The following is a 250,281-nucleotide window of genomic DNA, read 5'->3' as shown; positions in this document are numbered from 1 at the left end:
CACCAACCTCCTAAATGGCTTTCCAGCATTCGTCCTTGCCTTCCACAACCCTTTATTCACTTCGCAGCCAAGATATTCTTGCTAAGTCCTAAATCCTAGCATGCCTCTCAGGTACGTAAAACTCTCCAGTGACCACAAACTCTTAACCAGTGCGTCAAAGAAGGAGCCACAGGGAAATTCGAAAATACTTTGGGACAAATGAAAATGAAACATTCTGAAACTTAGTGATAGAGCTGAGAGGGAAGTTTATAGCTGTAAATTTATATACATTAAAAATGAAGAAAGATCTCAATAACCCAACTTAAACTTTAAAAACTAGAAAAAAGAGCTAACTATACCCAAAGCCATTAGAAGGAAGGAAATAATAAAGATTACAGTAGTGATTTAAGGAAAAAAACCAAAGTGGAATAGAAAAACAACAGAAAAATCAATAAAACCAAAAGTTGGTAAACCATTATTAAACAGACTGAGATAAACAGAAGACTAAGATTTCTTTTTTAAAGATTTTATTTGAGAGAGAGAGCATGAGTGGAGGGAGAGGGAGAAGCAGACATCCCACTGAGCAGGGAGCCCAACGCAGGCTCGATCGATCCCAGGACCCCGAGATCATGACCTGAGCCGAAGACAGACATTTAACCAACTGAGCCACCCAGGCACCCCCAGAAGACAAATTTCTAAAACCAGAAATGAAAATCGGGGACATTACTACTGACCTTGCAGAAATAGGATGAGAATACTATAAACAGTTGTATGCCACAAATTAGATACCTCATGTGAAATGGATGAATTCCTAGAAACACAAACTGCCAAAACTTAGTCAAGAAGAAACAAAATCTAAATAGTCTTGTAACATGTTAAAGAGACTGAATCAGGGGCGCCTGGGTGGCTCAATCGGTTTGGCATCTGACTCTTGATTTCGGCTCAGGTCATGATCTCAGGGTTGTGAGAGTAAGCCCCACGTCGGGCTCCATGATCAGCTGGGAATTTGCTGGAGATTATCTCTCTCCCTCTCCTTCTGCCCTTCCCCCTGCTCATGCGCATGTATCCTCTCCCTTAATAAATCTTAAAAAGAGATTGAGTCAGTAATCAAAGAATTCTACCAACTATTTAAATAAGAATTAACACCAGAAAATAAGAGAGGGAACATTCTTAACTCATTCTACGAGGCCAGGATTCTCTTCCTCCCAAAGTCAAATAAAGACATCACGAGAAAATTACAGACCAGTATACCTTATGAATGTAAGGTGAAAGTCCTCAACAAGATAACAAGCAAGCTAAATCCAGCAGCATATTATAAGGAATACATTTAATGGAGGAGGTAAAAGATTTACACATGAAAACTATGAAACGTTGGTAGAAACTAAAGAACACCTAAATAAGTGGAAAGACCTCTCATGGTGCTTGATTACAAGACTTAATATTGTTAGAATAGCAATACTTGGAAGTAATTTACAGATTTAATGCAATCCCTGTCAAAATCCCAACAGCCTATTTACAGAAATAAAAAAGCTGATCCTAAAAATCAAACGGAAATGAAAGGGACCTCACATAGCAAAACAACCTCAAAAAAATAATACAGTTGGAGTACTCACACTTTCCAATTTCATACTTACTACAAAGCTGTGTTAATCAAAACTGCGTAGTGCCTCAAGAAGGAGAGACATCTAGACCAACAGAATAGAAATGACAGTCCAGAAATAAACCTGCTCATCTATGGTCAACTGAGCTTCATCAAGACTGCCAAGACCATTTGGTGGGGAAAGGAGTAGTCTTCAGCACATGGTTTGGGGTAACTTGATAGCCCGATGCAAAACAAGGTTGTGCCCTTACTTTACACCATATATAAAAAAATAAATTGATCAAAAACCTAAAAGAGCTAGAACTATAAAACTTAAGATAAAAAAGCATAGGAGTAAATCTTCATGACCTTGGATTTGGCAGTGGATTCTTAGATAAGACACCAAAAGCACCAGCAACAGGAAAACAAAACAAAAAACCCAAAAGGTAAATTAGACTTTAAAAACAAGAAAACCTTTGTGCAAAGAGTACTTTCATAAAAGTGAAAAGACAACCTACAGAATGGGAGAAAATGCTTGCAAATCACATATCTGCTTAGGATCTAGTGTTCAGAACATATAAAGAATTCCTACAGCTAAGCCACAAAATGACAAATGACCCAATAAAAACAGGGGCAAAGGATTTGTATGATCATTTCTCCAGAGAAGATGTACAAATAGCTAACAAGCACATGAACATGCACGGAATATCATTAGTCATTTAGAAACTGCAAATCACAACCATAGCAAGATGCCGCATCACACCCACCAGAACGGCTGGAATCAAAGGACTGAAAATAAGTATTGGCAAGGTGGTGCAGGACTCGGAACCCCACGGGTTTCTAGGGGGAATAAACACTGCAGCCCCTGTGAAAACCAGTTTGGTGGCTCCTCCAAGAGTTAAATGTGGAATTATCCTGTGACTCCACAATTCCACCCTCTGGCAAAACACCCACAGAACTGAAACCAGATATTCAACAGATACGGTACAGGAATATTCGTCCACAGCAGCACGAGTCCTGACAGCCAAGCATGGAAACGCCCTGAACGGGCATTAAGTGAGTAAGCGCAGCGTGTGCGTCGGTACACGAGCTGTTCCTCGGCCATAAAAAGGAAGAAGTGCTGATTCATGTTACAATGTGGATGAACCTCAAAAACATGCTATGGGAAAAAATAAACACAAACGGTTACACTGTAGGACTGGATTTCTATGTAAATCCAGAGACAAAGCCGGTTGGGGGTTGCCAGGGGCTCGGGGCGAGGGAAGATGAGCAGCGCCTCCTGCAAAGATAGGGAGTCTCCTTTGGTTAGGATGCACCAGCCGGAGACAGCGGTCGGACGGCTCCTGGAGTGCGCTCTTAGCACGGTTAGCGTCCTGTTCTCCGCATCTCACCTCAATTTACTTTAAAAAAAATTACTGAAAACCCACAAAACCTCTCCAGAAGTGTCCTTTGCGCTTAAAACCCAACCTTTCGATCAGGGCCTGAAAGTCCCTACGTGAGCTGGACTTGGCCTCTTTCCTCACCCTCGCTTCCGGCTCCTCTCCTCTCGTTCGGCGGACTCCAGCACTGCTGCTTGCTCCCACCCTATTCCTGCCGTGGGGGCTCTGTCCTTGTGCCTCTGTTCCCACGGGCACGGGCACGCACTGTCCTCGGGGACTCACGTGAACGGTACTTCAGAGCGGTCCTCCCTCACAGTCCTATCAATCTCACTATCACTCCAGAAATTTCTTTCTTCCTCCCTTCCATAAACCCCACTGCTGTAAATTCTAGGAGAACAGGAACCTTGTCTGTCTTATTCACTTATGAGTAGTAATTTAGGTCACTATTTCCAGAGCCTAAAAACGTGCCTAGAAAAGTAAGCTTGCAACAGGGTGAATGAGTGAGGGAACGAATATAGCATTTCTAGGCAGGAATTTACTGAATTCAGGGAGGGCGGAGATGCCTGAAACTCTCAGATCCGCAAATGCTGTGCAGTTGTTGCATTTCCACTAAAACGGATACTGAGGTATTAGTCAATCAGCCCCCTGAGCATCTGTGATATGTCACATGCTGTCCTCAGCTGTAGATACAGAGATAAGCAAGAAATGAACCATTTCCTTGTACTTAAAAGGAACTTAACTCTAGGAAACAAAGTGAGTGTTGCTGGAGGGGAGGGGGGGTGGGGATGGGGTAACCAGGTGATGGGCATTAAGGAGGGCACCTGATGGGATCAGCACTGGGTGCCACATGCAACTGATGAATCACTAATCTCTACCTCTGAAACTAATACTACACTATACGGTAATTGAATTTAAATAAAAAATTTTTTAAAAAAGATTTTAGAAAGACGTGACGTGTATATCCATGTTTTGTAAAAACGAGCATTTGAATTTCAAAAAACAACAGTCATAAAGAATTCCATGGATTTCCATTTTATTGGCCCCTTGGAAGAATTGTGTAGGTGTGTCCAATGTACATAGACTTTATTATCAAAGAAGATATAATATTTTTGATGGTTATATTTGTGATGTTTAGTTTTGGGTCTTTTGAAAAACATTAGGGCTCAGTCGGTTAAGCGTCTGACTCTTGATTTTGGCTCAGGTCAGGATCTCATGGTTGTGAGATTGAGCCCCACGTCAGGCTCTACACTGAGCCTGGAGCCTGCGTAAGATTCTCTCCCTCTCCCTCTGCCCCTCTCCCCCCCACTCCATGCTCTAAAAACAGTTCATTAAAAAAAATGAAAAACATTAGGTCAAAAAAAGTCCATGGAAACATTCTAAAATAATATCTAGAGGAAAATAATTCAACATTTTTTCAGGAATACAGATGTTTTGAATGAGATCTAAATGTTGCACTATCTTGAATTTTAATTTAGATACTATAATTTTGGTTTATGCTGCTGTGACAGCAATAATTTTAAAAGTACAGGGAAGCTGGAGCAGTGTGGTTGTCATACTAATGAAATGCTTGCCTTTAACATCAATAAGGCCTTTATTATTTACCTCATAAAATGTGCATTTTATGCAACTCTACTACTGTCAGTATGAGTTTATAATGAATATTGACGTTTGGGACAGATCTGATGTCAAAAAATTTTAAGCATATTAAAAAAACAATGTAATTGCTTGACTTTGTTCTGTGTAATGCATTTTTAACATTTTATATATTTATTTACACTTAAGAAAAATTAGAGCAGGAGTTGGCAAATTATCTAAAAGACCATAAAATATGTGTTTTAGGTTGTGTGGGCCAACAGGTAAATTTGAGAATATATGTAGGTACTTGCATAAACATGTAAGAACCATTCTTGGCTTGCAGGCCATTAAAAGAAAAAAAAAAAAGGGCAGGCCTGGTTGGTGGGCTGTCATTTGCAAGACCCCTAGTGTAGAAGAAAACTTCTAAAGATCAGATCTCTCTCTTCTTTACTATACAATGTATTTCTCAATTTATCTCACTATTTAACAAAAATAGTGATTTAAATCAATTTTGTATTAGCAGAGCCTGTTATGTGAGTTAACTAATATAGCTATAACTTCTTGATTTTCCTATTTCAAACATATTAAAAATAAATGAATCATTCTAGCCAAAAGTTTATATTTCTTACCTGGGTTGCAATTTCCCACCATGTTGGTGTAGGCTTATCACACTTCCTCAACCAAACTGAGCTGCAAAGTGGTAACTGTTCCAGAAGGACGGACGGGAGAGAGAACAAATTTTGCATCATTAGTATAACCAGGCAGAAACTTAAATACTCAACTCCAGAGATGATACTACACAGACGTAAATGCCGCCAAATCCTGACACCATGGGGACCTAGCAGATCCTCTGAGCCGTGGTGGGCAGTGTGGTTTTCGTTCCGCACTTAATTCCACAGAGAACTGGCAGCCTACAGTGACAAGGTCTGACGACGCCGACCTCAGCGCGCGGCGTGAAGCTCACGGTGCCGGAGCCAGCTCGGCAGCCACCTGTCACTAACACCTGTTAACAGCTGACCCACTCGCCATTACTGTCCCTGGATTCCTACGTAGCTCCCGAACACACAGAATGAAAAGTTAAAGCTAGCTTGGAAGGAATCATAAATGCTATGAAGAAACAACTGAAGTAGAATGCTGATCACAAGAACAGAGCAGGAAATAATGGCAACAAACAAAGGTAAGTTGGAATGTAAAAACTGGAGCAAGGTGTTAGATGTTCCTGAGACCACTCTGTGCCACCCAGGAGTCACCACTGTAACCAAGAAGTTCTCCGGGCGGAAAGCAGGGGATGCACCATTCGTTTGGGGCACACACCTGTGCATTTGCAAAACATCCATCTTTGAAAAGGGGGAATAAATTGCATTTAGAAAGCAATAATGTGCATTTAAAAGCATGGTTTTTAACTTTAAGAATTATTAGCATGTACACCATCTCCAGATTTTCTTACCATAGCTTATTGTCAAGAAAATGTGAATTTTAGAATTTCCCTATTCATCTTCTTTAAAGGGAATGATTTAACTGCTGAAAGACTTAAAAGTTACTTTTTATTACTCTAAACATAAAATACCAATCTGTTTTCATGAAGCTGTGGGAATTTGTAACTAGTGGCTTTTCCGTTGTTCATTCTAACGTTGTCTAAACATGAACTAGCTGGGGCACCTGGGTGGCTCAGTTGTTAAGCATCTGCCCTTGGCTCAGGTCATGATCCCAGGGTCCAGGGATCAAGCCCTACATCGGGCTCCCTGCTCGGCGGGAAGCCTGCTTCCCCCTCTCCCCCTGCTTGTGTTCCCTCTCTGGCTGTCTCTCTGTCAAATAAATAAAATCTTAAAAAAAAAAAAAAAACATGAACTAGTGATACGTTCTTATATCATCATCAATACATTTACAGAGAAATTAATTTATGGTGATTCACTGTTTAAAAATATTTTCATACGTTCAGTTTGAGTCTCAACATGTTCAGTTTCTCATGAGCATCTTCTCAGATGTTTCTTTCACACGAAAAACTGGAAAAAATCTCTGGAAAAGAATGGGGTTTAGATTAGAAGCATGTGAGACTAATAATTTTAACAACATAATAGAATTTTACATTTCTGGACTTGAACTTGCTATTAAAGAACTGTAGATATGTAGCTAAAAACTTGGCTTTTCACCTCTAAAATTTAGACTTGTAATTACTATGTATTTCCACAAGATGGACTTCTTGATGTTAGGGTTTTGGGGGTTTGGAGATTGTTTTTATTTTTATTTTTTAACCATTTCAATTGTCTAAAAATTACTTATGTAATATAATTTCAAAGTCCTTTTGACATGTTTAAAAATGTTCTTTTTACAGACTTACAATATACTATTTCCCCCATCATGCCAGGTTAAAACTTGATACTTCTAGAAGTGATTTAATTTCCTCTCATAAAATAATCAATTATGGTTTTTAAATCTTTTAAACTCCTTAAAAACAGAATTTCTTTAATGACAATATTCACTGTTACTTTAATAGTTAATCATAGTTTATTTTGTGGAAATGGGAACAAATGATTTGTGAAGTTAATGCATAAAAACCTAATGACTCTTGGTGGTGAAGAATTGTGGTAATTCAGACATTGTGACTGTTACTGAATAGGGAGGCAGCAGAATCGGTTTTTTCTAAGTCTTCAGGCTCTTAAGTATATACACTTTCTCTTCAAATTTATAGAACATATGTAAATGTATATACACAAGCATGTGTATCACCCATACCATGAGATTTAAAAGCTGCTTTTTAATTTTGTTCCTCCAACTAGGGTGAGGGACATTCGAGATGCCCAAGAGAGCCTTCCTCAGGGCAGGATTCGGCGTACCTAGTAGGTGCGGAGCGAACACACCTGATTCACAGTTTCAGTTGCTCTCTCGACTTCTGTAATACTGGGTAAGAACGTGAAATACGGAAACACAACTTAAAGGAATAGTTTATGATTAATAAAAATACAATAGAGAAGTTAGATACTGTTGCTAAAAATTTTGGTTGCAATGAAAATGTCTTCTGGTCTTATGAGATCTTAGAACCCTTAAGCCTGAACCAAACCAAACCCTCCACTGGGTCTCCTGTACCTTATTTTCATTTTGAATTTTATTTATCCATTAGTTATGGAACTTTACTTGGGCAAAAAACCTGAAAATGTGTCCTATCTGCCAAGTTACCTCTAACCAGGGGCCCATCTTCCAAGCAGTACTGTTCCTTTCTGCCTTGGGGGCCAGCATAGTTTCGAAAAAAGCACCTTTTTCCTTTCTTTGTTTCATAGTAAGTGCATTGATATTTCTATGTGAAGGAGATTGAAATCTTACTTTTACATAATTTGGGCTCCCACTTAATATTTTAAACTGAATAAAACAAAATATGGAGCTGCTAAAATGTAGTTTAGAATAGGAAAAAAAAATTAAAGTTTTCTGGAGGTTGGCTGCAAATAATGGGTTATGAATAGACTATATATTAAATACACAATATATAAGCATACACACAAATGCTTATAAAGAACTGGCTTCGAGTTAGAAAAGCTTTAGACATCATCTCATTTCATAGACGAAGAAATGGAGGCTCAGAGAAGTGATGCAGTTCTGCACAGCAAGGAAGTGGTAGACTTGGAACTTTCCCGCCATAACGGGGATTTCTTTCAGAGAGTCTAATTCATCTAACCGACGGCACGTTGGCTAGCATCTAGGCTTGATCACAAGTCCCTCAGGACAAAGTGCTGCCACGAGGGTTGAGCAGTTTCCATGGGCTCCTGACCCACTTCAGTCTTAAAGAAGTTGAGCAGGAAAGGTCGTGGAAAGCCGTGAGGCAGCTGTGCAGTGAGGGGTCACAGAGGACGTGCCCCAGCCCCAGGGGCTCCTGGCAGCCCCACCAGCGGCTAATGTTATGGAGGCGTAGAACGTGTTGGTCGCACTCATCTCCTTTAGAAGTTACAGCAATATTTTGAGAGAGATGATCTTCCTAGAGAGAAAAGAAGTATCTTGGTGAATAGCGCAGAGCTGGGATTTAAGCAACAGGGTCTGCAAGCTCCTAAAGTCAGGCTCCCAGCCACTGGGCTTCCTGCCTCACCACGTACCGGGCGGGCGGGCGGGCGGGCGGGCGGGCGGGCTCACCTGTGAGGACGCTTATTCAAAGGCCAAGTAAAAATACCTTTCGGGGAACATTATTTTTTTTAATTTATTTTCCCCCTTTGTGCCAACATTAAGTTTTACCTTTGTGCTAGGGTAAATGTCCTCTTCGTAATCTCCACTCCATCTAAACCTTTGTCTCTTATAACAGAGTTTTCCATAATGTTTGCAAGTGTAAACCTAAAAATACTCAAAGACGGCCTAATTTTCACCGTGGTAGAGTTTTCCACCAAGTTGTTGCTTATCTCTGGGTTCATTACTCAATGATACATGAAGTTAAATTAACTTGAAAAAGATAATCTGATTTTCTAAGGCACAAACCACAGGTACTAACAGAATTTACAAAACAAAACACACAAAAAGTTGGAATACTCTTATGTGTTTGGATCTGATGGCTCGAAAGGACTAAAACTCTACTTATTTCACAGATCTCCGCTCTCCTCCCAACTCCAAAAAAACGTAAAACCCAGGTTCATTTCCTGCAATAAGTAGTCATTTAATTAAAGAACAAAATTAACAGGAATCAAAATGTTGCAGCTGTATTTTTTGTTAGACATTATATAAAAAAAAAAAAGAAAAGTATAATACAGTCAATAATTTTGTGGAACATGAACTTAAAGAGTTCTCAAATTAACTGTGATCAGAATAAAAATGTCTTTTCCAACAGCATCCCGAACGCCGCTGCGCCGCAGGTCCGCGTCAGAGGCCCGAGGTGCGCCCGCGCATGCACGTCCCCCGGCCTCTGTTTTACCGCAGAACTGTAAAACCGGGTTCAAAGGCAAATGACCGTTTTCTTCTGGGAGAGCGACTCTGGGTCTCCACTGGGCCCAACAGTTTCCACTCTGCAGACACCAGAGAGCGAAGGGCGTCCTCTGGGTTCCCCTCGTACAGGTGAGCACAGCCCAGACTTCACCTGCCTCAGTGAGCCCGCTCCTCTCGCTGACGAGGCAGGGAGTCATGAGCCGAACTTCAGGAAAGTTCCCTGATGAATGTTCAGTGTTGGTATCAAAAATTAAACACAAATTCTTCTCAGAAGAAAATCTCTATGGCCTGTGGAATCTAGGAATTATAAAAAGACAAAGAGTGTAAGGTCATACATTCCTAAGTTAAAATAGTCAAAACCTCCCACAAATAAATGCGTGGCTATTGAAAGTTGCTCAGGGAGCCAAGATGGAAAACAGAAGGAGGGGCCCGCTTTGCTTCAGGCAGAGGAGGCCTCCGAGGGCTCCCGGCTCCCGGGCCTGCGCTGGACCCCAAAAGGAACGATAGGCTGAATTCTGCCTAAAACTCAGTCCGAAAGCTGCTGGTTAAGCTCTTGAAGTGTGCAAGGCCAAGGCTTTGCGAAAATCAGGAGAAGTAATGAATCAATTAATAAAACAAACTTTTGGATATTAGAGTTACCGTTTTGTTTTGTTTTTGTAAGTTGGTAATGTGTTTGTGGTAACATGTAATACATTTAACAAAGTCTCAGGTGACTAAAAATATTGTTCTTTTAAAAACTGATATTAAGTGCTAAAATGTGGTATAAAGACCTTAAGAATTATTTCCTGATGTCCAAGTATTGGGCCAGCTCTTAAAATTCTATCATCTAAGAAAGGTATTAAGGACTTATGAGAGAAGATGTATATCTTCAGTAAACAACTCTTAATAATGTGTAATGGGAAAACGTATTCAATATTTTGACATTAACACACGTAACACTATGTAACCATTCTATCCTTCTTAACATGGTAAACATGAAAAATAGCTTTAAATGTTTTACTGGACAATGTTAATTTCCTAAACATTTTTGAGTGTTTTGGATAATTGAAACTAAGATGATCTATTCCTGCCCAAACATATGCCAGTCACGGGGGAAACCTTAACAACTTCTAAACTGTTTATTTGCAATCATTTTCTCCTGCTCTTACGACCTCCTCTTCCTCCCTTAATATATTCACCCGAAACCGTCCTGGAGGATGGAACCCCATACACCTGGTTCTGCCCCACATCCACACCGACCTTACAGAGTTATTCTCCTAAACCACCACCACAGTGGCCACTTCGGGACAAACCAGAAAAGGAAAGGAATCTGCTCTTTTAGTTTAAGGCAGTATCCATACTCAGGATTTCCATTTTCTCAGTATTTGGGGCTTCAGCGTCTCTAGGCCAAGGGAGACGTGACAAAGGGCCGAGGAAAGAACATCCCTCCCAATAAGCAAGGGGAAGCCAGTCCTTCCCCCGCCGCCCCCTCCAGAGGCCCCGCGGCATCTGTGGACACCACGTCCACAGCACACATTCCCCACGACGAGGACAGGACGGCTTGGTGCTGGAACACGGCCGATGTGTCCCCACCGCAACAGAGGCTCCCCGGAGCGGGGGCCCCCTTTACCTAACGCCTCGCTGCTGTCTCCACGCCCGGCATGACCCCTGGCATGACCCCTGGCACGCCGTAGGGACTCCAGTATTTGAGTCTGGGGGAAGCATCAGCTTGTGTTAAAGATGCGAAGCTAAATGCAGGGAAGACGGGAACGGGTAACTGGAAGGGGCTTGGAGGCGTCCTGTTGGCACAGACGGGTGGGGTTCTGAAACGGGAGGTCCGGACACTCCAGGAGGGGCGGCCGACGGGCGGGCAGGTCACGTTCACTGCGCACGACCTCCTGAAGCCCCGGACCCAGTAACGTGGCTCTGCAGCCCGCCTCCCCGCGCCCCTGCGAAGCCGCCGCCGGGCAGCCGCGAGCTCCGTCCGGCTCTCTGCAGAGACGCTGAATTCGTTCACTCGGACCCGCGGGTCTTTGTCTTTCCTTTCGTTTTAAAGAAACACGCGGTAAGTACCACGAAAGCCACACCCACAGAAACCCGACCTTGTCAGATGCTTGCTCGATGCGTGTACCTCCATCTCGTTACTCTTGTATTCGTTGAGCTCCTTGCGAATGGCTGCCTGAAATTCAAGAACGGGACGTTAACAAATGAGCACAGGAAGTCAGCACCCAGGTCGTGGATGAACAGTAGTTCCTAATCTTTGCCGAGTTCCGTCGTGCTGTAACCTATTTCTACAGAAGACGACGACACACGGTTGGGCCCAGCACAGCCTCTGAGCTCGGCTGCAGGCGTCCCCAGCCCGTCCCCCGCCGTGTCCCCGACAGGCCGGTGAGGCCGCCCGCACCCCCGGGGCACACCACCCCGCACTGAGCACACGCTGAGCCGCCTGACGGAGCAGGAACAGCACAGTAATGCGGCCAGTTCGGCTTGGGGTGAACTCGGAATTCTGCAGGGAGCTCATGTGGACGCTGTTCTCGTTCGGGCACGGGGTACGGCTCTGTGTCCCGTGACAAACAGCATCGCAGTGCCCCAGACCTGTCCCCGGCCCACGGGGACCCTGCGCTCCCTCGGAGGAGCCCTCCGGGCCGGCTGAGGACGGGGAGAGGCTCCGAGTCGGGAATTTCAGCGTGTCCACACGTGTGACCCGGGACAGGCCCGCCTCCCACGGGGATTTTCTGGGCCTTACGTGAAGCGATGCTGGACGGGCCGGATTTAGAGATTCTGCCCGGCAGAGTGAGGCTGGGGGAGGGCTCACTCGGCCCCCCTGCTTCCCCCACAGCCTCTGGGACCCGCCGCTTCCTTGCTCCCTCCCCGCGCCCCACACCAGTCCCTTCAGGCTGCTCTGGAGGCCCCCCGGAGACGCCGCACACCAGAGCGGTGGGGACGGATCCAGAGCCGCCTCTGTCTACACTGCCGAGCCTTCCCGCCTGCCTCGGCCTCCTGCACCCGCGTCACTGCAGCGACTCTGCTCAAGCTCCGTCCTCTGCCTCTTTTCCACCGGAGTTTCTCCGCTCCCACACTCCTGATGCCGGGGACTGGCTCATCCTGGGGTGGGGCCGTCCTGTGCATCACGGGGCGTTCAGTGGCATCCCTGGGCTCCCCCCACTACCCCCCATTTCTGACACCAAACATGTCTCCAGACACCGCCAAGGGCAAAACTGTCCCCAGCTGCCACAGCCATGAGCCCGGGTCACCTTTGTGAAGCGGACATTGGGGCAAAGCACAGCCGCAATTTCGATATCCGCTGGCACCCACCCCCGCCCGCCCCGGGTCCAGGAACAAACTGGCTGGCCCGTCGTGGTGCCGCCCCCCCACCCCCGCCCAGCACGGTGGCGCCGTCTGTACCTTGTCGGCCGCGGACAGTCGCGTCCAGGGTTTGTCTGCCCGTCTGTCATAGTCCTGAGCTTTGGCCACTTCCACGTAATCGCTGAATCGGATCAGAATCTTCCTGTCCCGCAGTTCATCCACCGTGGGTCTCTGATTCAGCTGAAATCAGAGATGGCCCGTGAGCCGCCCGCAGCCACACCAGCGTCCTCGAGGACTCGGGCGGACAGCACGTGTCTACAGGGACGCGGACACTCGGGAACTGGGAGACACACCGCGGAGGCCAGCAAGCGCCCGCAGGCAGAGCTGAATTCCAGCCCCCGGCACTTCTGCGCCCACGGCCCAGGCTCGGGGGAAGCTCGCTGAGGAAACTCAGGGGACGCGTCTGATGGCAGCAGACACTTGCCCCGACTCCCCTGAGATGAGCCCAAATCAAAGGTCGGGGGAGGGAGGATGCTTCCTGGAGCAGTACCCCTAAGTCAGCCTCAGGAAGGACGCTGTTCACCTCCGGCGGGGGGAGATCCCCTGCCCGTCCTTACTCCGGAGCACGGAGACCGGACCGGCTCGCGGGGCTGCGACCTAGGCTGGCCGTGGCCGGTCCCACCTTCACCCCGAGAGTCCCACACCAAACCCTGGAGGCCAATAAAACTTCTGCAATTGGAGCTTCTGGACAAGCTGAAGGTACCAAGGAGCCCAAAAGGTAAGCGAATGCTGACACCCAGGGATGCTCTTCCTATGCTGTGTGTGAAGATCTCAGGTACACGGAGGTGATGCCCAGTCACCGTCCGGCTCCCTGGGGATCCGTGGAAATGTCATCGGGCCTGACCTGCCACACAAGCTGCTTCCCCCCCCAACCCGGGGCGCAGAGGGCGACACCGGGGCAGACAGAGGTGCCACCTTCCCAGCGTCTGGGGAGCGAATTCGCTGCTGTCCAGGAAAACGTCACTGAGCAACACAGTGAGGCCCTGCGTCACCCGCCCTCTCCCCACCAGTGCACCTGTCACCTGTCCCTCAAGATCCAGGGATAAGACACTGAAATCATAGTACCTTTCTTGTCAATCTTTGCTTGATTTCTCTTCTTTCTTCCTGCTCTGTCTGATCATTCCTTTCTGTGAAAGATTAAAACAGAAAGAAAAAAAAGAAAGAAAAACGGGTTGAGACTCTCATCCTTTTGGCGGGGAAGTGAGCTCCCAGCCTCTGTGTTTCTGGTGGCTGAGGCAGGCTATCAGGGACACCCCATGTCACGGCTGGTCTTCCTCCACTTGGCTGGCCACGCTCAGACCGTGGTCTCACTGCCATACGGAAACACTGGTACCAAGAGACGCTTCGCCCACGTTCCAGCCCCTCTCCTCGGCTTTCTCTGTGCCGGACTCAGCACAAAAACTCAGCTGCGCAAATTTACTTGCAGGAGAAACAGGAAGCAGCCCTCCCTCCCTCCCTCCGCCCCAACCAAATATCTACCCTCTGTCTGTATATTTACGTCCAGGAGTATAGATGACTCGCACAAATACTTTTAGTAGGGTAAGTAAACGTGCACGTCCGTGACTACTAATATGTACCACATACGAGTATCATATATGAATATTAATATACTGTCACTGCTTTTTTTTGCCTTCTGCTTAGTAGGTATACATACAGACTTTCAGCCAACCAACATACATAAGGAACACCCTTCTCCAGACTCTGGGCAACATACGCTTGCCTGGAATTTATACTTTCAGGGCATATTTCACATCTAAAGATACCATGCACCCAGCTGACTCTCTCCCGCAGGAGCGAGCTCACTTAGATGGCAGAGCCTTTTAAGGGAGCCTCAGTGCTTCACTAAACTCGGCTTTGCCGCTGAGTTGTGACTATTAACATTCAAGCTGTGCTCATACCTACAGGCGGGAGCTAAAAATAGAGAAGTCAGAGCCGTGGTGTAAAATGCAGGCTTTGCCCTGGGATACGAGATAATGGATGTCCTATTTCTGGCGCTCTCGGTTGCTAAATAAAGCCTCAGGTCCCAGGCTGTAGGAAGCTCCATTCCTGGGAAGGGAGGCTCATCTGCTGGCACAGACTCCTAGAAACACGGCTTGTTTGAGAAAGGGGGGGCCGTGCTGCTTGCACTTCACATAATCTCACAGCATCCGCCTTGACTCACACCATTCCACACATTTGTGCATTTGGGGAATTGGGTTCACGGGTGTTAGATGTACGGTACTCTTCAGTAACTTTTTTTAAAATAAAGACTTAATCTTGCATTTGAATGTTTTAAAAAGTAAATGAAGCCCTTTTATGTTCCTGGTTCCTAATCCAAGTGATAAAGCGGGAGAAACCACACGAAGCTCTCTGCAGAAAGTTGATGAGACAATCAAGAAAAAATTGTGGAAGTATCATATAAGGCCAACCATGAGGGATTTCAGTGATGACATGATGCTAATTCTTCAGGTTTCTTAAAAAACAGGCCCCAGACAAAGGCCAAGTGCAGCCTCCATGTGAAAAAACAAAACCAGATCTTTGTCTTTAATCACCAACAGTGTCATTACCAAGGTCACATGAGTGCGCAGGTGCTTTGGAGAGGTGGCCAGCAGGGGCCCCTCTGGGGCAGCTGCTCTGTTGGGCGCCAACCCCAAAAAGTCCTTCCCCAAAGCTTGAGCCCACGGGTTCTCTCCGAGCAACACCTAGCTATGGGTTTGTGGACCTTCGATTCCCAGACCCAGAACACGCTGTGCCTTATACAAACCAAGGGGTCCATGACCACAGCCCCCATACCCAGATGTTCTAGAAACAGAGCCAGCGGCTTGGAAGCCACATTCGAGTCTTCTGTAAATCATCAGAGATGCACTGTTGCTTCTAATGCAGGGGTTAGAACACAGCCCGTGGAGCTGGGCAACCTTTGGCTCTATCTCCTTGCCAAGATTCACGTCAAAAAGCTGTATTACTCCTTCAGTTAGCTTCCTTACCAGGCCAGTGGGGAGAGCGGTGCCACACCACACCGCTCTGTTGTAACGATTCAGCGCAGGTGCATAAGCAAGCCCCGAGTACCGCGGCGGGCACAGCGTGGGTCTAACGTGGGGGCATCGGGTTTGGGGTCGTCACCTGCAAAGGGGCCACGGTCTTATCCACAAATGACCCCCAAGCCGAGTTCCGAGTGTCCATCAGACCTGATCGCAGTGAGTTGTGAGCCCCCACGTGCAGATGAGCAGATGCGATGTGACAACATTCTAAGGATTAATTATAGGCAGAAAAGGCCCTGGAGCAGGAGGGCTTGAAGCCTGTGTCGGGCCTGTGATGCTGCTGTTCTACGCTGGACCACGCACGGCTACTCTATTCTCAGCTCCACAGAACAGAACAGAACATTTGCCCACTGAGAACTAGCAAGAAAATTCGCAGATACTCCCACTCGGGGCACTTGAGAAGCTCCTGAGCTAGGGACGCACCCGAGTGGCTCAAGAGTGTGGAAGGGACCGCCGTGGCCAGTGCGGAGGAAACCCGCTCTCCCCTTCCGTGCACTGCACACGAGTGCATCCGTCCCAGGTATCCACTCTGCACCTCCATTCACCAAGCACCAGTCCTATTTTTAAGGCTCTGACGTTTATTTGCAAAGACTAATACAATTGGAGGCGCTTACTGGCGCGGGGACGTGGCATCCCCAGGAGTGGGGCCGAGAGCCACGCAGAGCCGAGCCGGCTCACGGGGAAGCCCCGCCGCCCTCTGGGGCAGCAGACCCCTCTGCTCCAGCCGGCCCACCAACTCCTGGGCTGCGTTTTGGGGGCATCTGTGATTTATAAATTGCTTTATAAATGAGTGGTGGAATTTTTAAACATTCAAATACTTGGTGACTGAAATAGCTTGACTCTTCTGTCTCCTGGATCAAGCAGGTAGAGTCCACGAAAGGTTCTCTTTAAATCCTCAGACAAGACCAAGTTCACACAACACAGAAGAGGAGGGGCCACATCTTAAGTCTGACAACAAAAACACGGAATCCCTTCCCTTAGGATGAATTATGTCCCACCGTCCCTGACGGAGGGATCCGCTCAGGCAGGAGAGGGGCCGGGGGAGGGGACAGGGACCAGCCAGGACCAGCAGGGGGCTCTGCCATCCACCGGCTTTCGGGCAGAGCGTCTGCTCAGGCGCTGCCCCAACTTCGGGAAGAGCTCACAGAATAAAAAACCAAACTCACAGAATATCTGTAGTGTTCACCACGTAAAGAGGAAAAAGAATGAAAATGCTTTAAAAATCCAGGCTTTCGAGGACACCTTTTGTAGAAAATGTTTTGAAAACTAAAGTCTGCTGGCCGGACAGAGAACTCTCCGAGAAACACTTTTGAAGGGGTTTTACCACCCCCCAAAACCATCCACGGCGTCCTCTGTACTGGGGAGGTTGTTTGTGGGCACTGTGACCTCTGGGGGACACCCAGGCCACATGGAGCCAGATGGGACGGTCCTGGAATGGCACAGATGTGAGCCCCAGGGCAGGTTTCCTGGGGTTTCCAGGTCCTTGGAGCGGCCGGCTTCATCTGCCCTGGCCGTAGCACCCCAGGGCTACGTGCTCCTGCCCTCGGGTCTCTGACGCTGTCCACACCTTGCCTGTGGTCTCTGCGCCCATCAGGAACCCCTCCCAAACTGCCAGGGAAACCTGCTCCAAACCCAGAATGCAAAGAGGATACTGAGCCATTTCCCCTAGATCTACAGGGCTAATTAAATAACCCGAAAATAGGGATATCTTTAATTACGCCGCAAGGAGAGCTTTTTTTCTCTCTCTCTCTCTTAATTTTAAAAGGGAAGATTTCCAAGCGCATCAACTTTAGGGCTTGCTTCTGCCGCCGGACTTCACGGGGCTCGGGGAGCGCCCAGACCGCAGAGCAGGCTGTGAGGGCAGAACCCGCCCCCAGCCTCCCCACCTGAGGCAGGAGCCAGGGGTCCCCAGTACTCACGTTTCAAGATGTTTCTTCTCTCCAGTTCCTCCACGGCCGGTCTTTGGCTCAGCCGTCTGCGGAAAAACACTAGAATTACATTTTGCACCATGGTGGCTGCCTGCAGATTCCGCCCGGTGTCTGCCGGGGCAGAGGTGGCCGGCGCGCCCCCGAAGATCGCGTCCCCAAAAGCTGGAGGGGGGGAGGGGACCCCTGGCCACGGCCTCTTGCTGGCCAATCCAGTAAGATCCTGCACAGGACGGAGGTCGCTCTCTGTCACGGAGCTCCTGGGGCGGACCCCCTGCCACCTCGGGACGTGCGGCTCATTTCCAGACCTGCCGATCGCAGCCCCCCCGGCGGGACGCCCCCCAGGCCGAGCTCCGCCACCGCCGCCCGCCGCCCGCAGCCGGGGCGGCACCTGTCCCGCTCCTGTCCCAAGCAGCCTTGCTGGCAGCCCTCGGCAGGGGGAGTGACAGGCAGCGCCGCCTCCCGCCAGCGGAGCCAGCCGCCGAGGGAGGGGCGCCCCCACCCGCCCCCTCCCCCCTCCCCCGCCCCACCCGCGCCATCCCGGCAGAGGACCAGCCTTTCCAGCCGGGTTTCGAGTTGAAGGAGCCGGAGGATCCAGCCAAAAACAAATACATAAAATAAAGAAAAGGCTTGTCAGGAGAGAGAGGCATAATTAGCCAAAATTAGTGCCAAGCGCTCATGATTCTTGTAACTCTGATACTGTTGTCCTTGGGTCAGAGCCAGGAGCCGTCCCACTTCCGGCCCGTTAGCCCCCCGGAGACGACAGGGCTGAGCCTGTGAACGCCCAGAATCTGGGGCCACCACACGTTGCCCCAAAGAGGATGCAGCCTCCAGAAATATTTGTCTCCTCTTCACAATCCCTGTCCCAGCACAAAGCCGAGGGCGTCCCCAGGGCTCCCCCCCCACTCCCCCCACCCCCCCCCACCCCCACCCCCGCCGAGCGCACCACAGTCGCGGGCTTTGTGTGCCGCTGGCTCTGTGGACGGCTGCTTCCAGGCTGTCTTGATGTCTGGTGGGACCTGAGCCTGCCCCTCGACGAGGCCTGGCTGGGACCCAGGGGCCAAGGCTCCTGACCTGCCCCGGGCCGGAGGGGGGAGGGGCGCACGCAAGATCTGGCTCCAGGACAGAGGCTCCCTCACCCTCACCGGAAGATCCCCAATGCCCCTCACTCACTCCCTCAGCAAAGGACCAGGGAGCAGTGGTTCTGTGCCAGGCGGGTCCACGCCCCTGGACGCGGCGCTGAACCAGCTCCCCCTGCCCTGGAAAGCTCAGAGTCTAAGGAGGAAGGTAGACAAACCATATAAAAATGACCAAAACCATTCCAGGGAGTGTAACGCCACGGACGAAATAGGACAGGGCATGTGACTGAGCAACCAGGCGGGGGCAGGGGCGGAAGGTTTCGGGGAGACCCCTTTCCTCTGAGACCCGCACGAGGAGGCGGCCAGCCACGGGAAGATCACACCTCTCTAGCCGCAGTGTCCCCTAATTGCTCACACATGGGGCCTGAAGATGGGGGCAGGGGGGTGATCATGGCAGGCTTCGTGCAAGAGGGAACTTTGGGCAGAGTTGTGGAGAATCTATAGGGGGCAGAGCCTGGTGACCGGCGACGCCTGAGGACTGAGGCCATGGATTTCCTCAAACCTGGAGAGTATCCCGAATCCCCACCGGAAATGCCTCCCCACCCCCGAGCCTCTTCTTGCTGGAGGCCTGTCTTCTCTTCCAAAATGAGAACCCATCACAGACTTCCCCAGAAGTGTGAGAACCGAATGAGGTAATGCACCGAGTGTCTGTGAATGCTAGCTTGGCACAGGGTAAGTTCTCAAAAATCGTCTCAAGAAAACCCAACCTGTCAGCTGCCAACTGGCCACGGGTGGAGTGCCCAGAAAGGCCCGTCACCCGATTCCTGCGTCTCTGAAAAGCGTGGACAGCTCGCCACCAGGATCTATGCCACTGGGCCGCATGAAGGCGGGCCGGGTCCTGCCCCGCAATGCGGGGTCCTCCCAGATGCCGCCGGGCTGACGGCACAGCTGGCCCCCAGGCCACCTCCGCCCCGGCTAGAACGGGCAGTCCTCTGGGTGGACGCAGCGCCGTCAGGGACACCGCTGTGAGCAAAGCGCAGGCCCGTCACTCCCTGGCCCTCCCCGCAGAGACAGTCCAGGCGGGAGCAGAGGACCCGAGCCGCTCTGTGTGGTTCTTTCCGGGAGAGAGGATCCCAATCACCGGGGACAGGGGAGGAGGAGGCCCCGAGGGCAGTGCTGCGTGTCCAGAGGTCAGTCTAGACTCACCCCTACCCAGGAGGCCACCCGGTACCCAGGATCCCACTTCATGAGACTGTGAACTTCTGCCTTGGGTTCACCCGACCTTCCTTCATCACATGTTCTGGGAGCACTCATGACACGAGGAGCCCTGGGGACAGGGTGGTGAGAAGGGGGACCCAGTCCTGTGCCGGGCCTGCAGGCTCTCCTGGGGTAGAGATGCTCACTCTGTTCTCATGCAGCACGAGGACGAAGCCTAGGGTAGGGGGGCTGACGTGGGCAGGGCCGGCTCCCTGGAAGGTGCCCCTGGAGTTGAGATCCAACAGGTAAGTGGGGATTGCTAAGCGAGAAGGGGAAGGAAGAGCAAGTGCAAAGGTCCTGAGGTCAGGAAGAATTCTGCAAATGCTCTTTAGACTGAATGGAGGTGTGTGAGCATCTCTGGGGCAGGAGAGCTGGGTGGGGGCACAACCTGGAGTCAGGTGAGGAGTCTGGATTCGTTCCAGGAGTCTGAGAAGGCATACGATGGTTTGAAGCAGGGAAGGGTGGGGTGGGCTTGAGGGGATGCCAAGATCAGGTGTGCCTTGGGAAGCTCTCTCTGGACCCCTCCAGGCTGCTGTCCAAGAAAGGACAGGGCAGAACCCACCAACAGGAGACACCGGCCTTCCCAGGGTCAGGACCCCCGTCGGACAGGAAGGACGGGTGCTCCAGACCGGCGAGTGGCCGAGGGCCCTGGGAAACGTTCACGGCACCGGGAAGGTCCTGGCTCTGGAGGAAGAACAATGCAAACTCCAAGGTAGTACCCCTTAGACTACATATATAAACCACAGCATTCTGTCCACTTGCTGCTCAACTCGGCTCGGCTCTCTGCGTGGGCTGAGGCTTCCAGAAGCAGGAGTGACAACGACCCCACTTACTGTCAGAGACAGACGGCGAGGAGACCATGAAGGCCCAGAGAGGCAAACGTGATCAGGTCTTACCGCCCACGTAGACCCCAGGGCCCGGCGCCTGTGACCACACGCAGTGAGACCAGGCGGCAAATGAGAGCACGGAGACCCCTCTCCCTACGCGGCCCCGGGGCAGGGGATGAGGCCGGAGCATCTTCACTTTCCTCGGTGGCAAGGGGCTCTCAGAGGACCCGCAGACACAGCCCCAAGGTGGCTGGGCTGGGGGGCTGGGGGGTTGGGGGGGCCGTGGCCTCAGGGAGGGCGTGGGTGCACTCCAGCCCCCAAGGGTTCCCAAGCTCCTCCTGGAGGCTCCTCCCTCTCCCGATTCAGAAACGCGCCCCAGCGAGCGAGGAGTGAGGAGCAGGTGCCACTGGGGAAGACACGTTCTATTTCTGACTCTTCCCACGGAGAAAGCTGGAGTGTGGCAGCTAATTACAGCGCTGCGGGGGGAGGGAGGGAGCGGCAGGAAAAGGAGTGTCAGGGTAGAGAGAGGCCCCTGCCCGCCTCCCGGCCTGGTCCCCGCCTGTGCACAGAGGAGACCTGGGGAGACCAGCACTGGCCCGGGGCCGGGAGTGCGCTGACAGGCCGTGGGGGCTCGAACGGGAGGTGAAGGTCTGGAGCACCCAGCGAGGGCAAGGTGAGGGGTGTGGGACCCCGCGGGACAGTGTGTGCACACGTGGTCCCGCCACCAGCTCGTGCCCCTGGTCCCACGGGGCCCTCCCGCCTCTCCACGGAACAGATGCCCCACATCCGACCCTGTGCTGCGAACACGGGAAACAACAGAGGATGGAGGAGGCGAAGGGCGGAGGGTGCGTGGCCGACCAGATGCCCGCGTGGGCTGCACGAGAGCAAAGGACGCAGTCGCACCGTCCCCGAGGCTCTGGCTCTGCACAAGATGGGCGCGTTTCCACGCCGTCCCCACCAGCACCGAGGGCCACCGCACAGGCACGGGGGCTGAGTCGGGCCCCAGCTCTGCACCTGCTAATGCCCTCCCCGACCCGAGCCTCGGGTCCCCAGCCGTCCCCGCCCCAGTGCCCCCCCGGGGTTCTGAGGGGGGAGGACACTGAAGACAGGAGCTGGCACACAAACAGGGGGCACTATTGTTACTGGTGTCTACAGTGCTCACCCGGCGTGCTGAGGCCAGGTCTCTTCCAGCCTCACCGAGGGAGCTGCAATCTCTAACCTGCTGGCAGCCTCTGTGCCCGCCAGGATCCCCAGGAAACACTCCTCCATCAGACACTCATTCATACTCCCTGCATTAGACACACACAGGCCTCCATCAGACACTCACTCCCTCCCCCATCAGACACTCGCTCATCCCCTCCTCCATCAGACACGCATTCATACTTCCCTCCGTCAGACACACACAGGCCTCCATCAGACACTCACCCCTCTTCCCTTAGACACTCACTCACCCATCCCTCCTCCATCAGACACACACAGGCCTTCCTCCATCAGACACTCATTCATGCCTTCCTCCATCAGACACACTCCCTCCCTCCCCCATCAGACACTCACAGGCCTTCCTCCATCATTCACGCATCTATCACTCACTCACCCTCCTCCATCAGACACTCATTCACCCCCTCCTCCACCAGACCCTCGGTGCCAGGCTCACACCAGCACAGGCACAGGGTGGTGACTGAGGCCCAACCATCTGCCACCTTCAAGGAGGTGACCCTGCTGCACCATCACACAGCGCCCACCCCGTCCACGTGACCGTGGGCTCTAGCAGCTGCCCTGGGCCAGGGGTGCAGGGACCCCCAGTGCTCACCAGGGTCGGGGGGCCCCCTACACTTTCCAGCCCCCTGCAGCCAGGCAGGGCTATGCGGATGGTTCGGAGCAGTGACTGGGAGGAGAGATGCTGGGTCTGGACTGAGCCCTCGAAGAGGTGTGGGAACTTCCGCGGGCTCCCCTCCCCTCCGCGGGCACCTGGGCCTCACGCCAGACGGCAGAGCCTCCAACCTGAGAGGCCCAGGCCTGCCTCCGTGTGAGGCCAGCTGCCCTGGAGGCTCGCCCTGACCATGATGGACGGAGCACACCTGTGCTGGGTGGGGCCACTGAGGTTGGGGTGTCACCACAGCGCCGTCTGACCTCGGGAGGCACAGCTCGGGCCACAGCTGGCCGTGACCCTGGCTTTGGCCCCAGGGCACCATGCCACAGGGGCCAGGCCTGGCCTCCCACCTCTGCCTGCAGCCTGGACCCGCCCAGAGCCTTCTCCAGCGTGGGGCCAGGCCCAGGGAGCCCTGCAAGGCCAGGTGGACCGAAGGTGTAGGTGCCCCTCTGCCCACACCATCGGGGCCGGGGGGCAGCCTGGCCACCAGACCATCAGTGCTCCACACTCCACATACAGCAAGCAGGTGCATTTTTGACTCACAGGATACTTCAAGAAACAACACGAAGGGACGAAGGGACGTTAATCAATTGCGAGTTTCACTTTCAAGTATGTTTCCTGACTTTCCTGGAATATACAGAAGACTTGGCTACTTGGGTGCACACCCCTGACCCCCAGGGATGGCGTGGGGCAGAGTGGGCACCCTGGTGCCTGGCAGTCCCCGCGGCTCTCCTCCTTCCGGGCCCGGTCAACGGTCCTGCCCAGGGCTTGGCCAGAACCCAAGACCAGGGCCCCAGAGCTGTCCAAGGACAAGAGGCCATGACGTGGGCCAGACCCTGCTCGGTGGCTGGAGCGGAGGCTGGTGGGGAGGTGGGGACAGGAACCTGTGTGTGGGCAGCGCCACCGAGAACAAGAGCCACCTGCACACACACACCCCCCCCCCCCGGCCCGCACTCCAGGGGGGGGTCTGAGCACTGACCCCACCCCTGGCCCGTGCTCCGGGGGGTCTGAGCATGGACTCCACCTCCCCACCCCCGCATCCCCACTCCGGGGGGTCTGAGCACGGACCCCACCCCACCCCCACCCCCACTCCAGGGGGTCTGAGCACGGGACCCCCTCCCCCCTGCCTGCACTCCGGGGGGTCTGAGCACGGACCCCACCCAAACCCCACTCCGGGGGGTCTGAGGACGGACCCCATCCCCAGCTTGCTGCTGCTGAGGGGTGTGTGTGGGGGTCTGGGGAAGTGTCCGACTGGTACCCCTCTCTCCAGAACCATGAGGCCCCAGGCTTCCATGAGGCCCATGAAACCCAACTCTGTGATGTGCTCCTGTGCTCGCCACCTCTCATTTGCCAGGGAAACTGAGTCACAGGAGTCAAACTCCAGGTCACCTGACCCCCATAAAAGGGCCACCTTCACCACACTCGCTGTACGTCCTCTTTGACCTGCAGCCGCTCTGTGGGTCGGGCTGTCCCGTCCACAGACAGCGAGGCCCAGCGCAGCCCTCTGGCTCACACCGCCCTGCCTGTCCCCGCGGCCCCGCTCTCACCCGCGGGACTCACTCAGCCTGCCCTCTGCCTCAGACCCTATCACCCACCGATGAGCACCCTCTGCCAGAAAAACCACAGAACCCCCAAACTGAGGTCCTCACAAACAGCTCACGAAACCCCAGAGAAGCCTCTGGAACCACGCTCTGTGGGCTGAGCCTTCCCGCCCTTCACTGGCCCGATTCCCTGGGGGAAACGGCTCCTTCTTCTGCAGAGCGCGGAGCCCCCGGGAAAGGGCCCTGCTGGGACTCAGCGACCGGCCCCGCACGCCTCCCTCCTCATGCGCCCTGTCCCCGTGCAGCTTGTGTCAGGGGCCCAGCCGCACACCTGCCCTCGCGTGCCCTGGCTCCCCACAGCCCCTGTGGCCTCGGCTCCCGCTCACCAGGCTTCCCGAGAAACCCCCCACCCGGTACATCCGACCCGATTCACTGGCCTAGAGAAGCCCTTTCGGGGCGCAGCAGCTGCTTCGAGGTGAAGGGGGAGCATCTCGACCCAGGTCCCTCCAGACCTTGAGTCCTGACCCCGCCACCCTCCAGCTCTGTGACGTGGGCAGCCCCCTGTGCCTTCTGAGCGGCCCTTTTCTCCCCTGAAAACGGGAGGACGACCGCAGCCGCCTCTCGGGGCTGCTGCTAACGAAGTGAACCGGCCCAGACGCCCGGAGCCCGGGCCCGGCACACGGCAGGCCCAGGGCTGTGCCGGTTCCCCAACTGTCCCCGCACGGCGCTCAGGCTGCAGGGAATCGGGGGCGCAAAGGGACAGCAGGCCTGGCTCGGGGGGGTGTGGGTCAGAAACAGCATGCCCCAGCCTCATGCTTGGCCCCACTGCGTACCGGAGCCCCGAGCCCCTACTTCGTCCTTGGCCGAGCTTCGAACACCGCTGACGTCACCGCAGTGCCAAGCAGCACTGAGAACCGATTCCTTCCAAGGAGGCAGAGTGCCTTTCTGGAAAGGGAAGCCTCAGCTGCCGAGCAGACAGCTTCACACCCACGGGCCGCCGGGCTATTCTGGGAGCTCCTTCCCGGGAACGCCGCGCCTGCCGCCCCCCCAGCCTGGAGCCACCAAGGCGCGCTGGCATCCCTGCCTGGGACGGATTCCCCCGGCGGGGCGGCGTCTCTGCAGTCGTTCCGCGGGGATTCCTCCTGCCACACGCAGGCCTGTGCCGCGCACCGGCTTTGGGGAGCTGCCACGGGGCGCTGTCGGGGCAGCAGACCCACAGGGGCTCGTGGGCCAGCCTGAGAGAGAGGGCCGGGGGGGCGAGGCCACTTGAGGGGGTGACCCAAGGACCAGGCCACAGAAAGCAGGGACAGGCTGCGGGCTCTGAGGGGGTGGAGCCTTCCACGATGGGGAACAGCAGCTCCCCCAAACCTGAGCCCCGTGTCCTTGCAGTCATCCCACGTCGGTACTGTCCTGTGCTGTGGGGTCTGCGCCCAGCCCTAGGCCAAGGCGTCCATGGTTGAAGGAGGCGGGGGGAGTGGGGGGAGAAGAGGTGGGGAGGAGGCAAGACAGCAGGACTGTGCCAGGGACGGGAGCCCGAGGGACGGGTGTGACCCAGCAGCGGTGCAGCCTGAGGTCAGCCGCTGCCCAAGCCCGGCAAGGCCACCCCCACGCCCCCACCCGCTGCCCACCGCTGGGGAGATGGGGGCAGTGCGCGCACACCCAGGACGAGGCATGCAGCTGGCCTGTTAGGGACCCGAGTCTCCCAGGGGTGGGGCCTTCATCCACCTGGCCCCTTTCCTGCCCCTGACTTCCCACGGCCACGGCCTCTGGGTCAGCGCCTCCCGCAGGGCTGGCCACTCAGCCGGGGGTCCTGGGACATGCTAAGTCTCCCGGGGGCACTGGCAGCCGCTGTGGTGAGCGTGTGGAGCCCAAAGCCACCATCCCCCCAGGTCCCACTGAAGTAACAACCACGATCACAGGTCACTGTGTTACGTGCAGAACGGTGGAGGGCCACACGGCGGGAAACTCAGTGTTGGCCAGAGTGTAGACCAACAGTCCTCCACCCCCCTTTGGTGGGACCGTCAGCGCCGTCTACCAAGATTATAAATGCCCGTATCCTTTGACCCAACGATTCCAGCTCGAGGTGGGCAGTTTCTGAAGTGCTCTCACGGGCGCCGATGCGTTACAGCAAAATGCAGGGCAGAGGCTTTACGCCCACTTAGGGGCTGGACAAAGAAAGCAGTTGGCCGGCAACAGAACTCTGTGCAGACGTGGAAAAGGACAGGGTGCGTCTATGCTGGCCTTTATTGGAAGGCTCGTCTAGCTGGACTCTGGGAAGAATAGGCAGAAAAGTGAAGACAGAAAACGCAAAATCGTGTTGTGGTTAAAAATCTGGGCTCCAAATCTGGCCTCGGCTGGGATTCTAACTTCTCCACAAATCAGCTCCACAAACCTGCTCGTGAATTTCTCACTGCCTTTTGCTCAGTGAGAAGTGTCCACCTGGCAAGGCAACAGTCCCCAGGTGTTCATTCAATCCCTCATCCAGGTGCCACAGTGGAGGTATTTTGTAGATGTGATTACAGTCCACAATCAGGTGACTTTACAGAAAAGAGACTGTCCTGGATGCTCTGGGTGGGCCTGGTCTAATCAGTTGAAAGGCTTTGCAAGCTGGGCTCAGGCTCTCTGGTGAAGAAGGAATTCCGCCTGTGGACAGTGGCCTCTGCCCATGTCTGAGGGTCCCAGCCTTTCCTGATGGCCCGTGTCACGGATTCCAGACCTGCCTAGCCAGCCCCACAGTCACCCATGCCCACACCTTGCAATAAATCCCTTATTCTCCTAGCGTGTCTGTTTCCCTGGTGTCCGACCGACACCACCTCCTTGCCCATAAATGAGGATGACAATACTATGGGAGAAGCTCTCTCCTGTGTCCCCACTCACCGACTCCGGATGCACCAACGCTCCCAATCCTGCAAGGCCAGGGCCCGGTGACCGTGCTCAGCCCGCAGCCGATGCTGCCCAGTCTGTTCTCAACGGTGAGCTCTGCGCCCATCGGGAACTGCTCCCTTTGTTCCCAAACCTATGTGTACCAGGTGTGCTTATTTTTGTGATTAGGTAATTTAATTAAGTTTTATGCACACTGATTAAATGCCTTAATATGGGTGTGAAAGGAAAATCCTGTGAGAACAGGGTTGAAGGCTTGGAGTCAGGAAAGTGAAGATGTTTTATAGTGCTGTCGGCCTAGTGTGGGGGAGGGAGCAAAAATGACGGGAGGGAATCGAAAATTCTGGGAGGATGCTGCACTTAGGTCCTTCCAAGCGCCTCCAAATGCTCACGCCCCTTCAAAGAAACCGACACTAGAAACCGCACTGGAGGGATCCCACCTCTGCGTCACGAAGAACTCCAGCGTAGGTCCCCCCTCAGTGGACTGTTCTCCATTCTCACCTGCGTGACTCGGGCTAGGAAAGCATTTAGAGCGAGAACAGGTCGTGTTTATAATTTCTGCTTTTAACTGGCTTTCTGATGCATTGCCGGGGTCTCGCCCTGTCCTGTCTCCCCCGGGGGCCTGGGAGCCGTGGGCAGGGGCTGCGGACATGGGCCCAACCTGGACGACGCAACACCAAGGCAGACGGAAACCAAAGCTCCACTTGAAACCCTCCTCCACCAGCCTCCACCCCAGAGGATTTCTACCGGACACGCGACTCCATCAATGCAGTCAGGAGCACCTGGCCCTCACGGCCCGGGGCGGGGAGGGGAGGGAGGGGCCGGGGACCGGGAGCAGCACCCCTGTACCTGGCACGCGGGGAGCACGTCCCGTGTCCCACCACCCCGTGCTTCATGTCCCTGCACCTCTTACACACTCGCGTAGCTGACCGCCCTCCCGCCCGCCCTGTCCCCTCGTCCTGAAAGCACTGCCTCCATCCTTCCCCAGTCCCCGGAGCTCGGAGCAGAGGTGGCGCACAGAGTTGCTCAGGAAGTGTGTCCTTGAACTGAGAGGTCATCAGAGGGGGTAATCACTGAGGAAGGGACAACAGCAACTGTCCACGTCACCCCAGCTTCCTGCCACCTCCCGGCGCTGGACTGTACGTGCGGCACTCTCCTGAGCCCATGGGGCCTCCACGGAGACTCCTCGGGCCAGATTGCTTCAGAAGCTGCTGCTACCTAAGACGGAATGCTTCCATTCCCTCGTCCATCTGTTTGCTCGTTCCTTCCCCTCTCTCTTCATTCTATCTACACAACAAAATTAACTTGAACACCCACAATAGCACAGACTGCTAGTTTCCTGCCTGATCTCCAGCCTCCCTTCCTATGCAGCACCAGAAAGCTGATTCTGCTCAGGGCAGCCTCTTTCCTAGCCAAACCTGGCCACATGGAGGGGTTCTGACCAAAGATATGCCGAGGAGCCTCAGGGAAGAGCCGATTCAGCTGGGATGTATGCACCTTTGGGACTTAAATGTGATGTCCGGTGCTCCTGCAGCCATCTTAGACCATGGAGGATAAATGCCAGTGTGAGCGTAACTGAACAGGAAGACAGAAGGAACCTGGACTCTCAGTGACTTTGGAACAGTCATGACAGACCCAACAGTCTGCAACTGTTTCATGAAGCAGAGTGGCTCTAGGCCCGGTATTCACAGCCAGCCTACCTGGGTCAGATCTCAACTAAGTGTCATCCTACTTGTGTGACTTTGAACATCTACCTAACTTCTCTGAGCCACCGTCCCCTTAGCTATAAAATACAACAAACATAGTACTTACATCTTGGGCTTCAGCGAATGCAGGCCAAGCAGAGTCCACGACACAGAACACAAGTTTAATAAACGTTACACGCTACCATGTCGTTGTTACAACCACAGCCACTACTCGCATGAGTTAAGCCCCGATTGCAGGTAGAGCAGGGCCAGGTGTACTCAGTCCCTGCAAATGCCAAGCAGGCAGGAACTACATACCCATTCCCTAGGCTCAGCCGGGTAATGTGATGTGCCCGTGCTCAGTCTCCAAGTCCCAGCCAGGGGACCTTTAAACCACCAGACCACCTGCTCCCCTGGTTTGGGATTCGTGTTCTATTGATACTGAAGGGGGTTGATGTCATTTTGCATTTTCTTACAAAACATGCTGTACTTCCTTGACAGATTTCCAAGCAACCAGGGAAAACAAAGAGCAGCTGACCCTGGGGCCAGCTCAAGGCTCCAGGCTCCCTACACAGTGATACAAACAAGGGAGCCTGAGTCCCACACACTGGTGCTCCCTGCAAACCATGAGCTCCACACAAAGACCAAGATTTATATTTATGTTCTCCAAAAATTAGATTTGTCAAACTTTTCCTGATTTGGAAGCTCTGTTTTCTGTTGCTTAGCTACCTCTGTCTAAAAGCAGAATGTGCAAGATCTACACCTTACAGACACCGCTCTGACCGGACGCCTTTGGCCTTGCCTGCTGCCCAGGCCTTGCGGGACCGTGGAGCACCCTCCCTCCCGGGCAGAGGTCACGTCTTACCGTCCCCACAACACCCCACAGGGCCTGCTCACAGCCCTGCCTCTAGCGTTCCTTTTGCAGTTTTGCAATCAGTCCTCAAGAGCGCCCTCATAAATGGGGGCATTCCTGACTTCGGAAGCTGCGTAATATTGGCGGCTGGCCCCTCACCACGGCGGTGGTGCGGAGCTGCCAAGCTGACAGCCAAGAGGGTTTGGCAGGATAGAGTAGACCTGCCCTCCCGACATCTTGAGCTTTCTAAACAGAAAGAGAAGCAAAGCCCCAGGAACATGCCCGAGGCCCCTGGGACGGCTGGGAAGGACGTCAGGTAAATCTGCTTCCCCCCAAATGGAAGAAAGGCAGAGAGACTGCTAAGCAGGGTCTGTGATGTCCGTCCTCCCACACGCCCACCCCCCCATCTCTGCAGACAGGGCTCCTGCAGACAGGGAGGCCCCTGACCTGGCTGTAGGTGTGGGCTTCAGTCCCCTGGAAGATGGATGGAGCCCGGGGACATCAAGGGGCTGAGGCCAGCGTCCCCTAAGTGCTTCCTGTGCATGAGACTGGGCATGTTAGCGACCCTGCCGAAGGTGACCATAATGAAGGCAGTGACGGAATGAGGATGGGTAACGGGGTGATGAAGACCCTGAGGAAGATGCTCAAGGTCTGATGAAGATGATGGTGAAGAAGATGGAGATGCTAACGCTGATGTTTGGGACCAGCCTGCACACACTGTCGCCCCGATCCTTGTGACAATAACGCGAACACGTGCAGCACCCATGGGGCCCCCGCCTGGCCCAGGGATCCGTATCGGGGAAGGTCTGCTCTGGTGGGAACAGAAACATTCTAGAACTGGCGATGGGGGCACACAATGGTACAAACACACAGAAAGCCGTGAATCGCGCACTTTGAAAAGGTGAACTGATCGGTACAGAAACTATATAGCCCAATAAACTGTTAAGACAAAAAGACAAACTCCCTATCCCTGTGGGAATCCTTATTTTTCCCCCGGTGTTTCCTCCCTGCCAGGCAGCTCTAGGCATCTCCTGTGTCCTGTCATAGGGCCTCCATTCTGCAGCCCCGCAGGATGGACTCTTCTGGAAGCACTCCCGTTTTATGGAGGAGGAAAGGGAGGTGCAGGCCAGGGAGGTGGCCGCCCGCGGTCACGCGGCTGGAAACCAGGACCCGGATGGCAGCCGAGGCCTTCTGGACAGAGCTCAGCCACACGGAGATGCCGTCTGTGATCCGGGTGAGCAGGGGTCCTACCCCAGCTCTCAGAGCGCCACTGCACCCCTGCCAGAGGAAGAGGAAGGTTCCACGGGCATCGCACGGAGCACTGGCGACTACCCTCTGGGCCTTGACGCTTCTGCTGCCCACAGCCAGATTAGATCCTGGTGCGTTATTTCTCTATGGCAACTCTACAGTCGAAAATCCCCTACGCTCAGCACAAGCGAGAAGGAGCTTCTCAGAAAACAAGCACGCAAGGGATTTCATATCACAGGTGCAAAGAGGGGGCCCCAGGCCAAATATGGCCCACAAATGTGTTTTATGGGGTCTACACATTGCTTTTTTAAAAATGTGAATAGAAAAAAAAAATAATAAAAAATAAAAATGTGAATAGGCTGCCAACATTTAACTGAAGGAAAATGCGCATAAAAATAAACATCCCCAGTTTCTCTTGAAAGATCCCAGCACACTGGTCCTGCATTCCGGAGGTGACATCCACGCTTTGCTGGATAGCAGCTGCCGCCTTCAGCAAGGACACGGACTCCACACCCGCCACAGATGCTGTCCGGCCCATGTCCCTGTGGAGCACGAGGGCTGGGACTTCTCTGTGGAGTGAGCTGTGAAGACACAGTCTGAGTCCCCCTCCGGAGAGTCAGGTGGTGAGTCTTTGTCACTGCAGGAAAACTCCACTTTTCCTCCTGAAAATGCTCAGGGAGCTTTTGGAGCAGCCCTGTCGTCCGCCGGCCTTCCGGGGATGGTGTGGGGGAGCGTGGGGGAGCGTGGGGGCTCCCACCCCAGGGCCCAAGGACCTGCAGCCCAGCTGAGGCCCAGTCTGGTCAGCTGAGCTGGGGGCAGCCCTGCAGCAGGACATGCATACAGACCACGGCGAGGACGCGCCCCGGGACAGAAGCACGCTCCAAAATTAGGAATGCCCAGTGCGGCTATGAAGATGCACATGACCCACAGATACGCTTCTGAATGTGTTGGTTACCCATCAAACTGGTGAATGGAATCACTGCTTAAAGATGTCCAAAGACCCCACTACATAAAGGACGTCATTCATTCAATACATATTTACTTCGTGGAATCGGATTCTTACTGAATTGCAGCCTACCCACTCTGTGGGGTCCACCTTGATGTCCACCCATCCAACCATCCATCCATCCCAACCAACCATCCATCTACCCACCCACCTAACTACACAACCACTTAACCATCCGTCCTTCTATCCATCTCTCTGTCTACCCACCCATCCACATAACTATGCGTCCCTCCACAGCCCTCAGCTAAGCCCTCCAGCTACCCGTCCATTCAACAGTTGCTGGCTGGGAGCCTGTTTTATACCAGGCGGTAGGGCAGGCACTGGGGTTAAAGCATCAAAGAAACAGGGTCCTTTCCTTCTCTGCCTCGGTGGAGAATCACACGAGCAAATCAGTGGTCTTGAACCAGGGATGGCCCATGGCACATTTCAGGGTGCTGTGATGGGGCTAAGGCAGTGGGTGCTGAGGACTCGGATCGGAGCTGAGCCGGGCAGGCTCAAGCTCATGTCCTCACTCAGCTACTCCCTGGCTACGGACAACTCTGAGCCTCAGTTTCCTCACAGGCGAAACGGAGATGGTGAGATCTATCACCTGGGCTTAGCTAACATGACATCATGAGGTCCTGAGCCCAGACAAGCAGCGGCTACACGGGTAAAATTCCAGTAATGTTTGCATGCCCAGGATACATAAAGCTTGCCTCAGATTCTTAAATCCATGACCTTAAAGGTTAATAATCATGGGCATGATGCTGCATTTTGCAAATTTGGGATTCACAGTGAAAAGGAAAGCCCATTATAGCTCCAAATTTATGTTCCCCACACAGCTGTGCTTCTTTCTTTTTGGTGAAGATGCCCAGCTGTTAAGTTTTTTTGTTTGTTTTTTATTTTGTTTTTTTGTTTTTGGGGGGGGTTTGGGGTTTTTTTGCTCAAGAGTGATCTTGGGCACAATGAGTTCTTTATGAATTTACTCATCCACCTTACTCCCTCCAATTTCTAAAAACTCCTTTGGAAACTGACCCATTGGCAGCTTCCGACACTGAGCCAATGAATGTGCTCTGATGCATCAGGAAGCTGAGCTCAGCTTCTCAGGATCCTTGCCGAGGGGTCAAGCTGGTGCTGGGAGAGTATTCTGCCACCAAGGGGTGGTCCTCAACCTGAGACCTCTCCTGATTGAGTCCTAGGTCAGCTGCTCAGACTCCCACCTCTGATGGATCAGGAGAGCTCAGGCCCAGCCAGCCCTCATTGGCATCTGAGGAAGATCATAGCCTTCCCCACAGCCCGATTCATCCAAACACAAACACTCAGCTCCTAATATGCCCAACCCCAAATCCCAAATTATTCAGCAAGGGCCAATAGCTTGAGCCCTGCAGGCTTTCAGAACACAGAAAAGTGGATTCCAAGTCCCCTGTATTTTGCTTTGCTTGCATTTCATGCTGCCCCATTTCCAGGAGATCAAGAGGCTTGCTCTGTCCCTGGAGGTCAGTGAAAAACTACTGACCACTTGCTCGCTCTCTGTGAAAGCAGCATGACGTCAGAAGGAAGATACCTGGTACGAAATGAACCGACAGTAACGGGAAACACACAACCCTATGAAATACCATGCCGGTCCCTCAGTGTCCTTAATCCTGAGCTGGTGCTGCTCTTGACCACAACCGATCAGTTCAAAGCTGCCAGCAGAGGCTCCCCACGGGGTCTCCCCCGCTCCTGCGGGATCCCCGCGCGGTCTACACACCCCTTCTGCAAGCTCACCTGCACTCGTGGATTAACCACTGCTAAACGTGCCAGGGACCTGGATGTGCCAGGGGTCCCACCAAGGCTGTCCAGACCTGCACACAGAACCCCCTCCATGCATCTCCCTTCCTCCTTCCTGGGTCCCCTCCCTGGGGGGCAGAGCATCCAGATCCACCCTGGTGGGTGAGCTCCTCCAGCCCTCACCCTCTCCCCCAGTTCTGCTCCTCCCCTCCCGTGCTCTCAAGTCCACAGCCCTCCACCCCATGGCCCATGTGACAGTGTCCATCTCCTTGGCCACCAGCACCTGCAGGACCAGTGTCCACCCGCCCCAGCCTGCTCCCTGCACTCGACCCCCCATGTGTCGGCAGAGCGGTCTTCCTCAGATGCCCCTCACCCCACGGCGCTCCTGCTTGTGACCCCTCAGGGGTGGCCCGCCGCCTCTTGCAAAGACCAGACATCTCTGTTCACTGCTTAGCACCAACTTACTGAGCACCTACTGAATGCATCAGGGCACATTAGTGACCAGACAGGCAGGATCCCAGTGTCAGGGAGACGGACCCGGAAGAAACAAAAAAAGAGGCAATTTCAGACAGCAGGGTGATGAGGAAAACAATAGGACGATGTGATTGGAGAGTCAGGGAGAGTAAGGGGGCAGGGGTGGTCATGGCAGATCCCTCCGGGGAGGTGACCCTGAGCTAGGCCAGGGACAAGCAGAGGCAATTACCTGTGGATGGCGAGCATAGAAAGCCCACCCCTGGCCCTGCTGGGCCCACCACGGCCCTCCACAGCAACACCGCGTCCCCACAGCCACGCTGGCTCTGGACTTGGTGCTTGTTAGCTGGGGCGGGGGGGGGGGGGGCCGGGGGGGGCGCGGGGGGGTGGTGCTCTCAGCCTGGAACACCCTTGTGCTCCTGCCTGCAGGTTAACGGACGCCTACGGATCCATCAAAATCATGCTCCGAGCCACACACTCTCAGATGCCCGTCCCCACCCCTGCCTCCCTCCTGCCCAATCCCCTCTCCCTCCTAGACCCTGCAGCTCCATGGTGGGGGCACATGCCTGTCTTTGTGCATCTCAGAACAAGTCTTTTCATTCCTGCCCCCCAGACCCGGACGTTTCTGTACTTGGGGGCGAGCACTCCGCTGTGTCCACGGGCATTTGGAGCGGTTGGAAAAACCAGTCTGCAAAATGCTGGGCCTGCGAGTGATGCTCTAGGACTGATGCAGTGACAGGTGCTCGGAGCCCCCAGCTGCACGGGACACAGAGCAGAGTCCCAGGGCTGCCGCCGCTGAAGCAGACCGACTCAGCCCGGCCGAGGGGACGTTAGCTGCTGCGTTAACAGGACACGCGCCGGAAGCTCCAGCCGCATTAGGTCGGTAGCTTTCTATACCGTATGCGAGATGGGGGCAGGGCACCCTGGCATCGGGTGGGGAGACCCAGTGGCTGGGGGCAGGGGCTCCGGAACCTACCATGCGCTGCTCACGAACTGTGAGACGCGGGGACACCACCACGCGGGCCCAGTTTCCTCATCTGCAGAGCAAAGACGACAGTCCCGGCCCGGGACTTTGGTCAGGCCAGAAAATCAATCGGCTCGGCGCCCCCCCAGCAGCCAGGGGCCAAGACCCTGCTGTTGCTCTTATTACCAGGAAATGGAGTCACGGACACGTGTGTGGAAGTGAGACTCGTGGGCCACGCAGGTTCACGCACAACCCTGCCGTGTAACAAAGGCCCTGCTCACCCCGGCCGGCCTCGCAGCCTGAACTGCCGCTCACTGAGCACGTGCTGTCCCAGGCCCCAAGACAGAGCCGCCTCACCTCCCACACCTGCGGGATGGAGATGCCCGGCGCTTGGCTGGCACGCTCGGTCCTGCGCCTCATGCCCGTGGGTGCCGCGGGGAGCTGTGCGGCGGTCTGCGCCCACGGCGACGCCCTGTCCCCATGAGGCTGGGAGTCACAGGAGGTGTGTGGGCAAAGGTGAAGTGGGAAGACAGTGGCCAGGCTCTCGGGCCACGTGTGCTGTGGGCATCCCGAGTCCCTGTCACCTGCGCAGTCGCGGGGAGCAAGCACGGTTAGGGCCCCCAGGTGGTAGGGGGAGCAGACCGGGGGTTCATGACCTCCCCAGGGCCAGCGCGGTCCGGCTGCAGGCAGCCTGACTCTGGGCACCCTACCCCGGGGCCGGGCTGGATCCGGACCCCCACCCAGCAGTGCGTCACCCGCACCGAGTCATTAACATTTGCTCCGATCGGGGATCACGGTGCCGACCTCGTTGTGTTGACGGGAAGGACGGGTCAGGACAGTGCCCCCCACAGAAGCAGCCCGGCTGCGTCCGGAACCGGTGGGCACGCCCGTCCCTCTGCGCGGTCCTGACGGCAAAGAGGCCGGGAGACTTGGGGGGCCGACGGGTGCCTCGTCTGCTCCACAGCGGCCCCAGCAAAGCAGAACCTGCTGACGGCGGAATCATCGTGCTTCCTTGGGACCCAAAGTTAACCGTCACACATTCTTCTCCTCCGTCTTCCATCAGAACCTCCCGGAAGTGGAGTGTTCAGGGACAACGCACTTCACGCGGGCTGCTCGCTCTGCAGAGGGGAGCGCGTGGGAGCCACCGCCTCACCCGGCTGCGCGGGATTCTGCGGCTCCTTACTATTACTTAGGTCAGCTCACACGTGAGAGAGTCGTATTTTAAAGTAGTATTCTTTGAAAGTTCGGTTGTCATTTTACTTGGGGATGAAAAGTTCTTTGTTGTTACGAATTTCCGTGTCTGCAGTTCCTAATGAAGTCGAGAGCCTCCCATGGGTTTGTTTACCACCCTGGCTCCCTTCTCCCGAGCCACGCGCGCTCCAGGCTTGCTCACCCGCGCACCTGCTGGGGTCCGCCTGTGTTCCCTGACCAGTGGCCTCGCTCCCGAGTGATGCGGACGTTGTCTAATTCAAGGTGCTTTTCCTCCTCCTGCTCTTCTTGCTTTTCTTCTCCTCCTGTTTCTGGAAATGTAGCTCATGACAATAATCCATAAAAAGGAAAACACGGACGTGTGAAAATGAGCCTTGTAGTTTTACTTTAAAAGTAAAGATCTTGAAGGAAACTCCCAGTCTGTTGACTGTGGGAGGGAAGAGCCAAGCTAGCAGATGCGTCTGCTCCTTTGAGACGAGACATTACTAAAAACCAACATTTGAATTCTGTGTCACACTACGGAAACCCTTCTGACAGGATGCTAAAGTGGCATAATCTCATATTTGCTAAGAGGGTCTCCCTTAAAAAATATGTATTTTTACTTACTTTTTACAGTAAAATCTAGAAATAATTTTGAAACCATGTATAGAAAAATATATGCCATAGAGATAAAATGAAGAGTTGAGGAAATCCAGGCAAAGGGCATACAAGAGAAGGTCAAACGTGGACCCACACCCCAAATGATAAAACAGCTTTGCCACAGGTAGCGAGCTGCACACTTGGCTCTGAGCGTCCTGGTGGCCAAAGCAAAAAGGGAAACACAATTAATTACAAAGTGTACATTCTCTCTCTTTTTTAAGTAGGTTCCACACCCAGCATGAAGCCCAACATGGGGCTTGAACTCACAACCCCGAGATCAAGACCTGAGCTGAGATCAAGAGTTGGACGCTTAACTGAGCCCCCCAGATGCCCCTAAAGTGTGCATTCTCCTTAAGATACTAACGGGCAGAACACAGTTTATTGGGATCCTGAAGCCTCAGAGAACAGTCTTCCTAGGGTCCTGAGGAAGAGACACAGTGCATCTCAGGGCAGCAGGGACACTTGAGGAAGAAGCGCCCTGTTAAAATAGAGATCCCTACTCAGGAGATCTGGAGCAGGGTCCAGGAATCTGTGTTTCCACAAAGCTCCCTAGTGATCCAGATGCACAGTCAGAGATGGGCACTGGTGTAACCAGAAGACCAGTTACCCACCCACGTTTCCTGCTGTGCACCCATGGGCAAGTGACTGCACTGTCCTGAGCCAATTTTCCTCATCTGAAAAATAGGACCATTGATATTAGCTACCCCAGAGAACCCTTGTGAGGTTTCAAGGGGAGAATATTCAAGAAGCACTCCACAGGAGGCTGGTACGGAAAATGTTAGCAACGATCATTATATGACCGTCTTGCAGGATGCCTGTGGAACTGGAGCCGAGTTGCTCAGGATGAGCTGGGTTCCCACCCTGCAGGGTGGGGGGAATGGAGCGACGCTTCTTCAATTGGCAAATATCTATCAATGCCCGGCTGCTGTGAGGAACCACCCCCCGCCCCAGGCAATGAAGTTTCACCCCCGCCCAAAAGACTGGCTTCGTTTCCAGCAGTGAAAAGTCATTTATTTTTCTGGTTAGCCCACAAAAAAGAAAGGTTTCTGTATTTTTGAAATTCTGTGTCCACAGAACGGAGACCACACAAGGGACCCTCATCACCCTGAGGCTTCAGTGGACAGAAGGTACCAAAGCTGGTACTCAGGTCCAGGTGACCCCACGATAAAGCAGATGCCAATCTCCATCCCCATCCCTCAAAGCATCCAGCTTCTTCCTTCAAATTCTGCAGATTTCGAGGCGACCATGGCGGGTGGGGCAGTTGCATACCTCCCCCCCCCCCCCCCCCGGGAACCTGTGTTTCCATGGAGGCTGAGTGGTGGCAGACTGTTCTGGATACGGCTGAACAAAATGTACAAAGGGACAAGCTTGAGGATCATTTAACTCCTGTGTTAACATGCTAAGTACCAACTCCCAAAGGACATTCGTGAGCCTTAATCAGCTTCTCACGACGTGGCCCTGGAGTGGAGGGCCCCTAACGGAACAGTTAATAGAAAGTCCGTGCATCACCCGGGCCCTCTGTCCAGGCGGATTGTACAGCAGCCACAAATACGAACGAGCGAGAACAGCAATCACATCGGCATTAACAACGATGCCGATGCTACTCTGCGACCTGCAGGCTTCATTGGCCTCCAGGTGAGTGTACGGGGGATGCTTGCCGAATCCTCCCGTGCAGGTGACCACTAACCCAGGGGGCCCCCGGCCAAGTGCCTACCAGCAGCAGGTCCATCCCCCTGAGTGCCTCCCACCAGGAATGTGCTTTCTGTTCCTGCAAGGACTAACCGGGGGAAGGCGCTGCCCTGTCTCCATCTTACACCCGGGAGGAGACTCAGAGACGGCAGTGCTTTCCCCAGTTCCCACCGCCGTGACGGGGAGGCTGGGATCGAGCCCGCCTGCCACGTTTCCCCAGAGCCTGTGTCTGGCTGAGGGGCCCTTCCTGGACATCATGAACCCCCCACTACTCCACGGGGTGGGGGGACACTCTGCATCATCTCTGTCCCCCCACCCGGACAGGGACAGGAAGTACTCTGTGCCCAAGGGCCGGATGTGTTGCTGGAAGCCCCCAGATGCCCCCTGACAGAAGGAAGCCAGACCACGATGAGAAAACGCAAGGCCCTGAGATAAATGAGGCAGAACTCTCCCAGAACGCTTCCCCTGGGCCCGGGCGTGGGGTTCCAGGGGACACACCTGGAATCATGGGACCCGTGGGACCCCGAGCAAGTCACTGAGCCTCTCCTAAAGGCTCAGTGTGCTCATCTGTAAAATGGAGATAAGAAGGGGGGGAATCGGAGGGAGAGACGAACCATGAGAGACCATGGGCTCTGAGAAACAAACTGAGGGTTCTAGAGGGGAGGTGGGTGGGGGGATGGGTTAGCCTGGTGATGGGTATTGAGGAGGGCACATTCTGCATGGAGCACTGGGTGTTATACGCAAACAATGAATCATGGAACACTACATCAAAAACTAATGATGTAATGTATGGTGATTAACATAATAAAATAAAATTTAAAAAAAAAATCAGAGGAAAAAAAAGAATACCTATTTTACCCAGTTCCTGCAAGGATTAAATTAAATGAGGGAAAGCAAGCAGAACTTACTGCACGGGGTCGACCCTGAGAAGCGAAAGCTCCCAGGCATCCTTAATCACCACGCCCTCTATGTGGTGCACAAGTCCACGGCTTTGGGCCTGATTTCCAGAATACGCCTACTGTGTGATACACGGGGGCTGTGGGTCCCTAACATGCTGCCTGACGCCAGGTGGACACGTTTCAGAGGTGCGCTGCCCGCCCATAGGGAGGGAGGCCTCTATCTTCACGGAGTCCCCAGACCCAGCGCACGGAGCCGGGGACTGTGACCACTTCACCAATAGCCCTGGGAGTGCCCCTAAGACGAAGTCTTCAAGGTCTAGAAATTAAGGAAAATAAATCAAAACAAAAACAGCCAGCACACTGGAGGGGGACTGGTGGATGGCGTGTTGCCATGGCAACCAGGGCTGAATTATTCAGCAAGTGCTAGCAGAAGACCCTGGAAGGAGGCAAAACAAAGACAAAGGGATCCAATTAAACCATTTCTGTGGGGAAACAAGTGGCTGACCCTCCGGGACACAACGTCTCAACTGCCACTCTGCAGCCCCAGAACTAGACCTGCTTTTCTGTTTTCACACCTGGTGATGAATGCTCAAGGAACTGCTCTTGTCCAAGGTCTAAAATTAATTATAGACTCAGCAAGTAATGGGCGAAACCCAGTCCAGGGCGTGTGTTTGGGGTACCTCTCCAGGCCCTCCAGAGCAATTCCCGGCCCCCACCTCTTCCCACCTCCTCTCTGCACTCACAGACAGGGGTGCGGGGGTCCCTGGACTTCTCTTACTCCAGGCATCCTCGTGATAATTTTGTCCTGTGTTTGAACTACATATACATCACTGTTCACTATTTTTCTTTTTTTTTTTTTTAAAGATTTTATTTATTTATTTGAGAGAGAGAGAGCATGAGCGGGGGAGGGTCAGAGGGAGAAGCAGACTCCCCGCCGAGCAGGAAGCCTGACGTGGGACTCGATCCCGGGACTCCAGGATCATGACTTGAGCCAAAGGCAGTCGCTTAACCAACTGAGCCACCAGGTGCCCTTTTCTCTTTTTTTTTAATAAAGATTTTTATTTATTTGAGAGAGAGAACAAGCACGAGCGGGCAGGAGGGGCAGAGAGAGAGGGAGAAGCAGACTCCCCGCCGAGCAGGGAGCCCGACGCGGGGCTCGATCCCAGGACCCTGAGACCATGACCTGAGCCGAAGGCAGACACTTCACTGACTGAGCCACCCAGGCGCCCCACTATTTTTCTCTTTAGATCAATTCACTTGATACTCTATTTTGAAAGAGAACTTTGTTTACCAAATAGAAAACCATTATCAGTTGGCAGAGCTAGAAGTCAGCTAAAAAATAATACGGTAAGTGAATATATTTTTTGCCTCTGGTAGGGAAGGATTTTTTGAAAAGGACACAAACGGCACGAACCCTCAAGTATGTTAGAGGTCGGCAAACTATGCCCTGTGCACCACTGCCTACGTTTATCAATAAAGTTTTATTGGCACGCAGCCAGGCCTACTCGTGCCACACGGGCTGCCTGCTGTGTTCGTGCTTTGAGAGTAGACTCGTGTTGTTACAACACACACTGTCGGGTCCACAAAACTGAAAATATTCACTCTCTGGCCCTTCACAGAGAAACCTGTGGATGCCCGAAGCATGATTAGTAATCCAATGACCTTCCTGCACACAGGAAAGTGTGAACAAAATGAAAATACGAGCCCCCAAATTGAGAAAGGAATGGAAACCACAATTTCCAAAGTACACTCCTAAAATTAAGACAAAGAAGGCAGCAGGTTAAGTACGTGAAAAGAAGAAGAAACCAAGTAGCTGATAAACACAGAAAATGTTCGATCTCACTAGAAATGAGACAACACCAAACCTCCTGGGAGTGCACATCCCACCAACAAGACCAGCAACAATGTACGCCAAGCTTGACTAATGAGCATATTCTCTTGGCCACAGTGATTGGCTCAGGGATGAGCATGTGACCCAAACCTGTCCAATTAGCCCCTTCTATCCCCTTGGTCAAGGTGATTGGTTCAGGAATGGGCTCCCGTACAGATGTAAGCCTGGAGCTTCGGGGATTAGGATGTCCGAGTGACAGAGCCAGAGAATGAAGTCACACGGAGCACAACAGAGTCAAGAAACAGACCAACTCCTGTCAATGCCATGCAAGCACCTGGATCCAGCCATGCCTGGAGCACACCCAGATGCCGTAAGCCCCGGAGGGCAGAGAGTGCCTCCGTACTGTTTGCTCCGACGCCCCAGCACCCTGCACGGTGTCTGGCACGTCACGGTTCTTCAGAAGTAGCTGCTGAGGTGTGACTGCATGAGTAAGGCTTGTGCCCCAGTGACAAGAAAGGAGCAGTTTGCAAAGAAATGGAGGCAGAGAGGATCAAGACGGGTCGTTCCATCATGACTCCAGCATGCGGCAGGAGGCTCTATTCGTGGCACGCCCCTCTCCCCGCGGCTTCTCGTGTGAGCCTTAGAACACCCCGGTGGAGAGACAGGAAATCTCCTTTATCATAAAAACAGTATGTAAGTAGAACACGGGGCTCATGCTTCAGCAGCAACACTGACAGGAGAACGAAGGCTCGGTCCCTCAGGGGTCTACAGACCTGGAAGCTCTCGTCACAGCCCCCTGAACAGTGCTGCAGTTCGGGAAGCACAGACTGTCCTGTTCTTCACGTGACACGCTGGAACTGGAGCCCCGCGAGAGACGGGGCCCACCCGTGCTCAGTAGCGGCTGGGACTATACCCCGAGGGCCGGATCCCCGCAGCCTGTGATCCACGGTGGGGTCCGGGAGCCTCACCTGCCTATGCAGGCTGTCAGGGCCACACCAAAGCATTAGCCATCCAAGTCCCACCGAGGTGGTGGCCCCACATCCCCACCCTCATCCCAGGATGTGGAGATCATCCCCACCGCCTCCCTGGTCCTCAGTCTAACATTCCTCCCACTACACCAGTAACTCCTGCTGCGGGGGGGGGGGGGGGGGCGGGGAAGGTGCACGAATTTCCCCTGCCCACCGTGGGTGAGGTCTGGGCACGTGGGTCCGGGTGGACACCCCACAGCCCCCGGAACACCTCCAGCACGGCTGGGGCCAGAGCGATGCCAGGAGTGCCCATGCGGCCATGCACGTGGCCGTCCCAGTGCCCAGGGAGAAAAGGCCTCCCGGCTGCACACACTGCGGCCAAGACGCCCCGCCCCCTCCTCTGGAGCTGCATGCACCTTGTGCGGCAGCATTAAAGGCTCTGACGTTGCGGAGAAAGGGGAACCCTCCTACACTGTTGGTGGGAATGCAAGCTGGTGCAGCCACTCTGGAAAACAGTATGGAGGTTCCTCAAAAAGTTGAAAATAGAGCTACCATATGATCCAGCAATTGCACTACTGGGTATTTACCCCAAAGATACAAAAGTAGGGACCCGAAAGGCTACGTGCACCCCGATGTTTATAGCAGCAATGTCCACAATAGCCAAACTGTGGAAAGAGCCAAGATGTCCATCAACAGATGAATGGATAAAGAAGATGTGGTATATATATACAATGGAATATTATGCAGCCATCAAAAGGAATAAGATCTTGCCATTTGCAACGACGTGGATGGAACTGGAGGGTATTATGCTGAGCGAAATAAGTCAAACAGAGAAAGACATGTATCATATGACCTCACTGATATGAGGAATTCTTAATCTCAGGAAACAAACTCAGGGTTGCTGGAGTGGGGGGTGGGGTGGGAGGGATGGGGTGACTGGGTGATGGACACTGGGGAGGGTATGTGTTCTGGTAAGCGCTGTGAATTGTGCAAGACTGTTGAATCTCAGATCTGTACCTCTGAAACAAATAATGCAATATATGTTAAGAAAGAAAAAAAGAAGAAGAAGAATGTAGCAGGAGGGGAAGAATGAAGGGGGGGAAATCGGAGGGGGAGAAGAACCATGAGAGATGATGGACTCTGAAAAACAAACTGAGGGTTCTAGAGGGGAGGGGGTTGGGAGGATGGGTTAGCCTGGTGATGGGTATTGAGGAGGGCACGTTCTGCATGGAGCACTGGGTGTTATGCACAAACAATGAATCATGGAACACTAAATCTAAAACTAATGATGTAATGTATGGGGATTAACATAACAATAAAAAATTAAAAAAAAAAAAAAAAAAGGCTCTGACGTGTCCCATGGCAAACAGACCACTCTCGTAATGGTTCCCAGTGCCTGCCACGACTTTAGGAAATGCTGGTCCACACCCCTCTCTCCGGAGGGCCTCTGGGAGACCACGCCCCCGCAGCAGGGGCTGACCCTGGTCTGGGGCTCCGTGTCCTGAACCTGTCCCCTCCCCTGCCCTGGGGCATCCATGCCTGTGCCCCGGCCTCCTCTCCTCTCTGTGACAGCTGAACCCCTCAGGGATTCACGCATCTGTTTCCCTCCCCCCTCCCTCCCGCGTGTGTTTCTTGAGCATCTTCCCTGGACCAAGCACCGGAGTGGGCGTCAGCCACACGGAAAGGGGTCTGAGGCCACTGCTGTTCTCCAGGAACTCTCGAGCTGACGGGAGTGACCTCCACGGCCCGGGGCTGTATCTCTAGCAACTGCCACAGTGCCCACCCCTCATACGAGTAAATTAAGTCCTTGCTGATTGACCAGATGAAGTGATAAATGCTTGACGGGTGTCACGATCTCATTGCAATCAGGCTAATATGGTCCAACACTGGGAGGTTCCCTCAGCATGCATTATCAGGCAACTGGTTAAGATGTTCTGGTCTCAGGTTTGGATGGGGCTCATGGATCTGTATTATAAGAAGCTTCCCCACGGGGTTCCCGAGCCCCAGTCAGTACCAGGCACCCTCCGCCACACAGCTCTGAGCCGATGCAGGAAGTGGACCCGGCTCCCAGAGGTCAGCAGCCCAGCCTCGAGCACCTGCCGCATGACAGGGGCTCTGCAACACGCCTTCCTTACGGGATCTCCCTGAAACAGACAATGACCTTGGAAGGTCAGCACCCCACTTTACAGATGAGAAAACCAAGACCGGGGGAGGGGGGTTAGGTCACCCAGCGCATCAGCAGAGAGCAGAATTCGAATGCAGGTCTGCATGATTCCAAGTCCTTAAGACACTGGCTCGGCGTCCCAGTGGCCTGCAGTAACGTGTGCCATGCTGAACCGCCCCCCAGGCCCCCCGCCGTGGGCCTGGCAGCTGGTCTCATCCCCATTTTACAGGCGAGAAAACCGAGGTGCAGAGACAGCACCCAGCGTCTGGGCTTCACCCACGCACGCTCCCTGCCCTCCACCCCGAAAACACTCAGTAAAGGATTTCAGTGGAAAGTGGGTACCCTGGGGTGCATGCTCCTCAACACAGAGCAGAAACAAGGGTTGGTCCACTTGAACACAGAGCCCTGGGCCTCAGGCAGAGGAAGGACTTCCTGGAGAAGAAGTCCAAGGTGACCTTCAGATCAGTGCGTGTTGACCAGGATGGATTCTGTCCCCCGGGGGCCACTCAACAATGACTGGAGACACTATAGCTTGTCACAGCTGGGCGGGTGGGGAGACTAGAGGAGTATCTTTCGGGTGGAAGCCAGTTTGCTGCTGAACGCCCCGCCACAGAGCTCTCTGGCCCCAAAGATCAAGAGTGCCGAGGCTGGGAGATCCTGAGACCTTCGCTACTGCACGTGTGGCCCACAGACCGGCAGGAACGGCATCCCCGGGAGCTCGTCTAACACGCAGACCCTCAGGCTTCGCTGCAGACCTGCTTCATCAGAATCTGCATTTTCCCGTGGTCGCTGTAGGTGACCTGGGTGCAGGGGACAGTGAGAAGTGTGGGTCAAGGGCAAATCAAGGGTGGGGCCCAGGGACAGCTGGTCTAGCTCGTCATCAGAAGATTGTCTCTTCCTGCTCTGCAGGACCAGCTTTGGGGTTTAAAGAGGGAATGGGTGGGCTGGAGGGGATCCAGGACACCGTCCCTTCAGCCCAGCCCAGCCGATACGCCACAGGTGCCCGAGGAAGGTCGGGGAGATGGCAACATGCGGGTGGCTGAGCGCAGCACTGGGTGCCTGAAAGCCCATTAATATTTCCTCTCCGATACCCACATACAAATCTTGGGGCTACGATCTGGCCCCTCTCTTTGGGAGGATCGGAAGAAGCAGAGGCCTACCCTGCTGGAGGAGCCTGACTCCCAACAAAGCCCTTTAGTTCAAGCTCAGCTCTGGGCTGGCTCCGTGGCAGGGGACGCTGGTGAGAGCTGGGAGGCCCAGCGTGCTCTGGGTTCTGGACCCCCATGACCCCAGTTCCTGGAAAGCAACCTAGAGTCAGCCAGCACTTGAAACCGCCACATTGTCCCAGTCCCACCCTGTCCTCCTTACAAAGCATCCTGTCGCAGGCCACACAACGATCCCAACAGACCTCAGCCGCAGAGACCCACAGCTGCACGCGCGCTGGCCCGTAACCCAGGGCATCTCCAGCCGGCCAACCCCGGGGACCGCCGAGGGGACCCTTGGAGCAGAAGGTGCTCACTCACGGCTCTGGGGCACAGCCAGGTGGCAGATGGGCTCAACTTGGTGCACACACTGTGCCCCCAATATAGATTTACAGCTTTTCTTGAACAACTTAGAAGATCTGGCAACACCGAATGCAATTCTTGCAGGAAAATGATCAGGTGGGACTCTCCCCCATGCCCTGGACACCGACAAAGCACGTCCTCCCCACTCTGTCACTGTCTCTCCCCACAGCGACCCCCTTCACTCCTGCAGGCGCCGGCCTGGCCGCTATAGACCAGAGCTTCTCCACTGGGGGGCTGGGGATGTGCTCCCCTCCCCGGGGGCATTTGGAAATGTGTGGCGACAGTTCTGATTGTCACAGGAGGATGTCACGCGTAGAGACCCAGCTTGCTGCTCAGCACCTGACGGCGCACGGGACAGCCCCCACGACAAAGCACTGTCCCATCCCAAGTGCGGACAGTGGCGAGGTGAGAAGCCACCGTCAGAGCCCCGTGTGGGGGCCCTGAGACAGCGCGGCCCCGGGAAGGCAGGGCCTCTGAGGGGCTCGGGCTGTCCGGTGGGACGCAGCCTCCGCCTGTGGGGACGCGCCACTACTCACTTGGAGAGTTTCATCTCAATCTGCTGCCGGATTTCCTGTCTCTCTTCATCAGTCCTCCTGGGGAAAATATTCCTGTCTTCCAATTCCTGCTTGCTGGGCCGATTCCTCAGCTTCACCGCCAAGAGCTCCTTCTTGCATTTCCTTGGCAGTGTTCCTGAGCGCCACCAAAGAGGGGGAGAGAAGGGGAGAAAACACGTGTTAGTCAACCGCTGGCTGGTTGATCTAGCCACCCACCTGTTGCAGGAAGGCTTCGGCATCAGAGGCATGGGGCACCTTTGTCAGCTTGGGGTGCCTTCCAGAGGGAACGTGGGCAACACAGGGACAAAGGGATGTCACCACCCATGGGCCACGCCTTCCACGGGTGGGCGATCGATCACACATCCCAGGCCTCCAGGGACGGTCCTGGTCAACACCTGTTGCCCCGGGGTGATTATTAATGGCACCCAGGTTTTCTTCTGAGTGTGGACCATGACTTACAGTTTACTTCCCACGTGGCAGCCCCCTCCTCTCCCCCTTCCCCACATGGTCCACGCTCCCTGCTGACCACTACTCTCTGGCCACATGGGTCTTCTTTGAGTCCCTAGAACATCCCACCTCAGGGCCACTGCTGCCGGTCTGCCCTCCGCCTGCCACCCTGCTCTGCTAGACCGTCTACGGCCAGCCCTGTCGCCACAGCCAGCCTTGAACCTTCCTGAGGAGGCCCAACGGGGCTCCAAACACCAGCACACCACACCATTAATCCCCCCCGTATCTCATCTCTTCCCTGTCAGTTACTTTATTCCGTCTCCTGCACGAGACTAAGTTCAATGTCAGTCTGCCCTCCCGGGCCCCAGATCCGTGCTGATGCAGCACGTTCCCAATGAATACTGTTGAATGAAGGAATGGGGGGGCTGACTCAGGGTCTCCAGGCTGAGGCTGATCTTTATTTCCACACATGTCTAGGATCAGCTGAGTGAAATCAGGGTGCGAGTAAGACCTCAGAGAATGGAATGTCTAAATTAAGAGAAGTGGGGTTTGGCAGTGTTCATGAGCAGAGAAGGATCATTCATTACTGGGCTAGGAAATGGAGGTGTTCTGGTTCGTTGAGCTTTCTGAATGAGACTCCCCACCTGCCCTGGCGAGTAACTGCGAAGTACAATGCAGGGTGTGTGGTTTTGTAGCTCTATTGGGACACAGGTTTCAATCCTAGGGCTCAAACCATCATCCAACGTGGACACTCCCGTGGGTGGAAGGAAAGGTTATTTCTCAAAAAAAAAGACTCCTGAAGACAGCCAAGGTCCAGTGTCGAAGATGGGACGCAAAGCGAGAAATGAGTCTAATAACGTGATAGTTCAACAGAAGTTTGGGATAAAGTGAGACACAAAAATTGGGGCTCAGCTGAGGTTTGAATTTCTAATATGTGCTTGTTTGCTGTGTGTTTTATAGAGACAGAGAAAAATAATGACTCCACAAACCATTTCAGCAAGGGCTCCAGCCTGAATTTATTTTAATAGCTTTATAAATGACTAGAGCCCTATATTTATAGGATCATAAAAAGCCTGAAGGAGTCACATGTGTTTCCCGTTAGTCTTTACTGTGTGTTCTGGGGGAAATTGAAAGCTATGGTGGCATTCATGAGTTAAGGGAGTCTCGAAGGTCTCGGGACAAATCCTTCGTGAATGTCAAGGGTCTAATACATGGCAAGGAGGGATTGCCATTTTCGGAGAACCAGAATGTGCTCAACCATGAAACGGCCCTGAATGCAGTTTAATCTTTTTAGCTTTTGATAACGAAAGTCTTTTAAGCCCATTGCAAATGTCTTGGGTTTCTTATTACAAACTTTAATCATATTTGTTCTTCACTGAGAAAAAGCTCCCCTCATCAGAGATTTCCAGATGTAAATGAGAACTCCCTCCACGCTGGGAACAAGTGGTTTTCCCAGCCTCCCAGGCACAGCCCATGCACACAGTAGGGCCACCACAAAAACTTATGGGATCACTTCGGGTCTTCTCCAGAGTGTCAGCACATTACTAGGTTTTGTTACTGAAAAGTCAAAAAAGGAAATTTCCAGACAAATAGCTTAAAATGAGCCTTTTCATAGATTTGACCGGCACGCGCACCTGACCATCAGCACCAGTGGGACTGAGCACGCGTCCCAGAGTGCAGGGGCTAACACGGAGCAGGAGGTGAAGCTGGGAAACAGCGGCCGCGAGACCTTTCTGTCCAGACTGTGGGAAGCGAGCCAGCTTCCCTCCCCAGGTGCCCCGGACACACCTATGTTCCTGTGTTCTGACCCAGAAATCCCACTTCCAGGAGTCTGCCTCCCAAAACAAGTGGGACGAGCACATAAAAGCACATAAAAAGGTGTTCATCCAGCATCATCGATGAAAGTAAGAAATTACACACAACCGAGAAATCCAAGACAGCACCTGTCAGATTGCGGCGCATCGTACTACTGGACCGTGGCAAGCCCATCGGAAACGGTGGTGTGCGAGCTACTGAGCGCCAAGAAGACACTCACGGGATGCTTGCAACATTTGTAACCACAGCTTTTACGGAAGTACGTACGGCGTCTATAGAAATACACTCGTGTATGAGCAGGTGTCTAATTTTGCAAATATACCTGGTGTTACAAATCGGCACAGAAATTTCAGGAACTGATCACTTTATGCATTCATTTGCTCTTCTGTATTATATCTTCTATCACATAGTTCCCTTATATGAAAATAGATAATTATTTAAAGAGAAAGAACAATGCTGAGCGACATCGGCAAACACGCTGGAAAATTCTCTCCTCCGTAAAAGCAACAAGACAACTGGCAAAAATGTTCAGGATCCACTTTTTCGGGACTCTGTAAATGCAACACAGGGAACGTTTATCCAAGGAAAAGAGGCTGAGTCTCTGTAAGGAAGTTTCGCTCTGTCCGGCACCAGGCCCCTCCTCCTCCAGCCCTGCGGTAGCCCTGAACTCCAAGAGTTTGCATTCTCCATGAAGACCAGCCGCCTGGCAGTCCCTGGAGGGCGCAGCCAGGCCTGGTTCCCCAGGAACTGCCATCCTCCGACCCATCTGTGGGCTCCCCAGACGCCCCCACGTGCAAGGCTGGCTGCGCCGGACCCGATCAGAGCTCGCCCAGCCCAAAATGTCTTTCCCTGGGTGCATTTGTTGAAAACTCTATTGTCTTTCCAAGGCCAAGACTCTCATGGACCTTCAGACCAGTCCTGCTCAATAGCCTATGGAGCTCTGTATTGGCAAAAGCCAATAAAAAAAATCAACGTATAGGCCAAAATATTAAGTAAATTAGAAGTGAAAGCCTGATGTTGCCACATCCAGTCCAACACCAGCGAACGCTGGGGGTGCCTGTCCAATGCGCAGCTGACAGGCAGGGCGCGGGAGGTAGATGGGGTGATGCGGCTACCTCTCCCCAGGCACCAGAGTGGCGCCGACAGCCACCGAGGGGCAGAACCAGGGCTCCAGCTCAGCCAGCAGGAGGCAGCCTTGCACGCGCCCTGCTCACTGACGCCCCAGCCCGTGTGGTGCCCCCAGCATCCCCCAGGCCCCTGTCCCGTCAGCTCCCATTACCCACCCCAGCGAAGCAAAGGAGGCTCTTGGAGAACTTCAGGCCGTCAGTCACTCCCTTTCTTGTGAGAGGCTCCCTTCTCTTTCCCCACAAGCCCCCGCACCAGTCTGGCGTCCTCCCGCCTCGAAGGCTGCAGCTCAGTCTCCTTCACTGGTTCCTTGTCATCTCCCCAGCTCTACATGTTAGGGTGCCCCGGGACTCAATCCTCAGACTCCTCTGTCCACACGTGCTTCCCACGTGACCGCCTCTGTCCCATGAGACCCTCCAGCCCCACTACTAATGGCTCGGGATTTCCCCAGGCAGCCACACTGGGGGCTTCTTCTCCTGCACTCCAGACTTGCTTACCTACTGCCTTCAGGATGTCCCCACCTGGGTCCCTACCCGGCATCTCAAACATAGCACGTTCACAACTGAGCACCTGCTCTCCCGCTGAAGCCCAGCCAGGCTGAGCGACATTCACGGATCTGCTCAGGGCAGCCGGGCCCCGGCTATGCCCAGCACCCAAGTGAGGGCCCTGTGGTGTGTGCGGCTGAGCCTGCTCAGGCGAGGGAGGGAAAGGGGCAAATAAGCACCTGTAATGACCAGAAACACAGGACGTGTGCCTTCTACGTGTGCATGCTCCCAGCATACCCGAGCTGCCTGTCTGCCTGGCTCCTTCCCTAACTGCAGTCATGGCATGAGCTGGGGACGTTTTCACTCACAGAGAAAAACAAACCTGCCGGGCTCATCCATGGGGAGGACGGTTCCTTGTTCAATGTTTCCCACACACAAATTCAGAAGGTGCCTGCTGACTTACACAGCGCCAGAGAATAAGCCACAGAGGAAAGGGGCGCGAGGTAGAGCTCAGGAAAGGCTTCCTGGAGGGGGCGGGATCTGAGCTGGGACCTGAAAGCGGCCCCCCACCCCACCCGGGGACATGTGGTCCCAGAAGCTAGCTTCACTCCATAGGAGGAATGTGCCGGGGAGATCTGCCTCAGCCTCTGAAGTAAAAGTGACGGTGTGGACTTCCGCTTCTGGCCAAGACGGAAAATGGAGACTGGCTCTTCCTCCCAAAAAGAAAACAAAACGAAGTCAAGCTACACGAAACGATGGTGAAGGTGCTGGAAAGCACAATGATCCTGGTGGGACAGGAACCAGATAAAGTGAGCCCTACGAATGCCCCGCTTCTGCCTCCCCACCTCCCAGTCTCTGGGCCGGGGACCCGGGGGGAGGAACTGGGAGGAGCCTGGAACATGCCTGAGTTGAGAAGGTGAAGGGGGAGACCAAGGACCCCTGAGTCTGCCGCATGGAACTGGGGGGCAGGGGGCCGCCCAGATGCAGAACCGAAGATCTGGATTTTAGCAGAGGCTGGATTTAAACCTAAGTAAGAATTGCACTCAGTGCAAATAGTCTGAATACCCTCCTTAAAGGCAGAAATGCTCAGAATGGATAACAAAGCAGGACCAAACTAGATGCTGCCTACAGAACATACATGTTGAATGCAAAGACTTAAACAGCCTAGAAATAGCAGGGGAATGATGCAGCACTCTAAGCCTGACCACAGGAAGGCTGAAGGGGCATGTGAATAGCAGACACGGTTGGTTTCCCAGCCAAGAACCCCATCAGGGATAAAGGGATGATCCGAGTGATAAAGGGGCAACTTCATCAGGAGGATGGAACAATGCTAAGTATTTGCGAAACTGGCAAGAGGTTCAAAACCATAAAGCTAACCTGACAGAGAGTAGAAAGGATAAATCTAAAGGGAGAGTTGAAGGTTTCAAGACCCCTGTAAGTAACTGTAAGAACAAGTGAAGGAAGTGTGCAAGGATGTGGAAGTGTGCAAGGATGTGTGCAAGGATGTGGAAGACACGGACACCACCATCAAGCAGCTGGATCTGACTGGCGTTTAGACTGGTATTTATAAAATCCCCGCATAGGAGATCCCACTGCCTTCTCAAGTGTATGTGTGGCGGCTGCCAGGATAACCACGGGCTGGGTTATAGTCCAGTCTTGACCGATTTAAAAACACTCCAGTCCTATAAGACATGTTCTCCGATCAGAGTGAAATGAAACTGGGCACTGGTAACAAAAAGATCTCCAGGAAAGTACGCAAATCTTTGGAAACTACATTAAAAAAAAACTTTGGAATAACCCACAGTTCCAAGAAGAAATCAAAAGGGAAATTAGAAAATATTTTGAAGTAAATAAAAACAGAACATATCAAAATGGTGTTGGGGGAGAGTTAGCCTTTAATGCCTATCTTAGAAAAGAAGAAAGCCTTCCAACCAATGACCTCAGGTTCCATCTTAAGAAGCTACAGAAAGAAGAGCAAATTAAAACCAAGGAAGTAGAAGGAATCATAAAGATCAGAGTAGAAAGTGAAATCGAAAACAGAAGCAGAATGAAAAAAAAAACAATTGAAACCAAAAGCTGGTTCTTTGAGAAGAGCAATAAAATTGATAAAACTCTAGGCAGACTTATCAGGGGAGAGAGAAAGAGAAAGCGGGGGAGGGAAGGGGAGGAAGATGTAGGGAGGGGAAGGGAGGAGAAAGGGAAGAAGAGGGAGGGGGGAGAAATTACCAACATCAGGAAATAAGACAGGTGATCTCTCCATCTGATTCTATGCAAACTACCAAGGCTCACTCAAGAAGAAATATAAAACCAGAATAGACTTTTATCTATTAAAGAAATCGAATTTGTAGTTAAAAACCTTCCCCCAGGGGTGCCTGGGTGGCTCGGTCGGTTAAGCGTCTGCCTTCGGCTCAGGTCATGATCCCGGGGTCCTGGGATCAAGCCCCGCGTCGGGCTCCCTGCCCGGTGGGAAGCCTGCTTCTCCCTCTCCCTCTGCACCTTTGCTCCTGCTCTCTCTCTCTCTCTCAAATATATCTTTAAAAAAAAAACAAAAAACCTTCTCCCATAGAAAAAAAACCCACAGGCCAGATGGATGCATTGATGATGAAACATGTAGTAAATAATACCAATTCTATACAAATAATTTCAGAAGGTTGAAAGAAGGGTGAGCACTTTAAAGCCCATCCTACGAAGCTAGGATGGAGTGATGTTAAAACCAGAAAAGATATTTGAATCAAAGAAAGACTTAAAGACTGCCGCACCTCAACAATACTGATATAAAGTCACAAACAATTTTAGCAAATCATATCCGAGAATTTATAAAAATGAGAATACACCATGACCAATTGGGAGACAAGGGGGCTGAGTATTTGAAAGGCAATCCATGTAATTCACCAAATCACCAGACTTAAAGAGAAACCATAGGGTTATCTCAGTAGACTCCCCGGTACCTACGGGGAGCTTGCCCGGTCAGAGCTGGAAGGGGCCCACCAGGCTCCCCCCGCCCACCCCAGGGCATGCATTGGAGGGATGATGAGGCTCAGGGAGACCAGAGCTGGCCCAGTCACAGCTGAGCACAGAGCCGGCAGGCGGCCTTCTGGCTGTGACAAGTAAACAAGGACGTTCACTTGCTCGGCTACAAAAACATGTCCTTGTCGCAGACAGCTTCAGCTTAAAGCAGTATTAGGAGGGAAAAGATCCCCTTTCCCGCCCACTTCTCAGCTCCAGAAGAAACCACTACTATGTTTTAGATTTACTTCCAGATCTACTTCTATACAATTAACAACTTACTCCCACGTCACTCGTACGTTTTATGGAAGTGGGATCACGGCGTACAGGGCACCCTGCATATGTGGTCCCGCTCACACATCTGGCTCTGGTCCAGATCAAGGTGAATCAACCCAGCTCCTGCCCTTTGAGGGCCACCAATGATCCCAGACTGTGATGGTCAAATAGCCCGTCGCTTGCTGATCCAGACCCCCAGGGATGGACACCCAGGTGTCCATTTTTGCTCTTTCCCCAAAGCTGCAGCCTCGTCCCTGGGACGGGAGACTCCTGAGCCACAGCGGGGCTGGTTTCAGCTCCGACAGGTGCTCCTTTCCCCACCCTGCCCTGCTTTTCTGGCCCTCCTGGGAAGGAGGAGGAAATGTAAATGGGGCTGTAGATAAATAAGAACATATGGCTGAGAAGCTCTGCAGTTAAAGATAAACTCGCCATGAGATAGCTTTTTCTCAATCAGTGGCACTTTGGAATTTATTCTAAGGACGGAATTACAGAGATGCACAAGTCTTTGCTCCGAGGATGCACACTGTCATGTTGCTAACACGGCCCAGACTGACCATCCCGGCTCCCCGGGGGCTCGGGCCACAGGAGCTGAGGCTGGGAGGCTTTGGCGGAAGAGAAGGAGCAAGCAGGGCTGGGTGCCAGGAGAGAGACGAGGATGGCAGGGGTCTCCTGCCTGCGCCGGGGCCCGGCTCGTGCACGAGCCCGTGTGAGAGGGGCCCTCCAGCCTGTCTTGGCACAAGCAGTGACAGGGTGGGGCCGTTTTTCATCGGCTGTGATGCTGTTTTAGCTATTATACATTTATCCCTAGAATTTGCATTCAGTGCTCTTTTATAGTTTGTTTCTCTGCTAAGAGTCTCCATCTGGTTGTTCATCCTGTCCTTTAAGACCCTGAACGTACAACTGCGGGTCTATCTGGCTTTGAATGCGGTCTGGGCTGGGTCCCCCTGCCCCCCTGACCTCCAGCACCCCGGCCCAGGCCTCCCTCCCGCAGGTGACCAGGGCTGAGCCTCGTGGAACCCTGCCTGCTGAGGGCACACTCCAGCCCCTGGCTCGCTCAGTCTCCACGCCAGCGTCCAGGGACCCCCTTCACACGGCTCATCTGTTCCAATTCCCTGTCCTACAAATTCCAGCTGCTTCGACAGCCCAGAACATCCCCTCCACCTCCTCGTCCCAGCGAGGCCACCTCCCTGCCCCGCCCGCCCAGGGAGATGGCCAGGAGGAAAGCCGGACAACCCGCGTGGGGCTCACCCCGTGGGTCTCCTGTCTAACGGGGGTGATGGTCCTGCCCTGCCTGTGGTCCAGTGCCCCAGACAGTGGCTCCCACACCCAGGCCAGGTCTGCAGCTGCCCAGGCCCGAAGCAGCAGGGGCATTCATAAATGCTGCCACTGGACTCCCAGAGCCTCAGCAGCAAGGACTCGCTCCTGCCCATCCCTCTCCCCCACGCAGGACGCAGGGAGGGGCTCGCATTTCCTGAATGAAGAGATGAGTTCTGGGAAGACGGGGAGGGGAGGAGGCGACTGCCGGAGCTTGAATCCCTAGAAACACGGCAAGGACATAATGGAGAATGGAGACCCAGGAAGCTGGGTGGGTTTCCTGCTCGAGGGGGCAGCACTGGCTTCGGCTCTTGCGGAGCTAGGGGGCAGTCAGGGCATCTACGGGGACACGAGCAGAGGACAGGACACCTGGGGCTTCCGTGCTGTGGAGCCCTACAGCCAGGGAGGAAGGCTGGCCACTCACGGGCACAGGCTGTGGGGACAGCATGTGCCGATGAGCCAGTGGGACATCCAAGTTAGGGGCAGTCCAGGCACAGGAACCAAGAGCAGGGAGCCAAGGAAGACAGGGAGGGAGCTGGGCGGGGAGGCGGTGGGGCCAGAGAGAGTGAGTTTGGAGGTCAATGAGCCACGGGGACCACAGACAGAGGAGAGACTGCCAGGGTGCCCAGCCCCTGCCATGGGGCTGCAGGGAAGGGGGTCACGTGGCTCTTGCCCATGGGGCCCCCGAATTCCTGCAGTCTGCTGTTCCTTAAGATTACTGCTCTTCTGCATCTAAGAAACCACGCTGTGGACCAACCTGCCTTCTAAAAGGATTCCAACCTCCTTTTCCCCATCCATCTTGTTCAAAAGGAGGCAGGCCCAGCCCTTCGTAAGAATTCTCAACCTGACGGGGGAATCCAGAGGCCGGCATCCTGGGCTGACAACCCTCCCCAGGAAGAACACATTTTTTGGCATCCCAGACTGTGATGGTCACATAGCCCGTCGCTTGCTGATCCAGACCCCCAGGGATGGACACCCAGGTGTCCATTTTTGCTCTTGGGACGGCAATTCTAAGCGAGTGATTCTGCGGACCCCCCGTTTTCACGTCCCCAGGGCTCTCGGAAGGCTGGCTTCTGGAAGAAGCAGGGTGCTCTGCCTCATCTAGCGGCTGCGCTCACGTGGGAGGGGGCAGGAGTCGGGGCCTGTGTCCAGGGCCACGGCCAGCTGGCCATGCAGCCCCAACCAGCCGCATAATCTCCTGGGCTTCAGTTTGTCGCTGGTGAGATGGGGTAACAGCCCAGGTCACATCACCTCTGTCATCACTGAGGACCTACCATGTGCCAGCACACAGTTGAGAATGGTACAGAAACGGGGCACGGGAGGCGTCCGCGACCACTCAGCTACCCCAGCCGCACACACACAAAGGACACCGTGGTCAGCAGAATCAAAGCCCTCAGAGATGGCCACTTCCTGACCCCAGAAACTACGAACGTGTGACCCTGGATTAGCCAGGGGCGGCCAATGTCATCAACGGGGTGAAAGATGGTGGCAGGAGAGTCAGCGTCAGAGGGACGTGAGGAAGTCCCCGCCGGCCACTGCTGGCTTTGAAGGTGGGACTGTGAGCCCAGGGCGCGGGCAGCATTAGGAGCTGGAAAAAGCAAGGAAGCAGAGTTCCCCCGGAGTCTTCAGAAGGTGCAGAGCCAGCTGGCGGCTTTAGTGTGGCCCAGAGTGACCCTCGGGAGTGTAAGCTAATAATTCATTTTACGTAAAACCGCCAAGTATGGCAATTTGTTACCGCAGCAAGTCCCTGAAACTCATACCTGACCAGTACCCTCTCCATGTTTATGCGGCTCCATCCTGGCCCCAGAGGGCCTTGGGTTCTCCAACTGTCCAAGGGAGGAGACCACGTCCTTCTGAGGTGAAACTGAGGCTCTCAGAGAAGGGAGAGCCCTGAGGCCCTGTGCAGGGACATCGGAGAGCCCAGGGCCCCTCCCACTGTAGTGGACGAGCCCCTGCTGGGGGAGGAGCTGGGGTGGGGGCACAAGGGACAGGGAAGACAGTGAATCACCTAGAAGTCTTCATCACCACAGGGGAAGGATATTCAGATCTCTGAACCAAACGGCCTCCAAGACTCAGGGACTACGTGAGGTTTGATGACTCGTGTGAACGAACAGAAAGGTCATGTGCCACTTGGGTCTCGTTGGAAGTATGGGATGAAGAGGGAAGGTGTAAAACAAGACCAAGTAGCCCTGAGGATCACCCAGGTACACATGCTCACCTGTCTCCCCCAGACGTCCCCTGGCTTCACTCACCATGCATGCAGGAGGTGCTCAATAAATGCTCCTAAGGGACTGTGGGGTTCCTGGTTGGCTATAAGCCGGTCAGGGCTCCCCTCATGAGCTCACAGTGCAGGGGACCCCTTCCTCTCCCCTGCATTCTCTCTAAGCCGGTGGCCCCACCAACCCCGCTCCTGCCCACTTCTCCTGACTCAGCCTCCCCCCGGCCCCAGTGCTAGAGACTGAGTGGTGTCCCTCAAAACTCATGGCCCAAAGCCCTACCCCGATCTGGGCCTGCATCAGGAGACGAGGCCTCTGGAGGGGATTAAAGTTGAGGTTTTACAACCTCAGGGCCCTGACCCGATCACACAGGGGTCCTCAGAGGAGAGGAGAGAGACCCCGAAGTTGCCAGGCCTCCCCTTGTGCTCACAGGGGAAAGGTCACGGGAGGACACGGTGAGAAGGTGGCTGTCGGCAGCCAGGAAGAGGGCCCTCAGCACAGACCACCTCTCAGACCTCCCGCCTCCAGAGCCGTGACATGAGAAGCACCTGGTTTCCCAGCCGCCCTGTCTCTGGCATCCTGTCACGGGGCCCACGCCGGCTGGTAGCCCCGGTCAGCCCCACCTCTCCCCGCGCCCGGCCGGGGCCCTCCTCACGGCCCCCATCTTCCTCCCACTGCCCACATGCCCCAGCCCAGGCATCTCCCTGAAGCAGGCGGGTCAGGACCAACGGGTCCGCGGTCTCGATGTACTTCCTCCCGGGAGGGGGGTGGCGTGCATCCGGACGTCCCAGAGCACACAGCTGGCCTGGGCGCCAAGGCTTTATGATGTGGAAATCCACACGTTCTCGGCTGTGCACATCCTGGGACTCCTCCCTCAATCCTGAAATCACCTCTCGGGGGTCCTTCCTCCCCACGTGTGTGGGCTGCCTGCAGGCTGGGCGTTCACAGCACAGCACGTTTGCTCGTGAATGACGGGGGCACACTCACATCCACGGAGCTAGAGAGACCTGGGTTCAGAGTGGCACCTTCCTAACCCCTCTTCACCTTGATCTCCTCAAGATGGGACAATAGTAGTCCCTGCACCCCATCAGGCTGCCATGGGGGTCGGGGGTGGACTGCACGAGAAGAGCCTGGGAGAACCCTGGCAAGAAGTAACGGCTCAAAGAAGATACAGCTCGGCTGCTGTAGGTCATCACGGGTCTGGGAGTCCCCCCCGCCCCCCAGTGACTGCACTGTGCCCAGCAAGAACCACCCAGACCTGAGACTCCACCACACAAGGCCACCAGGTTGTCCCCAAGCCGGCCCTGGAGCATCCTGCCTCCCAGTGACCATCTGCAGCGCCACCTGGCGTCCGTGGGGGAAATGGCGGGGGTGCCAGGCCGGGCTTCCAGGAGAGGCAGGGAGCAGGTGATCTGTCAATGTGTGCCGTGGGGAGGACAGGTGAACCCTAACTCAGGACAGGTGACTTCACAGGACTCCTTGCAAGAAGGTTTTCAATACACCCTCTGCCGCATCGGAAATGGGATTCTATTAACATAGTACATTTTAGCTTTTTCTTTTCACAAATGTGTCCCCCGGGAAAGGGTCCCGGAGCCTGCAGAGAGGGTCACCTCTTCTTCCAGCTCAGGCAGTGCAGGAAGTGCTCAGCCACACCTCTCCCCACACCCACGTCCACATCCATCCAGCCCAGTGTCCTGGGATTCCTCACCCTGACACGGCCCTCTTTGGACTCCTTGCCTTTACACTGAAAGGCAGCTTTCCAACGTTAGCAGGGAGCTCCTCGGATAGTCTGGTTTGTCCTTAGAATCCTCAGCCCAGAGCTAGGACATACGGTACTTCTTGAATAAACAATAAGGCGTATTTAGAAGCTTTAAAAAAATTCTAGTTCTTATACTATTTTACACCAAGGATAAACTCTGGACCCGGTGCGTCAGAGTCACCCCCACCCCACCTGCGGGCTCTGACATGCTGACTCCCAGGATTCTGTAGGTCAGGCTGCGGCAGGAGATGTTAATACTTACGTAGTGACCATTCCACGTCCTCCCTCCTTCATTACTATTATTGTGAACATTTTATGATGTTTGCAGCATATCTGAATGGTACCACTCCTATAGTGTACAAATATCCGGGGTGTATTTTTCCCCCTGGCTACTGGGGTGCACCATCAGAAAACTCTCTGAGCTTCTCTCTGTATCATTGGCGCTAAATCTTGTTACACTCCCCCTGAGAGTCATTTGATAGGTCCCCTGTCCTCAGGGTAAAGCCCAACCCCTGTCACCACCTGAGGAACCCACCACAGGAGTTCTGTCTCGGTTCAACGTATTGTTTGGATTCACAAGACTATCACCGACCCAATGTCTCCCTCATCTGCTCAGCACACAGGGCAGCCAAGGAGTTCAATGGGTGGGTCCCAGAAGCAGCTCACATGGCTCCCCAGAACTGCCCCCACCCTCCCCCAGGTGAGGTGGCTCAGGTGGGAGGATCAGGCAGGGCTGGGAGCCGCCCCACAGCTGCTCGGGGGATCACTTCATCCTAGGACAGCTCCCTGGGCTGAGTTGCCAGGGTCCCCTCAAGCCTCCTCACTACACTTGGGATCTCAAGTGTTTATTGCTTACTTATTTGTCTTTTCAAAACAGGTATGATTTGATGATCAGAGTCATTTTTTTCACCATTAGCAATATTGGCTAGTGACGCCATGGCTGGTATTCCTAGCCTCGTCAGGTTACCTGGGAACCCGGAGAGCGATAGAGAAGACGACCCCCGCATTAACCCTCAGCTCCATTAACAAAAACCCTCCCGCACACCCACGCCAGACCCCACGCAGCCCATGCCAGCTTCCTAAGTGCACCTTCTGTCCTGTCTCTGAGACTTCACCCACCCGGCAAACTCTCCTTCATTCTTCAAACCCACACTGAAGCCCCCTCTGCCCTCCCCATCACGTTCGCCCACCACCCATCCCGCTCCCAGCCTGTCTGCCCCCCTAGTGCAGGCTGTCAAGCTCTTATCACCTGCTCCGTGTAGTCCTCAAGGCAGGACAGTGCCTTCCCAAAAGTGGCCTTGGTCTATTTGTGAATGATAAAAGTAAGACAGGCTCATTCTGAAAGGCCAAGCAGCATAGACAGGTGGAAATTTTAACAACTGTCTTAAACTGCCTGCAACCCCTTCTGTCCTGGCTCATTGGGAGGTTTCCTCCTCTCCCTGCCCCTCTCATTCCCAGGAACGGATGCATGAAGGCACTGTGGGAAATGGGTGCTTCCTGCTCTGCCTGGGAAGGGGATGTCAACACGGCCCCCCCACAGTGCTTTCCCCACCGAGGGTCAAGTGCAAAAGGCACATACATACCAACCTGGCATTTACTTCCAGGACTTTCTCCTAGGGATGCATTCACAACATTGCCTGAAGTGGGGAACAGACTGGCCAGACGTGGTGTCCCACGCCCGAGGACAATGATCCAGATGCGCACAGAATTCTCTCAGTCTCTTGCCTGCGCACGCGCGCGCACACACACACACACACGCGCGCGCTCTGTGTGGCCCGTGTGCCTGTGGGAGATGCTCTCACCCCATCTGTGCTCTGCCAGGCGGCCGTGCCTGCCCTCGCTCCCCGGCCCTCTCTAGGACCACCTGCAACTCTGGGGGACCTCCTGGAAGAGGCTCTGCCCTCACACGCAGACACATCCCTCTCTGTTAGCCCTGTATGCGTGCAAACAGCTGGCTCTTTCCTAAGCAGATTTGGAAAGAAACAAACAGTAAAAACTACACTAGTTCTTGTTATCCTTAACTTTGTAACGAGTACAAAGTAAATGTACATCTCTAAAAGTCCCTCGTAAGCATGAGGGAGAAACGATCAGCACTCTAACACTCCTGAGGAGGACACTGCTTTGTACTCATTACAAAGTTAACAAGTACGGTACCGTAGATTTTACTGTTTCTCCCCTAAATAGAATCAGAAAGAAATAACCGTGGGGAAGGAGTGAGCACCCGCATCACTTTGAGAAGCACCTCAGCCTCCACTCCCCGTCTTCTAGAACTTGAGCTGGAGGCCACAAAAGACACACAGTGGGCGTGTTTCCTGCAGGGGCCTGGGGCTCCGGCTAGAAGACCCCCATCGAGGTCCCAGCCCGGGGCAGAGAAGAGTGCACTCGTGTGTGCTCGGACCTTTGTCATTCCTGTTTTACCTTGAACATGATTAATACGCGTATACACCGTTTTTCTATTTCTGACTTTCATCAGCTGCTTTGACTAAAACGTAATTGGTTGGTCCCGATCATACTGGGTAAGAAAATGTCTGCTTTCCATCTGCCTTCGGCTCAGGTCATGATCCCAGGGTCCTGGGATCGAGCCCCGCATCGGGCTCCCTGCTCAGCAGGAAGCCTGCTTCTCCCTCTCCCACTCCCCCTGCTTGTGTTCCCTCTCTCGCTGTGTCTCTGTCAAATAAATAAATAAAATCTTTAAAAAAAAAAAAGAAAAGAAAATGTCTGCTTTCTCCTTTATTCTTTCTTCCTTAGAATATAGAATATGGTCGTGTGTGCAATTTTACATAGTTAACAAAAACAACCACTTTCAAGTTCTATCACCTCCCGATACAGCTTGGATGCACTTCATGCTCGAGCCGGAACATTCGGTTGAATGCGTGTGTCCACTGCAGACACGGGATAAAACCTGACTGGTCCCTGACTGATGCCCACTCAGGGTGTTTCCAACTTTCCTATCACAATCATTACACGTGAACATCCAGAGGCATCAGCGCTTCTCCACCAAAGGCAGCTACTCTCCTCCGGGGACGTTTGGCAACATCTGCAGGCATTTCTGGATGTCAAGATGGGGGGTGGGCTGCTCCTGGCGCTGAGGGTGGGAAGGCCAGGGATGCTCCTACAGTGCACAGGGTCCCGCCATCCACAGCAGGGGCGCCCCAGCCCCAAATGTGACAAGTACCAAGGCAGAGAAACCCTCGTGCATATAAACCATTGCGCATGAGTGTGCTAGGAGAGCCAGGGGAGAAATTCCTGGGAGCAAAGTTGCTGGAAGAGAGAGCACAAGCATGGACAATTCCAACAGCTCTTTAGGGGGGTCCCACCCCTCTGCTGTGACCCCAAAGTGCACGCGAACGCGGACTTCCCTCCCTGGGTCTCCACACACTGTCTTGTGCTGCTTTGGAGTCCAAGGTACCGGGCTGCATGCAGTCCACCCTCGGCCACCTCGGGCTTCTCTTTTGACCTTGACTGTCCCCACAGAATAGCCTTTGGGGTCAGCACGCCTCACCGATCACTGCCACCAGCTGGTGCTGAGCACAGCTGGGCAACAGTTACCCCTGGGCCACTCTTCCTATGCTCATGGACAATCTGATAAGCGCTCACTGCTCACACAATCAGCAGCTCGTCGCCCCCTGAGCGGAACACAACCAGACGTGCATGTGGAGTTTGGTGAACACGCAATAGCCCTGCGAGTACTATTAGGGCATGGGGCAAAGTGCACAAGTCACTCCCTGTACTGGTTACATCTCAAGCAAAAGCCGGGGGGCTGTGCATGCCTCCACCTCCTCCCCAGAGGCCCTGTCCACTGCCACCATGCTTAGGGCACGCGGGGTGCCTCAGAGCAACTGCTAGGTGTCAGGGACATGACGTGAGGGCATCCGGATGCCTGCAGGTACAAGGTGCATGGGCATCAGGATCCAGGGGCTCTGACAAACATGATTTCACATTTTCACATGAAGGGGAGCAATGAGGACACAGACGATGGCAGCCACCACGTGAGCCCTGCAGGTGGTCACAGGTGATGGCTCGTCAGTGCCCTGGCAACCTGACCAGGCAGGCCCAACTGTCACCAGGAGTTAGAACAGGGAAGCTAAGACCTGGGAGTCCTCCCTCCCAGTTAGGGACAGGTGGTTCACAGCAGGTGCCACCGGAGGCCTTCTCGAGGTGTTCCTCCCCAGTACAAAGGGCCCCTGAGCCTGTCTTGCCAAATAGGGCACCCAGCAATTGTTGATTCTCCATGTCCTTGTTCTATCCTAAAGCCATGTCCAAGGACACAAATGTATGGATTACACTTCCCAACAGAGGACATACCTGCTTGGCCACAGGGACGTTGACACTCTGGTTAAACTAACGAATTGGCTGAGGGAGTAAGGAACAAATCAGCTATAGGATATCAACAGAATTGGAGGCGAAACTCCTTCAGATCCCGGGCATGGTGGCACCCGGGCTCTCCCCTGTTCTTGCCCACTTGTCAATGATGGAGATGATGATGGTTATTAGTGCAACACCCCTCAGAGCACAGGGAGTCAGGACTCCGCTGGGTGAACTGTCCCTTTTAACCATCAGGATAACCCTCTTATCGCTCCCATTTTACAGATGGTGTATCTGAGGCCCAGAGAGGTTAAGGGAGTCATCCAAGGTCACAGAGCTAGAAGGGATACATCCTGGCAGGTAGAGAGATTGCAACCCCTACAAAGTCTGTGCACGCAGTAAATCCAGCGAGGAAGGTGCCTCTGAATGCACAGCCAGCCCTCAACCACGAAATTCCTGATGCTCCAGACTGAGTATCTAGGATGGTGCTAGGAGGTGCTTAGGTCACGAGAATGGAGCCCCTGTGATGGGATTCGAGCCCTTCTTAAACAGACTCAAGACATCTTGTTCCTCCCTCTGTCCCTCCACCACTGAGGACACAGCAAGGAAATGGCCACCTGCTAGCCAGGAAGGGGGCCCTCACTAGACCCTACATCTGCTGGCACCTTGACCTTGGCCCTGCCAGCCTCCAGAACTGTGAGGAATAAATGTCTGCTGTTTAAGCCACGGAGTCCATGGTATCTCGTCACAGCAGCCCGAACAGAATCAGACACCCGACGTGGGGAGAGCGGGGGCACCTGCTCCATCCCAACATGAACGTCCTGGCTCTGCAAGTCTGCCGTGGGGAATACCCGGGCCAGAGACTATCGGCACGAAGGGACAAGTGGCTCAGGTTGCTGCGGACGCTCTGGGACAGGTGCTCGCCCACACTGGTAACTCCTTCTCCTGCAGCCCTGCTCGCTGTGAAGCCCCCCCGTCCTTTGCTGTCCCCTCCCCGTCATCCAGCAACCTCCTGAGCACCTGCTCTGTGCCATCCACTGGGCCAGTGCAGGGACAGTGGACACATTAGGCAGATGTGGCCCTGAGTTCAAGATAGGAGGAAAGAGGAAAAACAAATTTCTTGACAGATTTTAAGCTTGAATCTTGGGGTGGCAACAGCATAAAAACTGTTCCTCGTAAAACTCACCTCTGAGTGAGCAAAACGTGCTTTCCAGGTCAGCATACAAGGAACCTGGAAGTCACCACCCTGTTCTAACACCAAGTAAAAAGCTGAACAGACTCAAAATTGCCACCCCCTCTTGGATCCAAAAGAGAGGGAGGACACAGGGCCAACCACCACTCCGAAGAATGGAGACGGACAGGTGAACACTGAGTCACGGGTTCCAGAGCAGAGACTCATGGGCAGAAGCCTCCACAGGAACCAGCGCCAGGGCAGGAAAACCTGAATGGTAATTGAGGACTTGCTGGAGGCTCAGGTGGACAAGTCCGAGAGTTAGAAACTACAAAGTCACAGGGGCCCCCACTGTACTGGGGGTTTTACCACCAGGAGCCCGACCAGGTTCCCACAGTGAACGTCAGAAAAAGAATCCGCTTCTGCTTCCCTCCAGCTGGGGAAAGGGGAGGAAGCGATCTGAAATACCCCAGAACCTTCTGTTCTCCTTAACAAGGTCTCCCTCTGGGGAAACTAGTTCATCAGAGCCTAACCCGCTGGGGTATCATCAGAACTAAGTGACCTGGCAGAAGGGAGACACCCGACTCCAGCCCACAACAGCCCTCCGGTCCCACCTGAGGTGGAAAATAAAACCGAAAAACACTTGCGAGGTTCACAGTCCAGAGGCACGGCTCACGGACACAGTGAGACCCAGTCGCAGGCTACAGAACATGCCCCCTCCACGTTACCAAAGCCCTATTTACAGCAACTCCTTTTCCCCAAGGCGTCAAGTCCAGCTATCAGGAAAACATTACAAGGCATCCCAAAAGGCAAAATCAACCAGGTATGGCAGGGATGTTGGAATCATCAGCAATTTAAAACAACCCTGATTAACATGCTAAGGGCACTAATGGATAAACTAGACAGCACACAAGACCAGGTGAGTAGCGTGAGCAGAGAGATGGAAATTCTATGAAAGAAGAACATAGAATGCTAGAGATAAAAAACTAACAGAAACAAAGAATGCCTTTGATGGGCTTATTAGTAGAATGGACACAGTAAAGGAAAGAATCCCCGAGCTTGAGGACATCTCAACAGAAACTTTAAAAACCAAAAAGCAGAGAAAAAAAAACCTAAAACAAGATAACAGAATATCCAAGGATTGACTGACAGTTACAAAAGAAGTAGCATTCACATAATTGGCATACCAGAAGAAGAAAGAGGAAGGAACAGAAGAAATCTTTAAAATAATAATGTCAGAGAATTTCTTCAAATTATTGGCATACCAGAAGGAGAAGAAAGAGGAAGGAACAGAAGAAATCTTTAAAATAATAATGTCAGAGAATTTCTTCAAATTAATGTCAAACACCAAACCACAGATCCAGGAATCCCAGAGAATACCAAGCAGGGTATATGCCAAAAAGAAACAAAACAAAACAAAAACTATGCTTTGGCATAACATCTTCAAACCACAGAAAGTCAAAAATAAAAACATTCTGTAAGAAGCCAGAAGTAAAAACATCTACAGAAAAATGAAGAAAAGATTTCTACCCAGCTTCTCAGAAACCATGCAAGCAAGAAGAGAATGAAATGAAATATTTAAAGTGTTTAGATAAAAAACCCACCAACCTAGAATTTTATAGAAAGTGAGAAATTATCCTTCAAAAGTGAAGGAGATGCAAAGACTTACTAAGACAAACAAAGATCAAGGGGATTTGTTGCCAATAGACCTGTCTTGCATGAGATGTTAAAAGAAGTTTTTTAGGGAAGGAAAACAGTGAGACCAGAAACTTGGATCTGCATAAAGAAAGGGAGACCATCAAGAGGAAATAGGTAAAGGTGACAGAAAAACTCTTATTTTTCTTATTCTTAATTTATCTAACATAATAGTTTATTCAAAATAATACCAACTATGTATTCAAGTACATATACTTATGTATGTATCAAACATATTATATTTTTATGCTTATGTATATACCTTATGTGTATATATGTGCTTTTATGTAAGTGAAAGGAGGGTCAGCAATGATACAAAAGACAGAGGAAGGAATCAGGATGATCTTGTTACTATAAGGTACTCATGCTACCTGTGAAGTGGTCTAGCATTATTTAAAAATGGAGTTGGATTATATGTATATTATATAAAATACATAAACTCAAGGGCAACCATGAAGAAAAAGTGTAACTGCTATGTAAAGAAAGGAGAGAAAATGAAATTATATAAAATTCTGAATTAAAACCACAAAAGGTAGGGATTGCTGTGAAGATGGCAGAGTAGGAGGACCCTAAACTCACCTCATTCATGGATACAACTAGATAATATTCACATCAGTGTAAAGAGCCCAGAAAATCCAAAGACTGGCAGAACAAACTCCTCCACTAAATGTAGAGAAGGCCCAGAGTAGGGAGAGAAACAGACTATCACAGCAGCGGGCCTGCACAGGGAAGGTGATCTCCCCATAACCTCTGGCTTTGAAAACCAGAGGGTTGAATTTCTTGAGTTCTTACAACCAGTGGGTCTTAAAACCTGGAATTTTAAAAATCACGAGGCAGGAGAAAACTGAGTCCCAGCCCTTAAAGGGACAGGACATCAAACAGTCCATGGAGATAGAGCATAGAAGCCTCCTGGGGCATACCAGAGGGAGTGTTATTTACTCATCTCAGAGCATGTTCTAGAGGGACAGAGATTGCAGGGAGACTCTTCCAGGAGCAAAGAAGCTGGCAGGAGCCACCTCCCTCCCCTGCCCCACAGCATAAGAACACTGCCAGCTGTGGGAACCAGCACAGCACCGATACTCACTTCCTAACTTGCTTACCCACGCCCTGTCCCTGCCATGCTTCAGTGGATCCACGCCCCCCAGCCAAGCCTGCCTCAGCCCCAGTGCTGCAGGTCCCTTCCTCCAGAAGACCAAAGCAAACCTTGCTAACACTGCATCTCATCCTGCTTGCTTTGTGGATCCACACCCTCCCATATGCTCTTGGCCAGAGACCATCCAAAATGGTGCCACAAGCCTGGCAGTGCCTATGCAGCCCTGGCAGGGACCAGTACCACTCCAAATAGACTCCTGCCCCAGGCAGAGGGAAAGATAACCACACACACCAGTCACACTGCAGACCCCCAACAGTGGGCTCGGGGTAGACATCTGGTCTGACTACAGGCCCTGCCCACCAAAAAAAGCATCTCAGGGGACAACATAGGGAAAGCACCCTGCAGTTTGGTGCTACTGCATCTCTGGCAAATGCCTGGTTTGACTCAACTCAAGCCCAAGGAGGCCCCAGACTGGCCCACTAATACCACAGGTACCAAACACTGCCCACAACAAGCCAAGAGAATCACTGCAAATGACTGGACTGAGGAAAAAGTGGCTCAGCCACAATAGCAGGGTGCAATGCAACACACATAGGAGACACCACTGAGGTATTAGGTTCTGGTGAACAGGGGACACTGCACTGCAGGGCACTACAGGACCTCTTCTTCATAAGGCCACTATGTTCAAGTGCAGTAGACAAAGCAGAATTTCGTAAAAGGGAGTTAGACAAAATGAGGACACAAAGGATACATCCCAAATGAAAGAACAGGACAAAACCACAACAAAGAGACCTAACTGAAATGGATGTAAGTATTATCCCTGGATAGAGAATTTAAAGTAATGATCATAAAGACACTCCCTAAACTTGAGAAAAGAGTGGAGGATCTCAGTGAGACCCTTAACAAAGAGATAAAAAAGAACCAATCAGAGATGAACACAAAAAATGAAATTAAAAATACACTAGATGGAATAAATAGCAGGCTAAGGGAAGCAGAAGAACAAATCAGCAGCCTGGATGACAGAGTAATGGAAAGTAATCAAACTTAGCAGGTGAGGGAAAAAATTTTTTTGCAAAATGAGAATAGACTCAGGGAACTCAGTGACACTATCAAGCATAGTAACATTCATGTTATAGAGATCCCTGAAGGAGAGAGAGAAAAGTGAGCAGAAAATTTCTTTGAAGAAATAATAGCTGAAAACTTACATAATCTGGGGAAGGAAACAGATATCCAGATCCAGGAGGCACAAAGATCCCCCAACAAAATCAACCCAAGGAGGACCACACCAAGACACACAGTAATGAAAATGATAAAAAGCAGAGATAGAGAATTTTAAAACAGCAAAAGAAGACAGTTACATACAAGGGGAAACCCCATAAGGCTAACAGCTGATTTTTCAGTAGAAACTTTGCAGGCCAGAATGGAATTGCATGCTATATTCAAAATGCTGAAAGGGAAAAATCTGCAGCCAAGAATATCCAGCAAGGCTATCATTCAGAATAAGGAGGAGAGATAAAGAGTTTCCCAGATGAACAAAGGTTAAAGGAATTTGTCACTGCTAAACCAGGCCTACAAGAAATGTTAAAGGGGACTCTTTGAGTGGAAAGGAAAGACCATAAGTAAAGTAGGAAGCACAAAAGCAGTAAAAACATCTGTAAAAATGAGTCAAGGGACTCACAAAATAAAAGGATGTTAAGTATGACACCATATACTTAAGACATGGCAGGAAAAAGAGTAAAGAATGGATTTAAAGTTAAGTGACCATCAACTTAATATAGTCTGCTATATGCAGAAGAGGTTATATACAAACTTAATGGTAACCACAAATCAAAAACAAGTAATAGATATGCAAACAATGAAGAGAAATGAATCCAAGTATACCACTAAAGAAAGCCAAATAATCATGAGAAAAGAGAGCAAGAAAAGAAAGGAAGAGGTAGGAACTGTAAAAACACCCATAAAACAAGTAACAAAATGGAAATACATACTATCAATAATTATATTGAATATAAGTGGACTAAATGCTCCAATCAGAAGACCTAGAGTGACAGAATGGATTAAAAAAAAAGAAAAGAAAAAAACCATCTATATGCTGCCTACAAGAAACTCATTTCAGACCTAAAGACATCTGCAGATTGAAAGTGAAGGGATGGAGAGACATTTATCATGCAGGATGTGATAAGAAAGCTGGGGTAGCAATACTTTTATCAGAGAAAATAGACTTTAAAACAAAGACTGTAACAAGAGATGAAGAAAAACTCTATATAATCATAAAGGGGACAATCCAACGAGAAGATAGGACAACTGTAAATATTTATGCACCCAACATAGGAGCACCCCAATATATAAAACAGCCAACAACAAACATAAAGAAACTAACTGATAATACAATAATAATAGGGGGCTTTAACACCCCACTTACATCAATGGACAGAGCATCCAAATGGAAAATCAACAAGGAAACAATGACTTTGAATGACACACTGGACCATATGGATTTAACAAATATATTCAGAACATTCCATGCTAAAACAGCAGAAAACACATTCTTTTCAAGTTCACATGGGACATTCTCCAGAATAGATCACATATTAGGGCCACAAAACAAGTCTCAACAAACTCAAAAAGACTGAAGTTATACCATTCATCTTTTCTGACCACAATGCTATGAAACTAGAAGTCAATCAGAAGAGAAAGTCTGGAAAGAGCTAAAATACATTTAAGTAAAATAACATGCTACTAAAGAATGACTGGGTTAACTAGGAAATAAAAGAAATTAAAAAGGACACGGAAACACATCAAAATGAAAACACAACAATCCAAAATCTTTGGGATGCCGCGAAGTTCTAAGAGGGAAGTTTATAGCAATACGAGTGTACCTCAAGAAGAAAAATCTTAAACAACCTAAGTTTACACATAAATGAGCTAGAAAAAGAACAAAACCCAAAACCAGTAGAAGGAAGGAAATAATAAAGATTAGAGCAGAAATAAATGATACAGAAACTAAAAAAAAAAAAATAGAATTGATCAATAAAACCAGGAGCTGGTTCTTTGAAAAGATCGACAAAATTGCTAAGCCTCTAGCCAGACTCATTAAAAAAAAGAGGACTCAAAATCACAAATGACAGAGGAGAAATAACTGGTAACACAGAAATACAAAGGACTAAAAAAAAAAATTATGAAAAATTATACACCAACAAATTGGACAGACTAGAAGAAATGGATAAATTCCTAGAAACATATAACCTACTAAAACTGAATCAGAAAGAAATAGAAAATTTGAACAGATTACCAGCAAGGACATTGAATCAGTAATCAAAATACTCCCAAAAAACAAAAGTTCGGAACCAGATGGTCTCATAGGTGGATTCTACCATACATTTAAAGAAGAATTAATACACATTCTTCTCAAACTACTCCAGAAAACAGAAGTGGAGGAAAGCTTCCAAATTCTTCCTAGGAGACCAGCATTACTGTGATACCAAAACCAGATAAAGACACTACAAAAAGAGAACTACAGGCCAATATCGCTGATGAACATAGATGCAAAAATCTTCAAGAAAGTATCAGCTAACCGAATCCAACAATACATTAAAAAAATCATTCACCATTTGAAAAAGCACAAATCCATTCATGATTAAAAAAAAAAAACCAAAACCCTCAACAGGAGTGCCTGGGTGGCTCAGTCAGTTAAGTGTCCAACTCTTGATTTTGGCTCGGGGTCGTGAGATTGAGCCCCACGTTGGGTTCCACACTCAGCACAGAGTCTGTCCCTCTCCCTCTGCTCTTCCCACCACTCATGTGCTCGCTCTCAAATAAGTAAATAAATCTCAGAAAAAAAAAAAAAAAAAACCTAAACCCTCAACAAAGTTTAGAGGGAACATAACCTCAACATAATAAAGGCCTTAAACAAAAAACCCACAGTGAGAAGATGGCGGAGCAGTAGGAGACCTGGATTTCGTCTCCTCTCAGGAATTCAGCTGGATAGGGATCAAACCATTCTGAACACCTACAAACTCAACAGGAGATCGAAGAAAAGAATAGCAACAACTCTGAACAGAAAAGCGACCACTTTCTGGAAGGTAGGACGTGCGGAGAAGTGAATCCGAGGCGATATTCGGGAGGATAGACGGCGGGGGAGGGGCCTCCATTGGCCGCTTCTGGCAAGTGATAGAGCAGCAGAGCACAAAATCGGAACTTTTAGAAGTCTGCTCTGCCGAGGGACGTCACTCTGGTGGCGAAGTGGGGGGTGGAACCCTCGCAGGTCAGTGTGGTCTCAGGACCCTCGGGGTCACAGAAAGACCGGGGGTGCCTGAGTGCGGCAGAGCGCCCAGGGATCGGAGCAGGGAAGCCGGCTGCAGAGACGGAGCCCAGGCGCGGGCTCTCAGCTCGGGGTTGTCATAGACCGTGATCCGCGGCACAGTCGGGCCACTGCTCCTCCAGCAGGGACCCAACAAGCGGCAGATCCGGGGAGACTCACCTTCTTCCCCCGGGAGGAGAGGTGCGGGAGTGCACCGCAGGGATCTGCTGGGTTTGGAGACTCCGCACGGGGTCGGGTGCCAGATAGAAAGGCGCGGTCACAGGCCGGGTGAGCACGGAGTGTGGCCGGAGACCGGGGAGACAGGAGTGACTGACCGCTTTTCTCTGGGGGCTCGCTGAGGAGCGGGACCCCGAGTTCTCGGCTCCTCCGGGGCGGAGACTGGGAGGCCGCCATTTTCACTCTCCGCCTCCAAAGCTGTACGGAAAGCTTGCAGGGAATGAAAGCTCCGGAGAGCAAACCCGAGCAGATGACTTAGCCCAGACCGGGCAAGGGCGGGGCAATTCCGCCTCCGGCAGAGACATTTGGGAACCACGGCAACAGGCCCCTCCCCCAGAAGATCAGCGAGAACAGCCAGCCAAGACCAGGTTTACCGATCAATGAGAACGGCAGAACTCCAGCGCTAGGGGAATACTGCACATAGAATTCATGGCTTTTTTACCATGATTCTTTAGTCTTTCAAAGTTAATTATTTTTTTTTTTAACTTTTTTTCTTTTTTCCTTTTTTCTTTTTTTTTGAATTTTTCTTTTTCCCTTTTTCAACCAACATCTTATCAATCCCTTTTTTAAAAAAAAAACATTTTTATTTTTCATTTTTAAAGTCATATTCTATCCCTTCATAGTAGTTACCCGTATTTTTGGCATATATATACAAGTTGTTCTCTCTTTAAAATCTTGAGATAGTTTCTTCTAACAGATCAAAATATAATCTAAATCTCTAGTGTATGGTTTTTTTCTACTCCCCTGCCTGATCACATTCTCTCCCTTTTTTCTTTTTTTTTTTTTTTAATCCTCTTCTTTCTTTTTTCAAACAACTTATCAAATCCTTTTTTAAAAAAATTTTTTATAATTTCCATCTTTACAGTCATATTCCATCCCTTCATCATATCAACCCTTATTTTTGTACATATACAAGTTTTTCTTTCTTTAAAATTTTGGGAGGGACTTTCTTTTAACAGACCAAAATACACCCAAAATCTAGTGTGTGGCACTGATCTATAATCCAGCCTGATCATATTTGATCACATTCTGTTTTTGTTTTGTTTTGTTTTGTTCTGCTTTTGTTTGTTTTTATCTTTATCTTTTTCTTTTTTCTTTTTTTCTTTCCTTTTCTTTTTTCTCTCTTTCCCTTTCTTTTCCCACTGCTTCAGGTCTTTTCTGATTTGTTTAGAGTATATTTTCTGGGGACGTTGTTACCCTGCTAGCATTTTGTTCTCTCATTAATCTATTCTCCTCTGCACAAAATGACAAGACGGAAAAAATCACCTCAACAAAAAGAACAAGAGGTAGTACCGACTGCCAGGGACCTACTCAATACGGACATTAGTACGATGTCAGATCTAGAGTTCAGAATCATCACTTTAAAGATACTAGCTGGGCTTGAAAAAAACATGGAAGTTATTAGAGAAACCCTTTCTGGAGAAGTAAAAGAACTAAAATCTAACCAAGTAGAAATCAAAAAGGCTATCAATGAGGTGCAATCAAATATGGGGGCGCTAACTGCTAGGATAAATGAGGCAGAAGAAAGAATCAGTGAGATAGAAGACCAAATGATGGAAAATAAAGAAGCTGAGAAAAAGAGAGATAAACAACTACTGGATCACGAGGGCAGAATTCGAGAGATAAACGATACCATAAGACGAAACAACATTAGAATAATTGGGATCCCAGAAGAAGAAGAAAGAGAGAGAGGGGCAGAAGGTATAATGGAGCAAATTATAGCAGAGAACTTCCCTAATTTGGGGAAGGAAACAGGCATCAAAATCCAGGAAGCACAGAGAACCCCTCTCAAAATCAATAAAAATAGGTCAACACCCCGACATCTAATAGTAAAACTTACGAGTCTCAGAGACAAAGAGAAAATCCTGAAAGCAGCTCGGGAGAAGAGATATGTAACCTACAATGGTAGAAACATTAGATTGGCAACAGACTTATCCACAGAGACCTGGCAGGCCAGAAAGGACTGGCAGGACATATTCAGAGCACTAAATGAGAAAAATATGCAGCCAAGAATACTATATCCAGCTAGGCTGTCATTGAAAATTGAAGGAGAGATAAAAAGCTTCCAGGACAAACAAAAACTAAAGGAATTTGCAAACACGAAACCAGCCCTACAACAAATATTGAAAGGGGTCCTCTAAGCAAAGAGAGAGCCTAAAAGCAACATAGACCAGAAAGGAACACAAACAATATACAGTAACAGTCACTTTACAGGCAATACAATGGCACTGAATTCCTATCTTTCAATAGTTACCCTGAATGTAAATGGGCTAAATGCCCCAATCAAAAGACATAGGCTATCAGATTGGATTAAAAAACAAGACCCATCGATATGCTGTCTGCAAGAGACTCATTTTAGACCCAAAGACACCCCCAGATTGAAAGTGAGGGGGTGGAAAACCATTTACCATGCTAATGGACACCAAAAGAAAGCTGGGGTGGCAATCCTTATATCAGACAAATTAGATTTTAAACCAAAGACTGTAATAAGAGATGAGGAAGGACACTATATCATACTTAAAGGGTCTATCCAACAAGAAGATCTAACAATTGTAAATATCTATGCCCCTAACATGGGAGCAGCCAATTATATAAGGCAATTAATAACAAAAGCAAAGAAACACATCGACAACAATACAATAATAGTGGGGGACTTTAACACCCCCCTCACTGAAATGGACAGATCGTCTAAGCAAAAGATCAACAAGGAAATAAAGACTTTAAATGACACACTGGACCAAATGGACTTCACAGACATATTCAGAACATTCCATCCCAAAGCAACGGAATACACATTCTTCTCTAGTGCCCATGGAACATTCTCCAGAATAGATCACATCCTAGGTCATAAATCAGGTCTCAACCGGTACCAGAAGATTGGGATCATTCCCTGCCTATTTTCAGACCACAATGCTTTGAAACTAGAACTCAATCACAAGAGGAAAGTCGGAAAGAACTCAAATACATGGAGGCTAAAGAGCATCCTACTGAAGAATGAATGGGTCAACCAGGAAATTAAAGAAGAATTAAAAAAAATTCATGGAAACCAATGAAAATGAAAACACAACTATTCAAAATCTTTGGGATACAGCAAAGGCAGTCCTAAGAGGAAAGTATATAGCAATACAAGCCTTTCTCAAGAAACAAGAAAGGTCTCAAGTACACAACCTAACCCTACACCTAAAGGAGCTGGAGAAAGAACAGCAAATAAAGCCTAAACCCAGCAGGAGAAGAGAAATAATAAAGATCAGAGCAGAAATCAATGAAATAGAAACCAAAAGAACAGTAGAACAGATAAACGAAACTAGGAGCTGGTTCTTTGAAAGAATTAACAAGATTGATAAGCCCCTGGCCAGACTTATCAAAAAGAAAAGAGAAATGACCCAAATCAACAAAATCATGAATGAAAGAGGAGAAATCACAACCAACACCAAAGAAATACAAACAATTATAAGAACATATTATGAGCAACTCTATGCCAGCAAATTAGATAACCTGGAAGTAATGGATGCATTCCTAGAGATGTATCAACTACCAAAACTGAACCAGGAAGAAATAGAACACCTGAACAGACCTATAACCACTAAGGAAATAGAAGCAGTCATCAAAAATCTCCCAAAACACAAAAGCCCAGGGCCAGATGGCTTCCCAGGGGAATTCTACCAAACATTTCAAGAAGAATTAATACCTATCCTTCTGAAACTGTTCCAAAAAATAGAAATGGAAGGAAAACTTCCAAACTCATTTTATGAGGCCAGCATTACCTTGATCCCAAAACCAGACAAAGACCCCATCAAAAAGGAGAATTACAGACCAATATCCCTGATGAACATGGATGCAAAAATTCTCACCAAAATACTAGCCAATAGGATCCAACAGTACATTAAAAGGATTATTCACCACGACCAAGTGGGATTTATCCCTGGGCTGCAAGGTTGGTTCAACATCCGCAAATCAATCAACGTGATACAATACATTAACAAAAGAAAGAACAAGAATCATATGATCCTCTCAATAGATGCAGAAAAAGCATTTGACAAAGTACAGCATCCTTTCTTGATCAAAACTCTTCAGAGTATAGGGATAGAGGGTACATACCTCAATATCATAAAAGCCATCTATGAAAAACCTACAGCAAATATCATTCTCAATGGGGAAAAACTGAGAGCTTTCCCCCTAAGGTCAGGAACGCGGCAGGGATGTCCACTATCACCACTGCTATTCAACATAGTATTGGAAGTCCTAGCCACAGCAATCAGACAACAAAAAGAAATCAAAGGCATCCAAATCGGCAAAGAAGAAGTCAAACTCTCACTCTTTGCAGATGATATGATACTTTATGTGGAAAATCCCAAAGACTCCACCCCAAAATTGCTAGAACTCATACAGGAATTCAGTAAAGTGGCAGGATATAAAATCAATGCACAGAAGTCAGTGGCATTCCTATACACCAACAACAAGTCAGAAGAAAGAGAAATTAAGGAGTCGATCCCATTTACAATTGCACCCAAAACCATAAGATACCTAGGAATAAATCTAACCAAAGAGGCAAAGGATCTGTACTCAGAAAACTATAAAATACTCATGAAAGAAATTGAGGAAGACACAAAGAAATGGAAAAACGTTCCATGCTCATGGATTGGAAGAACAAATATTGTGAAGATGTCAATCCTACCTAGAGCAATCTACACATTCAATGCAATCCCCATCAAAATACCATCCACTTTCTTCAAAGAAATGGAACAAATAATCCTAAAATTTGTATGGAACCAGAAAAGACCCCGCATAGCCAGAGGAATGTTGAAAAAGAAAAGCAAAGCCGGCGGCATCACAATTCCAGACTTCCAGCTCTACTACAAAGCTGTCATCATCAAGACAGTATGGTACTGGCACAAAAAAGACACATAGATCAATGGAACAGAATAGAGAGCCCAGAAATGGACCCTCAACTCTATGGTCAACTAATCTTTGACAAAGCAGGAAAGAATGTCCAATGGAAAAAAGACAGTCTCTTCAACAAATGGTGTTGGGAAAATTGGACAGCCACATGCAGAAGAATGAAACTGGACCATTTCCTTACACCACACACAAAAATAGACTCCAAATGGTTGAAAGACCTCAATGTGAGACAGGAGTCCATCAAAATCCTAAAGGAGAACATAGGCAGCAACCTCTTCGACCTCAGCCGCAGCAACTTCTTCCTAGAAACATCGCCAAAGGCAAGGGAAGCAAGGGCAAAAATGAACTATTGGGACTTCATCAAGATAAAAAGCTTTTGCAAAGCAAAGGAAACAGTCAACAAAACCAAAAGACAACTGACAGAATGGGAGAAGATATTTGCAAATGACATATCAGATAAAGGGCTAGTATCCAAAATCTATAAAGAACTCATCAAACTCAACACCAAAAGAACAAAGAATCCAATCAAGAAATGGGCAGAAGACATGAACAGACATTTTTCCAAAGAAGACATCCAAATGGCCAACAGACACATGAAAAAGTGTTCAATATCGCTCGGCATCAGGGAAATCCAAATCAAAACCTCAATGAGATACCACCTCACACCAGTCAGAATGGCTAAAATTAACAAGTCAGGAAATGACAGATGTTGGCGAGGATGCGGAGAAAGGGGAACCCTCCTACACTGTTGGTGGGAATGCAAGCTGGTGCAGCCACTCTGGAAAACAGTATGGAGGTTCCTCAAAAAGTTGAAAATAGAGCTACCATATGATCCAGCTATTGCACTACTGGGTATTTACCCCAAAGATACAAAAGTAGGGACCCAAAAGGCTACGTGCACCCCGATGTTTATAGCAGCAATGTCCACAATAGCCAAACTGTGGAAAGAGCCAAGATGTCCATCAACAGATGAATGGATAAAGAAGATGTGGTATATATATACAATGGAATATTATGCAGCCATCAAAAGGAATGAGATCTTGCCATTTGCAACGACGTGGATGGAACTGGAGGGTATTATGCTGAGCGAAATAAGTCAAACAGAGAAAGACATGTATCATATGACCTCACTGATATGAGGAATTCTTAATCTCAGGAAACAAACTCAGGGTTGCTGGAGTGGGGGGTGGGGTGGGAGGGATGGGGTGACTGGGTGATGGACACTGGGGAGGGTATGTGTTCTGGTAAGCGCTGTGAATTGTGCAAGACTGTTGAATCTCAGATCTGTACCTCTGAAACAAATAATGCAATATATGTTAAGAAAGAAAAAAAGAAGAAGAAGAATGTAGCAGGAGGGGAAGAATGAAGGGGGGGAAATCGGAGGGGGAGAAGAACCATGAGAGACAATGGACTCTGAAAAACAAACTGAGGGTTCTAGAGGGGAGGGGGTTGGGAGGATGGGTTAGCCTGGTGATGGGTATTGAGGAGGGCACGTTCTGCATGGAGCACTGGGTGTTATGCACAAACAATGAATCATGGAACACTATATCTAAAACTAATGATGTAATGTATGGGGATTAACATAACAATAAAAAAATTAAAAAAAAAAAAACCCACAGTGAACACTCTATGGAGAGAAACCGAGCGCTTTTCCCCTAAGGTCAGGAAGAAGACAGGGATGTCCACTCTCACCACTTTATTCAACATAGTACTGTAAGTCCTAGCCACAGCAATCAGACAACAAAAAGAAATAAAAGGCATCCAAATTGGTAATGAAGAAGTACAACTTTCACTATTTGCAGATGACATGATACTGTATAAAGAAAACTCTAAAGACTCCATAAAAAACTACTGGAACTGATAAATGAATTCATTAAGGTCAGAGAATATAAAATCAATGTACAGGAATCTGTTGCAATTCTATACACTAAGAATAATGTAGCAGAAAGAGAAATTTAAAAAAAAAATACCATTTACAATTACACCAAAGATAATACCTAGGAATAAACCTAACCAAGGAGGTGAAAGCCCTGTATTCCAAAAACTAAAAATCACTGATGAAAGAAATTGAAGATGACAAAAATAAATGGAAAGACATTCCATGCTCATGGATTGGAAGAACAAATATTGTTAAAATGTCTATACTACCCAAAGCAATCTACAGAGTTAACATAATCCCTATCAAAATACCAACAGCATTTTTCACAGAACCAGAACTGTCCTAAAGTTTGTATGGAACCACAAAAGACCCCGAATAGCCAAAGCAATCTTGAAAAAGAAAAATGAAGCTGGATGCATCACAATTCCAGATTTCAAGATATATTACAAAGAGGTAGTAATCAAAAACAGTACAGAAATAGACACACAAATCAGTGGAACAGAAAAGAAAACCCAGAAATAAACCCACAATTATATGGTCAATCTTTGACAAGGGAGGCAAGAATATACAATGGGAAAAAGAGTCCCTTCAACAAATGGTGTTGGGAAAACTGGACAGCTACATGCAGAAGAATGAAACTGGACCACTTTCTTACACCATACACAAAATAAACTCAAAATGGATTAGGGACCTAAATGTGAGATCTAAAAGCATAAAAATTCTAGAAGAGAGCACAGGCACTAATTTCTCTGACATCGGCCATACCAACATTTTTCTAGATAGGTCTCCTGAGGCAAGGGAAACAGAAGCAAAAATAAACTATTAGGACTACGTCAAAATAAAAAGCTTCTGCACAGCAAAGGGAACAACCAACAAAAAGTAAAAGACAGCATACTGAATGGGAGAAAATATTTGCAAATGACATACCTTATAAAAGATTAGTATCTAAAATATATACTTATACAACCCAACACCAAAAAAGCAATCCAATTAAAAAAAAAGAAGACACAGACATTTTTTCCAAAAAAGACATAAAGATGGCCAACAGACACATGAAAAGATGCTCAACATCACTCATCATCAGGGAAATGCAAATCAAAACCACTAGGAGATTTCACCTCACACCTGTCAGAACGGTTAAAATCAAAAAACAAAATATAATTGTTGGTGAAGATGTGGAGAAAAAGGAACCCTTGTGCACTGTTGGTGGGAATGCAAACTGTTGCAGCCACTGTGGAAGACCCTATGGAAGGTCCTCAAAAAATTAAAAATAGAGCTACCATATGATCCAGTAATCACACTACAGAGTATTTACCCGAAGAATACAAAAATACTATATTTGAAAGGATACATGCAACCTCATGTTACTGCACCATTATTTACAATAACCAAACTATGGAAGCAGCTCAATGTCCAGCAATAGATGAGTAAAGAAGAAGTGGTGTACATATACAATATATATTATTCAGCCATAAAAAAAGAATGAAATCTTACCATCTGCAACAAAATGGATGGAGCTAGGGGGTATAATGTTAAGTGAAATAAGTCAGAAAAAGACAAATACCATATGATTTCACTCATGTGTGGAATTTAAGAAACAAAATAAATGAACAAAGGCAAGGAAAGAGACAAAGCAAGAAATAGACTTTTAACTAGAGAACAAACTGATAGTTACCAGCAGGGAGGTGGATGGGGATGTGGGTAAAACAGGTGATGGAGATTAAGGAGTGCATTTGTGGTGATGAGAACCCGGTGATGTCTGGAAGTGTTGAATCACTATATTGTATACCTGAAACTAATATAACACTATATATTAAATATATTGGAATTAAAATGATATAAAAAAAAATAAAACCACAAATGGTAGAAGAACAAAGAACAAGGGCAATAAATAGAAAACAGTAACAAATATGGTAGATATTAATCCAACTATATCAATGGCCTAAATTCACCAATTAAAAGGCAGAGATTAGGGGCGCCTGGGTGGCTCAGTTGGTTAAGCGACTGCCTTCGGCTCAGGTCATGATCCTGGAGTCTCCGGATCGAGTCCCGCATCGGGCTCCCTGCTCAGCAGGGAGTCTGCTTCTCCCTCTGACTCTCCCCCCTCTCATGTGCTCTCTCTCGCTCTCTCATTCTCTCTCTCAAATAAATAAATAAAATCTTTAAAAAAAAAAAAAAAAGGCAGAGATTGTCAGAGTGGATCAAAAACTAAGACTCAACTCTATGTTGTCTAGAGAAACTACTATATAAAGACACAGATTAAGAGTAAATGGATGGAGAGAAATATACCATGATAACACAAATCAAAAGAAAATAGGAGTAACTACATTAATTTTAGAAGAGCAGATTTCAAAGCAAGGAAGGTTGTCAGGGATAAGGAGGGCATTCCATATGATAAAGGGACCGATTCTCAAAGAATGCATAACAGTTCTTAACAAGTATGCACCTAACAACAGCATGTCAAACTCTTTGACTAAAACAGAACTGCAAGGAGGGGTAGATTAACACACTATCATAACTGAGACTCCAACACCCTTATCTGAGAAGTGGGCAGATCCAGGAATGGAGAATCAGCAAGGACTTGGTTGAACCCCACAGCACCAATGACCAACTGGGTATAACTGACACCCATAGACGACTTCATCCAGCAAGAGCAGAATACACATTGTTCTCAAGGTCACATGGGACATTCACCAAGATACACCACATTCTGGGCCATAAAACAAACCCTCACAAATTTAAAAGAATACAAATCATGTAATGTCTGCTCTCAGAAAACGATGCAGTTAAACCAGTAATCAGTAACAGAACGGCAACTGGAAAATCCCAATATATATGGAGGTTAAATAATACGCTTCTAAACAATACATGAGTCAAAAAAGAGATCTCAACAGAAATTTTAAAATATTTGGAACTAAATGAAAATGAAAACACAACGTATCAAAATTTCTGGGATGTGGTAAAAGCATAGCTTAGAGGGAAATTTATAGCACTGAATGCATGGATTAGAAAAGAAGATCTAAAATCAGTAATTTAAGTTTCTACCTTAGGAAACTAGAAAAAGAACAAATTAAATCCATAGTAAGAAGGAGGAGAGAAATAAGCAGAAATCTGTGATATTCAAAATAACAAATCAATAGAGAAAAGTCAATGAAACCAAAAGCTGGTTCCTTGAAAAGATCAATAAAATTGATTAGCCTCCAGCCAAGATAACTAAGAAAAAAAGAGGCCACTGATTACTAATATCAGAAATGAAAGAAAGAACATCATTACAGATCCCATAGACATTAAAAGAATAAAGAAATACTACAAATCACTCCATTCCCACAAATTGCATGACCTGGAGGAAATGGACCAATTCCTTGAAAGATACAATCTGTCCAAAATCACAAGAATAAACAGATGATCTGAACAGGCCTGTATCTATTAAATAAATTGAATCAATAATTAATAACCTTCCAAACAGAAAGCACTAGGCTAAGATGAGTTTACTGGTGAAGTCTGTTGAAATTTTAAGGAAATTATACCAATTCTGTGCAATCTCTTGCAGAGGACAGAAGCTGAGGATAGGATGCTAACTCATTCTGAGGCCAGCATTAACCTAATAAAACCAAAGACATTACAGGAAGAAAAAACACTACAGACCAGTATCTCTCATGAACACAGATGCAAAAATCCTCAATAATATATTAGGAACAATTATTTAAGCTGTTAAATAAATTTTAGGGACGCCTGGGTGGCTCAGTTGGTTAAGTGTCTGACCCTTGATCTCAGTTCAGGTCTTGATCTCAGGGTCATGAGTTCAAGCCCATGCTGGGTGTGGAACCTACTTAAAAAAAACAAAAGTTTAAAAATGCTAAATTGTTAAATTTTAAATGTTTATGCTAAATTAAATTTAAATGAAACACAAAAATTCTAAATTAATTTTAATTAGCAAATTAGCTAGAACTGGACAGTCACATGTTAAAAAAAAAAAAAGAATCCTGACACAGATCATATAACCTTCACAGAATAGGTCACACACCTAACTGCAAGATTCCAAGCTATAAAACTCTTAGAGGATAACATGAGAAAACCTAAGTGAACTTGAATATGGTGATGTCCTTTCAGATACATTGCCCAAAGCACAATCCACGACAAAAATCATCAATAAGCTAGACTCAATTAGAAACTTCTGCTCCGTGAAAGATAATGTCAAGAGAATAAGACAGGACACAGATTGGGAGAAATATCTGCAAAAGTTACATCTGAAAGGACTGTCATCCAAAATATAAACAGCTCTTAAAACTCACCCTAAGAAAACAGATAACCTGGTAAGAAATCAGTCCAAAACCTTGACATCCCACCAAAGAAGATACAGAGGTAGCAAGTGAGCATATAGAGAGATGCTCCACATTATAGGTCTTCAGGGAAATGCAAATTAGAACAGTGAGATAGCACCACACAGCTCCGAGAAGGGCCAAAATCCAGAGCACTGATGACACGAAACGCGGGCGAGGATGTGGAGCAGCAAGAGTTCATTCATGCTGCCGGGAATGCAAAACGGCGCAGCCACTTTAGAAGACAACTTGATGGTTTCTTACAAATCTAAACATAGTATGACCATACCACTCTAGCAATCTCACTCCTTGGTATTTACCCAAAGGAGGTGAAAATCACGTCCACACGAAAAACTGCACATGGGTTTTTATATCAGCTTTATTCATAATCGCCAAAACTTGGAAGGAACTAAGAGATGTCCTTCAGTAGGGGATGGATAAACCGTGGTCCATCCAGACAATGGAATATTACTCAGCACTAAAAAGACATGAGCTATCAAGCCCTGAAGACATGGAGGAAAACTTAACTGCACATTACTAAGTGGAAGAAGCCCATCTGGAAAGGATACACACTATATGATTCCAACTATATGACATTCTTGAAAAGTAAAACTATAGACAATAAAAAGATCAGTGGTTGCGGGGGTAGGAGGGATGAACGGGGAGCACGGAGGATTTTTGGAGCAGTGAATGAATAGTATCATGATAGACACAAGTCATTGTACATTTGTCTAAACCCACAGAAGGCACAACATCAAGAGCGAACCCTTTGGGGGAGAAGGGTCAGTGTAAGTTTATCATCTGTAACAAAGGCATCACTCCGGTGAGTGATGCTGGGATCAGGGAGGCTATGCAGGTGTGGGGCTGCGGATGCACATGGAAGCCTCTGCAACTTTCTCTAATTTTCCTGTGAACCTACAACTGCTTTTAAAAAATTAAATCTTAAAAATTCACCGTTGACGAGCCTGAGAACGTCCTTGGTGTCCTGTTTTTACCCAGCACTGATTGCACACACCTGGGAAGGTAGCTGTGCACGCTGCAGGCGGGCACAAAGCATCCCACGTGGTCTGTCACACTCTTCCTGTGCTGACCAAGACATTTTATTTGCTCTGCACAGAAATCCAACTGTCAGACTCAGAGTACAACAGATACATTTTTCACTACAACTAGTCAAGTAGGATAGCCTTCCAGCTAATTCACAAGGTAACCTGCCTTGGATGAGGCCACCACCAGCGCTTAGAAATGAAATTCTAACACTGATGCATAGGATGCCACCTCATTAGAGAATTCAGGGTGACACATCTTTGGACTGTTCACATGGGACAGGACAATACCCGCAAAACTTCTTGAACCCAAGAGAAGCAAATAGCTGATCCTTGTCACTGTCATCCTACCAGGCAAAGCAGAATACATTCATGGGCCTTTCCCACTGTGAGTAACAGTCCTTCTAAAAGTAACACTTCTAGACTTTTTCTAGAACCAAAATAGAATTTTTTTCCTCCAAGTGATTTATCTGAGAGGTTCTTAACTTGGAGAGAATCACGAACACATAGGAGAATGTGTAAAAGCAAGGAAACCACTTTCCACACTGGATTTCCATGCTTTGGGAACCCCATATCAGGCACCTGGGAGGAGCACCCAGAGGCTCAATTTGCAGAAGACTGGAATCTCCAGATATTCCTGATGGTGTGTGCAACAAGCCCAGCCCACAGCAGGATGTTCTTAGGGTTGAACGTGAGGCCTTGATCATGAACCCAGAACACTGGTGTGCACGGAGGAGGGGACGGAGGAGAGGATGCTCTGCTCAGGGTTTGCAAATGCAGTTAAGAGCAGCACATTCCCAGGCAGCTTGGCAGTGAGCCTGCGCACATTAGCAACAGTGTTTCTAGGAGTTCTACCCTCCCTGCTCCCATCAGACCACAGTGGCTCAGCGAGGAGCATGTTACGCCATCGGAAGTGGCTGGAGAAGGTGGAATGGTGACCCCAAAAGAAACGTGTACCCTATATCTGTGAATGTGATCTTATTTGGAAAAAAGATGCAATATGTTTTTCAAGATGTAATTAAGGATATCAAAATGAGGAGATTCATCCAAGATTATCCAGATGGGCCCTAAATCCAATGACTAGTGTCCCTGTAAGAAAAGGAGAGGGCATGTCTGCGGCCATAGCACCCTGGACATGCTCTAGCTCGCCTGATCTTGGTAGCTAAGTGGGATGGGGCCTGGTTAGTACTTGGATGGGAGGGAGGGAGAGGGCCCAGGGAGCAGAGGAGAAAGGAATGTGACCACAGAGACAGAGACTGGAGGAAGCAGCTGCCAAGCCCAGGAGAGCCTGGAGCCGCCAGCAGCCGAAGAGGCAGACAAGATCCACCCCTAGAGCTGGAGGGAGCATGGTCCAGGGGATAGAGGCCAGAGGTGCTGCTAAACACCCTCCAAGGCACAGGGCAGCCCTCCCCCCAGAGAATCACCCAGCATCGCTGGTGCTGAGCTTGGGGGCACCTGCACCAGCCTGGCATCCTCGTTTGCACCCACCGTTCTCAGACATCTCCCGCATGACCCCATCCCTCAGAGGCTGACAGGTGTTCAAGGAAGAGAGTTCTGGGGCTGGGTAAGCTTGGCAAAGTCCACAGGCTGCAGGCTCCTCTGACATGCCCAGAGCCCCTCGGCCAATGGCTGGCTCCAAGTTTCTGGTTCAGTGATCAAAGTCAGTCTCTTCCCAATGCACAGAACGCTGGTGCTCCTCACACGCCAAGGCACCCACCCCTAGAACTAGCTCACTGGCCAGGGTGGAAAAGGCTCAGAAGCATGCAAGGGGACAGGAAGGCTGACAGCCAGAGTGCCTGTCTAACCCTGAGCTCGGTCCACCTGGTCACGGTGGCTGATGCTCACATCCCTTCAGGACCAGCCAGGACCAAGGTCAACGCCAGCCCCTTCCCCATTTGCCACCCGACACCCAAGAAGCAGCTTGCTGGGCTGGGTCCCTGGGGCCTCCACGCAGAGCTCTCTGCCCACGGTGGTGACAGTCAGCAGGAGACCGAGCCCCCGGCCAGGAGCCGGCACTCAGCACAGCGTACATGGCCCGCACCCTCCCGGGCTCGCTTGGCCTGGCCTGCCCCTCCTCCCCCTTCACCACGGGCCGCTGCGATGCTCTAACTCCCTGAGCCTGAGTCCTCAAGGTAGACGGAGCAGTTACTCTGACCTCCGGAGCAGGCCGTGAGGACAGGCCTGGAGCTGGGCTTCTGATGGCCTTGGGAACGTGCGTTCCCGCACAAGCAGGCGCTGCACCAGGGATGGCCGCCGACTCCTTCTCCCCTCCTCCTTCACCTCATCTCGCTTTCCTGGCGGCAATTTTTGCTCTATTTTCCAAACACTGGGCCTCCGAGTGCCACCTGTACGACTTCCTGCCGTGGCTTCCTAAGCAGCGACGCTCTCAAAGTTACTCACGGAGCCTCTTTTATGTGTTTTCAAAAACACACGAAAATCAACATGCAGTTACCAAAATAAAACGGGTTCACTCAGCATCTCCTAGTCCCAGCCCAGGGCCCGTCAGCAGGCAGCCCTGCTCATCCTCAGAGGTGCAGGCCCTCGCCCTGTCCCTCCTCCGCACTACCCGGGGGGAGCACCGCCTCCACGGGGCCCCGCACCCCGCAGGCTCCGGGCTCTCCTCACCAGAGATGATGGAGTCGTTCAGCGCCTCTTCATCCTGATACACCAGCAGGTCGTCCTTGAGTTCCGAATTCACGACCAAGTTCTCCTTGTTCTCCTCAGACCCTTTGGCGGTGGTGCGCTTGCTCTCCGCGACCCCATCGAAGCTCCAGGCCTCCTCCCTCTCCTTGCCCCGCTCCACGCTGGACGTTCTCGACAGGCGGACGTCCACCCGCTTCTTGGGGGACGCTTTACTGTCCCTTCCTTGAAAACTAAATCAGAAGACAGTTTGGGTTACGCGCGGTCCGCTTCCCCGCAGGACCCAGCAAAACCAGCCTGGGGGCTTGCGACGATGCTGCAAAGATGGTCCCCAAATGCATGCGGCGCCTAGCTTCAGTCCTGAACGCACAGGACGAGCAGCCCCAGACGGCGCACGCTTGGTCCTGAAGAGCGCAGGCCTGTGCGTGGGAAGCCAGCCACGCTCCGCACCGTAGGGGTGCGGCTCCGGGACTCCCCAGAACCGGGAAGGGCACTGCGCTCGTGCGGTGCTTCTGCCAAGCCCTACGTGCGCCCCGTTAGCTGGCTGCTTTGCCCTCCACCGATCACTTCTCTTTCTCTATGGACACGTGAGGTCAAAGATAAAAGAGTAAGCTTCAGGAACAGGCTTTGTCCTCCTGCTAACGAAAACTCAAAGTCTTCAGGGTCTGGGACAGCGTGACAGCTACTTCTCTTCCACGGGCGCTCGATCCCCCGGGAGAAACGCAGGGACTCAGTGGCCAGGCTCCCACCCGTGAACGGCCTCTCCCAGAATGTGGCAGCCAAGACCAGAGCCCGGCGCGAGGTAAAAAAGTGGGGCTCTTGTCCAAAAATTAACAATTTCAGGACAGTGACAGCAGTGCACGGAGCCCAGCCCGGGGGCCCCGTGACTACATAGGGTACACCACAAGGCTGATGGGGATTCGGGCACACAGGTCTCCTTACTGGCAGGGAGAGGGCCTCACCTGTCCTGGCGATGCTTGGTGGCCAGTGCCCTGTGCAGCTCCTCAATGACACGGCTGGGGGGCAGTGGCCGGTGGACAGTGGTGAGATGTGGAGACCCCGTGGGCGTGGAAAGCTGTCCTCGGAGGGGAGGGTCAGCACTCTTCCCGCCAGGGCCCTGGAAGAGCGCAGGCTGGCCTGGAGCGTGAGAGGGACCAACGAGAACGTAAGTCTCTGGGGGCAGGGAGGAAGGACTCTGCAGAAAGACAGGAGCCCGAGAGCAGAGGACACAGCCCCCTGGCCGGGGGACCCTCACACCCTGTTCCAGACGTGCCAGGTCCCCCGCCCCCGGAGCCAGAGACAGGGCTCACCTCTGTCCAGCTCCATCCACGGGCCCTCTGGCCTCCAGCCCTGGGAGCTGAGCTCCATAGGCCCCCTGCGAGGTCTCAGGCACAGAACGCCCTCCTTCCCGATGCTCTGCTGCAGGTTTGACTTCCCAAAGCCACGCTTCCTATCGTGGAAACGAGCACAATCCCCCCAGCTCTGCAAGGTCTGCAGGGGTCACTCAGCCTGGACCACCATGGTCCCTGCTTGTCCACATCTCCTCCAACCCTCTCCCTGTACCTCACCCAGTGGGAGCTTTCAGGAAGGCGAGCCTCTCCCCTCCTCCTCAGCACGGCATCTGGGCTCCTGGCCCGGGCCCTGTAGGCTGCCCTGCTCGGCACTCTGGCTTCATCTCTTCCACTTTCCCCACCAAGCTCTCTTGGCTCTAGGACAGGAGGATCTTTCCAATCCTTGAGGGAACCACACACTCTACTCTGAGCCTTTGCACAGGCTGTTCCCTTTGCCTGGAATGCTTTTCCCCTCCCCTGTCTGTACTAATCTCACTTCCTCAGGGAGACCTTCTGTGAATCCCCACCCTTGTGCAGAGCCCACCATACCTGCCCATAAGGCTCAGGGCAGCCCTGACACCCCTTTCCTCCCACTTGGAATGAATTACTTCATCGGGTCCGCTCTTGTCTCCCGACTGTGCAGCTCTGGGCAGGGCCTGTGTCTGCTGTATCCCCAGGCCTGGCACTTGGTGCGTGTGCAACAGAGCTCCATTTACATGAAAAGAGTCTGAAGACTCAGGAGAGATTTGCTCAAGTCCACCCTAAGGAGGTGAGGCTTCCCTCCCTAACAGATACTTCCTGAATGTTCACTCCAAGTCCTGCACGGCGTCCGGTGCTCAGGGAGGCAGAAAGCATGAGTTTGCTCATGACACAGATCTGGCCGCCAGTCTCCATCTGCTACTTACCAGCAGGAAGACCCCCCTAGGCAAGTCCCCTGAACACCTGAAGCCTCAGCCTTCTTATCTGTAAAATGGGCCAAGAGCTCCCTGACAGGGCCAGCAGGAGCCCAGCTGCTGGGGTGGGGCCTGGCACCTACCACACTTTCATACACAGACTCGCTCCCAAACACGTCTCCGCAGAGGCAGCCTCCAGGCTCCCCCAATTTGTTTGACTGGGTACAAATAAATCAACTCCCTTTTTAGCCTCAACAGGGAGAGGGACACACACACAGATCTAAACCACTCCCTAAAAGACAAAGCCTTTCTGATGTAATCCCAGAATGTGGACAGTGTCAATAAAAAACAAACAACAACAACAAAAAAAAACCACATACACACAACTAGAAGGAAAACTAAGTCTCATTGAAACAGGTGATTTCTCTTTCTTCACAAGCACCTGCTTCTGTGGGCATAGCCAGGTAACACCAAACAGCCCAGGCCTTGCCCTCGATGGGCCTCGAGGCCGGCTGGATGGAGTCAGGAGAGGAAAAGCAGACAGAAAGCCAACACAAGAATTTTAGGGAGAGCTGAGCCAGGCAGGTGGGCTGAGCACACCTGGGATGGGGAGCAGGTGGGCTGGGCTACGGAGCTCAGGCAAGGCTTCTCAGCAGAAGGGCCATCTGATCTGACACCCAGGGGATGAGACGGTACCAGCCATAGGCTGGGCAGAGTAGGTGAGGGCTCCATCCGAGCATGGCCCCCAGAACCATCCCAGTTCTCTACACTCTGCCAGCTCCGCCCTCCTAGGGCAGCCCCTGCTCATCATGGGGACCACCTCCCGGGATGTGATGCTCTGCCATTGCCTGGAATCCTCCCTCTACACTTGCTAGGAAGGCATCACCAGCCCAGGGAAACGGAGGTGACCTGGCTTGCCTGGGCTCACTCAGCCTGGACTCTAAGTGCTTCCCACATGCCGCTCCACTGAGCACTTTCCCTGGCCCGCCTCGTCCAGCCTGGCCCGCCTCGTCCAGCCTGCCTAGGGCACCTCTTACCGCTCCCGTGTCTCAGATGAGGAACCAGGCTCCAAAGCCAACTCCAAGTTATGCCTCCAGGGTGTGGCAGGGGCTGGGATTGGAACACCTCTAAGTGTAGTTGGCAGAGGCCGCAGGACCCCCTTACAGAGGGGCGACTGTCCCCCAGCTGGGCAGGGGCAGCTTTGCCCTGAGAGGGTTAACTCACACGGGTCCTGGGTCCAGGCAGGTGAGACACAGGTGAGTCAATGAACCTCATGCAGTTCATACAAACAGGGGGCGAGGGTTCCGGCAAACACAAAAGCACTAGCTCACCTTAATGGGCTGGTGGGACTCAGGGGGCTGCCAGATAGGAAGACTTTTCAAGAAGAGCCAAAAATTTGGATTACAGGTAAAAGTTACATGTTTGACACATGTTAATATTTAACACACATATTTGAATGTTTAAAATGTTGGCAACCCATTAAAACAAATTAAACACCATTCAGACCCAGCAAGGCAAGTCTGTGAGTGGGCCTGGGGGTGGGGGGACGGGTCCCTGACCTCTGGTGGAGGCTGGGGGCACCGTCGCAGACAAGAAAGAGCCCCGTGGGGACTCCGCTCGCGCATGCTGTCCCCCTGGGTCCCAGTTAAGCCCAGGTAAGGGGCCTTTGTCCTCTGCTGCCACCTAGCGCTCACATGCTAAAGCAAACATTCCCCCCAAGAGAGAAGGAAAAAGAGGGAGAATGGAGAAAATGAAGACAAAGGTACCAAAATGGGGTCTCAGCCGTTAAAAAGAGATCCAGACCGAAACCACCCTCCCGTGCTCTCCCTGTTCCTAATCCAGTCCCCAGATTAGTGCCCCTGATGTTCTGGAGCTCCTTGGAAGGAGAGGGCGGAAGTCAGAGGCACCAAATATGAGGCCCTCGGGACCCAGAATTTCGGCTGTGAGAACAGGCAGAGGAGTCACAGTAGGGGAACACGTGCAGCCTGAGGCCTGATCCGTCCCAAGCACAGCAGAGGCAGGACTGGGCTGCTGAGTTACCCAGGGACCAGAACAAATTATGTGTGAGCCAGAAGAAAACGTGGTGGAGGCTGCCTGATCAGATGGATTTCCAATTGTTTCAGGTCCCCATGGATGGAGAAGAAAATTATCATAAGACAGTAACAAGATGCAGGACAGCATGATTCTGCTCAAAACTTTTATCTGTGGGGCCCTGTCCCTGGCACACTGCAGGCTTGGACTCCTTCCCAGAGATGTAGAAACAGGCAGGCCGGGCTCAGAGCACGCATCTGCTCCTTCAGTCGCAGCCACACACACTCGCTGAGTACCTGCTATACACCAGGTGGGGTCTTAGGCTGGTGTCTGGGATCTGGTGGGGTCTGGCGGGGTCCTCGCCTGCTGTCACCAAGTCCCACCAACTGGGTAGCTCAGAACAACAGGACTTCATTCTCTCACGGCTGTTGAGGCCAGAAGTCTGAAACCCAGGTGTCAGCAGGGCTGGAGCCTTCTGAGGGCTGAGAGAGAAAGATGCCAGGCCTCCCTCCAGCTCCTGGTGGCCGCTGGTGACCCCTGGCACACCCTGGCTTGCAGACAGGTCACTCCAATCTGTCTCCACGTCCGCATCATCTTCTGTGTCCTTTTGGGTCTCTTGTAAGGACATTCTCATTGGATTTAGGGCCCACACAAAGGCAGGATGATTTCATCTTGTTCCTGATGTAATTATGTCTGCAAAGACCCTTTGCCAAAGAAGGCCACATTCTGAGGTGCCGGGTAGATGTGAATTTTGAGGGGACATGTTCAACCCACTGGGCAAGGTGAAGTGATGTGGCAAATACCAGAAGGCAAGACGCATGTTGCTATGGGGTTGCGGTTGGGGTTGGGGACAGCTCCCCTCAAGGAGGAACAGCAAGGCCCAGGCACTGACCAGGTGAAGCACGGGGAAGAATATTGTAGCAGGAAGAGCAGTGGGAGGGTAATAAGCCTCAAGCCCAGAACTAGGGTCGAGTCTCATTAGCTGTGGGACCTGGGACACGTTGCTTGGAGACCCCCGAGCCTCTGTCTCTTTAACTGTGAATTGGGCACACATCCCCACCCCCCCACCCCACCCCCGAGAGAGGCTGGCCCGCGCATTAGGAACACGTGGTGTGTACTCGGGCCTCCTTGTGGCCCAGCAAGCGGGACGGAGCAGCATGGCGGGTGGAGGTCAAAGCTGCTCAGGTCTGCCGTCCACATCCTCTCCATGCCCGCTGCCCTCAGAGGCAACAGGTGAGGATTTACATTTCAGAACAGTCACCGTAAGAACGTAATGGCCTGCCTTCCCCCTGAGACTAGCCGTGTCTCCTGTTTCTACCCGTGATGGGACAAGAAATGCCCAAACTCCAAAAGTGAATGTTTCGACTTCCTGGGATTATTCAGCCAATGTGGCCAAAGCTACGGAAGTGGATGCTTTTTGGGGCCTCCCCCCAGCTGTGCTCCCCTCTCTGATCACCACTCTATAGGCCAGAGTTTATCTCTGGCTCTGCCTTGCAGGATGGAGCTCACTGGGGAGACACGGTGAAACAGAGATGAGCAGAGACTGTGAGAGCGAGAGATGGAAGGAGAGGTGGGGACAGAGTAGGGAAGGAAGGGGAGAGGGAGAAAGAATAGGAAACAGAAGGACACCCAAACATCCAGACACATAGACAGACAAAATCCTCATCCTGGGGGCTGGCTGCATCTTCCCCATTCAGGTTCTAGAAGACACTTTTGATTCCTGCCAACAGAGTGCCCCATTTGCTCAAGGGAGCCCGAGGGGTCTGCTCCTGATAACCAGAGCTCCCTGCTAAGAACTGCTCTCCTGTCTCACGTTTTGCTCCCCTGGACCTGCCCAGAACCCTGATCACAAAAGCCAAGGGTGAGAACCAGCCCGTGGTGGGCACCCCACCAGGCTGAAGGTATGCATGAATGAATGGAAGGATGTGTACATGCGGACCCACCTGTGACGTTTTTCGTGGTTTTGGAGCCTGCCTTGGGCGGTGGGGTGGGCAACAGCGGGGGGCTGGGGAGCTGGCCCACGGATCTCTCCAGGGGTCTGGGAGGACTGTCCAGGGAGTCAGACCCAGCTAAGGCTTGAGAGGGTTCGTCAGTGGTCGGCGGGAGGTTGCCGGCGGCATCTGCTTCTTCACCTCTGGATGTGGACGGCATCTTGGCTGGTTCAAAGGCAAAACAGAGCATTCACAAGCCATTCTTCCTCTGGCTGGGGTGGATGGGAGCGAGGACAGTAAGGCAGCTTGGGCTGGGTGGGATTGTGAACAGGAACAGGGTACAGAGGGGATGTTTCAAATACAGACCTGACTTCTTGTGAGTTCAGAGGTCAGTGGAACTGTCATAAGTAGACAGGGGGAGGAGGGGGAGGAGGGGGAGGAGGGGGAAGAGGGAGCAGAGGGGGAAGTGGGGGAGGAGGGGAAGGGACAGGAGGGGGAGGAGGGGAGAGGGAAGAAGGAACTTCAAGAGCACAGATAATTCTGTCCCTTTTCCCACTCAACAGGTGGTGCCAAAGTTCCTGCTCCCGCCTGACCTGGGGATGGTGGCCATCACAGGTTTTGGAATGAGACCTGCCCAGGCTCCCATCAGCCCCTGCGCCGTGATCCTGGTAAATTACTAAAATCCCGGTGCCTCCATTTACCCACATGTGACATCTGACAAACACTAACAGTCCCTCATGGGATTGTTGCAAGGTTTAAACGGGAAGTAACAAAAAGATGAGTAAGTCAGCAGCTATTGACTTACAAGTCTGGTTTTCCACAGCCCTGGCCCCTGACAAGGAGGTCCCAGCAGATGGTACGGGGAGGCAGGGAGGTCCAGCTTTGAGGACGGGTCAGCCTGCCCAGAGCCCCGTGCCTGTCCCCTCTCCTTCCTGCTGCTCCCTGAGCAGCATTCCCGAGCCTGTCTGCCCCTCGGCCTTCTCCCAGTCCATGAACACTCCCCTTTCACTTCTCCCTTCAGCCAGCTCAAGTTCTACTGGTCAGCACTGCACCACCTATCCCACCGACACCCCCAAGTCCTCTGCCTCACTTCCTTTCCATTTAGCTCCGTGGTGAGGCCTCTGCCCCCCAGTTCCGGGCCCGTGAGCGCTGCAGGAGAAAGATGATGGAGGAACCCCGGTGTCCGCCCCCTCAGGCGGACTCACGGTCGGGCTCAGCTCTGCCTCAGACTCCTGCCTCCAGCTCCTCACCTCCATCCTCCCAGGGGGCCTCACCTCCAGGGGAAACTGAGGCCTTCAGACAGGGGTGGGGGCACTCTTCTTGGATGCCTGACTCAAACACAACGGTCCCTGAAACGCCAGACCCTGATACAGGATCCCCATGCCCACCTGGGATCCCAGCACTCCCTGCCTTCCCAGAGCGTGCCCCAGGTGCCCCGCACGGTGCCTGCTATACATCTCAGCTTATTTTTTAAGACCAGCTGCGGAGGAAGATACAAACACTCATCAGGAACAGCTTGGTAGAGCGGGTCCTAAGGTCACAGTGTGGGTGGGATTCATCCATCAGGAAGGGTTCTGGAGGGCCTGATGGGCGGGGCGCTGTCCGCGGTGCTGAAAGCCCGGTGCTGGCCCCATCCCTGCCCTTCGAGAGCTTCCAAAGAAACCTCAGAAGTGGACACTGCACATTGCACGGATCCCATGTTATTACCATTTCTGTCCTTTTACTATCCATGGCTGACTTCACGGCTGGGACACTCTCGCGGCACAACATGGACAGGCCAGTTCCTCCCGCTGGGCCCTGGAGGTCGGGACAAAGTGAGCAGTGTATGACCTAGACTCCACAGGTTCCCTTGGCTGTGCTGCAGAGGAAAAGGCCAACAGGGAGACTGAGCAGCCCAGGTCAGGGTCCCCACACCTGCATCGGCCAGGGCAGGTCCCCTTGATCTGTCTCAGCTGTCCTCAGTCTCTCTCAACACGTTCCTCTTCAGCTTCCAGACACCTGTTCCCTGGTTCCCTCCCGTGACATTGGCCACACTTGCCCAGCCTCTCACCAGCTCCACGTGGGCTGCCCAGGACCCAGCCCTCAGTCCACGGCTCCAACTCTCCCATCCAGTCCTCTGGCTTCAGAATCAATCCCATCTTTCTGTCAACCCTTGACCTTCCCTCCAAGCTCCAGACTCGTACATTATCAGCCACGGTGACATCTCCATCTGGAGGTCAGAAAGGCAAAATGAAACATTCCCAAACCCATCTCTTGATTTCCCAGGGGAAAGCCCTCCCCAGTCTTCTCCTCCCTCACTCTCACCCATCCATCATCCATCCACCCATCTTGCAAATGTCCTGGCACAATTACGGGGTCCAGGCCGCCTTCCAGGAGCCACAGACAAGTCACTAAACCAGACAGATCCTTCACCAGGCTTCCTACGCAGCCCACCAGCTGTGCAGCCACACTGGATACCCAGTACCTTGCCCCTTGTATATAATTCATGGATAAATCCTGTGTGATGTACTTCCAAATATTTCCCAGCCATGTCCACTTTTCCTCCATGTACAAGCTTCCATGGCCTACAGGCTCCTCCCCTGTCACACCCCCTGCCCCAAATCCATCCTCAAAACCAGGGGTTAGGAAACTTTTTCTATAAAGGGTTTTGTAGGGCAGAGTGTCTCTGTTGGTGCAGCAAAGTCCAGAAGGCTGGCCAATTCAAACAGCAAAACTCCCATCTGTGTCCAAAGTGGATACGTGCCACCAACAGAACTTTCTGAGATGCTGGACAGATTTCCTCCCTGTCCATTTCAGTAGGCCACCAGCCATGTGTGGCCAATGAGCAACTGACAAGTGGCCAGTGTGACTGGAAAGCTGAATTTTTATTTCATTTAGTTTTAATTAATTTAAGTAGCCATGCTGCTAGTGAGTACCAAGCTGAACAGGGCAGCTGCAGACTTCTGGGAGGGAGTCAATGGTCACAGCCCATACCCCCTCAATCAGACAGAGACTGCAGGGTAAGCTTCTAACAGTTCCAGGGAAATCCTCTCTTCCACCAGCCCAAGGTGGAATGCAGGTCCCCTACCTCTGCTCTGCGCCCCAGGGCCTAACACACCAGCAGATCTCACTAAAATCCCCTCCAACATCTTCCCACAAAACTCATCCAAGCTCATTACACATGGACCCCTATATGTCCCTGACCTGTCTGGGGCTCCCCAGGCTGGGAAAGAGGTACTCCAACATCTTTTTCAGCCTACATCTCCCTCTACAGCTCATGTGAGTGTGTAGCTACCGTTATAGTTTGGAATCTTGTTGAAATTAGAACATTAACATCCGGGGCGCCTGGGTGGCTCAGTCATTAAGCGTCTGCCTTCGGCTCAGGTCATGATCCCGGGGTCCTGGGATCGAGCCCCGCATCAGGCTCCCTGCTCGGCGGGAAGCCTGCTTCTCCCTCTCCCACTCCCCCTGCTTGTGTTCCCTCTCTCGCTGTCTCTCTGTCAAATAAATAAAATCTTAAAAAAAAAAAAAAAAAAAAATTAACATCCATTAAAGTCTTTTTTTTTTTTAATTTATTTATTTGACAGAGAGAGAGAGAGAGAGAGAGAGAGAGAGCGCGAGAGAGGGAACACAAGCCGGGGGAGTGGGAGAGGGAGAAGCAGGCTTCCCGCCAAGCAGGGAGCCTGATGCGGGCCTCGATCCCAGGACCCCGGGATCATGACCTGAGCCGAAGGCAGACGCTTAACGACTGAGCCACCCAGGCGCCCGACATCCATTAAAGTCTTAAGTGCTAGATCAGAAAAAAAAAAAAAAAATGGAGAAGACAATGTCAGTTTTCCAAGTTCCCCACATTTGGGATCCTCCCTTCGGGAGGGGGGGTGCTGTTCATGCACTCCCCTGACCAGCAGAGGTCGCTTCTCACCAACTGAACTCTCAGCCAAGACTCCCGTGTCATCCTACAAACCTCAGCGTAGGGCTCAGTGGATGAACAGAAGTGACTGAAGCTGAGCCAAGTTTGTACATCCATGACTTACTAGCACATTTTACAAAACATTCTACTGACATGCTTCTGTGTGGCCCCCACGTACTTCCTTAGGCAGGGGCTGATAAACTTTTTGTTTATGTCCAGGGACAGAGAGTCAATATTTTAGGCTTGGCAGGACAAGAGGCAAATCCAAGAATATTACGTAGGTACTTCTGTAACGAGAAAAAGCTCTCCCTGCCGTTTAGCCTGGGAAGTGCTGCCCAGGTGGTGGGTATGCTTTGAGCCCATTTATCACCCGCTGGATACATTCCAAGACCAGGAGTGCCCAGTGCGACAAGAGGGTCCTGGTGGGCTGGGGGACAGCTGCTGTGTCCGGTTTCGCCGCACCCCAGTGACACCTGGCATGTCCTCGGTCTCAGCTTGGACAGCTAGCCATGGGCTCAGCAACTGGCGGAGTCCCAGGTGGAGGTGGGACGAGCCCAGATTCTGAGCAGTGGGGAAGGGCGGCCACCGGCCAGGGAGGGGCGGGCTCCGCTCGGACTGGGTTCACAGCGCCGGCACCCTCGAACGTGCCCTGCAGACAGAGGTGGCAGCCAGATCCGACCGGCAGCAGTTTGCCACCCCCTCCTCTACTTCAGAAACCCGCATTCCAGAGCATTCTAGAAGCAGAGTGAAGGTGTATCCCCTGCTTGATGCTATTTTGGGCTATAGAATATTATGGTTAAAAACATGTCTGGGATCAAACTCCAGCTTGCCGCCTCTGGGCTCTGTGGTCTTGGATAAGCAACAGCCTCTCTAGGCCTCTGCTTTCTCAGCTTAAAAAAAAAAAAAAATTGGGCTGTTAAGAAAATACAATGAACATAGTACATGCTTTCTGAATGCCACTTTCCTTTTTAATTAGTGCACTCATGGGAACGCCAGAGTCCGCCCCTGCCCAGCAACAATCACTGAACGGCCACCGGTCCCGTTCAAAGCCAAAACAACAGATCCTTCTGGGCTTCTCAGGGAATGCTCTGTTGCTGGTGTAGCACCATCCCAAGAAAACCAAGAAAAACAAAATCACCCCAAACACAAGGGTCCAAAGTCAACCCAAACCACCAAACTCAAACTGAGGGTCAAAGAAAACAATGGTCAGAATCTTTGACAGCATTTTCTTCCTAAGATATTCGTGATGTTTGGATAGAACTCCCACTACTCCCCTCCAAACCCACTCAGCAGTTGTGGGCACGTGGAAGCCGCAGACCCAATTTGGGTGTCCCACCTGGCCAAGGAGTTGCGTCTCTGAAGCTGGGAGCTTCCTGACACATGTGGTCCCTCCCTCTCCCCCAGCATGGTTTGCAGAAGTCTGCTATTTAAAAGCAAGCAGCTAACCCTCCAGGACACAGTGAACACCAGAGCAGAAGTCCGCAGGGGGTGCCCGAGGACACAAGGTCATCCCATTCTGGGCCCCCGGACATTTCCATGAACTTCCTGGGGCCGAGAAGAGAACCCAGGCACTCCCCTGGGTTCGAGCACTCCCCTAGCACAGTCGCTGCCTAGAATCCAGCTTTCTCTGTTACGCATTACTAACAGCACAGAGGGACGGGCCCACAAGCAGGTGGCTCCATCGGGTGCTGATGCGCAGGGTGTGGGGACAGGAATGAGAGGAGAACAGCGTTCGATCACAGCCGGTTGCCCCAAGCTCTGCATCAGGCCCTGCAGACCTGGGACCCCATCGTGCTTTAACTACAGCAGCCCCCCCTTATCTTCAGGGGATACGTTCCAGGACCCCCGTGGATGCCTAGAACCATGGAGAACGCCGAACCTAACGGGTCTTGGGTCTTTTCCTCTAGATGCCCGTCTAAGATACATACAATTCATAGATTTGGCCCAGGAAGAGATTAACAATAACTTGTAGAACAGAACAATGATAACCACATCCTGTAATAAAGGTTCTGTGAATGTGGTCGCTCTCTCAAAAGATCCTACTGGGCTGTAGTCACCCTTCTTGTAATGCGCGAGGATACGAGCCTATGTGAGGAGATGTGGTGAGGGCAGGGGCACAGGCCTGGGACTGACCACTAGGTTACTGTTGACCTACTGACCGCACGTCAGGAGGAGACGCATCTGCTTCCAGACAGCGGCTGACGGCGAGGAACTGAAACCACAGAAAGCGAGGCCACGGATGGGGGTGGGGGCCACAGCATTCACCACGTAAGGATGAAGCCCAAAGCAGGTCACCCCCATGACAGCACAGAGGTGGCTCCGCAGACCAGGCTCTTGATCTTTGCAGAAGGGGCCAGGCCAGGGCAGGCAGGTGAGGCCGTGTGGGAGGCGGCCAGTGGCCATGGCTCTGCGGAAACACCAGCTCTGGGGGGAGAAGGGGGCACGTTGATGGCTGGAAAGAAGCTGGCTGCACATGAAGATCTGGGTGAAAGCTCATTTTTAAATGTTGACTTGCAATTTTTTAAGCAGTGAGTTTAAAGTCTGTTAGATTATAACGTGCTCCCTCCCCGAAGGGCTTTGCTCAAGCCCAGGCTTCTCAACAGAGACCTGGGCCCCAGGGGTGGCCAGTGTTCCTGGGGCAGAGCTCCAGGCCTGCAGGGCTGCCAGAGACCCCGGTGGTGACCTCCCCCTGCCCCCCCCAGCTCAGTAGCAAAATGCAGGTGGACCCACATCCCCAAACACACATGCTGACAGAGGCGTCCGGGACGTCTGGGGCATCTGCAGGCAGCTGGATCCTGCGTGTTACATGCATTCGTCCCCGAGAGAGGCTTTTACTGCGAGGACGGAGTACTTGGGATGTGTCAGGATGGAGTTAGGGGATTCCGTAATTTTAGCAACCCTGAGAGGTGGGGTGGCATTATCCTCATTTATAGTTGACAACACAAGGTCAGAGAGGTTGAGGGACTTATCCACTGTCACACAGCTTAGTTGAGCATTCAGCCATGTGCCAAGCCCGGGTTGGCCTGCTATCAGACACGTTGCCTGAATTCCCTAACTCCATACCTCAGGTTAAACGAGCTGGCGGGTGTGTAGGGCTTAGAATGGAACCCTGCACACAACCCGTCTCCGTTAGAGATTTCAGACTGTTCTCCATGTTCCTGTACTTTGGTTTGCTGCGTTTTCTTCTACATGAACTCCAGCTTTTCATTTAAACTTATTTGGGGGAAAAGCCCTTCACTACCCTCCATGAGAAACCCATTCCCCTTGTGCTAATGAGAACAAACATCACCATTAAAAAGTTTTCTAGTGATTCGCCACGTGCGAATCACTACCCCAGGGATACAGGACCCCACTGAGGGCAGGGATGGGGTGTGCGGCTCGAGGAGGACATCGTCACGGCCCCACACGGACCAGGGCTGGTGGTCTGGCTCGCTCCCCAGGCCCTGGCCCACCCTGCAGCCTGCTGCCCCTTGCACAGGGTGAATCCACGGCACCTCCCCATCCCCTGGGTTCCAGCGGCCTTCAGCTCCTCTCTCTCCATCTCACCCTGGCTCTGGCCACACATACAAACTGTTCATTCCGTGGAAGTCCCATGGTCGGCCCTGCTCCCTGGCTAACTACAGCCCACCGAAACCCAGCCTGCGGGCTGCTTCTGCAAGTACGGTTTGCGGGCACATAGCCACGTGCTTTCGTTTGCACATCTTCTGTGGCTGCTCCTGGGCTACACGGAGGGATGTGGTTTCATCAGGAACCTTCTGACACAAAGGCAACCATAGTTATGTGGCCCCGTGCAGAAGCAGCTGTGGACCCTGATTTCAGTCTTTGCAAAGGTTCTTCCCCCATCAGGGAAGCTCTTTCCTTCCCTCTCTGCCTGGCCAATGCTATTCATCCCTGGGCTGCCCCAGCTCCCAGGCTCAGGGAGGAGCCCCGTGTGCACGCCCACAGTCACGGACTTCGCTGAAGAGGGTCAGAGGTTTGCTCACCTCCTCCCATCACTGTGGGGGACGAGACCCAGACACGTTCGTCATTATGACCCCCGACCAACAGACTGCCCAGGAGAAAGTCCTTAATACAAACCTGTGGTCTCCACAAACCAACTCTGCTCTCAGGAATTCCATCCCTCCACCAAGCATGCAGAGAAAGAGAGCACCTGAGGTTGGGGAGGGGGGCAGGCAAGGGCAACAGGCACATTCCTCCGAGCTGAGCAGGCAGAAGGAACCAGCCACAGAGAAGCGCCCGGCACCAGCGGCGAGCCCCGCAGAGCCGGGGGCTTTGGGGCCAAGGGCAGGGCTCGCCTGCAAGGACCCCAGGTGGAAACACACCAACCACCACCCTGACAGAGTCTGGTGTCTGGGGACAGCGGGACTGTCCCAAGGGTCACAACCCTTCAGACCCCAAACTCCTACCACATCCCACGCTGGGGTGAAACCGGAGAAGCACAGCCACGCCCAGGATGGACAGAGCAGACCTCTCGGCAGGGGCCTGCCGACCCTGGAGGGGTTTCGCTGGCCGGGGCTGCTGGTGAAACATGAGGGCGCAAGCCTTGTTGGCAGAAGGAGGCCACAGAGAACAGATGCCCACCGGCTCTGAAGCCAAAGAACCCGGCGGGCCCGTCCGCACAGCCTGGACTTCCAGCCTCCCACACGTGTGAAGACCGCCCGGCTTCAGCCCCCACGCCGTGCCTGACATATTTTTGCCTGGCTACTTTACGAGGGAAAAAGCTCCCAGCTTGACAGTGAGGTCCCCCTGAATATTTCTGTAAAAACGCTGCTAATGGGTCCAAAGAGGGCACAGATAATTTCAAAGCACCCAAGGGCTCATTTGATGGGTTCATGTCTGGTTACATCTCCACCTTCCTTTTCTCTCCACCTTTTCCCTCAGCCAGCACCTGTCCTGGTCTAGTCAATTAAAACCACCACCACGGCCCTCACTGTCCCCAGTGACGACCCAGCGCGGCTCCTCCTACCTTCGAACAACCCTGAATACGAAGTACTGCTGTTCCCATTTCCCAGAGGCTGGAAATAAGGCTTTGAGCAGCACACCCAGCATGCCCCACGGAGACGCGGTGAGGAGAGCCCGGCACGTGAGGAGCGAGGCATTCGGCAGCCCCGCCAGCACCCCGAGGCTCCAGGCGCCGTGTGGCAGGCACGGAGGCCAGGCTCCATGGAGGAGGCAGCCCCCTGCTGAGGATTTAGGCCACTAGGAAGGTCCCTCTTCCCCATCCTGCCTCACAGTCGTGGGCTCAGCTAAGACGCTCCCACTGGACATTGGCTCCCTTAGCATTTTCCCGCTCAGAGGTTCCCGGCAGCAAGCGACCGCGTCCCAGGAAGAATGTACATGGGGAGGCCACTGTGAACGTCTTCAAGCACCGGCACCTCCAGGCTGTGCCAGGCTGGGAAGAGCAGTAGAGAAAAATGCTCTGGCAAATGTTGGAACCCAACCACAGGGCGGAGCATGGCAGGGCCTGGAGCCCAGAATGCTGCCCGGGGGGCCGCCCAGGCCAAGGGCTGTCCCGACAGCAGCTCAGCCCTGCACGGTCTATGGCCAGTACCTGCGTCGGCAGAATAGGAGTCCGAGGACAGCGGCTCGTCCAGGGAAGACTGGTCTGGCCCAGTGGCCAGAGGGCTGCCGGGCGGGGCTTCTTCTGAAGTCAGCGTCTCCTGCTTGGGGGTGGAGGGCTCGCTCTGTGAGGCCCGGGGCCCTCCGTCAGGGCTGCAGGCTTTGCTTTCAGCATCTGCAAGGAAAGCCAGCCGTCAGCCAAGCCCACATCTCCCTTCCTACACGCTTTCACTCGTGTGAGGGGCCTTCCTGGGAAGCGAGCCACCCCAGGCCCCGGCGTGGTACCCCCACGTCTCTTCCCCACACCTCCCGGGACTCCTGCTCCACATCCAGGCCTCCTAAGGAGGCCCGGGCACTGCCACGCCCCCAGCCCCCGGTCTGTCCACTGCCTGCCCGTGGGAGACTGGCCAGGCCTCCACCCACATCGGTACCCCCGTGGTGCCCCCGTTCCCATGCCGGCCTCTGCCCTCTGGCTGGCTTTGGCCAATGGGGCCATGAAGCAGCAATGCCTTCAAAAGTGCCCGCACGCTCCCACAATCGAGCCGCCGCCTGTCCTCGCTGCTGGGACGCGCCGGGCCAGCAGGCTGGGGGCGGGAGGCACAGGAACACAACGGAGCTGCTCCCGTCCGGCCGGCAGAGGCCAGCCCCAGACGGGACCACACGTGCCAACGGCTGCCTGCCCTGAGTGCCTCAGGTGCTACGGAACATTCTTGTGGCTACAGGCAACCAATCCGCTCCCGCGCCCACCGACCGGGGTGGGACCGTTGGTCCCCTGGCACGCAAACCGTTCTCCGGCGCCCACGGTATGCCTGGGCCTGCATCCACCCCCGGGAGAAGGCGGGGAACAAGAAGAGTCGATCCCAGCTGGGTCACGCTCTGAGGCGCTGCAAGCCCAGGGCTGAGGGGCTCAGAGCAGGGAGTCCCTGGGTGTAGACAGGTGGCCTTCTCAAAAGAAATGACCCAGGCTCCCAGCAGGGCTGAAAGGAGGACTCAGTGGCTCCCCTTGCTTGGGGCTCAGTTGCTGGAAACTTTGAGGGTCTGGCCTATGACGGATTGATCATCTCCAACGTCCTATTTTACCGAAGAGGGGCTTAGTGCTCAGGGGCGTAACTGGGCCCATCCCATGGCCACCAGATGGCAGGTCAGCCAGCTGATAACAATCACCACTTCCGAGATGCAGAGCACAGACCAGCGCATGAAGCCCCGCACGCCCCGCTCAGATGCCACATCCCGTGCACAAGGCCACCCTGCACAGAGCAGCACCGCGGGGTCACGAGCCTGGCTCAGGACAACTGCCTCCCATCACTGTGGGGTGTGTGGGGTCGATCTCAGAGTCAGAGCTCCCTTCACCCCGGCCAGTCTCAACCCCCACCTGCTGCCCTCCGGTCCTCCAACAATGTCCCTTTCACCCCAGAAGTGGACTGGTTGGACAAGAAGTAGAAGGTCAACCTCCCCATGCACCCCATCCCACGGCAGACGTCTCTGGCGTCCACTTCCTCACCTCAGAGATAGGGAGAATGGCGTCACTACTTACTTCATGGCACCCATGTGGGAATTAAATGGGCTCATCTACACAACACACCTGGCAGAAAGGAGGCCATGTGCTTGCAATCATCCTTACTACTGTTGATGAACTCTGACGAGCAGGACTGACGGCCCAGCCCCTTGGCTGGGCGCAGGTGCCCAGGTAAAAGCAACAGGCTTCCCCAGGGGAGCCCTCACTGCACCCAGGACGTGGGCCCAGCCCACGGCGTGTGACCCCACAGGGACGGGAGTGGTCACCATGGCCCAGCACGCCCCCCAAGGCCACAGCCCTCTCCCCAGGAAGGGCAGAAAGGTCAGCCGGGCTGGAAGTCTGGAGATGGGAAGATCTCATCTCTGCAGCCGTGTCCCCTGACCAGAGGGTCCTGATGAGGGGTCAGCAACCTTTCCCAAAAAAGGAGCAGAAGGCCAGTATTTTAGACTTTGTGGGCCACATGCCATCTGGCCCATACTGTGTAGTCTTTGATTTTTTTTTTTTTTTTTTTACAAAAAACACTTTAAGTTTAAAAACCATTACTCAGCACAAGGGCCTTCCAAAAACTGGTCCTGGTCCAGGAACAACGTGCAGACTTGCACCATAGTTCATCGACCAACCCCGACCCAGGAAAAGACCCAGACGCCAGCCAGGAGAACACACCCAGTGGACACGATGAAAGGTCACAAAGCTCAAGCTCAAAACCGTACTTCCTCCCACCCTTGCTCAGGACTGGTTACACGTCCTCCCCATACGGCTGGGACAGGCTCTGCCACAGCTTACTTGGTCCTTGGCAACAGAGGACAGAGGACAGCAGCCCCGCCAGAGACACGGCACGGGTACCCCACAAGCACGGTGTCGGATGAACGCACACCTTCACCAGGTGAGACTGCAACCTACCGTTTACAGAGGCGGACTCCGAATCTTAGGAAGGACAGGCCACTTGCTGCCAGTGACGGACACCCCCCCCATCATCACCAACAACACAGCGGTCAGAACACTGAACCTGGAAGGCCCAATGGTCTGCAGCCTGCCACCGGCTCGGCAGAGGCTCCACCAGACAGGCCGTCGGAGCATCCTCCACCTGCATCCCAGCTCAGGGCACCTGTAGGACTCTTCTGGACCATGCTCAGAGCCCCCGTTCACAATCCTGTTCAATGAAAAGTTACAGTTCCCAAAATAGCGCTGGTGGCAGGGCGGTTGCTAAGGAACGCTGGCTGGGGCGGGGGGAGCTGTGGGGGGCCGTCCCCTGTGCCTCGCTGTTCTGCCAGCCCTCCCTCCAGGCCCATCTCCATCGGATGCCCATCCTCCCCGAGGGCTGTGGGGGGAGCACAGAGCGGAGCACCTGGGTTACACGGAGCAGCCGCGGTGACCGGGAACGTGCCGCAGACTCGCACACACGGCCCCCGGCCACACAGAAGCCACCTGCTCTTAATTGGTCACTCTCCACCCCCCACCCCCTCCAGGAAGGAAGCCTCGTGCCTCCCAGGTCAGTGAACACAACACCAGGGTGACAGCGATCTCTTCTATCCCGTGGTAGAGGACGAAATTCCTCCAGTTAAGAGAATGCCAGGCAGACACCTTCGGGAAGATGGAGGAATGTGCGGGCTCCTAACCTGCTGCCTTTGGTGAGGACGGAGTGGAGGGGCCGGTGGGGCGCTGGCTGGCCCCCACCTGTCACTGCTGGGTCAGAGGAGTGTGGCCAAAGCAGGGAAGACAGAGTGGGGGAAGGGTCACCTCCTCCCTCCCCCCCACACCTGGTCCAGGTCCTTCCCAGGTTCCGGTAGATGACCAAACTTTCCAGAACAAGAAGAGGGGTGGGTCAGGCTGGTCATAAAATGCTCGGGTTCATAGGATCACAAAACAACACCCCCAGTGAGGGACACAGGCTCGCCCCCCCACCGGGACTCTCTCCTGCCGGCCCTGCCCAGGAGCCAGTTCGCACCGTCATGCTGCTCGGCTTTGCGGGCAAACTCCCAGGTGACAGACATGGGGGGCGGGCATTGCGTGGGTTTGTCCTGGCCCAGGAAGCTCAAGTGTGAGGTCGGGGGCGGCTCTGCAGGGTCGGTGCTCGAGCCCACGGGGGCCTCTCTGAGCCCCTCGGTCACGGTCACCCTCACCCCCCAGCCAGGTGCCTGCTGGGCGTGAAGTCGTGGGGACAGCCCTGGGCGTGGGCTCCGTAGCCTGGCCGGCCGCAGGGAGGCGCTCCGGCTGCAGACACGCGCCTGCTTGAGAGCAGGTGGTGACAGCCCAGGGGTCCTCCATTCAAACCCAGGAGGGACTCACCCCCGCACCTGCACCAGACAAAGGCCATGGGAAGGGAGGGGGCTCACAGCTCCGCTCCCAGCCCAGAGCCGGGAGGGGGCTCCACACCCTCACCAAGGATTCCTGGCAATGAGCAGGAACGCTGGTTATCCCAACACCAGGATGAATGAGGGGGCGCACATGGCCTGGCTAGGGCTGGCCTTCGCCCCCCGCGGGAAGAGGCATTTTCTAAGCAAGTGCATGGCAGAAACACCAGTGCAGGGTGGTCTTTACCCCAGGGGCCTGCTGCCAAACACCATCCTAGATCCCCTTGTCCCTGCACACTCAGGGGAGGGCGCACAGGCAGGAAAGAGTTCCACAGAACAAGAGCACGTCCCCCTCCTCTCCCCGACCCCAGGCCCCTTCCCAGAAGCACCCTACTACCCTGCTAACACATCACCCTCAGCAACCCCCCTGGCAGGCTCGCTGCAGACCCACTCAGCCCACGCCCCTGCACTGCCCTGGGCTTGTCACCCAGCAGCTTCGGGGGGGTGCAGGGAAGATACAAGGCTCTGTCGGACCGGGGCCCCCTCCCCATTTCCAGTATCCCTGCACCTCACCCACCTTCTCCCCTTCCTCCATGGGGCTCTGCTCACGCTGCTCCTCCCGGCTGGAAGATGCGCCCCACCTCCCCGCGCTCTCTGCTTCTCAACTTTGATGGCACCAAAGCCGGAGGCAGCTGGGAGGTTTATAAAGCACAGGTGCCTGGGTCCCACCCCCGAGCGTTTAATTGACACTCTCCCCAGGTGATGCTAGTATGCAGCAGGCTCTGAGAACCGGCCTGTTCTCCTTTGCCCTGGGGTCCCACTGAGACAGCACGCCCTCCCCCCGCCCAGGCCGGGACCCGTGTCTCGTTCTCCGGATGCTCAGCTCCGCTGTGACTTTCTGTTGATCTGTGGGATTATCTACCGTGGCATCAGTCCGTGAGCGCATTTCCAACTCTTGGGGAAGGATGCTGTTTGTTGGACCCACCTGGTTCCCGGTTCATAATCACTCAGCAAGACAGAGTGTGATCTAACGTGGGGGTTGGCAAATGACATGCTGGGGGCCAAAGCCAGACACCGCCTGCTCCGTGTGGCCCGTCAGTCCATCAGACGACATCTTTAACAAAGGTTCAGAGTTGAGGAAAAGCAGAGCCCCCCTTCCATTCTGCACCCACCCCTTTATTTTTCTGACAGGAATCAAATCCACACCTCTGTTCCCTCTTCATTCACCAGCGATGATAATTTCTATGACAGATGATAAACAGGCCTTTAATGTTGTTCTCATCTTCCCTTCCCCTTCCCCAAGGTCCAAAGGAAGGTTTGTTGGCAACATATTCAAAATGCAGAGTTCAGAGCTGCTTTGTCCCATCCTGACTAAAACAGTCCGAATTTCCATCAGCAATGACATTCCCCCAAATCTGAGGGTCAGACTTTCAACACCAGAGCGCCACAGCACCGGGGACCAAGCGCCCCATTCACACGCAAAGTTCCATCACCCAGAGTAAGCACTTCCACGCCTGGTTTCCCAGGAACGCGGCATCATCGAAACCCTTCCCCCTGCGGCTGAAGATGAGAAAGGAGAGCAGAGACCGCCGTGGGTTTGAGAGGCCAGAGGCAGAGCCTGTTACACATCGGGGTACCCCAGCTTCCCTCGTCCTGAGACCTGGGCCAAACCACACAAACACTGGACACGGAGACAGGAGTTCCACAGGCTCGCACAGCCTCGGGGAACTGACCCCACGAGGCCAGGCCCCCCAGTCGGGAGGCAAGAGCGTGGTTGGGCTGCCGAGAGAGCTCCCGGCCGCGGCGAGGTCCGCCGACACCTGAGTCTCCGGAAGGATGAAGCACGGAAGGTGTGCGTCAGGACCCGTCTGTGCCTCCTCGTCACCGAGAGCGCAAGACCGGGCAGGGAGCTCCAGAACTTTGTGCATGAACGGGGAGCGGTAACAGCCAGTGTCAGCCACGGGCAGACGCCCCCGTGGTGAGACCCCCAGAGCAGAGTGTGGACGGCGGCTGGGCCCTGGGCTGTGTGACCCCGGAGCGACCCCTCCTGGACCCTCACGTTCCTCATCTGCAGAGTGGGGTCAGCACGGCCGGGGGGCTGGGGGCGCAGGGAAGGGGTGAGGTGGGTCAGCGCCCAGAATACCGTCAATGCTTCCCAAGGGGTGACAGGGTACTAGAGGGCTGTGTGAGTCAAAATAACCTGCCCGAATCGGGGGTCATGATGGGAACTCAAAAAAGAGGCCACCACCACCAGCTCGGGGGACGCGGGACGGAGGGCCAGCCCGCCCCTTCGCCTGACAGGTGACTGCTCTCAGCTCTATGCCCCGTGCACAGGTGGCCCAGAACCTCAGGACGGGCCGACGGGGAACGGCCACTGACGAGGCCTCCTTGGGCCCAGCCCCTGCATCTGGACACCGGGCGCCCCCGATCGCTGCTCCGCCCTCGACGGGCCTCCGGGCCCCACTTACCCCGCTCCATCATCTCCAGCAGACCCTTCTTGATGAGCTCCTCCCGACCTTGCCTGCCGACCATCTTCTTCTCCAGCGCTGCACAACACAAACATGCTGGTGAGTCGCGGGCACCAGGGGCCTGCCTGCACGCCCCGCTTACAACAGGGGCCCGCGGGGTTGGGGGCCACGGTGGCGGGGGGGCTTGTCCAGGAATCCCAGGCTTTCCTACCACGGGGTCTGCTGAGCATTGCACAGATGCACGCGGAAGGAAGCCCATTCGGCGGGCTACTTGAGGCAATAATTTCTGTGATTCATCTGAAAAGCAACGCCTCGGATAACCTTATCTTCCCTAAGCTGACTTCCTGTCCATTCCTACCCTTTGCCAAATGCTCCTTAACGTCCCCACCCAGGACCACATCTTCTTTCCACCCCCAATGCCCTGGGGCACTTCTCTGCGGGTCCTGTTCTCTTTAGCTCACTACATCCTGACAGCTCTTGGGGTCTGTCCACAGAATGGTCCTCTGTGTCACTGCCCCACCAGAGGTGCCTCCGATAAAAACCCCAGCTTCAAGCTTTCAAAGAAAGCCGGCTCGGGGCCCCCTTCCCAGACCGCAGTGTTGGGGAGTCATCCTCGTCACGCCGCCCATGCTCGCCCTTCCTGAGCTGCTGTTGGCTTCGTTTGCCTCCCCCACCCCAGACCCCATGGTTCTGGTTCTCCTCAAATCCTCCTCAGAACAGCCTTCCTGCCGGGCAGCTCGCCCCAGACTCCAAGCAGGGGCCTCACTCTGCTGGACAGCCTCTTTTCTTTATCTGTCCAGAAAACGATTTGCCTACAATAGAACTCGGTTTCCAAATACCACCCCATGCAATACCTTGGACCCCATTACAAACACGTAGTGGCGATGAAGTTATGTATTTAAAAATATTTACTGAGCACCTACTATGTGCCAAGTGCGGGGTATGCACTGGGGAGTCCCTGGGGAGCAGAACCAACTCAGCCCCTCTCCCTCCAGGGCTCTAGGGGCCTCTGGGGGAAGCAGGCAGTGATAACACGGCTGTTCTAATGATCAGAACTAAGAAAGCGTTCACTGAGCACCTATTTGTGGCAAGCATGGGGGAGAAAGAAAGGTATGGCCTCTGATGATGGGCATCTACAAATGGGCGAGTGGAATGACCTAGAACCGGAGGGGGTCTGGGAAACCAGCCGTGCTGGAACGCCAGGGCTGGCTTCCCCGCAGGTGTTCACATCGAGAGCTGAGCATGAACAGGGAAAACCCAAACACTGGGAAGAAGACATTTTCAGGCAAAGGGAACATAATGTCCTTTCTTAGTCCAATTTCCAGGAGCCGGAAGTATGCAAGAAACGGAGAAATTGAACCCTGACTTGGGGAGGTGTATGTAGAGAGGCGTCGTCCAGTCTAACAGACGGGCGTGAGCAGAACCGGGCTGGAGGTCTGAAGAACCAAGAGACCCCATGGCCCGGCCATCCCGGGGTGGTGCTCACACACAGGACTCAGGCAGGAGCCTCCCAATGACCCAGAGAGGCAGCTGCGAGGGTCTGCTGTCCCCGTCTCGGGGGACTGCCCCCCTAAGCAGGTGCCGGCTCGGGGCCCCCTTCCCAGACCGCAGTGTTGGGGAGTCATCCTCGTCACGCCGCCCATGCTCGCCCTTCCTGAGCCGCTGCTGGCTTCGTTTGTCTCTTTAAATCACGTTTAGATTTACTTCCTCATGCTAACCAACGCCTGTGAAATCGGGGATTCGATATACTGAAATAAATAACATCCCACACTTTGGGGGGAAGAATGGTTTAGTATAAATAAATGAAAGGCAGTCCTGTTCCTCGGATTTCCAAATGCCTGATAAAGGGCCCCCAGGTGGGGATCCCGCAGGTATTAACCCGCAGACCTTCAGGGCACCTGCAGGGACCCCCAGCATCCCGATGAACTTACAGGTCACTCCCCTGCAGCACAGTGCTGAGGGGGCCTGGGGTGCAGAGTCCGCAGATGCATAGCTCCAGCCTCCAACTCTACGACCCAGAGCACATCAGGGCTCCCGAGGTTACAGAGGTCACCGTGCCCTGGCCCCCTGTGCCTTCCCCAACTCAGTGCCTTTGCATTCCCTCTGCTACGATGCTGTTCCCTGCTTTTCTCAAGGGGCCAGTTAGACCTGGGCTCAACAGTGTTCCTCACCTGAAACTTCTCAGATCATCCAGCCCAAAGTGAGACCCTGCTCCGCGCACCTCCTCCCTGGCACCTGCTCAGCTCCTCCGCGGCCCCGCCAGAGCCGTGACGTCTCCCGGGCTTGTGCACACGCTCGCTGGCCCGTCGCCCCCACCCCCACTGGGCAGAACACTCTAAGCGCGCAGGGCCCACGTCCCCCATCTACTCTGTGCCTGCCACACTGCAGGTGCTCAGGACTCCTGCAGTGACACTGATCTGCTTCCATTCTCCACACGGAGGACTGGTCCATCAGCTTCTTGGGGGGTTAAGAAATCATTCGTAAAACATGTAACAAGTGTGAGTGGAGGGCCTGCTGCTGTTAGCGGCCCCTTCCCCGCCCCCATCGGCTCTGTCTGCAGCCTGCAGGGTTCCGAGGCTGCACAGGAGGCCGGGGCCCCGGGGACCGCTAGGGAGAGCAGCCTGAGCCCAGCACTTCCCAGGCTGGTCCCCAAGGCCTAGACTAATTCCATGGCTCCCTCACTAATGGTTTCCAGCCCTAGCTAACAGTATACGGCTCAGCAGCGTGGCCCAGGGGGAGCTGAGATGCAGTCTCCCCTGGGGTTTGCTTCTCGGGGCACCAACCTCCTTCCCCTTCACCAAGGACACCCTGTCATCCGGGAGCCAGACCGGAGCCAGGCTGCCGGGGCTCACACCCCAGCTCTGCGGCCTCCTGGCTGCTCGAACCTGGGCCTGGCTCCCCGCTCCTCCCCGAGCCTGCTGCCCCTCCCCAAGATGGGCGGGGTCCCAGGAAGAGCGCTGGCCCGTGGGTTGGCCCTGAGTGTTCACTTGGTCACTACTTGCCATCACGGCCAGCAGTGGTGCTGTCACCGCATCTGTCCTCCGTGGTCCAGGGTCCCGGCCAGAGTTCCTGGTGTGGATGCGAGGGGCGGGGGCAACGGTACAACCCGTCGCAACCCAACTTCCCACAGAGCTGGGACTGGCAGGGTGTAAGGATGCAGCCCAAGGTGAGTGAGGGGAGGAAGCTTCTGGGTCCTTTGGTGGGAGGGCCTGATAACCAGCCTCTGCAGGAAGAGCTTAGGAGCCGGGAGACGGTTGGCTCTGGTTTCCAGTAAGAGGGGAAGCCTCCAGGAATCCAGGCCAAGACGAGGGCCCGGACCCTCCCAGTCACCCAGGGGGCTCCTAGGGAGGGCAGGCCCCGGTGTTGTCAGCAAGAACAGCTTGTCCCAAGCCAGCCTCCCCGCCCCGGCCTGCAGGGACTCTGAGACTACATCAACAAGGTCCCGGTGACTCGTGTTCCGTGGGTCCAGGCGGTGAATGGGTTACAGGTGTACTCGGTGCTGACCCGCCCCGGCCAGGTGGGACCCGAGAAGGCTGAGCAGCTCCTGCCATCAGGGCCCACAGAGCTCAGCTGGCCCTCCCGCGGGGGCTGGGGAGACAACGTCAGCATGGAGAAGCACGGTGACCGGGGCACCAGCTCCCTCACCCCCATGCTCACCGGACGTCGTCTGCTTCAGTTTTTCGTTTTTCTTCTTCCTCCATTTCCAGGGTTTGAAGATCCTGCCCAGGGTGGCCAGTTTGCTATTCCTCCTCACCGGGGGAGTTCGGATCCCTGAGACCAGATATTCGGAGCGCGCTGGGGGGGCTTGGTCCATCTCATCTGGGAGGGGAACATTGAGGAAGGGCTCACGTGATCACCAATCCTACATGACTCCATGGGTGGGGGGGGTTGCCGAGGTGCCTCCCCTCCCCCAAGGGGCCACCAGTGACTCTCCAAAGCCTGGGGCTCATTCCCATGGGCAAGTGCCCACAGGTGGTACATACCAGCACCTGAGTTCATGTGCTCGCTTCTACGGAAACCCTCCCCCCCGAGCCCTTCTATGGCCTACTGGAAGCCCTCCCCCAACTTCGCATTTGGCCACAGCAATTTGAAGACTTCTCAAATTCCCCTTGAAATCTCTCCCACCCCAGGACCTTTGCCCAAGCTATGCCCTTCACCTGTGCTGTTCTCCTCGGCTTCTTTGCCCTGGAAACGTCAGCCACTCGGCTAAATCTGACTTTCTCTGCAAGTCTCCACCTTCTCCTGTCCCAGACAAGGTTCAGAGCCTTGCCTTCTGCTCCTAAAGCTACCTGTGCAGGGTATCAAGGAGCACAATGGTCCCTAGGTGCCTCCCTCCCGCTCAGCTGTCAGCTCTCTGCCCCGGACCTCAGCACAGGCCTGGCCATGCTCCTCACTGAAGAGCCATGGAAGGAGTCCATCCATGAATGGTCCAAGGAAAGGAGCTCTCCTTTGGATCCTTTGTTCAGAAAACTAGGCCATTTTTGCACTCTGTGGGACGCACATTCAAGGTGCTGTTTGTCACACACAGGGGACGGGTATCATCGACAGGCCACTGGCTAAGTCGCTGATCATCCCTCCCCTCTGTGACCTGTGTACCGACATGGAAGGAAATAAAGCAGACAGGCAACTTGGCCAAGATCGATTGCTAGGTCAAGAAAATCAGCACGCAAAATCACACAGCATATGCCAGCAACGTGCGTAAGGGGGTCGTGTCCCTGCGCATGCTCTTATGTGCAGAGAACACATCTGCGGGGCCCTCAAGCCACGGGGGACACGCGCTACTGGGGGGCCTGGGAGAGAGGAAGACATGAGCTTCACCACTGGCCCTTCGGGAGTTTATGATGTGTTCATGTTTGAAGACAGAAGATTTGTTAGAATGGAAAACAACGCAATGGGCAAGACCGAGAAATCAGAGAGCCACGTGAGAGCGACCAGTGCTGCTTCCACGGCTCACCGGGACGCCCGTCTGCTGAGCGAAGCTCAGACCAGAACTCAGGCCAGTGCCAGGAGGATGGAGAAAAAAGCTTCAGTTGACCCAAACCCCTCCTGGGACAGGGAAGGGACCTTCTTCTGGCAATGATGAGGCTCCAAGTGCCCTAAGTTTTAATCTCTCCACATCCCTTGGGCGCACGTTCACAGACCCACCAGTGCTCCCCAGCATGGTTGCTGGTACACGCGCCCAACCCTGGCCAGGGCACCCCACGCACACATGCGGCCCAGCACACCCTTAGCTCCACACCCAGTGGGCTAATTCACCTCACTGCTCCCCACAGGCAGGGCGGGAGCCTGAGTTTATACGGAGCTGAGAGGCCCCAGAGGGACCCGAAGATGCCAGCAGAGCAGGGCTGGAGTGAGGGGATCTCAGGAGGGTTTTCAGCAGAAGGAGGCCACCAGGGGGGCCAGGCCCTGCGATGGGCTATTTGCCATCAGATCTAGCTCAGTGCCCCACGTGATGGGCGCCCCAGGGACGTGCAGCCCCGGCGAGGAGCAGCCAGGCGGTCCTCGGGGTCTGACACCTGTCAGTAGCCCAGGGCTCATGGCAGGCCACCAGCCCCTCTGAGCCTCGGTTTCCACATCTGTAAAATAAAGATAATGGTCATCCCTGATGCCTAGTGTTGAAAGAAAGATCCAGGGTGACCACACGATGGTCACGAAGACTGGACTCTTGGGTAAACACATTTAATACTAGTTCATTGAGAGTATGTTACAATCCGTGTAAAATAGTATTATCTACATTTTAAGGTGCTATAGACACTCTGGTTAACGTACCATGCTAGCATGGTGTCTCCTGGTAGAAATTTTCAGGGTGACTTATACAAGGAACACAAGAATTACGATGGAGGGAAAGTCAGTCCCTGCTTGTTCGGGTCAGATACCTTACTTCACCCTCACGGTACATCTATGAGACGCAGACTTACATCCATTTCCTAGGCGAGCACACTGAGGCTCGAGCCGTGAGCCATCTTGTTGACTCACAGAGCGAGGAAATGCTGGAGGTCGGGCATGACCTTGAGCAGCCTGACTCCAGAGACCCCCCCTTGTATCTTCTGGGGTGACTGTAAATTTGTGTCCAGGGCAGGACACAGATGTGTGAGACGCCAACAAAAGGCACAAACCAGGACCACCCAGCCAGCCCGGGTGTGTGACCACTCTCTCCAGCTGTTACTGTTAACTGCAGAGCGGACACCATGTCTGCAGCGGTCAACAGAGCAGCCCCGTGTGGAAGAGCAAGCCTAGGGGCGTCTTGTTTGAGAAAGCAGCTTCGTTGAGCTTGTTTTCATCTGCGTCCCCAGCACCTGGCCCCCAGCGGGGGCCCAGAAAGCGAGGGCTAGGGAGGGATGTGCGGGTCACGGACCCCTCCCGCCACCATCTATCTCCCCAGCCCCACGCTCCAGGCACAGGATGCGGACGGGTCCTTCTCTTCCCAGAAGCAGTTTATTCCGTGTTATTATCCTGTCCTTTCCTTCCCACCCACAGACGCCAGATGGGGGCGGAACTGCCAGAGCCACATGGCCCCGGAAGGCTGCTGTCCTGGAGGCATTTTGGCACAAGGGGGAGAGAACTGGCCAGGTCCCCCCAAGCCTCTAGGCTGGTTTGAAGATGAAGGTGAAGATCCCCAGAGATGTGCATGGGGATAATGGACCACTGTCATCAGTTGGTTTATAACCCACAAAAGATGGGTGGCAGCTACCAGAAACACAGGGCCCACAAGATGAGCGTCTGCAGAAATCCGGAGGAAGGGGAGTCTGGACAGGACCACAGTGTCAAGGGCTTAGAGACACGACCTGGGCACCAGAGGAGGGCACGCACATGGTTCTGAGCTTCCCAGCAGCCAAAGCAAAAAGGGGCAGCACACAGAATAAACCACAAATCAGACCCCAAATCCCACCCCATTGGCTACCCACATCACGGTGACCCCGGTCCAGGCCACCAGCGGCTCCCCCCAGATGCCCCACAGGTGTTCTAACCGGCCCCCCCATGGTCCCACCCACCCCCCTTACAAACACAACTCTGGTCACATCACTTTTCTGCACATTCCCTGCCCTTTCCCTTCTCCCATAGCACAAAGTGCTGGTTGATTGCCAAGTCCGGACACTCCCCAATCTGCATCCCGCGCCCACCTACTCATCTCTGCCACCCCCCACACGCCACCCCCACAATTTTATTGTCCTCATCACTGCAGTAACATTTCTGGCACGCCATGGAAATCAGCACGGTGTAGTTGTGCAGAACGCAGGTGCTACAACCAGGCATCCGGGCTCCCATCCTGGCTCTGTCACCCACAGATCAGGGCAGACGTGCTGACCCCATCTCCTCCCTGCACCCTTGCACCTGCCGTGTCCTTGCTGGGGAAGTGAGGGCACGGGACTTCCCACGTCCTTGCCTGGGGCTCGGCCATGTGGCTCGCTTGAAGCGGCGGAAGGTGGGCAGAGGGGACAGCTGTCCCCCTCCTCCCCGGCCCCTTCCTCCTCCCCACCAACACCACCATCTTTATCTGAATGCCTTGACTCCCTGCTCCCCCCACCCCACCTCTGCCCCTGGTGGCTGGAGCAGGTACGGGGTCCTCACACACAGCCTGGAGCCCAGAAGGGGCTGTACCCAGAGGCTTGAACTTGACCCAAAATTCAGCAGGAGCCACTGAGGGATCTTCACCTCCATTTACCAAATATCCAACACCCTGGCCCAGGACAGACACCTTCACCTGAGCAACTCCTCGGGGCTCCTGCTGTCTCCAGGGGAGCAAAGCCCAGGTGGCAACAGGCTCCAGCACCCCCCGCCCCCCGGGAGGAGGTGCCCTCTCCCCCCACACCTCCCCCAGCGGGGCTCAGGCCCAGGGCCTGGCCCAAGGACAGAAATTTCAGAAGAGACGCTGTAGCATCCAGTGAAGGATTCTTTACCGGAACCTCCAGGGCAGAGAGGACGTGAATGTGTTGCTGACCGTGTGCGTGGGGGTCCGTGTGAGCAAGAGGTGGGTGTGCGTCCTCCCGGGCACGGTGTGGCCCCACTCACTCAAGAGTACGCAGGAGTGGCTGGGGCCCAGCGTGCCGGGCGGGCATGTTCCCTACGTGTGTGTCCGCAGAGGGACGGCGGGGCTTGGTGCACGGGCCCGCGGCCCTCTGTCTCCGGCCCGTGAAGTCAGCCAGTGTCTCTGGGGCTCGGGAGCAGCAACCTCCCCGCGCTGGGAGGCTCCAGGGGGTGCACACACATCAGCGGATCCCTCTAGCCGCGGAACAACACAGTGGGCTAGGCCAGAGCCACCTCTTACACCTGCGAAGCATTAGCAGTGAATTAACGAAAAATGCTTCCCCACATCTGCGTGAGGAAGTAAAACATGCCGCCACAGGGCGGGCGGGGGCCTCCCGGGGTTCCCGAAGAACAGATGGGGCAGGGGGCCGGCCCGGCTGACACCACACAGCTGGAGCTGAAGGGGCAGGCCCCAGCCCGCACCCCCGACAACCCCAGCCCTCTCCTGGTCCCCTCAGGGCCACACTGTCCCCTGGTGCCCGACCCTGCCCACCTCCCCCCACCAGTGGATCCCACAGACCTGCGGCCAGGCGCTGTTCTAGAACAAGGCAGGGAAGGACACCAACGCCCCCATGACTGAGCTCACTGGGCTACCGGGCTAATTTTCACACCTGACCCAGGGCCAGCTCCTCTCTTCATGATAGCCCATCCATCCTCGCTCTGACGGCTCTTGGATGTCATCCTGGGGCCTTCTGTTGATGGTGGTCATCTGTCTTTCCCACCGGAACCCACGAAGCCCCGTGAGAACAGGATCTGTGGCTGTCTTGTTCACCGCAAGCCCCTGCCGTCTCGACTGGTGCCTGGCCCCCAGCTGGTTTTCAAATAAACCTGTTTGGCCTGTGTATCTGGGGTGTGGGGCCCCCGCGGCCGGAGCCTGGACCTGGCCCCCATCCGTCTGACTCCAAAGTCCACTCCTTAGTGAGCTGGGGCATTCCTGCTTCCTCATCTTCTATCCATGGACCTCCTGTCTCTCTTCCTGCCCTTCGCCTTTCCCCAAAACACGGCGGGGGGCAAGCCCCACCCGCCGACTCCTGGGTGCCGCCCGCCGCGTGGCTGGCCTCGTGGGGAAGGCAGGCGCCCTCCGCATCAGACGCCCTCACTCCTTCGCAGGCTCGTTCGTCAGGTATGGGCTGTGGCCTGCCAGGGGCCAGGGCGGCTGGGCGGGAAGCCGACCTGCTCACGGAGCAGGAAGAAGACACAAAGATGGAACCAAGGAGGGAACTTCAGAATATGGGACGACTTATGTCAGAGGTAAACCAGAACGGACCAACACAACAGGGCCTCTGTTTCCTTAGTGAGCCTTCCTTGCCCAAAAGAATCCATCTCTCGATACTCAGTGACCACCTTCTGAGAAAAGCACCTGCCGGGTGTGAGGCAGAACAAACAGGTGCTGGACCCCCCTGCCCTGGCAGGTCTGCTGACCACAGAGAAAACCAAGATGCCTGGAATCACCAGGAAGAGCCAAGTCAGGAGATGATACCTGCAGAGGACGCAATTCTTCCTGCCTGGGGGGCGGCAGTGGGGGGCAGTGAGAACTCAGAGGGCCACTGGGGGGGGCAGGTAATACTTGATTTGGGCCTTAGAGTTGAATAAAGGGTGCAAATCCATCACTGCACGACAGTACATGGTGTCTGGGCAGTGGGAATTAAGGCAGGGAAACATGATCTGATGTCCCCAGTCTCTGAGGTTCAGAAGAAGCCCAGTAAAATCCCCACATAGGAAATAGAGATGCCAACTTTCTACGGTGCCGGGTAACGACCAACACACACACACACACACACACACACACACACACAAGCACACACACGCATGCAAATATACCTACCCAAGACTGCCATCTGTCATCACCACCACTGACTATACATAATAGGAAGAATATAATCTCAAAGTAAGAAAGGCATCTTCTAGTTAGAAGTATATTGATAAGAGAAAAAGTAACAATGCTGTGTCATCCTTGGTGTTCCTCACTGACCAGCATGGGTCTGTCCACTTGAATCTGGGAGCCCTCAGCTGGAGCTCGGGGTTTCTGGAATGGGAGTGAGAGGGGAGGCTGGGGCCTGGCCAAGAAGAGCCACGTGGGGCCGAGACGGAAGCCCTGAGGGCGGGCAGGCACTGAGGACCAGAGCTGTGGAAAGGCCTCGAGAGTGTGGTGTGGATGGCCGGAGGCAAGGACCCGGGCTGCAGGCAGGGGGCCCTCAGAGAGGGGACAGGCAGGGGGAGGGCAGCAAGGGCCGGCACAGAAAGGAGGGAAGGACCCAGAGATGTTGCTGAGACAGAGTCCTCATCCGAGCCGGAAGACCCATCAACATGGGACATGAAGACACAGGGAAGAATCGGGAAAACCAAGATCGGCCACAGCAGCATCTCTGGGGTACTTGCTGTGTGGTGTGACAAGCCCCATCCTGAGCCCCTACCATGAATGAGCTCATTCCATTCCTATCAAGCCCCTAGAAGGCAGGTCACTATTTTCATAGCCCCCATCACAAGGAGGCAAACGGAGCCAGACAGATGGGAAATAATTTTCCAAGGTCATGCAGCGAAGGTGAGAGTATGCCCGGAAGTCAGGACATCCACTGCAAAGGCCCTCATCCTAAGCCCTGCGTCAGACCACGCGGAGCGGAGGATGACGTCACCGCTATCGGGGATACGGGCTTCGGGATGAAAGCCGCCTGGAGCAGAGAGCATCGTCAGGGCAACGCAGAGCCAAGTCATGGCGTTCAGCATCCAAAGACCCCTGGCTTGTGTCCAGCCTGCAAAAGGTGTGGCTTGACATCTGTCTACAAAGAGGTGCTGGGTGTTTTAAGTGACCCATCACTGGAATGGGTCTGAACCTCCAAAACCAAATATTCAAAATGGACTTCAAGTCTCCCAGATGTGAAAGTACTTTTGGTTTGGCCGTCTCCACTCCTCCCGGAAAATTCTCAAGTGACAACTGAAGAGCAGGACGCGTGGGGCGTACTGATCAGTACAGGCAGAAGCAGGACCACACCCGAACACCGTCCCGGAAGGCGGGAGGCACTCCACGTCATCACGGCTGGGGATGGCGGCGGGGACTGGCCGCTGGGGTGGGCAGGGGGCCGGTAGGGAGGCAGGAAGAAGGGTGAGTTTATTCAAAAGGGGAGAAGAACTTCCAAGGGCTGATGGCTCTCTTCCCAGAACCTCTGCAGGCTTTTCCCACTGCTCTGCCAGCCTGCCCATCAGAAGCAGCGACCGATCACAGCCCCTGGGTGGATCACCGCAGCCTCCCCAGTACAGAGGCCACGGGCCCCCACAGCAGGCTCCCCCTCCTCCCTGGGCGCCCAGCACGACGCCTGCCATGTGGAGTAAATGAACGAAGGAGAGAGTGAATTAATGCATGAATGAGAGAGCTGGCTCCTCTGCTGTAGGAAAACAGAAGCGGGATCAGAATGCAGGTCACTGGTTATTAACAGCGCCCTGAGTGACCTCCGCGCCCCTGGACAGCGGGGGATAATTACAATTCCGAAGCAGCGTCCAGGCTTCACGCTGCCTCCCCCCTTCTCCCGGCTGCCACCACAAGCAGCCCCTGACACAGATGCCAGCAAGGAGATGCTGGGCCCTGCTCGTCAGTCGAGGGGCTAAGACATCCAAGAGCCTGGCTGGCCAAGCTTCAGAGTGAACAGCGGGCCCCGGAATATCATGAATTGAATGGATGCTTAATTGTAGGAGAACGCAGTTTTGAATGCCCGAGGGGAGCTGCCAGATTCTTTAGCATGTCTGTTCCAAGCAAACAACCCCAGGGGGACAGGGACTACCTTTCCAGCTCCATTTTACATTTAGGAAGAGGAGGCTGGGGGCGGGACCCGTGCAGGAAGTCACACAGCTGGTAAGTGGCAGGACTGACAAGGGAGCCCAGTGGGGCATGTCACCAGTGTTCCCCAACACACGTTCCACAGGACCCTAGCATGGGAGATGCTCCGTGGATGAAGGCAAATGGGAAAACACCGTGCACTGAAAGTCTGCCACATACTATCACCACATACTATCACAGCGAACAAAGGCTCTGAGAAGTCCTGCAGTCAGCAACACTCTATTCAGCTGTTTAGCCAACCTTTCCTACGCAGATGGATCAGGCCTGTTTACGCCTTGCTGCCCAGACAGCCATCACCCCACGCAGGCTGGGGCAACAATGGATTTGGAGCAGGAGATGCGAGATTCAGCAGTCTAAACGTACTCCTGCTAAGCAGTGTTCATGACAATTTATTTTTGGAATATAAAATCTTGTTCCCAATACCTGCATTCCAAAGATAATGGGGTTTCTCTAAGACCTTCGCAGAAGTTGGGCCTCGAAGCTTCCCACGTCCCTGAGCATCCTCCAGCTGCCCCAGGTCCCCCACAGCAACAAAGCAAACACAAAGACCAGACAATGAGCACCGTCTATACCCCGACACCAGTGGAGGGAAATCACGGCATCACTCAAGTGGCTTCTTTCTTCCTCGCGTATATTGTGGAAAAACCAGCACATCTGATGAGAAAGCCCATCTGTTTAGCATCAACCCCATAATTCTGCCAAGGGTCGCTGGCGTCTGCCAGGCATATGGCCAGTTCTCCAAGTGAAAATCAGCTCAAATCTGTAAAAATCAAGTGGGTCTGAAATGGCTGTGTGGAGTTTGGAACTAGCAATTAAAGCACGAGGAGGATGGGATCAGGGAGGGAGAAAGGGCGGATCGGGAAAAGCACCTCTGCCGTCACCAACTCTGACAGTTGCTGGTATTGGGCTTAGCAGGAGGGTCTGTACTTGCAGGTCAGCAAACGCTTACAGAAACTGTTGAGCAAGAAGCCCACAGACTTTGCAAAGACTAGAGGCTGCTTTTAGAGGCCGCCCCCTAAAGATCCTCTTCAACAGAGGAGAGAACAACGAGCATTTCAGAGGGAGGATAAACTGTCAAACGCCGCTCCGGGAGACACCAGCATTGCACTGTGAATCCAGGCAAATAATATCATCCACATCGTCAAAGCCCAAGTTCCAGCCCAGACTTTCCAAACCGAAGTGTAAGATGAGGTTCTTATATGCCAGTCAAAGCTTAAGGACAAATGTTAATTTTTTAAAATATGCATGCGTTAGCATTTTTCCGAGGAATTAAACACGTTTAAATGCTGGGAAGATTCTGAGCCAATAGATGTATATTTTGAAAATGTGTCCCACATTCATCTTGCTGAGGTCAGGGTGGGCAAATGTTCTCTGTAAAGGGCCCGAGAGAGCCTACACATCTCTGGTGTTGTGGGCCACACAGTCTCTGTTGTGACTGCCCAGCCACTGCATGAAAGCAGGTGCAGGTGACACCTAAGTTAATAGGCCCAGATATATTTTAATGAAACTTTATTTGTAAAAACCAGTGGAAGGTGGATTTGCTCTGTGGGCCACAGTTTGCCAACTCCTACCTTAGGCGGTCCCTTTGGAAATGTCTTCAGGGAGAAGGTACCACTGGATGCTCAAAGAAAGAGGGTGAGAAGGAATGGTTTTGGCTCAGGATCCCTAACCTTTGCTCTCACTCCTGACTTCTGGGGTCCAGGCCAGCGTCACTCTCCACCTCCAACTCTGCAGCCTCCGCTAAGCCTGCCCCCCTAAGCAGACAGGCTCTGTGTCACTTCCCTGCTTAAGGTCACAGTGGCCTTTAGGATGACACACAAGACCCCAACAGTGACCCCAGATTCTGGTGTCTGCTTTCTTAAGCTTGCCTCGCACCACGCCCCCTGCCTCGCCCCACTGACCGCTGGCTCTCCTCGGCTTCGCCCTGCTCAAGCCCTCCCAACATAAGGCTGCCCCCGTGCCAATCCCTCTGGAGGCAACACTTTTCCCTGATGAACTCCTACTCACTCCTCACGGTCCCATCCTCCATCTCCCCGTTAGGCTTCCTGTTACGTTTTTCACCATAGACTTCAGTACAATTTAGAATTAGCTATTGATTTACCTGTTCATTAGTGGAATGTCCATCTTGGCTATTTGACCAGAAGAGCAGAGACCACGTGTGTCCCATGTAACTGCCTCCCCAGGCCCTAAAAGAGAGCGCAGGAGGGCCCAGCAAGGGCTCCGCAAGTGTTTGAGGGGCAGAAGGAAAGGAGAAGCGGACTCCTCTGTGCGCGAGTCCACGGTCCCTCCCCGTGGGGAACACGTGCAGGCGCACCTGAAGTTTATAATCCGACAGAACAAGACATGTTTCTCGGGGTTTGCCAAGCTGGGCTCCTTCCTGAACTTGCTGACTTTTTAGCCACACTACGTTTTTGCCTGGCGCTGCCTCCTTCTGGCGCCTCCGTGGTTGACTTGTGGCTGCCCCTGAGAGCAGAGGCCACTATGCCGAGAACCTGCAGTGTCCCTGCTTTTGTTGTCACCGTGGCTCCTAGCGTCGCCACAGGCCCCGTCCTGGCCCGGCTCCCCCAGCAGCGGCTGTTACAGAAGCCACCTCAAGGTGGACACAGCCGGGGGGCGCCTGGGTGGCTCAGTCGTTAAGCGTCTGCCTTCGGCTCAGGTCATGATCCCAGGGTCCTGGGATCGAGCCCCGCGTCGGGCTCCCTGCTCCGCGGGAAGTCTGCTTCTCCCTCTCCCACTCCCCCTGCTTGTGTTCCCTCTCTCGCTGTGTCTCTGTCAAATGAATAAATAAAAAAAAATCTTTAAAAAAAAAAAAAAAAAGGTGGACACAGCCGGGCCCACCCACAGCCGGCCCCGCCCACAGCCGGCCCCGCCCCACAGCCGGCCCCGCCCACAGCCGGCCACGCCCACAGCCGGCTCCAGAGAGCTCGGGAAGGGAGCAGGGAAGGCACGGATGCGTGGATGGGGCACCAGAACAGAGGCACTCTGTGGGCGAGGCGAGGGTTGGTCTCCGACTCAGGTGAACCTTCCTGCCAACGTGAGGACACCTGACGCGACTCTCACAGCCCCAGCGGGAGGTGAACGAGCTATCGTCAATATGACAGAAAAGCACTCCTCCACTGTGTGGACGCACCACACTTTGCGTCTCCTTCATCGGCACTGCTACGAATATTCGCGGACACGTTTTCGCTGGAAGACCTATTTCCAGTTCTTCTGGGTGTACACCTGGGAGGGCGATTGCTGGGTCTTAGTTCTATGTTTAACCATATCTGAGCAAAGCTAGCCTGTCTCCCACGCGGCTGCACCATGTTACACGCCCAGCAGGAACGACGCACTGACAGGAGCCACGACGCAGACGAACACCCAGAACCGGATGCCGACACAGAAGACATGTCCACGGGCATGAAATGGCCAGAATAGGTAAACACCGGTCAGTGGTCACCAGGGCTGGGGGGACGGAGACTGGGGGTGATTGCTGATGGGCAGGTTCCTGTTTAGGTGGTGAGAAAGTTCTGGAATTAGAGGTTGCACAACCATGTCAATGTACTGCATGCCACAGAAATGTACCCTTTAAAATAGTTAAAATGTTAAATTTAGGGGGCACCTGGGTGGCACAGTCGGTTAAGCATCTGACTCTTGGTTTCAGCTCAGGCCATGATCTCAGGGTCCTGGGATCAGGCTCTATGCTCAGCGCAGAGTCTGCTTGAGATTCTCTCTGCCTCTCCCTGCCCGTTTGTTCTCTTTCTTTCTAAAATAAATAAATAAATCTTTTTTAAAAATGATAAAATACTCAGTTTAGGTATTTTAAATGTTAAATTAAGGTCATTTTTACCTCTATTAAAACAAAAAGCATGTCCTGACCCAGTGGAGCTCTCTGTCATGTCATAAAGCCAAGGTCAGACTAATAAAACTGACCAAAAAGAACACTGGTTTCTAGGTAGGAAACCTAGAGCAAACAGCCTGCATTTTTCCATTCACCTGCATCCTGAGCGTGGCGTGACCTGCTGCTGAGGAAAGCTGGGTCCCAGAGAATAAATCACGCAATTATTCTAGCCCCAGCAGGTCTGCACCAAGGTGAGCAGCCTCCCTATGTACTTAACACCAGCTTGCTTCCCTGCCCGGCCTCCGCCTTCAGGCACGTCAACCCAGCCCTTCGCTGAATCAGGACTCTGGGGTCCAGAAGAAAGCCAGTCGGGATGCCGAAGGATAACCCACACATACATCAGGACTGTGATTCATGCAGATCTGAAAGAGCCATATAAGCACAAAGTCTCATGCAAACTTTGCAATTACCCTAAATTAAAAATGTGTTAAGGATCACAAATTTCAAAGCACTCTGGCTGGGCTCACACGATTGCCACGTGGAGGCTCCACTCCGGCTGACAATCAGAAACATGCTCCAGAGCCCACCAGAAATTGGGCAGCGCCCTGTTCTTCAGGGCCTGAGCAGGAAGATGTGGGCAGGACACTGGACGTGAATTGACTCTGGGGCAAACTCCCCCTGGGTCCCCGTGGTCCTGACACCACAACTGCAGGTCGTCCTGGCTTCCCTGTGAAAGAGGAGGCAGTGCTGGGGGCGGACACACCCTGGCTGGCCTGAGCCGGTGACTTTACACAAGTAAAGCCCAGCCCCCTTGCCTCCATTAGAGATAAACTCTGGGGAGCTGCTCACACCCCAAGTCCCCTGTGGGATCAGGTGCAGCTGCCTGAGCTCTGCCCGAGACCATGCCCACTCGGCCCCTTCCCCTTCCCTATTTCTGTTTCTCCTGGGACCACTTTCTTATGAGTTACTTGCTCTCAGACCCACATCCTAGAGTCTCCTTGCAATAAACCCAAACTAAGACTACCATCTACTCTGTGCCAGGTGGTAGGGTGACATTGATAAGCAAAACTAGACATGGTACCTGCCCTCACTGGACTCACAGTCTACCTGGGGTCACAGCCTACCTGGGCTCACAGTCTACCTGGGGTCACAGCCTACCTGGGCTCACAGTCTACCTGGGCTCACAGCCTACCTGGGCTCACAGTCTACCTGGGCTCACAGTCTACCTGGGGTCACAGCCTACCTGGGCTCACAGTCTACCTGGGGTCACAGCCTACCTGGGCTCACAGTCTACCTGGGGTCACAGCCTACCTGGGCTCACAGTCTACCTGGGGTCACAGCCTACCTGGGCTCACAGTCTACCTGGGGTCACAGCCTACCTGGGCTCACAGTCTACCTGGGCTCACAGCCTACCTGGGCTCACAGTCTACCTGGGGTCACAGCCTACCTGGGCTCACAGTCTACCTGGGGTCACAGCCTACCTGGGCTCACAGTCTACCTGGGCTCACAGCCTACCTGGGCTCACAGCCTACCTGGGGTCACAGTCTACCTGGGCTCACAGCCTACCTGGGGTCACAGCCTACCTGGGCTCACAGCCTACCTGGGCTCACAGTCTACCTGGGGTCACAGCCTACCTGGGCTCACAGTCTCCCTGGGGTCACAGCCTACCTGGGCTCACAGTCTACCTGGGCTCACAGCCTACCTGGGCTCACAGTCTACCTGGGCTCACAGCCTACCTGGGCTCACAGTCTACCTGGGGTCACAGCCTACCTGGGCTCACAGTCTACCTGGGGTCACAGCCTACCTGGGCTCACAGTCTACCTGGGCTCACAGTCTACCTGGGCTCACAGCCTACCTGGGGTCACAGTCTACCTGGGCTCACAGCCTACCTGGGCTCACAGTCTACCTGGGCTCACAGCCTACCTGGGCTCACAGTCTACCTGGGCTCACAGCCTATCTAGGCTCATAGACACACACATGCATCAATCAAAGAATTGAATTTATAACTGCACTGCGACAGCCTAGGTAAGTGTTTTGAGGGAGAGAAGTATCTGAGGGCAGGCAATGGGGGATGGGACAAATGTCCTAGAAGGAAGCTGACTGAAGCTCAGATGAGAATAGTTGGGGTGAGCCCTTTCCATTCAGAAAAACAAAGTGTGTGGGGCACCTGGGTGGCTTAGTTGGTTGAGCATCTGCCTTCGGCTCAGGTCATGATCCCAGGGTCCTGGGATGGAGTCCCACATCGGGCTCCCTGCTCCGCGGGGAGTCTGCTTCTCCCTCTTCCTCTGCCCTGCCCCCGCTCGTGCTCTCTTTGTCTGTCTCACGCATGTGCTCTCTCTCTCAAATAAAGAAATAAAATCTTAAAAAATAGAAAAGAAAAATGCAGTGTGTGAAGCCACCTGGAAAGAGGCAGCTTAGAATATTCAGTCACACCTTTCTCCAAAACATCTTCACTGCCCATTGATCTTGCATGTCCATCAGGAGCCATGTGCCAAGGAGACAAGTAGAGCCTAGAAGGGCTAAGTGACTGGCCCAGGATCACATAACACCGGGTGACGGCCCTGGACGTGAACATCAGACTTCACATCTTACCAGGTGAAGATTTCTACACATCTCTGCTGCTCACCACCCCCGAGACCAGACCAGAGTGTGACAAAGTACATGCCTTGTCTAGCTGCTTTTGCAAACTCCACATATATTGTGGACCCCAAAATGATCTCAGTCCTCCCCACTCAAATGCCTTTTAAAAAGTCATTACTCTCAAACTCCCTTTATAAACATCAAATGTTGAAAGGTCTTCGGTCACAGTTCCCAGCCTAACGAGTGAATCCCCACATGGAAGTTTAAGTGCACTGTCGAAACTGAGTCCATGGGGACTGCTTGGGTCTTGGCCTCAGAAATCATTTCCTTCCTCATCCATTAAGTAAATGAAGTGAAGCTTGAGATGCTCAGTCCTCCCAGTGGGTTGAAATGAACATGGGGAGGGAGAGAATGCAAGGACCCTGCTCCGGAAGGCGTCCTCACCCCCAGGAGCAGAGAACATTGGAAGCACTGTTTCGCATGCAGCTGGGAGCTGGGGGGCACTGTTCCCAGATGCCTGGTTTGTAAATCGCCAGGGAACTGCTCAGGGCAAGTGTGAGAGAGTGTGTCAGAGGTGTTCAGGGACAATCACAAGCGTGGGTGAGGATGTGGGAAATGGCAACCCTCCACACACAGGAGTTGGAATGGAAGGTGGGGCAGCTGCTGTGGGAAATAGTCTGGCAATTTCTTGACCAGTTACCCAGAGTCACCCTCTGATAATTCCACTCCCAGGTATTTATCCCAAAGAACTGAAAATATATGTCCACACAAAGACCTGTCCATGAATATTTGTAGGAGCATTACTCACCATTGCCAGAAAGTGGGAAAGAACAATCCAAACGTCCACCAACTGATGAACAGATAAATAAAATCCGATCTGTCCATAGAATGGTCAGTCATATAAAGGAATGAAGGATGGACACCTGCTCCACATGGATGAACTTCGGAATCATACTAAGTCACAGAAGACCACATGTAGTATGATTCCATTTATACAAATCATGGTGACGGTGGCACATGCCTGGGAACGTCAAACCACTAAATCGTATACTCTACGTGGGTCACTTGGATGGCATGTGGATTATAGCTCAATAATTTTGTAACAGGTTACAAAAAATAAAAAAACACACAAGATAGTCAGGGCTGGCCCGCATCCTCTCTCACCTCCATCTCTGAGCTGGTTGAGAGCCGTGGGGGTCTTTCCCGACCTCCCTGGATGGTAGTGTCTCTCATGACAAGTGGACCCCCGGACCCAGGACTGCTGCCCACAGCTGTGGGCCTTGCCGCCCCCTGGTCAGGAGCTCCGTATCAGAGCAAGTGTCAGCACGTGCCAACATTGTCCAAACCCGCCTGAGTTCCTCGTCCCACCACAGACTCTCTCAGGTCGCCTCACCAGCTTCTGTAGCAAGAGCTCACTCCCTCCACCCAGCCCAATTTCCATGCTTGCTGTTCCACAATCCATTGGCTGCACAAAAGCAGAGTGATGGTCAAAATTACAAATTAGGCCCTGCCATACCCTGCTTAAACTCTCTCGTGGCTTCTCCCCCATTTGGGATCAAACCCAAACTCCTCGAAGACTCTCTGGCTTCCCTTGGAACCTTTTCCACCCTCTTCCCTCCATTCTGGCCACAGTGACCATACTCTGCATTCCTTGAGCACGCCCAGTTGGTTACTGCCTCAGGGCCTTTGCACCAGCTGTCCCCTCTGCCTGGAATGCATTCCCCCTAACATTGCCACATTGCTGACTCCTCATCCCCAAATCTCAACTGCACCAAGATGCCCTCCCTCCCCATCCACCTTCTTCACATAGCTTTCCTACACCTTCCACAGCTTACTCTGAGACTTCCCTTTGTTTCACTTCCTGTGGGGCACAATGCTGCCCTCTGATGCTGTGTTGTGTATTCACCTGTTTGCTTTTCCCTTGGAATACAAGCTCCTGGAGGGCAAGGACTCTTTCTGTCCAGCGTTATACACCAAGGGCAGTAGGGACTCATTAAATTTCTGTCGGACACCAGTCACCCCCTGCTCCAGTCAGCTGCCCTCAGGAGAGGAGCCCAGGAGGCCCCCAGGGTCCTCCCCATGGGATCTGGTCTTGCCTGCTCTTGGCCTCATCACTGATCACCCAACCAGACTTTGTGATTCCTGAGGTCTCTCTTCTTTTGCTTCAAGAACTCCACACATGCCTTCCCTTGGAGAACCTTTTTGCCCCTCACCTTCAGCTGGCCAACTCCTACTCTGGATCACAGCTTAAACTTCACTTCCTCCCCAAATAAATCCCTTTGTGCGCTGCTCCACGCACCCAGCCTATCACCGCCGCCTCCCATCGTGTCTTCCAGAGCATTGCTGGAAGCCTCCATCGAGCACAGAGCCACGTGGGTCCTGCGCACCACCACCAATCAGGGCAGACCCCCGCACAAAGTCAGTCCCCGGGAAAGGGCTCTGGGCGGGAAGCGGCCCCCGCAGGCCTGGCCTGCACAGCTCGGGGCAGCAGCTGCCAAGCTTGGGTGCCACCCACAGCCGGACAGACCACCGTGGATGCGAGCTCTCGTGAACTGCCCGACCGTGGACCAGTCACTTGGCCTCTCGGGGCCTCAGAGTCCTGACATCTGTGCAGTGGGGCTAATGCCGGCCCCCTCCGCACACCGGGCACAGCGTGGTGTCCGGCACGTGGCAAGGCTTCGCAACCGCCGGTGCCCCCCGGCTGCTTCGACATCGGTCTTCCTAGGCCCCTTGGGTGGCCTTGCCTATCACGGTTGCACCCAGTAGGCCCGCAGCGCGTATCTGTCGAACGCGTGAGGACACCACGGAGACCCTGGGCAAAGCCGCAGCTTTCCAGGGAATCACAAAAAAATGACGCTTTGATTAAGTCTTTACTTTTCAGCCATACGTCCTTGGGGTCCTGACAGAGACGCCGCTGCCGGGTCACACTCCACGGCCGTCCCCTCAGTAAGCAAGGGGACGGCAATGGAGAGACCTTCTGTAACAGGCCGTGGCCTCCGCCTATTTCAGTCTCTCCCTGCCTGTCCACGTGAGCCTGTGGCCTCCTCGTGGCTGCTGGTAATGTTCACTGATGTGCGTGTGTCCACAACACAGGCCTGCAGGAGCCAGCAAGCCACTGTGTGGGGTGGGGGCCGCTGTGGGGTGGGGGCCGCTGTGGGATGGGGGCCGCCATGTGGGGTGGGGTCACCGTGTGAGCTGGTGGCTGCCGTGTGGGGTGGTGGCTGCCATGTGGGCCGGGGTCCGCTGTGTGGGCCGGGGGGCCACTGTGTGGGCTGGGGGCCACCGTGTGGGGTGGGGTGAGGTCACTGTATGTGGGGCTTACCCAAAGAAATGGGGAGCTTTCTGGCCAGGTGTGTTGGCCTCCTGGGAGAAGCTGTTTGGTCTTGGACACGGGGCCCTCCGAGGGTAACATGGTGGTGACGCCCCTTCCTCACTTCAGAAGCTGCCAGCACCAAGCACTTTCCTCGGTGCTCGTCACCCGCCTCCTGTGGAACACGAGAGCCACAGGGACAGGGAGGAAGTAAGCGCAGGGCCTGCTTTCAAGGAGCTCACCACAGTCTCATTCGACAACCTGGAAAGAGCCAGAGCCTCAGAGCCGGGAGACGCGGGTTGGCTGCACGCTCGCTGGCCCCGTGGCCGTGCTCAGGCCACAGGCCTCTGCTGGTCCCTCAGGGGCCCTCACCATGCCGGTCACGCCCGCGACAGAACCCAAAACTGGGACGGAACCAGCCACTAAGACCCAGGCTTCGGCAAGCGAAAACTAACTCCCAGCACCGTGTAAGCTCCCCCCAGAAGGGAGGCTTGGTGGGGGGACCGCACGTGAGAGTCGACCATTTCTCTGGGGAAGGTGACCGGAGCCCTCAGGCTCAAAGGACGAAATCCAGCTCGAGCCCCCACAGAACCTGGCACACCTGAAATCACCTCAGAAAGGAGAGTAAAAGGCAGGGAATTCCCTTTACGGATAAGCCACAAACAAGAGAAGGTGGACTTCAGCCTGAGCGCAGCCGGTCGGCCCCGCGGCCCCGGGGAAGCCCCGTCATTCACTGATTCATCTGCATCACCGAGGGCTGCTCACTGATTAAATTTTCATGAGATCTTCTTTTTTCTTCTCGAGGTAAGGAAGGGCCCTCGAGATGACATGCCCGTCCCTTGGGCACGTGGAGGGCTTTCTGGTGACCGCAGGCCACGCGCACGAGCAGCTGCTCGCCACACATGACAGAAATACGCTGAAATATGTTGACATCCTCCTTAAAATACAGAGCCGTGCAAAGTGCTGCTCGGCACATTCCTCAACGTTCACTTTAATTTATCGTATTAGCTTGAACCATTCAAAACTACCGATATTCAGCTGTCACTGCTTCACGAAAATGGCAGTCTTACATACAGATCGACCTAATGTAAGTTAAAGCTAGATCTCGCCCTATAATGAAATAAACAGAGGTATGCATATGACTGGGGTTGTCCGAGGAGCTTTCTTCCTACATCATCGATAGGGGCCAGACCAAAGTTTGAGGAACGAGGCTTTCATTCTGCTGTAAATGATCGCCCTGTTCTTCTGTCTCAAGCACAGGCACGCAAGGCGTGAGTGTCCGTGGCCCGGGCAGGTGGCACTGTGGACCCTGGGGCGGGGTCCTGCTGGAGCTCGGCCACAAGCATGGCACCCATACTTCCCGCCACTGGGAACACTGGGGTGGGCAGCAAGAAGCCCCTTGCCCTGGGGTCATCCAGAGCCACGCAGGAACCAGGGTAGGAACCGGGTGGGCTTGGACACCACTCACGGGGCAGGAGAGAGCGTACGGCTGGCAGAGTGTGCACCCATAAGGATGCAAGTACCCCCTCACAGGCCTTGGGGAAGCCGTTTCCGATCTTCCAAGCGAGAAAGTCTTGGGAAGGAAGACAGAAAAGGGAAAATCTTCGCTCTCCGCCACCTCCCTGCTAGGCTGCCCCAGCCACCTGGCTTCTAAGAACATGGGAGGACATGGCAAACCCGGGTTTCTTACCACCTGGGACCTCTGCCCAAACCAAACCTCGTAGGGACATCCGCAACCCTGGATGACAGGGCTCTTCCAGGACACGAGGCCACTGCACAGAGGACATAACTCCACCCACCGCTATACTAAAAGAACATGAATGATGCACGCATATATTCAAAGAGCTTCCTCTCGGAGACCCGGGGGCCCTGAACCTTCGCAGTTTTCCTTAGGCTTTAGACTTACAGAAGGTACTGTTCTGGAGGAATACTCAGAAACACACCTTTCCAACAAAATTCTTTTTATTAGCCACGTCATTTTCCTCCTCAGCGATCTCGAACGAGGGACAGAGCCATACCCTGTGGCTCACATCAGCCTGAGCTTCCTGGTGTGAGTCAGCTCAGCCGCATGGTGCGTGCACGACGGGGCGGGTGACTTCACCTGCCTGGCGCCCCGGGCTCTAGGACACGTGCAATGACACCATCTCCCTTGCAGGGCTCTTGTGACAATTACAGGAGACAAAGCACTCACGACAGCACCCCGAACGGGAATGAAAAGCTAACCGGCGTGATAAATTCGGGGGACTGTCCATGTCAGTATCCCCTATTTCTGATGCTGCCCGCAGATCTACAATGATCCCAGCACAAATTTTAAATAGTTAGCCAGCTCTTTTCATTATTAGGATCGTTAATCCTGCCGAAAAGGATGCGGTGAATAAACACTCAAGGGTTCTTTCAATTTTTCATGAAAACAAAAAATAGCTGTCTCTATGTACTGTTGGTGACAGAAACAGAATGAGCGTAGGAACAAAGTAACTTCTGAAATAATCTCACTGTGATGACTGTTTCTGTCTTCCTCTGTGAGGGAACCAAACTTCAATTACCCTCTCTTCATTTATTTACGGCACCGAGACTGGCAAGGCAGTGCGTGCTGGGCACGGGGACCCATGGCGGAAGCAAGCTGGATTTGGTCTTAATCTGCATTTCTGCATTTGTGGTTTTTTTTGTTGTTTTTTGTTTTGGCTTTTTTCATGTTTTTTTTCCCCCTACTAACGTCTTCCCAGAGCCCTTTAGAAAAGAAGGTAAGAAGTGCACATTTATTGAGCACCTAGCATGGGCGTGGCCTTGCAGGGGGCCCAAGGACTTCACCGTTGAGCAGGATGAGTAGAGCTCGTGTCCCTAGGAAGCACCACAATGTGGTGAGAACAAGTACCATTAAAACAACAATAATCCCACGATTAAACTGCAAGTTTGTAAAGTGCTAGGCAGGAAGAGGATGGGGCTCTGAGCCTGTGGCCTGAAGAACTTCATTTAGCCTGAGTAGCCATATTACTGTGTCTTTTATTTTCTGTATTCTGATGCTCTGACATCTAGAGCTTTGCTGACCCTGGAGGGACTGCCCTCCCCACACTAGCCAAATCTTAGGGACAGCAAATAACTTGCCCACAAGCATGGTTGGCAAATACAAACCAAGAAACCTGAAGCCACACCCCAATGTGCTTCCCTATGGGGTCTCACGCTCTGGGCCATTATCCACTTGCCCAAACACCCCAGGGCCAGGTCCCAGACAAGGGGCAGCGGCCCCCATGCCCCAGAACCCACTGGAATTATCCAAACTAGCCAAACCCAAGCCTGCTTCCTCTGCCTCACCTGTTGCTTCTCTGGGACACCACAGTGAAGGCTCTTGTCCACATCTTCCCCTCGCTCCCTGGGGCTCCTGACCCACCCCAGGGCTTCCCTCCTGTTGGCGTGGCTGTGCCCTTCTCTTGGGAATGGTGACAAACTCTCTTTCCAATGGCAACTGTTGGCCTTTTTACACCTCCAAGTCTCCATTTATCTACTACACTTAAAACCGCAACCAGCCAAGCCCTCACTGAAGCAATGACCTTTCAGAATGCAGAGGGCTCGCAGAGCACGAGGTGTCCCTGAGGCCCGTGGCGCACAGCACACCCCAGAGCCAGGAAACAGGAGGGAAGTGAGCAGGGCCGAGAAGCCAGAGAAGGGGTCAGGGCCAGCACAGGCTGGGGGGGGGGGACGAGGGGTCCTAAGGGCAGGGGGACACACTCTCAACCTGGCGTTGAAAGCACTCCTTTGTCCTGAAGGTAAACTCCTGGCACGCGGCCTCTGGGTTTGGCTCCTACGGGGCCCTTAACGCCCAGCAGGGGCTAGTGCCCTCAAACATTCAGGAGATTTTTGCTGAATGAACCAATCTTCCCACTAAGGGGAAATGTGGACAAGCCTCTCTGCTTCTACCTGTTTTGGTTTTGCTTAGTTTGCAACCATCTGAGAAGGATGTCACCTTTTCTAAATCTTTAAGTATCTGCTAGAGCATCAGTCGGCTTGACAGCGAGTCCCTCCGAGCAATCTTAAGGAAGAAATAACATCAGCCTTGCAGAGAATGAAGGAAAAGGGAACCCATTTTATGAGGCCGGCACAACCTTCACAAACAGAACCAGAAAAGGGTGTGGCTAGGAGCGGGGCAGGCAGGACAATCTCTCTCATAAACACACCTACAGACATCCTTCGCAAAGGCTGGTAGGTCAGACACACAGGTACGCAGGGAGATAAAACATCACACATCTGCCCGGCTCATTCCAGAAACAATCACACTGCTTCTCCCCTGGATTCGTTCAACATCCAAAAACCAGTCAGTGGAAATCTCACCATTAACCAAATACAGGGGGAAAGGTCATATGATCATTTCGATAAATACAGAAATAGCACTTGATAAAACTCCACATCCATTCATAATTAAGAACTGTTAACAAATTAGAAATAGGAGGGAACTTCCTCGATCTCGTAAAGAACAGATACAAAATATCTCCTGCAAACTCATACTTACTGATGAAACATTGAAAGCTTTCCCTCTGAGATCGGGAATGAGACAAAAATGTCTTTGTTGAAAATTGCACTAGAGACATTAACCAGTACGGCAGGAACAAAAAGTTTAAGTATGGGATTGGAAGAGACGAGGCTATCTTTTTTTTTTTTTCCTAGAGTAATGTTTTTAGAAAATCCAAAAGAGTCTCTAAAATTAGAATAAGTTAATTTAGCAAGGTTATTACATAGAAGGTTCCTTTTCAAAAATAAATTATATTTCTATATGCCAGAACCAAAGATTTAGAAAATGATATTTAAATAATGAGATCATTTAAAAGTCATCAAAAAAAATATAAAATACCCCAGAATAAATCTAGTGAAAGATGTGCAAGAGACCTCCACAGAGAAAGCATTCCTGAGAGAAAAGGGAAATAACCTAAATATAATGTGAGATACACCACATTCATAGACTGAAAGACTGAACGTTTTAAGGATTTCATTTCTTCCCAAATTGATTCAGAGGGTCAGTGGAACCCCAATCAAAATCACAACAGTTTGTGTGTGTGTGTGTGTGTGTGTGTGAGAGAGAGAGAGAGAGAGAGAGGGAGGGAGAGGGAGAGAGGGAGGGAGGGAGAATTAATTCAAAATTTCATAATTTTTAAATGATAATTTTTAGGGAGAGAGAGAGCATGGGGGGAGGAGCAGAGGGAGTGGGAGAGAGAGAATCTCAAGCAGACTCCCCACTGATTGTGGATCAGTGCAGGGCTCAATCCCACGACCCTGAGATCATGACCTGAGCTAAAATCAAGAGTCAGATGCTCAACTGACTGAGCCACCCAGGTGTCCCCAAAATTTCATAATTTTATACAGAAATGCATAGGACCAAGAATGGCTGAGGCAATCTTGAAGAATAAAAATAAAAGTAGTTAAGATTTACACTATCAAAATATCCTTACTGATTATAAATTCACAAAACTATGACAATGTGCTGTTGGTACAAGAACAAAGAGGAGAATGGTGTAAACAGACCCACATCCACGTGGTGAGTGACTCAGAAGAAAGGGAACACAGCTATAGAGTATGCAATAGGAAAAGGGTGGGCCTCTCAAAAATGTTGCTGAATCAATGGGAAACCCAAACAGAAACATTGACTCTTGATCCCTCCCTCACACCAAATCAAAGTCAGTTCTGATTCTAAACATCACAGATAAAACACTAACACTTCTAGAAGAAAACAGAAGAAAATCTTAATGGTTTGGGGATGAGCAAATATTCCTCAAACAAGAATGGACAGCCCAAATTATAGAGGAATTTTTAAAACTTTTCATTCAAAATCCATATAAAACAAAGTCAAATGAGCTCTGGAATATATTCACAAGAAACGACAAAGGGTAAAATATTTTAATATACAAAGACCTCTTTAAAATCAACAACAACAAAAAAAACAAAAGCCACCCCTTGGAAAATGTACAGAAGACTTAAGTAGTCTTTCAAAAAAAAAATAAGTAAACAGTAAAAAAATGAAAAGAAAACCCAGTTTTACCCGTTATTCCAAAGAAGCCAATTAAATAATGTTTCCATTTTTACCAAATTGGTAGTTGAGTTTTTAAAAACCAACTCATCAGGGTTTGCAAAGATTTGGAAAGACAAGCATACGGTACAGATGGGAGTGTAAATTAACGCCACCTTTCTGAGAAGCACTTTGCCAATGTGTGTCAAAGGCTTTAAAGTAGTTTATGTACCTTGGACATAATTATATTTCTAAAGAAATAATCGGGGATACACATAAGTAAACAATCCAAATAGTCCAATAGCTATATTTAAAATCAGGACACCTAATTAGATCTACACTATGGTATCAGTATTATATTTTCTGTGTGTACATTTGCTTTAAAAAAGATGAATGGAATATATGCAAATATTTGCAGTGATTAACTGGCTGATAGGATTGCAGGTGATTTTCATGTTATCTGTAAATATTCTATAATAAGCATGTAACACTCTCAGATGCAGACGAACATTGCTCTTTTCGAAGTCTTCCTGAAGGTGTAGCACTTGAACCAGACCTTGAGGGTGGGGAAGAGCTTGCAGGGGATGGGAAAGCTATGTTGCAGGGAGGACAGACGCGGGTTTGGGGGCTGAGGGGGAGCCATGGTGAGAGACGTGGGAGAGGAAGGATGGGCGTGCAGACCCTGGAGGGACTTGGATGCTGAGCTAAGGGCTGATGAGCATGAAGAAGATGGAACCGGAAATAAGGAAGTCACTGATGGAACCACTGGTTAAACTCGCAGAGCTGAAGGCTGTGTTGCAAGGGGCCAGGTATTTCCAGGAACCACACAAGAATTGAAAAAGAATAAAAAAGCCTAATTGGAGACTGGGGGAGTCGAGAGTGTGTGTCTGCCTAAAAGGGTGGCTGGCAAACCCAGCTGCTACTGTGTCCGTGATGCCCTGTGGATAGTGCTTTGAGCCCTCAAGTGTCTCCCTCTGTCCCCCAAAGAACAAACCAATCTCCACAAGTCAGGACCTAGTCATGGTCCAAGGAAGACCATTGCCATCTGGTGTCTCACAGATGCATCCCTCCTGAGGTCCACTTAGACCATGGGAGCATCCGGCCTGGGACCAAAACAGGGGGAACGCAGTGAACAAATGGGGCCGCTTCCATCTTTGCCATTCTTGTCCACAATACCCAAACAAATAGGATTCTCTGTGCTTGTTAGGATACATCTATTGACTCGGGTGGTAAACCAGGGAGGATTTAAAGAAATCTTTCCAAAAACCAATTGGGAAAAGTAAAAAGAAAAAATATCACCGAACCAGAAAGACTTGATCCTCAAACTAGACTCTGCCACTTACCAGCACCTTCCCTGAAACCCCACTGATTCTCCTCCCAAACGGGGAAAACCAGAGCTCAGCAGGTTCTGCAAAGGACCAGACCAGACTGGTGATATAAGTGATAGGATCCCATAAAAGACCATGTCGCCATGACTATGAGTACCACATAACCTGCACTTCTGAGATGCCGAGGACGGCTTTACGTAATCACAAAGGCACTGGAGCCCTGACTCAGGGGACCTGAACCTGAGTCAGCCTCCATGCACCAGTGTCCCACTCACACTGACTTCCCCATCCCACCCAGAACTTCCATTGGCTTCTAAATGCATCGGTGACAAAGGGGATGCACAAGGCATGAAACATCCGTTGCTTATTAAGACATATTAAGGATAATTCCAAGTCTCAAGTAGACGCTCTCAGATTAGAAGCCACCAAATTCCTCCCAAGATGAAGACAATAAATCTCAACAATATAACCAATATATATGGGAAAATGCCCACCCAGATAACGAAGTCCAGCAGCACTGAAAGAGAATCCAGAAATTCAAAGGTCTGCAAGATCAGGGGAAAGCCCTCTGCTTCATTAGCACCAACAAGAAAAACACAAACACAAACACAGAAGGCTTTGAGTGACAAAGGGTGGTTTCGACTCCGCCTGCTGGCCCACCCCTCGTCAAAATCCTGAATGGACTTATGTGGTGTCTAGTAAATCCTTACAAAAGTGTTCAGCAAAGGGACTGCGGCTATGGCTCTTTTGTGGGCGTCTGACAACCTCAGAGCACCCCAAATCAGACTCACAGGAGGGCACATCTCAAACAGAATTGTAGGTGTGGTTGTTGGCAGATGAGGCCAACTAGAACCCAACAGATAAGCTTTGAGAGGCTTGTCTCGCCCAAACTCTCACCAGATGAGATAAAAGCAGCTACTGTGTGCTGCTTAATAAACGATCCTTGGACCTCACCCTCCAGGCTGAGAAAGCTGCTCACACCTCAGGAGCACCTTGTCTTCCAACATCTTCTCCTGACACAACCCACCAAGAACGTAAGAAAAGAGGGCGTCCTAAGGGGTGGAGCTGGGGGGGTTGGTGGTTAAGAACTGTGCCCTGGGAGCTTGTCCCGAGGGCCAAACTGGATGTTTTACGGGCCATGTTTCCTGCCTGTATGGTCATGGAGACGCGTGTTGAGGTAGAGCCTCGGTCAAGCTGGGTCCCAGAGGACTGGCATAAGCAGCGGCCCTTTGCTGTCCCACAGTCCACATGTAGAATCCGAGAAGAATACACATCACGGCTGTGAGTCCCTCTGATATTTGGGGAGTGAGAGCAGCTAATCCTGACTAACGCTTCTCTCTCTCACCCTCTGCAGCCCCTTGACCCCCAACGAGAATCAGCCCCGGGATGTTTTATGAAACTGCTGAGATTAACATCTATTTTCCCAAGTAAGGATTGCTGAACTTTGAGAATATGAGCCTGGGGCTCTAAAGAGCTATTTGCTACGTCTGGGGGGGAGCCTGCCAGGGAGGAAGCCAGACCAGGTGGGGACAGAGCAGACCTGACAGAGAAGATTCCTGCCCACGAAGGACACAGCCGCCTGACCCACACCCTGGCTGGTGTTTCTGGTTTCTCGCAGACACCACTCCAAGTCAGACCTGTTCCCTCCGCCCCCCTGAGACTCTGCATCTCCTCGGGAAGACAAGCATAAGATGCTTTGAGAGAAGCCCTGAGGAAAAGGGGCAACGTGGGGAGCTGAGAAGTGGTGGGTGTTTTCAGCCCAGGAGACAAAGCTGAGTGGCTCCCCAGCCAGCGAGCCAGGAGCCTGGGCCACCGGGAGCCAGACTGCGGACCGTTCCCCTTCTGTCAGTCGGGCTTGGCTCTCAAACCAAAGGGCCCTTGGTTGTTCTGGCCTTTCACGCCTGTGTGTGACCGTGCGTGTTCGCATTCTAAGCAAAATCACAAGCTCGGAACAAGCAAAGCAGAACAAACATTTCTTTTCCCAATTAACAGCTCTGGGGGAAATGGCTCCATTATGTTTGCAGGCCCACGCGGAACGTCCATTAGCACTAATGGGATCCAGGCAGGAGCCCGAGGAGCACTGACTTCTGGGAGCCAGAAATGCCTGATCTCTGCTCTGGGAGGGTGAGGATGAGCATCCTTTGGGCCCAGCCCCCTGGGTGGGGTCAGAGTGCCATTTGTCACTATTCCCATGTTTGCAAGAGCCTTAGGAAAGGCTATCCATACCACCCGAGAGGCGCAGGAGGAGTGCGCATCGGAAACGTGCTGGGGTGTGGGAAGCTCTCTGTGCCACATCCTCATGTGTTAATGAAAAGTCCCAGACCTCACTTGGCTTCCGAGGGGACTTGTCATCATCACACGGATTCTTCCCATTTCCTGGGACATAAACCACAGTCTGAACTCGCAAGTGAACAGCACTGTCCTTCGTGGGCATCTGAATGCTGCAGGCTGGCTCTTCCCGCCGCCTGGCCGTTGGGTGGGGGCCCAGACTCCGATCACAAACGGACCTGGTTGGCATCCTAAATTCTCTCGTGGCACCCCGTTACTCCCCTGACACCTGCCGGCTAGACGTGCAGAGTGCTCACTATCTACCCGGCCTCATCAGTGGACAAGACCCAAGGGCCCCTGCCTCCATGGAGAAAGGAAAGTGCCCGTCATGGAAACAGGGACCAGGGAGAATGGCTTAGTGGGAAGGTCCAGGAAGACTTCCTGAAGGAAGTGGTTTGGAATGCACAGCGGTGAGCAAGATGGGGAAGGGGAGAAGGGTCCTTATCCTGGCAGTGAGAGCAGCAAAGGAAGAGGTATGAAAGGAGGAGATCTCACTAGGTCAGTGAGATCCTGGGTCAGGGGTCGGTACGGGGACAAGGAGCACAGCATCCTGAAAATGCAGCAGGGGGTGACAGGATGGGCACAGCTGTCGGAAGGCTGGGGTCCAGCCCTGCGTGGCCACTTACCAACCAGGTGCTGATCTTTACTTATTTATTCTGGGATCACTGCCTGCAGGAGGGAAAGGGCAGTTTAAAGCGGGCCAGAGGGCTGTTCTCCACAGAAGACAGAGCAGAAGCTGTGTCTGCATGAGCGCCATCCCGAGCCGGACCATCTGCATGAGCGCCATCCCGAGCCGGCCGTGGACGTTTACAGGACAGGACGCACGCCCTCCTTCTGGTGCTGGCCCTGTAGGCGGCTGGTGGGTCACATCTACATTCGGAGGCTGAGCCCAACCACCACCTGGAAAGCTATTTTAAATACTAAGAGTTTCTAAGGTAACTCGTTACAAAATGAACGGATCCAAATCACTATTTTTTTCCTAATTAGTCAGCAATAATGACCCAGATAATTTAATACGGAACAATCCCATTTGCAATAACTGATATACAGCATTGAACACACAGACACAAAACTCATAAGACACTGTTGAACTCCTTGGGAAGAAGCAAGAAAATTTAAACTGAGAATTATTTTTAAAAGTCCCAAAGAGTAGAGAGATGTACCAGGTTCTTGAACGGGATGATTCAATTTGGCAAAGATGTGAATTCTCCAAAACTCCAAAATATAATGAGGTAGGTGTCATACTAAAAAATATACTGAATATATTTAATATATAATTATAATTAATATATAATATAAATATGTAATGAGGGAGGCTGGATATTAAAATACATAACCATAGTTATTAAAAGGACAGACTCAGGTAAATAAAAGAAAGTTAAAAGTCCAGAAGAAGAACGTAGTATAAATAAAAGTGGGTATATTATAAAACATGCATTTCATATCAGTGGCAAAAATGGACAGTTCGAAGGATGGAGCTGGGTCTCTGACCTAACTCAGAAGGTCAGGGCCTCCCACCTCTTGCTAAATGTATTTTCTATGAGCTGAAGGTCAAATATAAAGAAAAGGAACCTAGAAAAGAACCGGAAGAAAATAGTGAGTATAGCCACTCCCCTGACCTGGCAGTGGGAATGACCTTCTTAGGTATGAAAGCAACTAACAAAGCCATGAAGAAAAAAAAACTAGTAGATTTGACCTAATAATTTTCAAAACTTCTGAACATGAAAACACATCACTGAAAACAAGAAAAACAACAATACCACCACAGCAGAAAACTACTCCCTAGAGCAAATATTTTTAACATACACAACAGGAACCCACCTGGCCCGTTAGAGTGCCCAGCCACTTTTCATGGGGCATACCCTGAGGAGCCACTTTATGCTTTGCTGAGGAGAGTGAAGCTTGGCTCCTTCTCTCTGGCGAGTTACTTAGCAAAAACACATAAAAGCCTTAAAAAGTGTTCAGGCCTTCCAACCCAAGAATTCCACTTCTGAAGATGGATTGCAAGGAAATGAATGAAGGTGGTCCTAAAGATTGTGGTAGGAAGGGGTTTCCAACATGATTTTCATACAATGAGATGGCACTGCACTATTAAACATCGTGTTTTCAAAGAAATCTTAAAAATAAGGAATTGCTGGTATTTTAAATGAAAAACAAGCAGGATACAAAACTAAATACAGAGAACTATCCAAATTTTGCTTTGAAAGATATGACGCATATATACTTAACTTGATTTCATTCAGTAATTGGCCTTGAGCTTCTCAGGGGTAGACAGACACTCTGGAGAATGACAAGACAGACGAGGGGCCTGCCTGGTTGGTGTTTACAGTCTGATCTGTAAGATCTCTCTCTCTCTCTCTCTCTCTCACACACACACACACAGTAAATATACCAAAATGTTAATGATATCTAGGGCGGAACTTGGGTAATAATTTTCTTTCTTACACTTACCTGATAATCTTTCCATCATGGACATGTCATACTTTCATAACTAGAAATGAGACTTTGGGTAAAATTCTCACAACTTCCTACCTAGGACACAATCCTTCCCCCATAAAAAGATGCAAGCACCTCACCAGTGTGTATGTAAAGCTATATTCTCCCAGGGTGGGCTGAGTATCATCTCAATCTTCTTTCTCTGAAAATAATTTCCTTTGTTACAATCAAGAATGGGCAAGGAGAAAGAATATGAGACAATGATTTGCCTACTATATTTGAAAAATCTAAATGACCTTTCAAAAGACTTCGGCTTAAAATAAATGCATGACTCAGGAACAAGTGATCCCCAGTGACTAAACGTCCTCACAAAAATACCTTCAAACCATCCCCAACTGTAGATATTTCCCCACCTCCCCCCAAAAAAGGCCATTCATGCTCATCAGTACTGACAAGAAAATGGAAATTTTGTCAGAAAGTTTCAGGACCTGTTCGAAACGCACATATTTATGGCACCTCTTGGCATGCCAGGAATGAAGATGGGCAGAATCAACATAAAAATCTTCCAAAGGCTACATGGATGGGAAGGAAAAGGAGAGACATCTCATTTTAAGAAGGATCGCTTTGAAATTGATTCTTGCAACGTGTTTGTGTAGAATGATACACCACTGCGGAGGTAGATGTGGGCCAAACTCCAGCAGAAGCCGCATGAAAACTTGTCACGGTCCCCCCTTCAGCTCCCTGAGACATGACCCACACCCCTGAAGATGGACTGGCCCGTCTCCTCCTTAATGGATGAACTCCACCAGTGCAGAGGTGAGGCGACCAACTTGGGGAGCATGGGAGCAGTCAGACCCATCCATGTCATTCACCCATCCACTCTAGGGCTGGGAGATAGGGCTGGGGGGGAAGCCAGATGGGGCCCCTCCCTCTATGGGGAGACAGGTAACAGACAAGGCAACAGATGGGACCATTTCAGGCAGTGAAAAGGAAATCAAAACAGGAGCCTGGGAGGGATTCTGTTCTGAAATTTTCGGAAGGGGTCCAGGAGGGCTTCTCAGAGGAGGTGTCATTTGAGCCGCTTGGACCTAACCAGGCTGATGGCTGGCCTAAGAGCCTTCAGGACAGGGAGAAGAAGCAGCGTGAGGTGCTGGTGCGGGACCCAGCGTGGCACTGGGAAAGCTGGCCGGCTGCAGAGCAGAGGAAGGGGGGGGACCCAGAAGGGGATGAAGCCGTACAGGGCAGTGAGGGTGGCAGGGCCCAGGCCGCTTGGGCCTCAGGTTGTGGGGAGCACCTGGGTGGTGTTCCAGGTGCAGTGGGACTCACAGGTAAAAATCTAACCTTTTTTTATTTTATTATTAGTTTCAGAGGTAGAATTTAGTGATTTATCAGTTGCATATGAAAACATTTTTTAAAAAAGATTGTGCCCATAATAGGAAGCGAACTAGAGGCCCCTCCCCCTCAGTAGGGAAATGAACAAACAGTGGCATCTCCAGACAATGGAATATTCAAGGACAAAGAGAAAGGAGCTATCAAGACCTGAGGGGACACAGGTGTCAGCAGCCAGTCTGAGCTGTGTGCACACAGTACGGTCCCACCCTGGCGACCTCCTTCCTTCAAGAGGAAGAGCGGGGCGGGGGGGTGCTGAGAAAGGGAGGGAACGAGGGGCAGGCGGAGACCAGCACATTTTCAGGGCAGTGAAGCTACTCTGTCCGATGCTATAATGGTGGATACGTTACACGTTACACATCACAGAACGCCCAACACCAAGAGTGAGCCCCAATGTGCACTATGGACTTCTGTTCATAATAATGTATCGGTATCGGCCCATCATGTAACAAAAAGTACCCGCACTATTGCAAAGGGGTCAATCACGGGAGAAATGTAGGGGAGAGAAAGTATATAGGAACTCTGCTTTCTGTACAAGGTTTCTATAACCCTAAAACTGCTCTAAAAAATAAAATCTAAAAAGGAGAGTTGCTGATGTAATGTTCCTGTAATCCACCTGTGACTGTCCTGTCTTTCCCATCCTCCTGGACCCTCCCTACTAACTAGACCCTCAGAGTGACTGGTGCCCCCAGAGCCTGGCGGACAGGTGGCATGTGGGGGCAGCTGCCAGGCACAGGACAGCCGGTCATAGGAGTGTGTCGCTTTCTTAGATGTCTGGTTCCCTGGTTCCGCCACCTACTTAGTCTCTCAGAACCTCTGTTTCTCATCTGTAAAACCAAACTATGACCATCCAGACTCAGAGGGGTGCCCTGAGGGGTAAATGAGATGCCCGGGCACGGCACTGAGCCGGGCGCCTGGCACATGATGAGATTTTACTAAATGCAAGCAGGAAAATGAAAAAGCCAGGATAGCTCATCATCCAAGTTTGTATTGTGTGCATCAGATGGTGACACTGTTTCACACCTGACTTGAAAATTCCTGTTATAAAAAAGTATAAAGACATGCAACACCTGGGAAGCACAGAGAACGGATCCATGGACTGCCATGTACCCATCCCCCACTTCCACAGCACAGATGCGTGGAGATCTCTTCTTGCACACCCCCCGCCCCCTAAACCCCTGCAGATTGTGAAGCCAACGCAAGGCATCATACATTTCAACTGTAACTGTGGCTTGAATTTAAACCAGAAATGACCTCTATTTTTAAACATTCCTCTTGTTGACACAACTTTTAGAATGTTCGATCCACCTGGCTTGGTGAGGGTCAAGAAACAGAGTCCCTGCCAATTTCTGTGTGATTATAAATTGGCATAATATCTTTGCAGGTCAATTTTTCGTATCTATCCAAATGAAATTTCCTGACTGAGCAGTTACAATCACCAGAACACACGTTACAAATAAACCTGAACCCGAGAATGAAGATGAGTGTTCTTGAGGGTGAACACAGGTGAGTGTTTTTGCTAGAGCTGATTTTACTGACAAGCGTTTGGAAGCAACCTCAGTATCCTGGTGGGCAGGGCCCTGGAGGAGAACATTTTGCTACGGGCTCTCCTTAGAACATCAGGCAGCACAGAGAAAGAACAAGGAAGACTGGCGTGGACTGATATGGGATGCTCTACAAGAAATACTGCCAAGTAAGAAAAGGTACCAAATGGCGTGTACAGAATGCCATCATGAGTGTGAAAAAGCAGGAACACACACACACACACACGTATGCATACATGCTACATGATGAGTATATCTTCAAGGAGTCAAAGAAGAGGCCAGAAGAGGAGAATCTGGCAGACAATGAAGAGGAGGAGGAGGGGTTTCCCTCTCTAGTAACTGATGATGATGATGGTGATGGTGAGGATGATGGTGGTGATGATGATGAAGGTGATGATGGTGGTGATGGTGAGGATGATGGTGGTGATGATGATGATGGTGATGATGATGATGGTGGTAGTGGTGATGATGATGATGGTGGTGATGATGGTGGTGGTGGTAATGATGGTGGTGATGATGGTGATGATGATGGTGGTGGTGATGATGAAGATGGTGGTGATGATGATGGTGGTGATGATGGTGGTGGTGACGATGATGATGGTGGTGGTGATGATGATGGTGGTGGTGATGATGATGGTGATGATGGTGGTGGTGGTGGTGATGATGATGATGATGGTGGTGGTGGTGATACTGATGGTGGTGGTGGTGGTGATGGTGATGATGATGATGGTGGTGATGATGATGGTGATGATGATGGTGGTGGTGGTGATGATGATGGTGGTGGTGATGATGATGGTGGTGGTGATGATGATGGTGGAGGTGATGATGATGGTGATGATGATGATGAAGACAGTGTGCACCTTCTCCTGCTGCTTCATTTTTTCTTACCATACACATGCATTTTCTATTCAAATATTTTTAAAATAAATGTAAAGAGGAACGAGACAGAAAGAAAACAATTTTCCAGATCAGGCATAAGACCCAGTGCCCACGGGGATTTAAAAGGAATCATACACATAGGAGGCCAGAGTCAAGAAAACTAATAGCATAAAAAGGAATGCCAGGGCTTCACAGGTCACAGGGGCATGTGGAGGATCAGCGTGTTCCTCGGAATCAGTGGCTTCTGCTTTTTAAGCTGCTGCTTCAGGACATGTGTCCTGTAGCTCTTGGCCCTGAATCTAGAGGACGCCACATTGGATGAAGCCCAAGATTTAACATAAGGACATGGGGCCGTCTCCCGGCAAACCACACCCCCGCCCCACGCCTGCTGGCAGATAGAGACAGTGGCTCACGGCTTGGCGTGTCCGTCCGTTCCTGACTTGGTATGTGGTATTTCCCTGCTCTTTCTCTTCTTAAAAATAAGAAGCGACATCCCTTTCCAGTTAATACTCAAGCAATTTGCTGATGTTTTTAGAGCTCAGACATGACCTTGGACTTATTTTGGCCTTGGGAATTTTGGATCAGCAGGAACACAGGGACATCTGGGACAAATCGTGTTTCTGAATGTACATCCCAGGCACTGCTGATCTGCTCTCCACATTCTGTGGCTTACGTGACCCAGAGAGTGGTAATTTGAGTTCTTATCAAACGGAGAAAAAAAATCATCCGAGATGAACACGATTAGAGGATTTATTTCCGTGCCAAGTAGTGAAAGAACTAGCACCACGGACAGTTCTGGGGACCGTATACGTGATAAGCAATTACTAAGTGTCTGCTGAAAACATTCTCTAGGAGAAAATGACCTTACAAAAGTAAGACAAATCAACCTTGAATTTAAAATACCACTCTTCAGCCCTCTCCTCTAAACTCCTCCTGAAATAAATCTCTTTCTTTTAAAATTGTTTCTTTAACTTCTCTGAATAATTAAAAAAAAAAAATTTAAAACACAGGGAGGGGCGCCTGGGTGGCTCAGTTGGTTAAGTGTCTGACTCTTGATCTCAGCTCAGGTCTTGATCTCAGAGTCGTGAGTTCAAGCCCCACATCGGGCTCTACGCTGGGCGTGGAGCCTCTTTAAAAATAAATTTTAAAATAAGTAAAAAATAATAAATAAAAGCACAGAGAATAATATATTAAACACATAGAACTGGTAGTTGTTAGTGCTGTTGTTTGGTGTATATGTGTGACGACATATACTATTATATTCACAGTGAGGCTCCCCGGGTAAAGCTGAAATGCTCCTTTACTCCTTTCACTCCCAGAAGGAATGATCGGGATGGATTCAGTTCGTGCCTTTTCAGCTCAATACTTCAAGCGCTAGTGCATACTTGCTTGCACACGTGTTTGCTCACACACGCTCTCTCCTTCTCTCTCCCAGCTGCCTTCCCACACATATTTACATATGTATGATATTGTTTATATGGGGGGTAGGTTTACAAACAAGATAGCACACTGTACATTTCTTGCAACTTGATTTTGTTGTAGAAATTTAGTCCGTTGCTTTTAACTACTGCCCATCGTCCCAGGTAAGAACACACTAGTTCTGATCTACCAGGCCCCTCACATAAGGTTATTTGGGTTGTTTTTAGTTGCTTATTATTACCCACAATGCCCTCATTGTAGGGATCCCCCTTGGCCTCCTTGCCCACATCTCCTTGCCTAGAAATAGATATGGGGCAGGGGGTGGGGGGGGAGCACATTTCCAATTTCCCTTGATTCTGTCAAACTGCCACTCCAAAATGGCCACACCAACCTATACCTGAAATGCACAAGAGCTGTTTCCCCACATTTTTGCCAAACTTGACATTGTCAGAGATTTTCATTGTTTGGTCAATCCCTTGGGTGAAAACTGTCCCATGCTTTTTTCCCCTGTCTTCTCCTAATTTTCTCTGTTCCTTTCTTGGCCAGTGCACTGCCTAAGGCATCAAACACAATGACCATTTCCTCGGTCCTCATGGGTAACTAAGCAATCACTGCCATCTGAGGCCGGGGAAGGGCGTGTGACTTGCCAACGGTCCCATGGCTAAGAAATGGCAGTGAGTCTCCAGCCGAGGCTCCTGTGGACTCATTAACCACTGCTTGATATTTGTTAGGGGCCTCTGTGTGCAAAGATGGGGATAGAGAAGTAGGTCTGCGCCACCAGGAAAAATAAGTATCCTCTTCCTATTTCCATAAAGTCATGACATGAATCTGTGATGCATCTGAATTCACTGTTGTGCAGTCATTAGTAGAACAGGATGCCATCACACACTGAGAAGAAAGGAGGTAAGGAAGCTGCCCATGCCTACCACCTTTGTGGAAGGCTCTAGAGAAGGCTCCTGGGCTCCTGTCCACCCCTGGGACAGCTCACCTCAATGCTCTGAGCCTCAGCTTCATGGCCTGTTATGTGGGGCCATACGGCTCCCCCAGGGCCCTGCTGAGAACTGGTGCTCATGAGCGATCTTCATCACATCACCGGGAACAATTACCAGCCCTCTCCCCTCTCTGCCCAGATGTCTGGATGAAGCCCATCACCCTCAGTTCCACTCCAAGACCCGTCTCTGGATTACAGCTGATAGATTCAGTGTCCATCCACTTGTCCAATCAGAGACCAACCAGCAGGAGAGCTCAACACCTTCCAATGTCCCAGTGTTTACTCAAGTAAAGCAAGAATGAGGTAGGAGGAAGTTCAGTAGCCTGTAAGTCTCCCCAAAGCAGACCTGGGTATCCTGAGAGGCTGCTCTGGGTCCCGTCAAGCCGAAGGGGCCCAATGCTGGCCAGCCCCTCTTCCAGGCCATTGGCATTCTTTGTGGGCACAGCTGAGCCAGGGTGGGGGCACCTCCTTAGTATTCACCAAGTCGCTCCAGCCTTCTCGGCAAAGCAGGCTGGAATACAAATGCCCCACGTCTGAATGCACAAACTCCGCTTAGGTGTGGAGAGCATCCCAACAAAGAGGGTAGAAAACAGCCTGAGGCAGACGCCAGCATGCTTGGCCACTTAGGAAAAATGGGCAAGTCCCACCCACGTCTAAAGGAGGCAGCTCAGGCCATGACTCCAATCCCACTCCCATTGTTTCCACCCTTCCGAGGCTCTTGGGAACGCCCCGAGAGAGGCTGGCTACCCATGGCCTGCTGCTAATTGATGCCATGTTTACAGTCATAGAGGGAGCATCATCGGACTGTTGTTGTAATTTATAGCCAGCCACTGTCGTTCTGAACACTTTGGGAATCCATAAGTGCTCTCTGCTTTGACCTCCATTTAATTTTATTTTGTGCTAGTACCAAAGAATATAAAGCATTTCTCTCTACATGTGACCTTCCAAATACAGGTTTCTCTCGCTATTGAAAATAGAACATTGCTATGAAACCTTTCATAAGCCAAAATAACATAAAGCAAAGAAGCAATCACCATGAATTTATATGGAAAATTTTTTTAGCATTCCCAGTCCCCAAAAATAACCTCTCTTGGGCTTTTCTGATACCTGAGGACACATCTTTGTAAGAGATGCACAAAATACATCGAGATAAAGCATGGATGCCCACAGACACGGTTCAGACTCTGGCGGCTGGAGGCTGAGAGGCTGCGTGTGGCTCCAGGGGAAGGAGCTGGGGGGTGCCACCCTCACCGCCCAGGGCCCGCTGCCTCTGCAACAGCTCACTGAATGCGTCTACAAAAATCTTCTTTGGCTTTCTTCTGGTCAGTGGTTAGCAAAAACGGGCACTAACTAGGTCTTTCATAAAAGTGGAGTGGCCTGGGGGTCTGGGTGGCTCAGTTGGTTAAGCATCTGCCTTTGGCTCAGGTCATGATCTCAGGTTCCTGGGATCGAGCCCCGCATCGCGCTCCCTGCTCCGCGGGAAGCCTGCTTCTCCCTCTCCCTCGGCTGCTCCCCCTGCTTGTGCTCTCTGTCTCTCTGTCAAATAAATAAATAAAAAATCTTAAAAAAAAAAAAAAAAAGGCAAAGTGGCCTAAGACCAGCTTTTGGAAGGCAGGGGATACCTGTAGCCTAGCACACCATCTGTTGCAGTCCCAAGTAAATGAAACATATCTGAAAGTGCATAGCAGACGGTTATGGAGCTGGGCTGAGTGCATTAGCTCATTAAGCCCTCCCTAAGGCAGAGCAAAATAAGCACCCTCTATGAGGTAGATACTGGTAAATCCTCATTACTGAGTTTAAGAGGTAAAACGAAAAATACCTGACCCCCAAATCCTCATTCAATAAGATATTCATGTGAAAATGTTCACAGAAATAATTTCGGGTGAAAAACACAGAATACAGTGAAACTAATATAACACTGTATGTTAACTCTACTGGAATTAAAATTTAAAAACTTAATAAAAAATCACAGGATACAGCATAAGCAGTATTCTGTTTATGGAACCTCTATTTGCACACATGAATAGGGGAAAACACTGTAATGAGCTCGACCAAGACACCAACAGCATTCACCTCTGGGCAGTGGGATTATGTCTGGTGCAGTTTGTATTTTCACATAAGAGCGGCAGGGAGTTGTGGGCAGTGGGCGGCTATGCCATCCACTCTACAGGACTCAGTTTCCTCATCTGTAATATGGGGATAAATATAGCTAGCACCTGCCTCCAAGGGGTGCTGGAAGATTGAAGGGTTAATTCATGGAGAGTACCAAGAATGGTATCAGACACGTTGTCTAAAACTATTAGTTGCTAATATCAGCAGAATCCGTCATTGCCTATCTTCCTGCTCCACGAGGTCACAGAGACCCACGACAGAATCATGACCACGCCAGCAGTCCAGGCCTCCAGCAAGGGACAGTCAAGATCATCACGGGCACTTGGCCAGCTGCTATTTCTAGGCAGATGCTAACTCAGAGCAAGCACAAGCAAGGGCACCTCGGAGCCCAGCCACATGTGACCTTCTGGATTCTCACCTACTTCTGTTTATTGTGATTCCGGTCCCGTGGTCCTGCTGGGGCAACGCTTGCCAGGCTCGGTTTCCACCGCTCCCTCCCTTGCTTGGGTACTTGTGAGATTTTTCCCACAAATTCAATGGAGCCAACCAACCCCTCTAACAGAACTTCCTTCCGACATTAAAACAAAGAAGTGGCGTTGGCCACACTGCAGCTTTGCTCACAACACTAACAGCAAAACGGAGATGAAAGTTGAATTCCTTACCATCCTCTCCTCTAAAATCAACCCAGCAGAAGGCGGCGCTTTCACATAAAAGAGCAAATTTAAATCAAAGGCAGAACCCTGGGTCACCTGCGGATGGAGCTCCTCCTCAGCAGCGGGCAAGACCAGCTTTGGTTCGTCACCAACACTCACTCAGCGTCGCCTCGATGAAATCACGGTGTTCCCTCTAGCAAGTGAGAGCTACAGCAAAGGCAGCAAGCATCCCCCCAGGTTCGAACCCAGCAGCCCCCGTATATCTAAAATCCTGCTAATGTTATCAGAGATTCAGGAGACATACAGTAGATAAGCTAAAATTTAAATGAAAAAAATAAACAAGAAACCAGAAAAAAACAGTAAGAGGAGTAAGGTATGAGGGGAACAAGAGATTTCTCTCTTATTAAGAAACATAATACAGTGATAATTAAAACAATGCGATTTTGTTACAAGAATAGACAGATGTCAATGAGACAAAATGAAAAGTCCAAACAAAAACCTCAAATCACATGGGAATTTAAAATATCTCTAAAGAATGAAAATGAAAATCAGAGGAAAATGGGATTACGCAGTAAGTGGAGTTAAGACAATCCGTAGCAAATGGGAATAAAAGTAGGTTGGCTCCATCCCTCACATTTTATACGAAAATAAATTCCAGCTTTATCAGAGCTTAAAATATGCAAAAAATGAAAGCATAAGAAGAGTAAAACATTTAAAAAATCATCTCAGGGTGGAGAAGGCCTTTCTAACTATGATATGAAACCCAGATGCCATAAACAAAAGAACATCTTAATAAATTCACCTACATAAAAATGAGAATGTGTGTATGACAAAAATGACTATAAGCAGTCAAAAGACTAGCCTCAAACCAAGGAAAAGTACTTGCAACTCATTTCTCAGGCAAAGAGCTGAATTCCCCTAATAGACGAGCTTCAGAAATAGAGAGAAAAAGCAAACAAACAAATGATAGAGAAGTGAGCAGAGCACAAGTGCCCCTATGGACACCCAGGGGAGGGTCCCCACTGCAGACAAGGCCACGGTGCCCCCGACTTGTTCACCACCTCCTGAACAGGGACCCCACAGTGGAAGGCTCACCTCTCTTGACAACATCCAACCCAGAGCAGGCCCTCGCTTCCTGCGTTCCTTCTAGAATCACCCAGCTCATGCCCCAAACCATACAAGCAGCCCCTCCCAGCCTTTCTCACGGGGAGGCTGCCAAGGCCCCCGAATGGCACGTCCTCCCGCGCCGCAGCAAGTTCAATAAAACTCACTTTATTTGACTGCAGGAGTGTTGCTGGTGGCCTCTGGCTCATCTTTGGCAGTATGACCGACAGCAAATAATTCGTTAAATATTGATTGTTAGTAGTAGTTGCAGCTAGAGCAGAGACCCTTCTAGAACACAACAGGCAGGGGCTCTGGGGACAGTGAACTGAAGACGGTCCCTTTACCTGAGGACCCTGGATCTGAAACCACTCCCAACATGACGCTTCAGCAACCCAGCAGAGAAAGGTTTACTAGGAGGACAATGAGGGGAGAGAAGACATTTCCTGCTTGAACCTCAGACTTCTCTGTATGGCGCTTGGCCTCCACACAACACTCGAGGCCCATATCCGTTCTGCACGTGTGATGGTACCCTGGACAGGCACCTGCTAAAGACCTGGCACGTGGCGGCACGCAGTAGGTGCGCTTGGCTTTCATGGAGCCAACAGTCCAGTGGGTGAGAGAACCAGACAGAACCCCAACTCACACACTGAGAGTAGGTTCTGGATGTCCCAAAGGACCAAGAAGATGTGACAGATCCTGGTGAGGAAGCAGTTGTTGGACTAGGATGGGAAAGGGGAGAGGACTTAGCCAGGCAAAGTCCCAGGTCTGCATGTGTTGTGGTGCAGGTTATAGCACGTGTCAAGGTCCTGAGGCTGGAAGGACTGCCATGCTATCATGAGCCCAGAAGGGCAGGGAGGGACCAGAGCAGGCAGGCCAGACGGGCATGGGGAGGAGCTTGGGTGTTTTTAATCTAAGTCATGGGCAGCCCCTGAGGAATTCTGAGCAAGATGGAAACATAGAAGAGGGAGCTGGAAATACTGCCATAATGAGATTTGAGGTTTAAAAAGATCATTCCAATTACCCAGCAGAAACCCGATTAGATGGGCCTATCAGAGGAAGCAGGGGGTGGGTCAGGATGCAGCTGCATCCCCCAGACGAGAGACAAGGAGGCCTGGACCCTGGTGGTAGCTGGAGGTGATGAGAAGCAGGTGGATTTGAGCGGCACTCAGGGGAGAGTCGGCTGGCTGCAGGGCTATTGGTGGTGATGTGGGGTGAGGAAGGAAATGGGCGAGGCAGGTTTCTGGCTTTAGCAGCCGGGTTGAAAGGAGTGTCTTTCCCTGGGAACCCTGCAAAAGGATGAGGGATTGCAGCTTGGGGCCCCTTCTGAGCCTCGTTTTCCCTCTACATCAAGTAACAGGGCTGGATTAACTGTAGGGGTCTTGTTTCACCAGCCAGGTATGGATCCAACCAATCCACACAGCACGCCAATCAGAAGAGAGGGGACAGGGCGTGGGGCACTCAGCCCAGAGAGCCTGGCATGCCCCTCAATTCTGAGTGGGCCTGTGGGGCACCCCCACCAAATTCTGAAAGATCCCCTGGCAAGTGTGGGGGAAAAAGCACAGACCTCAACAATTTGGTCAGCTTCTGCTGCTTCCGCCCGGCTCCACTGTCTGAGTCCATCTGACTCATCCTCCCATCCTGCCCTTCTGGCCACGGGACCTCGTGGCCCTTCCAGAAGCCGTAACAACAGCACCGGGGACTGAGCTCTGCCCTGCTCAAGATTGGCAGCTCTCTGCCCAGAGGTTAACGTCTTTGCCCTCAGCCCTTGCAAACCCACACGGCAAGTCCCCTGGCACGATGATAAGCCTGCACCCTGCAAAAAAGTTGGCTCTCGAGACGTGCGTTTAAAAATACCCATGGGATGGTGTGGGTATATATAGAGAGAATGAAGCCAGGCACCTCAGCCCACAAGGAATGCAAATGTGTGCCTTGAAGAAATCTATGTTGTATCTTAAATAGAGGCCCGAGATCGGAGCGCCACGGACTAACAGAAACTGACATTCGGAGCAATCGTGACGGCGCCCAGCCCCAGCCTCCGAGAGCAAAGGCTCACATCCTGCCCCGCTCTGCCTGCTCCCTGGTCCTGATCGCTTCCAAGGACCTCCAACAACAGAGCTGCCCCCAATCTTGCAGTCTGAGGAAAGAGTGTCATCATTCCTTATTTACTTATTTATTCAGAGTTTATTCATTATCCCCACCATGTTTCAAAGAGGAGGTAAGATAACTTACAAAAATACCTGTGGCTGTTTAGAAAAAAAAAAAAAAAAAAGATAAAATAGATAGTGAAAAAATACATGATTCCATGGTTTATTTTTAAAAATTTTTTTAAAGCATTTGTTTATTTGACAGAAAGAGAGAGAGATAGAGCATGAGCAGGGGGAGCAGCAAAGAGAGAAGAAGGCTCTCTGCTGAGCAGGGAGCCCGATGCGGGGCTCAATCCCAGGATTCTGGGATCATGACCTAGCCAAAGGCAGATGCTTAACCAACTGAGCCACCCAGGCGCCCCAGATTCCGTGATTTAAATACACAAAACACATACTAAAGGATCTGTGCAGAGACCGGAAGTTTGAATTGAAGTGGGATGCCAGGCTTCCTAGCAACCCCGATGAAGAAAGAAACAAGATCAGTTACAACATTCTCTGCATCCCCCAAAATAAAGCAAACCAGGCTTCTCTGGTACCAAGATAATGTCTCCCCATGGTTTCTCACAAAGCAGGTGTTTGGGATGGAGAGAAGCATGCTGGAGAAGCTTACACAGCCCCAAATGACCCCCAAACTTCCATCCCATCTATTCCCACTTCCCTTACCCTGCCTTCCACTAGAGTTCTCTGAAAACTTATCAAGAATCTTTCTTGTACCACTTTTATGAGATTTTTGTCAGATATGCACACTCAGCTACGTGATAATTTACTGTATATTTTAAGTCAACTTGCTTTTGCACCTAAATAAATTTATCTATTAAGGAAACTTTATACCTCTGCTCTAATAACAAAATCAGAATCCATTTCCAGAAATTTTAAGTGGCCACAAAATAAATACAATGGAAACGAGTCAATGCAATTATATTCTGGCACCGTACCCTCCAAGGGCCCCATGCCTGAGGCTGTTCTCCACTTGTCAGAGAAAGGAAATCAGCTAGCATTTGGGGTCAAAGACACATGAGCCACAAACTAAAAGTTTCTCCTTGATATTCACAACCAGAAGACTGAAAGAGCATTCAAAGGGGGAGCCATCTGACCATAGGGTTCTGGGACATCAAAGCCCCATCTGAGTTACATAGAGAACAGTGGTGCTCAAAGGGCATCTGGACCACCACCCACCTGGAAAGTGAGTGTAGCTATGGCAACCAGGTAAGGATCTGTCCCAGGTGCCAATCCACGCCCCTCTTTTCCCTTAAGGGCGGAGTGTCACAGTGCTTCTCTTCACATTAAAGGAAGTACCAGTTTGTAACAGATTGGAAATTTTAAAACAGGTCATACTCTACAGAGGGTGTGAGATATGCTACTGGACAATCTCTGATACCTACTGGGGCTGTGTCCACATTCTAGGAAATAAGGATCCTGCCATCGGCCTCAGGAAAGTTCAGGTGCAGTAAAGTTCACGAGTCTGAATTCATCTGATACCGTGAATGGGCCCATTCCTCCCTGGCAAGTGCCTGCCGTGTCCTTGCTCTCCTCTCATTAGCTCTGGAGTCCTTTGTCTAAATCTGTTCTATTCCACATTTTGAAATCTATTCTGAAACAGTATCATCACCATCACCACTACCACAATCACCACCACCATCCCCATCATCACCATCCCCATCATCACCACCACCATCCGCATCACCACCATCACCACCAACACCATCAACACTACCACAATCACCACCACCATCCCCATCATCACCATTCCCATCACCACCCATGCCATCATCACCACCACCATCACCATCATCACCATCACCACCAACACCGTCAACACTACCACAATCATCACCACCATCCCCATCATCACCATCACCACCCACACCATCATCACCACCACCACCATCATCACCATCACCACCAACACCATCAACACTACCACAATCACCACCACCATCTCCATCATCACCATCACCACCATCACCACCATCACCATCCCCATCACCACCACCATGATCACCATCCCCATCATCACCATCATTATCACCATTACCACCATCACCATGACCACCATCACCACCATCACCATGACCACCATCACCTACATCACCACCACCATGACCACCATGACCTACACCATCACTAACACCACCACCACCATCACCACCACCACCATGACCACCATCACCACCACCATCACCTACACTATCACCATCACCACCATCATCACCACCATGACCACCATCACCACCACCATCACCTACACCATCACCACCACCATCACCACCACCACCATGACCACCATCACCATCACCTACACCATCACCATCACCACCATCATCACCACCATGACCACCATCACCACCACCATCACCTACACCATCACCACTACCATCACCACCACCACCATGACCACCATCACCACCACCACCTACACCATCACCATGACCACCATCATCACCACCATGACCACCATCACCACCACCATCACCTACACCATCACCACCACCACCATCATCACCACCACCACCGCCCCTAGTATCACAGCCGCTCCGTCTGACATAGCAATTACCATCTGCCAGGCACAGACCCTGTTCACACACCTCTAAGTATCACTGACCCATCTAATCCTCTCAGCAACCCTTGGGACAGGGACTACTGTTGCTTCCACTTTGCAGATGAGGAGGCCGAGGTAACCAGGGATAACATAAAGTTGGCCGATGAACGGCAGGAGTCAGCATCACACGTGGCAGTTAGGCTCCTGGCCCTCTTCTCATCCCCTTTCTGCCAGATTCCTAACACTGGGCTGCCTCTCAGGGAACCGGATATCTGGCAGCTGTCTGCCACCTGGTATGACGCATCCCTGCCCTTGAGGCTGGTGCTGGACGAGTGCAGAGGAACACCACTCACAGAGGAAGAGGTAGGTACCGGGGCAGCCCCCACCCCAGGCCCCTCATACCACGGTTCGTGTCTGCATTCATGCCTTCATTCGTCCTTCCTTCCTCCCTTCATTCAGAGTCCCTGGGGCCCTGCTGCTCTAGGCCCCACAGTGGAGGAAGCAGCAGGCAAGGTCCCCACCCCTGTGACGGGCCAATTCTGGTCACTGCAAACACAAACCAAGGCATTCTGCACATTGATAGAGCGTGGGAATAGGAGGCCCACTTTAAATGGGGGCCAGAGAGGGCTGCTCTGAGTAGGTGACATCTAACTTGAGACCCAGAGAATAATGTGCTGAGCAAGTGACAAGCCAGGGACAAGTGCTCATAGCGAAGGAGGCGGGAAGCAACCACGGGGAACAGCCTGAACAAGTTCAAAGGTCATGAGAAAAGGTCCCAGTGGCTGGAGAACCATGCACAGTGGGGAGATGGAGCAGACACACGGCGGTGACCACGAGCAGCTTGGCCACGTCGACTGGCTCATCCTGGAGCTCATCCTCGACTGGACAACCCATGCGGTGGCTGAAGTCACCGTCACCATCACAGGGGAGGAAAATGAGGAACCAGGCCACGAAGCAAGCACGCCGGGAGCCAGGCTTCAAATCCACACGGTCTGGGGCTCCAGGTCCATGTCCCCGACCCTAGCCACGGGACCACCGCTCCACAGGGATGGAAGGTGACATCAGCGAGGAAGCCGAGGTTTCTATTCAAGGGCAGCAGGAAGCAGGGACAGGATGAGCCCTGATCTGCACTTTGAGAGCCCCTCCCGCTCTGGGCAGAGGGTGGCCCACAGAGGTCAAGAGGGGGTGGAGGGAGCCCACCAGAAGGCTGGTGAGGTTGCCCAGGGGCCAAGCGGCAGTGGGTGGAGCAGAACATTGCCAGGGGAGCCAGAACGCTCACCGAGAGCTGTGGACAGAGATGCAGGTGGTGAGTCCAGATTTCATACAACGGCGGGACTTGGACATACAGGCAGGACTCAGGGAGCGAGGCAAGCAAAGAGGACATTGCAGCGAAGATGTGGGGGCTGGGCTCAGGGGCCTGGAGTCAAGCAGTTTGCCTTCGGTGGCAGATTCCTTCCTCCTCCCGTGCATTCCACATTCCAGTGTGTCCCCCAAATGCACGAGCTGGGCTGGGTGCGATGTGACCGGCCCCAGCAGCTCCTAGTCACCAGGCGCCCCCAGCCCAGAGAAGGTGTCAGAAGCCTCGGGATTCCTGCAGAAGAGGTCGCAGGGACAAAACTGCCCAAATGTACAACAGGAAGGACCTCAGAGGCCCCAAAACCTTCTGTCACCGAGGGGGGCTGATCCTGTTTGCACACTTTTCGTGACAGTGAGCTCCCCCTCTCACCACCAGCCATCGGCAGGCTGCAGACAACACGGGGAGCTCCAGGCACAGCATTCTGGGCCACCCACCAGAAGGGACTGCAAGGACCCTTCCGCACACAGGCCAGCGCCCCGAAGCTGACCCACTACTGGAAGCACCTGCGACGAGCAAGCACAGCCCCCTGCCGCTTTGTTCTCAAGCAGGAAAGGTCAGCCATGGCTCACCAGGCACTTGAGGAAAGCCTGTCACATGAAAAAGAGACCACAATAAACAGACGGGAAAAAGAAACTCCCCAGAGAAAGAGATGAGTCAGGAGGCAGATTATTTAATTTAAAAATACAAACTCCAAGGAGAGTTCTCAGAGAGGAAGTGTGTGCTCAGAGGGAAAGGAAAGCTGGTTGTCTCCTCCCCACAGATCCCGGTGCCGCCCTCTGGAATCACGCGGGACAAATCCCACCCTTTCCTTCCAAGGCTGCCACCCCCCACGTCCGTTCTAGAATAAATAGCTGCAGCCCCCGCAGCGTTCTCGCAAATTCCAGTTTGCCAATGTACTTTGGAAAACACAGGATCCTAAAGTGAACCCAACTCCTAGTAAGGGTCAAGCTGGACCCCAAGCTCCCGAACTCTGTACACGGTCCAGCACCTCCCCAAGGGGCAGGCATAGACCTGAGGGTGACGAGGTGATTTTAGGGGGTTCAAGGACCCAGTTTAGTGGGTGGTGGATGATATGATGATTCTGACACCTGCTGACATTTGTAGATCTAGGTGTTTGAACCTCGGCAGGAGGTCGTATCTAGTTTAAACTAAATGTTTTATAGTCATTGTTTTACAATTATACAAGTGATATCAGCATTCTGCTTAAAGCCCTAACAAAATATTTCCTTTTAAAATGAGTTTAAGTAAAAATAAATAGAGTTGAATTAGAAGACAGTATTTACCAAATTATGCTAAGAGTGGCAGACAAACGGCTAAGGTGGGTGAGGACGTGTGGGTGCGTGTTCAGTCCCTGGCCCACCACCGCCTCCGGGTGCAGAGCGCCAGCCCCAGGCAGCACCCAGACCCCTCTCTCCGCACAAGTCCGTCCTGCTCCACCACCCAGGCAGGGAGCTCCACCCTCCTGGCAGGCAGGGCAAATCCCGAGGGGCACCCTCGCCACCCTCATCCCTCCCTTTCCTGTCCACTCTGGAGGCCAATCTCACCGGCCCCACCTCCCACCTGCAACTGCCACGGCCGCCCTCCCTGGGGCCAGTCACAGGCTCTCCCCTGGACGCCACAGTGACCTCTAACCAGTCTGCACCTCGCTTCTGCACTTGCCAGCTCTCACGCAGAGGCCGGGGTCCCTTAATCCTGAGTCGGATGCTGAGTCTCGGAGTTTCAAACCCTCCCACAGCTCCCAGCACACTGGGAGCAAAAGCCACAGTCATGGTTGCACTCACCACCCTCCCACCCCCTTGCTCTCTCCTGCCACCGCGGCTCCTGGCTGCTCCTGGACCCTCCGGCGGGCTCCCACCGGGGTCTTCACACTGGCAGCTCCTTTCCTGAGGCTCTTCCCCCTACATCCACATGGCTCGTCCTCACTGCCTTCCAATCCTTGCTCAAATGTCACCTCCTCCAGGACGCCTATACTGATACTCCATTCAATCCTCACTGCACTTAGGATTCCCGTACCTGCCCTCCTTCTCCTGTGCATTTCCCACAACACGTATCACCAGCATGCGGGATGACTCTCTACTGGTTATGGGGCCTAGGTTCTGTGTGTCTCTACCCCTCCCCGCCCTGCCTGGATGCAGGTCCCGGGAGGCCGGCAATCCTGTCTGTTGTACTCACCCGTGTCCCAGCAGGACAGTGCTCACACACTCTAGGGACCCAGAAGACGTGGGTCCAGCTCAGTGAAGAGGCCTGATTCCCACCCAAGTCCACTCCTTGTTGGGCCTGGCACTAAACTTCATGAATCTAAGCTGGGTGCTTGAAATCCATCAGCATTAAACTCCTCCCTGTTGGCTCAGCCGCCCAAGCCGTCTGTCAAAATATATATTTGACTCTTGAGTATGTTGGCCAGACTATGAATGCTTTCATCGATTTCTATCATCTGCCCCGTTGATTAACCTGTCAAGTTGTTAAGGCAAAGGTTGATGGTTCAGGACCTAGAATGGAGCCCTGGCATTCCTTTAGAGATCCTGGGGTGGTCAAACTACCATTATCACAATGTTTTATGAAATTTCAAACATACAGAAAAGTAGAAAAAAAGTATAATGAACAATCGTATACATAACACTCAGACTCTTCCATCAACATCTTGCATTTCCTTCGTGTGTGTGTGTGTGTGTGTGTGTGTGTGTGTGTGTAATCTCCACCTAGAAAGATACCCTATAGGAAGATGCAGGGGTCAGCACACTTTCTCTGCAACAATCAGTCATAAAAAATACATCATGGGGATGGTTGCATTCCAATAAAACTTTATTGACAAAACCCGGCAGCAGCCCACAAGCCTAGGGAAAAACAATAGTTTGCCCACAATGAAACTCTCTGAGCAGATCCAGCCTCACCCCCACACGCAATCCTGGATGGAAGCTGTGCTGTGGGGGCTGGGGGCCATCGACAGCCGGGCCGTCCATTCCAGAGCTCACAGTAACTCCTCATCTGGAGGCGGAAGCCCAGAGATCTGTCTCCAAGCTCCAAGGCTGAGTGCTGCCTGGAGAGGGTGAGCAGCCAGGGCCCAGGGCCAGAAGCAGAGCCCAGAACAGACAGGAAGACTCCCCACCCTACCCCACTCTCTTCACCGCAGCATAGGGAAGAAAATGGGTGTCAGTGGGCTCAAGACTGGGATTAAGAGCAAGTTCCTTAAACCCCTAAGCCTCAGTTTGCCCATCTGTAAGATGGTAGCAATGACAGGACCTGCCTCCCAGGCCCTGTGATGCGCTGCTGGGAAGGAACAGATGAAATGTTTTATATCCAAGGGTGAAATGTAACACCAAGTTTCTATTGTGCCATTTGCTTGTAACAGAAGCCATGTGGAAAGAAGAAGATATAAGGAGAGAAGGAGGCAGGAGGAAGGAAGGCATGAGAGCTTCTTCCTAAGTGGCCTGGTGGCAATGACTCCCAGCCCAGGGCTGGTGGCCCAATCTCACACACACCCCGAAGTGCCTTTCCCCTACCTGTGAGCCCCGCAGCCACAGCTCCGGGGGCAGAATTCTCTAGCTGGTACTAACTCTATCCATGTCTTTGTCCCCAGGCAGGTTCTGGAAGGTGCCTCAGGCCCTGCGTTCAGGGAATTCTCCTGTTAAAAGCTGGGGGGTTAATTCACAGGGAAACACCTGAAGTCGGGAGCTTGCATGTCGGGTAGGAATCGGCCCCCTGTTAACCCCAGCTCCAGGAGAGAACTTCACACTGGTCCTAGTAAGACATCGTGAGCCAAGGGCATCATCGCAGCCCAGGGACTAAGGGGAACAGCAACCAGCCGCCCATCAGAGTTCCGTGTGTGCCTCCCCCGGGCCCGCTACTCCCAGAGCCACTTCGCTCTGAACACACACGTTATCCTCACTCGGCCACTTTACGCACACACGGAAAAGCACAGCTGCGTCCTCAGCCCTGTGATCATTCTTAGCGTGTTAATATGATTTTTGAACTTGCAGAAAAGAATTAAGAATAGTGTAATGAACACCCCAGGCTGAGCAATTACTAGTATTTTGTTGCATGTGCCTGTGCAGACCGTGGGCCGGGCAGAGCCATCTCAGAGGACGCTCCACCTCTAAGCGGTCCACCCCCCAAAGCAAAACGAGCACATCTAACACCACTAAGAACACTCCCCTCGCTCCCCGAATCCCAGTCCCTTTGGTAAATAAAGTTTTTCATCTAAACTTTGATTTATTTCCCTATCATGTCCATCTTCAAACCACATGGACAGGATACACAGCCAATAAAAATCTCCTGCTCTGCTGTCTGAATATTTCTTCAATTGGCTTGCCTTCCCCAGACAGAGGCATCTCCCAGCCCCTAAATATTTACTGACCCTGCACTGTGATCTGGATCAGTGATTCTGAGCCGTGCCTGACCAGCAGCATCACCCACTGAACGTGTTAGAGCTGCAAACTCTCACACCCACCCCAGGCCCGCAGAACCCGAAACTCTGCAGGAGGAGCCTTCAGTCAGTGGTGTGCCAAGCACCATCCACCCCCACCTGCCCTACTGGGGATTCGATGGCAGGTTCTCGAACCCTGAGAAGCACGGTCCCCATCCCCTGGGCTAACAGCTGGGATAATGGTCCCTCCCCTCAGGTGCTCAGGGCCAGGGAAATTAGCATAGAAATAAAATGAAAGGACGGGTTTTATTTTGCATGTACCTTTTGAAGTTAATTGGTAATATCTTAACTTCCTGCCTGAGTAATAACAGTGCAATATGCTCAGGCAAAGACGATGTCTGCCCCACAAAACCCAGACTGCAGAACACAGGAACCTCTGCAAAAAGATGGGATTCAGCTGTGACATGTCAAACTATGTCAAGATGCAATGAAGAAAGGGAGCTAAAAATAGCACCACAAGGCTGAGCTCTAAGGGCTCTGGTTCATCCACTCCAGGACCAGAAAGGAACAGCCTCCAGCCACTCCTCAGGTCCTGCGAGGCTCCAGGCGGGAGGAGCTGCTCTGTCCATATGGCAGGTGCCCTCATGCCCGCAGCACTGCGGTCTGCAGAGCGTGGGGCTCCAAGGGAGGCAGGAGCGAGCAGGTTGCTCCTGAGGAGGATATTTTATGGTTTAAAAATAGAATGTTCAGAGCGTGCACGATATGAACAGTCACCCCACGAACAAAGCTATTGCATTATGTAACAACGATGTGATTAAAAAAAAAAAACACGGTGAGACACAGGTTGTGGGTCAATAATGCAGGTCAACTGCTCCGCAGCCCAAGAGTTCACAGGGAACAAAACACAGACACAATGTCTCTCTCTCTTCCATGCAGAGAGCTGCAGAGTGTCCTGCTACTGATGGGTGTGGCTCAGGGAGGGACGATGCTGTGCGCTCCAGAAACAGTGCATTTTCCTACGGGCTTCTTATTTTAGCTCACCCGGTGAAAGCCGGGAGATTAAACAACAGCCAATGTGCAGAGTGTCTCGCCGGCCGAGTTTGCTTCTGCTGAGGGCGGCACGTTCCCCTGTTCCTCTCCTCCATCCAACACTGTACCCCTGATGATTTCTGAATGAACTTGGAGCACAGTGTCTTTTTGATGATTGGTTATTCTTGGAGTTTGGAAAGCGGCTACCATCATTATGCATGTGCGTAATTCTGTAATTCATCCCGGCAGAATAACATGCCCGGGGCTCGGCACCACACAACTGCTAAATTACCATCTTTTCTCCCTGCGCACCCCCCTCCCCCAGGAAGAAAGTGAGCATTCCAGGGGAGGGAGGTTGGCATGCTGACAACTGCCCTCTCCTGAAGTCCTGGGGACTTCATTTCCCTCTGAGTCCAAAAACTTGCAGCTTAGAAACACAGCGGGGCACCATCAGGAACCAATTCTGCTTCCAGGAACTTCCCCTGACCCATATTAACACTTGGAATCAGTTCCCCCATCCCCCTTGGTGGCCCCAACTCCAGATATCCAACCTCCCTTGCAAACCGGTTTTTAGAACCCCAAACCGACAAAGGATACTAAATGCAAAAATCACAGAGAAGCAAAATGCACGCTCCTCCCCACCTCCACCTTTCCGGGGCCGGAGTCTGGTGGAGGGTCCCCGAGGGACAGTGATGTTTATTCCAAACACGAAATGAAGGTTTAAATCTCCACTGTGGGAAACCTCCCCTACTTTAAATTTTTACAAAACCTGGCTTTCGAATAGAACCCTGGACTGTCAAAATGCACATCGAGGACAATCTATTATTTCCTGGAAATTTTCGTACAGGCTGGAGATGAAAAGGCATCCAGGTGGAATTTTTATCTTTAGCCCAGAAGTAATAGGGTCAAAATCACATTCACGTGGAAACAAAAGACTCGGGCTCTGGGGCAGATCCAGGGCTCCTGGCAAATGCTGGTGTGCTCACCAGGGGCTTGAAAAGGGCCCGTCTGCGGGGAGAGGGGCAGCACGCATCCCTCAGCCCAGACTCCAGACTTGGACATTTGATTCAAGGGGGCAAACAGTGCCCTTCTTCCCCGGCTGACCCTGCTGCTGCTAACGTTTGCAAGAGGCCTCCTCCCAAAAGATGCCCGCTTCTCTCCCTCCCCAGCCGTTTCTGGGGGAATTCCACTTACCTTACGGTCAAAGAAGGGTTCTGAATTACAGTCCTCATCCTCCCAGGAAACCTGTCTCCCTGCGGGCTCCGGGATCCTGGCTCCCCAAACCTCCCTTGGAGGTAATGCTTGGCAAAGGGCCCCCGCAGCACTCGGGACTCGCTTAGCTTCCCAAAGAGCCTCCAGCCCCCAGCCCAGCACAGCACTGCAATTGTCAGCAAGCTCTGTCTGCCTTTTGGGGCTGAACACCGTTATTATCTGTAAACATTTTTAAATATAGACGTTGCAGGAGTGCGGGCTCGGGGCGGGGGTGAGGGGGGCCGCTCGGGGCTGAGGAACCAGCTCAGTGGACCAAGCACGACACGCACCAGCCCCCACCAAGCCCCCTGCTCTGCTCAGCGCCCCTGATTTGTCACACAGGACTGTCAGGACGCTGCTCAGGCCGGCAGCTGGCCGGAGCCTGGCAGAAATCGCCAAACCAAAGCCTTAAATCCCACCTATAAATAAACCCACTGTGCCAGCAACCACTCCGGGCCTTAGCCAATCTCTCCGCTGAGTATGGGGTGCTCTCCCTTCTCCTCCCCCTGCCCCAGCGCGGCCACACTGGCCTTGGGGAGAAGGCACCTCGGCCAGGCCGTCTTGAGCCAGTGGCAGCAGCCTCAGACCAGGGAGGCTGCCCGGAGCCAAGCCCCAGGGACCACGGAGGAGAAAGGGTCTGACCTGCGGCCTCAGGACAGAGCTGCTGAAGGCAGATGCCCAATGAGGAGGGGGCCCAGAGCAGGGTTTCCCCAGCTCAGCTCGGCACGGCTGCCGTCTGCGACCACGCACTTCTCTGTTGCGGGCCCGCCTGGCGCACTGGTCTCTCCCCACTAGAAGCCAGAAGCAGCCCCCACCCCAGGGGGACAACCAGTGACTCCAGATATCGCCGATGTGTCCTGGGGGCAGAGCTGCCCTGTTGAGAACCCCTGTGTTGCAGAAAGGCAGCTGGGGGTCTGAATCAGGAACCGCATGACTGTGTGGACTTCGGATTTCACTCTTCTGAGCCTCAGTGTTCCCATCTGCAAAGTGGGGAGTACAGAGCCCAGGCCAGGGGCTAATTAATGGAGCTCTTACCCAGAGGGGCCCAGATCCTTCCTGCTGAGGAGAGGGGCCGGACTCTGCCTCCACACACTCCCCCGTGTACCCCTCTGCTCACCAACCGTGCAAGGGCACGCATTCCCCAGGCTGGCTGAGCTGAGCTGAGCTAAGGTCTGCAGAGGTCCATCAGCACACAGCAAAGGCTCAAGAACCAGGAGCTGGGGGAGGGCAAGGAGAAGTAGGGGGGAGGGGAGGGGGGACCAGTAGGGAGAGGGGGCAATCCCAAGGGCAGGGCTCACAGGAGAGCCAGGTCCCCTCGGAACAGTCCCTGGGGTAAGCACCCTAACCCCGAACATTTTTCACAAGTTATTCCACATCTGGGGTCTCTCTGGAAACCTCTAATTCCAGGAGCCAGTGATAGGTTGCTTCTGCCTTTTAGAAAAGAGGGCTGGCCCTGCTGATGACAGCTCTGCGCGGTCCTGCCTGGGGCTGGTGCGTACTCAGCCCTGCGGCCGGCGGCCCGGTTCTGCCCTTTCCAGGGGAAGGAGTGCAAAGGACAGGGACCACAGCTGACCGCAGAGGATGGAGCTCTAAACGCATTACTTCCCCTCACCTCCCGCTCAAGGCATTTCTAGAAGCAGCGCTGGGCTTCCAGGCCCCGGGAACAGTGCGGCTCCCTCCGCCAGGCGCCGTGCGGAGGCCTTGCAGCCTTACCTGGCCTCACCCTCACACACAGCGGTCCCAAGGGCAGGCACTTCTATGATCCCTCTGTCCAGTGGGGAAACTGAGGCTCAGAGAGGCAGAGTGAGCGGCCCAAGGCCCCTCATTAGGAGGTGGCTGGGGGAGGGCGACAGAAACTACATCTGTCTAACTCTGGGCCTGGGTGTGACCCTCTGTGCTCTAGGGCAGCAACACCCAGGGCGACTGAGTCATGGTCCCCGCTCAGAGACAGTCCCAAGGGAGCACCACACAAAGCCTGGAGCAAGTCCTGATCCCAGGGAGCAGAATTCCAGGGGTGCCATCCCAGGTGCCTTTCCTCCCCAGGGGCCCCCAAGCCAACTGAGCCCGGAACTGGCTGTGAGCAGGAGCAAGAGAACCCAGAGCCTTCTTCCCTGGCCGGGTCACAGCCGCATGAGGTTCACCGCAGAAACTCTGCTCAGCAGAGTGCCAGGCTCCTGGGACGCATTCAGCACCCCTGGGGCTAGCTTTCATGAGGATGGTCCATTATCAGATTCCTCCCATCTGTATTTCACGAGCCCATCTCTCTGCCAGGGACTTCCAATATCAGGTCTTCTGAATCCTCACAGGAGGCCTTGGAGGGAGGGATTCTATCCCCATTCTACAGAGGGGAAACTGAGACCCAAAGAGGCTCAGCAAGGCAGCAGGTAGACAGGGTCCTGGACCCGGTCTCAGGACATTCCTGACACTCTAACGCATAAATCATGAAGACAAACGAATTAGGCTTGTCCCAGAAAGATGCCCCAAGAGCTCCAAGTTTATTGAAATCCATATACCATATTGACTCAGATGTTGGGACACACAAGCGAAGTGGGGTGCCCTCCTGCCCCCAGATACCTCACAGTGCACTGGAACAGACACATCCGATCTATTGGCAACTCCTCCCGGCTCCTCCTCCAGGATCTCCCTTTCACCTCCTCCCCAACCCCACTGGCCCCAGCCCAGACTAAGCCATGATCACCTGTGCCCTGGAAGCCCCACCAGCCTCCACCCGTCTCCCCACTTGTGGGGAGGCACCCAGGTGTCCATCCACCCCCACAAACTTCCTGAATCCTCGCAAAGCGTGTGGGTCAGAGGGCAGACTTGAGGAGCAGGGATGGTGGAAGAACAGGGATGGTGGAGGGCGGGGAGGCCGGGAGCTCGATTTCAAAGTGCACGGTTGCGCCCGCACAGACAGCCAGGGCCCACGGGGAGGAGGGGCAGGACGGGCGGCTCACACGCCATCACGTTCCATGTGCCGAGTCTGGGCAAGGTCCATTCAGTGCTCACATCCCCGAAGGGTGCACTCTCGCTCTCCCTGATGTCTAGGTGAGCAAACGGGCTCACTGAGGGCGAGCAGGATGCCCAAGGTCACCATTAACATGCACAGAGCGTGAGATGCCCCAGCCAAGGACCACTCCCTCCCCAAGAGTCAGAACTCCGCTCCCTGACCCTGGGTGCAGGGTATCTCATTACTGTCCCCATGTTAGGGATGGGAAACTGAGGCAGCAGCTCGGCAGCACACAGCGATGAAATGGAGTTGGGATGGGAAGCCAGGGCACTGTGACTGTGGAACACAGCTTCTCAGTCCCCGCACCACGGACACGGAGGCCACACGGTTCTCTGTAGTGGGGTTGTCCTGTGCGTTAGATGATGCTCAGCAATGCCTGGGGCTCCACCCGGTCAGTGCCAACAGAGCTTCCCTCCCAGGTGTGACAACCAAAAATGCCTCCAGACGTTGCCAAAGCCACTCCCAGCCAAGAACCGCTGCTCTGGACAGAACACCAGGGGGTAGGAAGTGGGTGGCCTTTGCTCTAGCCAGGGGCTGAGACTCCTTTTCCCTGGAAGATGAATAACAAAAGGAGCATTACGGGCCCCTCCACACATCGTCTTTCTGTTCACGCACGGCCACTTACACTGTGGGCTCTCCCCCGGGAGACGGCAACAAGTGCCGTCCGGCCGACCCCTCTCCAGAATGTGGTCACTCACAAGGGCTGTGCCCACAGCGCCGAGCCTTGCTCCTGCAGAAGGTCAGGAAGCTTTACAGCTGCGGCCTGGAGCATCACAGGCAGACTAAAAGGCACACGGCTGTGCCCGAGAGGCCAGGCTGAGGACACAGGTAAGGAAAGGTGGCCCTGGGGTGAGTTCTCCACACAGGTGGTGGGCACGGTGGGTCCTGCCCGGAGCACGCAGCCAGCACTCAGCTGTCTGCTTTTCCATTTGTATTTACTGACCAGGGCCTCCAAGCAGGACTTTAGGCAAAGAAAACAAAGCAGTGAACAAAACAGACAGAAACCTTGTCTTCGTGAAAGGTACATTCTGGAAGCCCAGCATTGCCAAAGCCCTGGGATTTTCAAGCCAAATGTTTGCATGAAATCCTTCAACTTCTTTCTTTCTTTCCTTCTTTTCTTTTTTCTTTCTTTCTTTCTTTCTTTTTCTTTTATTCTTACTTTTTCTCTTTTTTTCTTTCTTTCTTTTCTTTCAATTTTAATTCCAGAGAGCTAACATACAGTGTTACATTAGTTTCAGGAGTACAATACAGAGATTCAGCATTCCATCCATCACCCGGTGCTCATCATGACGAGTGCACTCCTTCATCCTCATCCCCCGTTTCCCCTGTCCCCCTGCCCCCTTCCCTCTGGTGACCAGCAGTGTGTTCTCTGTTTCCTGGTTTGCCCCTCTCTCTCTCTTTTCACCTTTGCTCATTTGCTTTGCTTCTTAAATTCCACATGAGTGAAATTATATTCACTCATTTGTCTTCTCTGACTTATTTCACTTAGCATGATACTCTCTGGTTGCATCCATGTCATTGGAAATGGCAAGCTTGCTTTCTCGTTTATGGCTGAATAACACTCCTTTAATATATATACGCCAACTTCTTTATCCATTCATTAATCAATGGACACTTGGGCTGCTTCCATATCTTGGCTATTGTAAATAATGCTGAGATAAACACAGAGGTGCATATATCTTCTCCAATTAGTTGGTTTTCGTATTCTTTGGGTAAATACCCAGTAGTGGAATTACTGGATCATAGGCAATTCTACTTTAAAATTTTTGAGGCACCCCATACTCTCTTCCCCAGTGGCTGCACCAGCTTGCAGTCCCACTAACAGTGCATGAGGGTTCCCCTTTCTCCACATCCTTGTCAAAACCGGTTGTTTCTTGTGTTGTTAATTTTAGCCATTCTGACAGGGGTGAGGTGGTATCTCATTGCGGTTTTGATTTGAACTTCCCTGATGATGAGTGATGATCAGCATCGTTTCATGCATCTATTGGCCATCTGGATGTCTTCTCTGGAGAAATGTCTGTTCATGTCTTCTACCCATTTTTAATTGGATTATTTGGGGTTTCCTGGTGTTGCGTTTTACAAGTTCTTCATATACTTTGGATACTAACCCTTTATCAGAGATGGCATTTGCAAATATCTTCTCCCATTCAGTAGGTTGCCTTTTAGTTTTGTTGATGGCTTCCTTCACTGTGCAGAAGTTTTTTTATTTTTGATATAGTCCCAACAGTTTATTTTTGCTTTTTTTCCCCTGGAGACATATCTAGAAAGATGCTGCTATGGCTGATGTTGGAGAAATTTCTGTTTGTGCCCTCTTCTCAGATTTATATGGTTTCAGGTCTCACATTCAGGCCCTTAATCCATTTAGAATTTATGTTTGTGTGTGGTGTAAGAAATTAGTTGTTTCATTCTTCTGCATGTAGCTGTCCAGTGTTCCCAACACCACCTGTTGAAGACTGTATTTTTCCTCATTGAATATTCTTGCCTCCTTTATTGAAGATTAATTGACCATATAATCGTGGGTTTATTTCTGGGCTCTCTATTCTGTTCCATTGATCTACGTGTCTATTTTTGTGCCAGTACCATACTGTTTTGTTTTTTTTTTTAAAGATTTTATTTATTTATTTGACAGAGAGAGAACACAAGTAGGCAAAGAAGCAGGCAGAGGGAGAGGGAGAAGCAGGCACCCCGCAGAGCAGGGAACCCGATGCGGGACTCGATCCCAGGACCCTGGGATCAAGACCTGAGCCGAAGGCAGCCGCTTAACCGACTGAGCCACCCAGGCACCCCTGTTTTGTTTTTTTTTTTTAAAGATTTTATTTATTTGACAGAGAGAGAGACAGCGAGAGAGGGAACACAAGCAGAGGGAGTGGGAGAGGGAGAAGCAGGCTTCCCGCGGAGCAGGGAGCCCGATGCGGGGCTCGATCCCAGGACCCTGGGATCATGACCTGAGCCGAAGGCAGATACTTAAAGACTGAGCCACCCAGGCGCCCCCATACTGTTTTATTTACTACAGCTTTGTAGTATATCTTGAAATTTGGGATTGTGATACCTCTAGTTTTGTTCTTCTTTTTCAAGATGGCTTTGGCTATTCAGGGTCTTTGTGGTTCTGTACAAACTTCAGGATTATTTGTTCTAGTACTGTAAAAAGTGTAGTTGGTATTTTGATAAGGATTGCACTAAATCTGTAGATTGCTTTGGGTAGTATGGACATTTTAACAATATTTGCTCCTCCGATCCATGAGCAGTGAACATCTTTTCATTTGTTTGTGTCATCTTTAATTTCTTTCATCAGTATTTTATACTTTTCAGAGTACAGGTCTTTCACCTCCTTGGTGAAGTTGATTCCTACATATTTTATTACTTTTTATGTAACTGTAAATGGGACTGTTTTATTAATTTCTCTTTCTGCTACTTCATTATTAGTGTATAGAAATGCAATGGATTTCCATATATTGGAAATCTCTCAACTTTTAAATCTTCATTCAGTTACACACACACACATACACACTTCACCAAATCAAACAACTATAGGTTAACCTTGGCCCGTGGGCTTCCTGTTTTGAACCTTGGGTTTTTACCTTCCTTTCCACCAGATTTAGAGAAGAACAGGGCCAGGCCACCTCCCTGGGCTGCTTCTAGACTTGGTGGCTTCCAACCCAGGCTTGAGAGAGAAAGGAGAAAGCATGATGGCTTCAGGGAAAGCGTGATTCTACATTTGACTTTTCCTGGCCAGGAGAGGGGAGGTTCATCCAGCATGGAGCTGTGCCCCGGCTCTTACCATGAAACATATGGATGGTCAAGTCTCCCACTTGCCTGGGCCAAGAAAGCCACTTAAGGAAGGCCAAATATTCTGGAAATCTCTTCCAGTTGGCTCCCATGATTTTCCATGCTGGGAAGTGAAGCTAAAAGAAGGAGAAAGCTCTGAATAAGCAGAAGGAGAACCACGTGGCTCTCCATGGACCAAATGTTCTCTCTCCCTGGACCAGGGGAGGAGCTGATGGGTAGAGGGGCAGCCCCTCAAGGTCACTCAGAGCACACACCGTACACCTCCAGCCTCCGGCTTGGGAGCAAACGTGTGAGACTGCAAAGAAGCAGGAAGACCAGCAGGGAGGCCACTGCACTTATCCAGGTACAAGGAGCGGGTGGGTCAGTGAGGATGGGAACAGCTGGGCATATTTGGGAGATACGTTAGAGAGAGAAACCACAGCTGACTGCAATGGAAGACAGCGTGTCCTACAAGCTACAGACATCACGCGCCCCGTGCTGTTGAAGGTCAGCATGGCGCACTGACCAGCGGCCGTCCAGGATGGAGACACAGAAAGTACCTGCTCCAGCAAATGCCCACCCTCCCTTCCTCTCTCCTGAGAAGGCCAAATGCAGAGAAAACATGGAGGTAGGGTGGAAGGTGTGTCTATGTTATTGCCCTTTATACCCGTAAGTGTCCAGGATATGTGGTGCTAGACCACACGTGAGGCTGTTTCACAGGGAGTAAAAAGGGCCTTTTGCCTCAAAATTCTGCCCAATTTCCAGCCCTGGGAAGGCTCATCCACCTGACTCTGAACCTGACCCAGACCAAGTGTGGGCTCTGCTCACACCTCTTCTCGGAGGGGGCCTTCCCTGACAACCACATCAGAAACAGACCTTGTCACTCGCCTCGTCTTTGGCGGGCTTGGCTGATCCTAGCACTCGCTACCCCTGACGGATCACACTTCCACTTGTGCACTGGTCACAGAACATGTCCTCCCGTGACAGTGAGGGGCTCATCAAGTGTCTCAGAGAGCACTCAGAACATGTTAGATCCTCCGTAAGTATTCGTTGGACAGATAAAGAGATGGACTAAGGAACCCTAAAACAGAGACAGATGGATATCCACATGAGAATGTTGTGAAAGGCAATTCAGGTTGAAAAAGAGTAGGAACAACCCAAATGTTTGTCAGCTGATGAATGAATGAACAGAATGTGGTCCATCCACACAGTGGAACATTAGTCAGCCACAAAAAGGAATGAAGCTCTCAACTCGCTACAATATGGAGGAACCTCAAAATCATTATGCCAAACAACAGAAGCCAGTCATAATGGCCACAGATGGTAAGATTCCATTCATCTGAAATGTCCAGAGAAGGCAAATCTACGGAGACTTTCTAGAAAGCAGATTGGTGGCTGCTGGGTGGAGAAGGGGGTGGGAGTGATTCCCGAATGGGCCCAGGGTTCCTTTCCTGGGGAGGGGGTGTTCTAAAACTGATTATGGTGCTGGTTGCACAATTCCGTGAATTCTGAAAACCACTGAACAGTATGCCTTCAATGGGTATATTTTATGATATGCGGTGTGGACTATATTTCAATAAAGCTGTTACCAAGGGCGCCTGGGTGGCTCAGTTGGTTAAGCAACTGCCTTCGGCTCAGGTCATGATCCTGGAGTCCTGGGATCGAGTCCCACATCGGGCTCCCGGCTCAGCGGGGAGCCTGCTTCTCCCTCTGACCCTCTCCCCTCCCATACTGTTTCTCCGTCTCTCTCTCTTTCTCTCAAATAAATTAATTAATTAAAAAAAAAAAAAGCTGTTACCAAAAAAAAAAAAATTAAAGAAAATTGTGGGGGCACTGGGTAGCTCAGTCGGTTGAGCCTCTGACTCTTGATTTCAGCTCAAGTCATGATGCCAGGGTCCTGAGATCGAGCCCCACGTTGGGCTCTGCATTGGATGTGGAGCCTGCTTAAAATTCTCTCTCTCCCTCTGCCCCTCCCCACCCTACTCCCTACTCCCTGGCTCGCATGCACATGAGTGCACTCTCTTTCTCTCTTAAAAAAAAAAAAATTATTAAAAAAAGAAAGAAAATTTCCAAGGCAGCTTATCCATGGGTCAGGTGCTCCCAATTTGGAAGCCACATCCTGAGTATAAATTAGGCAATAAGGAAAGCAGCCCTAATTACTTTGCATCCCCAGGTGATCGGTAATTAACCCCATCTTTAGTTGCTAAAAAACAAAATGTTTGAGACCTGGAATGCTAAGAAATGTCATGGCCACGCATGCTGTCATCATTGGCTTTTACTGACACCTCCTCTGTGCAAGGGTGCACTGAGAGCTCTCCCTGCCCCCCTAGCGGACAGAGGCTTCGTCCTCAATTCACAGAGGCTCAGAGAGGTTGAGCTGCAGGCTGAGGGCACAGACACCTCAGTAGCAAGTCCATGTCATCTACCTGTGCGTGTGAGCTGCAACCAATGTCCTTCTCTCCCCTTGAAGGCCCTCCTCGCCTTCTCTCAGGCCCTGGTATTAGAGCCACAGTGGACAGGAGTCATCTTTGTGATTCTCTGCTTACATCACCCCACGTCCCCACCGTCTTTGTCCAACATCCCCCTCCTCTGAAGCTCAGGACCTGCAACTCTACCAGCCCCCATCTCTGTCCACCATCAGCCTGTCCTGGCCATGCCCCCAGGGTTCTGGGAGCCCAGCCACTGTCTTCTGTCTCCTCCCAACCATCCCCCACATGAAGACCAGTCCAGCCCCTAGCATCACGTGTCCTTGATGTTCTGAACATCAACTCCACGTCCAATCACCATGACTGTGGCCACCATGGAGACAGCTTCCCCCAGATCTGCCTCCCAACTGAAAACGTGAAGCCCCTGTGTCTCACCTCCCTCCCCGCAAGACCTCCCATCCTTCCATCCACAGGGCCCTTGAGGCCACAAAGACTGTCTTCTGCCTTCAGCCTCTCAGCCGCCTCCTCCCAGGTGTTACTTCCATCCAGTTCAACCTGAGCCCCCACGGTCAGCGTGTCCGACCAGCACCCAAGGCTCAGTACATCCCTGCCCTCCACTACAACCTCCTTGCCCCTGCCATCTGCTTTTTCTCATTTCTGCTCCCAAGCACACAGCTTAAAAGCTGCTGGAGAAAAATCACAATACCATGCTCCACAACAAATTCATTTTATTTGACTTCAGCTGGGCATTGAGTACCTTCAGGTTCTCTACTCATTCCCAGATGATTTTCTATCCCATTTTCCAGTCCTCATGGGGGTGCAGTGAAATCACACCCCTTTGTGCATTGCTGCTAGCCCTGGAAGTCAGCACATCCCTACACAATGGCAACCCTGCATTATTTTTTGAGAGGCATAGAACATTTAACTTCTTAAATTCATGTCTCAGACTCTACCCTGAAGAAAAAATTCCTAAATGCAGAGAACACTACATGCACGAAGCCTTTACCATTTTATTAGTACTCACACTGAAAAATCTGAAGCATTGAAAATATCCAACAGACGGAGGACCAGTTAAGTAAATCTTACTGAAGTGGATACTCTACTGAAACACAGCCTGTGCCAACATTTTGGAAATGAAACTTCAACTCAGACTACCTGAAATAAATTCTTTTATTTGATTACCAAATAAAATAAGACAAAATAAACCAGGTACAAAGTAAGCGGATTGTACTCTTAGGGCAGAAGGTGAGAGCAAGCATGGAATGCACACATAAGGGCAGAGAATGTGAAAGTGGCTGGGAGAACCCACTTCCAGACTGAAGTGCTTACTTAGCGGGAGGACATTCACTCTCCTCTCATGAACATCAGGGCAGAGGCTTCACAGATAGGGTCAGATTCTGGGACCTGACTTGTGAAAGCTGGCGTCCACATGGTTGGCAGAGGATGTCTGGTACTTCCAGTGAGTGCCGGAGGTGAGACTTGAACCAAGGTCTTAGCAACTTTGCAATCCCGGGATGTACAAGAAGCTGGGCGAACAGCCACTTGGCCTTGGCTGAGGTTGAGGGATGGATAAAAGCATGGTCATGTGACTTCTGCCATCAATGAGGAGCCAGCTCCCTGGGACTGGAAGAGGGATGTTTGGAGGTTGAGGAGGGGGCTGCGGGTCAAGGCTGAGACCCAATGGAGAGTGAGGCTGGGTCTGGTCCTGGGACCCAGACTAGTTCAGTGAGGCAAATGGGCCAGGAAAGGACTACAGGATGAGAAGGAGGAGGGCCAGGGACAGGGTCATAAAGAGGTGGAAGGCAGGCAGGACTATACCAATGAGCTGGCTGCTTGAGTTTAACTGTGGAGTAAGAGTCCTTCTGGGTGATATAAGGATCAAGGGTAGGGCCATGCAGGTGGGTTACTGAAGGAAGCCAGCTAACAACTGGACTTTTCAGATCAATCAAATTAAAAGTTCTTGGTCACTGCTCCTTTTGTGGATTTTTCACTTCCTTGCCCTCTTTCTATAGAGGAAGCTTATTGTTTTCCTTATTCTTTTGCTTATTATTTATCCGTCAAGCACCATTTTCCCAGGCTACTAAATAGAGTATACCCTTAGTAAATAAGAATCTACAATTAAGTGGGGTTTTTCTCTCCTAGATGTTCAGGAAAGGAAGAAGAATCACAAGAAACCAAGCACTTGGCAATAATTGGCATTGAAGAGTAACATGGAAGTTCGAACAAGCATCACATAATCACCGACAACCTCCTGTTTCAGGTATTTGGTAAAATATAAAATAGAATCCTCATACATAATTCCTCCATTAAAGGTAAAAACAAAACAAAAACCACTCTGCCGAGCACTTTCCAGCATTATATGGTTCTTTCCATGGCACTATTCCTGTTTTTGTCCCCACTGCACAAAGGAAGCAACTTAAGCTCAGAGGAGCTCAGGTACACACAGCTAGAGAGTGGCAGAGCTGGTCGGTGCTGAGGGGTCAGCCGGCCCCCCTGCGATACAGCACAGAACCTGCACCAGGTGAGGCCTCGGTGGTCATCACACTATTGAAAGTGTACAACCTTCACTGAATCGAACCTACGTCTGCATAGCAGTTTACAGAACAGCTTGCACTAAGTAAGGGTGAGCTGAAAGGGTTTCCATGTAGAATAAACAAAACAAAAGGTCAACCAGAGGTGCACTGAGACTTTTTCTCCACCTGGTCATTCACCCACGCCCACGTCAACATGCTTTCCAGGCTCAGTGGCCCTGCCGTCTTCATGCTGATATCTGTCTATCCTACATATCCACCCAGTCACTCAGCCAGAAAGCTGGAGCCACCCTTCACAACTCCTCCAGCAGTCCCCCCCGCAATGTCATGTCTACCTGGAATCTCAGAAGGAGACATCCTGCTCACCCTCCCACAAGCCCCTTGCACACACAGTTCTCTCACCTGAACACTGTCCTGATCCTTCCTTCATCTCCCACCTGTCACTCCTCATCTCAGGAATGTTGTTTCTCCTGGCGGGTCTCAGGGACAAGGCTGCTTCCTGGGGAAACCACCTCTGTCCCACCCCCACCCCAGACTGGGTCTAGTCTCCCTGCTAGGTGCTCCACCATATCCTGAGCCTCTTCACATAGTCACATGTGTAACTGCTTGTTCACCATCCATCTCTCCTCTAGACTGCAAGGCTCCTGAGGGTAGAACTGGCTCCTATTTGCCCCCATGGCCCCAGTGCATCGCACGGAGTCTAGTACATAGTAGACGTACAACAGATAGGGGCTGAGAGAATGAATGAATGAATGAATGAATGGACACAGATGCACACAGAAAGACCCTGGAGTACAAGGTTTATGTCTCCAATGGTGTCCTCTGCAGCACTGAGTAAAATATGCCTCCATGATTCCCTTTTGCAGGGGTCAAGAGAAACGGATCCAACTTGAAGCACTCCAACCAGAAGACGAGGGGCCTGCAGCAAGGAGAAGACTGCTCATGTTCACCTTTGGATGAGGGAAGCCAAGACAGATTTGTTTTGCACCATCTAACTGCTGAAGCCAGTCATGCAAACAGGTCAGATTTCCATCTGATTAGACATCCTGAAAACTCCCACTGAGAGGCAGGGCTGTCACTCCATGGCCAGTCTGAGGGAGCCAAGGTCACAAGCACATAGGAAATAACATGTATGGCCTTCTTTGGCCACAGAACACACTATGGAAGGCCAACCCAGACACGTTTCCAACACAGTTAAGAAGATTTGGGCAACACATTCACTGACACAGGCTGCAGGCACGGGGGCCAAAGAACCAAGTCCTAAAACAAGGATGCTGGCAATTATCCAGACCGTTACGATGGAAATGACCACTTGGACTTGTCCTTACTATAGGGAATGACTTTGGAATCCCATACCACACACAGCAATAAAAGAACAGCCCAGCTGGAAAAGACCACTTTCTCTGGCTCAAACTTCCTTAATTCTGGGCAAAGTCACAGTACCTGGGTGAGGCTGGCAGATTATGCCCTCAGTCCTGAGCGCAATTTTCCCGCATGACTGGATAATAAGAGGCTTTGGAAAACCTGGACAATCCACCGTCCACTTGAAAATATTGAAATTTGACATTAGGAAAACAAGAATCACAGTGTGAAAAGACATGGTCAAACAGACCCTTAGGCTGCCACCTTTTCTCTTCCTCATCCATTGGAATTTTGAAAGAGCAAAGGACGTCAGTAAGGCAAATAAAAAGTATCCTCTAGAGATGAAGTCATGATCCCCTGAATACCCTTCTCTATAATTTTCTCAGGCAAAGCAATGACTATTGTAGCGTTTGTTTTTTTTTTTTTTTTTTTTTTTTTACTAAATTAGAGATGTTTCTTAAAACAACTCACTTTCTGGCTCTCCAAGAGAACGATGTCCTTACTGTATATATGCAGTGTTTACATGACTAACATGAGTATGAAATTCAGAGAATGGAAACGAGTGATAGAAGACATTATTTAAGGAGTTTGGCAGCTGACTGCTCTCAGCCCTGACAGCACAATGACAGAATAGGAGGAAGGAGAGACTCAATGATATTTTAGTGAATTTCTGATGGCCAGGTAACAGATCAGAATATAAAGAAGCCTGGTCTCCGAGTGAGTTTTCACCCACTGGCAATTTACCACAGGTGAAGCAAGAAAATGAAAAGACCCCTGCAATGTGTGAAGCCTCCCCCCAGTGAAAGGCAGCAGTCCCCTGAAAGTGGGGGGCTGAGGAGGAAACTCAAGAGAAATCCATCCTGGAAATTCTAGTTTTTAGTCATTGATATCTGGGGGCATGGGAATGTGTATAGCAGGGAACCCCATCAAGGTATTGCAGGCCTTCACTAAGTATAAGACAGGTGGAGTCTCCAAAGTCAGGAAGCAGCATAGCAGTCCATAAAATAACACTCTGTGACCCCTACTTCTGCTAGCTTAGCTGTGACAAGTTTCAGAAGGCTGGCAGGTAAAGCACTAGAAAACTTAGTGGTCAGAGCTGAGGTAACCACTTCCTGCTGGTAGTGAACAAAATCAAAATAAAGCTACAGGAGAGCCCAGACTCAGCTCAACTAAAAACAAGCTTGACTCAGGGCTCAGCTCCAATTTTGATAGCCTGAAAGAAGAGGAATATACTGTTATTGATACAAATGTTGGATGTGTAGTAAAAAATAAGATGTGTGAAGAAGCAAAAAAATTTTGATGCATGATCATTAGAGGAAACAGACAATAAAAGAAGAACCTAAAATAGTTTAGCTATTGAAGTTATCAGATAGGGACTTTAAAATAACTATGATAAAAATTCTAAAGAATACTGTGTAAAAAATAGTAATATGCCTCAAGAGATGGAGAATTGAAACACATAGAAACTAAGAGAAAAATGCAAATGGAAATGCTAAAATGAAAAATACAATATCAGAAATGAGGAATTCATTAGGCTTAGTGGCATACTAGGCAGAGCAATGGAAATTATCAGTGAACACAAAGACAAGTATAGAAGGCCAGTAGCTAATAGCAACAAGATAAATTCTAAGCCAGCTAGTTCATCAGAAAAAGAGCTAAGAAGAGCCTTCTTAGCCAAAAATTAGCCTCAAAAATAGCAAAGGGGTCCAAATTTAATTGGCTCAGACTATAGAGGAATATAAACCCCTGTGCACTGACAAAAATAATAGAGCATTCAGCTGGCAATTAGTGGATCCCAACAGCTTGGGGAGATAACAACAGAGGCAAACAGACTAACAGAGAAATTAGGGGGAAAGGTCAGCCATCAAAGAGAGACCTGCTAAAACTATTGTCCTATCAGAGTGCCTGTGCACACCCCCAAGGCTGCATCCTTTGAGAATAAACACCAAGGGCTGTGGGGAGAAATAAACACCAAAATAGCCTATCTAAGTCACAAAACATAAACAAACAAACAACAAGCCCAAGGGAAAGGGAAACCAATATCCAGAGTTGCTAAGGTATATTATCTAAAACATCTAATTAAAAAAAATACCAGATGTGTAAACAAACAGGAAAATATGACCAATACATAGGAAAAGAGCAGACAATGGAAACAGCTTATGAAAGGGGCCAGATGTCAGAATTAGCAGATAAAGATTTCAAAGCAGCTTTAAAAATAGGTTCAAAGAACTAAAGGAAACCATTCTTAAAGAGAATTAAATACAAATTATTTAAAAGAATCAAATGGAAATTCTGTAATAGAAATTACAATAACTAAAACAAAAAAAATTACTAGAGGGGATCAACAGGTCTTTGAACCTGCAGAAGAAAAAAACTGTCAAACCTGAAAATAGACATTATTCCACCTGAAACACAGAAAGAAAAAGAGTGAAGAAAAAAAAAAAAACAAAACAAGACAGAGGTCAGAGAATTTGGAGTCACCAGAAAGTGCACCAAGATATGCATAATAGGAGTTCCAGAATGAGAGGACAGTGAGAAAGGGGCAGAAAAAATACTGGAAGAAAAAATGACTGAAACTTCCCAAATTGGATCTAAAAAATTCATTTATACATTTAGGAAGCTCAATAAACTCCAAAGAGGACAAATACACAGAAATCCACATACTAATGTTGAAAGATAAAGACGAAGAGAATACCTTGAAAGTAGCAAGGGAAAAAGGACAAGCGACATACAAGACAACTCCATGAAGATTAACAGCTAACTTCTCATCAGAAATAATGGGGGCCAGAAAGCAGTGGGATGAAACTCCTCCTTTCAAACAGTGGAAGGAGACAACACTGTACACCACGAATTTTATATCCAGCAAAACTATCTTTCAAACTTGAAGGTGAATAAAAGACATTTCCAGATAAATAAAACAGAGGATTCACTGCTAGCAGATCTGCCTTATAAAAAATTCTAGGAAAGATTTTCAGGCTGAAAGTGACACTAGACAGTGATTCAAATCTACATACCAAAAAAAAAAAAAAAACCACAGTAAAAATGATTACATAATTATTAACAGATAGCACGAATGCATATTTCTTCTACTTTCTTCTGTTAACTGATTTTAAAAACCAATCACATAAAATGACGCACACACACAAGTATTATTGGGTCTACAACTCACAGAAATGTAATGTGTTTGACAATAGAGATACAAAGGAGGTACATGGGACAAAGCTGCATGAGGGTAAGGAAATCACACCAGATAGTAACTTCAGTCCATGGGAACAAATAAAGAAAACTAGAAATAGTAAACAGAAAGGTTAATATAAAAAACAATACTCTCTTAGCTTCTTTAAAAGACATAATTTCATAGGAAGTATTAATTATAACAGTGTATCATAGGAGTTTTAACATATAACATGTAGTATGTATAATAATTATAACACAGAAAGAGAGAAGGGAATGGAACTATATAAGAGTAATGTTTCTATATCTGACTGAAATTAAATCAGTATAAATCATCTGAAAAGGTAGCATGCATATAGTAGGCCCTAGAGCAACCACTAAGAAAGTAAGTTTAAAAAGCGATTAAGGAAAGAAAACTGTTACACTAAAAAGTATTCACTAATGCAAACTAAAGCAGTAAAGGAGGAACAGAAGAACAAAAAAGATATGAGATATAGAAAACAAAGAATAGAGTGGCAGATGCAAATCCACTGTGTGGGTAACATTAAATCCTTTAAATGGATTAGACAATTCAACAAAAGGCAGAGACTGTCAGACAATAAGAAATCAGATCTGGGGCACCTGGGTGGCTCAGTTGGTTAAGCCTTCGGTTCAGGTCATGATCTCAGGGTCCTGGGATCAAGCCCCGCATTGGGCTCCCTGTTCAGTGGGAAGTCTGATTCTCCCTCTCCCTTTTCCCTTCTCCCTGCTTGTGTTCTCTACCAAATAAATAAATAAAATCTTTTTGAAAAATAAGAAATCAGATCTAGCTATACACTGTCTACAGGAACATACTTTTTTTTTTTTTAATTTATGAGAGAGAGAGAGAGAGAGGAGAAGGAGTAGAGGGAGAGGGACAAGCAGACCCCATGCTGAGTGCCAAGCCTGACATGAGACTCAGTCTCGGGACCCTGAGATCATGACCTGAGCTGAAACCAAGAGTTGGACACTTAATCGACTAAGCCACCCAGGCATCCCTAACAAGAACATACTTTAGATTCAAAGATGTAACAGGTTGAACACAAAAGGATGGAAAAAGAGATACCATGCAAACAGCAACCATAAAAAAGCTGGAGAGGTTTACTAATGTCAGACAAAATAACTTTAAAACAATGTTTCTAGAGACAGAGAGACATTTTATAAAGATAAAATGGTCAATCCATCAGGAATGCATAACAATTACAGACATATGTACCTAACAACAGAGCTCCAGGATGCACAAAGCAAAAATTAATAGAGTACAAGGGGAAATATATAACTTCGTAACAATAGTTGGAGATGTCAATAGCCCCCTTCCGGTCATGAATATAACAACCAGGCAGCAGTTCAAGAAGGGACAGAAGAACTAAACAACACTACAGACCACCTGTACCATCTACAATATGACAGACATCTATAGAGCACTCTACCCAGCAACCGCAGAATAGATATCCTTCTCAAGTGCACATGGAACATTATCTAGGACAGGCCATGTGTTAAATCATAAACCAAGCCTCAATAAATTTAAAAGCATGCAAATCATAAAAAGTATGACTTCTGATCACATGGAATGAAATCAGAAATCCTTAATAGTAATTTGAAGAATTCATAAAAATGTGGAAATTAAACTACATGGTCCTAAATAACCTATGAATCAAAGAAGAAACCACAGAAAGTACTTCAAAATGAATACAAATGAGGAAAGAGCAAACCAAAATGTATGGGACACAGCTAAAGAAATGCATAAAGGGGGGCGCCTGGGTGGCTCAGTCATTAAGCGTCTGCCTTCGGCTCAGGTCATGGTCCCAGGGTCCTGGGATCGAGCCCCGCATCGGGTTCCCTGCTCGGTGGGAAGCCTGCTTCTCCCTCTCCCACTCCCCCTGCTTGTGTTCCCTCTCTCACTGTGTCTCTCTCTGTCAAATAAATAAATAAAATCTTAAAAAAAAAAAAAAGAAATGCATAAAGGGAAGTTTATAGCTACAAATGCCTATATTAAAAGAAAAATCTCAAAACAATAACTTAATGCTCCAGCTGAAGACAGCAGAAAAAGCAGCATAAACTGAACCTAACGCAAACGGAAGGGAGAAACAGAGAAAGATTAGTGCAGAAACCAACAAAATAAAGAATAGAAAACAACAGAGAAAATCAGCGAAACCAAGACTTGCTTCTTGGAAGATCAAAAAAGATTTACAAATCCTTAGCTGAACTGCTGAAGAAAAAAAAAGAGAGAAGACTCAAATTTCTAAAAGAAGGAATGTAAGAATAGCCTTCACTACCAACCTTGCAGAAATAAAAAGAATGAGAACAGAATACTATGAATTATTGCACATCAATAAATCAGACAATTCAGGAGAAATGGACAAATTTCTTGGAAGTCACAAACTACCAACTGTACGATATGAAAAACCATTAAAGTATACACGTTAAATGTGTGACTTGTACGGTATGTGAATCTCAATAAAGCTGTTTTGTAAAAAACAAAAACAAAAACAAAAAAACTAAAAAAATCATAATGAGTGCCAATTCCTATTCACCTGAATGGCAAAATTAAAATGACAGACAACACCCACTTCGGCAAAGAGTGTGAAGCAACTGGAATTCACATCACTTAGAACTATTTTAACTTCCTTGTAATGTTAATCATATACCTACTCTACATTATAGCAATTTCACTTCCCAAGAGATATAAAAACATATAGCCACAAAAAGAATTGTACAAGAATGTTCACAAGCAGCTTTACGTACATCAGCCAAAAATCAAAAACAACACAAATGTCCCTCAACAGAAGAATAGACAATTATGGGATATTTATATAAGGAAATACTACTCAACAATAAAAAAGGAACAAACCAATTATATATATAAACACACACACACACTATTTGGAAGAATTTCTAAAACATTGTTTAGTGAAATAAGCCAGACACACGCACGACGCCATTTAAGTTATAATCTATGGTGATATCTATGGAAAATCACTGTTTCTGCGAGTAAAGGTGGAATTGAGTGGCAGAAGAAACTAGGAAAATTTCTGGAGGGATGAACCTCTTCCACATCTTGTTCCAGAAGGCAGTTAACTTGTTAACATGTTCCTTTAGCCCCCATTTTTCCTGCAAGCTGGTAGTAAGGTCAAGAAGCTTGATCATATTCAGGGTTAATTTTTTTAGGCAAGAACCTATTCCAGACGGTGATGTGTGTTTCCAGTCGTGTATCAGGAGGCCTAGCGTGTGTGGTTGTTGTACTTTGAGAGGGGTGATATGAAATCAGTTGATCCAAGTTATATCTGCAAGATTCATCCATTATACAATTCCCCATTGATGCATACCAAAAATGTTAATACCCAATGATGACAATTGCCTAGACCTGTTAATTCACTAGGGTTGTCAAATGGTGATTTTCAAATTGTATCTTTCCTTCTGCATTTATTAATTGGAATTTTTCTCTAAAGAAAAACGTTCTATCACCAACTACTTGGTTACCCTGAAATGTAAGCCAAACAGGAAGGCAGAAATGTGTGACTCTTTCTCCTTATCTAGTGGCTGGCAGAATAAGGAGCTGGTGCCCTGACAACATATAATGGTGACCAATTATTTTTTGAAGTATCATTCTGGAAGGCATAGATTTTTATAATTTTGAAGTGTTTCAATTAATTCTAGTCATTAGCTTGTCTGATATGCAAATATCTCAACTTAACTGGTGGAGAATCATTCAATTTAATTCCTATATTCTTCTGACATAATCCCATTAACCTTTGATAGCTGCCTTCCTTTCTGGTATAATAAAGTATCCACACTAGGAATCCGTGATTTGTCCAAGCGAGGCGCTCTTCGTTCCATGGGAAATGGTATTTAGCGACCAAACTCCGGGCAGTAAGGAGTGTTCACTGCCAAAGTGTTATCACTGCTTCTAGCCCTCTTCAGCATGCTGAGTATGATGGAGATAGTTTGAAGAGCAAAGAACGTAATGAATTCATCTGGATATTTCCAATTCAAAGTTAAAATGATAGAACTTTAGGTAACTTTGAAAAATACTCTTCCTCACCTCTGTTCTATCATGCTAAGAATCTTGATTCGCTTATTTGCTTTCTCTAAAATTATTCCTGGGGCGCCTGGGTGGCTCAGTCAGTTAAGCATCTGTCTTCGGCTCAGGTCATGGTCCCAGGGTCCTGGGATCGAGCCCCGCATCGGGCTCCCCGCTCAGCAGGGAGTCTGCTTCTCCCTCTCCCTCTGCCACTCCCCCTGCTTGTGCTCTCTCTCTTTCTGTCAAATAAATAAATAAAATCTTTTAAAAAAATAAAAATAAAATTATTCCTATAATGATTTCAAAGTAACAATATCAACATTATAGCTAATGAGACTAACGAATGCTGTTTATGATCGCTTTGTGTGTATATATGCGTATGTATCTTTATACCCCACTAGGGATGGACAACTAAAATACTGGGTTTTAAAGTCACTTGAAGGCATTATTTTCTCTCAGGTGATGCCACCAAATGGATATACAGTTAGGTTCAATTATTATACGTCTTTCAGTTTTTTTCCCTTTTTAATTTAATGTTTTCAATATGTAAAGTATTGACATGTTTCAAAACTCAAAGTTCGACCACCAAGTACATTAACAGAGGCCTCACCTCTGCACCTATGCCCTTCACCTTGTAGGTTTCCTCTCCTATGTGCAGCTATGTTTCTTAGGTTTTGCTCTATACTTCTAGGGTTCCTTTGGACAATCTAAGCATACACATAGGCACACGTGCATGCACACACACGTGGATGCATACACACACACACACACACACTTTTTATGCAAAAGGTAGTGTACTCTAAACCCTGCTCTGTAAACTTGATTCTTCTCCCACTCAAGGATGTATCCTGAGCATCGCTCCTTACTGGTACAGAGTGCATCCTCACTTCTCTTGAGAGCCACCCAACACTCTGCCATGTGGATATACATTGTTCAGCCAACCAGTCCACTATTTGGTAATATGTGGGTTGTTTCCAACATTTTGCTATAACAAATAATGACAAAATGAATAGCCTTGCATATGTGCTATTTTATATTTTGCCAAGATACTCTGGGATAAATTCCTAGAAGTGGGATTAATGGTTCTAAGGGTAATTGTATATGTCATCCTGCTAAATATAGCCAAATTTCCTTCCATAAGGCTGACAGGGCTAGTTTGTAATGGCAATCTAATATAGTATTTTAGTTTTTCTAACTCCTATTTTTATATATTTTTTTAATAATTAATACACACTGGCAGGATATTTTGGCAACCAACAATAATTTATAATTTACTATATACTTCAGTGGCTTGATTGATTCTAGTTTCTGAGATAAAGAATTCTACTACTTTAAAAAATGCAATCTGAATGTGTTGATTGCTTTTGAATAATACGCAGGCAACAGAAAATAAACACGCATGCATCCGGTGGCCAGAATTAGCAAAGATTAACATCTTGACATAATTACTCAAAATAGGTTTTCTTTTGGGGTGCCTGGGTGGCTCAGTTGGTGAAACGTATGTCTTCAGCTCAGGTCATGATGTCAGGGTCCTGGGACTGAGCCCCGTGTTGGGCTCCCTGCTCAGCGGGGAGTCTGCTTCTCCCTCTCCCTCTGCTGCTGTCCCCTGCTTGTGCTCACTCGCTCTCTCTCAATACAGGGATAGAATATTTTTTTAAAAATGGGTTTTCTTTTAATTAGGAGAAACAAGCATTACAGGTGGAGTTAAAGCCCCTGGGGTAATCTCAGGAGCCCCCATGCATCACCTCCAGGCAGCGGCTGTAGTGGCGGGCCTGTGGATTCTCTCTGCCATGATTTCCCATTCCTCTGTTATGGCCCCTCCCATTTTTTCCTCTACTGAATCCATGCTGTGATAAACATCCCTGGATAACTCTCCTGCTACTCAGGGATGCGATTTTCTCCAGGGCGAAGGTTTGGAGGGTCCTTGCTGGGGTGGTATTTTGACTTCAAGGAGACATGCTGTAATGCTCTCCAAAGTGGTCAGACCCATTTATGCTAACATCCACAGGACTTAAAGCTCTTGTTTCTCCAACTTTCACCAATATTTCCCATTGTTCCGTGCTTTTACTTTTGCCAGCTGGATGAGTCTAAATAGCATCTCGTTTTCATTTGCATTGAATGAGATAACATTTTAAAACAACAGTATCTTTCTTTAATGGGAAAGCTTACTTTCAATTGGCTTTTTAAAATTAATTTTTATCCCCACAGGAACAATCAGCATAATGCAAAAGACAGAGAACAGCTTCATATATATTATTTCTCATCACTAAGAACTTAGCATCTTTTTACCTGCAACCTTTTATGTAAATCTTAGATATGTGCAGATACATAAGGCATATAGTTTATTAATTTTAGAGAAAACACAAGCATAAGCATGCAGATCCATTTGGAATTTCCCCTGATTTGCTTTTTAATTGATGGTCTTCTTTTTAACTATTTCTTTGTTTTGTTTCACAGCAGAAACAGATTTCTAAGAACCCTATCTTAGAAAATATGAACAAAAAACTCTCCACATTTTGTATTATGAATATTATGCTGTACCCAGAGCCTAGTATTTCATTCTTTATAGTTTGATTTGTTTTATGCTCATTTGCCAAAAGGAAATCCTTCCCAGGCCCCTTTATATCTGTTTGTATACCCATAAAAATTAAATACGTGCACATCTATAAATTATTCATCTATATTTTGACAGATGTTGCAAATTCACCTTTTGACCTTCAGGGGAAAAATATATACAGGAAAATACCACTTGACTTTTAACACTGAAAATATTGGAAACCTACTAATTACCAAGTGTGCAACAAGACCTCTAAAATAACTCAAGTAAGTCAGACAAAAGCTAATTTATAAAAGCACATCTGCACTGCAAATGAAGATAATGTGGAAAACCACATTACAAGGTTTTTGCTTCTTATTTTTAACATGTGAAGGTCAACAGTAATTGGGTACTTACGGGACAATTTGTATCTAATATGGAAGGCACTCCGATCTATCATTGATACTTTATGGTATAGGCATGACATCACTGAATATTACTGAGCCAGGAACTGGTGTAAAAAAAAAAATGTCTTCAAAATAATGAATTTGTACTGGCATCTGAGTTCTTCGTGGGAAAAAGCATTTCTAACTGGGATTCTAACAGGATGATCCTTTATAATAGGCTGAGGTACAGAGAAGTTCTTTAAACCCAAATAATAATAAATAGACAACAAGTCCCCAAATATCCATTTTATTACCACAAAAATCCACCTTGAATAATGTAGCCCCTAACTTACAACATGAAATACACAGGATATTTAAAGAAAGAAATCATGGGGTGGGAGGATGGGTGAAATGGATAAAGGGGATTGAGAGGCATAAACTCCTAATTATCAAATAAATGAGTCATGGGGATAAAAAGTACAGCGTAGGGAATATAGTCAGGAATATTGTAATCATTTTGTATGGTGACAGATGGTGACTATGGTGTGCGCAGTTTGTAATGTAAGTCATTGTTGAATCAATCGCCGTGCTGTACACCTGAAACTAATATAATATTATATGACAATTGTACTTCTGTAAAGACAGAAAAATCTAACAGAACAAAAGGAAAGCAAGCAAGGACGGGGCTACTGCCCGAGGTCACTCTGTTGAACTTGCTTCATGAATACATGTCCCTGTGTAGGATAAAAAGCACATTAAAATGTGTGCCTTGAAAAATCTTTTAAGAAAGAATACATTTCTCTATCTTGGTTGGAGTCTCTATAACCATCAAGCATTAAATAGAGTTGTTTTGTTCTAACCATTACCCTAATAACTTTTCTTATAACAATTTCATAGATGGGTTATTCGCTACTTGCTTTTCAATCTAGTTACCATAAAATTTCACTTCATTAACCTTTTTTTTTTTTAATGTGAGGCCAAGTCCTAGAAAGAAAACTCAGAAATTAACTCAACTAAGTAAACAATTACCCAACGCGTAAGCTCTGGGGCGACAAACAGTTTGGTTCTTTATCATACTTCTGAGTCGACGACACTGAGCTGGACAGAGCCAGGGGTATAGAGTTTCTATGTCCACCCTTCATGGCTCATCATTTCCACACAGGTGTCTCCAAAGGGGCATGAAGGTTCCCTAATTCAAGCAGGTGTCTTGGAGGAGGTGGTTACTGAATCACACCCAACCCCCTGGTGAAGCAGGCTGTCTGCACTGCTTGGGGGCTGGGGGTTTCTCTAAGAGCAAGCTCCTCTCTCCCACTCCCCCCACACTGACTCACATCCACCCAATCTATCATTCTACTAATCCAATGTGTCCTCTTTCATTACTGCCAAAGGACATGACAGTGATGGATGCTGGTGAGCTGAGGAAAGGACAGGGCCCACGTTAATCAAAAAGGTCAGTGCAAGTCTGTTATTGGGAAGCAGAACAAGGGGTATCATCAACCCCCAAAGGTCAGGCCTTCCAACTCCTTCCCCCCACCCCCACCCCCACCCTGGTCTGCAGGATAATGAGATTCAAGCCACCCTCTCAGTGGTTAAGCAATCATTGGGAAATTTTAGAGGAGAGGTTTCTAAAAACACTGAAATGGACTTTTCCCCTCCACACCCTTTTCTGGTGGCAACCCCTGGACGTCCCTTGGGGCACCCATCCCTTGCCCATTCAGTCCATAGGATTTCAGAGACGCTGACCATCCCCAGGCCAAGAAGACAAGTTCCTAGAGTTTTGTTTTTCACCTAGCAGGAAAGGGAAATCCTCCTCTTTTCCAGAGCTGGCTGGAGCCTGGAGGCTACAAGAGCCCCCAAAGGAGGACAAGCAGCCTAAGAAGAGGTGAACATAGAGAATCTGGCCACGAGATGGAGAGGGAGCCAATGCTGGGGGTCTAAGGAGACCCCCTGCATCCAGGGGCCTGAAGTCAAACTCTCCCCAGACTAATCTAATCTGTAGGTCCCTAAGTATCTTTTACGGGGAAGCCAGTGTGGTTGGTTGGGTTTCTCAAGGGCAACTAAACCCCTGGGAACTCAAAGAATCTTGCCTGACGAGATGAAGCACCTTCTGGAGGGAAGGCACCTCACCTGCGTCATCCATCAATTAATCCAAAGGAGTGTTCTGATGTCAGCAGTCTACACAAAACAGAAGCACATGGAGCGTTTCAAAGCTGGAAGGGAAAGGAGAAATGGAATAATCCAAATCCCAGATTGCACAGATGAGGAAGCCCAGCTGAGAAAGCCCACTGAGGGCATAAGCCCATCAGCGGTGAGGCTAGAACCTGGATTCAGGGACCCTAATTCTTACTACATTCAGGAAGCCAGGTTAGGAATGCGGACGCTGCAGGAGATGACTTCCTACAGGGCACGCATTTCCACACAGGGATGCGTGCACTCCTAACACTCCTTTCCTTTTGAAACCATGCAGCCTGTTGGTCAAAGGGATAAGGGACTAGTGGGGGAGGGGAAGAAGGGGATAAAAAGATTAAAAGGCACTTGGGCCTGACACTGTCTCTGGGTCAGGGTTTCTATTGGAGACACACCTCGGGGTCTTCTCAGGAATCAGGGGCATTAAGATCCTGGAATTGCCACAGGACTCGGAAGGAGCTTCCCACTGTCATCAGCTCCATGCTCCGGACCATGGGTCCTCCTTGGTGACCCGAGCACCAGTGGTGGCTGGCCGTGGGTGAGGGTCCTAGGCTCAACAGCCTCATGAAAAAATACAACAAAGTGAATTTGTTCATTCATTCATTCATTCAAGTTATATTTAAGCCTTCAATGTGCTAGGTGCCGGGTGCTGGAAAAGACTGTCTTCATTTTAAATTACATTCTGGTAGTGTAGACAGGCGCTGGAGCACACATGACTATACATCATCCGTACACGTGTTTGTACCTTATATGTAATTAACATAAGCAGTAGTCAGTGGGCATAAATAATATATTTCTGGATGGTGCTAAGTGTGCTCAGGAGAAAATACAGTGGGATGAGAAAAGGGAGTGACGGTGATGATGCGGGAGGGGACAGCATCTGAGCGACAGTGGCCAGAGAGGGTCACCTGGAGCTGAGACATATATGATGAGGGAGCCACTGGTGTTAAGAAGAGGGAAGGTTATTCTAGGAGGGAAGGTCTTCCCTCCTTGCTTCCTCCCGTCCTCCTCCCTCTTTCCCTCTTGAGTCTACAATAGGAGGTGTGTTGGTTCTAAAAATACTGAGCACCTACAACCTGGAGATAATATGGAGGCTGGCCCAGCCCTGGTAAAGTGACCGTCCAGCACAGCAGGGCCAGCCAGGTGGGGTGCAGAGACAGTCCAAGGGATGGACAGGCTGGGAGGGCTCAGGATAGCCTCCGGAGAGGGTGTGGGGGCAGCCTGGGCTGTGATCAGCTTTGGATAGAGGTGCCTCTGCCCAAAGGCCCATCTCCAGGTGCTCAGGCCCCACCGCAGCACGAGATGAGCTGTGTCCCATGGAGTCAGCATGTACCCCTGTCCATCCGACACACACGAGGAGCTGCTACATGCCAGCCCCGCGCGAGACCCCGGCGTCCCGCCTGGGAACAAAGTAGACAGGGTCCCACCCTCCCGGATTTTACAATTTAGTGCATGTGCAGTTGGGGTCAGAGACTGGGAAAGGCAAGAGTGCATGGACACTGAACAAGAGAAATCATAGCCATTATTCTATGTTATCCACTGCATTCGCTACCGCAACAGGTAGAAGTGAATTCAAAACTGTTTTCACCTCAAAACACAGCACACATTGTTTGTCCAGATACACTCGGCTCCCTTTTCCATGACAAACTGGCTGGCGATCGATTGATTAGCATCTGCCCGCTCCATCCGATGGCCAGCTCTGTTAAGGAAGGGGGATGTCGTGTCCCTTTTGCTCATCAGGGGCCCCCGGTCCCTATGTCTGTGCCTGCACACAGTAGGCATGAGCCTTAGCTTATTAAAGGAGCCTCTCCCACCCACTCATCATGTCATAAATGTCTGCAGGTGGATGGTGGCTGCCGTGGAATGTCCAGGCCGACGGACATCATTGAAAGAAAAGCTGTTCAAGCCCCGGGGTGTCTGATCTACCTCCTTCCTCAAGTATAGTCAGGAATGCTCCCTGACAAGCTTACAGAACACCACCAAGTGGGACTCCGTCCCTCCTAAGGGCTACCCTCGCGATCGGACTATGGAGGACGTCACTGGAATGTTGCGTACCGTCCATCCTCTTCATTTGGAAGTATTTATAGACAAAGTGAAGGGACTGCGTCAGCAACACCTATGCATTTGTCTGCATGCTCCGCGAGGTCAGGGAGCACCCCTCGCTCCCACTCGCACCTCCCCGCTGCACCGGGCGTCACCAGAGCTTGCCTGCACTGCCACGAAAGACGAGTTCTCCCACCGGGATTTTACTTACATGCATTTTAACATGCACTGTTGCCCTTCTAATTTTAGAGTCTAATTATCCTGTGAAGATCGAGGCAGATGTCTACTTTCCTCTTGGAGTAAGGACACAGTTTCATGCAGAATTACTCAAAAAATAGGCAAAAGTTAGCAAAATTGGGAGTATCACATTAAATCATGATGCCTAAAATAATGATAAAAAGAGATCACTGTGTGTGTGTGTGTGTGTCTGTGTGTGTGTGTGAATTTCCCCAGTGCTTTGCACATAAGGCCAATTTAAAGAGACCAAGAAATCAGTTATAAACTTAATTCTAAGAGATGGGGGAAATCACCATAAATGAAGAAACAAATCACATTCATTTAATGTACAAGGTGCTGGGGGGGGGTTGTGCCAAATGCTTTCTCATCTACTCATCCCCAACTTTCAGGGGTAGAGTTACATTTCTTGAGGTTATTTGGTTCAGCCAGATAGCCCTTTCTCTCCACAAACACCTGAATGCCTCCAACCTTCATCCCTTTGACTCAGGGACCCTGCTTCTAGGTATTCAACCTAAAGAAATCACTAAAGATGTACACAAAAAGATATGTAGTCTGAAGTCCACCACAGATTTATTTATTATAGCAAGAAACAAAAACCAAACAAAAGTGTCAAGCCAGACTAAGTTTCCAATAAAAGAGAATGGGCAACAAATAAACAAGTAAATTTTTGCAAATTCATATTGTGGAGTATCATGAAACCATCAGAGACTGAGGTTTCAAGTATGCAGAGAGATGTAGAAGTGCTTATGATATGCTAATTTAATAAAGAATATACCGATTAATCCCAATACAGTAAAAAAAAAAAAAAAAGGTACATAGAAAACAGGCTGGAAGAAAACACAAAAAAGTAGTGGCAAGAGTTATCTCTGTGTGGGGGTGGGGAGTGTGTGAATGGTGTTTATTTCCTTCTCAGTATTTTTCTGTGTTTTCTGAATTTTCAATAATGAATATATTTGTCTCTGTGATCAGAAAAAAAGTCTAAAAGAAAGATATGAAAAGACATTAGAGGGGTAGCTCAGTCGGTTTAGTGTCTGCCTTCAGCTCAGATCATAATCCCAGGGTCCCGGGATCGAGCCACATGTCAGGCTCTCTGCTCAGCGGGGAGTCTGCTTCTCCCTCTCTCTCTGCCCCTCCCCCTGCTTGCATGCTGTGTGTGTCAAATAAATAAATAAATACATACATACATACATATATACATACATACATACATACATAGAGCAACAAACCAGTAACTAAATATTGAAATAACCCAACACCCCCCAAAATCCAGGATGCCAGAGAAAGAAGAGTCTGGGCAGTGTACCATGTCTCAGTTCCTTCGATCCAGACCCCTTCTGTGCAGAGCCTAGCTCTCTACAGTCAGTCTGTCCAGCCACACACCAGCAGCCCCACGCCCACTGCCAATTGTAGGACAATAAAACTGCCAAAGACCCAAAGGGGCTGGTCCCCAGGGAAGTTGTCACATTCTCCCTAAGAGCTAGAAGAGCCATCGGTCATCTGCTTGGGTTTCCTAAGTGACAGGGACCTGATTTTCACAGGAGGAACTGGGACTCCATGAAGTTTAATTGACTTTAAACAGACTAAGAGAAGAGTAATTAATAAGATCGGACTAGGGCATCAACGCTGCATAATTTATTTGTACATAAAGAGACACTGGAAACCACCAGGTGAGAGGTAATCACTCCCTCAAGGCTCTGAGTCATCCTTGACAAGATAATTATATATTAGAAACATACGTACACACATATCTACAGATATCTATATATAGGCATGCATCTATCTATTCATCCACTTAAAGAGAGACAGAGACAGAAACAGAGGGAGGAGGAGGGGAAGGAGGGAGGGACAGCATGGGGGAGGGGGGAGAGAGAGAGAGAGAGAGAAACAGGAGAGGTAACGATAGTGCCATACACTTGATCATGTGTCCCTGCCCTGCTGGTCCCTTTTTGGCCCATTTTTATAACTGAGAAGTCAAGTGCTTGATTTCCAAAGATGCATTTATGACCCTTTGCCATGACAGGTGTACCTGTCCATATTCTCCATATAGCTCGTCACGTTTACAAGGTCCCTCGTCTAAGGTTGCACTGCATTCCTCCAAGATGCAAGGTGAGAGTTCACAACCACAAGAGTCATCTGTGTGATCTCTCTCTAGAAACAAAACTTGTGTCCTCGCAGCGGCTGCCTTCTCTCCCGCTGGCTGATGGACTCATCACTTAGGCCACTCATACTTTCCATTTCCTTCTGTCACTTCTATTCTCATCTCTGCCTTCTACACTGTGAGGTCAAGAAATATGTGTATCGCGTTTTTTTTTAAAAAAACAAGAATTGAAAGCAAACATTTTTAAGGAGTCAAGAAATTCCATATGAAAATCTCAACTTTCAAGTTCTCTTCAAAGCCACAAGCCTGGCGACCCTGAGCTCATATTCCCACATGATCACAACGAGCGGGCCTCACAGCAGCATGCTCTTCATACAGGGGCGAGGGTGCCCAGGGGCCGCAGGCCTCACTGCTCCCAGGGTCTCCCAGCCCTGAGCTGGAGGCAGCGGCTGCATCTCCCCGTGCCTGGGGATGCCTGCCTGGCCCCAGGGCATTTGCATCCTCTGCTTGTGCTCTGAGCCCTGCCCATATCCAGCCAGGCTCTCTGGGCAAGTCTGTCAGACCGACTCATACAAGGTGCTAAGGCGTTCTTACACTCACTGCACTTGGTCCCACTCACCCTCCAAGGCTGGCGCTGCAGGAGGTTAAAGCCTGTCCTGAGATTGCTCAGCTGGTGAGTGGCTGGCCCAGGCAGGTATCAACCCACCTACTATGCACCACTCCCCTGCTGCACACACCACAGGCTCAAACCCGTGTGCACAGGACCAAGGCCACCGGCTTTGCCCTGTTCCACAGGAGGCCCTCTCCCCGGGCCAGGGCTGGAACCAAGAAGGCCTCTGCCAGTCCCCAGGGGGCACTGCGGCTGGGCTGTTGAGTTCTTTGGGTTTTGTTTTTTTTTTTTTTTTGCATTCTAATGGATAATATGGGGGATGGGCATTAAGGAGGGCACGTGATGTAATGAGCACTCGGTGTTATATGCAACTGATGAATCACTGAACTCTATCTCTGAAACTAGTAATACACTAAATGTTAATTAATTGAATTTAAATAAAATTAAATTTTAAAAAACTAATGGATAATATGGAGGACAGAGAGAATAAATCTTAGAAAGTAAATTCAAGCATAGTATGTCTCTTCCAGGATTTTTTTTTTAAACGGAAACACAGAGAGTGAAATGGGAAGTACATAAAGGAAATGAGCACCTGCTAGACACCCATTTTGTGCTGGCGTTTCTCCCTGCATACATATGCCCCTCCCTCCTCCACAGACCCACAGGCTGGCCTGATGATGTGCACACTGAGGTTCAGAGAGGTGAAGGGACTGGCCCTAAACCACACAGCTAGTAAGTTGTGGGGCTGGTATTCAAACGTACGTCTTTCTAGTGCCAGTACTCTTTGTGGCTGTCTCCAAAGATACTTTGAAGTCACCTTTGTGAATATTCTCATTTCAATCAGCCAGCCCAGAAAAGTCCCAAGACAGGAAGGTGAAGGATGAGGTTCGAGCTGAGAGATTCAAGCCAGCTGGAGGCCAGAGATGTCTGTGATGGAGCTTTATGGGGTCAGGAGAACCTTCTCCTGAGTGTAACCAGACACTGCTGTGAGGGTGTCTCAGCCAAAAGGGAAGAAAAGGCATACATGCAAAGGTCTTCCTCCAGGTGCTTATTTCTCCAGAAGCTGAGGGCAACAAAGCTGGGGGACCGTGAGGGAAATCCCCCCATTCCACAATATGACTGCTTTTTTAAGCATCTGTCCTTGCAGCTGCCCATCCTTCCATCCCCCCATCCATCCACCCATCATCCACCCATCCACCCATCATCCACCCTTCCATCCATCCATCCCCCCACCCACTCACCCATCCATCCATCCACCCATCAACCCATCCACCCATCATCCACCCGTCCATCCATCCATCCCCCCACCCACTCACCCATCCACCCATCATCCACCCATCATCCACCCATCCACCCATCATCCACCCTTCCATCCATCCATCCCCCCACCCACTCACCCATCCATCCATCCACCCATCAACCCATCCACCCATCATCCACCCGTCCATCCATCCATCCCCCCACCCACTCACCCATCCCCCCATCATCCACTCATCATCCACCCTTCCATCCATCATCTATCTATCCATCTGTGTGTTGATCCATCCCTCTATTCATCCATCCAGCTGTTACTGGGACCCACTGTGTGTGCAGCATTCTGCAGGCACTGGGACAGAGACAAGCTGGACACTGTCCCTGTCTTCACAAGTCTATGGCTCGGCCTACAAAACAGACTTTCAACTACCAAGTTCACAAAGAACAGTCAAAGCACAGTTTCGGTGAGTACTACAAAGCCACTTTCCAGATGCTAACAGGGCTTATACTAGAGGACCTCACCCGGTTGGGGTGGGTGGGAGGAGGTATCTCCATCTAATGTAGACCTTGGGGTCGGAGGCAAGATGGCGTAGCCTCAGATCCTGGCTCGGTGACTATGCTGCTGAGGGCACGCAGCCTCATTCCCTGGGTCTCAGTCCCCTTATATGCACAATAGGGAGAATAATAGGGAATCCCTGAGGGCTGTCATGAGACTTTAGGGAGGTAAGTGTGTGAAGAGCTAAGTGTGGTGCCTGAGAGAAGAGCAGTCCATCAATAAAGATGTTGCTGCCATCACAGACCCATCACTGACCCTACCTTCTAGCAACTTCTCCACAAGAAGAAAATGCACCCAAACCAACCGCAATAAGGAGGACGTCTCTGCCAAAGGAATGAGTCAGCATTGTCTAGGCACCGGGATAGACAGATCTGCCAAAAGAATGACTTTCCCCTGCTGTTTGATGGGCTTTTTTCCATTGTGGTATGTCGGTTGGTTTTAAGGCTCATTTCTAATCTGTTCAAGGTGGGCACCATGGTTGGGATGAGTACAAGGACAGTCAGGAGTCAATGATATGGTTGTTACCTTTAAGAAGTTGTCTTTTCCAAGAGAGATGCATTCGTCACAGACACAAATTTCCATGGAGAGTTTAATCCCTAGAATTTTTACCAGCAGTAAACTTGGACCAAGTGGAAGCTAAGACGTCATAGCCTGGCCAACTCCGTAACCCCAGGAGAAGGTGGAAGGCCCCACTGGATTGGAAACGAGGGTTACTCTGGGACGCGCCCACAGACCAGGCCACCAGTCCACACTGAGGTCTCTTGCCTACAATGCAAAGGCCAGAGCCATCCCTGGACACAGGTGGTCAAAACTGGGAAACCACAGGCATCAGTTCCGGCAGCCTCAAGTCCCACCTCTGACGTGGAACAGGTGTCTCATCATTAGATCCCGCACACAAAAACATATCCACCAGCTTGCAAAGGCGTGACAAACCAGGGGGGACAGCGTCAGCCACCCAGGAGGCTGGGAGAGCGGGCTGCTTGTGAAGCACAGTGATATTCTTGCCTAAATGGATCGAAAATGCTACTGGCTGCAGTGGATTGGCTCCTGGCCACTGTGGCTGAGAGGTCTGCGTTGGTGAGACCATCGAGGGCCCATGAGGAGCTTTCAACAGTGACCTTGGGCGGGCAAAGTTTGCACTGTTATGTTACAGGATGTGGAAATATACAACATATTAACGAAATAATGACAGCTAATACCCAGGTAGCTAGATGTTCTAGACACTTTCTATTCATCATCTTCACTCCATGTGTTTCATCATTGTGCTAATAATTTTTGCTGATAATACAGATAGAAGCCACCATTTATCATTGATGGGGTATAAGGAACAATGCCAGGGCCTTTACACACTTCTTGAGAAATAATCATCCTTAAAACAACCCCACAAGGTAAATAACCTGGAATCCCTCTGGGAGCTGTGGAACTCTGAGGGGCCACCTAATTTTGTCCAGCCAGAAAACAAGTAAGTGAGCCCTACTCCAGCGGGATCTGCCCTGCCCCATCTCCCACACCTCCCCCTGCACCGCGCCTCCCACTGGGGGCTTGAGGAGTGTGAGCCCTGGGGGCAATCCGTTTAAGTCCAGACTCTGTTGCTCAGTTGCCTACGGCTTGAGAGAGCTCAGTTTCCAATACATGGAGATGATAGTGCCTGGGTCATCAGGAATGGAGGTGCAAACACCTGCAAACTGCATAGTAACGCTCTCATTAAACACAAGCTCCTATTAAAGTCGGCTATCTGCAGACCCAACACACGCCCCCACTAAACTGCCCAAAGATTCAGGAACTGGTTCCTAACCACTGGTCCAACCCAGAAATTACAAGGAGCAAGAGAAATGACCAGAGATGTTTCCAAGCAGTGACTTCTGGGGACACATCTTATTCAAAGTCAAAGTGATACAAACACAAAGAAGTCATTTCTTATTGTCAGACTGACAAAGGTCAGGAACATGAGCAAGACTGAGCGTTAACTAATGTGGGAGAGAGCAGAAATTTCTAACACATTTTGCAGGAACATAAACTTGATTAAATTCTCTTAAGAGGGTGCATGGCAACTCTGTATAAATGTGAAAAACAAAACCACAAAGACACTTTAGCGCAAGGGCAATCATCCCTGGACTGCTTACAAAGTCTCTAACCGTGACCAGCCCGAAGAGCCAGCCCAAGAGGCGGTCACACCACCGAGACTCTTACAGACGTGGATCACAATTCCACGGGGCTTTATGTGTGCATCTGACCTATGGGCAAAGTAGGGTGGCACCCCTGGGGACGTTTTCACCCCCTCTTCCGCAGCATACATATATATGAAAGTGACACCAAATGTGTAGACCGGTCTACAACCATAGCACCCTGAACACGCCCCATCCCGCCTGATCTCGTGATCATACAGACCAAAATATTTACACGGCCCTCTCTCTAAATCATGAGATTAGATATCTTAATTTTTTCCTTCATCCTTTTCTACCTTTAGCAAATATTTCACCAAGAGTTCTGTGTTTGTAACTCAAAATGTTTTTAATAACCAAAAACAGAAGATAAAACAAAGTAGGCGGCCTTCCTCCCTCCCCCTCCTCTTAGCCCAAGCCAGCTCCCTCCACCCAGGACTCCTGCAGGGGCCGCACAAGATGCCACCTGCCGGACATTCTGACCCAGGAGAAGGAGCATGTCACTGCGCGCCCAGAGCACAACCGCAACCAGAGGCGGTTACTGTAAATTTTAATTAACTAAGACTAAATAAAATGCAATAAAGACATCTCTGGGTAACTACTCAATTCTGCCACTATAGTGTGAAAATAGCTACAGACGGAACATAAACAAATGAGTGTAGCTGTGTCCCAATAAAACTTTATTTATAAACACAGGAGGCGGGCTCCCAGGGCACAGTTTGCTGACCTTCGCTCTAATGCATACTAGTATTACCATCATCACCCTGTGTGGGATCCCACCTTAAGTGCTCCACCTGCATTTTCTCACTTGATCTTCACCGCAACCCACATGGGTTAATACTACTAGGATCTCCATTGTACAAAGGAGGAAACTGAGTTGGAGGTGTGAAGTAGCCAACCCACATGCAGAGGCTCGGACCCACACCCAGGCCACCCTGCCCCCAGAGGCTGTACACGTAGCCCTCGGGAGAACGAGATGGAGCCTCGTGATCACATTTCTGGCTCTAGAGCATTAAAATATCACTTTGTGTGGCAAACCTTTCCAAAGGCTTCATAAAGTCTGAATCTATGGTCCATATTTCACAGGTAGTAAAATGAAAGACAAAAGCTCTGAACTGATGACCTCTGGACTGATAAGAACACCAATATTTAAACCTGGCAGAGAAATAATAGAAAAATTAGACATTCCCCAATAACTTTATCTAGTTGGGAGATTTTAGAGAAAATATTCTTTGGAAAATACAAAATAATAATTGAGGAACCTATTAGTTAATCTGTTACAAAGTCTTTGGCTTTATAAGAACCTCCCGTCTCCGTGTTCTAAATAATGCATTGTGTCGTCCATTAACCGCGAACTCTTACACCACTCAAGAGCCAGAGTGGAAAGCCACAGGAGGAAATAAGCGGTGAGCATGGGTGTCTTATTATTAAAATGAAATATGTCATTAGCAGCTCCTGAGCATTCCCTTTGCAGTGAATTACAGCGACTGGACATGACACGCAAGCCCGGACAACATAAAAGTGTCTGAGCAAACCCCACTTTCATGAAAAAAGCCTGAACCCCCAGCACCTGCTAATGCGTCAGGAGGCATAACATCCTTCCAACGGCAGAGCCACTGACAGACGCCTCCTGTCACACCCCCGTCCACTCCCCCAGTCCTGCAGACACTCCCGTGTGAAAAGCCCCAGGAACCTTCAGTTAGGCAGACATGGTGAAGACCAGTGGGCAAAACCGGTCACCTTCTGGAGTCGGCTGGGCCTGCAGAGGTGCTTGGAAGGACAGAGAGTGCAGTGTGGGGGGAGAGGCCGGGCGCTGGGACCCCAGCCCTGACACACCCGTCCCGGGATCTGGGCAAGGGCCCTTCCCTCCTCTACGTGCTGCGATCATCAGAGCCCTTCGCTGCGAGTGGAACCAGCTTAAGCATCACAGGGAGTAAGTGTTAAATTGAGATCCAGGGTCCACGCTGCATCCAGGCTGAGATGATGCCGGCAGGAAGTCGCCCTCACCCCTTGAACCCATTCTCCAGTCGGTCCCCCCGAGCAGGTTGGGAAAGTGGCCGCCAGCACTCCAGGCTCACATCTTAGGAGCTTAGTGACATCTTCACGAAGAGAAAACACCTCCTTCCCAATGAAGTCCGGGAACAGACTCCCAGGGGGTCAGGCCTGAGTCACGTGTCCACCCTAGAACCGCTCACCACAGGCAGAAGGGCACCATGGAGGGCGGTATTCAGTCCCACCAGGATGGAGACAGGAGGCGCGCTCCCTCCCACCCAGACGGGGAGGAAAAGCAGGGCACTCCTGGGACCTCCTCCAGCTTTGGCACTCGGCCCCAACACCACCCAGGCTGGGGTCTCAGCAAACCAGGCTGCTGAAGCCCGTGGCTCACAGTGGCCTACGAGGGACACGGAGGAGAGACCACTAGGCAAAGGCCCAGAGCCGAGGCAGCACCGGGATGGTGACCTCAGGGGAGGGCAGTGTGGAGGGAAGGGGCCCTCTGGCTCCCGGGCTCACCCAGCCCAGACTATCCCTCCCAGGAAAGGTCAGAGCAGCCCCACAGGTGCCACACAGGGCCTTCCGGGGACGCTCCCACAGCTCTGAGGACCACGGAAATCCCCCATCTTACAGCTACAGCCCCAGCCCTCAGCCTGTCCATCCACGCCAGCCTGCAGTGACATTTCCCCAGACCCCCAAGCGAGGACAACGCCGCGACGCGCTCTTGAGGCTGGCTGCAGCTACTTTAGAACACGGCCCTCCGCCGGCGCGATGAGCCTCCCTGCTCCTTGGGACTTTGACTTCCATTTCTTTCAAGAAATACCCCCGTGGTCATAGTTGGATGTTTCATTTTTTTCTTCATTGTTATCCTTTTGTTTCAAAACATCCCTACTTGGCCAAAATTATAAAGTCGGCAACCTGGGCCCACCTTCCCTCCAGGCTGAGCCACGTTTAACAAGCGACTAACCTTTAACGCCACGGCACAGTGCCCCGTCCCCTCCTGCCCTGCCAGCACTCCCAGGACTCGTGTCACTGGAATGAGGATGGCGGCAAGCTTCCGTGGGGGCTGGGGGCTTGCTGGCTGCTTGCTGGAAATGCAGAGTCTCAGGCCCCACCGCAGACCTGATGAGTCAGAATCCATACTGTAACAAGATCTCCAGGGCATCTGTGCAGGTGCACACAGAAGTCCGAGAAGCAGGGGGCCAGACTTTATCGGAGCAAGGACCTCTTCTCGCTAATGAGGCCACTAGAGGGCCCCCGAGCATGGGCATCTGCCCCTTGAGTCCATACTTCCCTGAGAACTGCTTCTCTCCCCGGCGGGGGCTACACCACTCTGTTAGCTCTTCTGCAAGCCCACACCTTGACAGCCACTCAACGACAACGGGCCAGGAGTCCCAAAGCCTGCACCGTGACGGTCACCTCCAGAATGCCCACAGACCCATCTCCTGTCCTTCATGAAGCTGTTGCCAAATGCCTCCACACGCCCCCATCTACACCAGGCATATAACCTTCCTCCCTGAGTCCCCCTAGTACCAAGAAGCTTATCCAGGCTTAGCAAGTTCCCTGTCCCCGTGTCCACATCTCCTGTGTTATCCCTTCCCTCTTCCAGACTGTAAGCTCCTGGAGGGCGTGCTGGCCCGGACCCCCTCCTCTGCGCCCCCTGAACCTCCCACAGCACTTCTCCGGACGGGGGGCTTCGGGACTCTGCACAATGCAACACCTCCCACATTTCACTAGCTCGGCCACCACTCCCAAGGACTCTGCCCTAATAAAACCACGTGGCCTACAATTAATACAGTTTTAATGTCCTCTTAAGTAAGTTTAAAAGGAAATTTTGGCATCTACTTTAATGGAAACATTATATTTTTCAAATAAAAAAATTAAGCAAAGGTACACAGTCTATATGGTATTTGTCATCTCCTAAAATCACACATAGACTGCCAAGAGATCAGTATCCTACTGGGCTGACCGGCAAGTGGGCGGCCACCGGAACATCCTCACAGGGATCGAGCATGTGCATCCCTACCCAGTGCTCGTAAACTCTGCACGACCATCTCCCCTTTCCTTCGGCCGCACGAACGTCTTACCGGTAGCCACACCCATGTGTGCGATCCCCAAGGTCATCACCAGCTGGGATGCTTTCTCTATGACTTCCCATCGGTCATGGGTGTGAACACAGGTCATGGGTGTGAACATAATCCTGGGATGCTCATCCCGTGTCACCCAGTGGCATCATTTAGAGGACAATAACGGGATTGAGAGATGGTTTATTTTCTTTTTATGTTTTGAAGAGCTCACACAGAATCACAAGAACGGATCTCCAGTGCCAGAGAAGGAACGATGTAATGTATTCTGGTCCATTTTCTGACACGGGACAGAAGCTGCCTGCTGAAGGTGACCCTTCGCAGCCTGAAGCCTCAGGATGTTTGGGGCCGGTGTGTAGCTCACAGCCCATGAGACCTTTCCCGGCAAAGAGCACAGAGGCAGGACAGGGGCTCAGGAAGTAAAAGCGAGAGCTCAGCACATCGCTCTGGCTGAATGATAAAGCATGTTTACATGAACAGGGGACATGGCTGACAGTCGAGTCTTTAGGGATTAATGATAAAGCATCATGACGTGACCTGGAGTCACAGAATCCAGATCCCAAACACTTTGTTCGTTTCCTCAAGGATGTTTTAAACTTGCTTCTAAGCCACTAGCTCCAGAGAAGTGGCATCTGAGTTGTGGTCTGACAGCGACAAACATCAACAACGATGACACCTAACATTCCTTAGACACATCGGAGGCAGACACGGTTATAAGTGCTTTGCTAATAAATAATTCCGATAGGTTGGCGTCACTGCTACTCTCACTTTACAGACGAGGAAACTGAGGCACAGATTGATTGACCAATTTACTAGCTAGTACGTGGTAGAACTGGACTTGGACCCAGGCAGTTGCCCCCAGAATCTAACCACCGCATCCCACCACCTCTCGAGGTCGTGCCAGAGCATTTCTATGATAACAAGACCGCTTTGCTCAGCTCTTCAGAAGTGCCGAGCCCCACGTGCCTTTCCGCGGGTCGTCCCATGAAATTACCACAACGAGCCTGTGAAGTGAGGACCATCATCATAGGTAATAACTAAAGAAAGGCCAGGCCAGGGAGCTTAAGTAACTTGTCCCAGGCAACACTGCTGTCTGAGAATAGGCGAGTCGCTGTCCAGGTGCTGGCCGATGCGGGGGGACAGTGCAGCTGGGATCTCTTCCTTCCTGGAGCTCTTGATCAGGGTGGGGGAAGAGGGAGAGGGAGATGATAAACGAATAACCCTAAAAATATGTAAGTTACAAATGCAGAAAGTTCAATGGAAGACAAAGAATGGGATGTTGGGACAAAATGCTGAAGCTTTGGGAAAGAAAAGAGAAGGCATCCAGGAGTTTTGGAACCCAAGGTGGAGACACTTTATGGGGACAGAGGCAGCCGGTGGCAGGAAAGCTGCACCTGGCACAGCCAAGGAGAACCGCCTGGAACAGAGGTTGGGCATCTGTCCTCGGAGGCTTGCCGCCCCATCCAATCAGTGGCCACCACATCCCCACTTCGCCCGGCATCCTGCAGCATCCCATTTTTCTTCTGAGGACCACCCCATCTCAGTGCATGGGCTTCAGTGGAGCTGACCTGCCTTGGGTGCTAGGGCAGGCATGCGACCGGAAGGAACCAACCCGGACCACAGCTTGATCTCGAATCTCCAGCCTCCAGAACCACGAGAGAGGACATTTCCGTTCCTTAGGCCACCAGTCTATAGGGCTCTGTTCCAGCCGCCCCAGGAAACCAATGCAGGCCCATGAGGGGAGGGGAACACAGGAAAGCTAAGGTCCTGGGGCAGCCCTTGCAGAAGGGGGCAGGGTCCTGAGCTTCTTCGGTGGGAAGAGGGGCCCACCCGGGACCAGCAGCGGCCCTGAGGCCCCAGTGCCATCACAGGAGCCAAATGCTTTCAATCTAAAAGTAAAGTCTCACCTGCTTGTGGTAAATCTGTAAATGCAATAAAATTTCACAGAAATGACGCCAAGAATATGCAGGTAAAGCACGGTGACATCGGCCCCGGCCTCTGGTCTGGTTACGATATTGCACCAAGGGCAGTCTCCTGCTGTCCATCGGGATACTCTGCGAGCCACGGCCTTACTTTTTGTGACCTCCATGTGAGTTTAAGATTATTTCAAAATAAAAAGGTTAGAAAATGTAAAAAAAAATTAAAAAGCAAACTCTTGCCTCTTCCAAGCTGTTCACAGGCCGCCCCTTTCCTTTGTCTTATTAACATCAGGCCCACTGGTCTTCCCCTCGAAGCCAGGCTCCATTTGGCCCATCTGCAAATAAGTTGTAGGGAACCTTCCAGAACACTCATTCCCCCACAGGCAGGTTTGGAGGCCCACTGGCAGCCAGGAGAAAATGAACCAATCGTCTCACCACTTTGCATTTCTTTGTGTTTTTGTTCGTTTTGTCAGCCAGAGCCCCAGGAGGGAACAGGGCTAGCTTTCTCCCTGGGACTGAGAGAAGCCGGGCTCAGAGGCGCAGCCGGAGAGCAAAGGGCTCATTCAGGCGCAAGCACGCAGTGGCTTGCCACGGAGACCGGGCGCAGGGCTTGCTTTCTGTGAAATGCCTAATTTTAGTTTCTAGCCATCATTTGCTCTTCCACAGCATCCCCTGGCCTGCCTCAATGGCAGGCCTTGTCCACGCGGAGCACAAAGCCGCCTTTGCCCGGGGAGCCAAGAGGAGGGAAGCTGCAGCTGAGGTGGGGGCGTCCCCCCCGCACTGACTGGCCCCATTCTTCCCCAGCGTGCTGAGGGCTGCCCTGCCAGGGGACACACGGCTCTGAACTCCCAAGTGCCTCTCTCCTGGCAAGTGGAGAGTGTAAATAAATCTTGGGGTGAGGAAATGGGAGAGAAGCACAGTGCCCAGATCACACTGTGCTCAAGTGGTCCCAGGAAACTCCTAAGCGGGATCCTGAGGAAGTAGGGACTTGCCTGTCCCTGGGGGCATTCAAGCAGGGGCAAGTCTCCATCTGGGCAGGAGTGCCAGAGAAGGGTTGGAGGGAAGCAAGTGATGGACGGATGGACGGGAGCATGATAGACAGGTGATTCATAGATGACAGATATAGGTAAATAGACAGTAGGTAGATAGATAGATGAGGCTGATAGATTGATAGATGATAAATCAACCAGTAGAGAGACAGATGATGTGCATATAGATGGTGATGACAAGTAAACAGACAACGGATCATAGATAGAAGGTCAGCCCCCTCCCAAGTGTTAGCTCTGGAAACTAAGCCCAAGCCCCCAGCTGGGCCTCAGCACCTCCCCAGCATCCCAACCCTGCCTGCCTAATTCTCATTGGCTCTAACATCTCCACTCCCCCCATCACTCACTGTACTTAAGCCTCCTGGCCCCCTTGTTCACCAACACCCCAAGCACACATCTACCTCAGGACCTTTGCACGTGCAACTCCTCTGCCTGGAGGGCTATTCTGCAAGGTGTTTACATGACTAATCCCTTCACTTCAGCCTTGTCTCTCTGGCCGTGCTACCTAAAAATAGCCAGCCTCCTCTCCCTACCACTCTCCCCCCTCCAGCCTGGCTTCGGGGCATTTATAACTGCCTAGTGTCACACCATACATCTGTATCGTTCTGATCTGTTTCCCCTCATTCTACTAGATGATTCACTCTGTGAAAACAGGCACAGCATAGTCTTTACTGCTGGATCCTGAGCAACCAAAACAGTGACGGGCACAGAACAGGTGTCCCATAAATACTTCTTAATAATGGCTGTCAATCACAAATTCCAGGGAGAAAGTTCAGATTGATTTCATTTTCAAGCTCCCCACAGGGGATTGCAAAGAACATTCCTGGCTCAGGATACTGGAGTTGAAAGCCGTTCAAAATCCAGCCCAGCCCCAGGGTCCTGTGATGGGCTGGGCTCTCCCCAGCACTACACAAGCCCTAAGTTCTCCCTGTTGCTGACTCCTGGGATAGAAACCTTCATATCCATCAACACAGACCAGGTGCACACAGTCACAGATGTAACAGGTGCACCCTCCAAACTCGAGGCAGACCCAGAACCAGCCAGAAACAGAGAAACCGTATTGAAAAGTCAGTACCTGCCCAGCAGCTTGGAACAAAGGACCACAGTGAAACTCCGGGTGAGAAACAGCTCCCGGTACCGGTTAGAGTTTGTATCTCTTAGCTATCAACGCGTAACAAACCACCCCACATCTCAGTGGCCTATTTGAGGACTTCACCGTTCACTTGCTGTGGGCCAGAAATGTGGGGAGGGCTGGGCTCACTAGTGCCACGGGGCTCAGCTGGGAGCCTGGCCTGGGCCGGCGTCATCCAGGACGGCTCCACTCACCAGCCTGGCAGCCGGCACTGGCTGTCACGGGGCCACCTCAGTTCTGCTGCGGCAGGATGGCCCAAACGATTTCACGTGGCAGGCAAGAGGACCACAACAGAGGCCACGGGCTCTAAGTTCTAGGCCCACAAGTCATACTGTGTCACTTCTGCTGTCCCTGGTCAAAGCAAGTGACAGGGGACAAAGGGGGGCAGGAGACGGCATCCCTCCTGATGGGGGACATGGCCAAGTGACACTGCAAAAGGGTGGGTGGGGTCAGAGGTAATGGCGTGGCCAACTTTGGAAACACCTCAAATCACATTGTTGTCCCCTTTTTACAGGGGGAGGAGGGCACAGAGAGGGCAAGTAACTCCCCGAGGTCACCCAGACTCAGGACTCAAAACCACACAATCTGACCCAGTGTCCCCCCTCTGACCCCCCCCTCTGACCTGGACACAAGCCACCTGTGTGGCCAGGACAGGTCCCTCAGCCTAGCTCCGTGAGGACAGGGAATCTTCTGGGTGGGTGGGCGGATGGTGGGCTGGCTGGTCAGGGTCCCCCAGTGTAACCCGAGACAGGAAAGAGTCTAGGTGACATTTAAAGTCACTCCCCAAGTCCCACACCCTGACTGTGAAGGAAAGCACAGAGCCTCGAATTTGCATGCCAGCGAGATTTAGTTCTCCGCCCAGCTTACACGCCCAGGTCCTTTTTGGCGCCTGTCCCTGCCTGTCTCCTAAACCCAAGCTCTTCTCCTTCCCCAAACCTCTCTCCACAACCTTTCCCATCTGATAGCACAGGTCCCCATCTGGGCATTACCCGCATTTCCCTCCCCTGCCCCACACACCCAGTGCCCATCCTGGGCACCCCACCTCCACCTACATCTCCCCATCGCTTCCTCTCAGGTAATGACCTCCCACACACACTCAACCCATTTATCCCCAAAGCAAAGGCAGAGTGATTCCTCCCAGTCCCAGACCAACGGCTCACCCTCTCATACAACCTTCAACAGCTCCACATTGCTGATGGGAAAAAGACCAAAATCCTCAGCGAGGGCTTCCACACTCTGCCTGGGCTGGTCCCCACCCCTCTCCCCACCCCCACCCACAAGCCATCTGGCCCCCGCTCGCCCCCAACGCCCCCTTCTGCCACGGGGCCACCACACATGCTGTTCCCTCTGCCTGGACTGCCCCCTTCGGATTCTGGCTCGCTCCTGCTTATCTTTCAAATTTCGTATCTCTATCTGCAAGACACAGCTCAAAGAAGAAAAAGTTTTAAGAGGACAACGGGGAAAAGATGATAAGGAAATAATGCAAAGAAAGTTTCTGAAAGCACATGCAAAAGCTCATCGTGGCTGTCTCTGGGAGGAAGACCGGGAGCACAGGGGAGACCCCGTGTCTGATACGGCGATGACGAGTCAGTGCTGGCTGAAGGCGCGCCGGGCATCGCTGCATGCCCACCATAACCACACAGTGCCCCCAGTCCACAGGTGGGGGAACTGGCACCCGGAGAGGACGAACAGACAGCTGGCCAGAGCAGACCACAGCCCAGGCCTGATGACGCTGAGCCAGCAGCCCTGAGCCTACTCCATCCTGTCTCCCGCCGTCACGGAGTTTTCTCGACATGGGCACGTGCTACTTTTCCGGTCTTAAAAACCTGTTTGTTTTTTAAAAGAACAAGATCTGCCATCTCCCGATGGAAAACATTTATTTTCCCTTTCCTGCCTATATTTCTGGGGCGGGGAGGGGCACATTATTTTCCAAGGCTTACACCTCCAATGAAAACATGCTTCTGAGTGTTTGCTAAAGATTTTCTTGGTCGAAGCTAAGGTGATAAAAATTAGAACACGTGCAGAAGGCCTCCTCACAATAAAGGTAACAACGGCCGTGCACATCTCCTCCGACAAGGTGAGCTCAGACTGCTCGGACGGCGGCCCACGGCTTTCAGGAAGGACGCAGGCGTCCTGGGACGGAGGAAGAGCGCCCGGCCCAGAGGGCTCTGGCTGTGCGCGCCCTGCTCCCCGTGGGACCCGCGCCCAGCTCAGCCCCCAGGAGAGCTCTGGGCCCTGCCCATCCTGCAGCCGGAGGGGCGACAGAGACACGAGGCCTTCCCGCGCACGGCGAGACACGGAGGCTTTCTGAGGCCACGCCAGCAACCACCGCCCTCCACAGTCAGGGCAGCTCCCCCCCGGACCCACCGCCCAGTGGGAACCAGGAGAAGGGTGTTATCCCGCGGGGGCCTCGCTTCCCCTCCGCCGGCTGACACTCATGGGCGCGCACCTGGCGGCCAGTTACAGCTGACCTACTGGGCTGAGCTCACACGCCTCCTCCGAGGCTCACAACCTCTCCAGGAACGTAGAGCTGACATTTCTCCAGGCACGAAGGAGGACACTAGGCAGGGCCTGATGCAGCCACCTGCCGAGGCCAGCCGGGGGCAGCGGGCAGGGCTGGGCTTCGAGCCCGCTTCCAGGCACCCGGCTGCCGGCTCCAGCGTCTGCACGAAGCATGTGGGCTGGGGTCTGAGCCAGGTCCCTTCCCACCTGAGGCCTTGAAACAAGATGAGGAGAGGGGTGCCCGGCTGTCTCAGTCAGTTGGGCAGTGACTCTTGGTTTCAGCTCAGGTCGTGCTCTCAGGGTCCTGGATCGAACCCCACATCGGGATCTGCGCTCAGCTGGGAGTCTGCTTGGGATTCTCTCCCTCTGCCCCTCCCCCCAGCTCATGCGCGCTCTCTCTCAAGTAAATAAATAAATGTTCCAAAAAAGATGAGAATTTACAGCGGTAACCTCAGCATGCACACACACGTACCCGTGCGCACATACACACGTATGTGCACACACGTGTGCAAAGGCTCCCTCCTCCAGTGACTTTTGACAAAAGTCAGCACGAGAAGCTCTGTGAACTTTGTTGCCTGAGAGACAGGTGGCATGTTGACCTTAAAAGAGCTGCTGGTGAATCTCTGACCCTGTGCCTTCCCCCACGGCTGCCTCTTCTTTTCAGGAAGGTAGGAGGGAGGAGTACGGGGAGGAGGTAAGAAAGATGGAAGGAAGGAGAGGAACAGAGGAAGGGAGGGAGAGGAGGAGAGAGAGAGGGGAGGAGAGAGAGGGGGAGAGGGAAGGGAGAGAGAGAGGGAGAGAGAGGGAGGGAGAGAGGGAAGGGAGAGAGAGAGGGAGAGAGAGAGGGAGGGGGGAGAAAGAGAAGGAGAGGGAGAGGGAGAGAGAGAGGGAGGGAGAGATGGAAGGGAGAGAGAGAGGGAGGGAGAGAGGGGGGGAGAAAGAGAAGGAGAGGAAGAGGGAGGGGGAGGGGGGAGAAGGAGGGGGGAGAGAGAGAGGGGGGAGAGGGAGAGAGGGGGGGAGAGAGAGAGCAGGTGGAGCATGGCAGGTGCCCCAACCACACGCCCAGCCCCGAAGCTGGGATGGTCCCCAGGCTTCCCAAGGGTGACAGGGACTACACAGTGGGGGCCCCACCAAACCTGGAGTGAGGCCTGATCCAGGCTTCCCTGCACGAGGACAGCAGAATCCAACTCACGAGAACCCCGGGGAGTCCCGTCTGTGCACCCCCCCATGGGGGTCCGCGAGCCCGAGGGAGACGCAGGCTGGAAGCCTGGAGCTCTTCACAGGCCCTGAGCACTGCCTCCCGGTCTCCCTGTCCCTCACACGCAGGCGCACACACGCGCACACGCGGCCCCTCCCTCCGGGCTTCCTGGTGCTTCTGCAGGTGCAGTCAACCCCCCACCCTGCCCAGGAGTCCCTGGGGCAGGCTCCTGGCCCCTCTCGGCACCATCCCGCCACACTCCCCCTCCTCCCCACCCTCCAATCACTGCCCGACATCAGTCCCTTGAGCACCCCTCACACTCCTTCCCACCTCTGGGCCTTTGCACGGGCCACCTTCTACCCCCAGAAAACCCTGCCCTTCCCACTCAGGCTGGTTCACTCCAACCCACCTTCCGGCTCTCGACTCAAGTGACGCCTTCCCTGAGCTCCTCCAGCCTGCAGGCCCCTTCCCAGCACCAGGGCAGACTCACCCTGGTGGGACTAGCGTCTGCCTGTGCGATAACCCAGGCCCAGCCCACCCGCAGTGAGACCAGCCCACGGCGATGGGGAATGCCTCCGCTGTCCATGCTGTCCCCGCGCCTGCCATCACACCTGGCCTAAGAGAAGGCACTTGGTGTGCTGGATGGGAGGGAGGAAGGAGGGGAGGTGGAGGGGAGCCCCACTTGCGATGAGCCCCCGGTGTGCCTCTTCTTTTTCCAACCCAGGCTCTCACTCTTCGGGAGGAGAAGCCATCTAACACCCTCTCTGCAACGAGCGATGTCCCACCCCATGAAATGTTTGGTAACTGAGCTCCTGGGTGCCAGTGGGAGGGGCGACCCAGGTCCCCTGGCCCAAGAGTCCACCAAGCGAGATGCAACGTGCGCTCCGCCATGGGTCAGAAAAAGGAACCAGAAAAACAAGACGGGTGATTGGAGTCTGTATTTCCCTGAGGGAACAGCTGTTCTGGGCTAATGTCCTCCTGGAATAAACTGTCATTAGTTCATTTAAAAAACCACACAGAGACTAATCATTAACAAATTTGTAAGCTTCTTTTTAGCAACACGTATCACCAAGAAGTTGTACTCCAAGCGGCTGCCCTTCACACCTGTTAGGGAAAGACCATTCACCCCGAATTCCTCATGCCCTGTTGTCACTGTCCTTTCTTGGGGGATTTTTTTCCCTCAATTTTACTTTTCCTGACGGGTCCCTGTGAGCAGGAAGAAGAAGGGGCTGCAGAGTGTCATTACCATATACTCGAGATAAAGCCAGCATTCACTGAACGTCCCCGCGGAGCAGGACTGTTCTGGAGCTGAGAGCAGAACAGTGGACAACACAAATCATTACAGAAAAAGGTACCAATATAGTTCCCAGGAAGCGGGGAAGAGTTGGGAAAATATGAGGAAAGGCGTCACATTAAGATGTCACCAATGTTCGCAGTAATGACCTTAAGGAAAGGTGAGCTCCACCAGATCCCCCGGAAGACATAAATGAGAGAGGGCCTGTGCCCCCCAAGCCCCCCAGAGGGGCTGCCCAGACGAGCAGAAGCACAACGCGGACTCTTAGTTTGTTCCATGTTTGTGTTATTAAACGGCCCCCAGTACTCACCCTTCCCACTAAAGCAGTGAGACAAAATAATACATCATCCCTAAATCTTCTGTTGTTTCACATTAAGGCAGAACCAGCTACCCATGAGGACTGGGGGGGCAGGGACACACAAGAGGAGCAGGAGGGCCCCATGGTCCACGTGCCGGCTCCCGAGCCCAAGGCCCACCTCAAGCATCATCAACCCAGCACGCTCACGGAGTAACATCCCGGCTGGGGCTGTGACTTGGCCTTTGACCTTGCCCTTTGACCTGGGCCTGTTACGTCCTGACTTCCCCAGCCCCGCTCCCCAATTAGGAAGATAGGCACCGGGCCTCCAGAGGAGTGCCCCTCCCATACCAGCGACCCCACGAACCAGCCCCAGGGCCAACCAGGGACCAGGGTGGGAAGGTGGGAAGGGATGCCTGATTATCGCCTGGTGGTGCTGATCGCAGGCCAGGAGGAACTCTCACATCGTGAGGGCACCAGTGGGAGACGTGGGTGGCAGAGTCTCAACTCTGCACAGGATCAGAGCCCCCAGCCCCACCCCCCGTAACTGGCCAAAATGCTCAGGGGCCACCAAGAGGCCTTGGGTGGAAGCTTCTCCATGGTGACAGGCACTGTGCTAAATGCTTTATAGAAACCAAGCCACCTGATCCCCACAGCCACCTTCACGGTAGGCACGGCTACAAGTAATCCTCATGTTACAGATGGGGAAACTGAGGCTCGGAGATGTTAAGTGGATCTGTCAAAGTCATGCAGACCCAGGCAGTCTGACACCGAGGAGTCCACGTACCGTCTGTTGGCCTCCCGGGGTCGGGCCTCCATGTTAGTGGACCAGGAGACACCGACATGAATGTGACTGAGCCCTGAGTCTCTGGGAGCTCAGGAGGTCTAGGAAGGGAAAGCCGAGCGCACGGACCGCACCACAGGCCCAGTTCTCCCCACTCTTGTATCTACTGTGACCTGCCTGCTCCTTCCACCGAGACGTGGGGTCTATTTCCCTCTCCTTGGCCTTAAACTGCCCCGTGCCCACTCTCATAGAATTATGAGAGGTGGCTGGGGGAGGAGCTTGAATCCAGGGAGTTTGATGTCCTGATGAGGGCAGAAATGCAGGTCCCAGACCAAAAGAGGCTCCATGCATTTCCACCACTGCCACGAGACAATGTTGCTGGGTCCATGGAGGGTAAGGTACACGTGGAGAAGAGGCGCTAGCGGAGCCCAGCCTGGGTCCTCGACCTGCCAGCCTGCAGACACCTACTTGCAGACCACGGATCGCTGGTAGAGAATGAGCTAGACGCAACACAGAAGGGGACCAATCTGAGAAGTCCGGTGCTTATGACGTAGGGATCCTGTCATCGTACTTGGGAATGTGGTACCGTCAATGCGGCTCGTCAAACTGTGAGCTTGCAGGGTGGGCGATCCAGCCCCCCACATCACGCTCCCTGCACACGGCAGTGCTTACTACGTCAGCAGATAAATGATCATCAAAGAGTCACAAGCCCAGGATGATAATATATAGCATTTCCCCATCTCCCTGAAACTGACACCCCCTCTGTGACCTTTGTGACCTTTGCTGTGTCTGTGTCTCCTGTCTCAGTGCATGACCATGGCTACTTTACTAATGTCCTAAGGCCATCTTCTTCTGTACATAAATAAATGTGGTTTCAAGGAAGATCATATACAACCACTCTCCACGGAGAACCTGCATCCCCCACCTCACCTGAGTCTAACAAGAAACTAAAGAATGTGGGGCAAGGAAGATCATATACGACCACTCTCTACGGAGAACCTGTATCCCCCACCTCACCTGGAGTCTAACAAGAAAATAAAGAATGTGGGGCAGGGCCAGGTGACCCCAGCATGGCAGCACCCAGCCGCTGAGACAGTTCGGATGCTCGCAAGCGCTCAGAAGCCTTGCACAAAAAGACCCTGCTGACAAATGTGCCAAGGTCAGCAACAACGTGACTCATGTGACTGCAGAAACACAGTCATCCCCGAATTAACATTGCCCGAGACAATGTTTTCCTGCCAAAGGGAAGCAAAAAGATAATTTCTGGCACATCTCTCTAACTTGATTCAAATCCCCTGAGCTGGTGATTACAAGGCAAAAATTTTTCTGCACATGGATACAAACTTCCGAGAAGTAGTGGGACCAAAAAAATAAAGTAGTAACACAACTCATTAGTAAGAGTATTGAGACAGATGGTAACTTTAACAAAGTGTTACATTTAAAACAACTGCATGACAATGTATATAATAAGTATATTTATTAAGCCACGAGGGTCTTGGCAGATTCATTCTGTGACTCTCCACTGATCGATGTCAGCCTACTTGTGCCGTGCCCGTTAGATAAGGTGCACGGCCAAGCTACCCATCCAGTGACTTGCTTGAACAAACAGGGACACCACCCCAGCCCATTAAAGAGGAAACCTTCAACGACTCTGCCGACAGCTGATTCACTGCCATCACCTTGCCTGACTTTCAATAAATAAATCTCATCCTGGTGGCTATTCTGGTTAAATAAACTGGGAAATGGAAGAGTATGCCTGCGTCTGTGTGTTTATACGACTAAAGATACATACACGGCTATCAGACGGATTGCCTGAGCCAGGAAAGGGATGAAACACAAGTACCTGTTCCATCTAAGAGACTGAAGCCCTTAGGTAAGATGTATGAAGGAGCCCCCAGAGAATGGGCGGGGCAGGCAGAGAATGGGCGGGGCAGGCAGAGAATGGGCGGGGCAGAGAATGGGCGGGGCAGAGCGGGGGGGGGCGGGGGGCAGAGTGGGCGGGATGGAAAGGGGTGTGTGGGGCACCGAGTGGGTGGAGTAAGAGGTGGGCGGGGCAGGCAGTGGTCTGGGCCAGGTGGGTGGGCGGGGCATCAAACTCCCTGGATTCAAGCTCCTCCCCCAGCACCTCTGCCTGTGTATGTGCCCATGGGTGGGACACTTGGTCTCCGCAGCCCTCTGGCGCTACCTCAAGGGTTTAGAGGAAGATGAAACAGAAGGAAGCATGATGGCCCCGCGTGGAACACAGAGTTGACAACATGCACATTTTCACTCCCGCTATCAATAATTTACCAGACTGTCAGCTCCGTGAAGGCCAGTGACCTTGTCAGTCTTGTACCCGGGATAAATATTATCAAATAAAATTTGGATGGACATAATGTTCAGGCTTAGATCACACATCTTAGTCCAACCTTTAATTTCTTGGTAAAGAAATGTCATGAAACATAATAATTGCTTCAGTCTTCCAGAGATTCCTTCTCCATAATTTTCAAAGGGCAGCCTGCAGGCCACATGCAGTCCCAGATGCGTGGTTTGGGTTGGGGTTTTGTTTGTTATTAGGCTGGCGTGGCAGGGGCCGTGGCTGATTACCTACAGCCACTCTGATTATCCCCTCCTTCACCTGCTCTTGTAGGGGTAGCCATGCACCTCTCCAAAACAAACCAAAAGCCAACCAAACAAAACCCCACATTTCCCAGCCCCCCCAGCACCTGCCAAGGAGGCATCAGTGGATGTCCCTGGGCAGGGCTCCCAGGAAAGCAGGGTCATGACTCAGCAGGTGGACACCCCTCAACCTGTCACCATCCCCTTCTTCCTGCCCATAAGGTACTGCACCTCTAGCAGCAACCGTCCTGTAACCAGTGGCTTGCAAGAAAGTTGCAGAGCCTTCGACCCTGCAACCAGGAAGAGGGTGTGCTGTCTGCACTTCCATAAAAGAAAACCCCAATCTTATTTTAGCCAGCGCTGCTTAGCTTTCCTATTACATGAAGCCAAACCAATCCCTAACCGATAAACTTGACAGTATCTAACAATCACATTTCACATAAAAATCTGGATGTCCAGCCTCCGGATATAAATAGGGCAATCTGGCAGCCCTGGGCCCGTGCTCCCACACGGCCCTAATGGGCTCTATGGGAACAGTCCGATCCCCGACTCGCCTGCTGGCCAGGGTGGGGCTCCTATAGACCCTGCAGCTCAGGCCCCATGTGAAACAATTTTATAGGACATGGAATCGCTCCCACCTCGCAAATGCAAAATAGTAAGTCCCAAATCCTCTGATGTCTATTGGTTATATTCACACTTTCTCCTTTTGCCTCTCTCCCTGTGACAGTTTATGTCCACCGCATAAACGACAGTCTGGTTGAAGCTCTGGTGGGGGATCCAGAACATTCTCACCCTTCACACACTCACAGGCAGCTGCAGCTGGTGTGACCACTCCGCAGCCCTAAGTGTTACAATGGCTCGGCCGTGTCCTTCCAGAAGGTGTCCTTCCCCAAAAGGACCCTCCAGGCAAACTCACAAAAGTGCAACAACCCCCTCCCCGAAAATACACATTCAAATCTTATTTCAAGACCACCAAGATGCTGTCCCAGAATTATAGCACCAGAGTCGGTAACTTGGAGAAGGTGAGAGGACCCTGGGTGGACTGCAGGTCTGGGGAGGGGTCTGGCAGGCAGCTGGGGAGCAGCGTCTGAGGAGGAGGATCCTCCTGACGAGCCCCGCTGGCTCAGTACGGGCTTACCCACATTCACAGGTGGGGGAAATGAAGCGCAGAGAGGCTGACAGCTTGGCCCTGACATGGACCCAGTTATAGGAGGGGCTGCCAAGGGCCCCGGGAGCTGTCCCTCCCATGCCTCCCCACTCTCTTCACAGGGTTCTCTGCCTCCTGCCTTTATTCACAGAAGATGGAATGATCTCAAGGTGATCAGAGGATGTCTGAGGGGACATTTGCCTCCTCGAAGCTGTGAAACCAATGACCAGCGTCTCAAAATTTACTCACGGTCATAGACAATAGCTCAGTAAGCCTCACCTGCCAGGAGTTAGGGACAACAATTACCACTATGTGACATAAAGGAAACGGATGTTCGGAGAAGGGAGGTGACTTGCCCAAAGTCACTTAGCCTGTGTGTGGCAGAGCCAGGACTTGGACCCATCCATCCAGCTCCAGACAAAGTATGTTTGGAGGTCATTGTTCTCTTAGTCAAAGAGAGCCATCCAGCAAGAACCAAACATGGCATATTTTAATTCCTCTGGGGAAGCTCGCTGAGTTGAAATAAATTAATCTTGTGTGGATAGGAAATGGTCTGTTTGGACACCCTCCCCTTAACAACATAAGAAGATCAGACTGAAGGAGGCCAAGGCCTCTCTAGCATGAGAGCTCTGGACCATGACAATCCCACTCTGGTGAACTCAACCAATTAACAAACATTCACTGGGAAACAGCCAAGTGTAGCATAACCAGGAGGACAACGGACAAGGCCCAGCCCTCGCGGGGCTTGCAGTCCAGAGCAGCGCTGTCCAACACTGTGGCGATGGAATGTTCTAGATCCACACTATCCAATTTGGCAGCCACCGGCCACATGTGGCTATTGAGTTCTTAAAATGTGGTCAGTGCAACTGAGGAAAGGAAATTTTAATTTTAATGTATTTAACTCAGATTTAAATGGCTACAGGTCGCTAGTTACAGTACTGGACAGTGTTGTCTAGAGGGAGAGACATAATAAACTAGGTTATCAAATAAATCAGTGAGATCATTTCAAAGAGTGACAGAGAGAAGGCAGTTGGCAATGGATCAAGAGGGGCTCAGGGTGGAGAGGGGGAAAGCCAGGACCCTGAACTTGGTGGCTGACCTCCTCATGCTGACAAAGCCCTCCCTGCTCATGGCCTTCTGTGTGGCTTTCAGGTGAGAAGGGGGCGGGGAACAGATATTTCAAAAGTATCTAATCTTTTTCTGTGCAGTACTTTTATCATCAGAAAAAAAAATCTTTAAGTTTTTAAACTCCGTATCTTTTTAAAACATCCAGCTTTTCTTTTTAATAAGCCCAAAGAAGCTGACAAGGTAATTACCGTGTAGTTCTGCTGCTAATTAAGCCACACGGACACTCTGCCAGGGGCCACAGGGACGTCCCCAGGACTCGGGACTCGGGAGGAGAGCGCCGGAGCAAGGAGCCATGGAAGAACCACCAGGCGAGAAACAGGGTACATTTCCCTCATCACCACTGGGCCCTGGGGCTGTGGCAAAGGAGACACCAGAGGGGGTTTACACTTTGGAAAACTTCCTGCCCTGCCTTGCAGGACCAGGCAGGGGGACGAGAACTGGGTACTGGGTACTGGGACTCAGTACTGAGGGTCCGGCCACAAGGTGGCAGGGGCTCCCAGCGGCCAGTGACAGGGAAAAGGAAAGCAGCAAGAGTGCTCCCCAGGGAGGAAGGTGGATGTGTCTGTGTGTCAGTCTGCAGCTCAGGAGGGCACAGGATGCTCTGAACGGCTTCTCTCCCTCCAGACGTGGATCTGCCCCTGCAGAAGGCTGCAGCTGCTGGTCCCCCAGCCACCCTTTGGCTGTGCCTGAGCTGCTTTTCCACGGGGACCGTCCAGCTGACCAGCCACAAGCCTCATCAGCTAAGACCCTGGTGTCTGGTGCCTGCATCCATTCATTCCACAAATGTTCGCTGGAGCCTCCTGCACGTGAGGTCCATGCTGGGCTCTGGGCTGAGAGGGGGACACACCACATGGATGACAGACCCCGAGATCCCAGGCAGAGAGGAGCGCCATGAGTGAATCAGAGCTGAGGGACGGGATTGGGGCTAGTTGGGGCAGGGCATCTCCTTTAATCTAGCCGGGTGGACAAGGAGGGCGTTCTGAGGAGGTGTCATCAGCCCGAGACCTGAAGGATGGGAAGGGGACAGCAGGACACAGAGGTCTGGAGCTCAGGAGTCAGACAGGTCAGGGCAGGGCCCCCCACACACTCACGCAGGGACACGCACACATGGAAGCTGTCAGCCGAGAGACTGAAGCCATTGCTGAGTGCTAGACTCAGGGGCTCCCCAGGTGAGCTCACCTGAGCCATTTTACCCCCAGGGGACACCAGGTGATGTCTGAAGACATTTTGGGGTGTCATAACTAGGGGTTGGGGAGCTATTATCATCTAGTGGATAGAGGCCAGGGGTGCTAACCATTCTACCCACAGTGCACAGGACAGCCCCTACCACAGAGAGGGACCGGCCACAAATGTCCACAGTGCCAAGCCTGAGAAAGCCTGCCCTCAATCAAAGGTCCCCCACCTGGTTGGCCCTCCAGAGCAGAATATTTACAAAGGGAAACGGCCAGGCCCTGCAGAAGCATTTTAAAAGGCAGTCCCAGTTGACTCTTAGCCCAGTCTCTGGTCCTGCACTGGGGAACCGAGGAGCCAACCAGAGGGGCAGGGCATGGAGAAAGAAGGCAGCCAAGGGCCTGCAGGGACCCCAATGTGCTGTGCTGGGAAGAGGGGAAGGAGCTGGGTAAGGAGGGAGCCCGAGAGGGAAAAACAGCAGAGTCCGGGGGAAGAGAGGGTCAGAAAGAGGGACAAGCGAAGGAGCAAGGACAGTCAGGGGACGAGACTGGGAAGCCTGAGTAGGTGGCACGGGTTGGACAAGAAGGAGGTCACAGATCACCCTCTCTGTGTGGGATCATGCCAAGTCCCCGTGAGTAGGAGCTCCTCGGAAGGAGGAAAGGTCACGGCTCTGCTGCCTTCCCTTGTTTAAAGCTCAGTTTGGGGAGAAGGCCTGGCCATGCCTGTGGGCATAGAGTAGAGATTCACAGAGAGGAGCCTGGCAAAGATGCAGACAGAATCATTAACGCAGCGATGATGCGATGGAGAGAGTAGAAGGATAGGCCCTGGGGAGCACCGTTCATCCCCGCCACACAGCCCATGGCCACAGACGTGGCCACTGAGAGATTTAATGCACTAATAAGGCCACAAAAAGCTGCTCAAGCTGACCAGCAATCAAGGAGCCACAAATTAACACAATGAGCCACCATTTGTCACTCTTTGTGCGGGGAAAAGGAGATTGATGATCTCAGATGTTGGCAAGCCATCAGAGAAAGGGCACTCTCAGAGATTCTGGAAAGAATGTCAATTGGTACATTTTCCAGGGTGCAGTATCGTTAAAAGAAAATGTGGGTCCCCTGTGACCCAGACATCACACAAGATGGGACATACCCTACAGGAAATGTACATAGGAGTACAAGGAGACTTTGCCTGGGTACCCACAGCCAAGGGGATTGTGATGGGCAAAAACTAGAAACAACACAATTATATAAACTGAAAAATTTATTCCTTGGCATACTATGCAGGTATTAAAAGAGAGGGAGATAGAGATACACCATGTGACAAGAACTCCAAGACCCAGTGTGGAGTAGAAACACAAGTTGAAGAACCTTATATACAGTGTTTTCTTAAAGCCTTCTTCCAAGAACATGTAGCTATAAACCTACAGGAAAGGTCCAGAGGATCTCCTCTAAACTCATCACAGTGGGAACCTCTCTGAAGAGTGACAGAGGGATAGTTTATCTTTCCGAGAATGTTCTGAGTTTTTACTAAGAGAATATTGATGCATGAAAAATACATTTGGGGGGGGCACCTGGGTGGCTCTGTCGGTTAAGGGTCCAACTCTTGATCTCAGCTCAGGTCTTGATCTCAGGGTTGTGAGTTCAAGCCCCACAATGGGCTCCACACTGGGCATGAAGCCTACTTAAAAAAATGCATTTGGAGAGCGAGGGTAATGCAACCTTGGGCTGTTTTATAAAAATCTAGAAGCCAGACGAAAGGAGGCAACTCTTCCCCTTGACTTTGTACTGGGTTATTCCACAGCTGGTGCACCAGGTTCAACTTTCAGGAATAAATCTATAGAGCAGCAGGAGGACAAATGAAGAAGTCCTGAAGGGAGGGCAAGATAAGGGCTGGGACTTTTCAGCCCTACTGAAGAAAAGAGCAGATCGGTGTGATAACTGCCCTAAAATAGCAAGCTCTCTGAAACCCCCAGCAACACACACCATGAGACGACCCCAACGGGACTGATGGGCTGCAGCCCCCAATAAGCCATCTGAAGAATTTTTAAATAGGTCTGCCCAAAGAAAAGCATGCACCGCACCAGAAAGAAATGAGCTGCCCATCAAAAGAGGTATGCAAGCATGCCAAGCCAACCAGGCCAGGCTGTTAAAGAAAATGCTCCCCTAGTCCACCCTTCCTGCTTCAAGCTCCCGGGCTGCTTCCAACTTGAAGATTTTGATTCTCTTTCTGCCAGAACTCCTCTGCTTAACACATCCATAAATACTTAATTGCTTGGTATCTTTAGCAAGGTTCTACCACTCACAGAATTATACATGCTATAGACTCTTCACCGCAGACATCTGCTCTCAGGGTCCTATTTTGACCATCTGAGCCAGAGACTAACTCAGGCGTTTGTCCTCCCACGGCATCATGTAAGCACCCAAGCCCTTCCACCTCTCCCTGGTGGACTGGCACCAGCCACCTGCCGAGCCCACTGTTCCCACCCACGGAAGCATCAACTCACAGACAGCCAAAAAGCTAAATCCTCCATAATTTCCGTTTCAAGTTTGCTTCCTTTTACTGCCAGGGAGACAAAAGGAGCTGGGGAGGATTCTCTCGTGACGAGCCACTCAACTTCCATAATTGGAACAATCATGGATGTGCATCTCCAACACAGAGAAAACCAATCCATCATGGAGTGCTGAAGGCTTAATCCCCAATTCCTAATAGAAGGATTAATTAAAGCCTTAAGGGTCGGCTTTGGGCAGGCTCTGCTTGAAACTCCAAGGAAATTAACTTGGCCTCCCAGATGTAGAAAAGCCAGGGATTTCCTCCGCTGGTACCTTAGTTTGACCAAATGACACAGTGTCAATAGTCCTAACAAAGAAATCTTACAAGCCTTGCATGGGTTTATTGTTTAAAATTTCAAATTGGGCCCTCGTGCCCACAGAGCTGCCTTTAATAGGTCCCTCTTTGTAGTTAGAGAGTAAAGCTCCTATGTGTTCCAGTTAAGTGAAGGAATCCCTCCCCACAAAGCCTGCGTTCACCCCAGCCCCGGGGATTATCTTGATTTTGATGCCCACTGTTTAACGTGATCAAGTCCCCATCTAGGGCCGGTGCATTTAGAGAGAATAAGTCTTCTAAGGAAGGTAAGGGCAACTCATCGTCGAAACAACATCTATGAGGGGATTGTGCTTCTCTAAGATAGGAAATTGAGTCCAGTAGCTTGATACCAAAACACCAGCTTTGATTCTTTTTTTGAACCCTACATTTCAGAAGCTCAGACTTCTCTCTGTGAAGTGAAAATTGCCTTCTGGTGGAGAAAGGTTTTAATGATCACTTTGCTTCCTGCGTCTCCATGGTGACAGGCCCCGCGCAGCCCACCCCCCTCCTGCTTTATTAGGCCTTTCTTCCTCTCTGGAAAGTAATCAATCAAGCCATATAGACGCCTTTGTAACCGGATTTATCACCTAAACAATCGACGCTGACGCGGGGGCGGGGGAGCGGACAAAGTGCATATAATGTAATGAAACCGGGCTCCGTCCTGGCGCACGCCCTTCAGCTCCCTGCCCGCCGCTCCGCCCGGCACACCTGTCCCGAGAGGCGGGCGGGCGCGCCCAGGTGCGCCAGGCCCCGCGGGAGTTGGGCGTCCAGCCGAAGCCCCCGTGCGCCGCGGCCGCGGGAGCGCTGCCCTGCCGGGCCGGGGACGCCCAAGCCGGGGCCGCCGGGGCCGCCGCCCCGGGGAGGGAAGCAGAGCTCGGAGCCAGCGCTGGCGGAGGCGGCCACAGGTCTGACTCTCTTCCCCCAGCTGGTCGGCACCCAAGGCAGGGCGGCCCCTCGGAGGGGACCGCGGAGCCCACAAGCCTGCAAGGAGGGCCGATGCGGGGCGCCCGGCTCTGCCCGGGAAATCGGTTCTTTTCCGGACAAAGGGCTCCGCGGCGCCCCGGGCGCGTTCCTGGGGACGCGAACTGCGGAGCCCGAGCGCCCGGGTCCTGGCGCGGCTCCCCGATTGCAGAGCGCGGCGCGGAGCGGCGCCGGGGACGAGCCCAGCGCCGCCTGCCCCCCGGCCTGCCCACCTGCCCGGCCGCCCTCGCCCGGCCCCGTTACCTGGGTTCTCCCCGGCGTCGGCGGAGGAGGTGGCCGAGGAGTCGGTGAGAACGCTGGGGTCACTCTGCGAGCGGCCCCGCGACACGAGGCAGCCGCTCCCGTCCTCGGACGCGGCCATGGGCCTGGCCGGCGCGGGGGCAAGGTGCTGGAATCAGAGCATCCGCGGCGGCCAAGGTCACAGGCGAGGGGGCTGGAGGGGGCGTCTTTTTAAAAAGGAAAATCAAAAAGGACAGGGAAAGGGAAGGAGCCGGGGGACAAGGCCGGGCTGGCTTCGGGGCGAGACAATGGCCTGGCGGCTGGCTGCAGCCGCATCCCGGCGCGCCGCCTCGCTCTGCTATTTATTCGTGTTTATTCCCATTCTTCAGTCTATATTCCAGGAAAAAAAAAAAGTTGAACCAGGAAATAAAAACTTTTTCTTGTCAGTGTTTATTGCGTGCTTGGGGCAGGGGGTGATGTCCAGGAATTTCTGGGGTCGCTCCCTCCCCCCACCCCACCCCCCCACCCCCCCCGGGGGAAAAAAAAAAGGGAAAAAGGAAAATCTTTGCTCTTGCAATTGCTTTAATCTGAAAGCTGTTCTTGGAGCATCTGTTGGAAAACATTAGGATTCTCCCATCATGCCATGCGAGAGGAGCATGACGTCACGAGAGAGGGGAGTGAGAGCCAGCGCGGTGATGGGGAGGGGTCTCATATACCTGGGCTGCCTGCCGCCTGCCCGAGGGAGGTGGGGGGTTTGATCATGAGTTATGAACTGCCTACCCCCCACCCCAGCAGAGCTCTAGAAACAAGAATGCTTCCAGTCCCACTTCCTCCCCTCCCCAGTGGCAGGGGAGGAGACCCTGAGGGTGCCTCCCTTGGAGGCAGGGCCTAATCTCCCCCAGCGGCTTCAGGCAGCTAGCTGGTCTCCCTGCCCTCCCTCTCTTGGGGATATGGAGGCCAGTAGGTCCTGCTGCCCAGACTCCACCATGGTGGGGGGGGGGGTGCCCTCCAGAGCTTTATCCCTGCAACGTTAACCCCTTCTCCACTGCCCACCCCTGCTTCCTCCAGGCCCTCAGCCCCCTGCCTGGGAAGACAGGCCCCTGGTGCCTTCCAGGGACACCTCCCCCAGATGCCTAGATGGAGTTGATGGGCCAGGCAGTGAAGGTGACATCCCCTAGGACTGCCACTTACAGAGGTGCCCTCCAAAGTGCTAATGAGCAATTCTCACCATTCCAGATAGTGGCATGGGGGGGGGGGCAGAGGCAGCTCCAGTGTCTCCAGCTAAGGCCTGGGGGACAGGAAGGGTAATGAAAAGAGGGAAGCCCAGTAAAGGCGCAGGGAAGGATGGGGTGTGACACAGAGCCAGGCCTCGGAAGGTACCCAGAGGAGGGGGCATTTCACCAGGGACACCGCGGGAGGCTGCTCCTGCCAAAGACTGGCTGTGTGCAGAGGCCGAGCGCAGACGCTCCCAAGCTGTGATCCAGTCTCAGCCCCTCAGACAACTCCAGGGGGCAGGCCCCACTGCAGAGGAGTAGACTGAGATCAGAGGTGGGGCTTGCCAGGGCTCCCACGGCTGGTGACAGCAATGCAGGGACTGCGACCTTCCGGGGGCTGTTCCTCCGGATTTGGTCAGCCCCTGAAGCAGGGCTGGGGTGTAGGGGGGCACCCTGGCAATGTTGGATGAACCCCAACGAAGGGCCACGGACAGAACCAACAAGTGGGGAAATAACATGGATACCCGCTCCACACACAGCTTTGGACTGTCAGCAGCAGTCGCCTCCAGAGCAGGCACGCATGCATTCATTCATTCATTCATTCATTCCAATAACCCGCGGAGAGTCTAGTGCATGCTGGGTACCACACCAGGCATTATGAATCCAGCGGTGACCAAATACAGAAACAGCCCCCACAGTGGGTCTTCCAGGATGAGAGGGGAGGGTGGAGCTGAGAATGGTCACCAACAAACCAAGGAATGCCCCCCAAAACAGTTACAGTTAACAATACCATGAAACAAAGAGGAAACGGGGAGGACACTTTCCTAAATTCTTTTTATCCACATAGAAATGTGCCGGATAGTGATGTGCCCAGCTCTGGGCTGAGCACTTTCCTCAGGGCATCGTTTCTTCCTCAAGGCACCTGAGGAGGTGAGAGCAACTAGAGTCCTCACCTCAGACATGAGGGCAAGTCAGAGAGGTGAGTGGCCTGCCCGGGTCACAAGCCAGGACTGGCAGGGCCTAGGCCTCTGGCCCAGGGTGTCTCCAAGTGGGTCTTCAGGCAGCCCCCCAAGAGCCAAGCCCCACGGGTGGGCTTTCGAACCCCCTACCAAGCACACCATCAACACCTCCCACATGGAGGTGAGAAAGTCAGCAGCAGGCAGAGATGGAGCAGTGGGGTGGGGGGAGGATGGCAGCCCAGGGGAGCGTCCCAGAGAAGAAAGAGGGCACCAGTGACCTCCAGCTATCTGCCGACCGCCCACCACTCTCAGAACCCGTGCTGCTACTGACATTAAAGAGTTTGCTTTAAATCAGGAGCGCCTGGTAGCTCAGATGGTTGGGTGTCTGCCTTCGGCTCAGGTCATGATCCCAGGTCCTGGGATCGAGTTCCGCATCGGGTTCCCTGCTCAGCGGGGAGTCTGCTTCTCCCTCTCCCTCTGCCTCTCCACCTGCTTGTGTGCTCTCTCTCTCGCTCTCTCTCTCTCAAATGAATAAATAAAATCTTTAAAAAAAGATGATTTTTTAAATCAATTCTTGGTACTTACATACATTTTAAAGGAAACCATCACCATTGCCCCAGCAACAGAGAGGTGGCCTCCCTGTCATCTACGGGAAGGACTACAGTGCTGACTGGGACCTGCCAGCCAGGTCCGCTGTGGGCTCCAGCTTCGCTGAAAAGGGAGATGAGCAAGGGTGGGACAGGTGTTCAGACACTCAGGGACCAAACAGGGATGTTCTTAATGCGACCAGAAGGACACAGCACGGAAAAAAATTTTTTAAGGGAGCCAATGTTCTTAAATGCCTGTCCGTGTACCACCTAAAATAATTTTTAGTCTCTTCAGTTGGTCTTCACTGCAATGCCATTCACCTACTCCCCCCCGAAACATAGGGGCAGGACTCAAAAGCACATGATGGGGCGCCGGGGTGGCTCAGTTGGTTAAGCATCTGCCTTCAGCTCATGTCATGATCCCAGGGTCCTGGGATCGAGCCCCACGTCGGGCTCCCTGCTCAGTGGGAAGTCTGCATCTCCCTCTCCCTCTGCCTCTCCCCCTGCTTGTGCTCGTTCTCTCAAATAAATAAAATCTTTAAAAATAAAAAATAATTTAAAAAAATAATTAAAAAAAATAAAAGCACATGAAAGAAGACTTGGCATTTGCTCCAGGAGCGGAGAGGCAGAAGACAAGAGTGACAACCAAGATTTCGTTTCTTAAAAAATATGCTTTAGCAAAATATTGTGATTTGTCAGAGCTGAGTAGACATGCAGCTTGTCGTTGTATTTTTCTCTGGCTTTGAAATGTTCCATGATAAAAATAGCTTTAAGTTAAAAAAGAAAAAAAAGGTGACCACTGCTACTGGTCAAAAGAAACTAGTCTGCTAGTTAAGTGCCTTCAGGAGAGACTGACCTTCCAAGTCAGTCAGCCCCAGAGCAGGAGTGGCCAGAAGCGTGGGAGGATCTGGCCCATGGGTGGCAAAAGCCCACTGTCCACAGGAGGTCCCAGCCTCGAGAATCCTCAAGGGATCTTTGTGAACGTTACCAACTATCCCTCCTCAAGAGGATCCATATAAGCACCTGCTGGAAACCTTACAGGAACCAACAAGGCCACATAACATATAAACAACCCCAAAGCCCATCAACTGATACATGGATAAATACAACGTGGCATATCCACCCACTGTAACATTATTCAGCCATAGAAAGGAAGAGAACACGAATACCTGCTCTAATACGAATGGACCTTGAAACATTATTCCAAGTGGAAGAAGCCAGTCACAAAGGAGGACATACTGCATGATTTCATTTACGCGACATGCCTTCAGAGACGGGCAGATGAGTGCTTGTCTTGGGCTGGAAGTTTGGGGGGATGAGGAAACGGTGCTAATGAGTTCGGGGCTTCCTTTTGGGGTGATAGAAATGTTCTAAATGTTCTAAAATTAGATTATGGTGAGGATTTCACAACTGTAAATATATTAAAAACCGTTGAATGTTATTATACTTTAAACAGGTGAACTTTATGGCACATACATTATTGCAATAAAGCTGTTCTAAACACACACACACACACACACATAGTACATAAAGGTACCTAGGCTGGGCTTTGGATTTGAAGATGACTGGGTTTGTTTCTCACCTTTGCAGAGTGTAACCATACTTAAAACCTCTCCTGTCTCTGCCCAGGGCTTCAAATCAGGCTAAAGTCCTCTCCGGGGTCATCCTTCTGGTCCTTAATTAGAAAACCCAAAGCTATTTCTTGACTCCAGCAGCCATGATAACCCCAACATACTGGCCTCCAAGAACTACAAAGAACCAAAGTCAGTTAAATTTGTCCCTTCAACAAACACTAAGTGGTGAAGGCCAAAGGAAAGTCTTCCTCTACCTGGGGCAGTCAGGAGGGACATCATGGTGGAGGTGACCCTGGGCCTGGCAGAGAAGTGCAGGAAGTGTAGGAAGTGTCCACTGTCACCAGGAAGTAGGGGAAAGGGGCTGCAAGGAGCCCAATCTCACCCACACGTCTCTAGAGTTGGTTTTATTCTCATACAGTGTGCAGATTAAGATCTATTTTGTGCCAAAACACATGATTTTCCTGGAATATCACAATGAACAAAATCTGACTGGTCCGTGGCTTTGTGGAGCTTGTGATCTTGAGAAGACAGGATTCACACCTAAGCCATCAGTCAGTCCACTGATGTCAGTGAGCGCAGAGCTGGGCACGCCTCACCTGGGCAGGGAGGAGCCTGGGCTGAGGAAGTGATGTTCCTCCCGAAGCTGAATGCTCCGTGGGGATTAACCAGACAAGTCAGAGATTAACCAGACAAGATTAACCGGGACCCAGGCAGAGGGACCGGTCTGGGCAGAGGCCGGGAGGTGGGAGCAGCATGGGGCTCTTAAGTCCCCAAAAAGAGGCAGAGTGAGGAGCTGGGGTGCAAGCCAGGCTGGAGAGAGGGGCAGGATGCAGACCACGCAGTATCTTGTGCTGCTCCTTAGAGTCTGGATTTTGTTCCAAGGATGGTGAAAAGCAGTGATGGCAGAAGGGAGTCTCCAGAACTCACTCACTGGCTGCTGATGGAGAAGGGACCTCAAGCAGGGGAGAGGGACGAGGGGGCTGGCAACCATCCAGGCACACATGGGGGCGCCAAGGCCAGATTCCGTGTGCCGCAAAGGTGGTCCCAGCAAGTTGGCAAGGGAGTGGCTATGGAGGGATGGGACTGGGGGGGGTGCAGGTGACTCCCAGACTGTTCACTTTTGATGATTAACTGGATCTGAGCTGCAGGGACGTCAAGGTGCCCATCACGTCTGATATTGACAATGAGACGGGCACAATGCTGTTTCTGGGGTGGGGAGGGTCACCGAGAGGCCAGGAGGGGGCAGCCAGACCAGGAGCCCCATTTGGACGAAGTGCATGAGACACAATGTGGAAGAGCCTGCGGCCTTGGCTCGACACCCACCGAGACTCACGGATACCGTCTGTTCCTTACGTGAAAGGACACGAGCTCCGGGGTCCCGCAGACCCTCTGCTACCAGCCACAGCCCTGGTGACACCTCATCTTAGAATGAGCATGGTCACTCCTGCCCAGCCTCTCCGCGAGAGTTCCAGGGGTCTGGTGGCAAATGCTGACCCGCCCTGTGGTGCCTCTCCCGGGACCCCCTTGCCCCGTTGCCTGTCCACCAAACACATGTCAAAGGCACCCAGAGGGCACAGCGGCGGGGGGTGGGGCCCAGCCGGCCACGGGCACGAGGCTGCACTCAGCAGGCGCCCAGACGGTTACACCAGCGCCTACTGGCTGCTTCCCCCCGCCCCTCGTGCTTCCAGGAGTCCCAGGATCTGGGCAGCTGGGGTTTCAGCACCATGAGCTCAGGGATCTTTGTCAAGTCTGCTCACCCGAGAACATGCCTGGCGTGTTGCAGGCGCCCAGGAAACAAATACGTGTTGGCGGAGCCCATGCACGGACGCACACGGTGGGCGTGAGATCCCGACTCCAGGACGGAGGGCTCAGCCTCCCCACGGCCCGCGGCAGTAGGAACAGAATCGTCTTCCTCTGACCGGCTTATTTCTATCAGCAGGATACTCTCTAGATCCACCCATGTCATTGCAAATGGCAAGATTTCACGCCTATGCGGAATTTAAGAAACAAAACGAATGAACTAAAGAAAAAAAGATAGAGAGAGAGAGAGAAACCAAGAAACAGACTCTTAACTTCAGAGAACGCACTGATGGTTCCCAGAGGGGAGGTGGGTGGGGGCTGGGGGATGAAGGTGCGCACTTGTCACGAGGAGCACTGGGTGGCGTGTAGAACTGTTAAAGCACTGTATCGTACACCTGAAACTACGGAACTCTGTACGTTGGCTACACTGGAATTAAGATTTTTAAAAAAAGGAACAGAATTAAGCCAGCAAACTCAATCTCTTACAAATCACAGCTCAAGCCGCTGTCTCTGTCCAAGCTCTTAGGGAACCAAGGGAAGAGGGACAAGAGGGTCAACCCCAGGGTGGGGACTGGAAGCCAAGGGACCAGCAGAGGGACCAGCCAAATGCATTTTGGGCAGCAGAGCCTGGCGGTAAGGAGGGGAGCGGCGCCCTCTGCTGGCCACAGGAGAAGCGATGCCCAACGCGTCACCCCGGGGAGGGGTGGGGGGGCCTCCTGGACCTGGCCTGGGGACTCAGCCTAGCCCTTGGTTTCTTCCGCCCTTTGGCCACATTCTTGATGGGGTCTGCCCCTGCAGCCATATCCATAAGGCTGCCCAGGGTGGTACTTCATGCAAAGCCAGCTAGGGCTCTTTTTAAAACACATGCAACTCTTTTGGGGCGCCTGGGTGGCTCAGTCGTTAAGCGTCTGCCTTCGGCTCGGGTCATGATCCCAGGGTCCTGGGATCGAGCCCCGCATCGGGCTCCCTGCTCAGCGGGGAGCCTGCATCTCCCTCTCCCACTCTTCCTGCCTGTGTTCCCCCTCTCGCTGTGTCTCTGTCAAATTAATAAATAAAATCTTTAAAACACATGCAACTCTTTTAAAACAAAACCCTCCGTTTCACCAACCATGCTCTCTGTACCGAAAGGCGCCGGCAGCCAGAGCTGGCCTGGGAGACCCTCAACTTCCCAGCGACGCCCCAGCCCTCCTCAGAGTACTGTCCACTCTCAGACCGTCCAGCGAAGCCCTTCCAAGCAGGAGCTGAAGACCCGGGCATGAGACGGGGTTCAGTGGCTTCCTCTGGGTGGCCTCGGGCTTGGCCCACTGCCCCTGTGCCCCGTGTGAGTGAGGGGACAGCCTCGCTCTCTGGGTCTGCGCATTTGGTACAGTGCCCAGCGCCCTGGACACCCCCACATGTGCCATACTGCTGCCATCATACAATACACCCTCCGGGGCAAGACTTCCAATATTGTCTAAGGCGCCCCACACACCTGCGGGTGGCCAGGGGTCAGCATGTAGGTTGATGGCGATGGATTCGGGGCAAGAAGCACAACCAGGGGAGAGATGAGAGCACTCCCCACAGGAAAGCGGAGGACAGCGCAGTGGGCTCTGGCTAATCTGGGCCAGGGGTGTGTGGTCAGCACAAAGCTATGGCCCTCGGGAGAGCTTTTCTCCATGCACCGCACATCCTGTGCATTTCCCTTGCTGCGTGTGTGTGTGTTCAGTGGGGAGGGGGGCGCGCCCTGTCTCCAGCTGACGAACGGAGAGGGGCCGGCTTCCGAGGCCTCCGGGAAACACTGCTGCAGACCAGAGGGCCACGTACAGAAAAGGCATTTGCTGTTGGGACCGTTGCTGAGAGCTGGGCTCCTGCTTGCTGCCTCGGGGTGTCCTGTGGGGTCTGCAGCCGCGGCAGCCAGCCCATGACCTGCAGCACCACACGTACGACGGCATGCCCGCTGCCGCAGATGGAGACCCCGGGCGGCCTCCCTCCAGACCTCGTGTGCACGGAGCGAACCGCCTATGACTCCTGCCACTGCTCCTGGGTTGTCAGTTACTTTACATGTAGACCTTAGTCTGTGCCAGGCATTGTTCTAAGCACTTTATAATTACTAATGTGGCTAGTGCTAAAAGTGACCAAATAGGGGAGGTCCTCCTACATTCCCATTTTGCAAGTGGGATGCAAATTGCTAAGTACTTGCCTGGAGAGCAGAGGCAGGATTTGAACCCAGGTCCTCTGCTCCCGAGCTCAGGCCATTACCACATCAAGCACAGCCTCAGGGGCACACGCAGGGACTACACGCTTTCTGAGTCCCCCGAAAGCCACTGACTGGACGATGATGACAGAAGATTTAACAACGGCATTTCTGCAATCATACAGCCTACCGAGAACCTGACATGCGTGATTCGCAATCCTGGGAGGTTGGCATCATTGTCCTCTTTTTAGGAACCATGAAGGTGAGCCCCCGAGAGGGTGTGACTTACCAAAGGTCCCAGAGCTAAAAAGTGACAGCAACAGGACAGGACTCCTAGCATCTTTCCACTGTGCCCGCTCATCCCTGATGCCTCCCATCCTGCCCAATAACTCACCGTGACCCCAGCTTACCCTGAAGCCATTTGCACGGGCAAACACACTCAGAACCCGACTCCAGTCCTGGCCCCGTCGGGCTTGCTGACAGACCAGCTAATGCTGGAGCAAGAGGGCTGGCTGCCTCTGCCAGGACAAAACCCACCCTGTCCCCTCCACCCAGCATGGACATCCCCTGTCATCTACTCTACGGGAACCCACGTGCACAGGAAGGTACAAACAAGGCAGATAAAGTGAAAACAACCTAATGTCTCTCAAAGCCTAATGGCTGACCTTGGATAGATCCAAACTGGGGGTGTGACATAGAGGCTTTTTTTTTTTTTAATGAAATGAATCTGTGTGTGGTTACTTCCAGAGCAAGTGAATACATTGCATAACAATGGTGCCAAATGCCAGAATCGCGCTGCACGTGCTTGGACGTGGGGTTCCGGGCTGCCCTGTCCCCCGCTGCCCAAGTGGCTGCCTCCAGGAGCGGCTGCTCACCCAAACTCCCCACCAGAGGTGCTTTCATTTGTGTGGGGAGAAGGAGATCGTGAGACGTTTGTGTGAGTATAACGTAAAATATGAATAAAAGGGCAAAGCTCTACCCCTCTTCTGCAGCTCTGCTTGCTGCAAGAACCGTCCGGTCATTTCATCTTTGCCTTTTAAGAAAAGGTAATTCATGTTTAACTAATGGTCTTTGTCACCCAAACACTTAATTCTGCCTCCAAAAAAAGTGTACATTTTCATATGTTCACCAGATTGATATTCTGGAGAGACATGTTTCTCTTCCCGTGGGAGACGGCAGAGCGGGGCTGACTGACTTACCCACAGAACGGACTGACATCACCAACGCCCTGTCGTAGCAATGGCAGACCGAGTGCTTTACACTGTGACAGTTCAAACACAGCCCTGAGCTGATCTATAAATTACAGAATATCCATAGCGCTAGGTTTATAGGTAGTACTTTAAAAATACATCAGAAGTCCTGTGGCTGGAGTGATAATCCCAAGAATCCACGTGTACAAACCCATAAATAATGCTGATAACGTCCATATTTTCGTAGAAGCCATGATCTCTTTCAGAGCCCGGCGCTCATTAAAACTGACGTGAGCTCTAAAGCCGGTGGGCCGACAGGGCCTTCGAATATGAGGGAGCAATCAGATTCCAGCATCCCTGCCAATCTCCTGCCAATCCCACGCCAGTACCAGGGATTCCTACAGCCCCTGGGGGGACAGCACTGATTTCTGTGTTTGGCAGAGGACACTTCAGTCAGCCCCTGGGGTATAGCAGATACTTCTGGCGTCTCACAGTGGACTTTGGGGAGTTTCTGACCCTCTTGGTTCTTTTCCAGGGCTGCTCGGGAGACCCATGTGTCTACTCATGCCGTGGCATAAAAGAGAGCCTCAGAGTTTTAGGACAATGGGCCTGGGAGGCTATCAGCAGGAGGGAACAGAGGTGCAGGAATCTCAAGTGGGGTTGGCCCTGGCTCCCACTAGGACCTACAGTAGGCGGTGAAGACGAGAATCTGGCCCTTCATTTAGATCTAGGCAGGGGCCCAAAGACCACACAGATCCACAGGCTTGGTCTGAGAGAAACACCCTTGAGAACATAAGACCCTGTGTTGGGTTTGATTGATGTGCTCATGCATTGATTCATCTGTCACTCGTTCATAGTATGTGCCAGGCATTATGCAGGGCGGCCGGGGAGAGTGCTCCTGACAATAGCATGTGCAAAGGCCCTGAGGTTGGGCAGTTTGAGCAGCTGGGAAAGGGCTGGGTGGCAGGCAGTGGGTGGGCAGAGAGGCCCCAGAACTCAAAGGGCCTTGTGACCCATGGGTTGGAGCATGAATTTTATCCTGAGAGGAACAAAAAAACCCAACAGGGTCTCCAGACAGGACAGAGACAGGATTTAACTTCTCTCAGGACGTTATGGGGCCACCGGGTGGAAGGTCAAGTGGAGGGAGGCAAGAAGGGGCCAGGAGACAAAGGGGTGCATGGGAACCACTGCATCCAACATGGAGGACTGGGAAATTCAGGGCAGTGTGCAGAACGAGATACACTCTATATTCCGCCAACTCCTTATTCAAATGTACCTTGCAGCTACAACTGTAATAAAGAAAAAAATCCTATGCACCATCACTATTAAACTACAGATAATTAACAACGGATTTATGTGCTCTCTGTTAGAGGGAGGTTTTTGTTTCAATGTTAGGATTCCTTAAAGCAGGACTCAGCCGCCCAGCCCCCACACACTCGTGCAGCTGGGGCAAGGTGGTCCCACGTACTGCTGTCACCTCACTCACCCCATCCGTACTGAGCAGCTTCCTGGGGGCCAGACCCTGGGCTAATCCACTTACCCAAAGTGTGGAAGGCAGAATGCTAATCCCCCCGGGATTCCTGACCCCCAGTTACTCAATCAAACACTCTTCTAGGCACTGCTGTGAAGGCTTTCGCGGACGGGATCAGGGCTACAATCAGCAGACCCGAAGACGGGGAGATTATCCTGGATGATCCAGATGGCCCCATGCAATCACCGGAGCCCCACAACGCAGAGGAGAAGGCAGGAGAGGAAGAGAGATGGGGTGGAGGGGAGAGAAGAGGGACTTGAAGCTGTGAGAAGGATTCAGCCCCCACTGCTGGCCTCGAGGAGCCACAAGCCAGGGGCCAGAGGCCTCTAGAAGCTGAGTGATCCCTGCCAACAGCCAGCAAGAAAACGGGAGCTCAGGCCTACCGCCTACAGCCTGGGAGCTGAAACCTGCCAAGCAGCTTCGTGAGCAGGAAGCAGACTCTCCCCCAGGGTCCAGTAAGGAGCGCAGACCTGCAGATCCCTGATCTCGCCCTGCGGGACCCAGGGCAGGGGCTCAGCCAAGGCCACTGGACTCACCCATGGAAGGCGGTGAAAATAAGTGGGTATTACTCTAGGCTGCTCACCGTCCTTTGTTTCAGCAGCCATAGGAAACAAATACACACATCCTCTCTTCCATCCTCCCGGGTGGCTGAGGACACCGGTTCTGGGGTCATCCTCCACTGAAGAGGACAGCACGACTAAGACGGGGGAGGTCACGCACACGAGGTCATGCGGGGAGGCAACGGTGCGGGTGGAACCAGCCATCCACCTGACTCCAGGGGTCCTTCTCCCAGCTCTGCTCGACTCTGCACCCCTCCACCCATAGAGGACCACAGAAGAGAGATGCGCTCACACCCAAGGTCAACTCAAGGCTCAAACAAAGGGAAGAGGCTGCAGAGGAGGACAGGCGTGGTGGACCCCCCACCCCGGCACTGTGCCGTGTGGGGAGCATGGCTCGTTCTGCCACCAGCCTCCTTGTTTCCAAAGCAGGCACCTCCAAGGTGCAGCCGGAATTGGGTCATCCATTAAAGACTCCCAAATTAGGCACTAAGAACTAGTATTGCCTTCCAGAACAGAAGGGAGAGAACACAGATTTCGAGAGGCAGGATAGCAAATGGCTGGGAATCCAGAGTTGGCCAAAGGAGACCGCCCACCAGCTGTGTGACCTTGGGCAAGTGATCCGATCTCTCCAAGACTGGGTTCTCATCTGTCAAGTGGGGTCAGAGTTCCCCTCCAGATGCGTAGATGGGTGAGGAGACTGAGTACAGCACTCAGCCTGCAGTCAGCACTGGCTGGCGTGATGACCACTGTCCCCGAGGGGTGGCTTCACGGTGACTTCTCTCTGGTCCCTCACTGGGGTGACTCCCAGGCAAACCCAACGCAAATGAGAAGTGTAAGGTATTTGGCACTTTTACCCATGGCCATAATTCTCCAAGTTGGCGATCCCTTTAATCTACAAATAAGAGAGGTATGTCTTTTTATTATCCCAATGTTTAACCCAGAGGTAAAACTTTGCCATGACTTTCTGTGGATTATAGAAAAAAGCACAGACAACAAAGCCATTAAAATAAAAATAGAAACAGGGGCGCCTGGGTGGCTCAGTCGTTAAGCGTCTGCCTTCGGCTCAGGTCATGATCCCAGGGTGCTGGGATCGAGCCCCACATCGGGCTCTCTGCTCAGCGGGGAGCCTGCTTCTCCCTCTCCCACTCCCCCTGCTTGTGTTCCCTCTCTCGCTGTGTCTCCCTCTGTTAAATAAATAAAAATCTTTAAAAAAAAAAAAAAATAAAAAAATAAAATAAAATAAAAATAGAAACAGAAATTTGCAGCAAGCCTCTGCCCTACCGGCATCCTCGTTATCTGAGTGAGTGAGGATTACAGTACAGAGACTCGCAGTCGGCGGGTAACGCTCCGTTCCTACGCGGTACTAGACGTTCGCAAGGGGAGAGAGACAGCTCTTACCTCGTATTAGCAGTCTCATCTAGTGCAGCCTATTTTTAGTTCTTACTCTTTGGGGAAGTGGCAGAGAACTCCCATCAAAATCTGTAATGCACACTCCTCAGGCAGTAGGACTCTTGCCCACCTTCCCAGAGACCACATTTGTGGCCGGAGGAATGGGCCGGGGACGGCGCGGGGACAGGCGGGGACACTTTGATTAGGGCTTAGGTAAAGGGCTGCCAGGTGTCTCTCAGGGAACCCGTACACAGAACATGGGGTCAGTATGGAGAAGAGGGCCCCGCAGCCTACACACACCCATTTGCGTTTTGTTGTAGAAATGGCATGTAAATCATTTGATACAGTCTAAAAATACGGTGTGCGTTCAGGAGAACGTGGGAGCCGCTCAGAGACCCATATGAAGAGGCCGCCAGCCTGCCTGCCGCCCTGTGAAGGTTAAGTGCTACTGAATGTGGGGACTCAAGGGCCTAATGGTGCCCCCTTTAGGGAGGAGCCAGAACCCGGAGGAAGACTCTGCTGTGAGCTCTGAGGATGGCTCTCTCCATGGCGCAGGAGAGAAGACGTTTCCCGCCACCGACTGCCACTCATGTGCACAGTAGGGCCACAGAATCGATGGTGCACCTACTATGTGCTACGCACGCCAGGCACCGAGCTGAGTGCTGTGCGCGTCACTGCTGCAAGAGCAGGGAAGGCAGGTCATTAACGGGGGAGCAAACACGTGACTCCTGTGTGAGGACCACCTCTGGGTTTGGGGAGTCACCAGGGGCACTCCCGGGACCCAGACACAGTCAGATGCACAGCCGTGACTTACTATAGTCAAAGGCCACAGAGCACCATCGGCAAAGGGAAAAGGTGTGCGGGGTGAAGCCCAGGGGAAACCAGGCACAAGCTTCCAGAAATCTCTCCCAACGGAGCATGCCGACAGCACTCACGTCCTCCAGCAACAAGTTCTGACGACACCCGTGAACTTCTGTCTCCCGGGGAAGCCCCCTCAGAGACCCAGCACCCACAGACTGCACCAGGGGCTGGTTCCGCAGACGCGCTCTGCCTGGCGCACACCAAGGGGCCCGAGAAGCAGGTGCCCAGCCTAAAGCGCGGTGTGCAGACAGCTGAGAGCAGCGAGCCACTCCGGTCCGTCCCAGAAGGGTGGGACCTGTCCTGAAGCCCAGGTGAAGGCCAGCCTTGCAAGCAGGCCTTTCTAAGCAGAGCAGACAGGCTGGCTCAGTTAACCCTTCTCACACAATTACACACCGTGGTGAGGGCTGCGCAGGAATTAAGAAGAGCGTGTGTTAGGCTCGGAACAGCGAGAGGAAGGGGTCGTTCAGACAGTGTGGCAGATGCTAATTTCCAAATATGGCCACAGCATTGTCCCACCTCACATGTCCTTACCATGTGACCTTGCACCTTCCCCACCGAGGGGTGGGTGTCAGCTTTCACCCCTGCGTCTGGGTGACTTCCAAGGCCGGGTCATCAAAGATGACAGAACTTGAGCCTGTTTCTCTTAGGATGCTCCCTCTTGGGACCCCCGTCCCCCTGTGCAGCCCGTGTAGCAAGGATCTGAAACCCACAGTCCCGGCTGAGCTCCCAGCTCCGGAAGCCGCAACTTGTAGGCTGGTCTGGCCTGAACTGTGTCCCTTCAAAATTCATACACGTGCGCCCTTGACTGTATCTGGAGACAGGGCCCTTAAAGACGTAATTAAGATAAAATGAGGCCGGTAGGATGAGCCCTGCTCCAGTCAGACTGGTGTCCTTAGAAGCAGAGGAAATGCGGACATGCAGAGAGCCACCAGGTGCACGCACACAGAGGACAAAGGCCATGTGAGGACGCAGCCATCTACAAGCCAAGGAGAGAGGCCTCCGAAGGAACCCACGCTGCCCGCACCTTGATCTTGGACTTCCAGCCTCCAGAACGGTGAGAAATCAAATTCCTGTTGTTTAAGCCCCCCAGTCTGTGGTGTTTTGTTATGGGGACCCCAGAAAATTAATGTATCAGCTGTATGAGTCATGGTCCCCAAAGAAACAGAACTGCCAGGAGGTACTAGACACAGATGACTGGACTTATCACAGGGGCTGGTACACGTGCATCACGGAGCCTGAGAAGTCCAACGATCTGCCGCCCGCAACTGTAGACCTGGGAACACCTGGGGCACAGGCTCAGCCCACACCTGAAGACCCAGAGCCGATGTCCAAGGGCAGGAGAAGATGGGCGTCCCAGCTCTGAGGACCCAGGACTGCTGGATTCCACTCAGAGCAAGGCCTTATGAAGACACACATATTCATGCATACCCAGTGACAGGTGGAACCAGTCACCTTCCCTAGAAACACAGCGATCACACAAAACAACATCTTCCTGGGTAACGCAGGCCACCAGCCTACAAAGGGCAGCACGCCCCCACCCCTGTCCTCCTGCCCAAGACCACAGAGTACACACTGTGGGCCTGAGTCTGCCAGGATCCTGCCGGGCCCCAGTCATACCATCCCAACCAGGCTGCCAGGCTGGCTCGGAGAAGGCTGATGCGAGGGGTGTGAACTGTTGTTATTTTTCCTTAAAGCTGAACTTCCTACAACTGAATTTTGGTAGAAATCCCAAATGCAGCAGGTTGTCTTATTGAAGCTCAAACAAAGGAGGGATTTGGGGAATCCAGTTTACTGACAGTGAGTGAGTGAGTCATGAGGATGCTTGTCTGGGCGGCACATGGGGAGGGTCTCCTTCCGGGGGCCCGGCCGTGGAGACCAGTCAGGGCGGCGAGGAGGCACATCTAGATTTTTCTGAATAGCAGGCCCCTATGAGTTGCTGCTTCTCGAAGGAATTTAATTAATGAATAACCACATGGTAATCATATCAATAAAGTCACATACATTATGAAATCAGAAAATAAACTCTTGCCCAAAACCTGCTTCTATTTATGGTTCAGAAGACACAATATGCTTCGTGAGCCTGCGCAAAGTAAACCGCCCGAAGCCCCCACCGCCCCTCCAGACCATCTCTCCTCCCTGTGCTCACGCACAGGGCAGGACACGTCCCCCAGAATCCACAGCTCCCTGGATTAAGCATTTTGACTCTGGGAATCCCTACTAAAAATCTGGATTCTACTGCATACTATTCACGAAAGTGAATTACAGGGGATTAGAAACATAAATGTAAAAAAATACCTATTCAGCTATTGAAAGGAAACATGATGTATATGTTTATGACCAACCATCCTGGTTTGCCCCAGGGAATGAGGAATTCTCGGGACACGGGACTCTCGGTGCTAAAACCAGGACCCTTCCTGGCAAACTAGGGCAAGATGTTCACTCTTAACTCGAAGCAGAAAAAGATTTCTTTTTTTTTTTTTAATTTTTTTTAAAAGATTTTATTTATTTGCAAGAGAGAGAATGAGAGACAGAGAGCATGAGAGGGAGGAGGGTCAGAGGGAGAAGCAGACTCCCTGCTGAGCAGGGAGCCCAATGTGGGACTCGATCCCGGGACTCCAGGATCATGACCTGAGCCAAAGGCAGTCGCCTAACCAACTGAGCCACCCAGGCACCCAGAAAAAGATTTCTTAAGAAACAAAAAGCAAAGACATCAAGAAGCAGCTTAATAAATTTTACTACATCAAAACTAAAATCTTGGGGATGTCATATACAGGGTGGTGAGGGTGGTTACCAGCTCGGGGCTGCAGATCTGAAAGTTGCTAAGAGAGTAGATCTTAAAAGTTCTCATCACAAGAAAACACCTGCCACTATGTGAGGTGATGGATGTTCACTAGACTTACTGGGGGGATCATCTTGCAATGTATACACATATCAAACTGTTAGGTTGTACACCTGAGACCAATACAATGTTCTATGTCCATTACATCTGAAAAGAAAAAACCAACCTAAAAACTTCTACTCCACCAAAGACACTATAGACAAAGTTAAGAGACAAGCCACAGAGACAGCAAACGTATCTTCAGCAAGTAGAGGATTAGAACCCAGAACACAAAAATAGTTCTGACAAACTAATTAGGAAAAGACCAACAACCCCACAGAAAGACTGGCAACTGAGAAGTAACTCACAGAAATTAACCAAATGGTCAATTAACATTAAAAAAACCCTCAAGGGGCGCCTGGGTGGCTCAGTCGGTGAAGCATCAGGTCATGACCTCAGGGTCTTGGGATCCTGGGATCGAGTCCCGTATCGGGCTCCCTGTTCAGCGTAGAGTCTGGGTCTCCCTCCGCCTCTCCCCCTGCTTGTGCTCTCTCTCTCATTCACTCTCTCTCAAATAAATAAATAAATAAAATCTTAAAAAAAAAAAAAAAACCCTCCAGAACAATCTAGGGAATGGAAATTAAACCAAGGAAGTTCCATTTTTTTTTTTTTTTCTGTAGAATTGAGGAAATGTGAGAATCTGCACAGTTTAAGATAGCTGGAGAGCAGGACCTCAGACACTGCCGTTAGAAGCGACATAGCCTCTTTGGGAAACAATTTCGCCGTAGTACCAAATACAGTTTAAAATGTGTGCATCCGCTGCCCCAGAAATTCCGCTTCTACAACGCGCCCTACAGAGGAACGCTTGCCCAGGTGCACCGGAGACGCACGCGGGACGCTCACCGCAGCCCCGCCCGAGACCCGGGAGATCTGAGCGCGACCTCCACGGCCAGCAGCAGCAGAAAGGCTAAGACAGCAGTGGAATATTCTAAAGCAATTAGAAAGAATCTATTAACCCAGATATATCTCCAAGACACCTTGGTGCACGAAAACAATACGGTTCAGGACAAGATGTGCTGTCTTCAGATGCCGTTTCTTGAAAATACTTACAGGAAACCATCCGGTACATTTTCCAAGCCCTGCACACATGTCCAGACAGTCTGCTGGGAACCCTGGGAAGCGGTAATATAGGGGTTACCTCTGAGGAGTAAGGGAGAAGCACAAGGCGTGGTGCGCCTCTTACTTGTAACGGTTGCACTTCTCACTTGGACAAGGCAGTCGCGATATTCTAGTGTAATTATAGTTTTCTCCAAAGAAGCCTGTTGCCTGGATAGGAGAACACACCACATATGCTTCATCCGACAAATACTCACTAGTGCTGACCAGAGGCCAGACCTGTTCTAAAGCCTGAGGGTCACTCAGTGCCCTTAAAACAGAAATGGAGTGATCAGTGATGTCGTTTGGCCGCGTTCATCAGCAGAGAGTTATCCTTAAGGTAAGAGGATGGCCAATACCTGCGGACGAGGGACGAGCAGAGAGAATGCCCTGGTTACCTGGGCAGGTGACAGGAGCGGAGGGGAGGTCTTCAGCTGGATCACAAACCCTAGTCGGGCCTCGGCTGCCTGATGGTCACAAACTGCCTTTTGCCTCCAAGCACACACTCGTCCCCGGAGAGAAGGCTGAGGCCTGCAGGATGGCTCCAGACCCACAATGGGTTCCGCAGGTCGGGTGAGCCCAGGCCTGGGGTTCCTGCACTGCCGGGGGACGGCTGGAGATGGGCTGCTTGGTGTTTGCGGTGTCCGGCACCCACTCTCCCTCTTCTGCAGACATCCCCCTGATTTCTTCTGGGGGTCTCGAGCCTGGCTATTGAAGGATGTGCATCCATACTTGGCCTCTACCATCCAGCCCCCCGCCTTGTTCCCGGGCCACAGTGATGGGTGCAAGGGCAGGTGATGTGACCCAGCCCGAGTGCTGCACAGTCTCTTGAACTGGCAAGCACCCCTTTTGCTCCTGAGGTCTGGTCACTTGCTAGCCCCAAAGCCTCCCGCGCACTGCTGGCCATCATTCTGATTTCAACAGAATTGGGCAACTCTGATCCTGTCCACGTCTTCAGGGTCACTGCCTCGGAAGCCTGGCCTAGGCCTAACTCTGAGCCCCGCGCTGAGCCAGGGAAACAAGGCATCATATTTCCAGCTGCCTTGTGCGGCCCCTAAAGCCACAACTTTTAACGAGCATCAGCTGGGGCATGTCATGATATCATCGATCATGCCTTCCCCTTCAAAAAAAAAAAAAAACCTCATCTGGTGCAGAAATACCCCAGCACGAGTCAGAGCTTCCAAATCAGACTTCGAAGTCTGGAAGAATGAGTGGCTAATTTGTTCCTAAATTAAAGCAGCAGCTCTGGCCACGTAAATAACACATTATCCCTTTAAGGTTGGGAATTAGGATCCACCTGAAGCAAGCTCTGGGAAGTAGCCGCGCAAATCAAGGCAGCTGAGCTGGACAAATCCTCCGGCTCCTTGCTTCCCCAGGCCCGGCCATCAGAGCACACAGCTGTGGGCACAGCCAGGCTCGACCCTGGCTCCCTGGACCCTTGCTCCAAAGCGAAATCCGGTATTTGGACTGTCCTATCTGATTCAATACCGAAACCCAGAAACTCGGCCCCGCTCTGCCTCAGGTCCCTTCCACCTCCAGGGAACGTCCTTTAGGTGAAGGCTCCACCCTGATGAATCTCAGACTGGAGGCTCCAGGCCGACCGACGCCCCAAACTCCAGACTCAGATACGCCACAGCCCAGGCCACACATCCTCACAGGTGTCCACAGGCCCCTTCACACTAGAAAGGCCTCCGCCTGCCAACCTTCTCCCCCACCAGCCTCCCTCCTTCGATGCCTTCAAGGGCCCTACACGGAGCCGCCACCACCCTCCCACCGCCCCAGACACGGAGCCTGTGAGCTATCCTGCGTCTCAGCCACCAAGACTGTCCACGTTGCCCACCTCTGTCCCCTGGGTGGCAGGCATCTCCCCTCCCCACCAAGAGCCAGGACAGCGAACGAGCTTCTCCCAGATATAGCAGGTCAGCCAATTCCTCCACTCAAAGGCCGCCAGTGGCCTCTGACTGCACAGGTTAAAGCCCCCCGGCTCCTCAGGGTGTCCGGGGCCTACCTGCCCACCTTGCCAAGTACAGCTCCCCGCTCTCCCCTTGCTCATGGGTCTGCAGCCTCAGTGACCCTCCTGCTCCCCGTTTCCACCAAGCTAATTCCCATCTCAGGGCTGCTGCCGCGGCTTTTCCTCCTGCTGGGAATGCTCACACCCCCTGCCGCACTTGGCTCCCTGCTTCTCCCCATCATCACACCTGCAGCCAAATATCCCTCTTCCAAGAACCTTCCCTGACCACCCCCCTCCTCCAGCAGCCCCCAACTCAATCACTGCCTCTGGGTCCTAACCTTCTTCTCAGCCATTCTCAGCCAGGGATTATCTTGTTTTGTTTTCTTTGCTTCCAGGCCTATTATGGGTCTCCCTGCCACTAGAATAAAAGCTCCCTGAGGGCAGAGAGCTGACCTTGCCCTCAGGCCCAGCATCTAGGTCAGCACCTGAGCCATTTTCAGTGATGCATAAACATCTGCTGACCCGCTCCCTGAGCAGCTGGCTTCCTCCCTGGGAAAAGTGGGTCAGCAGAGGCTGAGCCCCGCCATCCCGCAAGGCCTACACAGAAGCCACAGAACTATTTTAAAAATGCCCACCAACTGAAATGAATGTGTGGGGCGGGAGTTGCCTAATGTCCACGGGGCAGCTCATACACTCGTGAGGGCTCTGAACACACCACCAAGATGCTGGATGTCAGGACTTGGATTGTCCTTTCTCAAAGTCCAACCCCAAATACACCTGGCTGTAAACTCAGTACCCAAAGGTGGGGGGGGTGTTTTGGGGAGGAAGCCAGCACTGTGTGCACGTCCTGCGTGCAGGCATGGGGTGATGGGGTGCGGGAACTTCTGTCCCCATTAGAGGGCAAGTGCTCTGGGGGGGAGCATTCCACTCTTGGTTACCGCTGTACCCCCAGAGCTCAGCACAAGGTCTAGGATTAGTGGGTGCTCAGAATTCAGGAGGGATGGATTCAGCAGCGGAAGGGCCATCCATCCTCTGTGCTGGGACTCTAGATGCTCCATTAACCACACGTAGGCGCCCCAAAGCTTCAGCCATAGGCTTCTCGCCCTCAGGCCACCACAGAGGGCCTGGCAAAGCTGGCTCTCATAGGACACCTGCTGGCCCCCAAACCCTAGCATCGCTGCCTTCCAGACCCCCTGACCCTGTGTACCTCAGTTTCCCAGCCTCGGCACGACTGACATTGAGTACTAGATCATTCTCTTTTCTTTTCTGGAGGGAGGGGGGAGGCTGTCCTGGGTATCATAGGATGTTTAGCAGCACCTCTGTCTTCTCCCCACTAGATGCTAGTAGGAATTGGGGGGGGGAGTTGTAACAACCAAAAACGGGGGCAGAATCACCCCTGCTGAGAGCCCCCCATAAAGTGCTACTGATGTTTCCAAGCCAGTTTCCAGACTGGCTTGATCCCAGAATCACCTGGGGCACTGGTTAAAAATATAGATTCCAGAGGAATCTGAGGGGCAGGCCGAGGGTGGTACCTGGGGGGAAGCTGCTTGTAATAGGGGATTCTCACCACACACCCAGTCAGCAAACAGTGGTCTGAGTTTCCTCTGCCTCAACGGTGTTCAGTCTTCTGGGCACCAAATGCACCAGCGGCAGCTGTGGGCAGGCAACGCTCTCTGGCCTCCTCACCCGCACAGCTAAGCCCCCTCCCGCTCCCCGCCTCTTCCCTGGCAGGTGCTGCTCTCAACCGTTCCCAGCCTCCTCAGCCCCTGAGATCCTGTCCCTTTAACTTGGCTGGACCCGCTCGAGGACCAGGTGTCCGCCCGCAGGGGCCCTGGCCTCTCCAGCCCGACACAGGTGGTGGCCCGCTGTCCTCCTTGGGCGGGGGGGCGGGGAGGAACAATGGAACACGTGTGGAACTCTTACTGGGTTGGGGGGTGCTGCCCACGTGATCCCACCTACTGCCCAAGACTCAAGCACTGGATCGCCCCCATTTTACAGATGCGGCAACGAAGGCAAGTGCTCTGCGCACAGTACACGCAGCTAGCAGAGGTGGGTTCCCAGCCCCGACGGCCGACCCCAAGACCGCAAGGCCAGCGTCGGACCACTGCGCGCACTGCCCTCCTGTGGGGACAGAGTCGCCCGCCTTGGCTGCAGGGACAGCCTGAGCCAGGAGGCGCCCACCTCTGTGCCGGGGGGCGCCGCGGGCGTCCTGGCCACCCCCGCTGCGGCCGAGGGCAGGGCGCGGGCTCCCGGCGCGCTCGCTCCGCAGCCCCGCGCCCCCCGGCCCCCCGGCCCCCCGGCCCCTCCCCGCGGCGCGCGCTTACCTTGCGCGGGGCCTCGGGCGGCGGCGGCGGCGTCCCGGGTCCCGAAGGCGCGCAGCAGCGAGCGCACGGGCGCCGGCCAGCGAGCGCGCCCCCCGCCCCGGCCGCGCATCGCACCGGAGGGCCGCTCGGGGCCGCGTCCGCCGGGAGCCGCGGAGCGCCGCGCAGAGCCCGGGGGTGCGGGAGGCCGGGCGGGGGTACGGGCGGGGGCGGGGCTGCGGGGGCCGGGGGCGGGGCTGCGGGGCCGGGCGCGGGCGGGGCACCACGCGAGCCCGCCCCTCGGCCGGGCGGGGGCGCCGCCTTGACCTTGATCTCCCGCGACCCGCCGGGTGCCCCAGCCCGGGTTTCGGGACCTCAGTGCCAGGGGCGCCCTGGAGGCGTTCAAGGGACAGCGGGCAGGAGGGGCAGCCGCAGTTCATTACGGCGTAGGAGGCTGCCCAGTAAGGGCCGCTGTGGGACCGTCTGAGCGCCGGCGTTCTGGGGTGTAAAATGGACCTGCGGAGGGGGAAATGGGACGCGGGTGAGTCTAGACGGTGCTAGCGCCCGACTCTCCAGGGTGGGAGACGCCTTGGCTGCCTTTACTATACCTGCTAAAGATGCAGAAGCCATTGTGCTAATACACCATGACATATATCGTCTATCTTTGTGAAAAATAAAATGAAAACCATAACTATTTAGCTTAATGCGTACTGTATGTGGGACACCCTCGTAGCCACCAACTAGCTCAAGAACTAGAACTGTGCCAGCGCCCCCCAGTCCCTCTGAGAGTTCCCACCAATCACAACCGCTCCCCCAGCTAGTCTTCAAAGGGCTCCAGCAGCCTCTGCTGACTTTGGGGGGGTTGCCTTTGAGGCAGAGTCTCTGGCCCGAGATGGGCTCCGGACCCTCAGCAGCAGCAGGATCATCTGGAGAGGTCCTTGTAACCATCAGATTGACTGGCTCAGTGTAACAGGCAAAGGTCCTCAGAGCCCCAGAGGGACAACACCCCTCCACCCCCACCACTGAGCATTTTCCAGGCGCAGCTCCGCCCAGAACCCTCCTGTTCAAACCCTAGCAACTCCATGACCAGGTGCAATCATGCTGTCCATTTCGAAGATGCAGAAGGGCAGACCTCATAGAGGAAGGAATTGTCCATGGCCACAGGGCTGCTGAGTGCAGGGCTGGTCTTGGATGCTACTGGGCATTCCACCCACCTGCTTCTAGCATTTCCTGTCCTTGGGTACATGGCTGCCTGCTTCTAGCATTTCCTGTCCTTACCTCTCCTCATCTTTAGAACTCTGTAACAATAGCAACAACAATTAGCAGCTAACGCTAGGTGCCAGTGTATGCTTATATTCATATAATCTTTAGGACAACTCCTTGAGGAAGGTACAGTTATCATCTCCACTGTATACATGAGAACTTCATCCCCAGCTTCCTCCTATTTTCTCCTCCCTCAGCTCCTATAGGGAGGCACTATGATCACCCCACTTTTTAGAGGAAGAAACTAAGCCTCAGAGAGGTGAAGTAACTTGCCATAGAAAGTTAGGATGGGAAAGAGTCAGGATTCAAACTCCAGTCGATGTCTCAGTGCCTTTGTTCTCTGCCCAACCCACTGGGCATGTCCTGGCAAACTCCTAATCATCCTTCAAAACCCAGCTTAAGCACTGCCTCTTCTCTGAAGCCTTTCCTTCAGCCTCCCTTGCTTCTCCTCCCCATGCATTTGGTTCCTGCTTGTCCATGCCCCCAGCACTGTGGGCATATTCCGTTGGGCATACACCACATGACAGTGCAGCTATGTACCCACACATCGACCCCACGCCCCACTAGGCTGGGATTATAGGGGACAGGAGTTGGCCCTGGCCACTGCCTTCCCAGGCCCACTTACATCTGTTTTGCAGCCTCTGTCCCCTTCTGCTGGTAATAAAATTTCTCTTTCCCTCGGGGCAGCTTCCTCCTTAACACCAGTGGGGCCAAGACATCTCCCTAATGCCAGAGGTGGGCGCCAGACCCAGTCTGACCAATCAGTATAGTCCATTCAGCTGACCTCAGCGACTGGTCAGGAAAGTTGGTCCAGGGAAGCACACTTGGGACTTTCACTGGACTAGGAGAGAGAAGCCCTTTTAATCCACTGGCCCTGAAGAGGATGGTCTGGGATTCTGGAGGTCATCACATACTTCAGAGTTCCAACAACGTGGAAGACAGAGGATCACAGAAACGGAGGTATACTGGGACTGATGGATTGTCTGAGCCCCTGGTTCCAGCTGTGCCTGAATTCTCAGTCATAGTCTCCCTGACGTTTCCTTTCCCCTGAGCTTTGGTGGGAAAGAGAGAGTAAGACACAGACCTGATAGTGTAACCACAAATCAAAGGTGTTCCATGGGCAACCGAAAGGATTGGAGAAAATATTTGCAAATCTTGCTCATATCCAGAATATCTGGCAAACTCCTCAAACCCAACAATAGAAGCACAAACCAATTCAAAAATGGGCAAAGGACTTGAACAGACATTTCTCCAAAGAAGACATGCAAATGGCCCATAGCCCATGAAAAGATGCTCGATATCACTCGTCATAAGGGAAATGTAAAGCAAAACCACAATGGGATACCACCTTGCACCCATTGTATTTTAAAAATATGAAAAAAAAAAACACAAAAAAAGTAAGTCTTGGTGAGGATGTGGAGAAACTGGAACCTTCATGCACTGTTGGTGGGACTGTATAATGTACAATGTAACTGCACAGTGTAACGTATAAATGGCACAGTGGTGGGAAACGGTATGCAGGTTCCTCAAAAAACTTAAAAATACAATTCCCCTGTGATCCAGAAGCAATTCCACTTCTGGATATATATAGAAAAGAATTGAAAGCAAGGTCTCGAAGATACCTGCACACCCATGTTCACAGCAGCATTATTCACAAGAGCTAAAATGTGGAAGCAACCCAAGTGTCCATAGACAGATGAGTGGAGAAGCAAAATGTGGTTTATCCATACAATGGAAAATTCCCAATCTTAAAAAGGAAGGAAATTTTGAACTTGCCAGAACATGGATGAACCTTGAGGCCATGATGTGAAAGAAGCAACAAGACCACCACCAAGGCAAAAACACAAGCCCTGCAAATACTGGATGATTCCATTTTTTTTTTTATTTTAAAGATTTATTTATTTATTTTAGCGGGGGGGCAGAGGGAGAGGGAGAGAGAGAGTCTCAAGCAGACTCCCTGCTGAGCGTGGAGCCCGATGCAGGGCTCGATCTCACGACGCTGAGATCATGACCTGAGCTGAAACCAAGAGTTGGAGGCTTGACAGACTGAGCCACCTGATTCTATTCTATGTGAGGTCCCTGGAGGAGTCAGACTCGTAGAGACAAAAGTGGAAGGGCAGATGCCAGGGAATGGCGAAGGGGAAATAGAGAGTTAGTGCTTCATGGGGACAGTTAGAGTTTGGGAAGATGAAACATTCTGGAGGTGCAGTTGACAGCACAACATTATGAATGTGTTTAATTCACGGAGCTTCACATTTAATACTGGTTAATTTTGTATTTGCAACTTTATTGAATTAGTTGATTAGATCTAATAATCTTGGGGGGAGTCTTTAGGGTTTTCTACATATAAAATCATGGCATCTGCAAATACAGATAATTTTATTTCTTCCTTTCCAATTCTGATGCTTTTTTTCCTTTGCTTCATTGCTTTGACGAGGCGTTCCAGCTCCATGTTAAATAGGGGTGGCGAGAGTGGACACCTTGTCTTGTTCCCAGTCTTAGAGGAGAGCTTCCAAGCCCTCAGCAGCACTGAGTATGATGAGAACTGCCACAGGATCCAGCAAATATCCGAACATATATCCAGTATATATCTGAAGGAAATGAAATCGCTACACCAAGGAGATATGCACACCGCCATGTTCATAGCAACCTCACCCACAAGAGCCAAAACATGGAAGAGATCAAAATGCCCATCAGCAGATGAGTGGATAAAGAAAATGTGGGGGATATATAGTGGAATACTCTTCAGCCATGAAAAAGAAGGAAATCCTGCCATTTACGACAACATGGATGGACCTTGAGGGCATCATGCTAAGTGAAATAAGTCAGACAGAGAAAGACAAATACTGTGTGATCTCACTTCTATGTGGAGTCTAAAAAACAAAAACAAAAAGCCAAACTCATAAAAACAGAGATCAAATCTGTGGTGACCAGAGAAAGGGAGTGGGGAGTGGGGGGCAGGAATTGGAGGAAGGTGGTCCAAAGGTTTGCATCCAGCCCTAAGATAAATAAGTCCTGGGCAAGTGCTGTTACAGCATGAGGACTAGGGCTAACTGCTGTGTGGCATATCTAAAGGCTGCTAAGAGAGTAGATCCTAACAGTTCTCGTCACAAGGAAAAAACATTTTTTTCTTTCTTTCTTTCTTTCTTTCTTTCTTTCTCTTTCTTTCTTTCTTTCTTTCTTTCTTTTTCTTTCTTTCTTTCTTTCTTTCTTTTTCTTCCTTCCTTTTCTTTCTTTCTT

The 250,281-nt window shown here is 51.5% G+C and overlaps 1 protein-coding gene across 2 annotated transcripts; it reads right to left on the bottom strand.

The window, feature by feature from the left end:
- Positions 1-9,114: 9,114 nt before the first annotated feature.
- Positions 9,115-224,230, bottom strand: PHACTR3 (phosphatase and actin regulator 3). 2 transcript variants are annotated; one of them, XM_078057341.1, is made up of 13 exons: positions 223,741-224,230; positions 112,231-112,392; positions 108,574-108,651; positions 102,291-102,473; positions 92,863-93,075; positions 87,627-87,801; positions 86,650-86,897; positions 46,623-46,776; positions 17,687-17,742; positions 13,816-13,877; positions 12,790-12,930; positions 11,487-11,563; positions 9,115-9,702 (listed from the first exon to the last, which is right to left on the bottom strand). In XM_078057341.1, the coding sequence occupies exons 1-13, from the start codon at positions 223,856-223,858 to the stop codon at positions 9,687-9,689; spliced, it is 1,683 nt and encodes a 560-aa protein (XP_077913467.1). In that variant the 5' UTR covers positions 223,859-224,230; the 3' UTR covers positions 9,115-9,686. The 2 variants fall into 2 exon arrangements, with proteins under 2 accessions (XP_077913467.1, XP_077913468.1); XM_078057342.1 differs by lacking the exon at positions 223,741-224,230 and adding an exon at positions 164,936-165,081.
- Positions 224,231-250,281: the final 26,051 nt, after the last annotated feature.

The sequence above is a fragment of the Halichoerus grypus genome, chromosome 10, assembly GCF_964656455.1.
Source record: "Halichoerus grypus chromosome 10, mHalGry1.hap1.1, whole genome shotgun sequence".
Lineage (NCBI taxonomy): Eukaryota > Metazoa > Chordata > Mammalia > Carnivora > Phocidae > Halichoerus > Halichoerus grypus.
This window is presented reverse-complemented; position numbering and strand designations above follow the sequence as displayed.

Excerpts from the sequence above, each read along its gene's own strand:
- PHACTR3 (XM_078057341.1), bottom strand. The coding sequence starts at position 223,858 with ATGGCCGCGTCCGAGGACGGGAGCGGCTGCCTCGTGTCGCGGGGCCGC. Across the intron at positions 93,076-102,290 it reads CTCCTATTCTGCCGACGCAG|CCAAGATGCCGTCCACATCC; the intron begins GTACTGGCCATA and ends CCTTTGAACCAG. Across the intron at positions 12,931-13,815 it reads AGCAAAGATTGACAAGAAAG|CTGAATCAGAGACCCACGGT; the intron begins GTACTATGATTT and ends CTCTGATTTCAG.